The 288,358-nt window shown below is 45.3% G+C and overlaps 6 protein-coding genes across 16 annotated transcripts; 2 read left to right on the top strand and 4 right to left on the bottom strand.

The window, feature by feature from the left end:
* Window positions 1-64,623: 64,623 nt before the first annotated feature.
* Window positions 64,624-117,624, bottom strand: NDC1 (NDC1 transmembrane nucleoporin). The gene is made up of 18 exons (XM_047789042.1): window positions 117,268-117,624; window positions 116,093-116,213; window positions 112,803-112,904; window positions 109,746-109,920; window positions 107,916-108,054; window positions 105,660-105,768; window positions 104,025-104,076; window positions 101,887-102,022; window positions 100,323-100,415; window positions 98,085-98,166; window positions 94,365-94,523; window positions 91,495-91,740; window positions 91,284-91,399; window positions 88,169-88,219; window positions 85,672-85,735; window positions 84,698-84,798; window positions 69,066-69,226; window positions 64,624-64,938 (listed from the first exon to the last, which is right to left on the bottom strand). Exons 1-18 carry the CDS (start codon window positions 117,415-117,417, stop codon window positions 64,875-64,877), a joined length of 2,121 nt encoding a protein of 706 aa, XP_047644998.1. The 5' UTR covers window positions 117,418-117,624; the 3' UTR covers window positions 64,624-64,874.
* A 13,050-nt stretch (window positions 117,625-130,674) lies between these two features.
* On the bottom strand, window positions 130,675-175,398 carry YIPF1 (Yip1 domain family member 1). 4 transcript variants are annotated; one of them, XM_047789041.1, is made up of 11 exons: window positions 175,125-175,398; window positions 174,767-174,850; window positions 174,299-174,378; window positions 168,749-168,912; window positions 163,392-163,472; window positions 162,826-162,913; window positions 154,528-154,644; window positions 150,559-150,725; window positions 150,016-150,198; window positions 145,184-145,315; window positions 130,675-130,846 (listed from the first exon to the last, which is right to left on the bottom strand). In XM_047789041.1, exons 3-10 carry the CDS (start codon window positions 174,327-174,329, stop codon window positions 145,226-145,228), a joined length of 921 nt encoding a protein of 306 aa, XP_047644997.1. In that variant the 5' UTR covers window positions 174,330-174,378; window positions 174,767-174,850; window positions 175,125-175,398; the 3' UTR covers window positions 130,675-130,846; window positions 145,184-145,225. The 4 variants fall into 4 exon arrangements, 3 of the variants coding, with proteins under 3 accessions (XP_047644997.1, XP_047644996.1, XP_047644994.1); XR_007136152.1 differs by lacking the exons at window positions 174,767-174,850; window positions 175,125-175,398 and adding an exon at window positions 132,883-132,959 and having other exon boundaries at window positions 174,299-174,344; XM_047789040.1 differs by lacking the exon at window positions 174,767-174,850 and having other exon boundaries at window positions 175,125-175,397.
* A 9,893-nt stretch (window positions 175,399-185,291) lies between these two features.
* On the top strand, window positions 185,292-202,469 carry DIO1 (iodothyronine deiodinase 1). The gene is made up of 4 exons (XM_047789032.1): window positions 185,292-185,755; window positions 194,507-194,650; window positions 199,287-199,486; window positions 201,402-202,469. Exons 1-4 carry the CDS (start codon window positions 185,419-185,421, stop codon window positions 201,468-201,470), a joined length of 750 nt encoding a protein of 249 aa, XP_047644988.1. The 5' UTR covers window positions 185,292-185,418; the 3' UTR covers window positions 201,471-202,469.
* Window positions 194,501-240,411, bottom strand: IFT25 (intraflagellar transport 25). 6 transcript variants are annotated; one of them, XR_007136151.1, is made up of 8 exons: window positions 240,230-240,411; window positions 236,381-236,447; window positions 234,699-234,811; window positions 221,813-221,919; window positions 220,175-220,243; window positions 215,685-215,728; window positions 209,626-209,737; window positions 194,501-195,648 (listed from the first exon to the last, which is right to left on the bottom strand). XR_007136151.1 is itself a non-coding variant. In XM_047789034.1 (7 exons), the coding sequence occupies exons 3-7, from the start codon at window positions 234,794-234,796 to the stop codon at window positions 212,427-212,429; spliced, it is 432 nt and encodes a 143-aa protein (XP_047644990.1). In that variant the 5' UTR covers window positions 234,797-234,811; window positions 236,381-236,447; window positions 240,230-240,411; the 3' UTR covers window positions 212,345-212,426. The 6 variants fall into 6 exon arrangements, 5 of the variants coding, with proteins under 5 accessions (XP_047644990.1, XP_047644991.1, XP_047644989.1 ...); XM_047789034.1 differs by lacking the exons at window positions 194,501-195,648; window positions 209,626-209,737 and adding an exon at window positions 212,345-212,540; XM_047789035.1 differs by lacking the exons at window positions 194,501-195,648; window positions 209,626-209,737; window positions 240,230-240,411 and adding exons at window positions 212,345-212,540; window positions 239,958-240,125.
* A 451-nt stretch (window positions 240,412-240,862) lies between these two features.
* Window positions 240,863-263,593, top strand: LRRC42 (leucine rich repeat containing 42). Its single transcript, XM_047789031.1, has 8 exons — window positions 240,863-241,064; window positions 246,277-246,763; window positions 253,515-253,646; window positions 254,668-254,786; window positions 256,006-256,094; window positions 256,269-256,382; window positions 260,737-260,821; window positions 263,101-263,593. The coding sequence occupies exons 2-8, from the start codon at window positions 246,291-246,293 to the stop codon at window positions 263,373-263,375; spliced, it is 1,287 nt and encodes a 428-aa protein (XP_047644987.1). The 5' UTR covers window positions 240,863-241,064; window positions 246,277-246,290; the 3' UTR covers window positions 263,376-263,593.
* A 13,255-nt stretch (window positions 263,594-276,848) lies between these two features.
* On the bottom strand, window positions 276,849-287,500 carry LDLRAD1 (low density lipoprotein receptor class A domain containing 1). Of its 3 annotated transcripts, none has more exons than XM_047789029.1 (6): window positions 287,090-287,500; window positions 286,570-286,618; window positions 283,790-283,915; window positions 282,115-282,252; window positions 279,573-279,701; window positions 276,849-278,110 (listed from the first exon to the last, which is right to left on the bottom strand). In XM_047789029.1, the coding sequence occupies exons 1-6, from the start codon at window positions 287,108-287,110 to the stop codon at window positions 277,962-277,964; spliced, it is 612 nt and encodes a 203-aa protein (XP_047644985.1). In that variant the 5' UTR covers window positions 287,111-287,500; the 3' UTR covers window positions 276,849-277,961. The 3 variants fall into 3 exon arrangements, with proteins under 3 accessions (XP_047644985.1, XP_047644984.1, XP_047644986.1); XM_047789028.1 differs by lacking the exon at window positions 287,090-287,500 and adding an exon at window positions 286,973-287,083; XM_047789030.1 differs by lacking the exons at window positions 279,573-279,701; window positions 287,090-287,500 and adding an exon at window positions 286,973-287,083.
* Between the last annotated feature and the right edge of the window lie 858 nt (window positions 287,501-288,358).

Here is a 288,358-nt window from a genome sequence, read left to right as displayed (position 1 = left end):
TAAATGGAACTGTACGCTATGGGGCCTTCTGTGTCTGGCTTCTTTCACTTGTAATGTTTCCAAGGTTCATCCATGTGGTAGCATGATCAGTACGTCAATCCTTCCTACACTTGAGTAACATCCCTTCATGTGGACAGATTAACACTTTGTCCATCCATCAGCGGATGGACATTTTGGGTGGTTTCCATTTTCCAGTGATGGTGAATACTACCGCGCTGAACATCTGTGTACCAGTTTTGTGCATGTGTTCTTTCAATTCTCCTGGGTGTTAACCTAGCAGGGGCACTGCCGGGTCCTATAGTAACCCTATGTTTAAACTTTGGAGGCGCGGCAGTCTGTTTCTCACAGCACCGTTTCCCACTCCTACCAACAGTGCATGAGGATCCCGGTTTCCGCATGTCCTCCCTAACACGTATGTGTGGGCACCTGACTTTTTCATTAGCACCACCCTAGGGGGTAGGCCACAGCATTTCCGGGTTGTGAGCCCCAGACTCAGGGGCGGTCCTCTTCTCCCACAAAGAACTCCAAGGTTCAGAGCCTTCCCGAGTCTGCTCCAGCTCACCTCCCTCCTCTCCTGCAAAAGGCACGCTTCCTGAGAGCGCTCATGATGCACCAGGTACTGTTCCAAGCCCTGCTGCTGGCCCATTTTACAGATGCCAAAACTGGGGCACAGAAAGAAGGGGCTGCCCATGCTGTTAAGTGGTGGAATCGGGGTTCAAAGCTAGGAGTCTGGCTCCAGAGACCAAGCTGGCTCTTAACCACCAGGATCTTCTGCTTCCTGAGTCAAAAGAGACAAAGCTGGGAACACACTGTGTTTGGAAACAAAAGTACTGCATCACCATTAGCAATTCCTGCTGCCAGAGAGCCCAGCTCCCTCCAGGGTCAGCCCGGTGCCCCAGCTCTGACACAAGCCTCAGCAAACAGTAGGCACTTAATAAGTGTTTATAAGAGGCAGGCGGGCTTCATGCATTTCTCACTCCCTGCCTTTGCTCCCACATGTGCCTTTTACCTCAAATCCCTTTCCGCTCCCTTCCAGCAAGGGCAGCAGGGTGCCAGAAGGTCAAGATCTAGACCTCCGTCCTGCCTCCAAGGTCAGTACTCCCCTCACCAGGCTGCCTCTCCAGGAGGACACCAAGGCTCTTCCCTCACCTGTAACAGGGGGTAGTAACAGTACCTGCTTCCCACGGTTACAGGGGAGATTAAGTCAGTTAATACAAAGAAAGCGCTTAGAACAGGGCCAGGAACAAGATAAACATCTAGGAACCATCTTGCATCTGCCTCGTCACCAAAGTGTGGGGAACACAAATCTGTGGCCTGGGGGTGGGTGGCAGGGCTTCCTGGCTGCGGCAGGAACCGGGCAGAGATAGATGCCAACCCTGAGCCACCAGGCTGTGCGTCAGCTTTCTTCTCACCCCTCCCCCACCCCAAGTCACACTCACAGCCCAGGACCAGGGCACCGCTGCTGGCAACCCCAGGCAGGCGGTGCAAGGGTGGGGGCTGCTCTCCACTTAGCAGTCCCTGAACAATTAATGAGGAAGGATGGATCAGCCAGGTCTGCCTTGGGACTTCAGCCCAAGAAGATTCTGGCCATGTTCTTTGCATGACCATAAAACTCGAAGCAAAGTGCCAGCCTTGATCAGTCTGCTAAAGCCCTCCCACAGGCCTGGGGATCCTGTCCTCAGAAGCCCAGCCTAGCCACAGGGCTCATGAGGAAAGTGCCACTGGGGACCACCACAGCTCGTTTCTGGTGGGGGTGCTCCTGCAGCCGGATAGGCACCATGGCATCATAGCTCCAGCCTCTCAACAGACCTTCCCAGGCTTCAAACAGGGCCAGACCCAGGCTCGAAATCCTGCTCCACCGCTCACCCATGTGGGCAAGTGGCTTCACCTCTCTATCAGCCTCAGTCACATTCAACATAAAAAGTAATTGCATCCCAGCGTTCCCACTGTGGCGCAACAGGATCAGCAGTGTCTCTGCAGTACCAGGATGCAGGTTCAATCCCCGGCCCAGCACAATGGGTTAAGGATCTGGTGTTGCCACAGCTACAGACAGGTCACAACTGCAGCTCAGAGCTGACCCCTGGCCCAGGAACTCCATGTGCTGTGGAACAGCCAAAAAAGAAAAAAGGAAAAAAAAAAAAGGTAACTGTATCCCTTCTGGCAGGGTCCTCATGGGACCTGGCATTGCCATGCCTCTTCCCCGAGCCCCACCTGGTCCTACATTCTCTCTATGTATTAAGTCACATTACTGTCACCATCATCCTATGAAGTAGACACTCTTGGGATTCCCAGTTTCCAGAGCAGGAAACCAGACGAGATGGTGTATGGGAGACGCGTGCGCAGGGCGCCGGGTGCAGGCCCTGGCATCCAGAGCTGCTCCAAGCATGAGGGGACTAGGGTAGGGCCTGGGGTCCCTGAGTAAGGGGACAGCAAACTGGTCCCCACAAAGCCCTTGACACAACCTTCCTGACCCAAGTCATCCCCAGAGCCAGGGGAGGTGCTGTGGATTCTGCCTGCCCAGGGGGAAGGCTTTCCAGGTCCCCACTTTATTTATTTATCTTTTTTTTTCCTTTTCTAGGGCTGCTTCCCGCAGCATATGGAGGTTCCCAGGCTAGGGGTCTAATCGGAGCTGTAGACTCTGGCCTACACCAGAGCCACAGCAACACGGGATACAAGCCGCGTCTGTGACCTACACCACAGTTCACAGCGACGCCGGATCCTTAACCCACTGAGCAAGGCCAGGGATCTAACCCGCAACCTCATGGTTCCTGGTTGGATTCATTAACCACTGTGCCACTACGGGAACTCCTCCAGGTCCCCACTTTAAAATGAGGTGCTGGATGGGCCAATCACCACCGCAGACCCTCTGTGGTCTCCCAACTCTCTAACCACGGCCAGGGAGACACAGGGCAGGGCGAGCACTCCGGATCCCTCCAAACCGCACACGTTTAAGCCTCTTAGATTTTCCGATTTTAATCAAGCCTGGCCCCGAGCAACATTCTTCAATAAGGGGAGATTTGGTTAGCTTGTTCTGAGAATCAGTGTTACCTACTAAAGAAACAAAACCCTTCTCCCTCCGTCCCTCTGGTGCATTTAAGACCTTACATGGCCTTTGAAAATCCTTCTGTCCCCACTTGCTAGAATCATCTGCTCACAGGGGAGGAGGCAAAACACAAGGCCTTCTCCCAGGATCAACGTGCGCATAAGGGTACCTTGTAACAACCCCTTTAACTGGGTCCTACCTGCTCGCTGTGCTACTCTTAACCCCTTGTAACATTTGTGGCAGGAATAAAGCAGGCATTATCAATCTTGCTTTACCGATGGAGAACTCAAGACACAGAGAGGGAAAGTAACTTGCCCAAGGACACACTGAGTTAGTGGCAGGGTCGTTCACCCATTCGTACCCAGTGCTTTTCATTCAGTGGCCTCCCCGTCTTGCACCACTCAGCCACACCACCCTAAGCCTGGATGCGGTGTGTAGATGGACTGGTGAAGAATGGGGAGAGGAAGGAAGGGAGAAGAAGGGGAGGAGGAAGAGGAGCCTCTTTTAGGAGAGACGGAACTAGAGCATCCTGCTTAATGAGCCATTCCAACTCCAGGAGTCCAGGGTCTCTCCAAGAATGGGGCACCGGGGCGGGATAGGGCAAGCCTGACCTGCAGTGGGAAAAGACCCCAGGCTAGCTGCCGGCTCTGTGGGACCAGCAGCCCCAAATCTTGAGCAAGTCACCTCCCCTCCCAGCACTGCCTCGGAGGGGGAGAGAGGACAGCCAGCGCAGGGCAGTGCTGTGAGGTTAGAGGCCAGGTTCCATGCAACCTCCCATGCAAGCTGTGATCACTGCTGTCATTATTTTACTTAAAGGGCCTGCCGTTTTCCAAGCGCTTCCACATGCTCTACCTCTTGGGAGGCAGAAGCGGGGTTCCCTTCCCCATTTTTCAGACCAGTAAAGGGAGGCCAGGGGAAATGGGCAGGAGTGTGAACTCACACCCACTCCTCGCACACACCGAAAGGCACTGAATGAAGGAGGCTTTGGCTCCTTAGGGCTCTTCCGCGGCCCTGTGCTGCCTCCTGGGAAGATCCAGCAGACTCTAACTCGCTCTTGGCCCCAGTCCAGAACCTCCACATGTACTATGGCATCTGACTCCCATAACAACAAGTTATCACTGAGGACACCAAGGCCCAGAGGGAGAAAACGACCTGCCCAAGACGCCCAGCTGGCAAGTGGCAAGGCCAGAGGGTGAATCCAAGCACCAGCTTCCCCACAACCTCACAGATCCCTGTCTCTCGATGAAAATCAGATGTCCAACCTCCAGGGAAATGGCAGAGGATGGTCCATAAAGGCTCCTACACAGAGAGGAAGCTGATGCTTCCAAAAGCAAGGCTTTCTATGAAGGGAAGCGGAGGGGGGCTGGCATCTTTATTTCTCTCCCCTTTGTCATCTCTGCTCCCATAAAGCAGCTAAGCTACTGAGGGGTCCTAAAAAGAAATTTTAGGAGTTCCCGTCGTGGCGCAGTGGTTAACGAATCCGACTAGGAACCATGAGGTTGCGGGTTTGATCCCTGGCCTTGCTCAGCGGGTTAAGGATCTGGCGTTGCCGTGAGCTGTGGTGTAGGTTGCAGACGTGGCTCGGATCCCGCGTTGCTGTGGCTCTGGCGTAGGCTGGCAGCTACAGCTCCGATTCAACCCCTAGCCTGGGAACTTCCATATGCCGCGGGAGCGGCCCAAGAAATAGGAAATAGACAAAAAAAAAAAAAAAAATTTAAATATGAAAAATACCCCATCTTGTTCTCATTAGTTCTCAGGTCACCTGCCACCAGGTGTCCAGGAAAGGAAAAAAAAGGCGAGTCGTCTGGCTGTGCTCAGTCCCATGGGTCAGCAGCGCCCCACCCCCACTCCCACCCCTTCCGAGGCAACCAGAGGCAGAAGTCGGGGGGCGGGGGGGGGAGTGGGAGGGAAGGACGTGGGGGTAGGGAAGCCTTCCATCTCAAGCTGTTTCCACTTTTTATATTTACCCAAATCCTTTAATTGACCTCCATGGAAAGACTCCCGATTAGGCTAATCCTGCCTACTGAGCTTTCCCATTAATGCTCCTGGGAGTCTCAGAAAGGCCAAGGGAATACCCCATGCCCTGGCCCAGGAGTCAGCGGACGGGCCTTCGCTGGCCATCTGCTGCCCAGTCCGGCCCCATCAGAGCAGCCTGGGCAGCATCAGGAAAGGCTTCGGAACCTGGGTTCCAGCTATAGTCTCCTACTGGCAGTGACCTTGGCAAGTGAGCCTCTCTGTGCCTCCATTCAACAATGACAGTAACACTGGCTCATGTCCTGTGGAACACAGATCATGATGGTATTATTGTCCCCATCTTACAGGTGAAGCAACCAAGGCGTGGTGACAGTGAATGGCTGAAACCTGAAAGCAGGTCCTGCGGCTGCAGGCAACATTCTCAACCCCGGGCCATTCGGACTCCCCTTCGGGAAGGTAAGAGCCTCAGAGCAAGTGTGGGGTTCAGCTAGCTTCTGCGGGAAAGCTCTTCTGTCACAGAGCCTGGCACACAGTAGGTGCTCCAAAAAGGAGCACTCTTTCCCCTCCCTCTTCCCCAGGCGGCTGAGAGTAAGAGAGGCTTTTGGTGACCACTGTTTTCAGACCTCTGTGCAGCCTTGGTCCCTAGGTGGGAGGTGGTGACACACAGGTCCCACTCTGCAAAGGGACTGCCTGCCACCTTCTGCATTTCCTGCAGCCAGCTAAGGGGCGACTCCACCATCCAGGCCCCACCAGGGACTGCCTCCTTCTCTCTGAACCTGGCCTTTCAAAGGGGCTTTCATTTATCGGGCTTTAATGTCTCCCATGATTTAATCAGAAACACGTGCCTTGTAAATATCATCTGTCATGTTCCATTAGGTTCACAGGGAAAAGTACAAGTCAATAAACAAAGGTTGCAGCATAAATCTACCTTGAACACATAATACCTCAAATAAGAAAATCAAAACACGTGTGTCCTCTGACCTGTGGAGTTTCATGAGCGGGAACTCTGGGTATAGTCAGGAACATTTCTAAATGCTCATAATTAATAGGGGGGCTGGCGCTGGTCCCGAGCACAATGCAAGTGCACGCAGCGCCCTTCAACAAAAGAATCTGCGTCTGCAGCACCTGTTAAATCACAAAGCATTCCTGGCTGGACCAAAACCTGGCTAGCTCCATTGCAGAAAGACTTCGAGAGCCCAAGAAGCTTCTTTTTTGAAAAGACAGAGCGTTGCTCCGCGTTTTCCTCATATGGAAGAGGCAGCAGAGGGTGCTTGCTTGTCCACGCCCTCCCTCCCTCCCTGGCCCTTGCCCAGGCAGTTTGGAGAGCCCTGAAATGGAGATGGGGAAAGAAGATGAGGCCTCAGGAGTCCAACAGCCTTGGGTTCGAGTCCCAGCTCTGCCATTTAGGACCAAGTGGCTGCTACCGACATCTTGCCCGACCCTCATCCATATAGGAAAGCAGTTAATTACAGTAAGTTCTGCATCATGCCTTCCTGCCATTAAAGGCACTGAAACCATTTACTGACTTTTTCCCTCAAAAAGAAATGAAGAATGGATAAGCAAGGAGATCCTGCTGTATAGCCCCAGGAAATTTATCTATTCACCTGAGATGGAACATGATGGAGGATGATGCGAAAAAAAAAATATATATATATATATAAATAACTGGGTCACTTTGCTGTACAGCAGAAATTGACAACACTGTAAATCAACTATAATGAAAAAATTTTAAATAAAGTAAAATAAAATTTCAAAACATTAAAATGGAAAAAAAAGAAAGTGAGCACTTGCCATCTTCGATGAAGTGCTGGAGGAAGACAGAATCATATACCCCTAACATATGCCCTGCTCTGCTCAGGGCTGTGCTTCCAGACACACACATCCACCAACCCCCAGTGAAGCTTCCCCCAGAGCTTTGAAAGGAGAGCAGGGGCTGAAGGCAGCCTGACAGGGTGGGAAGACTCAGTTTTCTCATCTGCAACATGGGGCTAGCACCTCCTCCATCACAAGATTGTTACAAGGATAGGAGTTCCTGTCGTTGTGCAGCAGAAATGAATCTGACTAGGAACCATGAGGCTGCGGGTTTGATCCCTGGCCTCGCTCAGTGGGTTAAGGATCCGGCGTTACCATGAGCTGTGGTGTGGGTCGCAGATGTGGCTCGGATCTGGCATTGCTGTGGCTCTGGCATAGGCTAGTGGCTACAGCTCTGATTAGACCCCTAGCCTGGGAACCTCCATATGCCGAAGGTACAGCCCTAAAAAGACAAAAAAAAAAAAAAAAAAAAAAAAGACCAAAAAACAAACAAAAAAAGATTGTTACCAGGATTATTACTTGAAATGGTATGTTCAAGAATGCCTCCACAGGAGCTCCCATTGTGGCTCAGTGGTAATGAATCTGCCTAGTATCCATGAGGATGTGGGTTTGATTCCTGGCCTTGCACAGTGGGTTAAGGATCCGGCATTGCCATGAGCTGTGGTGTGGGTCGCAGATGTGGCTCAGATCCCAGTTGCTATGGCTGTGGTGTAGGCCAGCAGCTGTAGCTCCAATTCAAGCCCTGGCCTGGGAAGTCTCATATGCTGCAAGTGTGGCCCTAAAAAGCAAAAAAAAAAAAAAGAAAAGAAAAAGAAAAAGAAAGAATGCCACCACAGAACATATGAACACGTCCCCCTACTAGTTTAATTCATAGGTCTGAGTCATGGTACAGAAGACACCACAGCACTGGTCATTCCATCCCTTCATTTTGTGGTTCTGGGACAGGGGATCAGAGTGGCCAAGGCACTGGCTTCACTCAGCAAGTTAGTGAGGCCCACACTGGACCCCGACATTGGATGGCACCTTATCTGCATGTCTCAGCAGGTCCCCGGTACTGTGACCCCTGAGACTGAACTCTGGCTCTTCTTCCCAGGGGAGTCCTCCTTGCCCTCCCTCTGATCACCTGGGAGCCCTGCTGGGCAGGCGCACTCCAGTTTGGAACACAGCACACGTGTGCACACACCAAGCCCGGGAGTTTTATCTTTGCTCAGACCTGTCTCACCGCCAGCTAGACTCGAAACTCCCCAAGGGAGCCTCGCCCACGCCGGGCACACTGAGAGGCACTTACTGCAATTTATTTACTCCTTTTATGCCCATCTCCCCCACTAGAATGTAATCTCCACAAGGTCGCACAATGTCCCTCTTGTTCACCACCGTATCCCACGTGTCAAGAAAAGTGTCAGATACACAGCAGGCACTCAATAATGGATGAACACGTGGATTTGCCAAATAAACAAGAGTAGGACCCCTGTCTTGTGCGTCTATGTATTAGACTGTCAGAGCTAGAAGGGACTTTAAAATCAAATCTCAGTAACTCAGCTGACCCACGGCAATGGCAATATCAAGCTGGTATTCCAGAATCTAATATAGTGCCTCATACATACATTTTGGGATCTCAAAAATACACTGATTGATGGTGTGAAGGTGCATGAATTGGTAGGTGGTTCGGTGGCTGAATGGGTAGCAGGATAGCTGGGTGGTTCCTGGCAGTGAGATGGCTGCATGGTTGGTTATACAGATGGGTGGGTCAGTAGGTGGGTGAGTGGACAGATGGTTCGATGGATGGATGGGTGAATGGGGAAATGGACAAGTCGGTGGAAGGGAAAGGAAAGGTGGAAGGGGAGGACTCACTCGGATGTACTGCCTGATCTGATTCATCTTTAAAGGAAGGTTAAGGAGGTCACGACCCTCCTTGATGTCAAAGACAGAAAGCCACACCCACCTGTCAATTCTTCACAGAGGAAAATAGGATTCATCTCCTGGAGTCTAAGGCAGAGCAAGAGCAGGGCTACGTGGAGGGGCTTGGCAAGTGTTGGGTGATGGCTGACTAGGTAGGTGAACACAGATCCTGATGGGTGTTCACAGCAAGAGGCATGAAGACAGGTGTGGGGTTGGGTGGCAGAAGAAGAGTGGAGTTCTGAAAGCTTGACGGTGGGGGGACAGCTGTCACGGGCGTACCCACGGGGGTACAGAAGGATGGGAGGGCAGCACATGGACAAAACAACAGGGAGGTTGGGCAGGGGCAGCACAAGACACAAGAGACCTTTATGTCATCATTGTCCTGGGATGGCATGTTGCCCACACCCTTTCATCGAACCCTAAAGGAGCAGGGGAACACTGACAGCCCACTAGCGGCAAAGCCCTGTTGGGACCCACCCATTCAGCTCAAAGCCCCAAACAGGCCTGCCCTCTGCATACCCAAGGTCCCCAAATGCCATGCCTCTCCATCTCTAGGGGACACCCTGAATGCCTCAACCCAGAAGGTGTCTCCCGACCAGACTTCAAAGGAAATAAAGAGCCCCACGGCCTTGTCCGGTCACACGTATGAGTTGGGTGCAGCCGCAGAGGCTGTGCCCCGTGACAGCCAGCAGAGCCCGGGAGGCTAGGGCATTCAGTGGCCCTGGTCAAACAAACAGCTCAAGTCCCCTCACGTGCATTCTCTCATTTTATCTTCGCAACAAGCCTACACGGGAAGAAACCAAGATTCAAAGAGGTGACGGCACTTGCCCGAAGTCACACGGTGAGAGGACCAACTCTGCTGCCGACACCATCCTCCAAGAAGGCCCTGTCTCACTCCTCGTGGGGACAACACCACCTCCTTCACGGGGAGGATGAGAGATCCCAAACAAGCTAGTGCTGGGAGTTCCCATCGTGGTTCAGTGGTTAACGAATCCAAATAGGAACCATGAAGTTGCGGGTTTGATCCCTGGCCTTTCTCAGCGAGTTAAGGATCCAGCATTGCCGTGAGCTGTGGTGTAGGTCACAGATGCGGCTCTGTTCTGGCGTTGCTGTGGCTGTGGGGCAGGCCAGCAGCAACAGTTCTGATTAGGCCCCTAGCCTGGGAACCTCCATGTGCCGTGGGAGCGGCCCTAGAAAAGGCAAAAAGACATTTAAAAAAATAAATAAATAAACCCACAAGTTAGTGCCTAGAACAGTCACCCCTACCCTTCGCGGAGTTGGTCCCGCAGGGTCCTTGTCCCCGGGTGGCTGCGAAGCTCCAACACGGTGCCTGTCATGCTCGTGCAAACGCAGTCCCTCCCTGCAGACCCCCAGCACATGTGGGAAGCCAGTGCCAGGCCCCCTCCCACGCATGTGAATGTTCCTAAACAGAATAATTAGAGCGGTGTTTAGGTAACTTTTACACAGGCCCCTAATCAGAATCACATGTGGGATGGAGTCAGCGATGGTGGCCGAGCTGGAGGAGGCTGGTCAGTCTCCTCCCCCTGCACAACTGCCACCCCGTCCGCCTTCCTTAGGCCGCGCTTCCCTGACAACACACCCCTCTCCACCTCCCACCCCAGGACCAGGGCCGAGCCACCCGCCAGCAGCTCTGCAGTCACAGCGTGACACACCCAAAGCCCGACTCAGAGTAGACCCTCGGGACCCTCGAGACCCTCGACTAGAACCCAGTATGTGAGGAAACAAAAAAACGACTTGCTCACCCAGGGCTACCCAAGGAGCTGAGGGATTGTCACACTGGGGTGATCTTCCCCACACCTGGGTCTGACCAGGTCCTTCCCCTGCTCCAAAGCCTCTGGGACTCCCCATCACCTCTAAGATGAAGCTCCCATTTCTCTGCCCATCCTCCACGTGGGTAAAGCAGTGGGCCCTGGAGTCCGGGCCCTGGAATCAGCCAACATCCAGCAGTTCAGAGCCCATCTCTGCCTCTTAAGTCACTTGTCACTAGGCAAGCAGGAGGCCTTAGTTTCCTGTGTGTCATATGCAGATCACAATAGGGGAATGACCTATCTCTGAGCCTAAGGGGAAGGAGAGAGTCCCACGCCTGGCCTGCAGCATGACCTTAAGAAGTGGCGGTCATTCTGACCACGAGCAAACACATTCCCCAAAAGAGCACCCGCTGTGGAGCCCAAGAGCTGTGACTTTTCATCGCATCTCTCCTCTTATTTGCTGCGTGACTTTAAGCTGTCACCTGATGTCCCTGGGCTTCAGTGTCCCCATTCACCTCATGAGAAGAGAGGACCTGATGATCCCTAAAGGGCTTCTCTGACACATGGCCTGTGGGCCTGGCAGGTCCTGGGGAACAGTAAGCATGGCCCTAGCTCCCTTCTCATCCTAGCTGGTCGTTCGAGACCCAGCATAATTCGAGTCCATCTTCCATTTCCAGCCTCACTCCAGTCACTTTCTGCCAGCATCCTGCAATGCCAAATTCCTCCCCAGTGCCCAGAACACAGGCTGGCTCCCAGGAGGCCTTCAGAGTCTTGGCTGGTACAGTGCTTCTCCTCCGGCTTTGGTGCAGGTGAATCACCTGGGAACTGTATTAGAAAGCAGATTCTGGTTCAGCAGGTCTGGGATGGGGCTGAGGTTCTGCATTTCAAAAAAGCCCGTGCTGCTGGTCTACAAATCATATTTGAATAGCAAAGGCCTGGGGTGCCTTCTCCCTGCTCAGCACCTAGCAAAGGGCCTCCTCACCCTTCAAAGCCTGGCTCAGGTGACCCCTCTGCTGAGACACCTCCACCCGCGGCAGGATTCATCAAGCCCCTGCAGACCTCCCATGTACAGAGCTGATGATCACCGACCATGATGCTCACAAGCAGCTTTCCAGTCCATGTCCACAGCAAAGGCCACATGTCCCAGTGCCCAGCACAGGACTTGCACAGAAGGAGGGACTGAATAAGGTCATGGGCAGCAGGATCATTCTCAGACCTGCCCACAGGGGCTGGTTTCCAGCAGTTCACAGGCAGGGAAGAGCCACCATGGGCCGTGGGTCACAACAAGGATTCTTTTTTGGTTTTTGCTTTTTAGGGCCGTACCCGCGACATATGGAGGTTCCTGGGCTAGGAGTCAAATCGGAGCTACAACTGCCAACTTACACCACAGCCACAGCCACATCGGATCCTTAATCCACTTAGTGAGGCCAGAGATCGAACCCACAACCTCAGGGCTCCTAGTTGGATTTGTTTCCACTGCGTCACAATGGGAACGCCACAATGTGGATTCCTTTAAGTGCAACTGCCAAAGGGGCACATACTTTTCAGAAACAGGAGGCACCAGGAGCCTAAATGTGATATGGACCTAGAGAGGCACCAGGAAGGAAGGAAAATACATAGGAAGTGAGAGAAATCTGGAGAGAAAGACATAGAAGGATGCAGGGGACAGAGGGAGGGAAAGTCAGACACAGAGATGGTGTAGAGAAAGACACCAAAAAGGAGGGAAACAGAGACAGTAACAGAAAGACAGGGTGACCAAGTACAGAGAGAGACCGAAAGAGCATATGCTTGGGGGCAAGAGAGAAGGAGAGGAGAGAGATGGGGGAGAAGAGAATTTTGAAAAGGGGGTTGAGAGGAAAGCCCCTAGGAATGTAGCTAATTCATCTAGAAAAGACCTGAGTCCATGGGTGTATGACAGCCCCCTCACAAAAGGAAGCCCGGTCCCCTCGGGGCCTCAGCCTCTTCATTCCAGGATGGGCTATGGGGTATATGGCTGGACGGGGCAGGTCCTAAGACCCCCCTATTTCCCTCTACCTTCCCCAACCTACCCCCATAAAGTTACTAAATGAAGAAAGAAATCAGAAACAACAATTTGGATTTTTTTTGGGATGGGGGTTCTGAAAACAAAGTCCAAACCCAGTAGGAGACGGAGCTGAGCCGAAGAAACAGAGGCATCACCAGCTCTGCAAATTACCAGCAAGCCACCCATCTTCGAGGCTCAGCTTCTTCAGGTGCAAAATCACCAGGAGCCTCACAAAAATGTTGAAAGATAAAATGAGTTACGTGAACACGAGAACAGCCCTTTAGTACAGCACATAGTAGTTGCTTCATAAATGGTCCGTGCATCTGAACTGCAGAACAGGTTACACAAATGCCCTCTTTATTAAGTTTATAGAGGTTTTTTTCAAGTCCTTTTTGACCCTGTTTCTCCCCTGAGCCTCCCAGGAGCCCAGGCATGGATTATCACCCCATTTCACAGAAGAAAAAACTGAAAGCTCTTACACAGCAGCCCGGGTGCTCACACTGTATGGAAATTCAGGTCCACATCGCTCCCCCACTTTTTCTCCTCCACCAGCTAAAGGCAGCATCAAAACTAAAGCCCAAACAAGATTCACAAGAAATGCATTTTTTTTTTTCCTATAAAATGTGGCCAAGCCTCTACAGAAGCCGTGACAGGCCCCGCCCAGAGGTAGCTGAAGCATGGCCTGCCTGCCTGATCACACATCACAGTATGACCGCTGCCAAGACAGGAGCGGTGGGGGGCCCTCCTAGGTCCTGCCAGGCCCCTGCTTCTCGTGACATTTTCATTCTGGGGGGCAGAGGATGACCATGAACAGGAATAACAAGTGTTCGGATGAAAATCCAACACAGGAGTTCCTGTGGTGGCTCAGTGGTTAACGAATCCAACGAGGAACCATGAGGTTTCGGGCTCGTTCGATCCCTGGCCTTGCTCAGTGGGTTAAGGATCTGGCGTTGCCATGAGCTGTGGTGTAGGTTTGCAGATGTGGCTCAGATCCTGTGCTGCTGTGACTATGGTGTAGGCCGGTGGCTACAGCTCTGATTCGACCCCTAGCCTGGGAACCTCCATATGCCACGGGAGCGGCCCTGAAAAAACAAAAAGACCAAAACAAACAAAAAAAAAGCAGAAAAAAAGAAAATCCAACACAAAGGAAATGAGTGGTCAGGGACGGTCTTAGGTGACCCCTAAGCAGACACCTGGGTTCACCGTGAGAAGATACTCTGGAAAAACAAGCCAGGCAGAGGGAACGGGCTGTGCAAAGGCCCTAACGAGAGGACAAGCTTCCCGTGCTCACAGGACAGAGAAGTCAGCGTGGTCAGAGTGGGTAGGGGAGGCAGAGAGCCGAAAGGATGAAAACAGTCAGCACATCAGCCTCATGGGTCAGGACAGGAGAATAGAAAACTGATGGAGGGCTTTAAGCAGAGACGTGCTATCGTGTGACTAAATTAAATCACACTTGCACTGGACTACAGAGAGGTGAGGGTGGCGGCAGGGAGCCTACCGAGGTGACTCCCACAACTCTCAGGGGAGGGGCAGCAGCACAGACCAGGTGGTGGAGACGCAGGGCTGAGCCCAGAGACCAGCGACACTAGCATTTGGGCACTGCAGGTGGAGAAGCCAGCAAGGGCAGCGAGAAGGGGCAGCCAGAGCAGGGAGGCAGCCAGGGAGGACCAGGAGTGGCCACTACACAGAGGCTGCTGTGCGGGCAGTGAGACACAGATGGACACGGTGGCTAGATCTGGCCACATGGAGACCACGGGGACCCTGACACGAGCAGACTGTGGACCCAGGAGGACAGAGACGGGGAGGTAAGGGAAGAAAGGCTGTAACCTGGGGCAACTCTATCTGGAAGATTCAGCAGAAGCAGAGAAATAGAGCAGCAGCGGGAGGAAGTATGAGCTCAAGGAGGCAACACTGGCTCTGCTTTTCAGGCTGAAAGGTCCTGGGGCAATTTGCATGCTGATGGGAATGACGTAGAGAGGGCGAAATTCACGTTACAGGAGAACGTGAAGAAGCCAAAGTCTTTGAGGAAAATGAGAGAGATGGGGATGAGAACAGTTTGGCCTTAACAAAAGCAGGGGCACTGTGAGCACGCAGTGAGGAAGAGTGGGAGGCCGGGCTGCGGAGAGACCGCTGGGGCTGAGCTCAGGGATGCAGAACTGACCGCTCAGCACGGTCTTTCCTCCAGCACCAGTCACCAGGCAGCCCAGGCTGAAGCCTGAGATGAGAAGAGCTGTTGGGAAAGGAGTGAGTAGAAGGATGGACTCTAAGCAGGGCCAGGAGGGCAGGGAGCACACAAGGAGCCATGGGCAGAAAAAAGCGATAAGGCTAGTAGAAGAGATGTCCTCACAAGGGCAGGTCATTGTCACCAGCATGGGAGGAAAGTCCCAGCCTGAGAGAATGAGACCAAGCAACAATGAATGGAAATCACAAACAGAAAACAGGAGCACAGGGAACAAGAGAAAAGATGGTTTTAATCTCCCTAGAGGAATTCCCTGGTGGCCTAGCAGTTAAGGATCTGGCCTTGTCACTGCTGTGGCACAGGTTCAATCCCTGGCCCAGGAATTTCCACATGCCACAGGCATAACCAAAAAAATAAAACAAAATAAAATCTCCTTAGAGAGGTGTGATAAGCTATTGCATCCATAACCAGAGACAAAATGCATAGGAGATCAGGAAAGTGCTTGTGCAAACTAAAAATAACTACAGTTTTTAAATAAAATGGGAGAGGAAGTCAAGGAAATTCTCAGAAAACAGATCAAAAAGACAAACTACTAGATATTAAAGAAAGGTAAGAAAATCAATGGATCAACAAAGAAAGCAAAGCATGCAACTAGTGGCATTTCCAGGAAAATACAACAGACTAATGGCAGGGAAAAACATTTCCAAGAACTGCTACATAAGAACAAGACGTGAAGGTCATGGATCTCCAGAAACAACTAAAGGGAAAACCCACATCACGGCACATCAATGGACGTTTTCAGAACACAGGGATGAAGAGAACATCCCCAAAGCTTCCAGAAAACAGATGGGGGTGGGGGACCTACATGGAGTTTCAGGAATCACCATGGCACTGACTTCTCAACAGCAATGACGGGAGCGGGAGACAATGGGATACTGCCGTCAAGGTTCTTAACAGGATCAGCTCTAAAGCCAGACAGCCTGAGTTCAAATCCTCCCACTCACTTGCTGTGTGATCATGGCCAAGTTACTTCACCTCACTGGGTCTCAGTTTCCTCATCTCTGAAATGGGCATGAGAGTAGTCTAGCACCTACTTCAATGGACTGTTGTGAGTATAAATTAACTGATTAGAGCACTCAGAACAGGGCCTGGCACATGGTAATAAGCATTGGAAGGTTAATTCAATTCTTCTTATTAAAGTTCCCCAGCCAAACTATTAATGAGGAAGGAGACACTTTTCAGACAAACACCCTTCCTTACCTTTCTTACATAGTCATTGGAGGATGGGCTCCGGCAAATTACGGGTTTACACCGAGAAAACGGAAAATATAATGGAAAAGACATTCAGCTTTCTTTTGGGTGCTCAGCATCTGACCACCTTTCTTCCACTGGGAAATTTACTCGCCTTATAAGGCAAAAAAGCCTGCTGCACCCCAACACACATGAACACACACATGCATACACGTATATGCATGTACTCAAAATGCATGCAGAAGCTGAAAATGTCCTATCCATCACGTGCTTCATCTTGGCTCAGTGTCACCCTTTCACGACCACATTGTAAAACAGTAGTCCCCAACCCCCTTCCCTACTTTTTCTCCAAAGTATGTACCATCATTTGGCACACTTTGTATTTAATTTATTTGCTCATTGTATCTTCTACCCTCTAAAATGTCAGTGCAGAAAATTTTGCTTTTTTGCTTGTTTTCCCAGGATCTAGAAGAGTTTCTAGCACATAAAAAGTGTTCAATAAAGATTTGTTGAAGAAATTATGTGTTTTCCCAGCCTCCCTTGCCAATGAGGCAAGGGCATGTGGCCCAGGCTCTGCCAATTAGAACTATCCACCTAGGGAGATGGCTCAAATCCAGCTGCACAGACAAAAACAAGGAGTCAGTGACAGCCAGTGACCAGGGACAGAGGTTCTGCTGCCAATGCCTGACACCCAGTTTTCATTGCAGAGCCCTGTGGCAGGATTTGGTGTAAGGTTCTTGGTTATGTAGCTTCCAAACCTCCGTAAGAAATTCAGAGAGCTATCCAGCATCCTTTAGATAAAATCTCTTTTCTGCTTAAATCAGCCAGAGTATGTAGTACATGTAAGAGGCAGGAACTAGGGGCATCCTACATAAGAGAGCATAACAAGGAATCCCAGGAGGTCAGCTGCGCAGAAGTGCTCCCTGCTTCTTCGGGGTGCGGGAAAAATGGAACTAGGATAAGCTGATGCAGTTGAGCATTTAGGGAAGTATGACGGACAGGTGCTTGACAAAACTAATAGACTATTTAGGGGAAAATGGTAATAGATATACAAATATAAAAGCAAGCAAATGAAAAAAAATAAATAAGAGGTCCTATTTAACCCCAGGAAAACAAAAAGCTGTACTCCAAAGGAAAACTTCGCACAGTGCATGACTTAATTCAGCATCCTGTTTCAAAGCCAACCAACCACGCTGAAAAAGTGTACTCCAGAGGATGCTACAGAAACAATTTGTCATTATCCCTGTGCCACCCGACCCCCACTGGCCCCTTTAAAACCCAATCTGCAGACTTGCTCCCAACCCCCACTCCTCAACCCTGTGAAGTCTCTAGAAGTTCCTGTAACTCTCTGGATCATTCTTGCATCATGAAACATCTTCCAGACACTTTTTTCCCCAAGAACGGTCTCAGTTTAGTGATTAAGATGTCCTATCCAGGAGTTCCCACTGCGGTGCAGTGGGTTAAGAATCCCACCCCAGGAGTTCCCATGGTGGCTCAGTGGTAACAAACTCGACTGGCATCCATGAGGATACTGGATTGATCCCTGGCCTCGCTCGGTGGGTTAACATCCGGCATTGCCATGAGTTGTGGTATAGGTAGCAGATAGATGCGCCTTGGATCTGGCGTTGCTGTGGCTGTGGTATGGGCGGCAGCTGCAGCTCCCATTTGACCTCTAGCCTGAGAACCCCCTAGGCAGCAGGTGCGGCCCTAGAAAAGCCAAAACTAAAAAGAATCCAACCGCAGCATCTCAGGTCACTGCGGAGGTGCAGGTTCAATCCCTGGCCCAACACACTGGGTTAAAGGATCAGGGATTGCCACAGTTGTGGGACAGATCAAATATACGGCTTGGATTCAATCTCTGGCTCGGGAACTTTCATATGCCGTGGGTGTGGCCATTACAAAAAGAAAAAAAAAATGCCCCATCCAGATTAATCATCTCAACTCTGAGCTTCATTTCCTGCCAAGTTCCTGCCCTCCCCCAGCCCCAGCCTGCCTGCAGCTGAGGACCCTGGGCAGGTGGACGGGTGACGTCTCCAGTGCCTGTACTCTTGTCTACTGGAGTGGCGGAAAGGGGCTCCCCTGCCGGGCACCTGGACTGGGATGTTCGGTGCCCATTTCTGTGGGTTCCTGGAAGAGCTCCCTTGGCTGGGAGACACGCTCCACCCCACTGTGTCCCATGGGACACCTCCAGTATCTCTCTCTCTCTCTCTCCCTCTCTCTCTCTCTCTGTTACCTCTTCCTGGCAAGAAGCCCTCTTGGGCCAGGTGGGTCAGTCTAAAAAATGACTGCCAGACAGGACCCCTGGAACAAAACCCTCTGCTCATCACAGCAACAGAACAGCCGTCTCTCTTCGCTCTGCCACAGGGCAGAGGCTCCAACACGCCTTTCATCTTCAATACCTTCAGGCACATAAAAATACATCATCCTCAGCTCTGGGTGGGCCTCTCAGAGCCCCTCTCACTTGAAGGGTGGTGAGGAGAGGCGGTCCCCTCCCCGCCCACCTGGCACGAGGAGGAAGTGTCACAGCTTTCTCAATGCTCTCCTAGGAAATCCCCTCTCTCTTCTCTTCCACCTCAACCTTTACACCCTCAAGTGTGTGCCAGCTCAGGGTCTCAAAATCAGATTTAATTGAGGCACCTGAAGTCCCACTTTAGAGGGTAGCAGTCAATGACTGCTATCAATGCCTACGGTCTTCGGGTCCAGCCAGAACCCAGCGAGCAAATCCCCCGCCCTGGCATGGGGCTTTACTGCTGCAACCAGAGCAGAAGGGCGGGGGGAGGGCCAGCGCAAGTGGGATGAGAACCGAGTAGAGGGGGGTGGTTCAAGAGAACTAAATCCTCACCCGTCACAACAAGAAGCCAGCAAAACAGTGAGCATGGCTGATCCAGACACAGCAGCCAAAGTCTTACTTGGAGGCTGTGTAGCCCAGCAGTTAAGGCTTCACCGCCCCCTAGCTGGGTAACCTTGGACAGGTCACCCCCTCCTCTGGGTCTCCTTCTTCATCTGCAAATCGGGGATCAGAACAGTACTTCCTTCATAGGATTGTTGGGAGAATCAAGGGAATTATGTTCCTAATGCGCTTAGGACATGCCTGGACCATAGCAATAAGCATCATGTTTAGCTATTATTGTTTTTATGTTCGTAACTGAGACAAATGGAAGAAAATACTAGAAAAGGACAACTAAATGAGCTGAAGGCAGGGCCGCTGTTTTTGTGCAAGTCCAGGGAGCACCATCCATGCAGAACGGGCTAAGTGGTGCCCCCTGGAGGTGGGCATCCCAAGCAACCCCAGCAATGCGACAATTGGGACTGAGTCTCTTTAAAAGAATTTGGGATTAGATGACTTTTAAAATTATGTTTAGCATTATTTTGCTGAAAATAAAAAATTGTTTTTAGAATGTTTCTAACACAACTCCCCAAAATAGTAATAATAGCAACCAATAGGACTTGACAAACGACCAAAAGAAAAGCAATGAAGGAAACGATAAAAGAAAATCTTCGAATTAAGACTACATAAACATTTTAAAATTTTTATTTCAAAATCATCAAAAAAAAAAAGTGCTTATCCTACTGTGCTATATAGTATCCAACCTCTTGTAATAGTATCTGGTGGAAGATGATATGAGAAAAAGAATGAATATATATATATATATATATAACCAGATCACTTTGATGTACAGCAGAAAGTAACACAACACTGTAAATCAACTATAATAAAAAAATTTTTTTTTCTTTCCTTTTTAGGGTTGCACCTGAGTTATATGGAAGTTCCTGGGCTGGGGTTCAAATCAGAGCTGCAGCTGCCAACCTATACCACAGCCACAGCAACACAAGATCTGAGCCACATCTGTGACCTATGCCACAGCTCACAGCAACACCAAATCCTTAACTCACCAAGCGAGGCCAGGGATCAAACCCGCATCCTCATGGACACTCTTATCAGACGATGAACTCTCTGAGCCACATCAGGAACTCCTTTAATAAGCAAATTTTTAAAAAACTTCTTTAAACAGCAGACTCAAAATATCATTGGCAAAGGAGTTCCCGTCGTGGCCTAGAGGAAATGAATCCAACTAGGAACCATGAGGTTTCGGGTTCGATCCCTGGCCTCGCTCAGCGGGTGAAGGATCCAGCGTTGCCGTGAGCTGTGGTGTAGATCAAAGATGTGGCTCGGATCTGGCATTGCTGTGGCTGTGGTGTAGGCTGGCAGCTAGAGCTCCAATTTGACTTCTAGCCTGGGAACCTCCATATGCCTCGGGTACAGCCCTAAAAGGACCAAAAAAATTACTGGCAATAAATATGAACAAAATATTAATACTCTTAATTTATTGAACACTTTAAGATATGTAAAGTTTTAATTAAAATTTTTAAGTCGGAGTTCCCGTCATGGCTCAGCAGAAACGAATTTGACTAGCATCCATGAGGACGCTGGTTCCATCCCTGGCCTTGCTCAGTGGGTTAAGGATCTGGCATTGCCGGGAGCTGCGGTGTAGGTCACAGATGCAGCTCAGATCCCATGTTGCTGTGGCTGTGGTGTAGGCCAGCAGCTACAGCTCCGATCTGACCCCTAGCCTGGAGCCTCCATATGCTGTGAGTGCGGTCCTTAAAAAAAAAAAAAGACCAATAAATAAATAAATAAAATGTATAAGTAAAATACTCAGACCCCAACACAAACAGTAACTTGCAAAAGAGGAGCTATGAACTGTGAATAAATACACAGTATATGTTGCCACACTAACAGTCGAATAAATGTAAAATGAAACAGTAACCAGATGTCACTTCCACTTTTAAATTTGGAAATTACTTTGGAAACAGTGGTGAAAATACAGGGAAGTAAGTTTCCAGAAGACACTGCCCGCAGTTGTGAAAATTTGTGCAACCCTCTAAAAAGCTATTTGGTAATATGTGTGTCAAATGTTACTAGCCTTTGGCTCAGTAATTTCCAATTCTGGGAATCTATCCCAAGAAAACAATCAGAGATGCAAATGAAGATTATTGCATAAAGAGAGTCACTGCACAAATGAAAACAGACTCACGGATGTAGAGAACAGACTTGTGGTTGCCAAGAGGGAGGGGAAAGAAGAGGAATGGATGGGAAGTTGGGGCTAATAGACGTAAACTATTACATTTAGAATGGATACGTAATGAGGTTCTACTGTATAGCATAAGGAACTATACCAATCTTTTGGGATAGAACATGATGGACGATAGTATAAGAAAAAGTGCGTGTGTGTGTGTGTGTGTGTGTGTGTGTGTGTATGACTGGATCACTACCAGCAGAAATTCACACAACACTGTAAATCCACTAAACTCCAATAAAAAAAAATAATTTTTATCTTTTTTGTTGTTTTGCCTTTTTAGGGTCATACCCGTGGCATATGGAAGTTCCCAGGCTAGAGGTCGAATTGGAGCTGAAGCCACTGGCCTACAGCCACAATAATGAGGGATCTAAGCCACGTCTGTGACCTACATCACAGCTCACAGCAACGCCAGATCCTTAACCCACTGAGCAAGGCCAGGGATAGGACCCACATCCTCATGGATACTAGTCAGGTTCATTAACTGCTGAGCCACAACAGGAACTCCTAAAAAAATTTTCTTTATTTTTTTTTTTTTTTGTCTTCGTAGGGCTGCACCCACGGCATAAAGAGGTTCCCAGACTAGGGGGTCAAATTGGAGCTATAGGCGCCAGCCTACACCACAGCCACACAGCAACGCCAGATCTGAGCCACGTCTATGACCCACACCACAGCTCACAGCAACGCCGGATCCTTAACACACTGACTGAGACCAGGGATTGAACCTGCAACCTCATGGATGCTAATCAGATTCGTTTCCACTGAACCATAACAGGAACTCCTGGAACTCCTAAAAAAATTTTTTAAAAGACCTGAGCCCATCCACCATGGCACAGTTTCTGAAATCCAATCATCCAACCTTGGGTGTGACAGGAGTGGGTCAATGGGAAGGGGGCAATGGACGTGTCTGTAGTTCAAATAAATACATACATACATACATACACACATACACCATTTAAAAAAATATATATAGTCACTGCATCATCATACTAAGGGAAAAGGTGAAAAATTCTAAGCATTATCCACATGCAAGTTTTATATATATACACATATTTATATACGCATCAACTATATCTAAGAGGTCAGACCAAAATATGGGGGATTGGGGATGGAAGTGTTACTAGTTGCCTCCAGCAAAGGGAGCAGGGAGAAAAGAGAAGAGGAAGGCTCTTCCTAAGAATTCTGAGTCTTCTGAATTTTGAACCATTTTAATGTATCGCCTATTCAAAATATTTTAACATGTAATTAAATGCAATATATTTTCAAGTATTTACAAAGAATTTTAACAGAATGGAAAAGATTTATTGTTAGAATCTTAAGTTTAAAAACAAGTTGAATTGGAGGTCCTGTCCTGGTCCAGCGGTTAATGAATCTGACTAGTATCCATGAGGATGCAGATTCAATCCCTGGCCTCACTCAGTAGGTTAAGGATCCAGCGTTGCCATAAGCTGTGGTGTAGGTCACATACTTGGCTCCGATCTGGCATTGCTGTGACTGTGGTGTAGGCTGGCAGCTACAGCTCCAACTAAACCCCTAGTCTGGGAATCTCCATATGCCTACTTAAAAAAAAAAAAAAAAGTGGAACTCCCTTGTGGCACAGAAGGTTAGATTTTGGGCACTGTCACTACAGCGTAACAGGTTGCTGCTATGGTGAGGGTTCAACTGGGAATTTCCACATGCCTCAGGCACAGCCATTAAAAAAAAAAAAAGTACACAGGACTTTATATTCAGAATGATCCAAATAATAACAAAAAACATTAATATACAGATAAGCAAAGAAAAAGGACTGAAAAGAAATATACTAAAATGTAAATGGTGATCATTGCTGGGAGTGAGACTATGAGCAAATATTATTCCCATATTTAAATGGTTTGTTTTGTTTTTATTTTTTGGGAAGGTGAGTCCACAGCATGTGGAATCTCCCAGGCCAGAGATCAAACCTGAGCCAGACCACAGCAATGAAAACGCCAGATCCTTTCATTACTAGGCCACCAGAGAACTCCTAAATGTTTTTAAGTTTCAAATTTTTCTATAATAAGTATATAGTACTGACATAAGTGGGAAAATAAAAGATTATTAAATTACATAAATCAACTACACTTTAATTAAAAATTAAAATTTCCATGATTTACAGCTGTGGCCACAGCAACACCAGATCCTTAACGCTGGATCCTTAACCCACTGAGCAAGGCCAGGGATCGAACCCACATCTTCATGGATACTAGTCAGGTTTTCAACCCACTGAGCCACAATGGGAACTCCAAGACTGCATGCTTTTTAAAACAGAGAGAAGGGGAGTTCCTGTCTTGGCGCAGTGGAAACTAATCTGACTAGCATCCATGAGGATGCAGGTTCGATTCCTGACCTCGCTCAGTGGGTTAAGGATCCAGCGTTGCCATGAGCTGTGTTGTAGGTTGCAGACACAGCTCAGATCTGGCTTGGCTATGGCTGTGGCATAGACTGGCGGCTACAGCTCCGATTAGACCCCTAGCCTGGGAACCTCCATATGCTGCAGGTGTGGCCCTAAAAAGACAAAAGACAGGGGGAAAAAAAAAAGGCACGGCCCTTGAACTAGACCCATGGTGGACAACGAGTCTTGTAGGTCAAGGGAGGACTTTATATTTTACTTTGTGGGATAAGGAAGCCAGTGAAGGGCTTTGTGCAGGAACGTGACTTGACCTGAGACACAACAGGAACTCCTAAGGTCAAGTAATTTTTTGGAAGTCAGGAAGCAGTGCATGTGTAAGCAGCCATGGGAGATGCCATCAGGCAGCCGTGTGTGTGATTCCGGCTGCAGAGATGTGCTTGCAGGAACCATCTGCCCTCTCTGGGCTGCTTCCTAGGAAACCACATCCACTAGGGCCCGGCCATTCTAATGCCACCTTTCCAGGAATCCTGCTCTGATCTATCTCATCAGTGCTAGCCTGTGAGCTCCCTGAGAGCAGGCAGACCTTAGGACCCACGTTTCCCTCCCCAACAGGTGCCAGGCCTGGTAACCAGCATGCTAGTTACAGCCAAGCTGGTAGGTCCGTCTGCCTTCCCTCTCACCTGGACGTTCCCCAAAGCAGAGGCCACGCTTGGGTTATACCTACTTCTCCAGAGCCTAACAGAGCTTAACATATACTGGGGCTCCAGGAAACATTTGTTGGACAAATGAATAAATGAAAGAATGATACTCTAGACTAGCACTATCCAAATGAACCTTCTCTGGTGATGGAAATGTTTTATATTTGCTGCCCACTAGGGTAGCCACTAGCCACATGGGTCTACTGAGCACTGAAATGTGGCCAGTAGACTCAGGGACTGAATTTATTTTATTTTGTCGTAATTAATTTTTTTGTTTTGTTTTGTTTTGTCTTTTTGCCATTTCTTAGGCTGCTCCCGCGGCATATGGAGATTCCCAGGCTAGGGGTCTAATCAGAGCCGTTGCCACCGGCCTACGCCAGAGCCACAGCAACGTGGGATCCGAGCCACATCTGCAACCTACACCACAGCTCACGGCAATGCTGGATCGTTAACCCGCTGAGCAAGGGCAGGGACCAAATCCGAAACCTCATGGTTCCTAGTCGGATTCATTAACCACTGCACCACAACGGGAACTCCTATAGTAATTAATTTAAACTGAAATAGCCATAGGTTCTACCACAGAACACTTGTATCACAGGATAATTATACGATTACACAAGATGATCCATTGGGGAAAAAAAAAAAAAAGAGAGTTCCTGCTATGGCACAATGAGATCAGCAGCATCTTGGGAGGGCTGGGTCACAGGTTCAAGCCCCAGCACAGCACGGCAGGTTAAGGATCCAGCATTGCCATAGCTGCAGCTTACGATGACTGCAGCTCTGACCTGACCCCTGGCCCGGGAACTCCATATGCCTTGGGCGGCCAAAAAAAGAAAGATGATCTGGTGTCTTGCAGTACTCAATAGATGGTCACTGCAGGATACTAAAAATGAGGAGGAGCAGGGGAATGAGAAGGAAGGCCCCTAACAGCCCCGGAGCCCCCATCTCCATGGCCAATATCACACAGTGGGAATGTACTTGTCTCCATGACTCCCTGGCAAACAGCTCTGCTGTATTCTGAGTGCAGAGCAGTCAGAGCCATTGAGAGAATGAAAGACTGGGCTGAGTAAGAGGGGAGGGATGCAGGGCTGGGACAGGAAAGACTCCAAAGATGTTGCAAAAGGAAAACCCTGGTCTTTTTTATTGCCAGAGACAAGGAGAGAGGGTAGGCTCTCCAAGAGGAAAGCTTATGCAAGCAGGAACTGGCAACAGGTGCTGGAAAGGTGCTGACAATGGCATTCCCACACTCAGGACTGCGTATCCTGGATAGGGTCCTCCCCCAGTGTCCCCCAGAGGGCTGCTCTACACGTCTTCCCACCTGTCCTCAGAGGCCCAGCAGTCAGCCCTCTCCCACCCAACCTCACTGATTCTCACACTAGCTTTGCAAGGAGAGCTAGCTAGTAAGTATTTCCACTGTAGAAGCTGGCACAACGAAAGCTTCAAGATCATCCAAGGTCACAGGCCTCAGACAGACTGGAGCTCAGGCGTCTGCTTGGGACAGTGAGCCAGGTGATGAGACGGCAAAGGGGACCCACTGTCCCCTCCCTCTCCCAACTGTAAGCTCCCTGCAGCTGAGGGCTCTGTCTGTTAGCTCACTGAGGTGTCCCAGGGCCCACCTCAACACCTGGGTCACAGCAACCATTCACGCTGATGAGTGAACCAAGCAACAACCAAACCCGAGTGCAGCCCTTCTGTTTCCAGGATACGTCCCCATACTTCATCCCACACGCTCCCGACAAATGGGCCAGGCAGAAGTCACTGTCTGAGACACAGACACAGAGAGCCACCCTGGGTTGCTGTCCTGAAAATCTGCTTGGGGAACTCCCCAGGAAGTGGCACCTTGACAGCAGAGAGATGGATTAACTCTGCTGGGATCCTGCGTTCATTCTCTTCTCTGGTCCACACTTTTTCAGCAAGTCAAAGATGCAGTCATTCCAGACCCTGTTCCACGGAGCCCACAGTCTCATCGAGGAGGAAGCATCTATAATACCCAACTGTCCAATGGGAGAAAAGTGACAAAGGACAGTGGAAGATGAAGGAGGGAAATGGTAATTCTGGCTGGAGGAGGCAGTTTCTCAACCATGACAAATGGTGAAAATTGAACCCAAGGCAGCAGAGTTCCAGAGGACCTGGGGCCAGGCCCAGAGGTGCAAGAAAGGGCAGGGTCTCGGAGTCAGGCCTGCAGCTACCATCTACCAGCTCTAGAATCTTGGGCAGGTCATTTAGCCTTCCTGGGCCTCAGTTTTCCTCATCTGTAAAATGGGGATGACGACACTCAGCTCATGAGTTGCGAATGTAGGAAGAACTAAATGGTTTCATAGGATACCTGCTCCCAGTAGGGCTCAACAAATGGAAGCCACCAGAATGCTGCAGAGACCCACAAGCATGGGAAGGCAGGAACAGAACAGGAATAGCATTGTAAGTTTGGGAGGTAGAAGCAATGTAATTCCTCTGGGTATGAGGATCTGAAGGCAGCTCCCAACCCAATAAACCAGGCACGAGGGAAGGAGGTCTGTGCCTCCTGACTCACCCCATAAACACCCCCCTGGCTGGACACCAGAGCCACCACAGGTTGAATGAGTGTCTTGGATGGTCCCCAGAGCCAGGACGTGTCAGGAGGTTGTGCTGAAGCAGCCCACGCCCACCTGGCCAAGGGAGGTAGTCAGCTCCTAAGTTCCCCTAAGCCTAAGTGAAGCCAAGATGCCAGCCAATCAGATCTGTGTCCTCCAGCGCTGGATTAAGACCTCAGTCTCAGAGTTCCTGTTGCGGCACAGCAGAAACAAATCTGAGTAGTGTCCATGAGGACACTGGTTTGATTCCTGATCTTGCTTGGTGGGTTGAGGATCCGATGTTGCCGTGAGCTGTAGTGTGGATCATGGACACAGCTCGGATCTGGCATTGCTGTGGCTGTGGTGTAAGCCAGCAGCTGCGGCTCCAATTTGACCCCTAGCCTGGGAACATCCATATGCCGTGAGTGCGGCCCTAAAAAGACCCCAGAAAAAAAAAAAAAAGGCCTTATTCTTTTATTTTCTCAAAAAAAAAATGGAGGAGGGGGAAGAGGAGGAGAAGAATATGAGAGTAAGAGGATGGGGTGCTATGGCGTGGAGGAGAAAAAGCATCAGATCAAGTCAGGCCTGGGGACCTAGGCTCAACTCTGTCACTCAGGAAGAGCAGTAATTACAGCTCACCTTGTTACATTCCTATTACATGCCAGCCACAGAACTAAGTGCTCGAGAGACTTCTCATGTCAATCCCCTCACCAACTCTATGAGACAGGCATTATCTATCTCTATTTTTTTTTTGCAAAGGAGGAAAACTGGGGCTCAGAGTCCAATGAATTTGCCCAAGGTCCAGCAAAGGGTATAGCCAGGATCTGAACTCGGTTCTGACTCCAAGAGCCATGTGGCCACCTTTTTCTTTTTTGGGGGGGTGCACCCTCGGCATATGGAGGTTCCCAGGCTAGGGGTCCAACTGTAGCCACCAGCCTACACCACAGCCACAGCACCCCGGGATCCAAGCCACGTCTCCGAACTTCACCACAACTCACAGCAACGCTGGATACTTAACCCACTGAGCGAGGCCAGGGATCAAACCTGCGTCCTCATGGATGCTAGTTGGGTTCATTAACCGCTGCATGTGGCCACCTTTGCACAAGTAACATGACCTCACTTCTCTGAACCTCAGCCTTCCCATCTGTTCATGGGAGAGTAAATGAACAATCATGATTTAGGCAGAGTTTTATAGTTTACAAAGCTGAAACCACAACAATAGCTAAAGAGGGGCCAAGAGGCCAACACAATCTACACCCCGCTGCAGGTCTATCTAAGCCTGTCCTGGAGCAGGGATCTGGGGCGTACACATCAATCTCCACCTCTAGCTCCTGGCTCTCACGGCCAAGGCCAACCACCAATACCTGCTCTTCAAACCACAAGATGAGACACATTTCAAAGCACCTGGGACTCTGCCTTGAATGGAGGGCAGGTGTGTGGCAGAGTGCCTACGTCCAGGCCAGTCACTCTAGGAAAGCCATTGGGCCCTCAGCCCCTCCACCCAGCCCATGGCCTGGCACCCACCAAAAAGGGTCTGTGATCCCTAAAGCCAACTCCTCCCAGGAAAGAGAGGTAAGGCAGAGAAGTGAGGCGACTCACCCAAGGTCACCTAGAAGCACAGGGCAGACCGTGCTGTGAGAGCCCCAAGCTGGTATGGGGAGGAGAACCGGGCTGTCTGCACAGAGAACTCCTTCCACGTTGACTGGAGTCTCCCAAGCCGAGAGCTTACGGTGTGTTCAGCGTGGTAACAGAAAGAAACATAAAACTTAGCTTCTCCTTTCTAGGCTACAGGCTCCTTGGGGGTGGAGGCTGGGTTGGACTCTCTCCCCAACCCTCTTCAATACCAATGCTGAGCCAGGCCCTGTGCGGGGCGCATGGGGTGCAGGCATAATGAGACTCTGACTCATCCTCAAGGACACATACGTAAATGGAAATTCGCCACAGAGTATGACTTGTGCTACAGCAGAGCAAAGCAGAAGCACTGTGGGGGCCAGAGCTCTAGCAAAACCAGGCCGGGGGAGAAAGGGAAGGCTTCCAGGAAGAGGTGGCACCTGAGCTAGGTCTTAAGGATTAAGTAGGAGTCAGGCTGGTGCAAAGGAAGAGAAGGAAGGCCCTGCCAGGAGGTTCTGTTTACCAAACATTGACATGGTAGCAATAACAATAACAATCCCAACATTAATTGAGCATCTTACCATGTGCCAAGCTCTGTATTTAAGCACTTATATGTGTATTAACTCATTTTATCCTCTTAACAGCCTTTTGAGAATGTTATTATCTCCATTTTACAGATAAGAATACTGAGTCCCAAAGAGTTTAATAACTTCCCCAGGATCCTCAGTTAGTACCTGGAACCAGAATTCAAACCTAGAGGGCTGGTTTCTTGCCTACCACCTCCATCAGCACCCTATACGCTTCTCAGATAGGTACTTTGCGCCAGACCTGGTACTGGATGCAAGGGTATAAAGACGAATATCTGGATATTGACTACTTTATGTTCCAAAAATGATTTAAAGAGGCATGAAAATGAATAAACAGAAGCTCAGAGTGTGTAAAAACAGAAGGACAAGAGAAAACTCCAGGTCTAAAGTTGCATAAGGAAAAGTCCAGCGCTGCTAGAGGTTAAGCAACGTGGGCATTAGCATCAGATGAAGGGGGACTGGCAGGAAGACCCTGAAAGCCCCAGATCAAGGGGCTCAGATTTTTTTCCATCAGTCAAATGGCTGCCCATCTACAACCAAGTTGTAATTTCAGGGGAGAGCTTGAAAGCATATACCAAAAACTGTAGAACAAATCAATGTCTCTACAATGTGAGTTACTTTTAAAACTAGTAACTTCTGGGAGTTCCTGTCATGGCTCAGTGGTTAACGACTCCGACTAGGAACCATGAGGTTGTGGGTTCGATCCCTGGCCTTGTTCAGTGGGTTAACGATCCGGTGTTGACGTGAGCTGTGGTGTAGGTTGCAGATGTGGCTCGGATCCTGCATTGCTGTGGCTCTGGCATAGGCCGGTGGCTACAGCTCCGATTAGACCCCTAGCCTGGGAACCTCCATATGCCACGAGAGTGGCCGAAGAAATGGCAAAAAGACAAAAAAAAATGAAAATAAAATAAATAAAATAAAATAAAACTAGTAACCTCTAGGAGTTCCCTCGTGGCTCAGTGGTTTAAGGATCTGGTGTAGTCACTGCTGTGGCTCTGGTTACACCTATGCATGGGTTTGATCCCTGGCCCAGGAACTTCTATATGCGGGGGAAGCAGCCAAATAAAATTTTTTTGAAAAAATAGTAACCTCTAGGTATCTTCTGCATCAACAGATACTAAAAACATAACAAGTATCATGTGAACAGGAGACAGATTTTTGTCCCTGTATTTAGAAACCTGCTGTCAGGGATGAGAAGTAACAAAAAGACTTAAGCAAGGACTTCTTTGGATTCAAGGTCTGGGATTTCTGCTCTCCACCCATCCCTATACCCCCACCTCTCTGGGCTTCAAGCATCTGAAGGCCCAAAGATGAGCGGAGCCCAGCGAGAAGCTCCAGTGCAGGGATATTCTCACAAAGAGAGCTACGTAAGTACAAATGACTGTTTGATCAATCATTTGGCCTCAGTGTGGGATTTGGTTGAATTAAAGCCATCTGGTTTGGGGGGGGTGGAGGGAGGAGGAGACAAGCAGGCGGGAAAATGACCCACTCCCTCCCCCAAAAAGCATTGTTAAAATATAACGGGGAAAAACAGTAAAGTCTCCGCTGTTATTTCAGCCTAAGCCACTTAATCCTTCAGCACATAAAGCAACTTATTTTATGGCCTTTTCCCTTTAAAAAGTAAATCAGAAGACGCTGCCCTGAATTCAGATATCTCTGAAACACACTACTCATCCCTCCCAGTGAAATATCCTGTTTCATAAACCTTCTTCGAGATACTTGAAACTGCAGATCACTAAATGCCTAGCTTTAGGCATCTGACATTCCAGAGAATTAATATTTAAACTTATTATAGGAAAAAAGAATTGAGTTTGGTTGAAGCATGAAATATTTAATAGTGTCTCCAAATTAGAAACCCTATTTTGTTTCGCGCTGGAAATGCCAACGTTATTACCTGGGCTTTGCACTCCAATAAGATAAAATGCACAGGCGGTCTTGAGATTAAACACACAATTACGGCTGTTTTCTCCAGAGAGAAGGGGAGCGAGACAGGTTTGGGGGAGTGGAAGCGATTGAGTTTCATTTTTACGATACACTTAAAATTATATTATCATTCTCTGCCTTGAGGGTTGGACTTGAGAGGGCTGAAGCTACTTAACCGCCGAAAACTGTGTCAAGATCGGCAAATCCACGGAGGCCTATTCACGGGCTGGTGAGCCTGTACGCCTTGGAATGGGCCCGCTGCTGGGCAAAACCCGGGAACTTTCTCTCGTCGCTAGGACAAAAGTATTAAGTGGTTTGGGATAAAAATTAAGCTTCAATTGACACAGCGGATCCTGGCAGCCTCTGCTGGCACGTGTAATTTATTTACAGGGTTGGAAAGTCGGCAAAATACATCATCAACTCTTATACAAACTTCTACTAGGTATTAAATACCCAAGCCTCAGAGAAGTAATTCATATAGTCCAGCAACGTTCCAAAATAAACCCAATCTGTAGCCCTCCAGAGAGCTTAAAACAGCGAAAGGGATCTGTATTTTTAAAGCCAGGTTTCTAATACTCCCTGGTTTCTTGCTAAAGCCTTATTTGCCTTCAGACCTGTTACTTAAAAACAAAGCAACATCTAGGAGAGTAATCTGGTTGCTAAAAAAACACAAATAGGAAGAGGCTGGGCCACAATCAGCCAGTCCGCCCTGATACTTCTTCCTACTCTCCCTTTCAGACCTAGTGTCAACATCCAAAGGCAAAGAAGCCCAGGGCAATAAAGACTCCTGCAATTTCATGGGAGTTCCCTTTGCGGCTCATCAGGTTACAAACCCGACTAGTATCCATGAGGACACAGGCTCAATCCCTGGCCTTGTTCGGTGGGTTAAGGACCCAGCGTTGCTGTGAGCTGAGGTGTAGGTTGCAGATGTGGCTCAGATCTGGCACTGCTGTTACTGTGGCGTGGGCCACCGCTGCAGCTCTGATTCAACCCCTAGCTGGGGAACGTCCATATGCCACAGGCATGGCCCTAAAAAAGCAAAAAGCGGAAGAAAAAAAAAAGCTCCTGCAATTTCAACTTCAGAAGAAGTACGGTCCCTGGGACTGTCCACACTCACATACATTCTCATGAACGTACAGCCCGTGCAAGGCCACATACACAGGGAGCTTTTCCCTCCATAGGGGGTCATTTGGCTCATTCATCATCTGACACAAAAGACCCATTTCCCACAAACTCTCAAGTTCACTCTGATCTCTGGCCTGTTCTCCCTCCCAAGCCTTTCTTCATCCCACCAAGCATTTAATAAGAAATAATTATTTAATAGATCTCGGGCCATCATGCCCAGTGAAGCATGCATTCTACACACCAGGAGTGGAGGAATCATGAGGAATTCTCTTCAAACAGATGCCTTCAGAAACAGGGGAAGAGAGTCTGCAGCCAGGGTCCAGGCAAGGAAGCTCCCCAACCTGCATGACGGGCTCAAATAGGGACTTGACCTGAAGTAACCAGGGGGGCATGTGGTATGCCACTGCCTCTGAGAAGGGGCTACTTCTAAGGGGCCCTCCAGTCCCAGAAAGTCTCCCCCTGAGGACCCCACATCACAACTGGGAACCACTGGCCTTCCCCGATTTCTGCAGCAGAGTGGTGGGCAGAGCCCTGATGCAGGCAGAGTGCCCCTTAAAACTTCTGTTAGCTAGAGACTCAGAAGTCTGCTCCAGGGACTGATTGTCTGGACTAGCCTGTGGCCTTCTGCTCCCCTCCCCCCAGACTCCTTGCCACTGCTCGAGTTTTAAAAAGGCTGTCCTGGAGACCTCTGTGTTTTAGGGGGAAAGCACAGGCTTTGCTGTCAGACAGAGCTGGGTTCAAATCCCAGGTTCTACTACCCACTACCTGTCCAGTGAGTCACTGTGAATTAAACAGCAAGCTCCTCATTTGGACAAATCACTTAATCTTTCCAGGCCTCATTCCCCCCATCTGTAAATTTAGAATATCTCCTCTTTTCCTCCTAGGATTGCTGGGTGTTGCTACATGCAATCACAGCTATAAAGTGCCTGGCCTGGCACAGACTAGGTGTTCAATGAGGATTAGTTGACTTCCTTCCCTCTTCTGGTTCCCTCTGCAGTCAGCTTCAGGGGCCAAGAGTTCCAAAGAGGGGTCAAGGGGGAACCTGACCTCTTTCCACACCCTAGACCCTTCGTATCCATCCCAGGTGAGTCCATGGGGATTCCTGGGAGCAGCGGAGCGGGATGGGACTACGGATCATCCCATCAAACTGCTTCCCATTTTACAGACAGAGAAACTGAGACTCAAAGCCAAGGGCATGGCCCACGTGCACTGAGGCTGTACAATGGCGCATGTGTTTGCTCCAGACAGGCCCAACCATAACCACCCAAAAAATTCAGGCCATACAGGAAATGCATTATTCAGGGAGCGGACTGAAGGGCTCTCCTCTCAGGGCATCTGACTCAAATGCTGACTTGAAAAACACAGCTCGTAATGCTAACACAATCCGCCTCGATCCACCGGAAACCTTCTGAAGGAATAACCCTTTGGAGTTAGGAGAAGAGGGGAAAAGAAGAAAACAGATGCTTCGAGTGACTTGAAACTCAAAGACCACTGGGTTAGGGTTGTATTTTCTCCACCCCACCCCAAGCCTCTGTTTTCTTTCAGTTTCTTATAAAGAAGACTTTAGGAGACCAAAGCAGCCACAACACTCTTCCCCCCTCTTTTCTGCTTCCCTTCACTCAGTAACCCAGCTATCAGTCCCGGACTTTGCTTCTAATGCCGAAAGCATTTTTTTTCCTCATTGTAAACTATTAATTCGGGCAGCGGTTGTTGATAAACAACACGTCCGTTTTTAAACTGCTAGAATCATTAGCACAGGGAAGGCAAGCAACACAAATATTTCAGGAGCTTGCTCTTTTTTCCTGGCCCTGGTACCCCAGCTGGGCTTTCCGCATGTTGCAGTTGAATTTTTCAAAGCCCATGGCAGAGTTTGTTTCATTTCTTCTCCCCTTGAACTAAATGTCTTTGTTTCTTTAAACACAAAAATAAACTACCCCCTACCAGAAGAAACAACACAAGTCTCTAGTTCCAAACTAACTGCAACTAAAATCTGTATTAGGAAAAGAAATCAGCAAACCGCGGGGTTATAATTTAACATTGAAGAAAAATCACACAGACAAGGTGAGACTGTTGAAATGCCACCATATCAGCTTCAAAACAGGGATGTTTTTTCCCAAGCAAATTGAGGGAAGGAAGGGAAGTTATCCTCTCTATGCAAAAGCCACAGTTAGCAACAGTTGCTGGTCAATTTACAAATAAAGTTGGTATTTATTTGTTTGTTGTTTTCCTTCCTAATCCTATCCAAAAAAGGATTGAAAACCCTATTCCAAACTTTAGTTTCTCCCCTTTTCTAGGATGCTGGCCAAACTCCACAAAATAAAACCGAAGAAAATGATGATAATTATGCAACATTCAGAACAAAGAACATAAGAATATATTTTTTTTAAATGATTCATTGTGCACTTATGCCTGTAATGGGATTTTAACGCACTGTAAAAATAAGTGTGCTGGCTCACTCAGCTTCTCACGCAAATGTATCGCAGGCCGATGAATAACTCAAAGATGGGGTGAGTTTGGGGGTTTTTTCAAGGGGGAAAAAGACGTGTGAAGGAAAAGCAGGGCATATAAAGAAACTTGGGTCTTTTGAATCACAGATGGAGAGACACAGCCTATGGACAGGACTCCACAGCTAAGACAGTTCTGAGACCTCAGTCCGGCTAAGCACTGCAGGTAAACGACTCCGCAACACCTAAGCCTAAATTAAGGTACCATCCTACAAGGCGGTCCCCTTTCTATCTTCCACACCACGCCTTAGTTTCTAGAGAGCTTGGGAGGCAAGAAGGGAAGAAATTCTAGCCACACAAGATTCTGAATCTTTGGGAATTCTATTTCCGCTACACAGCTATAAAAGAGTTGTCGGGTACGTAACTCTTACGACTGTGGACGCAACATGTTCCTATCTTATTTGTGTACCCACACACATACATGTTTCTCTTTGTCTCACTGAGCCTGACATTTGGCCAGCAGGTTTTTCTCCCCCTTATTTAAAACCTCAAGCACTGAAAAAATTTGGATCTGATTATTTCCGGATCACAGGACCAGCACTTTAAAATGGATGAAATGCAAGCAAATTGCCCACTAGAGCCGGAGGGGGTAAATGCTTTCAAAATAACTCATACCTTTCTGTTATGGATGTGCTGGCCCTCCAAAGCCTGCCCAGAACATCACAGTGGCTTCTGATTCAGATGAAGAAACTCTACCAGGTAATGCCAACCAAAATCTCGTGGCTTACTCTCCATCACCAGCCCCTAATGTCCCTACACACAATCTACAGTTGCTTCCCTGTTTTTGCGTTTGTTTTCCTTTTTAAAGAAAAATACATATACACTAAAAAAAAATTTTTTTTTTTTAAGTTACAAGGTTAACTACTTTTTGGCATTTGCAGTCACGTTATGATGGCAGTTTACTAATGGCCGGGTCCATGTCTGTCAGGACCATCAGTCTCCTTTTTTATTGCTGGGACATATCCAATCTCCACACAGGGCCCTGTGGGTCGCTGAAAATTAAACAGGGGGCTCATTATCTGGTTTGGTCTACGAGCAGCAATTCTAGTCAAATGAAATCACCTGGTAAACTAAGACGTGTCCTAAGGAGGGCATGGATACTAGTTACCAACTTCCAAAGATTCAAGACAGAAGAAAGACCAAAAGCGAACATATTTTAAATTCTCTGGGAACATTTGGAAGGCTGTCAGAAATGTCAGCTCTCAATCGCCAACACACATGCACATAGAAGGTACAAGCTGTGGAACTGGAATCGAAATTTGCAATAGTGGCCTTAGAAACTGCCACTTACTGTCTGCAGCTTTGAGAACATCCTGGAACCATAATGTCTTTACCTATAAGATGGGAATCACAGTAATAAGAGGCAGTATCTGCTCAGCTCTTTACAGACTGCAAACTGCTTCTACATCTGTCCCCTCGAAACAGCTCACAAGGTAGGCAGCGTCCAGCTGGCAGGAGGGCAGATGCGGGTGTGTGTGCGGACACACGCTGAAAACCGTAAAGCACTGTGCACGGGGAACGAGCGTCATCGGGCCATCGCCACAAAGCTGACCTCCTCCATAAAGGCCAGATGTTTACCTTCTTTCCTTGTCAGAACTTCCAAAAGCAGAGTGTCGAGTGTTTAATAATGAGAGAAAATACGCAGCATCTGGTAATTTGGCCTTTTCAGCTGTTTGGAATCTGGATAAACGGGACTCTGCCATAAACAGATCGTGATTCTTATTGTAAATGATGACAATGTTAGTCCATGACGTCGCACCATCCCCAGTGGCTCCTAACTACAGATCTGGCAACAGAGAGGACCCCAACACTTAGGGAGAAGCTGCTGGACAAGAGCTCACGCCCTTCCTCGACTTAGGGTCGGTTCGAAGTGGAAGGCAGATCATCGGAAACCCGATTCCAAACCAAGCCACACTGTCTTCTCTCCAGTCACTGGGCAGCAGTGGCCACAAAAGACCTGAAGCTTGGCTCCTCTCGGCCTCCTCTGGCCAGGGCACCAGAGTTAAAGTCGTTAAAGTCAATGTTCAAAAAATCAAATACCCCCCCATCACCCTACCCTCTTTATCTCTGATCCCAGCACGCTGCCCTGCATGAATTAATAAAAGTGACCCCTTCTACCTTTTAGTTTCGTTTATTCTTAGAACAACTGTTTCATTTTCCCTTGGGAAGGAAGCATCAATACCTCTTGTGCAAATGAAAAGCCAGAGGCGTACCCTCCAAAAGAACCTAGCACTGAGGCGGTCCTTTCTTTCACACTCCATCACTAATGCTTTCTTTAGTCTTTCTAAGTAAGTGATGAAACTTAGACCCAGAGAGGGAAATAACTTCCCCTGGCCCACAGATCCTAGGTGGTAGGGTCTTACAATTTCCAGTGCAAACAATAAATATTTTTCATTAGATATTCTTTTCTGTCTGTTTCCAATAAGCCTGAGACTTGGAGCTGGACACCAAACATTCAAAGGGTCCCGAGGTCTAGGGAACACTTGGGTGGGAACAAGGGCAGTTAAGTTTTCCTTTACGGCATTTTTTGAGGGTTGCCCAGCTCTGGTTTTGTCTCAGGCCTCGGGCAGGTTTAAACTGTAAGGAAGAATTTGCCTAGAGGGACACAGGCCAGGTCAGAAACCTCTTGAAGCCCAGGTCTCTAAGCCACGGGCTGGCCAGGGACCCTCACCCAGCAGGCCTCAGTTTCCTCACCATTTAAATGAATGTGACAAATCCTATCCCATCAGCCTTGCTGGAGGCTGTGACAAAGTCTGAAGTCTCTTACCAAAAGCTTACTGTACAAGCGTCTTAAGGTACAAAGAAAGAGGTGCTTCCTCTCATTCTTTTATCCTCCTCTGCCCTTTCCAAAGACAATCCTCATTTAAAGATCTCATATCTTAGACATGAGTTGGGGGGGTGGATAAAAATAATTTGGATTTGGGGGATTGGAAGTAGGAAGGTTGTACACACCGCATCCAGATGAAAGGCCTCTAACAAAGGCTCGGAACAAAGGCTGTGTTTGGAAGAGCCATTTACTAGGTCTGCGGAGAACCTGATCTTCGGTTGACAGCATTTTTTCTAAACACAAAATGTTGCAGGAGGGTATCTATTTAAGGGAGGATTGTGTATGGAGGGGGGCAAGCGAGGGAGCTCAGGGCAGCAAATATTACTCATGTCTTGTTGCACAGCCCTCCTCTCTCCCAAGTAAAAGAGAACCTCATGTGTGTATTCCAGCAATGATACTCTAAAGGCGGTTTGTGTTTGTTTGTTTTCTCTATATCTATCCTTTTATAAAAAGAGACCTCTCCCTCTTGAAGCGACTGACATTAAAAATGAGATAATAGTGCTCTCCTACAGAGTCAGCTGTTTGCCTTAAAAAGAAAAAACTACTTAGGCTTATTTTATTTTACCAGTCCCTGAATTAGGGAGTTAGGTATTTTTTGGTTTCGTTTTGTTTTTTTACCCAGAAGGAGTTCTCATCTCTAAAAACAAGCCACTCTACTTTTTCTAAGTCGCTGGCGATGAAACCTACACAGCCAAGAAACACACTTTTTGTCCTCCTTCAGAATGAGCTGAAAGAGAACCAGGAGGTCTCAAACACTGAAACAGTGAAACCCTCAAACTTTGGTTTCTTCCAGGGGAAAAAAGCAGGGGGACGTAGTGCCTCAACAATACCCCCAATTTCTGGTTAATTATCTGTCAGCGTGAAACTTAAAAATAATGGCTCAATAATAATTAACTGTGATGAGAAGAACATGTTCATGAGAATCCGGCCTCCTGACTGACTTTGACCCATTAATTATTCCAGATCCTGCACCTTATACCCACTAGCCTCACTGGGTAGAGGAAAAGTATTGCACGCGATCTTTTGACCAAAGGCTATGCCTCTGAGGCATCAGGGACAGGACAGCCCTTGTTAAAGTCAGGAATTTACTCAGGCTAGACTACAGCTTCATAAAATTTTCCATCAGGAATCCAGAAGTCATTGGGTATAATTAATTCCTTACTTGACAGATGGAGAAACTGAGGTCCCAAGAGGGGAGGGGTCTTGCTGAAGCCTTCTTTCTGGGTTTTGTTATTGAGGGAGATTGGAATCCTTCAAAGGACGCCTTTAGCAGGCTCAGAGACAGACATGCTGGAGTTGCTACTCATCCTAATTTATAATAAGATTTTGACAAGTTTCACACAGCTTTTATCAGAAACATACAGAAGCAAAACGACATAATCGGAGCTTTTTATACACGCATCTCCCCCCAGATAGGCTTATACTGAGCTAAAATTAGATGCTTCCTAAACAGTCATGGTTTCAGAAAGACAAGCCAGTCCCAAACAACTAGAGAAACTGATGAACTCCTGAGAAAGTTCCACCAAGTTCTCCGGAGAATTCCTACAAAGGCCTGCGGGGGAAACTTCAGGCAGCCCGGATCTCTCCACACCCGCGGCCGGGCGCTTCGGCGGGGCCACACTTACCCTTCCCGGCGGCGGCGGCGGCGGCGGCTTTGGACGGGCCGTAGTCTCGGGGACTCCGGGGTCGCAGGAGGTCGTGGGCTCGCGGTGGTGCGGGAGGCCGGGGCAGCAGGTCTCGCGGACCCGCATCCCCGCAGCCCCCGCCGCTCACGGCGACCCTGAAGGCCATGTGCGGGCCGAGGCCAGCGGGCCCCCGGCCGGGGCCCGGAGCGCCGGGGGCCTCCTTCGGCCTCTTGTCTGAGTGCGCCTCGGCCACTTCGCAGTGCATGGCGCCGGGGCGGGGCGCGCCGCTGGGGGTCGCGCCTGCTCCTGGGGAGGGGAGAAAGCACAGCCGCGTTAGAATGAACCGAGCGGTCCCCTGGCAGGCCCGGGGCCGAGGTTTGGGCAGGTCACCATCCCTGCGTTTTCTCCTCCTCTTGAAAACGGGTTATCGCCACCACACGCACCCTAACCTGACAGACCTACCTAATTCGCGTAAAGGCCCCTTCCAGGGCGCGGGAACAGCTGGCACGTCCTTCCCCGGCTTGCGAAGGGCCCGGCCCCTCAATCCTTCCCCACCAAGCCCTCTCTGGACGAAGGGGTAAACTGAGGCTCGGAGAAGGGAGGGCGCCTGTGCGCGTCACCCGAGAGACATGGGCCGGGAGGCGGCCAGAGATGCCCCGGGCACGGCTCTGGCGAGGCTGCGGAAACGGCTCCGGATGGGTCACGGGCTGCACGTTTCGTCTCGTGGGCGCTCCGGGCCCCCGCTGCGCTCAGGGACGACGGGCGGCGCACCCACCAGCCGGGGTACAGACCCTCCGAGATCCCACCACCACCACCGCCCCCGGAGCCGCGAAAAGAGGAGTCGGAGGATGGGCGCTCACTCCCGCGACGCGAACCCATCACACGCACCCAGATACGCACACTCCCACGCGCAGCTGGGAAAATGAACCGATCGCGCATGAAAACGCGCACAAAGTCGATAGGCCAGGCGCGCCCGCTCCCACGCACACCACACACCCCGCAAAGGCACACCCGGGGACACGATGCGCCACACATACTACCCCCATTCACCCGCTCAGACTCTCAGCAACACTAGCTGCCGCACTCCCATACTCCACACGCGCGCGCGCCCGGCGCCCCTCCGCAGAGCCTCGGGCCTTCCATTATCCCTCCCGCAAAAGGGCCCCGGGCCCCCCAAACTCTCCGCTCGCGCTCCTCGCCCCTTCCCCAAGCCCCCCAATTCCACCGTCCCCGGGACACCCTCCTCCGAGGCGGGCCTGGCGCCCGCCCCTTTCCCGAGCCGCCGGCCGCGCCCCCTCTCACCTCGCCCCCTCTCACCTCACCGCGGCCGCTGCAGCTCGCTCGCGGGGCGCACGACTCGGCGCGCCTCCACCGGCGCCGCAGCCCCCACAGCCGCCGCGTCCAGCGGGGCGGCTCCCCCGGGCGGGGGCGGGGCCGCGGCTTGCCTGACAGCCGCTCCAGCCAATGGCTTGCTGCGGCCGCCTCGCCGACACCAATCGCGGCGCGAGGGCCGGGCCTTCGCGCCTGGGGGCGAGGGCCAGCCGGGCGTGAGGCAGGGCGGAGAGTTTGACAGGCGGCGGGCGGCGGCACCCAGTGCCGCCCGGCCCCCTCCTCTGGCTGCCGCTCAGGGCAGGCCCGCGGGGCGGCGCGGCCAGCGGGAGGGCTCGGTCGTCGGGGCTGGGCCGGCCAGGGCGACGGAGCGCATTGGGTGTCAGGAAAGCCGGCCTCGACCTGCCTCATCTCCGCCTTTCCCAGCAGCTGAGGCAGGAGCCTTCCACCGTCCAGGGTCAGTTTTGCCCGGGTCAGATGTGAGCAGCCAAGCCTGCTAACGTGGAGGCCGTGGATGTGAAAGTGTTTGCAACGTCTTCCTGCAGACGCCGACCCGCTCATTCCAGAGCTCTCACAGATTTCACAGCGGGTCAGCAGCAAAGATGGGACCCGAAGCCAGAGCTCGCAGACCACTTTTGTTTGGACGGTGTGTTTTTCACCAAAAAGAAACCAGGCTAGAGGGTCTCATTTGGAAGCGAAAAGATAAAAATAGATAACCTGGCTCCCAACTAGAAAATACCCCAATTGAATCTGTGACTCTGTCTGGGGGAAGGACCCCAGCACCTCAATTTTTAGCGAGCCCCCAGGAGGTCCTTACAGCCCTGGGCCTTGAGACCCCCTCCTCTAAGTTCCTCCAGGGCCTGGCACCTGCTTCCCCTGGGTTCCCTGGCTCCCCTCACAGACAGCGGTTCCCAGCGAGCCCTGCCCCGTGTGTAGAAAGAACACTGGAGGAAGAAGAAGACTTCAGGGTGATTGGAAGCAGTGGCTGAGTTCCCTTCTCTGGACCTCAGTATCAAATGGGGTATTCACTCAGGCCGCGTCTATCTGCCAAGGCAGGTTCCAGCCAGACCCCTGAGAGGGTCTCTGCTTTTCATGTTGGCCTGCCCCACTCCGCACTCTTGACTGGTGATCTGGGCCCCCACCAAGGGCCCTGCCTGACTCCACACTCTTTGAAGAGAGGGGTCAGGTCTCTTTGGCCTTGGTCTCAAAAGGAAAAATATGATGGGGCAGCAGGTCAGGTCTCACAGCACAGGATTCTACACAGAGGAAGAAACTTCAGGCAGCACTCTCAGATCCTTGGAAAACTGGGATTTTATTTATTATGTACTTATTTATTTATTTTTGCTTTGGGGGGCTGCACCCACAGCATATGAAGGTTCCAAGGCTAGGGGTCAAATCGGAGCTGTAGCCTCTGGCCTACACCACAGCAACGCCAGATCCCAGCCATATCTGTGACCTACACCACAGCTCATGGCAATGCCAGATCCTTAACCCACTGAGCCAGGGATAGAACCTGAATCCTCACGGATACCAGTCAGAATCGTTTCTGCTGCTCCAAGACGGGAACTCCAGAAAACTGGGATTTGAGAATCACAGAATCCTAAAATCTGATGCACTATATTTGATTAAATGTAGCATCTTACACTTAGAGAGCAGTACTGGTAGAAGGGACCTTAGAGCTTTAGTTAGATCCACCCCCAGTTGCAGAGAAGAGAGAATGTGACTGGCCCACAGCAATATGGTGAGGTATGGCAGAGCTGGCACAGGAATCCAGGTGTCCTGACTCCCAGTCCAGAGCTCTTCCTCCTGCCGTGATGCCTCCTCCAATAGGTATAGGATGTCTACCAGTCCTACCCATGACACACAGGCCAAGGGTCATGGCCTGCATAGGATAGCCCTTGCCTCTGTCTGAGGATTTGGAGTTGGGGATTACCACTACTTTTAGGCAGGAGGGAAAGGAATAGGAAGGAGTAAGAGTAGCTCACTAACCCCTCCAATGCACCGCACCCCTCCCTCTTCTGAAGTTCTAGAACCAGCTCTGGCACCAAGAGTCTATGAGGCTTTAGGTAAATCAGAACTTCCTTCTGGGGAGTTCCCATCATGGCACAGCAGAAACAAATCTGACTAGGAACCATGAGGTTGCAGGTTCGATCCCTGGCCTTGCTCGGTGGGTTAAGAATCCGGTGTTGCCATGAGCTGTGGTGTAGGTTGCAGACGCAGCTCAGATCTGGCATTGTTGTGGCTCTGGTGTAAGCCAATGGCTACAGCTCTGATTAGACCCCTAGCCTGGGAACCTCCATATGCCGCGGGTGCAGCCCTAAAAAGACAAAAGACAAAAAAAAAAAAGAACTTCATTCTGGACCTCAGTTTCTCCTTCAGAAAGCAAGGGGGTTGGAAGAAGATCATTGGCCTTTCCAGTGCTGCCCTTTGGTGAGGCTAGGAGACCAGTCTGCTGCCTTCCCTTCCCAACACACACACACACACACACACACACACACACACACTCCACACACAGCACTGCATACTCAGTTAGAATTCAGAAAGCATTTAGTGAAAAAGTCACTAAACCAACTGGAACTACAGGCAAAGACTCTTCAAATTTCCAAGCTGCAGCAACACAGCTCCTTTAGTTTTCTTTGCTGAGCACCTACCCTGAGCCGATTCCCATGCCTGAGCTAAGGACAGGGAGCGCCTGCCTTTCCCTCAATGAACTCACAGCTCCACCCACCAGGTGGGATGGGTTTGTGAAGCCTGACAAAGCAATGAGGAGGTTAATCTACTCAATAGAACAGACCTCTTAAACATGGCCTGTGGCAGGACCTCTTTGGGGACATATAGAATCCAGTGGGTACATGCCTTTTTTTTTTTTTTCTAGAAGGAAACACAAGAAAGTGTTAACAGTGATAAAAGGAATGGAGGACTGAGGGGAAGTCTGTACTTTTCATTTTATGTGTTTTGTTTTGTTGTTGTCTTTTTAGGGCTACAACCACGGCACATGGAGGTTCCCAGGCTAGGGGTCAAATCAGAGCTACAGCCACCAGCCTATGCCACAGCCACAGCCAGGCGGGTTCTGAACTGTGTCTGACCTATACCACCGCTCATGGCAACACCAGATCCTTAATTCACTGAGCGAGGCCAGGGATCAAACCGGCGTCCTCATGGATACTAGTTAGATCCATTTCTGCTGAGCCACAGCAGGAACTCCTGTACTTTTCATTTTACACTTTTCTGCACTGTTTGTATTTTCCAACAATACATATTCTCCTCTCCCCTTTCACAGGGGTTATTTAAGACTAGCAGGATTATGAGCTATATTTTTTCTTTATGCTTTTAGTATTGAAATAAAATTCATTAATATTTTAATGGTCAAGAACAAAACAAATAAAATCCAGTCCTCCCTTTAGCAGGTCGGACAACGTGTGCTTTTTTTTTACGCGCACCCATGTTCCTGCTCAATATACAGTCTGGTTTGCTTTCATCTTTGTTTTTTGCTCTCTGCATCCACATGCACTCTGTGGACCAGGTAACTCCATCTGGATCCAAACATCACGTTTTCTCCTCTGGCTTTGTTCCTCACTCCTAAGTCCCTACCTGGGTAAAGGCCCCTTGGCCAAATCCCCCAAGTCAGAAATCTGAGGGTCATCCCAGGCCCCTCCCCTCCCACGCGCCCACGTCTCCTCTGCCATGAACACACCTAATGCCCTCCTTCCTCTCGATGCTCACTCCTCACTGCTACATTTCTTCCCACCTCTTCTTCCTGCCACCAGCCTCATCCTCTTCCCATTCGTTCCTTGTCCATACTGGTCTCCGTATAAATCTCTAAAATAAGACTTCTCCTGTGGCAGAGTGGGTTAAGGATCAGGCATGGTCACTGCTGTGGCTTAGGCAACTGCTGTGGTGTAGATTTGACCCCTGGCCCAGGGAACTCCACACGCCAGGGGCACGGGAAAAAAAAAAATCTCTAAAATATAGATCTGACCATGTCACTTTTCTGTTAAAACCTCATTAACAGCTCCCAATAAAGCCAAACCATTTTCTCAACACACCTCTTAGTTTTATCCTATGTTCCTATGCTTTTTATGCAGCATATAGAGGTTCCCAGGATAGGGGTCCAATCAGAACTGTAGCTATGCCACAGCCACAGCGGCTCGGGATCCGAGCCGAATCTGCAACCTACAGCCACAGCTCACAGCAATGCCAAATCCTTAACCCACTGAGCAAGGCCAGGGATCGAACCCACAACCTCATCGTTCCTAGTTGGATTCATTAACCACTGAGCCACGACAGGAACTCCTCTACTTCATTCTATCTCAGGACTTATTAAATAGCTTTATAGTGACCTTTCTGTCTCTAGACTGAGAGTTCTCTGAGAGCAGAAGCAGACTCTTGCCTTTGTAACTCCAGAAACTAGAACAGATTCAGGCACCCAGTCAACGTTATCCAAGTGTTTACTGAATGCTGAGAAAATTAAAGCTCAAATTTAAGTGATTTGCCAAAAGTTCTCACAGTCAAAACTGTCTGCCTCCCATACATCGATGGCCAATTGATTTTTTACACAAGTGCCAAGACCACTCATTAAGAATAATCTCTTCAGGAGTTCCCGTGGCATGCAGCGGAAAATGAATCTGACTAGTATCCATGAGGATGCGGGTTTGATCCCTGGCCTTGCTCAGTGGCTTAAGGATCCAGCACTGCCATGAGCTGTAATGTGGATTGCAGATGTGGCTCTGATCCCGAGTTGCTGTGGCTTCGGTGTAGGCCAGCAACTGCAGTTCCAATTCAACCCTTAGCCTGGGAACTTTCGTAGGCTGCAGGTGTGGCCCTAAAAAGACAAAAAAAGAAAAAAAAATTTAAAATAATACGAAAAACTAACCGTGTCAAATGCTGGCAAGGTTATGGAGGAACTGGAACTCTTATACACTGCTGGTAGAAATGCAAAAAGGCACAACCACTTTGGAAAACAGTTTTATATTTTCTTATAATGTTATACTTAGCACTTACCATATAACCCAGACAAATCAGCAATCCCACTCTCAATGTTCACCCAAGTGAAATGAAAACCTGTGTTTATGCAAAAACCTGTATATGAAGGTTGTTTTTGTTTGTTTGTTTTGTTTTTTTGCTTTATAGGGCCAAATCTGCAGCTTATGGAAGTTCCCAGGCTAGGGTTTGAATCGGAGTTACAGCTACCGGCCTAAGCCAAGCCACAGCAATGCAGGATCCAAGCCACGTCTGTGACCTACACCATAGCTCATGACAACACTGGATCCTTAACTCACTTATTGAGGCCAGGGATCGAACCCGTGTCCTCATGGATACTAGTCAGGTTTGTTACCGCTGAGCCACAACAGGAACTCATGTACATGAAAAATTTTAGCAGCTTTATTTGTAATCCTCAAAAATGGGAAACCAGATGTCCATCAACTCCAAAAAGAACAAAGTGTAGTAAAGCCACAGAATGGAATAGTACTCAGCAAAAGTACAGAATTAACCATTGGTATTCATATCAACATGGATGAATCTGAAACGCATTTTGCTAAGTAAAAGAAGCCAGACTCAAAAGACTGCAGACTGGGGAGTTCCCATCGTGGCTCAGGGTTAACCAACCCTATTAGGAACCATGAGGTGGTGGGTTCCATCCCTGGCCTTGCTCATTGGGTTAACCAACGATCCAGCGTTGCTGTGAGCTGTGGTGTAGGTTGCAGACGCGGCTCAGATCCTGCGTTGCTGTGGCTCTGGTGTAGGCTGGTGGCTACAGCTCCGATTCGACCTCTAGCCTGCGAACTTCCATGTGCCACGGGAAGCAGCCCCAGAGAAGGCAAACCCCCCCCCCCAAAAAAAAAAAACAACACTGCAGACTGTTTGATTCCATTCATGTGACCTTCTGGAAAAGACAAAACTATAGAGAACAGATCAATGATTGCCAGGAGTTAAGGACTGAGTAAATTTTGATTGCAAAAGAATTTGAGGAAATTTGAGGGAGGGTCAGCAAGAGAACAGTTCTATATTTTGATTGTGGCCGTATTTCCATGACTCTATGCTTTTGCAGATCTGTAGTCTGAACTTTACTGTATGTAAATTTATTATTATTATTATTAATATTTCCGCCATGCCTGTGGCATGTGAACATTTCTGGGCCAGGAACTGAACCTGCACCACGTAGTGAGCTGAGCTGCTTCACCTGCTGCACCACAAGGGAACTCTTGTATGTGACTGTAAAACAAACCAAAAAGTCCAATTGACTATTCCTAAAAGTAGTCTCTTCTAAATGAAGCCTCAGTCTAATCAGACTCTCTCTAGACATAGAAACTGTTAAAGGGCTTGAGAAGCCAAATTCCACTGAACTAATTTCCTCTCCGTCTTCCTGTCCTTTCTCCTCTCCTCATCCTGTTTTCTCTTATATGAATGGTGACACCACCAAGCTGGGACCCGAGGGGGTAGCCTAGGCTGCTTTCCCTCTCTCTCCACCTACATTCAGACTCCAAGGCCTTTGATTCCGACCTCCTGTGTACCTTCTGTAAATGCTCCTTCTCTCCATCTCCACGGCTGTGGCCTTCTCATCATCTCTAGCCTGAACCACTGCAGCAGCTTCTCATTTGGGTCTCCTTGCCTCCAGCCTGGTCCTTCCACTCCATCCTCCCCCCTGCAGCCACAGTAGCCTTTTTTTTTTTTTTTTTTTTGGTCTTTTTGCCTTTTTAGGACTGTACCCACAGCATATGGCGGTTCCCAGGCTAGGGGTCCAATTGGACCTGTAGCCGGTGGCCTACTCCACAGCCACAGCAACTAGGGATCCAAGCTGCGTCTGCAACCAATATACACCACAGCTCACGGCAACGCCGGATCCTTAACCCACTGGGCAGAGCTAGGGATCGAATCCGAATCCTCATGGATGCTAGTCAGGTTCGATAACCACTGAGTCATGATGGGAACTCCCCCAGTGGCCTTTCTAAGTCACTGATCCAACTATGTCGCTCTTCCAGCTTAAACCCCTCTGAGTGGCCCTGGCTCTTTCGGGGCAGGAATTTTTTCTATTTGCCTCTATAGCCCTAGTACCAAGCACAGTGCCTACTATCCGTACACAATCAGTGAGTGATGGTTGAATAAATGCATAAGTTAATGAAGGAATTATGAAAGGATGTTCAGGTCTTCCAGAAACTCATTCAGAGAAGTCAGAAGACAACGGCTGAGCCTGCAAGGAGGAAGCACCACGGTTAGTATCCCAATCTCTATCCTTGTTCAAAAATATTGATTGAGAACCTACCATGTCCCAGGCACTGTCTTGGGTGCCAGAGATTCATGCGGGGTCTTCTTCTTTTTTTTTTTTCCTTTTCTAGGGCCGCTCCCACGGCATATGGAGGTTCCCAGGCTAGGGGTCTAATTGGAGCTGTAGCTTCCAGCCACAGTCACAGCCACAGCAACGCCAGATCCTTAACCCACTGAGCGAGGCCCGGGATCAAACCCGCAACCTCATGGTTCCTAGTTGGATTCGTTAACCACTGAGCCACGACGGGAACTCCCTCATGCAGGTTCTGACTGATGGAGGACAAAAAGTATCCAATCCAACATACAAAATGAATGCACACTTACAAACAAGGATAAGGCCCTGAAGGAGAAATGCCTCCTGCGGGCCGGTGCTGAGAGGATGTGAAGTGGGGAAGGGGTCTGAGACTTGACGGAGTCGAAAGGGTCAAGAAGTCTTGGACCTGTAGCCGCCGGCCTACTCCACAGCCACAGCAACTCGGGATTCAAGCTGCGTCTGCAACCACCCTTGAGGAGGTGATGATGAAACTAGAATCTAAGAGGATAAGAAGCTGCTGTCACAGAGTTGAGGACGAGCTTTCCAGAAGATGGAAGAGTGTGTGCCAAAGGTGCAAAAGTCCTGAAATGAGCAGACGTAAGGTTTTTCCCAGGCAGCGAAAGAAATGCAGTGAGATTGGATGCACAGAGCGAGGGCAGGGGAGGCACCAGATGAGACCGGGCGAGGGGAAGGGCTGGGTCTGAATGACTCTGGGTTGGAGACTGACATGAGATCTGTTCTGAAAATATCGTTCTAGCTGCTGTGTGGAAAATGGATCGAGAAAGGAGCAAGTGTGGCTGCTGGAAGGCTAGTCAGGGGATATGCCCAAAGAGAGATGCTGAGGAGCCTGGACTCAGGTGCCCGGGGCTGGCAGAGATGAGGGGGGCGATTTGCTGGAATGCAGGTTCACTGGGGAAGGAAACTTGACAGTTCTGGTGATGGGAGTGAAGGGGGCGTGAGAGAAAGAAGAGGCTGAGTATCTGGAGCAAGAGCCGTTTTAGAGTTTGGAACTTTCCCAGGTGGCCCAAGGCACTCCTCATCCTTAATGGTGTTTTCTGGAAGCAAAGATGTCACAGTTAACAGGCCATTAAGTTACACCCCCCCTCCTCAGTCTCATTACTATGCAGCTGCTTTTCCATAAAAACTTGAGCTGTGGAGTTTCCATCGTGGCTCAGTGGAAACGAATCTGACTGGCATCCATGAGGACATGGGTTCGGTCCCTGGCCTTGATCACTGGGTTAAGGATCCAGCATTGCTGTCAGCTGTGGTGTAGGTTGCAGACTCAGCTCGGATCTGGCATGGCTGTGGCCAGCAGCTACAGCTCCGATTCGACCCCAAGCCTGGGCACCTCCATATGCCAGAAGTGCGGCCCTAAAAAAAAAAAAAAAACCCACCAAAAAACAAACTTGAGTTGCTTTTCAGCACACCACTATGTTTGTAGGGAAACACAATCAGGCTCAAAATAAAATGCATAGATGCTGCTCATGAGGACAATAAGAATTGATGGCTTGAAAGTTATAAGGGACAATATGGGCCATCCATTTAGGAGAAGGAACCTGTTATTTATGGAAGCACAGCGTGCCATGCCCTGCGGCAGGTTCTTTTATGTAAATTACTGCAGATGACACTCCATATACACATTCAGTACAGACAGCAAACTGTGAAGAGAGTAGTATTGTCTCCTATTACATACACAGAAAATGAGACCCAAATAGGTTCAGTGACTTGCCCAAGGTTTCAACTAGCAAGTGGCAGATTCAGGGGTCAGCCCTAAGTCTGCTTAGCCCTAAATACCAGGATCTTTCCATCATGCCACTATACGTTATCTGCACCTGAACTGGAATGTTCTGTCACCTGACCTTTCTTTTCCTTTCAGCCAGAATGCCTTTGCAGCTGCCCACTCCCACCTGGACCCATCCAGACTTCCAAAGCTCACCTCGAACGGCCCCCTCCCCACATAACCTGCTTCCCTTTCCCACCAAACAGTGGCACACAAAGCCCCTCTCAGAGCACTTAATTTGTGCCTTATTATATACCCATTTGTGCACTTAATGTATTCCCAACTCTTCGCCGCAGACCCCTTGAAAACACGTTTTCTACGTGCGTGAGAGAGAATCAGTGGTGTGTGGATTTGCATGCTCGTACCTTATTTGAACAGGTCAAAAAGTTGGCAAACGAGGCTACAGCACATGTATATATGGAGTGGGGAATGAAATAATTGATTATTCACATTGTTAACATTTTAATGTATTGACATAAATATCAAATTTATACAGTACACGCGAGTATTACATAATTCCTATGCTTCCTTTTGAGCCAGCTTTAAAATCACCATATACCTATAGGCAAAAAGCATTCTGAAAAATAGAAGAATGAACCTGTATTCATGAAGTTTTTGTTGTTTTGTTTTTTTGGTGGCACGTGGAAGTTCCCAGGCCAGGGGTCAAACTTGTGTCACAGCAGCGACTTAAGCCACCACAGTGACGGACCACACCAGAACCCTAACCCACTGCACCCCAAGGGAACTCCCAATGAATAAGTTGTAAATGAATCCTTTGATTACAAAAAATCAATTTTAAGACATTTGATAGACATCTTGTGTAATCTTCCAAGACATTCCTTTTACGAAAATTCTATTTATCTTAATATGTGACAAATTAAAAAAACTCATGCAATGTTACATTTAGAAGGGAACTTAGGAGTTCCCGGCGTGGCCCAGAAGAAATGAAATCGACTAGGAACGATGAGGTTGTGGGTTCGATCCCTGGCCTCGCTCATGGGTTAAGAATCCGGCATTGTCATGAGCTGTGGTGTAAGTAAAAGATGCTCGGATCTGACATTGCTGTGGCTGTGTTCCCAGGCCAGCGGCAACAGCTCCAATTCTACTCCTAGCCAGGGAAACTTCATATGCCATGGGTGTGGCCCTGAAAAGCCAAAAAAAAAAAAAAAAGAAAGAAAGAAAGAAAGAGAAGGAAACTTAAAAATCATTCAGTCAAATTCTTTTATTTTTGCAGTTGAAATAGAAGTTGAGTGATGAAATCTTAGCTCAAAGTCACACAACTAGGTGCCAGACTAGAACGCATTTCTTCTACAAACTCTGAACTCCGGAGGAGAGATTGCTGGCAGCCTATGTTAATATTAATTCAGAGCCCCAGTAACAGAACCCCAATTTTATTTACGGGTTACACACAACTTCTAAAAGATACTTCCCGGACTCCCTTGCCGCCAGATGTGGTCTTGTGACTATGCTTCAGCCAGTGAAATGCAAGGGTAAGTGTGTAGACTTTTAGGAAATCTCCTTAAAAGGGAGGGGATACACCATTCTCATTTCTCTTCTTCCTTCTTGTTGCCTGGAACACAGGCACAATGGCTGTAGTTCTAGCAGCCATGTGGGACCATGAGGACAGGGGGCGTACCTTGGGGCTAGCTAAGCAGAGAGCTAGAATGAGTCTGAATCGGGATAACCTCAGAGGTCACGTTGAGACAGCCTATCTCTAGATCTGCTTTTATGCGAAAAAAAATAAACATGTACATTTCTACATTATTTCAGAACCACTATTTTGAGTTTTTCAGTTATATGCAGCCAAACTTAACTAACACATCTAACTTGCCCCCTGCCCCCCATAAACCCATTCCTCTCCCTTCTCAGGACATGGCAATTTCAGTGTACCAACTGCTTAGGCCAAAAGCCTTGGCGTCAGTACTAGTGGACTTTGTTTCTTTCATACCCCACAACCATCCCACCAGCAAGTCTCATCAACTCTTTCTTTGTAATAGACCCGGACCTGTCCGATTCTCATTGCTCTCACTGCTATTCCTCTGGGCCGTCGCTACAGTTGACCCTTGACCAACACAGGGCTCAGGGGTGCCAACCTCTGCATGGCAGGGAAATCTGCATGAAACTTTACAGTCAGCCTCTGTATCCTCCGCTCCACGCCCACAGAATCAACCAACCACTGACTGTGCAGACGAGTGAAAGAAATCTACGCAGAAGAGAAACCACGCAAGTTCAAACCCGTGATGTTCACGAGTTAACTCTATCCTCCACTGGTTTACAGCCGTGGCCTCCTAACTAGTCTCCCTGCTTTTATTCTTACCTGCCACCCCCTCGCCCCAGTCTGTTTTCCGCATAAGTGGGCTCCTGCTATTCCTTTGCTCAGAACTCGGCAACGGCTGCCCCTGACTCCAAGTGAGAGCAAAGGGCTCACTGTGGCCTCCCCTCCCCCGCTGCTGGCCTCAGCTACCATGCCTCCCCTCCCCCACTGGACCCGGCACCCTCTCTCCTGGCCATCCCTTGAACTTATTGCTATCAGGTATGTCCCAGTCTCCAGGTGCACTGCTTTGAGGAACCCTTCCCCGGAGAGCCATGTATTATCGCTCTTACCTCCTTCAGGCCTCTTGCCAAACGTCACTTCATCAGGAAGGTGGTCCCTGACCACCCTATCTAAAGCGGCATCCCACCCTGCTATCTACTTTCAACTCGTTCCCCAGCCAACTGGCCACCGCATGACATTTGTTTATGTTCATTGTCTATCTCTCCCCACTGGACCCTCAGTGTTGCCGCTCAGAGCAACTTGCTCTCCCTCTGAAAACGGATTAACTATTTGCTGACAACAAAAAGAAGCTGGCTCCACCCTATTAGCTAATGAAGAAGCTCTATAAGGGTAATATGATTTTCTGTTCTAATAAAAATTATTCTTCTTATAGTTAACAGCAACCACAAAACATTCCAAAAAAAAAAAAGGAGTAAGAATGATGGGCAGCAGGCTGGGCCAATTTGTAAGACAGGCTCCAGAACCAAATGTCCTTTCAAAGCAGCCCCAAAAGCCTTTTCTTACTGTTCTCGTATGACCTCTTCGGAGAGAACAGGGGGGTCGAACTGACCACTCATTATCTGGTGATGAACACAGCTGTCCTCACATAATTCTCCAGCTTGATGGAAAATCCTGATGATTTATTGATGTTTTTAAAAGCATGAAGAAATAAATGTCCACTAAAACAGATTTATCTTTTCATTCACAAACAGCTTATTCCTTGTCAAAGTTAGGAAGTTTTCCGTTGGACTTGCAACTTGAAATGAGAAATCTTTTTGGTAAACTACTCACTAAATAAACATTTTTGGAGACAATGTATTACTAATACTTGTTTTCCTGTGAAGAAGGAGCAATGCCTGACAGAACATCACAGTTCCCATCTCCAAAGACCGAGAAGCCAAATCTAGTCTGTCTGTCTGTCTTTCTCTTTCTTTCCTTCCTTCCTTTCTTTTTTGCTTTTTAGGGCTGCACCCACAGCATATATGTAAGTTCACAGGCTAGGGGTAGAAACGGAGCTGCAGCTGCCAGCCTACGCCACAGCCACAGCCACAGCCACGCTGGATCCTTAACCCACTGAGCAGAGCCAGGGCTCAAACCCACGTCTTCATGGATACTAATCAGGCTCTTTACCACTGAGCCACAACAGGAACTAGTTTCTTTAAGAACATTTGCAAGGAAGAACAGCAAGCTATTTCTGAGGTTTTGCTTCAAAAATACAAACTCTTCTTTGTCATACATTCTTGATGATTGATGCTTCCAGCTGCTAAAATATTCCTTCTTTGAAAATATTCCTTCTTTGGAAAAAAAAAAAAAGAATATAGCTCCCAAGAAAATTAAGGGCCTAGCTTTGAAGACAGAGCTCCCTGCATCTGAATCCCATCTCCGCTAGCTCTGTGTCATCAGAAAAATCATCTCACTTCTCGCCTCAGGCTCCCCTTCCAGAAAACCAAGGTGAGCTTCACAACCACCCTGGAAAATAGATGGCTATTAAAGATAAAAAAGTGTAGGGAGTTCTCATCGTGGCTCAGGGGAAACAAACCCGACTAGTATCCATGAGGATGAGGGTTCAACCCCTGGCCTCGCTCAGTGGGTTAAGGATCCGGCGTTGCAATGGGCTGTGGTGTAGATCGCAGTCGCAGCTCGGCTGCCGCATTGTGGCGTCGGCCAGCAGCTACAGCTCTGATTCAACCCCTAGCTTGGGAACCTCCATATACCGGGGCAAAAGAAAAAGAAAAACGAAAAAAAAGAAAACCCATCACCAGTACTACATGGATAAAAACCTCCCCCAAACAAAAGAGAAGCGGCTGGGGGCCGCGGATCTTTTTCCCTCTAACAACTTTGAAATAGTGACCTCTGCTGGCCAGTGGAAAACATGAGCTTTTCAACCACCAAGGGAGCAAGGATGGAGTCAGCCAGGCTTGGTCCCTGCCTCTGGAACAAAATCCAGGTGTTGCGCTACAAGGGACAGAAAATTGTCACAAGGGTTACCACGATGTAATTGGGATGTTAACAAAATTAAAGGCCGGCCTTTCCATTTGCTCATCCGCCCAGAAGATTTTTTTTTCCCCAAATGCCGTGGTCTCCTATTTTTAAAATGTCATAATTGCATACAAATGTTATAGCCGAAAAACAACGCAAGGGGCATTAAAAATCAATCTTCCATGTAAGCCTCAGATTTTCCAGCATGATGATCCCAAAGCAGAAGTGGTGACAAATGTGTAGAAAACAGAGTGAAAAAGTCAAAAGGCATCATTAAGAATACTCCAACAAAAGGAGGAAAAAAATCTTTGGGAACACATGTCTGCTTCAGCTGGGGTAAACAGCCAACTACAAAGAAGGCTTTAAAAAAAAAACAACCCTGCAAAACTCTTAGAGATACGACCCAGAAATCCAATTAGGGAGCAGTCATGGCCCTTTTCTTCAAGCAGAAATATGCTTGATGGAAGACGCTGCCCAAGAGTCTATTGGCTGGGATATTTTGACATGAAACACATTTCCACCTCTTAAGGTATGAAATAAAACAGAAGCTGCAAACTAGCAGCCACAGAGCTGTGTGGTTTGATTTGGCACTTACTGTATCTTTCTTTAATTTCCAACACTTTAAAAGTGGAGTGTTCAGAGTTCCCACCCAGGCACAGTGGGTTAAGAATCCAACTGCAGTGGTCAGGGTCACGGTGGAGGTGCAGGTTTGATCCATAGCCTGCTGCAGTGGGTTAAAAGATCCGGCATCACTGTAGCTGTGACTCGGATTTGCCCGGGAACTTCCATACGCCACGGGTACAGTCACAAATTTAAAAATTTTAAAAAGGGGGAGATTTCACAGCAAAATCTGAATTTCTTCCTTCTTAAAAACTAATGGGGAGATCTAGACACACCAGGCAAGCATTCTCCCATAGCAACAACCAACCAGGGCCAAGCAGCAGTTGGCCCTTAAGATGGGGCATGTGGGCTCCCTTTGCTGTGTTCCTTAGCCTGACGGCTTAGTCATCACATCACCTTCTGGCATTTGTAAGCTCCAGTCTGAGACTCTGCGTTTTTGTTTGTTTGTTTTTTCTCTTTTGGCTGTTCCGTGACACATGGAGTTCCTGGGGCAGGAATCAGATGTGAGCTACAATTTTGACCTGCTCTACAAACTGGAGCAACGCAGGATCAAACCCGCGTCCCAGCACTCCAGAGAAGCTGCAGATCCTGTTGCACCACAGTGGGAACTCGACTGTGGGTTTTTAACCACTCTGAGGCACTGATAAGGAACTGAATTCAGTTAAAACAATTATCAACCATTGCGAGGTAATTCAATAGGCACCCTCGATATAAATAATGACATGATCCTTGAACCCAAAGAACTCATATAGCACCACTTCCAGTGAGACCACATAAACTGGTTAATTATAATAAGACATGTTCAGAGTTCCCACCGTGGTGCAATGGTTGACGAATCTGCCTAGGAACCATGAGGTTGCAGGTTCAATCCCTGGCCTTGCTCAGTGGGTTAAGGATCCGCCGTTGCCATGACCTGTGGTGTAGGTTGCAGATGCGGCTCGGATCCCGCGTTGCTGTGGCTCTGGGTGGCTATAGCTCCGATTGTACCCCTAGCCTGGGAATCTCCATGTGCCTTGGGTGTGGCCCTAGAAAAGACAAAAAATAATAATAATAATAATAACAATAAGACAGGTTCATTGAAAAGAAGGTGGTAAAGACAAAAGTAATTAAATTCAATTTCTAGCTATTTGAGATGCCACCTAGCCCACTGATGTTCAGCCTTTCTTCTTTCATAATAATATGCATTTAAGGGTATAAATTTCCCTTGAAGCATGGCATTAGCTATAGATCACAAGTTTCAACATGTATTATTATCATTTCTTTAAAATCATTTTTCTAATTCCCACTTCTGTGATTTTCTGTGGGTGATTCTGACATGTATTTCTTCATTTCCAAATATATGGACTATTCTAAGTATCATTTTTAAATGATCTCTGCCTTAACTGCATCACGAATATACTCTAAATCATTTTAAACTTTTTTTTTGGTCTTTTTTTTGTCTTTTTGCCTTTTCTAGGGCTGCACCCGAGGCATATGGAGGTTCCTAGGCTAGGGGTCTAATTGGAGCTATAGCTGCCGGCCTACACCAGAGCCACAGCAACGTGGGATCCGAGACTCATCTGCAACCTACACCACAGCTCACGGCAACGCCGGATCCTTAACCCACTGAGCAAGGGCAGGGATGGAACCCGCAACCTCATGGTTCCTAGTCAGATTTGTTAACCACTGAGACACGACGGGAACTCCTGTTTTGTTTTTAAGTTATAACATACATAAAGCACCTCGATCTTCCGTATCCAGTTCACTGACCCTTCCTGTGAACACACCCACATAAGCCAAAGCAAGATACAGAGCATTTCCAGCGCCTCGGGTTTCCCCAGGCCCTTCTACGTCAGTCTTGTGCTCCGCTCTCCAGCACTCCTCTGAGGGTGGTACCACGAAGGCAAACTGTTCTTGAAATGCACACACAAGCAGTCACACAGTACGTATTCCTTTGTGTCTAGCTTCTTTTGCTCAGGTTTAGGAGCTTCATTCGTGTTGTAATTGCAGTAGTCCCTCCTTTAACCTCGGATGTAAAACTGCATTGTGAAATCGTAGCACATGTATTTATCCAGGCTACTATTGAGAGTCATTGGAATTGTCTCCAGTCTGGGGCGACTGTGAAAAATCCTTCCAGAAGATACACATGACTTTGGTGACCATGTGTCCTCAATTCTCTGGAGCACATGCCAGTTATTGCAAAGGATATAGTCTAAGGTAGGCATGCTTGGCTTTAGTTAGATGGCACCCCAATACTGTCCCTATGTTGTAAACTTTACTTATCTTTAAAACCTCATCAGACACTACTGGTTTCTTAAGGCAATATCCATATTTACTTTTGTTTCTCATTATGGCTATTACAGGATATGGGATGCAGTTCCCTGTGTAAGACCTTGTTGTTGATTCATTTTTTGTTGCTGTTCTTAATTCCTACGTGCTTCACTATGCTCTCTCCCTGAAGGAAAAAAAAAAACAAAACAGAAAACCTACCTTTATAAATTAAGTTCCTTTCAGTGTGACCTGCTGATGAGCTTTCTTAGCTTTTGTCTGGAGATGTGTTGAATTTCCCCACTATTCTTGTAGATTTAATGCTGGATGTGGAATTTTAGGTTAGTAAATTTCTTCTCAGCACTTTAAAATTTCCATTCCATTCTCTTTGTTTTTGTTGAAATGTTAGCTGTCCAGTCGTTGCTCATTTGAATGTGGTCTTTTTTTCACTTCCGGTTACCCTGAACCCCTTGGTTTTTAGCACTTTTGCTATTATGTACTCAGGGTTCATTCTTTCCATTCATCTGTTTAGGGGTCATAGAGCTTCCTCAGTCTGTGGCTGGACGTTTTATAAAGTTTTCTGCTGTAAGTCTTCAAAAGTGTTTCTGTTCCATCAGATCTCCATCTCCTGCCAGGATTCCAATTACATTCACAAACTCTCTCATTATACCATCTCTGCCTTAATCTGTCTTCTGTATTTTGACTTTTTTTTGACTTTCTATACTTTCTGAAATTCTTCCAACCTATCTTTTGAGTCAGTTTTGGTTTTTTCCAGCTATATCTATCTGCAGGTAAACCTATCCTTTGACCTCTCAATTTTAGTTACTGTATTTTTCTGTTCTAGAATTTCTCTGTGGTGCTTTTCAGATTATGTGTGTGCGCGTACGCGTACAGTTTCTACTACATATATATGTAGTCTCTAGTTCTCAAATGAATTAAAATTTCATTTTTTAATCTTCTGGAACACAGTAATCCTAATTTTAAAAATCTCAGATAACGCTAGTATCTGGAGTCCCTAGGGGTTTATTCTACTATCGGTTGCTTCTGTTATTCTCATTCATGTTGTTTCTTCCTGTGCCTGGTTATTTTCAATTGTGTGCAGACACTGTATTGAAACTTGTTTGCAGAAATAATTGAGACCCAGGTTGCTGTTTTCCTCCAGAGAGGATTTATGATAGCTTCTCCCTGGAGCTAGAAACACTGGCAAACAGAGATTACTGCAATTCAATTTAATGAGGACTCTAACTCCACTACAGTACAGGCAATTTACCCCTCTTCACCCTCCCTTCTAGACTGCAGTCCTTTGGGGGTTCCAACTCAAAGCAAAGAGGATTTACCAGGCCCTCTTTGTAGGTCCTGAACCCCAAATTCTGTCCCCTATGTTAGGAAGCTCTGGAAACTACCCCCACCTGCCATTCTATCCTGATCAAAAAGTAAGTTTTCAGAAGGCAAGACCTTGTCCCTGAAGCCTAATTAGACCCTTGGATACTTGGTCCATTTAGGCTAATTTCTTTCAAACAGGAATCTGATTTGCCTTCAGAAACAGTTATCAGTCTGTGTCTCAGGAATGAGATGGCAGATGAGAATATTAAAAAGACACTAGGCAGGAAAAAAGAATAAACTTTTGATGCACAAAGAAGCAGAGAAGAGCCATTTAGAGATCCTGAGAGCTTCCCAGGTTCTTCAAGGGGCCCAGAAGCAAAGCCATACCTGTGCTCACCGAGGCTGTCCTGTACCCTCCGGGTCAACTCCCCTTCTTATGCTTAAGCTAAACTGAAGTGGGGACTGTGTCCTTGCAACAAAGAATCACAATATAGTTAGAGGGTCTTTTCAAGACTGTAGACCACTGTTACTGATGAGTTGGAAGGTAGGAGAATCAATCAATCAAGAGTCAACGTATCTTTAAAAGACTACCAAGTAAAAGGCCTGTGATTTAGGTCATCTTCCAATATTTCTCTGCCACAGACATCCCATAGGTCTTCCAGAACTACTTTACCATCAGGATCCCTTGCAAGGCATTCTCTACAGTATCTGGTAAGGTTACATGTGTGCAGGGAGAACATGGACAATTAAAGAAAAGGCAGAGCCACAGAGCTCCTGGAAATTAATGCAAGTGACAATATGGGCTAGTACCAAGACACGTAAGGAGATGTTATTTTGGGTGGGTTAGGAACAGAACAGATGCTCAGAGAGACAACAAATAGCAAGACACATCAATTCTGTACATAAGAAAAAAAGGTCTTTGCCAACAAAGGTGGCCTCTATTTTTTTCTCCCAGATAGGGAGTGAGCTCTCTGAGAGCAAGGTCTATGATTTTGTAATATCAGTGCCCATCACAGGGCCTGGTATACAGCAGGCAGTTAGCAAGTGCTGGATAAGTAAATGGGAGAATTATCAGCATTTTACAAAAACTGGTTTACAATTCCTTGCCTTAAACTCCTGAGGCCAGATGTTTGAGAATACATTTTTCAGATTTTATTAAAGTAATAATGATACATATTACATAACACCCCATGGGGTCTGGAACAGCATCTCATATAATAAAACATACTACAGTGAATGTAAACATAGCCCTATTACATGGAATAAATTGTCTACAAATAGTCTCACATCAGTTAAGGTCAGGTTTAACTGCCAAAGATATTCTGTCACCAAATTTACCAGTTAAAAAAGCATTCTGGGGAGCTCCCATCGTGGTGCAGCGGAAACAAATCCAACTAGGAACCATGAGGTTGTGGGTTCAATCCCTGGCCTCGATCAGTGGGTTAAGGATCCGGCAGCTCAGACCCCGCGTTGCTGTAGCTCTGGCGTAGGCCAGTGGCTACAGCTCCGATCAGACCCCTAGTCTGGCAACCTCCATATGTCGTGGGTATGGCCCTAAAAAGACTGGGAAAAAAAAAAAAAAAAAAAACAAGGACAAAGAAAAAAACTAGGGAGTTCCCATCGTGGCTCAGGGGAAATGAATCTGCCTAGTATCCATGAGGATGCAGGTTTAAACCCTGGTCTTGCTCATTGGGTTAAGGATCCGGTATTGCTGTGAGCTGTGGTGTAGGTCACAGATGCGGCTCAGATCTGTGGCTGCTGTAGCGTAGGCTGGTGGCTGCAGCTCTGATTTGACCCCTAGCCTGGGACCTTCCATGTGCCTCGGGTGCCGCCCTAGAAAAGACCAAAAAAACACCCAAAACCTAAAAGTAATCATAAAAAAGACCAATTTTCATGTATGTATTAGGAAACAATAGTGTAATAGATAAGTTTACTGATTAGACACAGTTGAAGAAAATGACTTGTGAGACAGGTCAGGAAAAACTATCCAGAATAAAGCATGGAAAGACAACAATATTAAATGAAGACACAGGTGATACTCTGAGAATGGGTAACTGGAATCCTGGAAGGAGATGGAGCGCATCATCTGCCAGGGGAAGCAGATGTGTGGTCAGTTAGGTGACTTCAATGTCATGAGCTCCCAAAAAGCAAGAATGACAATGCCCTGAAAATACACACTGAAATCTGGAAGTATGTGGGAAGGCTAAATATGCTGTGAAAATGGGAGGAAAGTCTGCCAGGACAGAAATTCTGGCAAAGGGAACGCTATGGACATGAACACATAATGGTGTGAGAGTAACTCATGTCAGCGCCCCTGCTGCAACTTCAAGATCAGCATCCAGTTTCTCAGCACTCCTGCATTACCTATGGGATCTTGCCATATCCTTCAAGCTTTCCAACAAATGGACCAGATGGAAGAACTCTACCTTACAGCAAATCACAGTTGACATGCTTCAGACACTCATCTGAGAGAACAGCACATACGTGAAAAATCACTAGGACAGTGAGTCTCCAAGTGTGGTTTCCCGGCTGGCAGCACCCCAGTCATCTGAACACTTGTTACAAATACAAATTCTTGGGCCCCACCCGACTTCCTGCATCTGAAATTCTGGAGTAGGGGCCCAGTAATCTGTGTTTAACAAGCTTTCCAAGTCATCCTGATGCATGCTAAAGTGTGCAACTCTTGATCTAAGATAAACCTTTCTCACAATATGATTCTCAGACCACTGCTCAGAATTGGTTGCAAACGACATCTCCTGAAGGGAAATGAATCTGCTCTGAAGTGGAGCCCAGACTCTGCCCCTCTCATAATCAGCACTCCTCGTGAGTCTGAAGTTTCCGATTCCAAGTTTTAAATGTCACTGCATTAGATTATAAACTCTTGGAGGGCAAGGACTGTCTTGTTCACAGATCAATTTGCTTCTAATAGCTGGGCCATAGCAGACACGTGGCGGGCATTTTTCGATGATTAGTTAGCGCCACATCAACATGCACATACATCACTACGGCAACTGCCGAGGCTGCTCAGGGCATGACTGAGAACTCTAAGACTTGAAGGGAGTATGTGCTTGTCTAGCCCCCTTCTTATCCCCCTCCAAACAACAATTTTGGTTTTTTGGTTTTCAGCCCATGCCAGGGATCAAATCAGAGCCACAGCTGCGACCCACACCACAACTGCAACACCACCAGATCCTTAACCTGCACCGGGCCAGGGATCAAACCTGCACCACCACAGAGATAACACTTGATCCTTAACCCATGGTGCCACAGTGGGAACTTCTGGTTTTGCTTATTTTTTTAAGTGGTGGTCAGCATCGTAAGAATGGCTGGATTATCACCTGATAAATTCAAGTCATCTTCGTTTTAAACTGGTCTTAAAGATGATTATGGATTCAGAGAGCAAAGAGTAAGCTGAGTAAAGTACCTCAACAACCTTGAGGGGAAGTTCAGACTAAGACAAATTAGCAGACTGTTAGCCTGGGGGAGTATGATCCGATTTAGAAACATTCAAGCAAGAAAAGAAATGTCTATTAAGAAATGGCTTTCAGCAACTGCATTCTTTGTTTAATTTTACAAGAAAGGCAGCCAGGACAATGAAGAAACACTTTTAGAATTCAGGCTCCTTAGAGTTACCATTAAACACAGATGACCCACTAGATTAGTCCAGCTAGGGGCAAAAGCTGATTTCTCAACAAGTAAAACCTTTTCAGGTTTTATAAGCAATGACTCTGAGACTGAATTGAAATGGCTAAGGAAACACACATGCACCAGAAATTAAATAACTGACCTCAAAGATATACATAGTTCAATTAATAGTCCCATTTTAAAAAAATGTAAATTTATTCTTCTGCCCAATATCAGTGATATACAAAAGGATATAAACAGATTACCATATTTACGGGAATATACACAAAATAATTACCAAGGAATAAATCCGGCAAAGTGACAAAGTGTTGCATATCCATGTCCACTCAGCTATACAAGTTTTTTTTTTTTTTAAATTCTAGGACAGTTTTCTAGTTCTCTAGGAAGAGAAGTTCTGTGGATTTGTACATTCCATAAAGATCAAGTAAACATTACAAGTGAGTTCCACAGTGGCTCAGCGAGATAAGGATCCAGTGTTGTTACTGCTGTGGCTCAGGTAGCTGCTATGACATGGGTTCAAACCCTGGCCCTGGAACTTCCACATGCTGCAGCCAAAAAAACCCAGAAAACACACACACACACACACACACACACACACACACCCATTACAAGAACAGATACAATCATGTTTTGTACTGACGGGCAAAGAAAAGCTTTTAAAGAACACCCTCTAGGAGTTCCCAGTGTGGCTCTGCTGGTTAAGGACCCAACGTAGTCTCCATGTGGATGTGGGTTCAATCCTATCCTCACTCAGTGGGCTGAGGATCCAGTGTAGGTAGCTGTGGTACAGCTCGCAGACGTGGCTCAGGTCCCATGTTGCTGTGGTGTCGGCCTGCAGCTGCAACTCCTATTTGAACCCTAGCCTGGGAACTTCCATATGCTGCAGGTGTGGCTGTAAAAAGGAAAAAAAAAGAGAGAGAAACCCCCCCCTCATTTTCAGGCCAATGTTGTATCAGTGGGTTCATAGGTGGGCCGTGTCTTCACCAAGAGAAGCGCTCCTCTCCTCCTGCTGGTCTTCCTAAGGGCCCCCTCCCGGTACTCAGGGGGCGCTTTCTTTACTGGCAGGTGATTGAGCCATAACCTGCTCCAACAGACGGTGTGTGGACTATCAATACCCAGCGAGGAAAAGGAACTGACTGCTTTATCTACTAAATATAATCCAGATTTGGGGAGGCAGTTTCCAGATTTCCACCAGGCAGCCGTTACGTGAACTGTATCGGCTACACAAGCACATTCTCTTGAGCAAAAATAGGGATGAACACCTCAGAAAATTTCACAACAAAGAGACACTTTCTCAAGGTATGTGGGAAATGACAAAAACATACGCCTAGCCAGACGTTTTATCCAAGTCAGTCAAAGTTTAAAGAAATCACCCCACTGTCAGTCTCAGGAATCCAATGGGTTAAATGCCACACTTCTTCTTTAAAGGAACAGAAGGTAGAGCCTCCTCTTCTCCCAGCGTGGCCCAGTCAGGCAGCACAGAGAATGGACTATAAAGAGCGGGAAGGCTTTAAAATACAGAACGCAACACTGCTCAGTCAACCCAGCCACAGTTTTCTGGCCATCTGTAACTTTCATGTTCAAAAATCCAGCTTTTACATTAAAAAAAAAAAAAAATCAACTTCACTTCAGATGTAAAACAAACAAACAAACAAAAGGCAATGGCCTAAATACTCCAAACACTTGGACAATTGAGAAACTGTCTCATAAAGACACTTTAAGGCCAGCGGGATTCATTTTTAATTTGTCGTGTGCTGGCTGAAGGAGTAAAAGATAAATCAAGATATAATACATCAAGTAATCAGACAGTTGGTTGAAATATATACCACATTAAAGATTCATATATAGGAGTTCCCATCATGGCTCAGTGGTTAACAAATTCGACTAGGAACCACGAGGTTTCGGGTTCGATCCCTGGCCTCACTCAGTGGGTCAAGGATCCGGCGCTGCCGTGGGCTGTGGTGTAGGTTGAAGACGTGGCTCGGATCCCGAGTTGCAGTGGCTGTGGTGTAGGCCTGCCGCTACAGCTCCGATTAGACCTCTAGCCCGGGAACCTCCATATGCCTTGAGTGCGGCCCTAAAAAGACAAAAAAAAAAAAAAAGATTCATATATAGTATTGTGCTGACTTGAGGAAAAAGATAATATGAAAAGAATTACAAGGGAGCATTTCAGTTCAAAGCTAGTCCAGGGAATATCTACCAGCAGAATTTTTAATCTTTCCTCTTCAAAGAAGTTGATCTAATAAATTATACGATTACCTTTTGGGACATACAACATACTCCTGAGGACAGTAACCCCTCTGACGTTTCGGTTTCACTTGCTATTTGATGGCTAAATTGCTTCTGGCTGTGAAGATTTTCCTCATATATCTCAGCTATCTAGTTTACATTGCAAAGGTTGCTGCTTCTGTGAGATCAATTAAGCTTCAGAAAATAATTTGATATAATGAAGATGAGGGTAGGGGAAAAAAGGGTGCTTATTGGTTTTCCCTGCAAAACTTGGCAATCGCTTAATGTTTTGTTCCAGAAAAAGAAAGCAAAACTCGTTGAGAAAATACCCATACACTTATTATTTACCAGCAGGATATAAAATAAATTCATAGACATTAGTCAACTGTCTTTTGAAAACCAAATGCGAATGTTTAACCTTGTAACTTAAGAACCGAATTTTTCCACATTCCTTTATACAGAGTTAGCATCTGTAAATTGAGACTTTTTTGGACCATCATGCAAATTTAATTTGTCCCTGGAAACAAAAACACAACCTAACAGATTAACAAAATATGTCCTTTGGACAATACTTTTTGTGACTTTTCCTCCACTGTTACCCTTTTTATCCTTCAGTAAACAGAAACTACCCCCCAAAAGTTTACGTATTTCAGAGTGGCCAGGAAGGACTGGATCAAGTCAATCCATTTCACTTTCTGAACTGGCTTTACTGCTCTCCAACGTAAATCCTAAAAATGTCCTAGTTATTATTATGAAGCTATATAAGCTACAAACATTTCTACTGCCATAGATGCTTCTGTAAAATTGAATAAAGATTTTATTATACCACACAGACAAAAAGCAATCGGTACAGAAAAGGCAGCTTTTGGTTATTCTGCTGAGAATTTCCATGATTTCTCCCATTAAAGTATAGTTTTCAAAGCAACCACCACGACAAAGGAAGCATCTAATTAGTCCATTTTCTTCTGATCCAAGAATGCTGAACATTTACTGTCCCATCTGTAGTTGTATCAGCAGTGTAATGAACACAGTTTATATTACTTAACTATTCTTTGAACTCCAAGAACTGTTGAAGTCTTTTCTGATGTTCTGCAGATGCTTGCACAGCACTAAATGAAACATAAATTCAAAGCATAAGCTTTATTTTACATTAAGCATATTAAGTGAACCACAGAACACAGAGTCAATATTTTTCAAAACAATTAAAAACGAATAGAAATCTTCACTTATTTAGTACTTCTGAAAAAGTTGGAAGAAAACCCTCCTTAATCTAATGAGGAGGAGGGTGTGCATTCAGTAACGGCATGCTTCTACCTTCTAAAAGAGCAAAGCAAATTAAGACTGACAAGTGAAGGCAACGATTTTAACCTGCTTTGCTGTGGAACCTGCTGTGCAGAGTTCCAGGCCTTGCAGTAGATTTTCTGGATTTTATTATTTTATTTAAACCAGATTCCAACATTATCTTTGAGTTGTGGAGTATTTCAATTGCCTTTAATATAAAAATCCTTTAAACTAAAATGTTTGCTTAAAATACAATAGACTCCACTAATCGTTTTCAAAGGTAACAGCTTGGTGGTTTAGATTTACTTTTCCCTTTGAACATAAGTTCTGTCTTGGATGGGGAAATTGAGTTCACTCCATACCCTCACCCCCACAAAAATACATTACCTTGAAAAAATTGGGGTAAATATATACTGAAACTAGTATAAATTAAACTTCTGAGCAGAAATTGAATACAATGAAAGATTTTGGTCTTCTAGCTGTTAAGAGTAATACATCACTCCTGAATGATAAAATTCCAGGTAACTGAAGGCCACCACTTTAAAAAGTGTCAAAAGTCTTAATACAGTAATTTTGCTACAAGCCATCCTCAAATGCCTTATATTATACATATCTCTACTTTCTTAAACCATGTCGCTGCCATTTACTGAACCATCCCAAGTGTATTTTTCTGTTCAGACTCCCTCTAGGTGCCAATGAGGCTGTCATCTCTAACTAAATGGCCCTGAACTTTATAAAACACAGAGCCTGAGACTGTTCTCATGACTCGTCTCTCTGGTAGCAGGCACTGTACTGTATCTTACTATTGTTAATGCTCCTGACTCTAATAGCAGTCTTCCCTTCAAATTTTAATGTTAGAGGCTAGAAAAAATCAAATTTGCCCAAATTAAAAGCAAACATGGGGTTAAGTATCCAGCGCTGCCGTGAGCTGTGGTGTAGGTCAAAGACGCGGCTTGGATCCCACGTTGCTGTGGCTGTGGTGTAGGCTGGCGGCGACAGCTCCAATTGGACCCTTAGCCTGGGAACCTCCATATGCCATGGGTACGGCCCTAAAAAGACAAAAAAAAAAAAAAGTAAACATGTCTCAAGAGCTGACTTCATTTACACCTCGTTCTCAGAGGGAGAGATCTGAGGAATGATAAACCAGGATATTAGGAATAGGTATTGTCCCAACAATATATAAAGTAGTGTGGGCTTTACAAATGTATGATCCCATTTTATCTCTATTAACAGAAAACGGAACATAGTGGGATGGATAACATACCCCTGTCATGGGAGGGTAAGCAGTATAAGAATGGTTCAGAGGTGAGCGGAGACAAGAGTCTCCTGGTTAAGAGGACAGACAATTCAGATAGACCCCCGGGATCAGAAATTTGAGTCTAAATTCTGGTTCTACAATGAGATGCTGCTGTGTAGCACTGGAAACTATGTCTAGTCATTGATGATGGGGCACGATAATGTGCGAAAACAGAAGGTGTACATGTATGTGTAATTGGGTCACCATGCTGTACAGTAGGAAAAAAACTGTATTGGGGAAATAACTATTAAAAAAAAAAAGTAAAAATAAATAAATAAATAAATAAATTCTGGTTCTAAAATTTACTACCTACTTAATCTCAGGCAAGTTACTTAAATCATGAGGTAACTTGCCCACAAACTGCAGAGAGTCAATGGTGTAACCAGACATAATACATCCAAATGTTTTAATTCCAAACCTAATATTTCCACAATACTATTCTGTTCTGTATTTGTACAAAACAGTCTCCAGTGACCTCATCAATTTTGGTACATATATAAAATATGGCTCTTCTCAGAGAAAAGAAACTAAGGCAGAGTTTCATTCGCAAAATTTTTTTAACAGTCACCTATCTCCCTTTCTCATCTAAGAAATTAATTTTCCCGGAATTCCCTTCGTGGCGCAGTGGTTAACGAATCCGACTAGGAACCATGAGGTTGCGGGTTCAGTCCCTGGCCTTGCTCAGTGGCTTAATGATCCGGCGTTGCCGTGAGCTGTGGTGTAGGTTGCAGACGCGGCTCGGATCCCGCGTTGCTGTGGCTCTGGCTTAGGCCTTGCTGTGGCTCTGGCTTAGGCCGGCGGCTACAGCTCCGATTTGACCCCTAGCCTGGGAACCTCCATATGCCGCGGGAGCGGCCCAAGAAATAGCAAATAGACAAACAACAAAAAAAAGAAATTAATTTTCCCCTTTTCTTCCTGTTTTGCTTTATCATCAATATACATCACATCTATTTCATTAGCTAAATTCATTGAGTGTTTTCTGAGAGTACCTGACATGGCAGTTTACATCTTAGAAGTACCCTAGCGTTACACAGGGTAAGAAGGTGGAATTTTAAGAGCAAGAAAGACCTGATTTCAGGTTCATGTTCTAACAATGACTAGACTGTGAGGAGTTCCTGTCGTGGCTCAGTGGTTAATGAATCCGACTAGGAACCATGAGGTTGCGGGTTCCATCCCTGGCCTTGATCAGTGGGTAGGGATCTGGTGTTGCCGTGAGCTGTGGTGTAGGTTGCAGACGCGGCTCTGATCCTGTGTTGCTGTGGCTCTGATGTAGGCCAGTGGCTACAGCTCCGACAGGACCCCTAGCCTGGGATCTTCCATATGCTGTAGGAGCGGCCCAAGAAATGGCAAAAAGACAAAAAACAAAACAAAACAAAAAAACCGAAAAAAAAACAATGACTAGACTGTGCTATGAGCAAGTTTTTAACCTCTTTGAGTCTTAAGTTTCCATATCTGTACAATTATGATAATCTCTATACCTCACAGGCTCTTTGAGAAGAGTAAATTTAAAAAAAACATATATAGTGGATAAGTATATTGTCTAGAACAGCACCGCCCAATAGAACTTTCTGTAATGATGGAAATGTTTTATTTTTGTTTTATTTTAATGAATGATGGAAATGTTTTCGACTTAAGCTGTCCAATATAGAAGCTACTAGCCATATATAGTACTGAGGACGTGAAATGTGGCTGCTGTAACTGACAAACTGGATTTTTAATTTTATTTAACTTTAATTAATTTAAATAGCAACACAGGGCTATACGTATTTGGAGTGCAGATCTAGAGGGCGCTCAATAAACTGATTTTTTGGTTTGGTTTAAACATGTGAATAAGTGTCTTGAGGACAGAGGATCATCTATAGCTCTTATTCCCGACACAGAACCGAAGCATTCCAGAAACCTTGCTGGTGCCTCCTTACAGGAGAATGCCTCGTACGACTGACCATGGACGTAAAAGGAAATACACTGTCATTTCTGAAAACGCATTTGAAGAAGCCCTAAACTACATACAGAAGAAGCAGAGCAATCCCTTGTATCTTTTAATGTTCATTTATAATTACAATAAACATAATTTAGTCAATAACCTAAGTATCCCTTACCCTGCCTAGCTAGATTAGGGTAGGCAAGCAGTAAACATCAATGAAACTAAATATACACAGGTGTGGCATTTGCGGTTTTCTTTCTGGTTCCATTTCTGAAGGTGTTGTGATCCATCATTGTTTTTCTAGCATGATTCACAAAGCGCCAAGGACTCATTTATGGAATAGTCTGCTCACCCCAAGTCTTAGCTTGTTGACCAAGGTGTAATACTTGAATTATTTTTAATATGCTTTTCTGGAGAGGTATTCATTTTGCCTTTTTTTCTCCCTTAAGTATGTTTTAGTAATCTAAAAACACGATACATAATTACATTCGCTGCTTTTATAACCTTCTATCCTCTTTTTTATTTTATCCATGTGAATGAAGGCCCCAAAGCTTACAGGCCAACATTTTAAAATGTACATATTAAATCTAAATCTAAACTGTTCATTCCCAACAGAAATCATGAAGGTCCCAAAAGAATGCTTTCAACTTGTGAGCCTTTATAATTCTTCTACCCGTTTCTCTTACTAATTTCCCAAAAGTAAATTATCATGGAACAATAACAGGTAAACTTACTTTAGATGTTCACCGAATGTCGTAGTTATTCGATAGATGGCAGTTTTCAGTGATGCTCTAAAGGCAAACCTTAATGTTTTATAGGAAGTGTCCACCAGGCTTCCTGAAATCCGCGGTGGTTTACTGGAAGCATGAGGAAGCTTGAAGTACTTGTCAACTGCCTAAATCAAGAAGGAAAGAAAAGACATTATTAGTTCAGACTATCAGAAAAGTCAACTTACACCAGAGCATTAAGGAGATCTCATTTCAGACAGACAGATACAGAGGCACACACACACAAATATGTAATAAAATATTTATTTTGGGTCACAGTCCACTGCAGTGCAGTAGAAAAACAGTGCAGTAGAGGTCCAGTCACTTCAGCAGTTACCAGAAAAACATCCAGACTTGTCCTCTAAAAAGAAGTTAGAAAAACGTCCAGACTTGTCCTCTAAAACAGCCTTTTGAAAATGCAAAATGGAGACGTGAAACACAGATGCCCTACTGCTTATGTTGTATGACAGATTTATTATAAATCTCAGCCCCCAAAAGACCAAAACTTTATGCTTTACATAAATAAGCTTATTTACTAAACTAGTTTATCCTCCTTTTCGATTCTAGATGATAAAGCATCTATGAGCAAGAACAGGCGGGTGAGAGAGAATTCACAAGTGAACAATTTATTTACACCTGAAAATATAAGAGACTTAAGGTTAACTTTTAAAGGTCAAAGATAAATATTATATTTTAAAATGATATAACTATATTAAGAGGAGGGAGAAGGAAAGTGAGAAGTGTGTTAATCTACCCCAGCAAGGCTAATGTCTAAAATGCAAAGAAGTAAGCCTATTATTTGTAGCTACGGATGTAACTACCAAAAGTACTTAAAACTGAAGTTAAAATTTTAAAAAAGTTAAAATCATTTCTGCTATCATGTTTTTAATTTCAAGAGCTCTTTAATGTCATTTGAGTGATCCTTTTTACTTTTTTGGGGGGGATCTCTTTTTTTTTGTCTTTTTTTAGGGTCATAGTTGCGGCACATGGAGGTTCCCAGGCCAGGGGTCTAATGGGAGCTGTAGCTGCCGGCCTGCTCCACAGCCACAGCAACGCCAGATCTGAGCAGCGTCCTCGACCTACACCACAGCTTGTGGCAATGCCAGATCCTTAACACACTGAGCGAGACCACGGATCAAACCCGCAACCTCATGGTTCCTAGTCAGGTTAGTTTCTGCTGTGCCACAACGGGAACTCCCCCTTTTTACTTTTTATTTCAGCATCCTATTTTTGTTTCAAGAATGTAATACCCTCTTTCTTCTCAGGATTTTGATGATTTCTGCTGTTTTGCAATCTTTGTTTGTTTTATAGTTTCTTCTGAGCTACTACTTTTCCCCACTTTGGTTCTTTGGTCTCTATCTTCTGTACTGGAGACTTTCCTCAAAAATCTAGTGATTCCCTGGCTCCTTACTAAGAGTGGACCTCCTAAAGAGCTGACCGAAAGCTCCGTGTACACAACTGGAGGTAACTGACAAGGCTCTGGGGACGTGACTGGAGATGACCGACAACAGGATTCACGATAGGTGATCTGCGTGGACCTTCCTGGGGTGAGCACTGAACTCAGTAACTTTAAGTCTTTCTTCTTGATCTGATCAGAGTCATTCAAGAAGAGTCTTCCAGTAGCCTCTCTGCAGGGCCTGGTCCCCAGTGCTCAGGGGAGCCAAGTGGGGAACAGATCTACCAAGCACATCACTATGCTTTTAGCAGAGCACCCAAAACTGTCAGCCTCCCTGTCCAAGGACCCCACGTTCTACTCACTCTAGAAGATAAAGCTCGACTTCTGCTGGAATGAGGGAGAAGCACCACCTCGAAGAATCTAGGGATCTAATTGGTTTTCAAACAACTCTCACCCAAATCTTGTTTTGACACCTGTCCCTGCACCTTTGGTCCTAGAGTCATTGGTGCTTGCCCCTTACCAACTTCAGATTGGCCTCTGGAATCTGCCTCGTTATCTCAACCATCTGCTCTCCAGCTCTGAACACTTTGTTGCTGTTGTCTCCTTTCCTACTTATGGATTTATGTCTTTTAAAAATTCCTTTTTACTGTAGTTTAGCAGAGTTTAGGGGAAGGAACAAGACATGATACATGCGTTCAGTGTGCCATCATAACTGCAAGTCCAATCATTTTTTCTTTCAACAGTAACTTGTGAGTGTGTTTCCCAGGACTGAGATATACTTGAGAAAATTTCAGGCAGTATGGGAGATGGAATTTAGTGACATACTTAAGCAATATTAAATAACACTGAATCATAACAGAAAAGTTTCTTCTTTTTCAATTTTCTTGCAAACCTTCTAATAAACCCTCAGTATATCAGGAAAAATCGCCATCATCATTTACACCTGGGTCCAATGGACCCTTTTTCTATAGTTCAGTCTTTTTACAAAAAATTTACAGAAGAATGACATAATAATGTAAAATAACGATATAGAAATTTAAAAAAGATTATAAGCATGTTTTCCAGATTCTGAAATACGTCTTTTGACTGCAACTAGCTGCTTGTCAGTTATCATGAATGAATCTGGAACATATCCATCTTACAATTTTGATTTCATATTGAAAATACATCTCCAACAGGTTCTAGCTTATCATTACTTCTGGTTCCTTCTCATACATCTGTGCCATCAAAAATACATTTTTTAAAACTTTTGACAGTTCTTAATTCTGTTGAAGAGTTCAGCCACTTTCTTTGGACCCTAACTGTGCAAAACATTTTCATTCTTAGGTTTATAAAGATGAAGTGAAATGATCAAATACAGCAACTTTTTATTGTATGTGACTTTTTTCGTTTCAACATCATTTCCTTCCACTTGCCTTTGAATACACATTTGTATGCCATCAGCACGTGTCCACTTATGAACCATATAAAGTAAACTTCGGTGTACAAATAGCATAGAAGGTGAAAGAATATTGTTATATGTACTATTAGCAAAATGGGATGATTTAGGTTCTTAGTATACAATATTGTGGGACAGAGCCCTTCCTGTTGAATGACTTAGTAGATGAGAATATCTCATACATTGCCTTTTTCTCCTTAAAAATTCATTGTTCTGTCAATTCTTGCATCTGAGAGAGTATATCTAGAATACTGTTATCTGAAGATTCACAGTCTGAAATTCCTCTCATATGACCAATTTCACCATCATCATTAAAGTCTAGAGCTGTGGTGCAGTGTACAATACGGTATAAGACATATGTAGCCATTGGCAGTTGGAATGTTGCACATCTGAACTGAGATATATACTGTACGTGAAAAATACACAGCAGATTTTGAAGACTTAGTATAAAAAATATAAAATATGTCATTAATAATTTTATCAATTAAACACATGATAAAACCATACTACTTTAGATACACTGAGTTAAAATAAAAACTATCTTTAACATTTACCTGACTTGGTTGGTTGCTTGGTTTTGTTTTGTTTTTCTTTTTAGGGCTGCACTCCCGGCATATGGAAGTTCCCAGGCTAGGGGCTGAGTCAGAGCTGCAGCTGTTGGGATTCAGCAACATGGGATTCAAGCCACGTCTGCGACCTACACCACAGCTCACAGCAATGCCGGATCCTTAAGATAGATCCTTAACCCACGGAGTGAGGCCAGGGATAGAACCCGCAACCTCGTGGATACTAGCCAGGTTTGTCACCGCTGAGCCACAATGGGAACTCCACTTGGTTTGTTTTTCTAATGTAACTACTAGAAAATGTAAAATCACACATGTGGATGCTATTATTTTCCCACAGAACAGAGCTGGTCTATAGTCCTGCCTCTTTGCATTTATCTTCTGATTTATCTAATATAATTATTTAACATATTGGCAATTTTCTTCCTTTTACAATCATGGGGTGGACATTTTTTAATATATGAATTAACAACTGAATTTAAGGAAAGCTTTATAAAATTATAAAAGCTGGGCATTCCCGTTGTGGTGCAGCAGAAATGAATCCGACTAGTATCCCTGAGGATGCGGGTTTGATCCCTGGCCTCACTCAGTGGGTCAGGGATCCGCCTTTGCTGTGAGCTGTGGAGTAGATCACAGACACAGCTCGGATCCCACGTTGCTGTGGCTGTGGCCTAGGCCAATAGCTGTGGCTCCAATTTGACCCCTAGCCTGGGAACTTTTATATGCCATGAGTATGGCCCTAAAAACCAAATTATGTGTGTTCAGACTACTTATATACCTCTTCTTGAAAGTTAATGTAATACTATATGATTTCATCATTCTTCTATTTTCTTATTGGTCTTTTTACCACAACTGGAATAACTGATGTTATTATAGCTGAAATAATTCCTAGGACAATCAAATAGCAAATTGTTTCAAGATACTGGAAATGTAAAATCACTACGACTCCATAATACATCTTAGATTTTAGTCTCTTTTTTTTAGGGCTGCACTCGAGGCATATGGAGTTTCCCAGGCTAGGGGTCCAATTGAAGCTATAGCCACTGGCCTGTACCGCAGCCACAGCAAAGCCAGATCCGAGCCTCATCTGCGATCTACACCACAGCTCACTGCAATACCAGATGCTTAACCCACTGAACAAGGCCAGGAATTGAACCTGAATCCTCATGGCTGATAGTCGGGTTCGATAACCGCTGAGCCACGACGGGAATTCCAACATCTTAGATTTTAAAACAGTCTAAAAGTTAATTGTAAAATAATGAATTTTGGGGGGGGGGGAGGCGGTGAGCAGTCACGGCATGCAGAAGTTCCCGGGCCAGGAACTTCTGACTCAAGCCACAGCAGCGACAATGCCAGATATGCACTAGGTCACCAGGGAACTCCTAAAAGAATGAATTTTGTTTGATCATTTTCTCTTCATTCTTTGAAAGACCTCTAAGAAAGAATAAAAGCCATAAAATATTTATCCTTACAAACAACTGGAATAGCTCAAAAAACAAATGCAAAAATTAAACTGGACCCAAAAGACTCTAATGGTATAAAAACTACACTGGGGAAAAAAAAAAATCTCAGTTTGGAGCTAATGTGTCCTTAACATATCTCTAATCCTCTCTAACCTCCTTTCATAACAACTGTAAGCAGACTTGAGGTTCAGGGACTTCAACAAACAATGCACAGCTAGAGCGTAACCCTATTGTCTTTTCTCATTTTCACTGTCTTATTCTCAGTACTGAAATCCAAAAAGCCCTGATCTGGCGGTAAAACTTGACCTGGGCTAACACAGGCTATTTATAATCTTTATCCCACTTAATAAGAATATTCATATATTTCATTGGAGAAAAGTATTAATATATCTGATTAAGGAGATGCCACCTTGAATAGCAATAGGAGTGTTACATAATGTGTGCTATGAATACCACATTACATTTTGAAAAATCCAAAAAAACCGAAGTTTTTAAATACATCCTAGGGTTTGAGATAAGGGGCCTATATTCTACTTCTAGCAAATCAAACTAGTTTTCCTTTTATAATAGTGACACAAAGTTTCCTTTTAAATAAATTTAACTTAAAACACAAAGTTTCCTTTTAAGTAAATATTAAAACACTAAGTAAATAATGGTTCATTTAGGTGGCATATAAATACCACTAAAATTACAACAAGCGTATGATAATAATGAACAGTTATGCAAAAACTAGGAGGGTAGTATATGATAACTGAAATCGAGGAAATACTGGTTTACAGCATTTAACGATGTGCCCCCTGGTTAGGAGAACTAAGTATGTACTTAATCAGCTGTGAGATTAAACCCGTATCTATTGAGCACTCATTTTACGTGCTACCCAGGGTTCCTGCCCAGCCCTGAAGACTCAGATCATACAACTGGGATCTTGCCTATCTCGTTAAGAGTCATCCCAGACAACGAAAAGAGTAGGAGTGAGTACTACACACCACTGAACAACACTCTTCAGGGAAAACAAAAAATTCCATGAAGGCCGCACCTTGGCCCTAACAGAAGACCAAACAGAAGCCGCACCACAGACTGGGCGCTTTTTGCCCATTTATATTTATAAGCAGTAGTATATGCACAAAAGCCATAGAAAGAGAAAACGTCAGGTGCTTTTCCCCTAATATTTATCTAAAGGTCCACTGTGCAGAGCTTTGAAAATCCCTGGTCTCAGGGATCCTACTTATAACCTAGTTTAAAAAAGAAAAAAGGTTTACTCCACTAAAGCCAGAATCGCAAACAAATGCTAAGGCTAAGAGCAGATTTTGTTACGGAAATCATGACTATAGCGCTGTTTTCCAATCTGAGTGCTACTGTCATTCCAGACTGGAGAGCTAAATTTATTGACTTCAGTTATTGTGTGCCAATAACTCAGTTAACCGGGTTATAGATATCATCATCTCATTTAAATAATAAACTAATTCACCTACCAAGCCATACATGATAACCACTTGTTTCATTTCGTTTAACTAAAAGTTTTAATAATAACAGCACCTGCTATCTACTGCATCTCTAACACCTGTCATTTAAGATTCGACAGACGTCATCTCTAACCCTCATAATATCACTGCAAGATAGTAATTCCACTTTAAAGATGAAAACACTGATCTCAGAAAACTTTAATAAACTGCCCTCAGTTCCTCAGAATGTAGCGGAGCCTGGGCATCTGTCTGATAGTCACCTAGACTACTTGCTTACTATTGACAGCAATACTCTTTTTTTAATCTTTAAAGTTCTTTTCTCCTGAACAATGTAATAATTCTGTCATACAACATGGTAGTACTGACAACAAGGTAATAAGAGCTAACATTTGCCGAGCACTTAACATGGGCTTGGCGCCCCAAGTGCTTTACAGAGATGATCTCATTCATTCTTCACCACCCTATGAGGTAAGTACTATTATCATTACCCCCATTTTCCATTTACAGAAACTGCTGTTTAGAGATTACCATATTTACTGGTTATATATGACACTCCCCCGCCCCCATTTCATAATTCCTGCAGTGGAGATGTATCTTCTAATTGACAGCATCTTAGATTCAATGAAATATGGTAAATTTCTCTTCCAAAGCTGCACAGCTAAGAAGTAATAAGAGCTGGGACTTCGACACAGGTAGACCTGGCTCTAGATCTCACACTGCGGCCCTTCTGACATGCTGCCGTTTCTACCTGGAGGAGGATAAGAAATGCATGCCCAGAGTTCCCGTCGTGGCGCAGTGGTTAACGAATCCGACTAGGAACCATGAGGTTGCGGGTTCGGTCCCTGCCCTTGCTCAGTGGCTTAACGATCCGGCGTTGCCGTGAGCTGTGGTGTAGGTTGCAGACGCGGCTCGGATCCCGCGTTGCTGTGGCTCTGGCGTAGGCTGGTGGCTACAGCTCCGATTAGACCCCTAGCCTGGGAACCTCCATATGCCGCGGGAGCGGCCCAAGAAATAGCAACAACAACAACAACAACAACAGACAAAAGACAAAAAGACAAAAAAAAAAAAAAGAAAGAAAGAAATGCCCCTGCCAAGCCCTCACAGAGGTAATCTGATGTGGTGGAAAGCAAAGGACTTGAAGTCTGAAAGCCTGGTTTTCAAATTCACTCAACCATTTATAGGGCATAATTTTTTCCTTTTTTTTTTCTTTTTCTTTTTAGGGCCACACTTGCAGCAGATAGAAGTTCCCAGACTAGGGGGAGAAATGGAGGTGCAGCTGCCGGCCTACACCACAGCCACAGCAATGTGGGATCCAAACTGCATTTGCAACCTACACCACAGCTCATGGCAACACTGGATCCTTAACCCACTGAGCGAGGCCATGGACTGCACCCACATCCTCATAGATACCAGTCGGATTCATTACCACTGAGCCACCGCAGGAATTCCCATATGGCATAATCTTAAATAAGTCATACCTATAGATAGTATGTCTTTTTGAGAAAGGCTCAGTTATGAAAAATAAACCTTATTCTAACTTTATGAGATTGCTACAAAATTAAACAAAGAGTTTATCTTTTGGAGAACTCCTCTCTTCCTTCTGACTTCATTACTTCCTCAGGGAAGTCTAGAGCCTTCACACCCTTCCTTTCAATCACCTATTCACAAGACCAGCTTAGATTCACCCTTTTATCTTCTCCGATCATACTGCACTTTCGTACACTATGGCATTTATGACAATTGTAGTTTCTTATTTGTATGATTTTGTTTTATAGTCTGTAAGCTCCTGGAGGACAGGAATCATGTCTGTCTTTTCTCTGGATCTTAGCACATGGTTAACAGTTTGATAATTAACCTCTACTGGATGAATCAACTGTGAATGGCATAAAGGTCAACTTCGATATTCCAGGTATATCAACATTTCACCTTCAGGTGATAAGGCAGAAAATATAATAGAGTTGATACCGTGCATCAAGGAGACACTGACTTTTCAAGGACCAGAAGGCTTTCTGAGAATTTTAAAACATATTTTTAAAAATGAAAATGTTCTGGAGGAGTTCCCATTGTGGCTCAGTGGTTAACAAATCTGACTAGCACCCGTGAGGATGCAGGTTCAATCCCTGGCCTGGGTTAAGGATCTGGCACTGCCGTGAGCTGTGGTGTAGGTCACAGATGCAGCTTGGATCCTGCATTGCTGTGGCTGTGGTGCAGGCCGGCAGCCACAGCTCTGATGCAACCCTTAGCCTATGAACCTCCATATGCCACAGGGGCGGCCCTAAAGAGAAAAAAAAAGAGAGAAAAGAAAATGTTCTGGAGCTGGATGGTGGTTGGTGGTTATAGAACCACTGTGCCTGTACTTGATGACACAGAACTGTACACTAAAAGACGGCTAAAATGGTAACTTTTATGTTATGTATATTTTGCCACAATTAAAAACATTTTTTTGATTTAAAAAAAAAAAATCACTCTACCATTTTAGTCCCCATCTTCTGGCACGTAAGGACCCTTTTAAAGACCTACACACACACACTCACATCCCAAAGGATAGTTGGCACATAAGGACCCTTTTAAAGGCCTCCCCCCCTCCCCCAAAGGATAGTAGTTGTTCTCCATCCACTAATGGAGGAAGTAATCACCACGAATTCAGTCACGTTTCAAATGAACCTATATTTTAATGAACCAAATTAGCATGTAGAAATCTTTGCAAAGTAGCTACAAATGTCAAACATTCATCCCAATAGGGATGACAGCAGTGTACGTGCGGACTTGTGAAGCCGCCGCACTCACTGCGATCTCGCAGGCTGGCTTGGCGCTCCTGAGAACATCCACCCTCCGCTCCTCGCCCCTTGAGGCATTTGGAGAGAGAAAGACTCCCCCCCTTTCCTTTCATACTTTGTCTTTAACGATTCACAGTGAAATGGCTGATGTTACTGACTGAAAAGTAAAACAAAAGAAGGGAACCGTTCCCTACGATTGTTCCTCAGTAACATCCAGAAGCCTGTATTTTATAACTTGCCTTAAATTACGGAGATACTCAGAACTCACTCTCCTCATTAAGAGAGCAAGTGTCCCTCCGACATCAAAGAACGTAAAACCAAAAACACACTCCAGGGCTCCCATGAGTCACATCACGTCCCGCCTCTCAAAATGAAAGGCTTTGGGGCTATTATAATTAATCCATTACATCAAAATTGTCACTCAATTTAGGCCCCGGAACAGAATCCTTCATGCACCAAACCAATCAAGAAGCAATCCAGCAGTCATCCAATAAGCACTTAATAAGTGCCTGTCATCTGCCAGGGAGCATATCAGATGCTGGGAATATGGAGATGAGACACAGTCCTTGCCTCTAATAGGGACAACAAAAGTAAGCAATTACAACGCAGTGTAATAAAGTGATGAAATGGGGATGACAAGGCCGAGGAGAGAAAAGGTGAAAAATGCGTTCTAGGCAAAGAAGGAAAGAAGAGGCACCACGGACACAGAGTTAGGTTAAGAAAATAAAATATATTTGAAGGGAAAAGGGAAGAGTCCACGGTGATTATTAGCGTAGAGGGCTCATGGAAACAACAGGAGAGTGGCAAAAGACAGAAAGAAGGAGCCCCGTTAAGAGTTAGCAGGGGCAGGAGTTCCTGTCGTGGTGCAGCGGAAACCAATCTGACTAGGAACCATGAGGGTGCGGGTTCGATCCCTGGCCTCGCTCAGTGGGTTGAGGATCCGGCGCTGCCGTGAGCTGTGGTGTAGGTGTAGGTCACAGACGTGGCTCGGATCTGGTGTTGCTGTGGCTCTGGCGTAGGCCGGCAGCTACAGCTCCAATTAGACCCCTAGCCTGGGAACCTCCGTATGGCACGGAAGAGAAAAGACAAAAAAAAAAAGAGTCAGCAGGGGCAGAAGGCCACACAGCAGTAATTCAAGTCAGGAATGCCAAGGGCCTGAAGTAAAGCTGAAGCAGGAGGGATGGATGGGTTGTTGATAAGGGATTGACCCCTTAGAGTTTCGCCACATAGGTGCAAGTGAGGATGGGGTGAAAAGGCGTGGAAGGAATTATTGCTAAGACGATTGAGCTGACTGATGATGAGAAGGTCTGAGCCAGACCGGGAAAGACACGTATGTAGCTGGGAGGGAGGCGAAAGACAAAGGAAGTCAAAACATTGGCAAGGACAGAAAGTGCACAGAGGAACCAAGAGCCCAAGAGGCTGTGTCTGGAGGGGTCTTTAATGGGCCTTCAGATGTACCAGAGGAATTCAGAGAGCAGGAACTTTGGAATAAAAATCACATGTTTATCTTCACTACGCTCTAATTAAAATTTAGCATTTCTTTCAAATACAAGGCAGTAAATCACAACAGCATTAGCAGTTTCCATGACTTTGTCAGCAACGGGAACCACCAGTATTTTCTTATCACATTACTAGTGCAGTTAACTTAAAACACCATTTATCTTATCACTTTAAAATCAGGCGTTATCAAACTCCCCGATAAATCCTGTTATATTTTCCCCTCACCCAGAGGTTTCTCACATCCTCTGTCTACATCTTGTTATTAACGCACTCATTTAAAAGCACATATTACTCATGATATTACTTATATGTGGAATCTAATAAAAAGTGAAACAGAAACACTTATTTATAAAACAGAAACAAACTCACAGATTTTGAAATCACACTTACCAAAGAGGAAACTGTGGGGGGGTGGGAATAAATTAGGAAAATGAGATTAACACAAACACATTACTATTTATGAAACAGAAAACTAACAAGGACCTACGGTATAGACAGGGAGGTCTACTCAATCATCTGTAAAATCCTCTATGGGAAAAGGAATGATATACGTATCTGTATAACTGATTCCTTTTGCTGTATACCTGAAACTAATACAATAATGTAAATCAACTACAGTCCGATAAAACTAAAAAGCAAATAAAACACACATATTACTATGCCACAAATTCAATACTTTCATAATTATATTCTAACCTGATTTCCTCTCTAATCCTAAGGACTTTATGTTAACATATTGAGAACATTATTCTGGGAAAAAGTCCATGAGCTTCATCAAACTGCCAAAGGAATCTTTGGTACATGAACATTTAAGGTCCAGCTTAGGTGGCAGAACCCTGGAGTTTTAAAGGTGGGCATTCATGGGATGGTGAGGCCTGGATGACAGTCACAGGTTGAGACCGAGGGGTATGCAAAAGAGGAGCGGAGAGGAGGAAGCCAAAGAACTGTGCAGCCAAGGTGTGGGACAAATATTCATGTGGACACTGGGTCACTCATCACAACCAACCTCTGGTTATGGGGTGGGGAAGACCACCAGGCAGTTTGCAAAATCTGATGACTGCAGAGAGTGATCGAAAGGCCGACTGTGATGTAGCCTAGGAGAACAGATGCCCCAAGTCTCACTCAAGAAGGGATTTTCATACTCAGAAGCTAAGCACCAAGTCACTGGTCTTGTTATCTGTTGTTCCATTTGCCTCTTCCCAACTCTCAAAAATACGCCTCTGCCTCTTTGGTACTCTGCCTCCCAGTACTCTCCATCTAACTCCTCAGTTTCAAAATAAATTATAATTCTTACCTCCCTCATCAAAGGTAGGAATGACACTAACCAAATAAACAGATTGCTTTCTTTCTCAAACCTACTCATAATCAACTATGAAGGATTAGGAATTTTGATGATGGAAAGGTCAAAAGAAAGTAATTTGGGTACAGAATACCTGTAGACCAGTGTTATCTTTATGAAATCATCAATTCAGTTTCAGCCAGCAATTTGAGAAAATGAAACATAATGAAAAACATTAGACTGCATAGCAATAATAAAAGGTAAGCACTGTTCTATCATTTTTCTAAGTTCTGCCTATGGGAAAGGGGTGAACCAGCAGCAGGGAAAAGAATAGGAGCTGGGGAGTTCCCATCGTGGCGCAGTGGTTAACGAATCCGACTAGGAACCATGAGGTTGCGGGTTCGGTCCCTGCCCTTGCTCAGTGGCTTAACGATCCGGCGTTGCCGTGAGCTGTGGTGTAGGTTGCAGACGCGGCTTGGATCCCGCGTTGCTGTGGCTCTGGCGTAGGCCGGTGGCTACCGCTCCAATTCAACCCCTAGGCTGGGACCCTCCATGTGCCTCGGGAGCGGCCCAAGAAATAGCAACAACAACAACAAAAAAGACCAAAAAAAAAAAAAAAAGAATAGGAGCTGGACCTATCTGCAAATACCTTATTTTGCAGGTTTTCTCTTAGAAGGATGTAAATATTTTGCATTTTTATAAAACAAAATAAAATATTAAGAAGCAAACCCTAAAAATCATGATAAAAGAAGTCAATCTCACTGTATACGGAGTTAACAAAACTGTATCAAGAGGACTCCTTTCACACGACTCTGGAACACAACCAGCTTGACTTTACATCCTAATGGGATGTTTTCAAGGGATTAAAACAGTCCAAAAAAATCTTGAACTGTTTTCAGTAAACAAAACACTGATGGTGGTGTTAGTAATACAATCACTGAGGCTACCATGTATCTTGCAGAATTAAATCGAAGACGTAGTAACACCCGAAATGTCTATCTGCAGAGGACTGGATAAAGAAGATGTCACACATATACCACAGATTATTATTCAGCCATTAAAAAGAGCAAAATAACGCCATCTGCAGTAACCTGGATGGAACCAGAGACTCTCACATTAAGTGAAGAAAGCCAAAGACAAATATATCACTTGTATGTGGAATCCAATAAAAATTATTCAAAAGAACATATTTATAAAACAGAAAAAAACTCACAAGATTTCAAAATCAAACTTAGGGTTACCAAAGGGGAAACTGGTTGAGGAGGAACAAATGGGAGGATGGGATTAACACACACACACTGCTGCGTATCCAACAGAGAACAAGCACCTACTTTAGTGCACAGGGAACATGACTCAATTTCTGCAATAACCTATATGGGAAAAAACAACGCATGTTCCTAAACGTACAAATGATTCACTTTGCTGTTAACCCGAAGCTAATACAACATTGTAAATCAACTCTACTCCACTAAAACACAAATTTAAAAAGTTTTAAAAGAAAGGCATAAGCTGTTGTAAGACTCTTTCGGTTCTGTACACACACACACACACATCTCTATATTCCAAGTCTAATGTAAATGTACTTACTACAGGTCATGGTCTAAAAAGTTTGAAAGCCACAGCACTAAGGGTAGAGACATTCTCTCTGCAGAGAACCTTATGTCAAAATTAAAACCCAGGGAGGGTGGCTCAGTGGGTTAAGGATCCAGAACTGTCACCGCAGCAACTCAGGTGGATGCTGTGGCAAAGATTCGATCCCCGGCCCAGGAACTTCCACATGCCACAGGTGTGGCCAAAAAACAAACCAACCAACCAACCCAGTAGGAGGTGGTAGATAAACAGAAGAAATAAGAGATGTGGATCTGCAGCTTTCCCTGGGATCTGCTACACTGCTAATGCCCTGCAATCAGCTCAGGTTCAAGTTCCAGCTCCGCTACTTACAGACTTCTATGTGAAACCTGAGGTAAATCACTGTCCCACCAAGCCTCTGGCACAGGTGAGACAGGGCCAACACACTTCCATCTTATTTCACAAGATAGTTCTGAGGTTCAAAAATAATGATATGAAATCGCTCTGTAGACTATGGAGCATTGTACTATTGTTTTCTTTCAAACCACACAGCCAGAGTGGTAAAAAACAAACTATGCTATGAGTACCAAAGATACGCCCCAATCATGGTTACCCTATTGTGCAGTTAGACAAGTCAAATATAAGAAGTTTGTGGGGAAAGAGTAGGAAATTATTTTTCTTTCTTTTTTTTTTTTTTTTTGCTCTTTAGGGCTGCACCCGTGGCATATGGAGGCTCCCAGGCTAGGGGCTAATCTGAGATACAGCTGCCAGCCTATGCCACAGCAACACAGGACCCAAGCTACATCTGCGACCTACACCACAGCTCACGGCAACACTGGATCCTTAACCCATTGAGCGAGGCCAGGGATTGAACCGCAAACTCATGGTTCCTAGTTGGATTCATTTCCGCTAAGCCTCAATGGGAACTCCGGAAATTATTTCTTTAGAAAAAGGTAGCCTGAACACAAATAATTAAACTATCCAAGTGCATATACACGTCTTAAATAACAGACATGAGAAAGTGAGCACAAAGACGTCTCAAAGTGGGGGGAAAAAAATCCCTGCTTTTGATGGGTAAGGCTTTCTAAGAGCTAAAATGAACTGGGATTTGAAGAAAGTAAGCATGAAGCCTATTTTCGCTGCTTATCTTAAATTGCTTCCTAAGACCAAAAGATGTATCAATTGCTATCCTTCAAGCCTAGTTCAATAACTTTTTTCCTCCAGAAAACCTACTCTACACCCAAGCCCCCACCTCTAAATGCTTCTAGCCCTCAGTGTTTATATTCCTCATCTGACACACAACGATTACAAGGTAGCATAAAATATATCACCCAACATGAAGTTGGAAAAGGCAGCCTATTGGAAAACAAGAAGCATATGTTTTATTTTTCTTCAAGTCTAGAACTAAAAACACCTGTTAGCTTAAAACTAGGCACCTAGTCTGGTAGCAGGAATCCACTGGCCCCAGCTCTATCTTCTTAAGCCTCTGGCCAATAGGTAATTTCTTATCTGCATGGGTAATTTAATTATAGGTCATTTTCTGTAGGTACAGGCTGTGTAAGGATGCAAACTTACACCGAACAGAATTCAACTATCCAAAATAATCTAATTAACATCAGAGGTACATACTACAGGTTTAAATAATCCTTTCTTTTCATTTATTATTATTATTATTATTTTTTGTCTTTTTGCCTTTTCTAGGGCCACTCCTGCGGCATATGGAGGTTCCCAGGCTAGGGGTCTAATCAGAGCTGTAGCTGCAGGCCTACGCCAGAGCCACAGCAACATGGGATCTAAGCTGCGCCTGCAACCTACACCACCGCTCACAGTAACGCCAGACCCTTAACCCACTGAGCAAGGCCAGAGATGGAACCTGAAACCTCATGGTTCCTAGTGGGGTTCGTTAATCACTGAGCCACAACGGGAACTCCTATCCTTTCTTTTTATTACAATAAAAATATTATTTATAAATGAACTAAAAGTTTATCATCCTAGTCTTACATGACATTTTCCAAGAGTGAGAACAGCACCATTATTTTGACTTCCAACATAGGTTTTATTATTCAGTGTGACATATGAGAAATACACAGAAAGGCTGAGGAGGGGGAGGGGACACGACCTCCACCTCCACCCAACCCACACATTGCCTACCTCTTGCAGCGTCAACAAAGTATTGAGAATGGCTGGTAGTGTCGTCTGGACAACTCCAAATCTATCTTCTGTAAATGACGCTGCTACTAAGTGAGACAGACCTCAAAGGGAAAAGAAGAAAAAAGTTAAAAGTCAATCAAAATTAGGAAAATCTACTGGCAATACATCCATCTGAAAAAGGATTAATATTCTGAATATGTTAAAAAAGCTTAGAAATAAAAGAGGGAATGATACAATAGAAAAATAGGCAAAAGACTGGAGGTGGCGTTGAAAAGGTGCTCAACTACAGAGGTCTTAAATAAGATGACGGCCTCTGCCTTGTGTTCTAGTAGGAAAAAGAATTTTCAAATATTATTGTTTGATGGCGTTCTCTTGTGGTGCAGTGGGTTAAGGATCTGGCATGGTCACTGCAACAACTTTGATTGCTGCTGTGGCATGGGTTCGATCCCTGGCCCAGTAACTTCCACATGCCGCTAGCTCAGCCAAAAAAACAACTGTGTTTGGTAGTGGTAAGTGCTAAGAAAACAAAGCCTGACAAGGCGACAGAGGGACAGGTGTGAGGATACTTTTCACAGAGTGGTCAGCCAAGGCCTCTATGAGGAAGTTACATTTGAGCCTTGAGAAGGCAGTATCTGTAAGATGAAAAAATATGGTTCTTTAACAACTAGGTTTTCATATTTAAGCTAAACTGAATATATTTAAATATATTCAATATGACATGGCAACATAAAATGATAGTTAAAAAACAACCTATTAATTGCAGGTTTTTTGGAAAGATATGCAAGAATCCCAGGCTCAGTTTTTCCACTTATATTACCACAAGGAAAACTTCGGCCCAAATTAAAATATACCTAAGTACCTAAGAAAAAGGACCTACACAAAACAAAGAAATAAAAATGCATCTGAAAATACAAGGATTAAGATCAAAGTTCAGGACTGATAAATCATAGTTGCAGTTCATTGAGACTGCTTACCTTCTAATGCCCAAATGTGCATTTGGGCATCTGAAAAAACAGCCTGAATGGAGGCTTCCGGGTGCTACAAATACAACAAAAAAAGATTTAAATAAGTTCTCCTGAAATGATAATTTCGTCTAATCAATTATGTAAACTAAAAAAACAAAAAATTCACAGCTGCCTCTCAAGAATTAAAACCTGGAGTTTAATTCTTTAACTCGCTCCTGGCACAGCGAGTTAAAGATCTGGAGGTGTTGCTGCAATGGCTTGAGTTACTGCTACTGTGCAGGTTTGATCCTTGGCCACGGAACTTCCACAAGCCACAGACATGGCAAAACAAACAAAAAAAAGAATCAAAACTTGAAATTCTGGAGTTCCCCTCGTGGCTCAATGATTAACGAATACACCCAGGTTGCAAATTCGATCCCTGGCCTTGCTCAGTGGGTTGAGGATCTGGAGTTGCCATGAGCTGTGGTGCAGGTCGCAGATGCGGCTCGGATCCCACGTTGCTGTGGCTGTGGCGTAGGCCAGCGGCTATAGCTCCGATTAGACCCCCAGCCTGGGAACCTCCATATGCCTCGGATGCGGCCCTAGAAAAGACAAAACAAACAAACAAAAACAAACCTGAAATTCTTACATAATATGACTTAACTGCAATAAACCATTCTGCTACCAACTTACTGAGTGACCCCTGCCAAGTCTCTAACTCTCTGCCTCAGTTTCTCATGTAAATTAAGAGTTATATATGTTCAATCCACCTCAGAGGATTAGTATAGATATCACTGAAGAGAATGGTTACAAATGCTTTAAAAAAAAAAAAAAAAAGAACTGCCTAAGAATATGTATTATCTCTCTTAAACTGTCTACCCTCAACCATATTGCAAAGAAAAAACACCCAAAGTTCTTTAACACAGCAAGTGAGTGTGGCGTGGAGCAGTAATGGGCCCATGTAAAGGCCAGGTTTGATAATGCACCCAATGAAGCCTAGAAGTACAACATGTGACATTTCCCAACATTAAACAGCAGGGTCTACAACTCCTTATCACCCAACAGATCCACTTGCAAAATCAGAATCAAAAGTAGTGGTTCACTTCCAAGGAAAAGGGAGGTCTTGTTCAGTGTCTGCTCTGCTGCGTACTGGCTACGTGCCCTTAGGCTAGCTACCTGACGCCTCTGAGACTCAGGTGTCCTTACCTGCAAAATGAGGACAAAAAGAAAACTCACAGGAATGCTTTCAAAATTAAATGAGGGAATTTAAGTGAAAAGAGCATTGCATACACAAGACAAAAGGATGAGTTTTCTTCCTATCCTTCTGAAACACAGCTCTGAAATAAAACTTCAGACAATTCCTCTTCCTCTCTGAGGAAGATGAGACACTTTCCTTAAGGATCTGATCGTTTTGCCAGAGCTCTAATGGACAGCTTTGGGTAAATTTTCTTTCCTTAGATGGATCTTCCTTGCCACCACAGTGAAAAGAACAATTTCAAGAACTTGAAAGGATTCTTTGTTACATGTGTCTACATTCTATCAGTTACTCAGATCCTTCCTCCCGCCTGCATCTGACTCCCAGAGAATACAAGGAGGGACATATGCCAACGCACTTTCACTTGAAGGCACTGAGTGCTCTATTAGTTGATACTGCAATATCTGCAGCAGAGAAGACAAATTAAAGTAATTAGGACAAAAAAATTTTCCCCCTACCCAGGGGCAAAGGTTTTCCTTATGAAGGGATTAACACATGACAGCTGTAGTAGAGAAAAACAGGAATGAATCTTCCGCTTCTACCATTGAGATTTACTCTCCTACAGCAAGCAGCTGGAGCAGCAGATCAACAAGTTGGAAAGTCACTCAGTGTATGGACTGAATTACAACTTGTATCTGACACAAGTTTCGCAACTATAATTTAACCCAATCATCTCTCTTCAGAACACCAAACTGGCAACAAAGATGTTAGCAAGACAATGAGTCGTGAAGGATCACCATGGATTTGTTCATTTTGCAGCAAAAGGCTGCATATCAGCACAAAGTTGCCTCCAACCAAGAGACTCTGGAGGCTAAGTACAAGAAGGCAGTGAGGTAAGATGTGTGTCTAGGGCAGCTGTTGTTAAAATGCATATTCAGGAGTTCCCACTGCAGCTCAGCAGGTTACGAATTTGACTAGTATCCATGAGGATGCAGGTTTGATCCTTAGCCTCACACAGTGGGTTAAGGATCTGGGGCTGCCATGAGCTGTGATGTAGGTTGCAGACGTGACTCAGATCCCAAGTTGCTGTGCCTGTGGCATAGGCTGGCAGCTACAGCTCCAATTCAACCCTTAGCCTGGGAATTCCATAAACTGCAGGTTCAGCCCTAAAAAACAAACAAACAAAAAGACATTCAGTGAAGCATGATGCAAAGCTGTTTGGCTTGCCAGGATCAAACTAAATATTTAGAAGTTAAATCCTATCTGCTATTTCATTTCTTATTTTGTTTCCTCTCTCCCCCCATTTCCAATGCTCTAATTACATATCCTTACCTTACTGAAAAAATACATGATCAGCACCCGTTTTGATAAGAAATTCTTGATCTGAGTTGGAAAAAAAAAAAAAAGGAAGAATTAACACTTGCACAGTTTTCAATTCTACTCAAATATAATATTACAAACTTCCAGGTTCTTCCTGACATTACCTTAAACGAAACACTTCACATTTCACACAGAAGGAACAGTATTTATAGTACACCACGTAATAATACACTGGATAACCAAGATAGGTCATCTAAGCTACATGTCTAACCTTCAAATTAAGAGTTTTGTCATAATAAAAAAGGAACTCTTAGTAGTTCTGGCGATATTTTCTAAGACCGTACTCTTTCTCAATTCTCTACAACTGTTTGACCTTTTAACTTCTTGCTACCAAAAAGGAGCATGTTTCCCCCACCTGCCAAGAAAGATCTTAAGACATGAAGTGGTCTACCACTAGATGACATTTATAGGGAAAATTATTTTCTGGTTCTTTTTTTCTTTTATTTATCTTTTCAGGGCTGCACCCGAGGCATCTGGAGGTTGCCAGGCTCAGGGTCAAATCCAACCTGTAGCCATCAGCCTACATCACAGCCACAGCCATGCTGGATCCTTAACCCACTCAGTGAGGCCAGGGATCAAACCTGCATCCTTGTGGATACTAGTCAGATTCATTTCTGATGAGCCATGATGGGAACTCCCTGATTCTCTTAATACTAAGCCAAAAGCTACATATTCCCAATTGACTTGAAAGTAAATTCATGATATAGCAGTACGTACTGGCACATAGAGCCATATGGGACCCGGAAGTTCTGTAAAATGTCTTCAGTTCTTTCCTCTCTTACTAACTGATCATTCTCTCAACAAACATGTTACTATTTCTCCCACCTTAAAAAATAAACCTTTCCTTAACCCCTCAATTCCCCCTACCTATTACCCCATTTCTCTGTTCCCTTTATAGCAAAACTCCTGGAAAGAGCCAGCTTTTCTTGTGGCTTCCAATCCCTCTCCTGATCTCTCCTAAACCCATGCCAGAGGTTCATCCCCAACACTCCACCCAACAGCTCTCGTCAAGGACTCAATGACCTCCTCAGGGCATTCTGAGCTTGAATCTCATGCCAACTACCAACAGCATCTGACACTCACTTCTCCCTGAAACACTCTTTGCTTGGTTCTTTCTCAACAGTAACCTGGGCTCCTATGCTATTTCTCCTCATCTCTCAGACCTTTAGTCATTAAAGGGTCCCAGGTTGTGCATCTCTTTTCTTCTATACTCCCCAAGAGTTTTCATGAAGTCTCATGGCTTTAAATACTTGCCTCTACTTTAATGAGTGCCAAAATTCCATTTCTAGCCTGGATCTTTCCCCTAGACTCCCAGCATATGTCTAATTACTTATTCACTATTTTCACTTGGTTGTCTAGTAGGCATCTCAAAATTGACATGTTTAAAATCAAACTCATGATTTCCACACCTCACCTCTATCAAATCCCCTCTTCCAGAATCATCAGTAAGATGCAACCCAATAAACTGCAACTGTATTATTTCAGTTCCTTGGGCCAAAAATTTTTAGAATCAACATGGACTCTTTCACACCACAGTCAAACCAAAGGCAAATCCTAATACATCTAACTTCAAAAGACACCCAGACCTTGATCACAGTTTAGTCTCCGCACAACCACTCTGATCACAGATTCCATCATCGCTTACTAGATTACTTCCATAGCTTGTTTACTGTCCCTCTCCCTCCACTCCTGTCCTCTGAGGATCTAGTCTCAATTCTGCAGCACTTTCAAAATGTAAGTTTGCCTCCTGTCATTCCGGTGGGTGAGACTGTGCAACAGCTACACACCTGCATCCAGAGAAAACGTCAGTCTTTACAACGGCTGATGGGCCTGATATGCTCTGGGTGCCACTACCGCTCCATCTCACCATCCACCTACCCTTGTCCCTTGGCTCTGTCCTGCCACCACTAGTGCCTGTGCTGTTTCCCACAAGCCAAGCATACTCCCACCTGAAAGCCTTTGTACTTTGCTATTCCCTGCCCTCCCTCCAGGTCTCTGATCAAGGATCACCGTGTGTGAGAATTTCTGTTGTGGTGCAGCAGAAACGAATCTGACGAATATCCATGAGAACTCGGGTTTCATCTCTGGCCTCACTCAGTGGGTTGGGGATCCGGCATTGCCTTGAGCTGTGGTGTAGGCCGCAGACACGGCTTGGATCTAGCTTGGCTGTGGCTGTGATGTAGGCCGGCATCTATAGTTCTGATTCGCCCCCCAGCCTGGGTACTTCCATACGCACCGGGTGCGGCACTAAAAAGCAAAAAAAAAAAAAGGAATCACCCCGTCAACAAAACTTCCTCTGATCACCCCACGTAAAACAGTATTTTCTTCCCCAAGGTACTGATTCTTTTACCTGCTCTATGTTTCTATAGAGCACTGAAGATATCAAATTTCTTCCAAGACATATTTTGAACATAGCATGTGCATCTTATAGTCAATAGCATGTCATGGTTTAAATGGTAATTTTTTTTTCTTAATAGTACATAAAATAAGACTTAATTAATAGTACAGTTAATCCTTGGAAAAACTCAGGGATTAGGGACAGTGACCCCCCTGCAGTTGAAATTTCATCTCTGAATCCATGGCTCCACATCAGTGGATCCAACCAACTGTGATCCTTGTAGCACTGGGGTGTTTACTACTTAATGGAACCTGCGAATAAGTGGATAAACAATCCAAACCCATGCTGCTCGACGACCAAGTGTATTCTTTATATTCAAAGGGATGTTTGCTCATCTGTTTTCCTTCACTAGAATGTAAACATAAGGTCAGAGGCTTTTGTTTGCTGTTTTTTGAGTACCTAAAACCACACCCTATATATATAAAAAACTCAATAAATATCTCTTTGGTGAAAGAATTCACAGATCAAAGGCACTATATTAGATTAAGCCATATGAAATTGCAATTTTTTGTAACTCAAAACCAGTTAAATACTGGCAATTTCATACAGATCAACTTAATACATGAATCATCCAAAAAAGTCCCACTTATTCCCGATGGCTTACTTAGTGAAAGCCTTGATGCTCTCAATGTCATATGTAAATAAAATCCTATACCCATATCATCCTACCTGTTCACGTTTATTCTGAATCCATGAATAAATCACACTGGGCTGTCTCACTGTCTTACCCTCAGCACTAACAGAGGTAGATGGAGAAGGATTAGAAAATTCAGTCATTTGCTGATCTGCAAACAAACAAAAACCGAGAAGGTGAAACCTTCGGCTATCTGATTCTCTGCAACTATGGCATTTCAAATTCTAGAAACTAAACAGTCCTTACCAGCAGCCGGAGTCCATAATCTCGGCCCTCTTCTTGTAAGCTGAGGACTTTGAGGTGACCCATAGCACGTGTTTACATCAAAAATTCCAGCCATCCGATTCACTACACTAGAGCCGAACGGGGTTGCCAGGGGACTTGCAACATCAGGTGTAGATAATTTTGAGGAAAACAGTGATGTCTTAATTAACGATGGCACCGAAGGCCGAGGCACCTGGCTAGGTTTGGGGGTCTGAAAAGTAGTTTCTTCTGCAAAAGAACAGACCCAGTGCTAAAAAGGCAACATGATCCAAGCAGGCCGGCATGGAGGTTCTCAAGTTTTGCACATCTCAATTCTTTGTTTAACTGATTTAACCCAGTACACTGTTTCCATTCAGGTTGACATTCTCAAGGTTCAGATTTTACTACTGCAATTTGGTGACCACTCAAGGAGCTTTATACGTCTTTGTCAGATTGGTACAGGCTCTCTTGTTTCTTTTCCCTAAACAGATATCTTGAGCTTCAAGGTCAGCTTCTCTAAGGTGCTTTGAATGAACTTATCAATTTATACTTTATTTTTAAATGGCAACAATTTTACTGCATTAGGATATGCCCAGGGTTACTGCATGTTCTTACTATAACTAGTTACTCGGCTAAATCAAATCTATAGTGTGAAAATGTATAGAAAGAGAGAGTGCTAACCTTATCTCATTTTTGCCAGAGTTCTTTCAAGTTAACAGAAGCCACACCAGTGGCTAATTTGCCCAGGTTATCTACAAACCTGATCTGTAAACAGCTTCTTCAAAAATTATCTTATAGGAGTTCCCGTCGTGGCTCAGTGGTTAATGAACCTGACCAGTGTCCATGAGGACGCGGGTTTGACCCCTGGCCTTGTTCGGTGGGTTAAGGATCCAGAGTTGCTGTGAACTGTGGTGTAGGTCGCAGATGCAGCTCTGATCTGGCGTTGCTGTGGTTGTGGCATAGGCCGGTGGCTACAGCTCTGATTAGACCCCTAGCCTTGGAACATCCATATACTGTAGGTGCGGCCCTAAAAAGACAAAAGACAAAAAAACAAACAAACAAAAAAATCTTATAACTGTACCAAACATTTAAAGCACCAGATTTTCATTACATGACTTTTTAAGGGTTAATGGCAATAAGAAATATTTGGAGAATCCATTTAAAAATTAAGATTGGGGTTAAGTTCTGCAATTACTCCTCAAAATTAGAGGCAAATCTTGCTGAGTGATGAGATATGACAAAACTTAAACTAATGAATAACCCCTATTTGTTCAGATACAGGATCTTTCCCAATTCAGGAGTACAATGACTTTGCTAACATGCTAATGCTACATGCTAACATGTAACCATATCTATTCAAAATTTTCTAGGGGCTCCGCATCCCTACAGGATAAAATTCAAATTCCTATTCATATCACACAAGACCTCCTTTCATTATCAAACATCATCCTACCCATTCAGACTCCTTTTTGACAGATTTCCTTCCAGGAGTTACACTCCCTTGTCATTATTTGCACGCCTCCCACTAAAAGGTCAGTTCCAAGAGTGTTTTTTCATCTTTGATTCTTTGGCTTCTAGCACAGTGCTTGGTATGCAATGAGCATTCAATAAACACTTGTTGAATAAATTTCAGATGGTGAAAACATATGAAACACTCCAGCATCTTTTAAAATCTGACATTCATGAAATTATCTAAATCACTTTTCTTTTATCTCTTTGGTTTTGGTCTATGACCCCACCAGAGTAATGAAGTCAAAAGACAGAGATGTGGGGAGTTCCCGTCGTGGCGCAGTGGTTAACGAATCCGACTAGGAACCATGAGGTTGCGGGTTCGGTCCCTGCCCTTGCTCAGTGGGTTAACGATCCGGCGTTGCCGAGAGCTGTGGTGTAGGTCACAGATGCGGCTCGGATCCTGTGTTGCTGTGGCTCTGGCGTAGGCCGGTGGCTACAGCTCCGATTAGACCCCTAGCCTGGGAACCTCCATGTGCCGCGGGAGCGGCCCAAGAAATAGCAACAACAACAACAATAACAACAACAAAAAGCCAAAAAAAAAAAAAAAGACAGAGATGTGTTTGCTTTGGCCCACACAGTGAGTTTTTTTTTTTTTAATATCAAGATGAGTTGCCAATATTTAAAAAGTGGAAGATTTTCCCCAAAATTTCTTTAGGATTTGCTTTTAAAGAGGAAAAAGACCAGAAGTTCAGATACTGGGTCCCATTCCCCCATGGGAACAGTGGACTGAAGCTCACTTATAGCATCGCATTTCAGAAGCCTGTGCTCTCAAGTTGCCACAGGCCCACCCAGCCACTCTTGCCCATTTCCACTGAATGCCTGGCTCTAAAAGGCATCAAGCTTGTCATCAGTCTTACATTCCTAGGTACCTCCTACTTAAGGGTTTGGTGGAACAGCACAGGTTCCTCCACCTGTACTTGTTCCTCTCAGCATTCATCTTTCAAACTACCTCAAAACAATGAATGTAACACCCCAGCCCGAAATCACTGAGTCATTTCAGCTGCTCCCGTCCGGCACTGTCCAGCAACTGTCGCCCTCTGGGATACGGCAACCAGAACAGCACCCCGTATCACCTGTGGCTCACAGGGCTCTACTAGAGTGAGCTGAGGTTCTCTATGTGATGACCAACATCTTTTGTTGGCCTTTTTAACACGACCGACATACTGGACTTCCCTTTTTCAAACTACGGTGTTACTGAGGACTCTGATTTGGTTCAGAACAATATCCCAAACACCGGATCAATTTTCCCTAAAAGTACACACTTGGCACTTACATACACCTCCTTAAGTGAACTACTGTCTCTTTTGCAGGAAATAAAACGTAAGCACTTCCCCTCTCTCAGTAGTCGTACAAGGAGGTACCTGGAGAATCCAATTGCTTCGGTTCCCCCGTGTAGGATGAAGACATCACTCTCCCATTCGTGGCAGCAGCTTCTTGGTAGAGTACAAGTTTCTGCGTCATATCATTGAAAAGATTCAAACACTCCCTCGAGATGGCTGTCCAATTGTGCGGATGGCCACCTAAGAGGTACAAATACCAACTTTTAAAATGGAGATAATCTTGTAAAATTCCCTCAAAATGGTCAGAAAAAAAAAATACTACAAGAAATACTATATTATCCTTTGTCTCAGGGCCTGATTTTCTCGGCTCAGCTACTATTTACGCCCATGCCATCTAATACACAGCAGGAATTCAATAAACAGTTGGATAAAATAATTTTCCTAAAGGTCTACAAACAAACATTTGCTATTTTACCATTTAAAAAAAAAAAAAAAAGCAAAAAAACCCCACTCTCAAACTGGTTGCTAAATTAAAGCCAAACAGAAGCTCCTGTTGTGGCTCAGTGGGTTAAGGATCTGATGTTGCTGCAAGCTGCAGTGTAGGTTATAGATCCGGCTTGGATCTGGCATTGCTATGAGTGTGGTGTAGGCTGGCAGCTGCAGATCCAGTTCAACCCCTAGCCTGGGAAACTTCCATATGCCGCAGGTGTGGCCCTTAAAACAAAATTACCTAATTAATTTAAGCCAAACAGTGGAGCATACTTTGAGTGAAAAAGACCACCGTTACTTTGTTAGTAGTGCTGCACAGACTGAAGACTAAGACAACGAAGGTGTCTAATGAGATGCACCTCAGAGCCTCCAGGGACCTGTCACTGTGCTTCCTTTCATTTTTATTTGCAGGAGCCCCTGTTTGCTATTACATCTACGGAAGTGACACGTTATTTGACAGTAACCATACTTTATACTTGGGAGCTTACGTATCTCCTGTTTTATTATTTAACTTAAACTACTGTGATCCACACTCTTAATAAGCCTCAATTCTTTTAATTTCAATAGCTTTCAATTTTCTAGGACCCTTATCTTCTATGGCTGTCATGTAAAAATCAACTGTGCTTCAAGAGGTGTCCACTGAAAACTTGTTTCTCCAGCCTGGGTGCCAAATAATCATTCTCTCCTCATGTAGGTCCCTTCTTACGTATTTTCCCCCATTTACAACTCAGGAAGTATACCACTTAGGAGTTCCCTTGTGGCACAGAAGGTTAAGGATCTGCCACTGTCACAGCAGCTTGGGTCCCTACTGTGGTGTGGGTTTCGTCCCCTGGCCCAGGAACTTCTACGTGCCATGGGCCTGGCCAAAAGCACTCCGTCAGTAGGCCCCTGGATGTTTTATACCGCTCTAACTCAGGACCACGAAGAACTGTGTAATGGTCCAGCTCCATTTTTTTCCTTCCAGTTTTAAAATATAATTGACATAAAGCGTTATGGAAGTTTAAGGTGTGTAGCATAATGATTTGACTTACATCATGAAACGGTTATCACAGTAAGTTCCGTGAACATCCATCATCTCTTATAAATACAAAATTAAATAGAGGAAAAAATCTTTTCCTCGTGATGTGAACTCAGGATTTACTCCAACAATTTTCATACATAACATACAGGATGTGTGAATTACATTTATCATGCTGTACTTTACGTCCTCAGTATGTATCTTTTAACTGGGAGTTTGTACCTTCGACGGCCTTCATCTAATTCTGTGCCCCACCCCCAACTCCCACCCCCGCCTGTGGTAACCACATATCTGATCTCTTTTTCTATGACCAGTTATATTTTGATAATATGTTCTCTGGCAGAGAACATGCCACCCTGTTACATTACTTGACTACCCGGTAAAAAGTGTACAGAGAATTCCTAAGTGAACCTAAGTCTGCTAGAAAAGTACTGCCATGGTTAATTTCACACAGCAGCAGGATTTTTTATGCTATTGAAGAAGAAAGGCTCCCATCATTTTTTTTCTTCTTTTTCTTTTTTGGCCTCCCCTTGGCACATGGAGTTCCTGGGCCAGGGATCAGATCCGAGCCACAGTTGCGCCCGACGCCACAGTTGCGGCAATACCAGATCCTTAACCCACTGCACTGGGCCAGGTACTGAACCTGTGTCCCAGTGCACCAGATGCTGCCCATCCTGTCGTGCCGCAGTAGGAACTCTGCCAATCAATTACGTTTTCACATAACTGGCTTTCATTTCCCTGTAACATGTAACTATAGGTTTACTTTATAATGTGGGAATCAGCAAGTCTGGCAAAACAATGAAAAGCTGATGAGAGATGTAAAGCTACCCAGGTTCTGTCCCCACTGGCGGCTGACGGTCAGCAGACGCCTTTCCCTCTCAGGACAACGGGGAGCACACCGGCACAGGTGCAGTCTGGAGGAGCTTGACAAGTAACAACAGAGAAGTGTTTCAGAATTCTCAAGGGCAATCCTGGGGTTAGCACTGTCAAATCTAGTTCCTTTCCACTTTTTTTTCTTCTTCAGTAAGGCGAAGTAGCAAGGCAGGAGGGGGAAGCTCAGCACTTAACAGTCAAATCACAGAATTTCTTATTCCAGCTCTGATGTTAACTTTACCAAGCCCCTTAATCTCTCCAAGACTTAGGTCCTCCATCTAAAGATTAGACCACTTGATTTCTACGACCATTTCTAGCATTACAATTTCTGTGATTTGGTACTTTTCTACTCTAAAGCTGCCAACCTACCCCATAATTTCTTCAGGTAAAGGAAATAAGGGGGCCAAAAGAAATAATATTAAGGGTTAAAAATACCTTTCCCCGGAGTTCCCGTCGTGGCTCGGTGGTTAACGAATCCAACTAGAAACCATGAGGTTGTGGGTTCGATCCCTGGCCTCGATCAGTGGGTTAAGGATCCGGCAGCTCGGATCCCGTGCTGCTGTGGCTGTGGTGTAGGCCGGCAGCTATAGCTCCGATTTGACCCCTAGCCTGGGAACCTCCATATGCCGCAGGAGAGGCCCTAGGAAAGGCAAAAAGACAAAAAATAAATAAATAAATAAATAATACTTTCCCTAGAAATATAATTTCTAACCACAGCAATGCAAACACTTAGTTGTATAAGACTGAAATCAATACTTCATTTAATGGACTCACTGATGTGTGATTTTTTTTTTTTCTTTTTTATATGCCACACCTGAGGCATATAGAAGTTCCCAGGCTAGGGGTCAAATCGGAGCTATAGCTGCCGGCCTACACCATAGCCACAGTAACTTGGGATCCGAGCAGCGTCTGTGACCTACACCACAGCTCACAGCAACGCCGGATCCTTAACCCATTAGGCGAGGCCAGGGATCGAACCTGTATCCTCATGGATCCTAGTCGGGATTGTTAACCTCTGAGCCATGAAGGGAACTTCCATGATGTGTGATATTTTAATAAATTCGCCTCATCAAAAACTTTAAGTGGGAGTTCCCACTGTGGCTCAGTAGGTTAAGAGCCTGACACAGAGTGTGAGGATGTGGGTTTGATCCCTGGCCTCACTCACTGGGCTGAGAATCTGGCATAGCCACAAGCTGTGGTGTAGGTCACTGAGGGGTGCTCAGATCCCGCGTTGCTGTGGCGGTGGTGCAGGCCAGCAGCTGCAGCTCTGATTCGACCCCTAGCCTGGGAACTCCCATATGCCTCAGGTGTGGCCCTAAAAGGAAAAAAAAAAAAAGAGAAAAAGAAAGAAAAACCTTAACTGAAACACTTTCTGCACAAACATACCCAGTTACTATTAGGTCTATCACTTTTATCAGTACCTGGCTGGCTAAGGCTGAAAACTTCTTGTCTTCGTGAAGGAGAATATTGAGAAAGCAACATCAGGTCCTGCAAGGCCAAATACTAAAAGGGGAAAAAAACAAAAAACATACTATTTAATTTTTTTGAACCTCTATATAAAATCTTACTTATGAATTGGGCTCAAGACTACATAACTAAAGGGAAATTGATCAAAATTTTTCATGAAGGATATACTTTTCAGAACCATAACTTTCCTTTCTAGACTTCCAGAACTTTCTTGCCTTTACCCTCTGCAGGCTATCCTAGCTACTGAGGGCTCCGGCGACCAGGATCTAGGGAACGCTTTGTGTTGCCTCCCACCTTGTGGTGGAAAACTTAAAACACCACTTCCTCCTGGAACCTCCCTGGCAGAAATACACATTCACACAGCTCTGGACCGTGGCACTCAATATAATTAATTGTAACTGCCTGCTTACTTGTCTCATCTGGTTCCACCCACTGAACGGTGAGGCAGAGACATCTTGCTCACTGCTATGTCCAAAAGGAGTATCTAGCACACAGCAGATACACAACTTATGCTGTACTTTTTAAGTGACAATCTTCATTTTGTTTCCTAGCAAACCAGTCATCATTCAGGCATCATCCCTTTCGTGACGGTCTCTTGTTTCGGTGCCAAGCAGAGTAAGTGGACCTCACTGCACTTGCCAGCACTCTGTGTATCGGCCTTTTCCATTAAGCTGTGCTACATCTTATTCATCATTTCACACTAAGCCACTAGCAGTGACGACATCTGCCCAGTAAATAAGGATTTGTTAAATAACCAAAAGAGTAACTGGTATTTTTGTTTATCTAATATATTAGCCATAATTGATATTTAAAGGTAAGCAAAACTTCAGATCATTTTCTTCAACTGAAAAGTTTCTAACTTTTCTAGAGTGTAATCCAAATTTTAAGTTCTATTTCCTTTCAATTCTTTTTTTAAGTACTATGATCTCTCAAAAAGATCATATATTGTATTTTTTTTTGTCTTTTTTTTTTTTTTTTTTTTTTGCCATTTCTTGGGCCCCTCCCACTGCGTATGGAGGTTCCCAGGCTGGGACTTGAATCGGAGCTGTAGCCGCCGGCCTACGCCAGAGCCACAGCAACACCAGATCCTTAACCCACTGAGCAAGGCCAGGGATCGAACCCACAACCTCATGGTTCCCAGTCGGATTTGTTAACCACTGAGCCACCACAGGAACTCCTGCAGTTCTACTTTAAAATTTCAAAACGCAGAATTTTTTTTGGCTGCACCCACAGCATATCAAAACTCCTGGGCCAGGGAGCAAACCCACGCCATAGCAGTGACCTGAGCTGTTACAGTAACAACACTGAATCCTTAGCCTGCTGCACCACAAGAGAAATCCTTCAAAATGAAATTTAAATCAAAACAATTTATTCTCACTTAGGTTGGTTTATAAACTTATTCCAACGTCTTTACTCTTCTGATTAAGATCTATGTTAGGACCACGATCATTATTCAAATTTTAAGGGAGTTCACTGAATATGTACATACTGTCAAGTACTTCCTTTGATCATAACAGCCATCAACACTACATGAATGACACTATCTTGATCCAGGGAGTACCTGTCGTGGCTCAGCAGTAACAAACCCAACTAGTATCCATAAGGACTCGGGTTCAACCCCTGGCCTTGCTCAGTGGGTTAAGGATTGGCACTGCCGTAACCTGTGGTATAGGTCAAAGACGTGGCTATGGCTGTGGTGTAGGCCGGCAGCTGCAGCTCCGATTTGATCTCTAGCCTGGGAACCTCCACAGGCCTCAGGTGCAGCCCTAAAAAGACGAAAAACAAAAAGATTAAAAAAAAAATCTTGATCAAATGATTAAAAAAACAAAAACATAGTGTTTTTTTTTGCTACCATGAGGAGTTTGTGAAGAGCTAAAGTTATATAGTTGTATATCATTATATTCTATGCTTGAAATATTTTTATATCTATATTGAATATAGAATTAGCATAGCTTATACACATACATTGCAATGTCTACTTGCATTTTAGCCACTTGTAATGAATACTCAAAAAGTAAATAGCACTCATTGTAGCATGTAGGTGGATTTTTATAACACTTTTTTAGAGTATTAGAATATTCTAGGCTCTCAAAAAATATATCTAAATGCTTAAATATGCTAAGTATCAAGTCTATGCCATAAGATAAGTGAACCATGACTATGTAAAGACACAAAATGCACAGTTCTGGTACCTTTATGATGAGGGGAGGACTGCTGTTTAAAACTTTTGGGAGGCATTCATCTGACTCTTCTGAAAATGGTGGCTGAACAGGAAACAGATGGGCCTATCAAATATAAACAAATATACAGGCTATGAAATGATTATTTTCATGACTTAATTACATTCAGTAAATTAGCACTATTTGAAATTTATTATAAAGGAGACAATACAACCAAATTAACGTCTTTAGTGTTCCTTGCAAAACTGGTTGCATTAAAATTATATATATCTAAATACACCACTTTCTAAAATGTTAACTTTCCCAATTATGCTAGATCTCTGGCTTCTAATTACAGAAGTGAATTTAAGAAACAAAATGTCTCTGAAGGCACTGAAGGATACAAACCTACAGAAACACTCATTTTCTAAGACAAACATTTGGATGAAAAAGAAAACGCAATTCCCCCTCATTTAAAATCATTTCTTCAGGAGTTCCCGTCATGGTGCAGTGGTTAACGAATCCGACTAGGAACCATGAGGTTGCGGGTTCGGTCCCTGCCCTTGCTCAGTGGGTTAAGGATCCGGCGTTGCCATGAGCTGTTGTGTAGGCTGCAGACGAGGCTTGGATCCTGCGTTGCTGTGGTCCTAGCGTAGGCCGGTGGCTACAGCCCCGACTCGACCCCTAGCCTGGGAACCTCCATATGCCGCGGGAGCGGCCCAAAGAAATAGCAAAAAGACAAAAATAAAATAAAATCATTTCTTCAACATAAATTTTAAAATTTGGAGTTCCCATCATGGCGCAGTGGAAACAAATCCAACTAGGAACCATGAGGTTGCAGGTTCGATCCCTGGCCTTGCTCAGTGGGTTGAGGATCCAGCGTTGCTGTGAGCTGCGGTATAGGTCCCAGACTTGGGCTCGGATCTGGTGTTGCTGTGGCTGTGGTATAGGCCAGCAGCTACAGCTCTGATTAGACCCCTAGCCTGGGAACCTCCATATGTCTTGGGTGCAGCCCTAAAAAGACAAGAAATAAAAATAAAAAATAAAGTAAAATCTGCCCTCAGGAGTTCCCGTTGTGGTGCAGCGGAAACAAAATCTGACGAGGAACCATGACGTTTCAGGTATGATCCCTGGCCTCGATCAGTGGGTTAAGGATCTGGCGTTGCCATGAGTTATGGTGTAGGTCACAGACATGGCACGGATCCTGTGCTCCAATTCGACCCCTAGCCTAGAAACTTCCATGTGCCGCAGGTTCAGCCCTAAAAGACAAAAAAAAAAAAAAAAGTCAGGCTGATCTAGCATATGCTCGGTAGAGAAATGGAAACCTTCAGAAGAGAATTCTCACAATATCGATAAAGCATAAGTACCCCTAGGAGTTCATTCAGTTTAGTTTCCAAACATTAATAACACTAACCCTGTTCCCCAGAAAAAACAAATACAAATAAATGATAGTTGTAAATGATATATCTCTTATGAAGTCTCAGAAGTAAGACCAAAATCCAACTTCTCAAAACGGGGTTGGGCACAACGTGCTCTTCGAAAAATATGCCTGTGCACTCCAAGACCGAAACGCATTGACGAAAAACTCAATACTAACCTCTGTGGCATAGATTTTGAAGAGTATCCATGAGATGTACCAAGTCATCAGCAGAAAGACACCACACAGCCAGACATGATAGAGTAACGAGAGATTCAAGAGGCCACTCACAGTGTCAAGAGGCCTATGAAACTGCCTATGAAAGCAAAAATTACTATTTAATCCTGTGAGGAAAATACACTCTAGGCATTTAACAGACCTGGGGCCCCATACTGAGAAACAAACAAACCCTATTTCTACATAATAACAGCGATAGGTTCCTCTCCTTTGTACCCTACAGAGTTCTTTCATGAATACCTTTTCATAAAGCGCACAAGGGAGCCTTAAGGGAAGAGGAGGCCTAAACCAGCTTCGTTCCTCGCAGTCACCATCATTCTCTATAGAGAAAGCCTTCCCCAGAGGCTGGGTAAAATTTTATCACAGTTGTTTTGTAGCTTGATACTTAAAACCACCCAACATAACTAGTAGCTCTCCTGGACCAGATTTCAACTCTTATCTGTATACCCTCTAAACTGTCTAAAAATAACAAACTTTACCTTCAAAATGATTTCTAGAACTCTGTTAGAATGCTAAAGGGAATACATGCAATCTTACCAAAACCTTGGATAGATCAATTTGCAAAATCATCATAATCCTACAATCATGCTTAGCAACTGAAAAAACAGGATTAGAACTTCTGATTCTGCTATTTATAAATATTGGGATTTTGTTAATCACTTGACTTAATCCACTCTCAGTTTCCTCATCCATATAATGGTGGCATAATCTCTCCATTCCACCTTTTAGGGTTTTTATGAGATTTAAGAGTTTGTGTTAGGAGTGCCCAGCCTAGTACTTGACTTTGGGGTGGGGGTGTGTGCGTGCCTATGTGTGCACACGAGCGCAATGGGTGCATGTGTGTAAAGATAAAGGGTTTAGTTTTTTTTTTTTTCAGCTTTTAAGTAAACATTACTGAGGGCCTGGCATGTATTCAGGCCAGAACATCAGGCACTGCCATACAAACAAAACATCTTTTAAGTGAAAGGAGGAAAAATCGTTATGTTAAATTTCTATCAAGTATCATTATTTTCCTCTTTACATTTGATCCAGTTTAAGACCTAGGCTAACATAATAAATGACTCATTTATTTGGGTTCATATCTAATGATGAAGGAGAAGACAAAACTAAATCTTACCTAGAACCTTTTAAAAGGTAGGAACTAAAAGCTACACTATATAAACCATAGTATCTCAAACATACCTAAGTGTTAATATTTCCACTCCTCAAAAGTGGTTGTAGGGGAGTTCCCATCGTGGCACAGCGGAAATGAACCCGACTAGGACCATGAGGTTGCAGGTTTGATCCCTGGCCTCGCTCATGGGTTAAGGATCTGGCGTTGCCGTGAGCTGCAGTAGGTCACAGACGCGGCTCGGATCTGGCGTTGTCGTGGCTCTGATGTAGACCAACAGCTGTAGCTCTGATTCAACCCCCAGTCTGGGAACTTCCACATACTGCCAAGTGCGGCCCTAAAAAGAAAAAAAAAAAAAGTGTAGGTACAATCAATGATACTAAAAGTCTCACAGTGGTATAATAATTAAAAGAACAAATACAAATAGAGAAGTTTATATTTATTCTTTATGCACATAAACATTAAAGCTTTACCTATGTGCTACTTCTGCAAGAATAAACCCCAGTGCTGCCACTCCACTGCTACCTAAGACCTTCAACTGGTCAGGAGACCCAATTCAAATGGAGTTTCCTCAGGCAAAATTAGAGGAAAACCAAGGTTTGGTGCTTATCTACCACAACACAGCATAGAATGACGACTAAGGAGAAAAACGAAAGAGTGACACGCAACTCAAGAAGTCTGCTTATATAAAAGCTGTATCTGACAAAAAATGAATTATCGTTGCTTATTTCTATCTAGGGAAAGGAACTAGGTAACTAGAGACAGGAGCCAACAGGTTCACAACATACTCTTTTATGTACTATTGGAATTTTAAATTATGTAAACTATGTGTACACAAAAATGAATACAACTTTTTTTTTTAATTTAAAGGTTAAATCTAAATAAAATATCTGGAAAGTAGGAAACAGCCAAAAGAATGGAATGGAGACAGTTAAAAGTGTTAAAATTAGATTTTTCTTGTATCACTTACTCATCTAACTGAAGGTCCATAGCAGTGCTAATCCAAGCTTTGGGAATATGGCCTGAAAGGAAAAAAGTACCATGCTATGATCATAAAAAGTTAACAAATCCTTTTTTTTTTTGCTTTTTCAGAGCTGCACCTGTGGCATATGGAAGTTCCCAGGCTAGGGGTCAAATCGAAGCTGCAGCTGCCAGCTTACACCACAGCCACAGCAACACAGGATCCGAGCCAAGTCTGTGACCTACACCACAGCTCACAGCAATGCTGGATCCTTAACCCACTGAGCGAGGCCAGGGAGTGAACCAACATCTTCATGGATCCTAGTCGGGTTCTGTTAAGTGCTGAGTCATGACAGGAACTCCCCAAAACAAACTTTTAATCATGCTTTGGAATATGAGGCTGATGAGAAGACCAAGTAGACAGAAGACCTCAGTCAGTATGCTAGACTATTTGATTAGGAATGGCAGGAAAAGAGAATAACTGTTTCACTTTTGGCCACACCTGGGCATGTGCAAGTTCTGGGGCCAGGGATGCAAGCCAAACCATGGCCAGCTGGAGCCATAGCAATGACAACAATGGATCCTTAACCTGCTATGCCACCAGGGAACTCCAAGAGTAACTTCTTTTTTTTTTGTCTCTTCTAGGGCCACACCAGCGGCATATGGAGGTTCCCAGGCTAGGGGTCTAATCAGAGCTGTAGCCACCGGCCTACGCCAGAGCCACAGCAACGCGGGATCCGAGCCGCATCTGCGACCTACACCACAGCTCACGGCAACGCTGGATCCCTAATCCACTGAGCAAGGCCAGGGATTGAGCCCGCAACCTCACAGCTCCTAGTTGGATTTGTTAACCACTGAGCCACGACGGGAACTCCAGAAAAAAAAAAAATACATTTTTAACACGGTAAAAGAACAAATCATAAAAATTGCCATCTTAACAATTTTTAAGTGTACATACACTATATGGCACCTCCTTATACAACAGATCTCCAGGACTTTTTCATCTTGCAAACTCCATTGAACTGAAACTCCACTGAACAACTCCCCTTTCTCCCCTCCCCACAAACCCCTGGCAATCACTACTCTCCTTTCTGTTTCTAGGAATTGAACTATTTTAGATGCCTTGTATGAGTGGAACCTGTACTGTCATTTTGTGCCTGGCTTATTAGCATAATGTTCTTAAGGTTCATCAGTGTTTTAGCATGTGACAGGATTTCCTTGTTTTTTAAGTTTGGATATTATTTCGTTATTTTATGTAATTGTCTCTTAACTAAAAACAGCAAAAAAAGAATGACTCTGTAACTGATGTTTTTTAAGCTGTGAGCCAATACATAGGTAGTATCAAAAAGTAGAAATTCTTAGAGTTCCCATCATGGCTCAGTGGTTAATGAATCTGACTAGGAACCATGAAGTTGCAAGTTCAATCCCTGGCCTTGCTCAGTGGTTTAAGGATCTGGCGTTGCCGTGAGCTGTGGTGTAGGTCTCAGATGCAACTCGGACCTGGCGTTGCCGTGGCTCTAGTATAGGCTGGTGGCTACAGCTCCGATTAGACCCCTAGACTGGGAACCTCCATATGCCACGGGTATGGCCCTAGAAAAGACAGAAAGACAAAATAAAAAAAAATAAAAAAAAAAGAAATTCTTACCAAGAAAATAATACACAATGCAGAAATTTCTAAGCAGGAACAATGATTCCATACAACTATGCTTAACTAGCAAGAGGAGAGACCTCCTGAAGCGCAAGAATTTGTATTGCTATGGAGAAAAGAAAACCAAAATCAAATGACACATTCAAATAGAGGTTCCACCAAAGCAAGCACATTAACTGTAACAGTCCACATATAAAACAATCATCGTATAAAAAGACAAAGTTTATTCCAGAGGTAAAAAATCAACTCTTTCTGCTGTTAAAGTATCTAATATTTATTTACATTATACATCTCATTGATGTGAAATCAGGAATGAAAAAATTAATATCAATCTATACTTATTATAAGGATTACAGAGATGGAATAAGTACAGAAAACATAACAATAATTACAACAGCAGCTAACAGTCTTTGGATGATTACTACATACCAGGTTCTGTTCTAACTACTTTACTCTTATTGGTCCATTTAAACCTAACAACCCCATGAAAGAGGTCATATTATCCCCATCTAACAGATGAGAAAACCAAGGCACAGAGAGGTTAAGTAACTTAACCAAAGTCACCAACTAGCAAAAGAAAAAAAAAAAAATCTGTGATTTTAATGCAGACAGGCTGACTTCATAGCCTGCAATCTTAAAGATAATGTATTGTTTCATACTGTTACATGAAAAAGTAGTTACTGAATAATATGTACAATATAAAACTGTGAAAACCCTACCCCACAAAATATATTATGTTATAGCTACTATATACAATAAAGGGTCTGGACAAATATAAAATAATTTAAAATTTTATCAAAAGAAATTACAAAAGATGTAGTAGTCAAACTTTACAAATGTGACATTACATGGTAGAAATAATAATTTATCAGCACTGTCATTTACTGGACTCTCCTATGTTCGCTCTCCTGCATATCTGTGAAAATAAACAGGTGGTCACTTTCTAATGAGGTTCATGGAGGCGCAAGGTATTTGGGGGTATCTCATTTTTCTCTAATATTTTCTTAATTCTCCATATTTTTCATTATGTTTGGGTCAAAGATGATTCACTATGGATATTTCTGTACAGGATTTGGGTTTTCTTCTCCTTGTGAAATTTTGAAGTGGCAAAAATGATACTCTGCTCATTCGTTATTATTATTATTTTGGCCATGCTGTAGCCTGTGCCAGGGATTGAACCCAAGCCCCAACAGTGCCAACACCAGATCCTTAACCGCTAGGCCACCAGAGTATAGTTTAAATTATCTTTCACTTAGGTTTTTAAAAATGCCAACACTCTGCTTTTATTTCATCTTCACGAGACGTGAAGAATTTGTAAAGAGGACTCTGTCCATACACTTACAGACGGCAGGGAGGTAAAGGCCAGACCCTTTTCTGTGAGCGGTATCTCCCTGTGGTAGATAAGTATTCTCATCAAATTGTTCTCAAGGTTGCAACAAGCGTGTGAATACTTTTACTTAAACCAGGAGAACCTGTCACACTCTCATGATACATCACTTATTTACACACCCGTCCCTCCCTACCAGACTGGGTCCTACCTAGTGGGAAGGAGCTGGTTCTAATACTTTTGCTCCAAAGCCCAGTTCCCTGCACATCAGAGCGGGAATGAAGCAAATAAGAGCACAGGCAAGAACACTGGCATCAGGCTGGGGAGAACCCTGGGGCCACTGGAGCAACTGCAACCTGTCTTTCTCCCTCCTGCCAGAGAAGGTGGTTCTAAGTTCCAGAGACAGTTCCTACCAAATTGGGAGATTTTTAAACACTTGCGTGAAAGATAATTTAAACGATCCCACTCAAAAGCTCAAAACTGTTTTACTTATGCACATCATGCCTTGTTCTGAAAAGAAGGTGCTACAGTAACTGACACAGTCTATAATTACTTGCACATCCTCAAGCTCATGAGAGTCTTAGTTTCCAAAAGAAGCTGGCAGCTGCCCAAGGGTACTTTGCGTGAATGTCATGATCATCCTCTCCCAGCCCCGCTAGGTCACGGCAACTGCCGCTTCCTAGCAGGGAGGGAAAGAGTGGAGCAAAGCGGTATTCTGAAAGTGGCAGCAGGAGGGGCAGCTACAGACACACACTGAAGCCTCATGGAGACAAAGATCTCTCCACATGGCGTTCTGAGCATCTCAGTCCTAGGTTTTGCTGACCAAATCTTGAATTAATCAGATGAGGCCAGTTATACATACACATACCAAGGCAATTTTAACGCTGCCCAAGTGTCACTAAGACAACCCTCAAATGACAGCTTACCTGTATGATGGGAAATGGAAGATAGTTCATGTTGTTTATAAAATACAGGAGGCTATAGCTATAGCCCATAAATGCTCCAGCCAGGAGGAAAAAAAGGTGATATTCATTTAAACAGGTTTGTGCAGCAGGGCCATCTAAGCTGAAGGGAGAAAGGTTATTAATTCAACAGCCAGGGACACATATCACTATTTTAGGTTTAATATTTACTGAAGGCAAAGCTTTGACTTAATTACCTAAGAAATGCCGCAAATCTTAACAAATGGTTCATTTTAGGTTAAATGTGGGCAAAAGACTAACAAAACCCTTTTCCATGATGCATGAGAATGTGACTTTTACTTAAGCCTCTAGCTTTGTTCCTCTGGAATCCAACAAGGGTAAGAATTTGTCTCCTGTGACCTTAAGCAATGGCGCTCACGAAGCCAGTAAACTGCGTGTGGACTGAGAAGAACACGGAATAAGGGCTCTCCACTGATAAAGATGCCATAGCCGTGGGCTTCTGTGCTGCCTCTTATAACGGGGCAATCCCTCATGGGGACCTCTTTCACCAAAGAAAACGTATCACGTTAGGGAAAAAACCCTGCAGTATATATTGTTAGCTGGGGGACAAAAGGAAATCAAGTATTTAGTAGTAGTCATGAAGCCTGTCTTAAAGTCACTGAACAAGAGTGAACTTAAGATTACACCAGTAATCCTTTTTGATTTATTTATTTTCATTTATTTATTATTATTATTATTTTGGTCTTTTTTGTCTTTTTAGGGCAATACCTGCGGCACATGGAGGTTCCCAGGCTAGGGGGTTGAATTGGAGCCACGTCTGTGGCCTACACCACAGCTCGCGGCAATGCAGAATCCTCAACCCTCCGATCGAGGCCAGGGATCGAACCTGAAACCTCGTGGTTCCTAGTCAGATTTGTTTTCAAGGTGCCACGATGGGAACTCGCTTTTTTGATTTTTAAAGTCAGAATATCAGCTTAAAATTTATATCAATACCATTTGTTTAAGAACTGTGTTAGGAGTTCCCGTCGTGGCACAGTGGTTAATGAATCCGACAAGGAACCATGAGGTTGCGGGTTTGATCCGTGGCCTTGCTCAGTGGGTCGAGGATCCAGCGTTGCCATGAGCTGTGGTGTAGGTTGCAGACACAGCTCAGATCCCGCATTGCTGTGGCTCTGGCCTAGGCTAGTGGCTACGGCTCCGATTAGCCTGGGAATCTCCATATGCCGCAAGAACGGCCCTAGAAAAGGCAAAGAGACAAAAAGACAAAAAAAACAAAAAACAAAAAACAGTGTTAAGGTTCAAAATTATAAAAGGACTCCACTGAAGCAGACAGTTTTAACTATTGACAATTTTTTTCTTCATTCTTCTCACATTATCCTTGCTTCAAACCCCAACCTAAATGCTACCTCCTCTGAGAAGCCATGTGAATCCCTCCTCCCAGGCTTCTGAACTCCCACAGATTTTATATGGACATCTCACTCTCCTCCTATGACATCCTATTTCTCATACATTCCTCTTTCTTTCCTATTACATCCGTTTGTGTCCATGTCTTAATTCCCCTACTGTTCTCAACTCTGAACGAGCTTACAGTCCCTGCGTGAATCATTCTAATAAATCCAACAGCATCTAGCAAAGCACCTTGCACAGAATAAAGTTTAAAAAACTGTTGAAGTCAACAAACATAAAACATCTAAAACATTCGGTGTATGAAAAAAAAGGTACTTTTTACAGAAGCTAGAAAGTAAAAAATGTCTATAAACTACTAATCTATACAGGTCACCTTTGGCTTTGTAACTAAACAAGGAACCTTAGAAAAAATGCACGGAATATTACCTCTCAGTACCAGTGCAGGGAACCACAAGAAAGCTGTACGGACCCTTGGTTATCACCGCAGCACACCAAGCCATCATCATTCCCATCGCAGCATGAACAAATGAGTGCATGAGCTGCTGAGGATGAATGATCTTCCCTATCAGGGCCAGTCTTGAGCAGGGAATGGAAGGCACAACTGCAAATGAAACACATGACTGTGGCTTTATCATGTGAAGCATATAAAGTTAGAGGACCTACACTGCTCCCTCTCATCCTGGCACAAACACTACAGGGCAGAAAGAAACTGAGAGTCAACGTAAAACACAGTATGGAAAAACCGGAAGTTAAAAATTCTTAATTAAAATAATTTGAGGAGTTCCTGTCGTGGCTCAGTGGTTAACGAATCCGACTAGGAACCATGAGGTTGCAGGTCCCTGGCCTTGCTCAGTGGGTTAAGGATCCGGGTTGCCGTGAGCTGTGGCGTTGGTTGCAGACACGGCTCGGATCCCGAGTTGCTGTGGCTCTGGTGCAGGCCGGTGGCTACAGATCCGATCAGGCCCCCCCAGCCTGGGAACCTCCATATGCCCTAGGTGCGGCCCTAGGAAATACAATAAATAAATAAATAAATAAAATAATTTGAAAAAAGATCAAATACTGATACACACAGAAAAAGAAAAACCAGAGTCTAGAGAGACAAAACCTAAGCACAGTATGATGAACATTTTTTCAGTTTTTTTCAATTAAAATATCCTGCCAGCTCAAGTAGTACCCACCCTGGCACTCTCTTAACTGCCATAAAACGATAAATAACAGTAATTTTAAGACAGTGCTTGCCCTCCAGCAAGCTATCTTTATTTCAGCATTTTAAATTATTAATATATAGTTCATCTGTGAAAAATAAATCACAAACTAGGTAAATAATGACAACACTAAACACCAAAATAAATGTTTACAGGGCAATTTCTAATACCCCTTTTTTCTTCACTTTTTAAAAAATTTTTTAAGGGAGAATTGCTTTTTAGGGCCACACCCACAGCATATGGAGGTTCGCAGGCTAGGGATCCAACTGGAGCTACAGCTGCTGGCCAATGCTACAGCCACAGCAACGCAGGATCTGAGCTGCGTCTTCGACCTACACCACAGCTCACAGCAACACCAGATCCTTAACCCACTGAGCAAGGCCAGGGATCGAACCTGAAACCTGATGGTTCTTAGTTGGATTCGTTTCTGCTGCGCCACAACGGGAACCCCACTAATACCCCTTTGATAATCCGAAAAGGTTTTCTGGAAGTGAAACCAGAAAGCACGTGTGGGCTTAGTTGCTTTACAATGTGGGGAAGAGACTCCTATCAACTTTCCTTCCCCACCAGAAATGCCTTCTGACCGTGCAACTGACTTCTAATACTCTGAACATGCCGTTAAGCCTTTTATTATGCTAGACCTTTCCCCACAAAAGAATGACTAGTGCAGATCTAAAACTGGTCTGGCATCTAAAACTAAATCACCCAAGAGTTCCCTGGTGGCCTAACAGTCAAAGATTTGGTAAGGATTTGGGATAGCCACTCTTGTGGCTCAGATTCAATCCCTGGCCTGAGAACATCTTCGTGCCTCAGCGGCGGCCAATAAATACGTACACACTTGGAAACAAACCAGATGACCCAGGTACACAGGACAGTGTAAAGGAACATACGCTACAAGCCTAGGAGTTCTATTGACAGCTTGAATAGAAAGAGACCCATCAGCCAGTAGTGAGGGATTAGGAAAGCAAAGAAAAAGGGTGTATTATAAAATCTACAGAATGATTTGAAAATTTAAACCATATCTAACAAAGAACTACTAAAGAGCTAAAAGGAGGAATGATGTTATGGTGAAAAAAGGAAACACCAGAAACAGCTTCTTGGAGTTCCCATTGTGGCTCAGCAGGTTAAGAACCCAACATAGCATCCATGAGGATGCAGGTTCAATCCCTGGCTTCACTCAGTGGGTTAAGGATTCAGAGTTGCCACAAGCTGTGGTACAGGTCCCATATGCAGCTCAGATCCCACACTGCTGTGGCTGTGGTGTAGGTGGGCAGCTGCAGCTCCAATTCGACCCTTAGCCTGGGAACTTCCATATGCAGCAGGTGCGGCCTTAAAAAAGTAAAAGAAAAAACTTATTATACCTTAAGGACAGACTCAAGGAATCTGAAAATGCAGGAAAAGGAAGGAGAGAAAGGGAGAAAAACACAAAAAGCTCTGAAATCTAACAGGTGATTCTCCCGAGGCAAAACGTAATATTTTTAATTCTGTTGGAAAATCACAGAACTACAGACTTTAATATTTGAAAAAGACCTTAGAAATTATTTTCATAATGTATCTGCTGAAGCACAACTTTAAGACCAGCTGTTCTCCATTAAAAGGTTTATACTGTCTTGTGTGTGATAAAAAAAAATGCATTAAAATTTTTTTACCATTTAACCATTTTTAAGTGTGTAGTGTGCGCAGTAAGTACACGCAGTTGTGCAACCATCACTGCCACCCATCTCCAGATTCCTCCATCTTCCCTGTACTCATTATCACTATACCCATTAAATAACTCTCCATTCCCTCCTTCCTCCAGCCCAGTGACCACCAGTCTACTTTGTGTCTCTATGAATTAGACTACTCTAGATACCTCACATAAACATAAGCAGAGTCATACAATATTTATCCTAAGAGTTCTGATTTTTTCTTTTTTTTTTTAGGGCCGCATGTGCAGCAAGCATATGAAAGTTGCTAGGCTAGGGGTTCAATTGGAGCAGCCACAGCAATGCCAGATCCTTAACCCACTGAGCAAGGCCAGGGACTGAACCCACATCCTCATGGATCCTAGTCGGGTTCGTTACCACTGAGCCACGATGGGAACGTCCCTAATTATTTTTTAAAAACAGAGAAAGTATCAATCAAATAAATTTTCAGGTAAAACATATATTTCTATATATATTTTTAAAACCCTGACACAAAGCACAGCCTCTGATATACACACTGACATACAAAAGGCATGGGGTCTGCCCATAATAAATTCAGATATTTTAAACATGGTTAATATTTGAAAACTCACCTGTATAGAACTCCACATTGAAAATACTTATTACTACTATTACCACTGATAGCAGCAGAAGGTAAAATATAATATAGGAACTATACAGACCATCGAAAGAATCTAAAACACAAGAGAGATAAATTAGTAAGTTTACTCAGTCACACAGTCATGTTTAGTATACTGCAGCAGAAAAAGGCTTGAACCACAACTACATTTTAATTTTAAAAGTTAACTCTTAAGAATTTACTCATATACTGCTGACATATCCCATAGGACATCAACTCAAGAACTACAGTGTGAGATATTTGGACCAAGCTCCAGGTCTTTTAAAATTATACTAGAATTTCTTTTAGATAACCCAGATGTTAACATCAGACAAAATAATACCATATGCAAACATATTTCATCATGGGGAACAGAGAAGTACCACATTTAGTAACATACCAACAAAGTTTCTTTTTAAAATGTAAATATTTTTCAGATCTCTTCTTAAAAAATGCAATTACTCCATAGAGCTTAAAAAAAATTTCAAGAAATAGCATAATTTATCATTCAAATGAGCTGAATTACAAAACAAAAAACCCATGATATTCCTGCGAAATACTAATAATACATTCACATTTTAGAGGGGTTCAACAATCAGTATTCCACTTAAAAACTGTGCAAAGTTTTTAATAAAAAATGTATACATATATAGTGCCTAAAAACATGAGTAAGAGAAATAAAACTAATAAGGATGTATGTTTGTTCAAATAGGCTAAGACTTAATAATGAAACCGGGGAGTTTCCTGGTGGCCTAGTGGTCAAGGATTCAGTATTGTCACTGCTATGGCTATGGTTCCATCCCAGCCTCAGAACTTCTGCAAGCTGTGGGTGCCACCAAAAAGAAAGAAAGAAAAAAAAGGAAGTGATTATTTTTAAAATTTGTATTCATTGACTACAATTATTGAAAAATATTTATTAGGCATCCACAATTAACCTCAAGCACTATACTGAGCTAAAGGAAAGAAATGGTTTATGGGACTGGAATTAAGCAAGGAAAGACTACAATTTCTTTTTTTTTTTTTGTCTTTTTGCTATTTCATGGGCCGCTCTTGCAGCATATGGAGATTCCCAGGCTAGGGGTCCAATCAGAGCTGTAGCCACCAGCCTACGCCAGAGCCACAGCAACACAGGATCCGAGCCGCATCTGCAACCTACACCACAGCTCACGGCAATGCCGGATCATTAACCCATTGAGCAAGGCCAGGGACCGAACCCGCAACCTCATGGTTCCTAGTCAGATTCGTTAACCACTGCGCCACGACGGGAACTCCAAGACTTCAATTTCTCTGTGAAGACTTTATGAAGCAAAAGTTGGAGAAAATATTTGATGAGAAAATGGCATACATCAAAGGCAATCTGGAGAGAAAGGGGTACTAGGATTAAAGAACCCTTGGCCATGAAATGGCAGAAAGTTTTTTTCTCAGATGCCCATTCTGAACTATTAGTAATGGCTCTAGATTGCAATATTGACGATTCTGAGGTTGCAACTAGACAGCCAAGTTCGTAAGAGTGATGCAGAAGCAAGCAAGGTGGTTCCGGAAACACTTGTCATCCTTGTGTGGACTTATGGCTTTACTTCATCTGACTCCTGGGACCCACCCAAGAAGTGATTGATACTTTTCAACAAAAAAAAACTTAAAATGATTTTAATTCTTTAGCAGCAATATCTCTTCAATGGCCACAAGATAAAGCCTCTCACTCCTTGAAAACTGGTATTTTCTTCACAAAAATTAAATTGACAACATACTTCCCACTTTCTAGAGCACAAGAAATTTATTGTTACTGTTGCTACAAATGGCAAAAAAAGAATTTCAAGAGTATTTGTGTTCCTTAGCCTTAGGCAAGAATTTAAAGACTTCAAAACCTACTCTGGAAACATTTCTCTTTTTGTTTTTTAATTCGAGGGAGGCATAATGGAAAAACATAGGCTTTGAACACATAGACCTAGTTCATATCCTAGTTCAGTGACTTAGCAGCTGTTTTTCTGCACAAACTTATAACCTAGTCTCAGTTCCTCATTTAAGTAGAGATACTACTTCATTATCATATACAATTTGGAAAGAGTAAGTACTATACCTAAGATGCTTAGCACAGTGCTTGGCACACAGTAAGTAGCAATAATTGGTAGCTATTATTAACATAAAATATAGTTTAATGAATTTATTAATTTTATTTGTCTCCAAGGATTCTGAGAAACATTAGCCTGCTCCAATCTTTTCTTCTTCATCAATCTTTGAGTTTAACTCTATGTTCTTTAGTCTTTCCCTCTCTTCTTTTCTCATCTTTCTTATCAGCTACAACATAGAAATGAAGTATTCTTGGAGTTCCTGTCGTGGTGCAGTAGAGATGAATCTGACTAGGAACCATAAGGATGCAGGTTTGATCCTTGGCCTCGCTCAGTGGGTTAAGGATCTGGCATTGCCATGTGAGCTGTGATGTAGGTCGCAGAAGCAGCTTGGATCTGGCATGGCTGTGGCTGTGGTGTAGGCCGGTGGCTACAGCTCCAATTAGACCCCCAGCCTGGGAGCCTCCATATGCCGCAGGTGTGGTCCTAAAAAGACAAAAAAAAAAAAAAAAAAAGAAGTATTCTTAATTTAGACAGGTTTTTTTAAAAAGATATGTCATATTTTCTATCTAGGATTTTTTAATAGCTAAAAGGAACATTTCTTTTCCTTAAAATACAATCTCAATAAAGCTGCCAAATAGAAAAGACAAACAAAATTAAATTTTCATTTATGTGATCTTGAAATGAGCTTTCTGGTTGTGTGATAATACAGTCTCTGATGGGTTTACTAACCTTACTGTATAGTGAAAAGGTATATATTAGGAAAGGAAGGCCTCAAGATTACCTCAAAATGAATGATTTGCCATTGTCAATACAGTAATTAAAATAAATTATTTAAAACATAATGCAATTTTTTTCAGAGTTCCCGTCGTGGCTCAGTGGTTAACGAATCTGATTAGGAACCATGAGGTTGCGGGTTTGATTCCTGGCCTTGCTCAGTGGGTTAAGGATCCGGCATTGCCGTGAGCTATGGTGTAGGTCACAGACGCCGCTCAGATCCAACGTTGCTGTGGCTCTGGTGTAGACTGGCAGCTACAGCTCCGATTAGACCCCTAGCCTGGGAACCTCCATATGCCGAGGGAGCAGCCCTAGAAAAGACAAAAAGACAAAAAACAAACAAACAATAAAATATAATGCGATTTTTATGTTGAGAAGTGGGTCCTATAAAATTGTTTTCCCCAAACTGAATATCACTTACCAGACAGCCACTGTATAGGATGAAATAAATCAATGCTGCTGACGAGTACATATACTGTGGTACAGATGGGCAGAAGCAGCACTGACCAGACAATACTTGTAACTATCCTCCAGCCCAAAACCTATAATTAAACAAAAAAGCCCTCAATCATGAAGTCACTTAAACTACTTCAGTTATGCAAATCCTATGTTTTCATACAAGATGCTAACCACTAGTATTTATACCCAGGTGACAGTCCCTGCAGCTATATATAAGCCACACTGGTTACTACTATGAATAACATTACATACCACTGCAAAATCTTGTAATATCAGTTAGTTGGTGCATTCATTAGTCAGACTCAGGTGTCACACTAAATATCACACTTGGGGGGTAAGGGAGATCTTATTTAGTTTTACAAGTGTATTTTACAGCAACTTATACTTATCTCTCTAGGTTTAACTGATATATAAATAAATATCTGAAAGTGTATACATTTCATGGGAACCACCTATATATTATAATTTTGTTTACAATGATTAGATATGCTCTCCTTATTGGACACCTACTGCACTGTTTTCACATCTTAATCACCAGTGCCTATCATACAACTCTTTGCCCTCCCCAGAACGGATGAAGAACTGTCGACTGAATTTCAACCAGAAGTACCTCCTCATCTCAGGCCCACAGTGCACGCATTCCTCTAACTTGATAAAATACCCATCTTCCTTAACTACCTAGTCCCCAAGTCCAGCCTCTGCTAAATGCATGCCACAGACTTTCCGATTATGGGCATTCTTTCCCTGCTTCTTAACCCAAGTAATCAACAAGTTACCGATTTGCACCTAGTAAGTACACCACCCTTGCATACAACTCTTCCCCATTCCCTGCGCTAATTCCCATACTTCCCACTTTACAAGGCATAACAAATCTGCTCTGAAGACGTCCCGCACGCACACTCTGTAATCAGCTTTCCCTAGCACGCCCCTCCCCCTGTAACCAGCTTCCACCCAACACGCCTCCAGACAAGCCCGAAATCAGTCGCTCAGCTCTCCCCTTCCCCACGCGATGCCCACGCTGATACTCTAGGCGGCCCCTCCCTCGCCCAGCGCGCACGGGCTACCAGCGCTCGCCTGCCCAACCCAGCCCGAGCCCCGCAGCAGCAGAGCGACTGCCACCGTGCGCGCAGCACTCACGCGCCAAAGGATGTCCCGCGACCCGCCGGCGCAGGGCCGACTCGCAGCCGTGGCCATGGTGATGGCGGCCCCTACTCTGAGGAGTACAGAACACAGTGAGCCCGCCCGCCACCGCAGTTCAAAGGCCTGAAGGCCCCCAGAGGACCCCATTGGGGCTGCCTCAAACGCTGCCTGAGAAAAGCCCGCCTCAGGCCCCAACCCATCCTTTCGAGGGTTCGTCTTCACAGGCTCAGTGGGCCAGAAATGCCCCGGAGGCAAATCCCCCAAAGGGAGCTGGGACTCCCGGCTCCGTCCTCGGAAACCCAAAAGGTCTCTCCGAGGCAGGGACCAGCGAGGCGCTAGAAATTGGGGGCGGCGCTGCATGCTGGGAACTGTAGTCTCGACGCATTTCCCCCACCCCACCCCAGCAAGGAGGAGCGTTGCATTCTGGGACTCAGAGTTCCAAAGTAGGGCATGCTGGGAGTCGAAGTCTTCCAGTAGGTACCTTGTGGCCTGCTGGGAATCGTAGTCTTACATAAAGACGCACCTAGGCACAGTGTTGATTGATTAGAAGTCTGTAATTAGAAAGACCTGGCAAAAGGATTTGCCTTCATTTCTACCTGTCTTACTTTATCGACCACCTGAAAGTGAAATCAAAGGATCTCGTGGCCACCTCCACAAAGACACTCAGTTTTACTGAAATGAAAATCTCCCTTTCGGGAAAAGATCTGGTTTCTAGTTCTAGCTCTGCCACTTGCCAGTTGGAGTATCTTGACCCACCTTGAGCCTCCTTTCTTCATCTATAAGGGTAAAAGTGGCATCTGATGATGTGACGATGTAATAAAATGCTATACAAATATTGATTGTCATTCATTTCCTGCCAGTGAGGAAAAGGGTTTTTCACCAAGCTAAGTCCCAGTTAATGAATCCTCTGATTTCATCAGGCCTCAGTGAGAGTCCTCAGAGACCTACCACTAACACCTTCTAACAACTGGTTGTTACACACCATAGTTAACATTCAGTACTCTAGAAAGACAGATTCAGTGTTTTACTGACTTTGAAGAAATTGAGTCTAGTCAGAGAACTTGAGATCACAGGTACTGCTCTGCAATGTCTGCTAAAAATGGTTTCCTGGGTTGCTTTAAGGTTATAACATATTCATTTCCAAAAACAAGTCAATATCAATCAAGTCTGAAGTACTGCAGGATAAACTGGGAATACAAAGGTTAAATCAGGAGTTCCTGCTGTGAAGCAGTGGGTTAATGATCCAGCTTGGCTCTGTGGAGGCGCTGGTTTAATCCCCAGTCCGGTGCAATGGGTTAAGCACCTGGCATTGCTGCAGCTGGGGCGTAGTTTGAAGCTCCAGCTCCAATGGATACCAGCTTCATGAGGGCAGAGACTTTGTCTATCTTGTTAATCACTGTTTCCAAAATACCCATAACTTAGTAGGTAATCAATAAATGTCTTGTTAAATGAATAAAAGAATGAATGAGGGAATGGAAGCAAGTAACTGCATTAGATAGTGTCTGATTCAGGACAACAGATTTTGTTATTTAAATCAAAGAGATTTCATTCACAGTACTGATAACAAAAGTACTGGAAGGGCTATAAGAGCACAGAGGAAGAACAAAAGGAAGTAGAACAGGAAGAGTAGCAAACAGAAGAAATTATTACCCAAATATCAGAAAGATGCTGCCACCTCAGCCTTAGAGCTCATCAGCCCATAGGCTTTGCTGAGTTGCCAAGGATAGTGGCTGCTGCTTTTAAAACCACACCAGGGCTGTTGCACAGGAACTAAGGAGCTAGTACCCTATAACTTGAAACAACCACAACTGCCCACAACCACCTGCAGCTGCTCTCCAAGCCTTGGTTTCTTCATCAATAATAAGAAGATGTTGCAAGATGCTGTATTAAATGAGATTTTGTTTGTAAATTGTCTGCCGCACAGTAGACTTTCAATAGTAAATAACATTAGTTAAAAGATTACAGGCTTTGAAGTTAGATAAACATGGGTGCGAATACCTGCTCTGCTAATTAGTTGTTTTTGGATCCTGGGAAAGTCACTTTATCTTTCTTAACTTATGTAAAAAGAAGATTAAAAAGTATCCCTATAGTCAATGAAAGCAGGCCAAAAAGACACATACACTAAACAGATGAAACTGTAATCCCCCAAATGGAATAAAATTAATTAAGAAAATGATACAAAATATGAAAGAATGATACTAATTAGTACTAGAAAAACTCAGGATTAGAATATACCACACTAGGTAGAAATAGAAATAAAGGAAAAACTACTATAGAAATGAAGGCTGAGTAGAAGGAACTCAACAGCAAAGAAACACAAGTTTAACGTCATAACAAAGGACAGACATTTTTTCAATCAAAAAATAAAGAAACAAAAAGGATTTTTTAAAAGCAATAAGTAGATAGGCAAAGAAGATCTAACATATGAATAATGGGAGCATCTGAAGAATCTGGACTCTCATTTTTAAACACCCGTCTCTCCAACAAGGTACAGGGATATGGGAATTATTTTTGTTCTCAAATTGCCCTAATATTTTTAAATGAGCCACGGTTTTCTTAAAGTTTTCATTTTGAAAACTTCACATTGCATACTCCTGGGCATCTCACAGCCAGATAAATGTTAGGAGATGGTGGTGGCCAATAACACTTCTTTCTCTCCATCCGTAAACTCTTTAGTGTCAAACTCAGTCCTTTGAAGAGAGAAGGCTGCTGACTCTTGATAAAATGTGGTTAGCTGTTTCTAAAGGCAAAATAAAAGACATTTATTTTAAAAGACAGCTCTTTGGACATCCAAAGTCTCTTGTGCAACAGTATTTTGATTAGTCAAGCAAAAAATAAATTCAAAACACATGGATAATATTTCCTAAGGGGGCATGAAAAACACATAGTCCCCAGGATAAACACAAGTCTTTTTTTTTTTTTTTTTAACCAAACTCAAGACCTGGGGAAGAATGTGAAAGTTTCAGCAAATTGAAAATGAGGCTCAGGCCCCTCCTCCTTCCTTTGATGCCCCCTCTCAGGAGCCAAGCTGCACCTCTACATGGCTGTTTGGTGGGTCAGATTACAAAGGAACCGCAATGAGGAGAGAGAGAGAGATCCTTGAGGGAAAATCCACGCAGGACAAACAGAGTATGTAACCAGGCTTCAGGAATGGCTTTTTCTTCCTTTTACACTGGCTGGGGTTGTTTGCAAAATCTGATTTACCTTCTGCCAAGGACACAGAGACCGTAAAATGAAATCTGTGGGAAAGTGAGGCTCCTTGGTGTCTCATCTCGACTTCAAGGCAAAATCAAAGGCAGGATGGGTTCCTGGCAAGCAGTGGGTTAAAGGCTTTAGAATCAGACAGATGTAGAGTTGAATCCTCACTCCTCAACCTCTTAGTGCGCAAGTTTCTGCAACTGTAAAAAACAGGGGTAACAATGTCCACTCTTCCATCTGCCCATCTAAATGGAGCCCCATTACCCACCTTCAGATAATGTGATGGTCATTAAGACTGTTCACCAAGCACGTCGGCTCTCCTGCTTTCTAGGCACACAAGAGGATGGCACTTTATGGCCTTCTTTGAAATTAGGTAAGGTCATGTGACAGTTCTGGCCAATGAATTGTGAGCAGAGGTGACACGTGTCACCTACAGGTAGAAGATTTAATTGCCATTGTGAGACCATCCAGGGCTCTCTTTTCCTCTAGCACAGTGACCGACGACATATGACACAGCACTCCCTCCATCAGCCCAAGGGACTGAGTGACTACGGTGAACAGTGTCCCTGCCAGTCTGTGATGAACTTGTAACATGAGCAAAAAATAAAACTGTCATGGGAGTTCCTGTTGTGGCTCAGTGGTTAACAATCCGACTAGGAACCACGAGGTTGCAGGTTCGATCCCTGGCCTCACTCAGTGGGTTAAGGATCCAGTGTTGCCATGGCTGTGGTGTAGGCCGGTGGCTACAGCAACAACTAGACCCCTAGCCTGGGAACCTCCATATGCCACAGGTGGGGCCCTAGAAAAGACAAATAAATAAGTAAATAAATAAAACTCTGTTGTTTTAAGCTGCTGGCATTTTGGAGCTATTTGTTGCTGTAGAATAATAATAATTTATTCTATCCCAAATGATACACATAGTGAGTCTATAAATGCAGTTACCTGCAGAGGGTTTGAAAACTCCTTGAAAAACTTGGTTTATGTTTTATGTATTACCTTATTAATTCACCTCGCCAGCATTTACTTAGCAATGAGTATGAGCCAGGCATTGCACTGGGCAGGGAAGTATACATTGGAGTAGAGCCTCTGCTATCAGGACCTCCTGTCTAGTATGCAAGATACTATCTTTATTTTTTCTTCCTCCCTCCCTCCTTCCCTTCCTTCCTTCCTTCCTTTTTGCTTTTTAGGGCTGCACCTGCAGCATGTGGAGGTTCCCAGGCTAGGGGTCCAATTGGAGCTGCAGCTGCCAGCCTATGCCACAGCCACAACAACTTGGGGCCCAAGCCTCGTCTATGACCTACACCACAGCTCACAGCAACACCGGATCCTTAACCCACTAAGTGAGGCTAGGGGTCGAACCCACATCCTCATGGATCCTAGTCAGGTTTGTTACTGCTGTGCCACGACAGGAACTCCAAGGTGCCATTTTTAGACACTCTCCTAAACCGTACTCCCAGCTAATGCACTGGTAGAAGTGGTTGTCAGTTTTTAGTTTATAATTTGTTCTTGGAAAAAAGGATGAGGACGTGTCTAAGAATCCAGGAGTTCTCTGGTGGTCTAGCAGTTAAGGATCCAGCATTGCTACTGCTGTGGCTCAGGTCACTGCTGTAGCATGGGTTCAGTTCCTGGCCTGAGAACTTCCACATGCCATAGGCATGGCCACCACCCCGCCACCAAAAAAAGAAAAAAAGAAACCAAAACTAATCTTCTTACAGACCCATCTCCTCACCAACACATCACATCTTCTCCTTCATGCCTCTGCTTCAGCTGGACTCATATCTTTGAATGCCATGTCTTCCACGAATCTCTGGAATCTCTCCTTCTGAAAATCTTCTAATTCCACCATTCGGTGGATACATCCTGCCTTGAAGAGCACAGCAGAGAAAGAGCAAACTTTGGAGCAGGACAATCCTTTCAATCCTTTCCAACTTTGCCTTTCCCTTGCTGAAAAGGTTACAAGTGTTGCTTTGGTTGAACACGTATTATATACACGACACTGCAGATCATATCATACAAATTTAATTCTCACACTTGCCCTTCAAGATCAATTTTAGTAGTTCCAGCTGTGGCACAGCGGGTTAAAGGATTCGGCATTGCCGCAGCTGCAGCATAGGTCTCAGCTGTGGCTCAGATTCAATCCCTGGCCTAGGAACTTCCATTATGTGGTGGGTGTGGGCATTTAAAAAAAAAAATCAACACACACACACACACACACACATGCATACAATAGGCTCCGAAGCACTTAAGTGTACAAACATGTATAGAGATTGTTACAGAGGAAGCCAAGCAGAGAAAGACAAAGTGAAGCAGGGATTCACACCCACATCTAAGTGAAAATATACAACTTTTTTTATATGGTTTTTCACTCTGTGGCTCTGTTTATTTTCTTGCTCTCTCCTTCTTTTTTTTTTTTTTTTGGCTTTTTTAGGGATGGCATATGGAGGTTCCCAGGCTAGGGGTCGAATCAGAGCTACAGCTGCCGGCCTATGCCACAGCCACAGCAACGCAGGATCTGAGGCTCGTCTGCGATCTACACAGCTCACGGGCAACGCAGGATCCTCAACCCACTGAGCAAGGCCAGGGATCAAATGCGCAACCTCATGGTTCGTAGTTGTATTCATTTCCACTGTGCCACAACAGAATGCCTCCTTTTTCGGTTTTAATATTTACAAAGCTGTGTACTTTTGTTCTCATCATTTCCTCCACGTTACATCTTTAATCCCCTCTATCTGAGGAGGGCAATTATTGTCAATTGTTCCCTCTTATGAACAACACTGACCTTATCTAGTAACTTCCTCCTCCTTCCCTTCTTCTCCAGCACCTGGTTGGAAGCAATATTTCAATTGAACTATAAGGCCATCCACAAGCTTTGTCTCATAAATGTTCTCCCCGTTCTCTCTGTTATTCGTTATACTGTGTGTTGAAGGGCACATAATCACTACAAACTATATTCTCTCCCTGCTAACCATCACTTCTTCTTAGTTCTACAAGTAATTACATATTTAGTGGTCTCCACCTGTTTTGTCAGTGTCTCCCCAGCCTGGGTGTCAGAGGTATGTTCCCTAGAAGATGCCTCAGGAAGTTACATTCCCTGGGTTCTTCCATGTTGGTAACATTTTGTCTGTGGCCTTCACAGCTGAAAGTCAGTCTGGCTGGGTATAAAATCCTTAGGTGTCTTTCCCTTCCTTTGGATATCTTAGGCTGTTACTCTTCCGACAATCTTCTGATAGAAAGTGCTGTTGTCAAGTGTGATTGACAGTCTGATTTTTCTTTCCCTTATAAGTGAACTTGGCTTTTTAGCCTGGATGTCCCAGATGTTTTTATCTTTAAAATCCATTAATTTTTAGAATCTATCTCAGAATTGATCTTCTGGGTTGATTGGATCTTCCGGGTTGATTTCCCCAGGCATCAAGTATGCCCGTTCTATATGCAGTCTCTAGTCCATCAAATTGTTTTTTCAGGGAAGTTTTTTAATGATAGTTTTAAAAATATTATTTCTACTCCATTGCTTAATTTTTTTCTCCTTCAGGACATGTATACAGCTTTAGATATTTTTCTAAATTCTATATTTGTCATTTTCTGTTGAATTCTCAGATTCTCTTTATTCATTCTGGAATTTAAATTTTTTCCTTCTTTTCACTATTTTATTCCCTTAAGGCATTATCTGTTGTACAAAAACTGTATTACTCTGATATTCCCTCCAGTTCAGTCTTTTTTGTGAAATGAGTTTTCCCTTGTCTTCCCAATTCTTTCTTGGGTGTTTTGTTGTTGTTGTTGTTGTTCTGTTTTTTCGTTTTGCTTTTTAGGGCCACACCTGAGGCATATGGAGGTTCCCAGGCTAGGAGTCGAATTGGAGCTACAGCTGCCAGCCTACACCACAGCCACAGCAACAGAGGATCAGAGCTGTGTCTGTGACCTACACCATAGCTCACAGCAATGCTGGATTCTTAACCCACTGAGCAAGGCCAGGCATCAAACCCACATCTTCATGGATCCTAGTTGGGTTTGTTAACTGCTGAGCCACAGGGGAACTCTTTATTGGATTTTTATCTGGTTTTGTGGGTATGTTTTTCTAGAATGCTTTCATTTTATTCTGCTTCTTGTTCTCATGTTTCTTATAACTTCAATGAGATTTGGCTGCAATCCTTTCTCTTGCTCATTTTTACATGAAATTAGTTTTCCTGCACACTTAGCAGGGAGGAGTAAGTCAGGATAGCTTTGTTAAATTCAAGGCTCTTGAATTCTTATCTATGTTTCCACGTAGTATTCAAAAGTTCGGCTTCATACTTTCTGAGTATGTACCCCTCCCTCTCTCTCATCCGGATTTCCCTTTTCTTTGCCTCAAATATCCCTCTCCTGCCCTCTCTGCGGTTTCTGGTCTGGTGTCCTGGAAAGACACTTTGTCTGGTTTGGAGGGTTCCCAGGACCTGGGCTGCTCTGGCTTCTTGAGACCTGACTTTAGACCTTTGCATTCCTCAGCTGCAAACGGAACTGTTCAACCTAAGCCTCCCAGTTCCAGCCGCTATTCCCCTATGGGTCCACTATCCTTCCCAGGAAGCACTGACTAGCTATTTGGGGGTTTTGTATTTTCAGATTTCTCAGCCACTCTTTGTTTCCCTCTGCTTCTTTCCACAAAAATGCCGATACCATGCAAGTCTTCAAGCTGCCAGTGGTTTCCACCTACATGAATTTGGGGGTTTGTGGCGCTATCTTATCACCAATTTTTTTTTTTTTGGTCTTTTTAGGGCCACACCTGAAGCATATGGAAGTTCCCAGGCTAGGAGTCAGATCAGAGCTATAGCTGCCGGCCTTTGTCAGAGCCACAGCAACGCAGGATCCGAGCCGTATCTGTGACCTACACTGCACTCGTGGCAATACCAGATCCCTGATCAAACCGGAGTCCTCATGGATACCAGTCAGATTCGTTTCTGCTGAGCCACAGCAGGAACTCCGTCACCAATTTTGTTATAGATGTCATAGGTTTTTGATTTTGCTATCCTAGGTGCTGTTTTTTGTTTGTTTTAAATGGGGGAATTCAGGAAGATTAAAAAATGCCACAGTTGTGTTTCCAAAATCCTTTTCTCTCAATTCTTTATATAATGCCAACCAGTGAAATCAAACAGACAATGGACAAACCACCATTTACTAACTTTTCTAAAAGTAGAGGATTCCAAGATTCAATAAATTATCTATCTAAAGCTCATTCTTGTTTCACTCCCGTGGCAGTGTGCCCATCTAAAGAGCATTTCCTAGCCTCCCTTGCAGCTAGGGATGATCATGTGATCCAGTGCTGACCAATAAGACATAAGCGCAAGACATCTGTGGGGCTTTGGAAAAAGCTCATCCAAAGGCAGATCAACTTAATGGGCCAACCCCTTTTGCCCTTTCTCTTCTCCCTGCCTGTCAAAAGCTGACTGCACAGCTGAGAGCTGAGCTGCCAGGTGTCTGTGCAGAGTAGAGAAAATGAAACTAACAGTTGGGAGTTCCCTGGTGGGTCTAAATGTTAGGACTTGGCACTTTCACCACGGCAGCCTGGGTTCAGTCTGTGGTCTGGCATCTGAGATCCCACATCAAGCTGCTGCATGCTGTGGCTAAAACAAAAAACAAACAAACAAAAAACAAAAAGAAACTAAGAGTCAGGGCTTTAGTTATTTTTGGTGACAGTATAAGCAGGTGACTAAAAAGGAGAAAGTGCTGGCTTCCCTATGCTCTGTTTTTCTCCCTGAAATAGTGCCAGGCAAGAGCCAGGTGGATTAGTGCAGATGCCAGGTTTGTCTTACTGCAGAAGGAGGCCCGAACAAAAGGCTTCTGCTGTTTTTTTGCAGACCCGGGAGGCTGGGAGGAGGGAGAAGGGGAAGAGCTGGGAGTGGAAAAGTACCGCATACTGAGTCAGAGTGGAGAAAATATTTCAAGCACCCCCCCCAACACACCTAAGAGAGGCTGTGGCTAGGCCCTCACTTCTCCCCATAAGGAGCCCGAGCTAAGGCTGCGGTGATGGCAGGGCGGGGCCAGACTCTTGACTGCAGCTCCCCACAGAGAGTGCAGCACATGGGCTGCCCATCTAGCCTGGTGTGGGCCTTCCTGGGAGGCTTGTGGAGGAAGCTCTGTAACTGCCTTTCGTCAGGCGTGAAGTGTCGTACATAGGTTTTTGGATTGGAGCTGGACTCCTCACTGCCTTGGAGAAATAAGGCAGGCATCTTGGGATTAGATGATGAAAAATTCATGCTAAAGGCTGCTGAACAAAAGAAAAAGAAAAAGACAGAAGGCAGAATCCCTGATGGCCTCACGGAGCAGCCATATCATCTGGGACTATCTTCAAATTTCTATTTACATGAAATAAAACTGCTAATTTGTTGAAGCCATTGCTTTTCTGGGTTCTTTTACAGCTGAATGCAATTCATAAGGGTTACATGGGAGTCTGAAGAACAGGGGCTTCTGGAGTTCCCGCTGTGGCTCAGCAGTAACGAACCTGACTAGTATCCATGAGGACTCGGGTTCAACCCCCGGCCTCGCTCAGTGGGTTAAGGATCCGGTGTTGCCGTGAGCTGTAGTGTAGGTTGCAGACATGCTCAGATCCCTCATTGCTGTGGCTGTGGCGTAGGCCAGCAGCTGCAGCTCTGATTTGACTCTTAGCCTGGGAACTTCTATATGCCTTCGACATGGCCCTATATTAAAAAAAAAAAAAAAAGGCAAAGAACAGTGGCTCCCAAAAGGGTGATGCTGATTGATGGTTTTCACTGGTACTCGGTAGGCGAGAAAGAATGTAGTTGGTTTTTTTGTTTGTTTTTGTTTTTTTTGTCTTTTTGCCTTTTCTGGGAACCTTCAGCATATGGAGGTTCCCAGGTGTAGGTCACAGATGTGGCTCCGATCTCATGTTGCTGTGGCTGTGGCATAGGCTGGTGGCTACAGCTCTGACTGGACCTCTGAAGGGTCCCAGCGGCAGGAGCTTGCGTCCCTCTGGAGTTGGGGGTACCGCCCTCCCAGCATGTGGAGGTATTCACCAAACAGAAGCTCTCCAAACCCTGAGCTTTTGGAATTGTTTATGGACACTTCATCATACAGGCATGATTGATTAGAAACTCCACTTCCAGCCTCTCTTCTGTCTCCAGAGAGTGGGGGGTGGGGATGAAAATTCCAAGCTTCTAATCATGGCTTGGTCTTTCTGGTGACCAGTCCCATCCAGGAGCCTCCAAGAGTCTCCTAATTGGAACCCAAAATGCTCTACCACCCAGGAAATTCCAAGGATTTACGAGCTCTGTCAGACATGATGTCTATCACTCAGGAGACATAGGGGTCCCGGGGGTTCTACGTCAGGAACTGGGGTCCAAGACCAAATAGTGAAACACAAGACTCTTCTAGAACCCCTATCTGTAAGGGTTTTAGGGGCTTTATGTCAGGAACTGGGGTAGAAACCAATATATATTATATGTTTATAATATATAAACATATATTTTTATGTACAATATAATAATACAATATAAACATATAATATATATGCAATATATATTATTTCACAATGTTTCTATTCTTCAATAAGAGAAAAATTCTGTAACTTTTGGTAAGAGATAAGAAGGGGAGGCTGCAGGAGTTCCCTTCCCCCCATGGCTCTGTGGAAATGAATCTGACTAGTATCCATGAGGATGCAGGTTCAATCACTGGCCTTGCTCAGTGGGCGTTGCTGTGAGCTGTGGTGTAGGTTGCAGATGCAGCTTGGATCTGGCATTGCTGTGGCTGTGGTGTAGGCCAGTGGCTACAGCTCTGATTTGACTGCAGATGTGGCCCTAAAAAAAAAGCAAAAAAAAAAGGGAAGGGGAGGCTGCGATGGCTTGTACAGGGGAATTCACATGATCCACATATATAAGAATCACTGCCTTGGGCAACAGGAATTAAGGGTTTTGGGGGGGGTTGGGGTTTTTTTGGCCATACCTACAGTACATGAAAATTCCCAGGCCAAGGATTGAATCGGCACCACAGCAGCGACAACACCACATGGTTAACCCACTATGCCACAAGGGAATTCCAGGAGTTAAGTATTGAGGAAAGAGCGAGCCAGGTCACCAGTTCAGAGGGTGACTGGAACTACTTAAGTTCTTTGAAAAGCCCTTGAAAGACAAAAGAAATGTTTAACTGGAGAAGACTCAGGGGGGTACAAAACAGCTGTCTTTATTTATTTATTTTTATTTTAATTTTTTTGTCTTTTTGCTATTTCTTTGGGCCGCTCCAGCGGTTCCCAGGCTAGGGGTCGAATCGGAGCTATAGCCACTGGCCTACACCAGAGCCACAGCAACTTGGGATCCGAGCCGCATCTGCAACCTACACCACAGCTCATTGCAACACCGGATCCTTAACCCACTGAGCAAGGGCAGGGACCGAACCCACAACCTCATGGTTCCTAGTCGGATTCGTTAACCACTGCGCCACAACGGGAACTCCCAAAACAGCTGTCTTTAAACATCTGAAATTAGGAGTTCCCATCATGGTTCAGTGGTTAACAAACCCGACTAGTATCCATGAGGATGCGGGTTTGATCCCTGGCCTTGCTCAGTGGGTTAAGGATCTGGCGTTGCTGGGAGCTGCGCTGTAGGTCACAGATGTGGCTCCAATCCCACATTGCTGTGGCTGTGGTGTAGGCTGGTGGGTGCAGCTCTGACTAGACCCCTAGCCTGGGAACCTCCATACGCCAATGGTGCGGCCCTGAAAAGACATAAGAAAAAAAAAAATGAAGTTAAAAGGAAAGAGAGCCAGAGTTGATCTGAGCCCAGGGTTAGCATTCAGACCAACAGGTGAAAGCTGCAGAGGCGCTTCTAATGGCAGGAGCTGTTGAAGAGGAACGGCTGCCTTGCGGAGGCTGAGGCTGGTGATTCCTTAGCAGAAACCACTAAACTGTAAGATCCACAGGAACAGGGGCCTTGTGTGTCTTGTTCACTGCCCCAGTTCCTGGAATGGTGATCAGCACATAGTAGGGACACAGTACACGTTTGTTGAAAAAGTTACAGGGGGCGATATTTAGCATTTGACAGGAGGCTTGACAAGATGATATTAAACTCACAGTAGCTTGAATTTCTGTGCAGCTTCCTTTATGGGCATGGATGGTCAGCCTTTTAAGTTCAAATGGGTCTTTGCGGTTGTCTCAGAAACACACAGGGAACTCCTGCCCTGAAGAAGACGACAGATAGAGCGGGGAATCAACAAATCTGACCTGGCAGAAGCTCAGCTTCCCCAATGATGTGCATTTTGAATACAGGTATAAAAAAGTATCTCTGAGATGTCACTGGTTTCTCCCTTTACTGAACTCCAGCCAGGAAGTCACACCACCTTAAAGAGGTACTCAAAGGTGCTAAAAGAATTTTCTAAAATCTGTATGTCAAAATAGGTTATAAGTAAGCATGTTCTTTAAACCCGCTCTTCCATATTTAGAGGAGAAAAAATTCTGAGGTCCATTTGAACCCCCACACCCCAACAGCTAATGCATTAAATCAGACTCCCAGCAGCCTCCAGCAGGCTGAAGGTAAAACATTAAAGAAGAGCCTGAGGTCAAAGTCATGAAGTACAGACACAGAATTTTTGTGTGTATTTATCTTGCAACCATTAGGTTTAGTCACCCAGTGCCAGGCCATCAAAGATAAGTTTTCAGGCTCTCAGTGAATCCCAACCAAAGTTTACACGGTTTGGCTGCTTTAGGACGGCAAGGGGACCAAAGGCTCCCTTAGGTAATCTGTACACAATCCAGAGCAAAGACATCGAGTTAGAATGGATCCATTTCAGAGTTCCTGTCACAGCTCAGTGGTTAACAAACCCGACTAGCATCCATGAGGACATAGGTTCGATCCCTGGCCTTGATCAGTGGGTTAAGGATCTGACGTTGCTGTGAGCTGTGGTGTAGGTCCCAGACATGGCTCGGATCTGGTATTGCTGTGGCTCTGGCGTAGGCCAGCGGCTATCACTCGGATTGGACCCCTAGCCTGGGAACCTCTATATGCCGTGGGTGTGGCCCTAGAAAAGAAAAAAACAAAACAAAACAAAACAAAGATGGATCCATTTCAGGGATGGAGGGTGTACCCAGCAAGAAACACCACATGACGGTGAGAGGCAAGGGTGCCTGAGCAGCCTCGCCCATGCCCTTGTATTCCTCTCCAAATCAGTGCACGGGGACACAACGACGATCTACAGGCGAGGAAGAAGAGCTGAAAGACACATATGCTCAACCACATTTCATTTCTGTTTATTAAATAGGTGATTCAGGCTTCAGGGCAGCACTATCCTGATGTCGGGGGTTGGGGCCATGCCATCAGTGTCCCTGCTGCCTTTGGTCATTCTGCTTTCCTGCAGTGGATGCCATGTCCAAAAGAACACACACTCCGCAAACCGTCAAAGAGAACTGAAAAACAAAAAAAGTAACTTTCTGGGATTCCTGCCGTGGCTCAGCAGAAATGAATCTGACTAGCATCCATGAGGACGCAGGTTCGATCCCTGGCTTCGCTTGGTGGGTTAAGGATCCAGTGTTGCTGTGAGCCGTGATGTAGGCTTGAATCCCGAATTGCTGTCCCTGTAGCTCCTACTCGACCCCGAGCCTGGGAACCTCCATAAGCCAAGGGTGCGGGCCCTAGGAAAAAAAAAACAAGAGTAACTTTCTAGATAAACTTTCCTCCCTATAGAAAGGATTTCTAGATATGCCTTCAACGCTGGAGCCATCTGCCGCCACCAGCTCCCCAAATCTAGGGCCTTGAGCCCTGACTGATAGGCTCCAAGGAAGACTTAATGTTGGAGGAGAGATAATATTTTTTTAAAAGTTTTCCTCTATTACTTTGGAAACCCAGTAACTCTCTCTGACCCAGATCCCAGAACTGCCTTCACCCATCCTTCTTTCTCTCCCCTTTGGGACTGCTCTGTGTTTGGTGCCAGAGGAGGAAAGACAGTATGGAGGGACATAAAAAGATTTATGAAGAGCTGCCTGTGGATGCTGAAACAGGAGGCTGTACGGGGACAGCAGCAGGAGACGAGGCAGCACAAATAGGTCAGGGGGTGATCATGGCAACCCAGGGAGTTTGGGTTTTCTTCGCTAGGTAACAGGAGGCCAAAAAAAAAAAAAAAAAAAAAAAAAAGACAAAAATGGACACAGTGAAAGACACAGATTTACAAATTTTCACAGACCCCTATCGCTACCTACAGGATGGACTGGGAGGAAAGGAAGAGACAGGGAAACCCATCAAGTTATCAGCACAGTCTAAATGTAAGATGATCAGATCTGAATGTGAACTACGGTACTAATAAGACAGATTCGGGAAATATTTCAAAGGCAGAACAGCCAAGTCTTGCTGACAGAGAAGATGTGGAAGATAAGCAGGAGACCTACGCTGATGCTGAGGTTTCTCACTTGGTGACTCAGCGGGTTTCTTAATTAATCCAACAAATACGGATGGAGGACTCACGTGCCAGACCCTGCGTGCGATGATATACAAACATGGTCCCAACTCTCAAGAAACCTACAGTCTAGTAGAAGAAACTACAGGGTAAACAAACACACAAAGCATTAATCATGGGAGTTCCACTGTGGCTCAGCAGGCTAAAAACCCAACATAGTGTCCATGAGGATGCAGGTTTGATCCCTGGACTTGCTCAGTGGGTTAAGCATCCAGTGTTGCCACAAGCTGTAGTGCAGGTTTTGGCTCAGATCTGGCATTGCCGTGGCTGTGGCATGAGCCTGCAGCTGCAACTCCATTCAGCCCCTAGCCTGGAAACTTCCACATACCACAGGTATGGCTCTAAAAAAAAAACAAATGTTCTGTAATTACAATTGTAAGGTACCGTGAGAAGGAATGATTCATAACCTCATTGAGTCTGAAGGCAGGGCCGGTGTGGACAGCAGTGCCATTCACTGAGACAGAAAAATATCAGGAGGATCTGGTTGTTGGGGGGATGAGTTTAGTTTTAACCATAACGAAGGTGAGGCATCTGCTGGTGCACCTAGGTGAGGATTTGTAAGAGATGTGGACATGGAAAGAGGCTAGAGAAATGGGCAAATCCCGGGGCAATGAAGGAAGGTTGCACAGAGGAGTTGCTAAAGCATGCATGGCTTTCCTTTTTCCTAAGTGAATAAGCCAGGCCTCCCTGGCGACCTCATCAGGGGAAATAGCACAGCTGGGTGGCAGCACTTAAGCACACCATGACGGTGAGCCTGAGGCAGCAGGTATCTGCCTAAATCGACTGGCTCTAGAAAAGGAAAGAGTTGCCAACAAAGTATTTGTGAAAAGAGGTTGGAGTTCCCTGGTGGCCTAGGGGTTAAGGATCTGACGTCACTGCTGCGGTTCGGGTCACTGCTGTGGCAAGGGTTTGATCCCTGGCCAGGGAACTTCTGCATGCCATGGGCGCTGCCAAAAAAAGAAAGAAAAAAAAAGTGGTTGCAGAAGGGTGTACCTTGTAATTTGCTGGAATGAAAGAATCTAAAGTCCTGATTGGCCTTCTGGTAAACATCAGCTCTGGTTTCTGAAATGCTAAATAAAGATAGGGACAAATCAGCCCACAGGGCAGGAACTATATTTTCCCAAAAATACACTCTGTTTTTCTCTCATCTTTCTAGCTGTCTGTTCCAAATTAATGTCAAGACTGGAAGAGGGGGCGTTCCCATTGTGGCTCAGCGGTTAATGAACCCAAGTAGTATCCACGAGGATGCGGGATTGATCCCTGACCTTGCTCAGTGGGTTAAGGATCTGGCATTGCTACAAGCTGTGGTATAGGTCACAGATACAGCTTGGATCTGGCATTGCTGTGGCTGTGGCACAGGCTGGCAGCTATAGCTCTGCTTCGACCCCTGGCCTGGGAACTTCCATATGCCACGGGTATGGCCCTAAAAAGACCAAAAAAAAAAAAAGACTGGAAGGGGATATGAAAGCAGAAATTCCCTTCTCCTGCTGCCAACATTTAGTAGGCAGCCTATAGGGCAGAGGCTGGGAATTCCTGGCACGTAGGCTGAAGGTAGCAAGTAAGATGATACTGTCCTTTGTGTCAGCTTCGGTTCATAATGTCACCGTCAACCAGGGCTCCCTTGCCTCTTCCAGGCCTAAGACCTGACTCCTGGGCACCTCTGGCTCCCCACCGTGGTGGTGTCCCTGTGGTACAGGCATGCCCTGCTCCCTTCCTGGCCCCATCCCTGCATCCATGCCTGGACCATGTCGTCATTGCCTGACCTGGGATGTTCCCATCAGAAGTTCCTGAAGTCATGATTCTCTCTTTGACTGGGCAAGGCCTGCTTGTTTGTGTGATGCAGGAGATCTAAAATCAGGGCATCAAATCTGGGAAGGTAAGGACCTATCTCCATTGCTCACCAGTGGTCCAGCACCTAGCACAGACTAGGTCCTCAGTGGATGAATAAGGGTGTCCAAGCAATTTGGCAAATGATCCCAGGAAAGTTCTGAGTGCCACGTAGTACGTATATAACCCTCGCTTGTTCAAATCAAGCTTTTCCCACATGCCTATTGAGTGCTGGGGTTATATTGGTAAATAAAACTCTGACCTCAAGGAACTCTGCCTATGAAGTTACAGTTAATAAGAAAATTGTCGTAATAGAGAAAGATACTAAGAGCTGTAGGAGACCCCAGATAAATAAGTAAGTAATATTACCTGGAGAAGTGAAGCAAAACTTCACCAAGGGGAAAGTATCTGAAACAGGTCCTGAAGAATAAATAGAACGTTTCCAAGGTGACAAGGGAGGGAAAAGGGCATTCAAAGTAACAGTTCCAGTAATTAGAGGTAGTGCTGGTACTGCTACTACCAGATGGTTGTGCGTGATGGTTGCAGTGGGATACAACAAATAATTACATCTGTGAGAGCTCAGTTCAGTGAGAATGAGAGCCTCAGTAAGGAGAAAGGAGATACGGATATAAGATAAAAGCAGTTTAGTAAGAACTCTGTAGTATTACCTAGGAATTGGAAGTATCAGTATGAAATCACAATATATGCTCTGAAAAACAATAATCAAGGAGTGGAGTTCCCATCGTGGTGCAGCGGAAACAAATCTGACTAGGAGCCATGAAGTTGCTGGTTCGATCCCTGGCCTCTCTCAGTGGGTGAAGGATCTTGCTTTGCCGTGATCTGTGGTGTAGGTCACAGACGAGGCTTGGATCTGGTGTGGCTGTGGCTGTGGTATAGGCCGGCACCTGTAGCTCTAATTTGACCCCTAGCCTGGGAACCTCTATACACCATGGGTGTGGCCCTAAAAAGCAAAAAAAAAAAAAAAAAAAAAAAATTGGGGAAACAACACTCATATTTCCTAGCTCTGGACACTGAAAAGGCCTGAAAGTGAAGACCAAGTCAGTTGCAATAAGGACCATTAGCATCTAGATTGTGACCTAGAAATACCATTTCCCCACTGAACAGACCCAGGACTCCTAAGAGAAATGGCTCAGACTGGATCTGGGACAGGAAAAGTTCAAAATAGACCCAAAACATTTGGTCCGTAAAACAGAGAGCAAGGCGGTCATCAGAGACTCCTAGCACTGTGCCAACAGGACCCAGTGGCCAATCTGAAAAGGCTCCCATTGGCCAAATATAGGACAATTTTTAGGACAAATTTTTTTTTTTTGCTTTTTAGGACCACACCTATGGCATATGGAGGTTCCCAGCTGAGGGTCCAATGGGAGCTGCAGCCACTGGCCTACACCACAAGCACAGCAACACGGAATCTGAGCTGCATCTGCCACCTACACCACAGCTCATGGCAACACCAGATCCCTCACCCACGGAGAGAGGCCAGGGATCGAACCCTTGTTCTCATGGATTGTAGTTGGGTTTGTTAACTGCTGAGCCACGAAGGGACCTTCCAAATATAGGACAATTTGATCATCAGGAAGCATATTTGCAATGGACTGAAACTAAGTGGTCATTGCTGCAGAGTGCTGGTGAGCCAATTACTATTTTGAAAGCAGGCAAATGTAGAGAAAAAAAATCATTTAACTTGCTCTTCTTACATAAAGCATACCAGTGGACACCCAAACAGATGAAGGGAAGTTGTTTTATTTTAAAGGGTTGCACCCGTGGCATATGAAAATTCCCAGGCCAGGGGCCCAACTGGAGCTATAGCTGCTAGCCTACGCCACAGACACAGCAACGCAGGATCTGAGCTGCATCTGACCTACACCACAGCTCACGACAACACCAAATCCTAAACCCACTGAGCGAGGCCAGAGATTGAACCTGCGTCCTCATGGATACTAGTCAGGTCTGTTACCACTGAGCAACAATGGGAACTGCAGGGAAATTTTTATTAGAGAAGTATTCTAGCTAATAAATAGAGAAGGAATGGAGTTCCGTTGTGGTGCAGTGGGTTAAGGATCTGGCAATGCGATGGCTTGGGTCGCTGCTGTGGCATGGGTCTGATCCCTGGCCCAGGAATTTTCACATGCCACAGGTGCAGCCAAAAAAAAAAAGAAAGAAAGAAATAAGGAAGGAAAGATAGAACTGAAGTATCACCATTTTAAACCCTAATGAATTAATGGGTCCAAGCTTATTAGTGGCTACTAACATTGAAAAGACGGAGAGAGAGTTCCCGTCGTGGCGCAGTGGTTAACGAATCCGACTAGGAACCATGAGGTTGCGGGTTCGGTCCCTGCCCTTGCTCAGTGGGTTAATGATCTGGCGTTGCCGTGAGCTGTGGTGTAGGTTGCAGACACGGCTCGGATCCTGCGTTGCTGTGTCTCTGGTGTAGGCTGGCAGCTACAGCTCCGATTAGACCCCTAGCCTGGGAACCTCCATACGCTGCGGGAGCGGCCCAAGAAATGGCAAAAAGACAAAAAAAAAAAAAAAGAGAGATAATTAGACATTATGAGTCTATGGATGGGAGAATTTTACGGCACATATCAAGTAGTCTTAAAAACAACAAAATCAAACCTGAATTTGATCAAACCATTAGAAACAACCACCAATTCACAGAAAACAGAGGACAGTGCTATATGTTAAGAGATACCATGGAGGAGTTCCCGTTGTGGCTCAGTGAGTTACGAACCTGACTAGTATCCATGAGGATACGGGTTTGATCCCTGGCCTTGCTCAGTGGGTGAAGGATCTAGCATTGCTGCAAGGTGCACCATGGGCTGCAGATGCGGCTCAGATCTGGCATTGCTGTGGCTGTGGTGTAGGCCGGCTGCTGCCCTCCAATGCAACCCCTAGCCTCGGAACTTCCATGTGTCATGGGTGTGACCCTAAAAGGAGCAAAAAAAAAAAAAAAAAGCTACCATGGAGAAACAATTAGCAAAATCCAGACGGTGAAAAACTATAGGATAAGTGATTTTTCAACAAATTAATGACAAAGGGAAAGAGAAAGAGACAGGTAGAATAGGACTCTGTGATTTAAAAGGCATTTAAAACATAGATCAGGAGTTCCTGTTGTGGCTCTTTGGTTAACAAACCCGACTAGTATCCATGAGGACACAGGTTTGATCCCTGGCCTCTCTCAGTGGGTTAAAGATCCAGCGTTGCTGTGGCTGTGGCGTAGGCCAGCAGCTGTAGCTCCGATTGGACCCCTAGCCTGGGAACCTCCATATGCTGTGGGTGTGGCCCTAAAAAGACAAAAGACCAAAAAAAAAAAAGAGGCAGATCATTCAACTGCAATATGAAATTCAAACACTGAAATGTATTTGATATTAAAGAGTTATTACTTAAGATGTGATTATGCTATTATGGTTAGGTTTTGAAGAACATCTTTGATAGATACAGAGTTTAAGTGTTTATGGATGAAATAATAGGATGTTCCGGGTTTGCTTCAAAATAACACAGGGCGAAGAGGTGAGACATAGATGGGTATCTGGATGAGAGAAGACTGGCCATGAGTTGACACTGTGGAAAGTGAGCAAGGGGAAGAATATAAGAGATTCATGATACTATTCTCTCCACTTCTGTATGTTCAAATATTTTCCATTAAATAAGTCAAGTAAAAGAATAAAAAGTTGGAGTTCCCGTCGTGGCTCAGTGGTTAATGAATCTGACTAGGAGCCATGAGGTTTCAGGTTCGATCCCTGGCCTTGCTCAGTGGGGTAAGGATCCAGCCTTGCCATGAGCTGTGGTGTAGGTTGCAGACGAGGCTCGGATCCCACATTGCTGTGGCTTTGGTGTAGACCGGTGACTACAGCTCCGATTGGACCCCTAGCCTGGGAACCTCCATATGCCGCAGGAAGTGGCCCTCAAAAAGGCAAAAAGACAAAAAAAAAAAAAGAATAAAAAAGTTATTGTACTGATCCACTTGCCAGGCCAGGTTCCCCAATATTCCTCAAAGAAAGGGAACAAAGAAAAAAATTGAGTAAGAAGTTGCCCAAGTTCTCTGGTTGCTCGGCAGGTTAAGAAGCCAGCATCATCAGGGCTGGGGTGTGGTGTGGGTTCGATCACCGGCCTGGGAACTTTCTCATGCTGCAAATTTGGCCAAAAAAAAAAAAAAAAAAAGCAATATTCCAGGAACGGACAATGGATTCTCTGGGCAGAGACATTTCAGACATGGTGTGGAAAGGAACAAGAGACTGGAGAAGAGAGTGTTAGCTATGGTGCGAAATCATGCGGTTTGCACCCTGTGGTAAAGGGGATTATAACATTGAGTTAAAGCTGATTTCATAATAAAAGAATTGACGAAGCCTCGTAAACACATTTACAGCTTTGGCTTACAAAATGAACTTTTGACATGAGAGAGTGAAAGGATAATTGCACACAAACCCTGTGTATCAAATCAGGAGGGTTTTAATTACAAAGGAGTCTCCTGAAGCCCTGTGCTCATCTCTTATTAAAGCCCTTCTCACACTGCAGTGTAATTACCTGCTGGCTACTCTCGCCTGGACAGAGCCACTTGTCACGGCTGGGAGGCAGCCCCCGTCGGGATGAGGTCCTTCAGATATTCCATCCCTCAAGCCAAAGTAAGACCCCCCCTAGCTCACCAGGGTCTTGGCTCAGAATCAGCACTGGCCCTCAGAAGATAAGTTAATTAAAAAAAAAACAGGAAGGAAAAAAAAAGGTGGGGGGCATTCCGCTTGTGGCTCGGCAGTTACAAACCCAACTAGTATCCATAAGGATATGAATTTGATCCCTGGCCTTGCTCAGTGGGTTAAAGACCTGGCATTGCTGGGAGCTATGATGGGGTCACAGCTGCGGATCGGATCTGATGTTGCTATGGCTGGGGTGTAGGCTGGCAGCTGCAGCTCCAATTAGACCCCTAGTCTGAGAACTTCCATATGCTGCAGGTGCGGCCCTAAAAATCATCCCCGCTCCCCCCAAAAAACAGGAATGAAAGAACAAGGGAAGGAAGCAAAGAAGCAAGCCAGATGTTCTTCATCATAGCGTGCTGACTTATGTGGGGTAGCTTCCCTCATTACAAGTAATTGGCGACTTCCCTATGATCCTGAGGTTCCAGGGAGAGGAGGGTTAATGCTTTCCCAGCCATCCTTTCCAGGCTAAGCTGCCAATGTGCAGATTTACATGAGGACGGTTATCTGCAAGATTAGAAGCTATTCTTTTTCAGTGAAAGCCGGGAGTCCAGAGATTACAGTGGGAGGCATGGCCAGCCCATAAATCTGCAGTGCTCGGGGCTCTGGACAGCGCCTCTCATTGGCAAAGCGATTGATGCTTCTGCCCGGGATGCTCTAAAGAAACTGTTCATCACTATCTCATTCAGAGACTTGACACCCAAATGGAGACCCTGACACCCAAGTTTATAGAATCTGAGCAAAGCCCAGAGGTATCAAATCTGTGTAAATCAGGATGGGAGGCCTGCAAGGGCCCTGGGGACCAGGTGCTTCCCAGATGCCGGCTTCTGACTCTCTGCGGGTTTAGAGCGCCTGGGACACTTGGTCTGGAGCCTTCACAATCAAAATGTATGGAAGGAACGGAAGCTTCAGCCCAGGAGCAGGCTGGGCGAGCCCCTCTCCAGGGTGATGTCAGGTATTCTGGGGCAAGGCAGAGAGCCAGGCAACAAAAGCCATTGTGTCCTCCACCTCTGTCCCTCTGCAGCTGAGCTCAGACGTCCTTGTTCCAGGTGACGTGAGCCCACAGCACGTCCCTGTGTCCCCATCAACAGCCTACCTCTTCACCTTCCCAAAAGCCACAGCAAACTGACTGCTCTTGAGACAAACGGGCAACTGGACTGTCCTGCGCAAACTTCAGGACTCGGCTCAAGCCAGACCCCCTCTGAGAAGCCTTCCCCGGGCCGAGTGAGTCAGTGTTTCTGTGTTTCTGTGCTCCCACAGAGCCCATCAACTCACAACTTGGCCTGGGCACTTCTCACATAGCCTGGCCCACAGACTGGTCTCTTCTGATGAGCTGTTTTACCCAGGGACGAAGACGCCTCCAGGCAAACTGGATCCGATTTTCTAGGTCCCCGGGGTCTGAGTGAAGGAATAAATGATGATTTAGGTCTCAGTGATCCAAGCCCCTCTGGTAACAGCCCACATCCGGACGCTTGCCTGACTCTCCAGAGTCACCTCCACCCATGCAGCGACAACAAAGCGCTCGACCTGTCTGTGCTAGGCGGGCATCAGGCCAAGACTGGGGAGTCCACGTGAAAGAAGAGTCCCTTCGCCGTGGATTTCAGTCTGAGACCTTTCCTGCCCTGGGGCCGCCTCTAACTGTCAGTGGAGTCCATTTGCAGGATGAGCTGGACATGTGTGCAGACAATTAAGCGGTGACGCCAGCCAGCTACCACATGCTCCCGCTAAGGCAGTGGGCTCCGAAAACAACCCACTGACGCGGTGGAAGGAAAATATCACAACGTCTATTAATATTTATTTTTCATCAAAAAACAAGGAATTAAGCTTGAATAGTGACTATATGGATTGACAACAGTCTATGTAAATAACTTCGAATATATGCCTATCCCTACAGGTGTGTGCTTGTGGGAGACAGACTTTAAACAGCCTCCATACAATGCGTGTGTATAGCAAACTATCATGATGTATAAAGAGCTCACAATTCTATTGTGAAAAATAAAATAAGGTAAAATGAAATTTTCTTTTTTTTTCTTTTTTAGGGCCACACCTGCGGCATATGGAGGTTCCCAGGCTAGGGGTCGAATGGTAGCTGCAGCTGCCAGCCTATGCCACAGCCACAGCAATGGCAGCATCCAAGCCACGTCTGCAATCTACACCAACGCTCACGGCAATGCCGGATCCTTAACCCACTGAGCGAGGCCAAGGATCAAACTCACAACCTCATGAATGCTAGTCGGGTTCGTTAACTGCTGAGCCATGAGGGGAACTCCGGAAATGAAAAATTTGAAAATTTAAATGGCCTCCAACGATCCTTGCCTCCGAGTATTTCACGCCCTGGTATGTTCCCTCCCCCCGACCGTGGGCAAGACTTGTGACTTGCTTCTAATCAAAAGAATATGGCGGGAGTTCCCGTCGTGACGCAGTGGTTAACGAATCCGACTAGGAACCATGAGGTTGCGGGTTCGGTCCCTGGCCTTGCTCAGTGGGTTGACGATCCGGCGTTGCCGTGAGCTGTGGTGTAGGTTGCAGACGCGGCTCGGATCCCGCGTTGCTGTGGCTCTGGCGTAGGCTGGCAGCTACAGCTCCGATTAGACCCCTAGCCTGGGAACCTCCATATGCCACGGGAGCGGCCCAAAGAAATAGCAAAAAGAGGAGTTCCCGTTGTGGCGCAGTGGTTAACGAATCCGACTAGGAACCATGAGGTTGCGGGTTCGGTCCCTGCCCTTGCTCAGTGGGTTAACCATCCGGCGTTGCCGTGAGCTGTGGTGTAGGTTGCAGACGCGGCTCGGATCCTGCGTTGCTATGGCTTTGGCGTAGGCCGGTGGCTACAGCTCCGATTCAACCCCTAGCCTGGGAACCTCCATATGCCACGGGAGCGGCCCAAGAAATAGCAACAACAACAACAACAACAAAAAAAAGAATATGGCAGGAGTTCCCATCGTGGCTCATCGGTTAACAAACCTGATTAGCATCCATGAGGACGTGGGTTCAATCCCTGGCCTCATTCAGTGGGTTAAGGATCCAGCATTGCCATAAGCTGTGGTGTAGGTCGCAGATGCAGCTTGGATCTGGCACTGCTGTTGCTATGGCTGTGGCATAGGCCGGTGGCTACAGCTCCGACGACACCCTTAGCCTGGGAACCTCCATAAGCTGCGGGTGTGGCCCTAAAAAGATGAAAAACAACGACAACACAAAAAAGAACATGGCAGAGGTGATGGATGTCATTTCTATGATTATATTACTCAGAGGTAACTTCCACCTCCCTAACAGACCCTCTGCGGATCACCTCCATTCATGGCTTTGTAAAGCATCACCTGGAGGGGACTATGTGGCAAGGAGCAGAGGGCAGCCTCCAGCTGACCATCAGCAAGGAGGCTGTCGGTCCAACAGGCCGCAAGGAACCGAATCTTGCCAACAACCATGTGAGCGTGGATGATCCTTCCCCAGCCCAGCCTTCAGATGAGACCAGGACGCAGGCAACTCCGTGGGTGCAGCTGTGTAAGGAGACCTTGAAGGAGGGAACTAAGCGAAGCTATGCCCAGATTCCTGACTCACAGAAACAGAGAGATGAGGAAGAATGTGCGTTGTTTGAGCTGCTAAGTTTGTGGCAATATTGTTAGGCAGCAATAGATAATACAGTCCTCAAATTCTTTTGTTTTTTGCTTTTTAGGGCCACATTTGCAGCACACAGAAGTTCCCAGGCTAGGGGTCGAATCAGAGCTGCAGCTGCGGGCCTGTGCCACGGCCACAGCAATGAGGGATCCAAACCCGTCTGCAACCTACACCACAGCTCAGATCTCACCAACGCCAGATCCTTAACCCACAGAATGAGGCGAGGGATCAAAGCCGCGTCCTCGTGGATCCTAGTCAGGTTTGTTACCACTGAGTCATGACGAACTCCTAGGCCTCAAGTTCTTACCTGACAGGTTGTACAATCAAAGAAGTATGACAACCTCTGAATTAAAGCATCTCTAGACCAGCAAAAGAGAGCTTCTACTCTCCACCCCTCAGAAAAAAGCCAGGAGCCAGCAGGGGAGCCTGCAAGTTTTCGTGGTAAAAAGAACACCAGCCTAAAGTGGGAAAGTGGAAAAACCTCAGGAATTGGTTCCTCAGGACCTGAGTTTAAGTCCCAGCTCTGCCTCTAAGAGGGAGGTGATCTTAGTGACCTCAGACTGACTAAGCCCAGCTTCCCCATCGAGAGAGTGGGGACAACATGGCTGGTAAGAGCGGCCAGTGAGAGTGACCTGGACAGTGCTTTCTGAAACAGGATATGATACACGTTAGTCTGCCTGCCACCAAACCTGGGGTGGCCTTGGGCCGGGCACTGTCCTCCCTTGGCCTCAGCTACCTCACTATCAAAAGAGGAGGGAAGCACATCGCATCTCCATGGGCTCAGATCTCCTTTTATTCTATCATCACGGCACCAAGTGAGGAGAGGAAGTGGGGGAAGGCAGGCTCTGATGTTTCCGTGGTCCCCTAGTCATGCCATTGGCCAGGACTGTCTGAGCAACAAGGCCACTGGCAGGACCTTTGTTTGAGTAATCACAACTTGTCACCTCGTAGGGCTGGCACCCTAAATTCCTTAATTGAGAGGGGAAACCTCCATGTGTTTTACAAAAAGGAAATGAAAAGTCACCATAAAGCCAGTATGAACCATCAAATTCCAACACAAATTAGTGACCTATTCTCAGAGAGGGAGCAGCTTGAGTCTATTACTGCCCATAAAGCTGTGTGCCGGGAGCTTTTATAAACATGAGCTCTAATCTTCACTACAGTCTTAAAATATAAATGCATACCTCGATTTACGGAACTTCACTTTATTATGCTTTGCAGATGCTGTTGTTTTTTATACATTGAAAGTCTGTGGCAACCTTGCATTGAGCAAGTCTACCAGTACCATTTTCCTAAGGGCATTTATCTCTGTGTCACATTTTGGTAATTCTTACAATATTTCAAACTTTTTCATTATTGCTATATTTGTTATGGGGATCTCTGATCGGTGATCTTTTTTTTTTTTTTTTGGTCTTTTGTCTTTTTAGGGCCGCACCCGTGGCATATGGAGGTTCCCAGGCTAGGGGTCGAACAGAGCTATAGCTGCCAGACAGCAACGTGGGATCTGAGCTATGTCTGAGACCTACACCATGGCTCCTGGCAACGCCAGATCATTTACCCACTGAGCCAGGCTAGAGATCGAACTTGCGTCCTCATGGATACTACTAGTTGGACTCGTTAACTGCTGAGCCACGACAGGAACTCCTGATCAGTGTCTTTTGTATTACTACAACAATTCACTGGAGGCTCAAATGATGGTCAGCATTTTTGAGCAATACAGATTTTTCTGTGTGCCTGTCTTTTTAGGGCTGTACCCACAGCGTATGGAAGTTCCCAGGCTAGGGGTTGAATCAGAGCTGCAGCTGCCAGCCTACACCACAGCCACAGCAATGCTGGATCCAAGCAGAGTCTGCAACCTACACCACAGCTCATGGCAACGCCAGATCCTTAACCCACTGAGTGAGGCCAGGGATCGAACCCAGGTCCTCATGGATGCTAATCGGGTTCACTAACCAATGAGCCATAATGGGAACTCCTATGAATATAATTCTTATATGAACTGGGAAACCAAAAGACTCATGTGACTTGCTTTATTGCAATACTTGCATTTCTCCAGTGGTCTAGAATCAAACCAACAATAACTCCAAGGTATGCCTATAGACGTATCACCCTTATTTCATAGTTAAGTTAGCTGAGGCACAGAGAGAATAAGCTCTTTGTCTCAGGCACACTGACAGTACATGGTAAGGCAAGGATTTAGTTTTAATTCTATTTGACTCTAAAGGCCCTGGTCTTTGGACCACACCCTGTTGCTCTGGGAGACAGCAGTTTGGGCAGAAAGATCAGCGCATGATTACAAAATAGGATAAAGGTTCTTTAGGGAGCTCACGTGCAGAGTGCGGCTTCATTCATGCCATAAACGTTTACTGAGTACCTACTGTATACCAGGTCATGTGGTGAGCAATGAAGATACAAAAAACATGCCCTCTTTGTTCTTGTTCTTACGAGGCTGAGTCTAACTGGGGGGACATTCTAGTACAAGGAGAACAAATGGATGAATAAAAGAGTGAACAAATGGACAGGCAGATGGACACACTGACAGTGAACAGGTACAAGGTGTAACGGGATCACAAAGTAAGTGATGACGGCTGGAAGGGAAGGAGCGTTTCAGACAACTGATGAGCACGTGCGAAGGCTCGGTACACTGAGGAGGTGGAACAGGGGGCGAGAGACCAGCCAGGGAGGCACTGGGTCCCGTTCCTGCAGTCTGGCCCTGAGCTAGCTGCCCACAGTGGACTCATCAAAGGGGCCCGAGAGCAAAGTGAGCATGAGAACTGGTAAGCTTGGGAGAACTGCATGAGTAATTCAAGAACAGTCACACTCAGGGTCTGAGGCCAGCCTGAGAAGTCACAGAGAAACTGGAGGAAAAAACAATCATAGGACTATAAGCCAATGGAACAAACCCAACTGTGCTGCTGGGAAGGGAAGAGGGGAAGCTGGGGCAGAAAGGCAGGAACCCTCCTTACAGGAGACTCTAAGGCGCCTGCTTCCCAAACGTACAAAGCCAGAGGAGGCAGATTTCCCAACCGAACCCTCGGCAAGAGGGGCCCACCCCACACGGTGTTGTGAGGATGATCAAAGGGCCTGGCCCTCCCAGTTTGGGATGCTCACAGCCAGACACCTGCTACACCTGCCCGTTTTTACTGTACCTCACCGCAAGGAGATGCAAATACAATCGCTCCCTTTCCTCTTTAGCTGGACTTGACTGCTGCAACTGTTTGGTTTGGAGCTGCGGTGGCTGGTGGGAGATGGTCCATCTCTGGTGCATCAAAAAAGTAGGCCTGCAGGGAAAGGAGACCCACGAGGGGCGTTAAAAAACAATGGCCCAGGCAAGCGTCCGAGACTCCAGGCCAACAGTGCCTCTGGGCTCTCGTGGCCCCTACATTTCCCCCAGCACACTAGCCAGCACGCCGAACTGTCTGGTCTCTCACTCAACTGTGTGTGGCTTTTTCAATTTCGCTGCCACTGACGGAATGCTTGCTACATAGGACCTAATCCGCATAACTACCTGGAGAAGCGTTTTCACGACCCTCATCTGACAGGTGAAGAAACAGAGACTCAGAGGCCACTATTCGATCGGGTGCATGTGGCTGGCGAGGGGTGCCCCTGGGGCTCAATGCTGGGTCTTCCTGACGCAAGCTGTTAATCACCACTTCGAACAGTCTCTGTGTCCTTCTTGTCCCTGTGTCCCCAGCCCCTTGAACAGAGCCTGGCACACCGTGTAAACAATCAATACTTAATGAACTGAACCCTGAGAGACTGCTGCTCAACCAGCCGGCTCCCCCTAAAGACCTTTCAAAGAAAGGGCCAGGCAGCCCTTATGGCCTGATTCTTCCACTTGGAAATGAAAGGTTTGGTAAGTGCTTCCACTCACCATCTACAATTTAACTGTCAAAAATCAGAAGGAGGTGAAAGACGGAAAACATCAGGGAGGATCTTTCCACCTGCTTTGGGGTCTGAGCTGCTTCACTTGAGCCCAGGAAAATACCAATCTCACTAGCCGTGAACGGAGGCTGTTGAAAGGACAGATGACCCCGCTAATAAATCAGGGACCCCTGCCTGTGCAGGACTCCCTGCCTCGGAGCTGAGGCCTCAGGAAGGTAAGAAAGATAAGCCAGTAAGGCAATAACCACTTCACCAGCTCTGCTCTCTTTCAGCCAGAAGGGGGCACCAACACCACACACTGGAGTTTCGCCACCCCCCACAAAATTTCTATTTCCAGTCAACTCCTCAGTCCATTTCAAAGTTTCTAGCTGCAGACTCCCTCTAATAACAGCCCAGAGAAATTCTTTCAGTTTTTTTTTTGTCTTTTTTTTTGCTATTTCTTGGGCCACTCCTGCAGCATATGGAGGTTCCCAGGCTAGGGGTCTAATCGGAGACGTAGCCACCGGCCTACGCCAGAGCCACAGCAACGTGGGATCCGAGCCGCGTCTGCAACCTACACCACAGCTCACGGCAACGCCGGATCGTTAACCCACTGAGCAAGGACAGGACCGAACCCGCAACCTCATGGTTCCTAGTCGGATTCATTAACCACTGCGCCACGACGGGAACTCCCAATTCTTTCAGTTTTAAAAGTCTTCCTCCCCAAGGTCTCTCCCAGCAGCTGTTTTCTAAGGAAGGAAGAAAACAGTCCCTCATTAAGCGGGAGCAGGGGCCATGCGGCTAGTCCCGGGCCCCTCCAGTTATCCTGCAGGACAGCAGAGCCAAGAAGCCCCCAGGATGCAGGAACAACGACCCTCTTCCAGGATCCTAGAGGAAATCTTCACCAGAATGAGCCAAGAGGCCTAGCTTCTAAACCTGGCTCTGGAGTTCCCTGGTGGCTCAGCAGGTTAAGGAGCTGGCACTGTCACTCCTGGGGCTCAGGTTCAATCCCTAGCTCAGTAACTTCCACGTGCCACGGGTGCAGTTGAAAAAAAAAAAAAAAAAAGATAAATCTGGCTCTGCTAGTAACTTGCACTATGACTTTGGACAAGTCTTATTTATAAAATGAAAGGACTAAAAAAAAAATCTCTAAGTTATATTTCTGTGAATCATTAATTCCACAAACACGAGGGCACAGACCCTCAACTCGCAGCAGGAACACAGGCTTGTACATCTCCAAACACACCAACCAAAGATGCACCCTCTAGCGCCTCGTCAGTCACCCCTGCAGGTGCGTCCCAGGCCCAACGTAGAGAAAGTGCACAGGCACCAGTGCCCAGGGGCCCTCAGCAGGTGCAGGGCTGTCATGTGCTTCACTACACTGAGGCAAAAGCACCAATCTATGTTCCCCAGGGGCAAGCGAGAAGACCAAGCTGTCTGGTGCCCCTCAGCTCAAGTAACTCCCCTGCCACTTCCTCTCCCTGCCTCTCCAATGATAATAACTGTCCTGATCACTCACCCTTACAACACACCTTCACCTCTTTTTCAGGGTGAGGAGGTGGGGGTCAGAGAGGGGAACTAACCGAAGCAGAGAGTGATGGAGCTGGGACTAGAACCCGTCTCCTAGCGACTGCTCCTGCCCTCCTGCACGCGCCTCTCCTCTGGGAGAGAAAGGAGGAGGCCATCTCCAGTGTGGGCATGAAGCCCCAGGCTGTGGGCCCCTGGAAGGAATGTTACCCTTCCTTGCGGAGAGAAACTGTGCCCAAGAAAAGGTCCTACACCTGCAGGTACCTCTCTGCTCCACTTTTCCCCTCCAACTTCTCAAGCAGATGTGCATGTGTGCGTGTGATGAGTAAGAAGTTCAGGAGAGAGATGGGAAGATGCCAAGGAAAGGCACTAATGAAAGGGCACTACTGCTCTAGAGTTGTGAGCTGGGACCACTCTTAACTGGGCACTAGGAAGAACAGGCAGCAGAGTGGCCCTGGCAGCTTCTGGTGAGGCAGGACCCTTTTTTTTTTTTTTTTGCCTTTGAGGGCCATACCCACGGCATATGGAGGTTCCCAAGCTAGGGGTCTAATCAGAGCTGTAGCCACCGGCTTACGCCACAGCCACAGCAACGCCAGATCCGAGCTGCATCTGCCACCTACACCACAGCTCACGGCAACGCCGGGATCCTTAATCCACAGAGCAAGGCCAGGGATGGAGCCCGCATCCTCAATGGATACTAGTCGGATTTGTTTCTGCTGAGCCATGACGGGAACTCCCGGGACTCTTGTAAATCTCTTTACATTTGAGAAAACTGTCACAGTATGTGAAGGGTTTTCACAGCCATTTCACTGAGTCTCACAAAAGCTTGCAAATATCAATCTCCCTGAGAGAGGAGGAGGCCCAGGTTCTTTTTTTTTTTTTTTTTTTTTTGCTGCACCTCCAGCATGTGGAACTTCCCAGGCCAGGGATCAAACCCGCACCACAGCAGCAACCTGAGCCACAGCAGTGATGATGATGGACCCTCAACCTGCTGAACCACCAGGGAACTCCAAGGAAGCCCAGTTCTGAGAGCTCTCAATGCTAAGCTGCTCCCAGCCCAGGTGCTTTCTACGTCATTATAATCCTCTCTCTTGGGAAGTTCCTGAATAGCAAGATGGGCAAGGAAACCCTAAATTCAGGGTAACTTACCTCAAAAGGGAAGAGTAGGCACAGGAGGTAAACGATCCTGGCCGCAGGTACCAAATGAGACGTGTTAGCAACAGCAGCAGCAACACCCGCCCGCTCCACAGCCCCTTGCTCTGCTCTACTCTTTACAAAACTGAACAAGGCAATGCCTTGTCTCCTGCCTCCTTCTCTTCGCCAACTTCTCAACCAGATGGGTAACAGGAAAATAGTTCAAAAGAGAGGGGAAGACACCAGCGAACAGCTTCCACGGAGAGAGTTAGTTATGAAGAAAGGTACATTCATCCACCGCAGACAGAAGGGTCACAGTGGCATTTCTAGGGATCAGCCCCGAAATACCAAGGGCCAGATATTAACAGCATCCCTCTGCTCTGAGTCTTCTGTCTGGAGGGGTCACAGCTTAGACACATGTACAATGTATGTATATGAAAAGAAAAGAAATCCAAATTCAGAGAAGTTAGGTACCATGCCCACGCTCACAGCCAGTCAGTGACAGAGCTGCTCTTCAGTCTGGGCCTGTCTAATCCAAAAGCACATGCCCTCCTTAAAAAGATACCTCAAGACATTAACTCAAAAATTGCTTGAAGCTTTGTTCACCTTAAAAAGTAACTTCTCTTGAAGTTCTTGCTGTGGTGCAAATGGGATCAGGGGCATCTTGGGAGCAGTGGGACGCAGGTTCGATCCCTGGCCCAGCAAAGCGGGTTAAGGATCTGGCACTGCTGTAGCTGTGGCCTAGGTGGCAGCTGCGGCTCAGATCTGATCCGTGGCCTTGGAACTCCATATGCCTCGGGGAGGCCAAAAAGAGGAAAAAAAAAAGCAATTAACAAAAAAAACTTCTCTTTCCTATTCTATATTTCATTCTGAAGCTTTTCACCTGTGAGATGCTGCATTTCAAAACTCTTAAGTATGTGGAGAAAATCAGCAAAGGCGTGGAACTGCCCCCTCCCCTCACTCCCCAGCCCTACATGTGGCTACTTATCCACCCCTGCTTCCTCTGGCCCAGACACCAAATCTCAACCAGACTTCAGAATTTAGGTAACGTCAGAGATTACCATCCAATTCTCATGGCTTTATTACTTCTCATCTAGGAGAATTTATTTAAAATGATATTTATTTCATGGAGCCAATTTTTAAAGAACCATGGTGTCGGGAGTTCCCACTGTGGCACAGTGGGGCAGTGAGTTAAGAATGTGACTGCAGTGGCTTAGGTCACCACGGAGGTGTGAGTTCAATCCCTACCCCAGCGCAGTGGGTTAAAGGATCCAGCATTGCTGCAGTGGTGGCTCTGATTCGATCCCTGACCTGGGAACTTCCGTATGCCATGGGTGGCAGTCATAAAATTAAAAAAAAAAAAAGAAAAGAAAGAAAGAACCATGGCGTCTAACAGTTTGAGGTCTCAGCATCTGCATCGAAAGCGCATGGGAAGAACACGGGAATGAGCCCATACCAAGCAGCCCACAGAGAGTAGCATGTGAAGCAGCACAATTGTCACAATCGTGGCCAACGCGATGCGTCGGTTGTCCTCACGAACAGCTGGCCAAAATGTCATTGCCAAGACAGAGCCTGAGATGCCCAGGGCAATCGTGACGAGAATCCAGCGGACAGCTTTCTGGGGGATGATCCACAGTATCTGAAAGAAACGGAGAGCAGGGAGGGTTTGGGGGAGGCATTCAGAGGCATCTATCCATGCCAAACACATGTGCTCCTAAAAAGCCTGGGAACCGGGCAGCGGCGGGGCCCCCGCTGCCTCTCAGCTTTCCCAGGAGAGCCTGGAAAAACGCCACCAGCATGCAGACGGAGGGGGACGCTGTCCTGACAAAGGGCTCCATATCCAAGGAAGGCACCTGGCTCCCTCGGCCCCATTCCTGCTCAACTTCTAAATTCAAGGGGGTATTTTTCGGGCACATGTGGGTGTTAGGCAAGAAAGAGTGAGTGCAACTGAATTTTCCACCAAGAGCAGGGTCTCACCCGGAATAAGTGCGGTACTTACCGCCGTGGGAATGTAAATGAAGAGCGAATACCCATAGACGCACACGATCTCCAAAAACGAGTAGGAAACGATGTTCATCACTTTGCTGTTTCTCCACACGAGGAAACCCCAGAGAGCGAGGGGGACCAGCCAGGCGTAGGCGTAGATGATTGTGGCCGCAATGGACACTGGGGGCAAGAGGACACGTTTTGAGACCCCCCGTGTCACTGCACGTCGGTACCTGGCGGACTGACTTCCCGACACGTCCATCTGCCTCTCTGGAGGGTCCTACGGGTCTTCATGGCCCGAGCCTGACACCATACCCAATACGCAGTAGCAGCTCTGTGCATGTGCTGAATCGATGCCCCTTTAGCATGTGCCCTGGTGGTGATGACCAGAAGTCTCTCCCAGGGTTTTTACAATTCGCTTAATAACGAACAACTAACAGTATTAAACAACTGAATTATGCAACAGAAATACTTCCGAAGGCCACACGTACACGTGTTTAAATACACTGAGCATTTCAGCCGAGTAAGAGTCAACTATCCCCTTGGAAGAACATGTCCTCTTTCCTAATATAACAAGAACTGACACTGATTTCTTTAGCAAATTTATTAAAATGCCCTGGGTACCAATTAACTTGCTCTGCGTGCTATTTACAGGTTCTTGCATCTCTGAAATAGAGAGCTGCAGCTCACTGATGAATTGCTTGGAATATTCTCCAGTTCCACTTTCTTTAAATAATTCTGCCTCTGCGGTGGAACTGCTTCTTAGCGGGCCTCAGAACAGCAATGTTCAGGGTATTGCTGTCCCTGCCTCCTCCTCCAGGAGCAGCCGCCCCGGAGGATTCTGCTTCCCTCGCCTGGAGGGGAGGGGCAGATGGTGCGGCTGAGCCCGTGGCACCAGCCCTTCCTAGACGAAAATCAATAGCAATCCAGCAGGCTCCTGGCAAGAACAAAGGTACACTTCACAACTCCAGGCTGACTCTTAGGTAGGATATGTGATTGTCCAAAACATTTTTAGCTCCCAGAGCAGTTTTTTCACATTGGGAACGCCATCCTTCAGCCAAATGTAATTTTGCTGACACGCTGCCTTTTTCTTAGAAATAACTTAAGCAAAGGGAGTTCCCTTGCGGTGCCGTGGGTTAAGTATCTGGCATTGTCACTGCAGTGGCTTGGGTGGCTGCTGTGGCACAGGCTTGATCTCTGGCCCAGAAACTTGCAAATGCCAGGGCGTAGGGGACTGGTACTATGACCACAGCCATCCACTGGGTGTCAGACGATACCGTGAGGTCACACTGCATAACAGTCAAGGCTATAGACTCTATATGCAGATTCCGTGGCTTCAACTCCTAGTTCTGCCATTTCACCTGAGCAAACCTGGGTGGTGAGTTACTTAACCCCTCTGTCCCCAGTTACCTCATCTATAAAATGGGAATAATGATAGTATACAACCTTATAAAATTATTAGGATAATTAAAAGAGTAAAAACGCATATTTAGAATATCGATTGATAAATAATAAATGCCCAATCAAGAGTGAGCTTTTCATAGTCTTAACTGATAGATACATGATTTGATATGATCTACTTCTTCATTTTCGAGATGAAACAAGGATCAGAGAGCTAAGTAATTTGGTTAAAGTCAAATCATTAATAAGTGGTGGGCGAAAAAAAAAAAGGTGGTGGGGAGTTCCCATTGAGGCGCAGTGGTTAACGAATCCGACTAGAAACCATGAGGTTGCAGGTTCTATCCCTGGCCTTGCTCAGTGGGTTAAGGACCCGGCATTGCCCTGAGCTGTGGTGTAGGTTGCAGATGCAGCTCAGATCCCGCATTGCTGTGGCTCTGGCGTAGGCCAGCGGCTACAGTTCTGATTCAACCCCTAGCCTGGGAACCTCCATATGCCACGGGAGTGGCCCTAGAAAAGGCAAAAAGAGGGGGGGGGGGGGGAAAGGTGGTGGAAGCAGGGTGTGTGGCTTATACGCTTTCCAGAAAATGAAAAAAGGTTCAGTGACTGAATCAATGACTCTCTTACTGATACATACGGCCCATGACTCCCTGATACCAGGATGCCCAGCTGAACAGGATAAGAAAAAAAACCAACCCCCACCCTACTCCTGAGCATCCATACCCTCAGGCAGGGTAATCCACTCCTCTGCTAACACACCTCTACACACCTCTGACATAGAAATTAACACGTACCACTTGTCATAGCAATATCCACTTCCCTGGCTTTCTTACTTAACCACGGAGCTTCTTGAAGGCAGAACTGACAGCTTGTGGATAACATTTATTGAGTTAAACTTAAACCAAGGTCACCTGACAAACGGAGTTGGGACCAAATCCAGGTCTGACTCCATATTGGAGGAGAGAAGGGAAAAATGGGCATGGAGGAGAGAGGGGAGGAGAAGAAGGCAGGCTACATGGACACACACACACACACACACACACACACAGGCTACATGGATACACACACAGACACACATGCACGTAAATGCGTATCTCTATACACACACAGATATGTGTACACAGGTACACAGCAATAATTCCACTGAGCTCTTTTTGTACAAGGCACTATTCTAACCTCTTTACATATATCCCCTCTTTTTTTTCTCTCTCTCTTTTTTTTTTCGTCCTTTTTAGGACCATACCTGCGGCACATGGAGGTTCCCAGGCTAGGGGTCCAATCGGAGCTGTAGCCGTTGGCCTATGCCACAGCCACAGCCACGTGGGATCCGAGCTGCATCTGCGACCTACACCACAGCTCATGGCAATGCCGGATCTTTAACCCACTGAGCGAGGCCAGGGATCGAATCCGAAACCTCATGGTTCCTAGCTGGATTCGTTTCCACTGCACCACGACCGGAACTCCCCCTCTTTCTTCTTAAATAGCCCTATAATATACATATTCTTATTCCCATTTCACTGATAAGGAATCTGAGGCCAAGAGAGATGAACTAACTTGCCCAACAAGGTGGCAGCTCATGAGGGATGGAGCTGGAGCCTGAAGCTGGTGGCCAGATTCCCGAATCCACACACTTGCATACAGCCTCCAAACAGGAGAGCAGGCAGGCAGGGACAGAGAGAGGCCCGGGTCAAGCTCCTACAGAGCCAAATACCCTCATCTTCGGGTGGCTGTCATTTGCAAGTCCCTAAAAGCTAGTTTCTCTCCCCCCGCCCCGCAGCTATCCAACGGTGCCACAAGAAAGGAAGTTTAAAAACAAGAATGTCATCCACGAGCCCCTCACTAGGACACAATCATTTCTGCATCTTCTCTTCCAGGCTCTGACCATCTGCAGACTTCTCTTTAATAAGGCCGTTAAAAGCACTGGCATACATTTGGATTATGAGTTTTCCACGTTGCTCCAACTCTTCATAATTAGTGGCTCCAGACCCAGCTAGTTGAGTCATTGCGCCTTCACTAACAAGGCCCCTTTGTTTCCAACATTTGGATAATACAAATAATGCTACAATGGAGCCGTTCATGCACACTGCTTTTTGCTTTTTTTGTACATTTTTCTTTGGATAAATTCTGATTGCTCTTGGGCCTTGCCTTACAGTTTGCGGAGTCACAATATTGTGAATGTGCTTCATGCCACGGAATTGTACACTTAAAAGTGGTTGAAATGGGAGTTCTCGGGTGGTCTAGTGGTTAGGACTCTGCTTTCACCTCTGCGGCCTAGGTTCAATCCCAGGTCTGGGATCTGAGATCCCACATCAAGCCACTGTACACTCCCCCCCCCAACACACACACAAAAAAATTAAAACGACAAATTTTAGTTTACATATATTTTACCACAATAAAAAATAAAAACATTATGTGGATTTTTAGAGACGGATGGTTAATTTTGAGAGAGTAGTCATGTCTGAACCCTTAAATGCAGAAAGCAGGGGCTGCGGGACCTACCGCCAGGGGTGCAAAAGCTCAGGGGCAGAGGGAGCTCACAGTTCCCGGCTGACAGCATGCCAAATGAGTCAAGCTATTCACCAACCTTTTCGGAATTCAGGCACATAATGGTACGTTTTCTCTCCCAGATGGATTAAGAAGTTGGAAAGATTCCCACTAATTGCTATGGCAAAGACCAGTGTGGCACATATCCAAAAGGGGCCTGCAAAAGGAAACCAGAAAACTCAGACAAGAAAATGAAGAATCAACTTTTAGAGTCTCAAAGAAGAAGTTCTGCTCTCCCTCACCCTATTCATGTAAGCAAGAGAAATTGAATTTTAGATGCAATCAGTACTTGCTTAGTGAGAATTTCCTTTTCTTTCTTTTTTTAAATTGAGGTATAGTTAATTTACAACGTTGGGACAGTTTCAAGGGTACAGCAAAATGATTCAGTTATGGAATTTTATTTTCCAAAAAGTAAAACATACAACTCAGTAATAAGCTGCCTTAAAGACAAGAGGATTGAAATGCACAGACCAAAACACATCCCACATTATGTGAATAAAGACACTGATTTGTTTACAGCCTCTTTTACTGGAAGATCATGCAAAATAATTCATGGACATTTTGTTAAACTTTCACCATCAGGACACAGGAAGCAAAAGTTACTTCCTTTACATAAGTGCCAAATGTTAAGGCCAGAGAAAAAGAAAGGGCCGCACCCATGGCACATGGGAGGTTACCAGGCTAGAGGTCAAATCGGAGCTGTAGCCTCCGGCCTACACCACAGCCACAGCAACGCTCTGAGTTTGCTCTGTGTTTGTTGAATTAATTGAACAGGTGTCTGCAACCAACACCACAGCTCACAGCAACACCAGATCCTTAACCCACCGAGCGAGGCCAGGGATCGGACCCTCAACTTTATGGTTTCTAGTCAGATTCGTTTCTGCTGGGTCACAACAGGAACTCCCAGAGAAAAAGAATTGAAATCAGATAGGTCCTTTGCTGCCCAAATGGAAGAGAGGCAAGTAGAACACTTTAGGAAAGAGTTAATCTAACAAATCACCATGGGTGTAGGTGTGTGTGGGGAGTGTGTTTAAGGCTTCCTTCCTTCCTTTCTTTCTTCCTTTCCTTCCTTCCTTCGGTCCCTCCTTCCTTCAATGAAAAATATTTGCAGATAGTTCAGTGTTCAAAAGCCATAAAAGGGAATATAGAGGAAAATCAACTTCCTTTCCCCTCTGTTCTCTAGCTCTGCACTTGTCCTCCGCAGAGCTCACCACTGCAACCAGTTACTGGTGAATCCTGCCAGAGATTTCTATGCACATGTAAGCAGGTATATATTTTACGTGTGTATATATTTTATACAAATGATAACATATGTCTGTGTTTTCACCTTACTGTATCTTAGAGATGCTACAATAGCCGTTCCTAAAAATCAGCTTATTCCTTTTTAGTGATCATAAAATATTTCACTAAATGGATGAGTATGCCATGTTTTGCATCTTTTTCATTTCACTTGAGTTCATGAACATCATCCTTGTTTCTCTAGGAAAAAGGACTATCGGAACAAAAACAATTTTTAAATGAAGAGAGTTTAATATATTTTATAAATTTCATTTTTCAATTTCACTAATATTTACCAATACCTTTGGGGACTATTGTAGGTTCCATGACATGTCATAAAGTTAAGAAAATGATTATGCTGGGGGAGAGGACTAGCAGAAATGGATGAACTTTTTTTTTTTTTTTGTCTTTTTGTCTTGGAGCACATGGAGCTTCCCAGGCTAGGGGTCTAATCGGAGCTGTAGCCATTGGGCTATGCCAGAGCCACAGCAACACGGGATCTGAGCCACACCTGCGACCTACACCACAGCTCATGGCAACGCCGGATCCTTAACCTTAACCCACTGAGCCAGGGCAGGGATCGAACCCACAACATCATGGTTCCTAGTTGGATTCGTTAACCACTGTGCCACAACGGGAACTCCTGGATGAACACTTTCTGAAGCTGAGCTGGTTCCTGAAAGTGGGAAGGGAGCATAAGCACTTTGGATGCTCCAGAGTCACGAACGTACTGCTGTTTAGTCACTAACCTGGAGGCACTCCACTACAGCCAAGGACTAGATCTCATTCACTGAATTATTCTGAGCGCCTAGCACATAAAAGATGGAACAACAACCAACAATAATTTAAAAATCCCCCTGGAGTACCCATTGTGGCTCAGTGGAAACGCATCTGACTAGCATCCATGAGGATGCAGGTTCGATCCCTGGCCTTGCTCAGTGGGTTAAGGACCCGGCGTTGCTGTGAGCTGTGGTATAGGTAGCAGACGCGGTTTGGATCCTGCGTTGCTATGGCTGTGGTGTAGGCCGGCAGCTGTACCTCTGATTTGATTCGACCCCTATCTTGGGAACCTCCATATGCCATGGGTGTGGCCCTAAGAAGACCAAAAAAATAAATAAAAATAAAAATCCCCCAAAGCTTTGTTCAACAAATGAGTAACACTGACCATGTGTTTTCGGTGGGCTAAGATCATCAAAGTGCGTGACCACAAGGGGCCAAAATATTCACACGCTCGTAACTAGAAAGTTGAGACGACTGGATCCTATCAGCAGTTACTTACTAAATTCCCACCTCCCAGGCCTGCCTTCTCTCTTGCCATTTCCTGCCAAGTTCCTACGATAATCTAATGGGGGAGGAGGATGCATTGAGTTTTTAGTGTGCATTTCTTTTTCCTTTTTCGGCTGCACCCACAGCATTTGGAAATTTCTAGGCCAGAGAGCGAATTCAAGCTGCACCTGTGACCCACACCCTGGATGCGGCAACACCCTCAACCCACTGCTCCAGGTGGGGAATTGAACTGGCAACGCCACAGACACAAGCAGTACCATTAACCCACTGCACCACAGTGGGAACGCCTGCATTTTTGTATTTTGAAATATTTCTAACACACAATAAAGCCCAAAAAGGAGTTCCTGTCGAGGCACGGAGGAAACGAATCCGACTAGGAACCATGAGGTTGCGGGTTTGATCCCTGGCCTCGCTCAGTGGATTAATGATCCGGCGTTGCCGTGAGCTGTGGTGTAGGTTGCAGACACAGCTCAGATCCGGCAGCTGTAGCTCCAACTCGACCCCTAGCCTGGGAACCTCCATATGCCGTGGGTGAGGCCCTAAAAAGCCAAAAGACACACACACACACACACACACACACACACACACACACACACGCACACGCACATGAAAAGAAAAAAAAAAAAGAAAGAAAAAAAAAGCCCAAAGAATGATAAAACAAAAATTGGTATGCACCATGCCGCTTTTTCAAACCTTCCTAGTGCCGTCATACTATTCCTAACCTTCTACAACACGTTTTTCCATTGATCATTGATCTGAGACTTATCCACCTGGATGCTTATAGACCACAAGCATTTAAAACCCTACAGAATTCTGTATATGAACAAATCACAGTTGACATATCCATTCTCCTGCTGATGAATACTTGGGTAGTTTCTAAATATTTATTATTATAAGCAATGCTGTGGCAACGAATAATAATATTCCTCTATATGTCTTTCTGTATATATGTGAGTTTCTCTAAGAACACGTATCTAGGAACAGAACCACGAAGTTTTAGGGTCCAAACATCTTCAAACCGCTCCAATTTGTGTACCAGTTACATATCCATCCACATTATGCAAAAATTCCCACTGCTCCACATCCTTGGCAACATTGGGCATCAATGGTTTTTCAGATTTGGAGCTGTGGCGTGCAATAGCTTGATGTGGGAACTCAAGTCCCAGACCAGGGACTGAACCCAGGCAGCAGCGGTAAAAGCACCAAATCTTAACCACTAGACCACCAGGGAATGCCTAGTATCAGTGTTTAAGAAAAGCTGACTTAGAGTATATCACTCCTCTGTTCAAACCCTCCAGTGGCTTCTTCTTCAAACAAAAGCCAGTCTTTCCCTGACTTCCAAGACCCTGCATGATGTGCCCCTTCACCCTGTCCCCCTGACCTCACCTTCCAGATGCCCTTGTTCACTCCGGCTCGGTCACACTGGTCTCTTCGCTGTCCTTTGAGCAGGTTCCTGCCTCAGGGCCTCTGCGCGTGCTGAGCTGTTTCGAATGCTCTTCCAAGAGAGGGCTCCCCACGTTGCTCCTTCAGGGAGTCACTCAACATTCGCCTTTTAAATTTCAAACCCACCCACCTACACACTGACTGCCTTTCTTCTCTGCTTTTGAATTTTCTCTTTAGCTTTATCACTAGCACACCATATATACTACCCATTTTCTTTGTCTATTGTTAAACTCAGACTATAAACGGCCTCCGGGCAGGGATTTTTGTCTATTTACTGTTGCCTCTCCACTTCCTAAAAGAGTAAGTGCTCCATGTTTGTTGCATTAATTGAATGAATGAAGACAAGCCAACTTGTCTAGGTTTACTATGACATTTTAGCTTTTATTTCCCTGATTGCAGGTGGGGCTAAGCATCTTTTCATATATTTATTGGCCATTTGGGTTTCCTTTTCTGTGAATTGCTCATGTTTCCCTAGAACTTATAATTGGTTTTATTTTATTTTATTTTTTGCTTTTTAGGGCCACACCTGTGGCATATGGAGGTTCCCAGGTTAGGGGTCAAATCGGGGCTGCAGCTGTCAGCCTATGCCACCGTCACAGCAACACGGGATCTGAGCCACATCTGCGACCTACACCACAGCTCACAGCCTTGCCGGATCCTAACCCACTGAGTAAGGCCAGGGATCGAACCTGTGTCCTCATGGATACTAGTAGGATTCATTACCGCTGAGCCACAACGGGAACTCCTGGTTTTATTCTTAACATCAGTAGGCACCTTACCTGTATTCTTGCTTTTCACCCTTTGTGGGTTATCCGCATTGAAATATTATCTCTGGTCTATGGGGGTTTTTTGGTTTGTGTTTTGTTTTTACTTTGCTTATGGTTTATTTTGTGCTGTAGAAATTTAAAACGTTAGTTTTAACATCGTCCAATTCATCAATCTCTCCCTCGGATTCTGCAGTCTGGCTCTTCTGTCATCTCATTCCCGACTGCCTTTCCCCAACCAGCCCCACAAGGCCCAGGCCCCTCTGCTAGAAAACACTCCTCTGATGTTAGGCCTTCTTTTAGCCCTATGCTTATGCGCTCATGAGGCTAATAGTGTCATGGAAAGAAGAAAGCCCTGGGTTCAAACCCTGGCCTTGTCATGAGAGACAGCCTAACACAGCGACGAAGAGTATGGATCAGGAGCTATGGTGCTGATTGGAATACCGAGCTCCACCACTCATCAGCTGTGTGATCTTAGGCTTATGGCTTGACTTCGCAGGACTTGGGATCCTCAGGGGATAGTAACAGCACCTATCTCATAAAGCTGGGGTTGTTATGAGGATTCCATGAGCTAGTACAGTGTTCCCTAAGATCAGTGTCTGGCACAAAACAAGCATACCTTGTGTGTTTGCTATTATTGCTATGGTTATTGCGAACTCTATGGGCAAACTCACGACGGGCAAACTATCCTCCCCAAACCTTAGGTTTTCTCTTTGGTAAGATAAGGCTACCTTGGAGAGCGAGAAATAAAACGGTGTAACATAGCAAAACAGTGCTGAGCTCCACGTGTGGCTCCCGTTAGGTGCTCAGCAGACACTGGTTCCCTCTCTCCTTTCTTCTTCGGGGTAGAGATCAGGACTTTATCTTTGAATCCTCAGCCTCTAGCACACAACGGAGGACTCAAAAATTGTTTGAGCATCTATTCTGTGCTAAGCCTTCTGCCAGGCACTGAGGATTCCTCAAACACAAAGCCTACTTCTCAAGAAGTTCTCAAACTCGAAGTAAGAATGAATTCGCTAAAAAGAGACCCAGCCTTGGCAGCCTTTAGCTGAGAGGCATGGGCCAAGGCAGTGGTTTTTCACATCATGTCACTGGAGCTCCAGGAATTCCAAACGACACCTGGATGGAACTTCTGGTAATGTCCTTGAGAGAGGCACCTGAGCGGAGGGAAGACTTTCCTCAACCTCCACCAGAGCAGTTCCCCTTTTATTAGTTTAGACATTGGATATCCAGGACATTTGATGAAAAGGTTCTGCAGCTTAAAAACACCAGGCTAATAGAATAAACAGGGCCTTTATAGAACACTAAACTGGGTGCTAGTTCTACTTTTACATTTTAATTGAGGCATAGGTGACTTAACAATATTGTATGTTTCCAGTGTGCAACACAGTGTTCACAATTTTTAAAGATTATATTCCATTTATATTATTGTAAATATTATCAATATTCCTTGTGCTGCGTATCATATCCTTATAGCAGATTTAATTTATTTTTTAATTTACTTTTTATTCTTTGCTTTTTTAGGGCCACACCAGCGAGATATGGAAGTTCCCAGGCTAGGGGATGAATTGGAGCTGCAGCTGCCAGGCTACGCCAGAGCCACAGCAACACAGGATCTGAGCTGTGTTTGCAGCCTACACCACAGCCCACAGCAATGCCAGATCCCCAACCCACCGATCGAGGCCAGGGATTAAACCCATGTTCTCATGCATACTAGTCGGAATCGTTTCCAATGCACCACAATGGGAACTTCTAGCTTTATTTATATAAAAAAAGTGTTTATATAAAAAAAAGTTTTCTAGGAGTTCCCTTCATGGTTTAGCGGTTAACAAACCCGACTGGGATCCATGAGGATGCGGATTTGATCCCTGGTCTCGCTCAGTGGGTTAAGGATCTGGCGTTGCCATGAGCTGTGAGTAGATCATAAGTGTGGTAGGTGGGCTCGGATCCCATGTTGCTGTGGCTGTGGTGTAGGCCGGCAGCTATAACTCCGATTTGACTCCTAGCCTGGGAACTTCCATATGCCGTGGATGTGGCCCTTAAAAAAAAAAGCAAAAAAAAACACCACTTTTTTATATAAAAAAGTTGTATTTGTATAAAACTGTATTATATACTTCAGGTAGTTTATACCCCTTAATCCTTTGTCCCTATTTTGGCTCCACCCTCCCTTTCCTCTCCCCACTGGTAACCACTAGTTTGTTCTATTTGTGAGTCTATTTCTTTTCTGTTACACTCACTAGTTTTAGTTTTTAGATTCCACATATAAGTAATATCACACAGCATTTGTCTTTCTCTGTCTGACATATTTCACCAAGCAAAACACTCTCCAGGTTCATCCACATTATTGCAACTGGGTGTTCTAGCTTTTTAGTGACAACTCCCAGCATCAGTCTCCTGGCATGGCAGACAAGGATAATAACAGCACTTGATATCTAGCCTTGCTGAAAGGGTTAAAGAGCTTATGTCACGAGTGGCACCCAAAAATCCTCTTGAATTCCCTTTCCTCCTATAAACAACAAATACAATTACCCCAATACTTTATGTTCAGGATTGAGTCCATATATTACTGAACCCCAGTGAGTATTAGCTTCCTCATTTGAAAAATGGGAATAATAAACACCTACGCCAAAACTTGTTGCAGGAATTAAATGGGCCCGTGTACACCAAGTCTTCTGCAAAACTCCTGCACCCAGAAGCACTCAGATCCACCTCGTCTCTCTCCCTCAAACACACAGGCCACCATGGTTGCAGCCCCTTCCCTCCAGAGCACCCGGTAGACCTCTGACCCTTTCTCCGAGAGCAGGGAGGTTGGATAGACAGTTATCCGCTGGCCCGTCCTCCTCCAGCCATCCTCGGGGAAGCTAGCCTGTCTGAGGACAGAGCCTGAGCTTAGCACACCAATGAGTAAGGGTGAAAGTACCTTCTCCACACTCACCCCCACCACCAAACCCTCTAAAATTAAAATCAATAGGAGTTCCTTGGTGGAGCAGGAGGTTAAGGATCTGGTGTTGTCACTGCTCTGGCTCAGGTTCACTGTTATGGTGCAGGTTTGATCCCTGGCCTGGAAACGTCTGCATGCCATGCGTCTGGCCCAAAAAAAAAAAAAGTGTCTTTAAAAAATATCTGGACTTCCCTGGTGGTGCGGTGGATTAAGGACCTGGCGTTGTCATTGCTGTGGCTTGGGCTACAGCTGTGGCCCGGGTTCAATCCCTGGCCTGGGAACTTCTCCATGCCACAGGCATGGCCAAAAAATGAAAAATAAATAAATAAATAATAAAATAAAATAATCTCTTCTTATACAAAGTGACTTCATTTGTCTCCAGTTTGTAATGTCATGTGAAGACTTTCAAAGGACATTCTGTTACTTGTCATCAGGGCATTAATATAACATATGATTGCATCTGCTCCCCAAATTCAGTAGCAGGGCTGCTACTGAAGCTCAGAAGGGTCCAACAAAATGCCACACGCCCCACCAGCAGCGTACTTCACCAGCTTTCCAGGCAAACCACACACTCACCTGAGTTGAGCTGGTACAGGGAAAAGAATCAGAATGGCACTACACATACCATAGAGATCTGGATTGCTGCGGATATATAACCTCACAAAGTTTTTTCCTGGTATTGGTAGAAGAGACCCTTTTATTCTGTCAAAGACCTGGAAAAGACCACAGCACTAAGTTTACTCAAGATTTTTTTCTTGAAGTTTAATAGGTTTCCTGCAAAATTTAAAGTCAGTTAATAAAGCTTTTAACATTTATTTCGTGTCTTTATTTTTTCATTTAGTATTTTCAAATGCTAATAACCCTTTACTTTTTTTTTTTTTTGGCTGCCCCATGGCATATGGAGTTCCTGTGCCAGGGAATCGGATCTGAGCTGCAGTTGCAACCTAAGCCACAGCTGCAGCAATGCCAGATGGATCCTTAGCCCCCTGTGCCTGGCTGGGGATCAAACCTGCATCCCAGCACTCCCAAGAGGCCACCAATCCCATTGCGCCACAGAGGAAACTCCAATAACCCTTTACTTTTGAAGACCATACCTGGTACACAAAACCTTTCACATTACTTGAATGATGAACCATAGAAGAAATAAGTTTCTGTTACAAGTCAAAGGAAATATGAAATTGGTTTACAAACCTGATAAGTGTCTACATCAAAGAATGTTTGATAGTACTCAAATGTCCAGAAGGGGGAGCTTTTCTTCTGTCCAGCAAGTAACTGTCGGGGGTAAAATAAAACATAATGAACCCAGAAGTAACTTCCTTATTCTAGCTACCCAGAGAGAGGACGGGTTTAATGCAAAATCAAAATGTATGAAAGACCAAACTCTTCTGAATTCATCAATCAACTCTGACACAGCCATGCCCAATTCCCAACCTGACACAAAACAAGCACTGATTTTTGTTTTTGTTTTCCTGGATGCACCTGCAGCATGAGGAAGCTCCTCCCCTGCCAGTAACTGAACCTGCACCACAGCAGGGACAACCCTGGAGCCTTAACCCACTAGGCCACCAGGCAAGTCCCAAGCATTGCCTTTTTTTAAATGACAGTGTGTTGATTTATAATGTTGTACCAATTTCTACTGTACAGCAAAGGGATTCTGTCATGTATATATGAATGTGTGTAGATAGATAGATATAGATATAGATGTACATTCTTTTTTTTTTTTTTTAATTTTTCCTCATGGTCTATCCCAGGTGATTGGACGTAGTTCCCTGTACTATATAGTAGGACCTTGCTGTCTCTCCTCCACTCTAAATGTAATAGTTTGACTCTATTAACCCCAAACTCCCAGTCCATCCCACCCCCCGACCCCCCTCACGTCTTGGCAACAACAAATCTGTTCTCCAACAAGCAGTGGTTTTAAAGTCACACCAAAAGGTTCAAATCCTGGCCCCTCCACTAGGGGGTGACTTCATCAAATCACTAGACATCTCTTTTTTTTTTGTCTCTGTCTTTTTAGGGCCGCATCTGCAGCATATGGAGGTTCCCAGCCTAGGGGATGAATCTGACCTGTAGCCGTTGGCCTACACCACAGCTCCCGGCAACACCAGATCCTTAACCCACTGAGTGAGCCCAGGGATCGAACCTGCAACCTCATGGTTCCTAGTTGGATTTGTTTTCGCTGCACCACGACGGGAACTCCTAGACTTATCTCAGTCTTTCTTATCCAAAAATTACAGCCAGGAGTTCCCCTCATGGCTCAGCGGAAATGAATCTAACTAGTGTCCATGAGGAGGCAGGTTCGATCCCTAACCTCACTCAGTGGGTTAAGGATCCAGCAATGCCGTGAGTTGTGGTGTAGGCTGCAGATGTGCATAGGCCAGCAGTACAGCTACAATTCGACCCGTAGTCTGCATAGGCCAGCAGTACAGCTACGATTCGACCCGTAGTCTGGAAAACTCCATAGGCAGCAGGTGCAGCCCTAAAAAGACAAAAAAAAAAAACAGCTAGCCAGATCTACCTTATAGGATTATATAGGAAGGATTAGATGAATCATTATGTGTAATAACATGAACATGCAGACACATACACACACACATATACTCTCAGAGGGCAGTCAAATACCTTTTCCTCCTCCACCCCTCAACACTGTCACCACTACTGCCACCTGAATTCGCCAAACTCCGATATGCTGACTCACTCTAAAGTCCTAAAAACTTAAAATACACTGCTTTGACCAAAACCAAATTCCAGTTTAGAAGAGGCACATGAGGAAAGTCATGCCTATGCTAAGAACACAGCTCTTTTTAGCAGAATGCACACCCCATGTCAGGAACAGTGACTGCCACTTTTAGATATCCAAAGAGGATTCATACAAGAACAGTACAATCAGACTCTGAGGAGCTCTGCAGGACAAGAGAATCTATTTTTTGTTCATTATTAAGGAAAATATGTCTACAATTAAAGTTGTCCAACAATGGCAGTGGCTACTTTTACATGGTAATGAACGGGCAGTTACCAGAGGTATTCAAGGATACCATTAATATCTCGGGAGGGAAGCCGAAACAAAGGAAAACAGAAGGTTCTTTCTAGTTCTAATATTGCAAGATACTGAACACCAGAGACCCGCTTCCACAAGTCAGGCCTAGGAATTCTATCACTATCATAGAATATTGGTAATCTCTTCCCAATTCCCAGACAAAATGAAGATAATGGACAGAATGTTTTTAATTTTAAGATTCCCCCCGCATAAATATTTTCTTAAACTTTTGATGCCTGCTGTTGCTCAGTGTGATTAGTTAATCTTATGTCTCAACCTGTTTGGGCCAGGGTGCCCAGATATTTGGTTGTTCTGGATATTTCTGCGAGGGTATTTTTGGCTGAGCTTTACTTTTTTTTTTTTTTTGTCTTTTCTAGGACCACACCCCTGGCATATGGAGGTTCCCAGGCTAGGGGTCTAATCGGAGCTGCAGCTGCTGGCCTACGCCACAGCCACAGCAATGCGGGATCCAAGCTACATCTGTGACCTACACCACAGCTCACGGCAGATCCTTAATCCACTAATTGAGGCCAGGGATTGAAGCCACAACCTCATGGTTCCTAGTCAGAATCGTTAACCACTGAGCCATGACGCGAACTCCGAGTTAAAATGTAACTCCAATTTACGTTTAAATTGGTGCACTTTTGAATAAAGCAGATTGCCCTTCATAGTGTGGGTGGGCCACAACCAATCAGGTGAAGGACCAAAGAGAACCAAAGGCTGACCTCCTGAGCAAGAGGGACTTTTCCAGCAGATGCCTTCAGAGTTTATCTGCAACATCAGCTCTTCCTGGTTCTCCAGCAAAATGCCTTTGGACTCAAATTCTCAGGAGTCTTTTTTTTTGGGGGGGGGGGGCACATGTGGAAATTTCCAAGCCAGGGACTGAACCTCTGCCATGGCAGTGACTTGAGTCACAGAAGATCCTTAACCAGCTGTACCACCAGGGGACTTCCTGGGCTCAAATTCTCTATCCTGAGTCTCCAACCTGCCAGTATCCTCCATCAGACTTTAGACTCGCCCAACATTCACAACTGTACGAACTAAGTTTTAAAAAAGAAATCTCCTTCTCTACATATATACATCCTATTGATCTATTTCTCTGGAGAACCACGACCAATTAATACATTCAGTTATACTAAAAATCATTCCTGTGTCCTGAGGGTGCCAATCAGTTTGATAAGCACTCAACACTCATTACTCCAACACAGAGGAACTCAGACGGCCTTGGTTTAAAGTTCCATCTGCACCTGCCAGGTGGTGTCCTGGGACAAGTCACTTCAGCTCTGTGCCTCAGCTTTCTCATTTGTAAGATGAGGATAGGAGTTCCCTGGGGGCTTAGTGGATTAAGGATCCAGCATTGTCAAGCTGTGGCACAGCTTTGATCCCTGGCCAGGGAATGTCTGCATGCCATAGGCATGCCCCCAACTTGCCCCCCCCCCCCCAAAAAAAAAAAAAAAACACAAGAGAGAGAGAAAAGAATAAAAATTTTTTAAAAAGATGAGGATAAAAACAGTTCCTTGCATACAGGATTGTTTTGAGGATTAAATGAAACGATTCAAGTAAGAAACTTCAAATGGTGTCTGGCAGCTTTTTAACACTGAATAAATATTAGCTATTAGGATGATAATGATGACAATAGTGAACATACTATTTTATCATATTTGAGATGGGGAAATCCCAACTCGGGGAAGTTAAAGTGTCTATACCCAAGACCACAGAGCTATTATTACTGGCCAGACTAGGAGTCAAACACCGGGCCCCGAGTCTGAGCTCTTGTCACAATATCTAGTATATAATGCTATTTAATTTGACATAAACTTTGTAGGTTTTTTTTTTTTGGCCATGCCCTCTGCATGTGGAAGATCCTGGGCCAGGGACTGAACCTGCACCACAGCAGTGATTTGAGCTGCGGCTGTTGACAATGCCAGATCTTTAACCTGCTGCACCACAAAGGAACTCCGAATTTGGCATAAACTTTGGTGGTGATTTTGATATTTCACGCAGTTCCACGAAGAACACCTGGCACCCTACTATTTCCTGAGCCTGTGAACACCCTGCTATAAACTGAGTCCTCCTCTAGTGAATCACAACCATGATCCATTTATAAAATATTGCTAGAAATATTATTTTTCTAGAACACACCCACAGGGTACATGCAAGGAAATCTTTGCAATCAAAAAGAGCTCTGAAAAATTTTAAAGAAAGAAAGAAAGAGCTTTGAGACTCCAAATTCAACCAGATGTAGAAACCTAGAAATCTCCAGAGGTTCCTCCCTCTTTCTCTCTCATCCCTTTTCCACCAAGTCCTACTGATCCCACCCTCTGAACATCTGTGTTCCTCTAGTTGCAGCCACTTCAGCAGTCTCCTACCTGGTCTTCTGGCCTCCAGTCCACCTCCCACCCATTTACACTCCACAGGCCACTGTATCTTAAATATCTTTAAACATATCTGGTCATGTTGTTTGAAGCTTTCAGTGGTTCCCAAGAGTTTTTAGAATACAATTCATACTCAATGGGCTGAGTCCTTGCCTATCTGTGAGCCTCATCTCCTGTCTTGGACATCGTGCTCCCAGTGTACATGAAGACGGGAGATGCCCTGTTCTGCACCAGGCTGTTTTATGCTCCTTCGACGTCACCAAAACTGTTCCTTTTGCCTTGATCACCTGTTCCCACCTTCTTCCCCAGTTATCTCCTTTTCTTTCATCAAGATTCAATTGGTTTTTGGTCTTTTTTAGGGCCGCACTCAAGGCATATGGAGGTTCCCAGGTGAGGGGTCGAATCGGAGCTGTAGCCGCTGGCCTACGACACAGCCACAGCAATGCCAGATCTGAGCTGTGTCTGCCACCTACACCACAGCTCATGGCAATGCTGGATTCTTAACCCACTGAGTGAGGCCGAGGATCAAACCTGTATCCTCATGGGTACTAGTCAGATTCGTTTCCGCTGAGCCACGATAGGAACTCCTCATCAAGATTCAATTTAAGGGAGTTCCCTTTGTGGCTCAGCAAGTTAAGAATCTGACTAGTATCCATGAGGATGCAGGTTTGATCCCCAGCCTCGCTCAGTGGGTTAAGGATCCAGTGTTGCCATGAGCTGTGGTGCAGGTCGAAGATGCAGGTCGGATCTGGCATTGCTATGGCTATGGTGTAGGCCAGCAGCTACAGCTCCAATTCGACCCCTAGCCTAGGAACTTCCATATGCCGCACTTGAGGCGCAAAAAAAAAAAAAAAAAAAAAAAAAAAAGCCAAAAAAACCCCAAAAGATTCAATTTGAGTGCTACTATCTCCAGGCAGCCTTCCGTAAACACTTCTCTCTGCTCCCACAACCCCATGGGCAACAATGGTCTATTTGCTTGTCTGTTTCTCCCCCAAGGCAGAGGGCACACACACGATCTACCTTTGTGTGGCCACTGCTTGGCACCTCTACTGGCACACAAGACACAGTGAATAAATGTACGAATGAGGTTTTTTAAAAAGTTAAAAGATAAAAACATTTCAAAGACAAGTTCAAACCTCAGTTTTGTCCGAGTCATCATTTCCTAGTAGTTCATCATCCTCTTCTCTCCCTGAGCCTCTTGAGGGTCCTGACTGATGTTTGGGGGTTTCACCAGGATCCTCAATGCTGATCGTGGTGGCATCTGGGTTTGCTGCTAGAGAAGTGGCTGAATCAGCAAATTCTGAAATCAGTTAGAGCACAAGCGTATCAGAGACTCATCCACACTGGAAATGCTGCTCTTTGCACCTGAAGACAAACTGCTACAACCTCAGCTTTGCCATAGACCCTATCTGAGACAAACGACAAAAGGCTCAGAAAGAAAACCTCATCTAGAAATCAAGCTGACAGAGAAAAACGATTATGAAGGAGAGAATTTGAAGTCAGACCTGAATTTTAGTCCTGGCTCAGATACCTACTAAATATTTGAGCCTGAGTAAGGAACTTAACCTCTATTAGCTTCAGTGTTCTCATCTATACAATGGGGAGAATAATATTTATTTTAAAGAATTTGGGAAAGGTATGACTAGTACCTAAGGCAAGTCCTTGGCTGAATGCCTGGCTCAGAGCAAGTAACCAATCTAACCCTCTCTTCTTTGATTCAAGTTCAAACAAACTAATGGAAGTTATTTTTTCCAGTGAGTTCTATCTAATCACTACAGAAAATACGGGGACAAAAATGAAAGCAGAAACCACAGAATAAAAATCACTCTTAATCTCAACCAAATAAAGGCAAACACTATTAACTTTAGTACATTTCCTCTTGTCTACACAGTAGATTCATGCCAGTGATGATCATTCATTCAACAGATATTTACCGCCGGCCTACCATGTGCCAAGGACTGACTTAGAGTGTGATAGTACCATGGAGACCATTTTGTATCCTGCTCCTTCTACAGATTATATAAAAATGAGTTTTTCTTATGGTACCAGTCTTCACAGTGGTCTTCCCTGTGGTCACGTAATAGTCTATCAGCTGGAGGCGGGAAGAGCAGAGAGACTCTACTCGGTTAACACAGTGAACCCACTGTTACTGGATGTTCCGGGTGTTTCCCACTTTTTCATTCGTGCAAATAACACTATATGGAGGGTCTGCGTAAAGAAAGCTTTTTGGGCAGTTCCCGCCCTGGCGCAGCAGAAACGAATCTGATTAGGAACCATGAGGTTGCGGGTTCCATCCCTGGCCTCACTCAGTGGGTTAAGGATCCGGCATTGCCAGGAGCTGTGGTGTAGGTCGCAGACACGGCTCGGATCCATGGCTCGGATCCCACGTTGCTGTGGCTGTGGTGTAGGCCTGTGGCTACAGTTCCAATTAGATCCCTAGCCTGGGAACCTCCATATGCCGCGAGTGCAGCCCTCAAAAGACAAAAACACAAAAAAAGAGAAAGTTTTTGGGGTTACTGCCTTGGTGTGAACACTATCAGTTTGATCACGAGGTCAAAGCGTGTAAACCATTTTTTTTTTGTCTTTTTAGGGCCACACCCATGGCATATGCACTTTCCCAGGCTAGGGGTCTAATCAGAGCTACAGCTGCAGGCCTACACCACAGCCACAGCAACACGGGATCTGAGCCGTGTCTGTGACCTACACCACAGCTCATGGCAATGCCGGATCCTTAACCTGCTGAGTGAGGCCAGGGATCAAACCCACAACCTCATGGTTCCTAGTCGGATTTGTTTCGGCTGTGCCACGATAGGAACTCCGACATGGTCCTTTGTTTAAGATAATACTCCATGACCTTGGGCAAATCACTCCCTATCTATCTCTCAGTCTCTGTTTCTTCAACTGTACAATGTAGATAATACTTAACTCACAGAGAGAGTTTGAGGATGAAGTGAGATAATAATAAATATTGTTGGGGTTCCCATTGTGGCACAGTGGAAACAAATCTGACTAGTAACCATGAGATTGCAGGTTCAATCCCTGGCCTCACTCATTGGGTTAAGAATCCAGTGTTGCCGTGACCTGGGATGCAGGTCATAGATGCAGCTCAGATCCTGCATTGCTGTGGCTGTGGCTGTCGTATAGGCTAACAGCTAGAGCTCCGATTTGACCCCTAGCCTGGGAACCTCCATATGCTGGGGGTGTGGCCGTAAAAAGCAAAAAAAAAAAAAAATTATAGCTATCATTATTGGCTAAACAGGATGCTAACTTTTAAAAAGATGGGTATAACTTTGTTGGAGGGAATCAGACCAAGGCAGATATATTTAAGTCACATATGTGTATGTGTGTGTGTATGTATTTGGCTGCCCCGTGGCATATGGAGGTCCCTAGGCCAGGGACAATCTGAGCCACAGCTGGGAATGGCAGCACTGGATCCTTAACCCACTGCACTGGGCCAGGGATTGAACCCACATCCCTGTTGCTGCAGAGGCACCATCGATCCTGTTGCACCACAGCAGGCACTCCAAGTCTCCTATTTAATTTTTTTTAAACTCTCAAAATTTTTATGTTGATTACATGTAGTATAAGTCATATTTTTTAAATAGCAGTTTACAAGGGGCAGGGGAGGGGGAAAGACATGCCAGAAGGAGGCGCGGAGGGTGTCATGTCAGAGGGACCAAGTCCAAAGAGGTTCAATGGAGGCTGATCACTCATCTAGTTGATGGGATTAGGAAAGGCTACTTGAGAGAGTGCCAACAGGAAGCCCGGCCAGAAGTGGTTAGGGAGGGTATCTCATGCAAAGGGTATGGGATGAGCAAGAGCCAGAAGATGAAGACTGTCCTGCGTCTGAAGAGCAGCACGTGGCGTGGTGTGATCTGAGCAGAGGTGGTATGAACCTCACACGTGACAACTATTCGCACGTGCTGCTCTGCAGCAGTTATGTTTGTCCATCTCAGCTCCTTGAGGACAAGACGGGTGTGTGTCTTATTTCTGCTACCAACCCTATCTGCTTCTACATCCCATGCTGTGTTTTGCCTCTGTGCCTCATCTGACCCAACCTCTTCCACCTGAAGGGTCCTGATCTCCACTTTTTCAATGAATGCCACCCCTCGTTCTCGGAGAGGCCTTCTGTGACCCCCACGGCATCCTGGTTCTCTCTAGAGAGCAAAGTCTTTAACATGGTTTATAAAGTCCTGTGTGATGTGGCCCCTGCCTGCTCAAACCTCACCTTGTGCCAACTTTGCCTACCGTCTGTGCTCTGGGATGTTGGTCCGCTTTCAATTTCTTGATGAAAAACGAAACAAACTTCCCCCCTCCCCAGGCACTCTGCGCGCACTGTTCCTGACACCTGAACTGCCTGGCATGGTGCTCCCAGACAGGGTGACCAAGGAGGGCCTCTGGAATGAAGTGAGACTTGAACAGAGAAAAGGAACAAATCCTGTGGAAAAACAAATCTGGAGGAAGAATGTCCCAAACAGAAGGAGGGCACCAAAGCCCTGAGCCATCAGTGTACCCGGAGTCTATGAGGGACAGTGACGAGGCCCATGGGGGTAAGGAGGGAGGAAGGGCTAGCGTGGCAGGAGGTGAAGTCAGAGGCAGCGGAGGGCTGGATCACGTTGGGCCTCCTGAGCACAGAAGGGTCTTGGCCTTTCACCCCTTGTGAGATGGGAGCCACTGAAAGGTTCTGAAGGAATGACACAGGCTGACTTTCTGGCTGCAAAATACACACTGTAGGGAAGCATGGGGGGCTGCAGGGAGACCAGAAGAAAGGTAAGGGCTATTTGTAACCCAGATAAGCAAGGATGGTGACCTTGAGCATGGTGGGTGAGTGGCAGAGCTGGTGAGAAGGAGTCAGATGCCAGACGTGTTTTGGAGATGGAGCTGACCTTATTTGCTGGTGAAGTAAATTTCTCTTTAAACACCATATCTCGGAGTTCCCGTCGTGGCTCAGTGGTCAGTGAATCTGACTAGGAACCATGAGGTTGCGGGTTTGATCCCTGGCCTCACTCAGTAGGTTAAGGATCCGGTATTGCCCTGAGCTGTGGTGTAGATCACAGATGCAGCTCGGATCCTGAGTTGCTCTGGCTGTGGCATAGGCCGGCAGCAGCAGTGCCAATTAGACCCCTAGCCTGGGAACCTCCATATGCTGCGGGTGCAGCCCTAGAAAAGACAAAAAGACAAAATAAATAAATAAATAAATAAACACCATATCTCTTCCTTAGACAGTAGTAAGACAACACAGTCTGTGACGCCTGGGTTCAAACTCTGCTTTACCACTTACTATAATTGTTAGGCAAATGACTTAATTTTTCTCAGCCTCAGTTTCCTCATTGGTAAGATAGGGAGAATCAAATAACTGTTTCATAAAGTTGACATAAGGATTAAATAAGTTCCTATTTATAAAGCACTTAGAACAGCACCCTCCATTCAGTAAATACCATGCAAGTGTATTCCTCCATCCCTAGCCTAAGTCAGGCTCTGGGTTATGAGTTAGGAACTTTTCGTGCAGTTCTTTCATAATTTGCAGATATACATTTTTTTCGTCTTTTGTCTTTTTGAGGAACACACCCATGGCATATGGAGGTTCCAGGCTAGGGGTCTAATCGGACCTGTAGCTGCCAGCCTACCCCAGAGCCACAGCCATGCCGGATCCGAGCTGTGTCTGCGACCTATACCACAGCTCATGGCAACGCTGGATCCTTAACCCACTGAGCAAGGCCAGGGATCGAACCTGAAACCTCATGGTTCCTAATTGGATTTGTTTCTGCTGCGCCATGACAGGAACTTCTGTAGTTATATATTTAAATGATCATTTCACAAATGAATGTTTCCCTCACTAGACTGAGAGCTTCACAAGGGAAAAAACTGACTGTTCACTCTTCTACCCTGATAACTAGAACAGCTGGTTCATGGTCACACTCATGAGATATTTACAGATTCAGTGAAGGAATGATCTAATTGTACTGCATCCTAATTATCTTTTTACACTTTCTACCTACCTCAACAGTGTAAAACTCTTCTCCTTTATCTTGTCTTTTTTTTTTTTTTGCCTTTTCTAGGGCCGCTCCTGCGGCATATGGAGGTTCCCAAGGTAGGGGTAGAATCGGCATATGGAGGTTCCAAAGCTAGGGGTAGAATCAGAGCTGTAGCCACCGGCCTACGCCACAGCCACAGCAACATGGGATCCAGGCCATGTCTGTGACCTACACCACAGCTCACGGCAACGCTGGATCCTTAACCCACTGAGAAAGGCCAGGTATCGAACCTGCAACCTCATGGTTCCTAGTCAGATTTGTTAACCACTGAGCCACAACAAGAACTCCCTCCTTTATCTTTTTATCTCCTGTATCTAGTAGACTTCTAATCACAAACTAGATGCTCAATAAATGTGTGTTAAAGCAGAAACTTTATAAACATTTTCTGTAATCACTGCACTAAATTTATGATGTTACCAATCTGAAGGGCTATTTGGCAAAAAAAAAAACAAAACAGCTGGTGTGGACAAACAGAATAACTCAACTGTGGCAAACATTCTTTCATCAAGATGTCTAAAATAAAAAAATTTTAAAAATTAAAAAAAAGATGTCTAAAATAATCCTTAACATATGCGCCAATATAGCAATGGAAATCCATTGCTGTGACTGCAGAAATACTGATCATAAAAGGTGGGCACCCAACTGATGTACCTTCAAACTGCAAGTCATCTACAGCTGCCATTCAGCCAATGGGTCTTCTCCCAATTAGTGGGAAGAAAATTTGTGGATGTCTAAAAAGGAAAAATATATACACTTCATAGGATATCACAATAAAGTACCTGCAAACAAACCTTTTTTTCAGTGGTAGAAACGGTATTGCTTTCCCTAGATTCTTTTTTCAGTGGGATTTGATAGGTTTAGATAAAGAAAACCATTTAGCATCAGAAACTATTTAAACTGTTGTAAAGAAACTAACTCGTGGGAGAGGGAACGGGGATCCATTGGTTCCATCCATTTTCACTTCCAGTATGGGTCTTTTAAAGGCCAGATGCAGCCTGGAGATGGAAGGATAAAGAAGGGGAAGCTGGGGTTTGAGAGTGGCCCTATGAAGGCAGTAAACAGCAAAGGCAGTTCCGCCTAGCCAGTGGTTAAAGGCACAGGCTCTGGAGTCAGACAGACCTGGGTTTCATTCTCAATTCTGCTGCTTCTCGCTGTTCGACTGCGGGCTTCTGGCGGGGGGCGGGGATGCCTCAGTTTCCTCATCTGTAAAATGGGTTCACAATCGTACCTACTCACACGGTGTTGGGTACCATTAAATGAGACAGTGAGTGTAAGGCGCTTAGTGCACAGCCAAGCAATTAGTAGGCGCTGGAGTGATGGGGACCCTGCAGCCTGGGGTGGTCTGGAAAAGGGCTGCCCAGGAAGCAGAGGCAGTGAGTGTTTTAGGAGGAGGAGCTAGGCCGTAGCGACCCTGAGCAGACAGGAGATCCCAGGCCCCCTTGGTTCCGGGACGGCCCCGCACACCCCGCGGCCTCACCTCGGGGAGGGGGGCTCGACGCCCAGCGGGTCCCGGGAAGCCTCCGGCCTCAGATTCAGCTCAGATCCTGGTCCCGCCGAGTGGCCGGAAACCGGAGATCCGGGGGGCAGAACTTCTCTGCCTCCTCCGGGCAGAGCCCCGCCTCCTTAAAGAGACAGCAGCTCCGGGGGACGCTGCTTCCGGAGACCAGCGGGCAGCAGCATCCAGAGCTCGCTCCCTCCGCCACCCCTCCGAACGGCGAGGCTCGGGCTCTTAAAGAGACCCAGGTAAAGCCAAGGGGCTCTGTCACGCGGGAGTGAAGGAAAAATTACATTTAGCGGGGTATCTCTATTAACAGACAACCTCCTGCCCTGGATCACTCATTCACAGACATTTACAGGGTCTGCCACAGTTCGACTCGCTCCGGGGGCGGAGCAGAGAAATCTCTGGAGAGTGGGGTTTACTTTGTGTTTGTTTTATCCTTTTAGTGAAATTTAAAATAGCTTAAGGAGTTCCCCATTGTGGCGCAGCAGAAACGAATCTGACTAGGAACCATGAGTTGGAGGGTTCCATCGCTGGGCTAAGGATCAGACGTTTCCGGGAGCTGTGGCCTAGGCCCTCAGCTGTGGCTCCGATTCCACCCCTGGCCTGGAACTTCCATATGCTGTGGGCGCGGCCTAAAACAAAAAACAAAAAACAAAAACGCATAAGGAAAGACGATGGCGAAAAATAAAAAAAAAGTCTTCAATCCCCCCATTCTTTTTTTGGCCATAAAATTTAACCAGTGAATAAGAGTCATTACTTTCTGAGTTTGAGAATGAGTGAGCCAGGGCAGGATGTTGTCTGTTAATAGAGATACCTGGCTAAATGTAATTTTTCCTTCACTCTTACGTGACAGAGCCTCTTGGCTTTACCTGCCGCTTATTTCACCACCACTAATCTTATCCCGGCTTCAGCAGGTATAAATTATGCCCTGGTCGAGGGCTGGGGGCGCAGTAGGGACTGGCCTCACTCACCCCCGTGTCCCCTTGTGGCATCTAACACCACCTTGACTATGGCAGGGCCCCAGTAAACAACTGAGTTGCACTGAGTAGATGAGAAACATTTTGCTCAGCTTTCAATCTTGGCTTAACACCGACACATCCTTCCAGATTTCAGTACCACTTCTTCCTCCTAGGGAAAGCCTGACTTCAACTCCGAGGACTTCTTTTGCGCCCATTGTCCCCTGTGCTTGCTTCTACCAAGGTAGTGGTTATTGTTTGCCCATCTCTGCCAGCCTGTGAGTGCTTTGAGGATAAGGATCGGGAATGAACCTGGTCTCCTGGTCCCCAGGGCCGTTCCAGGGTCGGGCACGGAATAGTAGCTCACTGAAGGCTAACTGTAAAGTGATCAAGTTCTGGCTGTCTAAGCAGCATAAGCCAAATTCGCTCCCCACAAAAGGTGGAAACTGTGACTTTGGCCTCATCACACTGGGCCCTTATGTTCGGCTGGAATGACATCTGACTCTTGGTTATACACACATACACGCAGAGTGTCTTTATTGCATTGACACCATAATCAGGCTTTATACAGGCAGAATCTCTAATTCACAGAAAAATCCAGCAAGCTTGAGGTGGTGATCCTCCTTTTACAGATTAAAAGGCTGAGGTTAGTGTATGTGCAGGGTGTTCTGGTTGAATATGTACCAGGAATGAATATGTACCAGGGTACTTTGGTTGAATATGTACCAGGAATTCAGGCACATAAGTGTATCAAAGACTTCTTATGCCCCCTGCCAGATCTTCTTGGCTTCACTGCTGCTTATTTCACCCCCACCAATCTTATTCTGGCTTCAGCAGGTATAGCTCAAGTGAGCTTCACCTGAAGTCCAACCCTCAGGCGTCTCATTTTCTTTCTGCATCAGGGCTTGTGTCTTGATTTAGGGGTCCCAGGACTGGAGGAATGGTTCGGCCCCAGGACAGGTGCAACCCAGAAGTGCAGGAGTGGGAAGTGGTTAATGCCTCATGGGACACCTCCTTGACCAATGAAGTCAACAGCTAATGAATACATGCTTCTCTCTTTTTCCCCTCTGATACCTCATTCAGCTTTCAGACTGTCTTGCGGGATCAAAAAATTGAAGGCCTTCGGAAGTGGCTAATTTGATCATGCATCCTTGCAATGGCTCTCCTTCCTTCCCTGCTTTACAACTCCTGCCCTTCACTCCTGATCCTTGCTCCCACACTTGCCAAAAAAGTGTTCACAGGAGATAAGGAGCCTACACTAAGGCATGTTGGTACCAAGTGTGGCCCCAGAAAGCAGTCCTCAGGATGGAATTTTGGAACCTGACTGCCTACTAGTCAGATGACAACATCAACCCCATTGCTAGTGAGAAGTGTGTGTGTGTGTGTGTGTGTGTGTGTGTGTGTGTGTGTTGGGGAGAGGTGATGTTTCTTCTCTTGGAAACAGAAGTAAAAGTTATACTGATATATTAATTATAATGATATACATAACTTTTGGCTTAAAATGAGACAAGAATCAAAGATAACTATACTGTACACTGGTTTAACTAAAACATTGATTCTCAACAGGGACTGTTTTGCTCCCAGGGGATATTTGGAAATATCTGAAGACTTTTTTGTGTGTGTGTGGGGAGGGAAGGCCAGGGCATGCGTCCGCTTAATACGGGAATCACAGTTCCCAGAGCAGGAATCGAACCTTGCCTGCAACAGTGAAAGCACTGAGTCCTATCCCTTAGTCCACCAAGGAACTCCCCCCCTTTTTAAAGACATTTTGATTGTCATGACTTGTGGCATGCTACTGGACAGGGTTCTGCTAAACATCCTACAATGTACAGGATAGTCCCCACAAAGAAGTATTACCTAGTCCAAAATGTCAAAGTTGAGAAACTCAGAGCTCAAACGTTCACAGTGTTGCTGCAGTTGTGTACGTCACAACTGCAGTGTGGGTTTGATCCCGGGCCAGGGAACTGCCACAAGCCATGGCTGCAGCCAAAAAAAAAAAAAAAAATTTGATTAATGTAATCCATTACATCAAAAGCCTAAAGAATAAAAAAAAAACAAAACATGATCATATCAATACATGAAGAAAAATCATTTGACAAAAATCCAATATCCATTAATTACAAAAATTCTCAGCAATCTAGGAATAAAGGAGAACTTCCTCAACTTGGTAAAGAACATCTACAAAAGACCTACAACTAATATACTTAATGGTGAGATACCAGGAGCTCTCCTGCTAAGATCAAGAATAAGGCAAGAATATATCCTATTGATTTGCAAACTAGCCCCCTGACATGGAAGGCAAAGAAAGAGCCCAAAGAGGAGTTCCCACTGTGGCTCAGTAGGTTGAGAAGCCGATTTATATCCATGAGGACACAGGTTCCATCCTTGGCCTTGCTCAGTGGGTTAAGGATCTGGCGTTGCCATGAGCTGTAGTGTAGTTTGAAGACTCGGCTCAGATCTGGCGCTGCTGTGGCTGTTGTGTAGGCCAGCAGCTGTAGCTCCGATTCAACCCCCAGCCTGGTAACTTCCATATGCTGCAGGTGTGGCCCCAAAAAGCAAAAGAAGGAAGGGAGGGAGGGAAGAGGGAAGGAGAGAGGAAGGAAAAAAGGAAAGAAAGAACCCAAATGAAGTGGGGAATCACTCCAGATTGGTAGGTGGCGGGGAAATTTGTGAGGCTTGTCTTGGCAGCCATCAGACAACTAGATCTCTGATCCTTCTCGCCATTATCCTGAAAGTTTATACGGGGGACTAAACTGCGGTCAGTCATGCATACTATTGAGATGGTCTCAATACCACTTTACTGTCTCGGGCTGCATCCTTGGGTATTCTAGCATGGGGAAGGCAAGTGGAACACACATTCCAAGGACATGGGAGGGAGTGAGGAGCTTCTGATTGCCCAAGTCCAGCTTACAGGTTAACCAGTGGTCAGGCCTCTTAGTAACTGCCTCCAAAATCCCCTCTCATCACTCTTTCAACATCATACTGGAAGTTCTAGCTAATGCAATAAAAGAAAAGGAAATAGGAGTTCCCACTATAGCTCAGCAGGTTAAGAACTAGACGTTATCTCCTTGGGGATTCAGGTTCAATACCTGGCCTTGCTCAGTGGGTGGAGCATCCTGTGTTGCTGACAACTGTGGCACTGGTCACAGATGCGGCTTGGATCTGGTGTTGCTGTGGCTGTGGTATAGGCCTCAGCTGTAGCTCCAATTCGATCCCTAGCCTGGGAACTTCCATATGCTTCAGGTGCGGCCGTAAAAATAATTAAAAAAGAAAGAAAGAAAAGAAGGTTAACGTATACAGACTGGGAAGAAATAAATAAAGCTGTTTTTGTTCATAGATTACACAACTGTTTATGTAGAAAATCTGAATGAATTGACCAGAAAACTACTGGATCTAATAAGTGATTATTGCAAGCTTGTAGGATACAAAGTTAATACACAAAAGTCCATTGCTTTCCTATATACCAGCAATGAATAATTGGAATCTGAAATTAAAATGATACCATTTACATTAGCATCCCTCAAATGAGATACTTAGGCATAAATCTAACAAAATATGTGGAAGATCTATACAAGGAACACTTTCTGGTGAAGGAAATCAAGGAAGAGCTAAATAAATGGAGAGATATTCCATGTTCATGAATGGGAAGACTCAATATTGTCACAATGCCAGTTCTTCCTGAAATAATCTATAGATTTAATGCAATCCCAACCCAAATCCCAGTAAGTTATTTTGTGGATACTGATAGACTGATTTCAAAGGTTATTTAGAGAGGCAGAAGACCCAGAATATTAGCACAATAATGAAGGAGAAGAACAAAGCTGAAGGACACTCTTCAACTTCAAGACGATATAAAGATGTAGTATTCAAGAGAGTAGGATATCGGCAAAAGATTAGACAAATAGCTCCAAGGAAAGAAGACAGAGATGTGAAAAAGAATACGTCTTTGTATAACTGACTTTTTCTTTTTTTTTTTTGGTCTTTTGTCTTCTTCTTTAGGGCCACACCCGAGGCACATGGAGGTTCCCAGACTCGGGGTCGAATCAGAGCTACAACTGCCGGCCTATGCTATAGCCGCAGCTACACTGGATCTGAGCCGCGTCTTTGACCTACACCACAGCTCACGGCAACGCCAGATCCTTAACCCACTGAGCAAGGCCAGGGATCAAACCCGCAATCTCATGGTTCCTAGTCCGATTCGTTTCCCCTGAGCCTCAGTGGGAACTCCCCATAACTGACTAAGGTTGTTCTACAGTAGAAATGAACACAACATTGCAAATCAACTATACTTCAATAAATTAAAAAAAAAAAGAATCTAAAAATAAAAAAAAGAAAGAAGATCGAGTCCAGAAAGAGACCCACACAAAAACAGTCATCTGATCATTGACAAAGGAACAAAGGCAATACAAAGGAGAAAAGAAAGCCTCTTTGGCAAATGGCACTGAAATAACTAGACATCCACATGCAAGAAAAATGAATCTAGGCATAGACTTTACACCTTTCACAAATATTAAGTCAAAATGGATTTTAGACCTAAATATAACACACAAAATTATAAAACTTGCAAATAACATAGGAGAAAAATGAGATGACCTTGAGTTTGGTGATGACTTTTTGATACAAAACCAAAGTCACAATTCATGAAAAAAAAATTGATAATTTGGACTTCACGGAAATTAAAAACTGCCCTGAAAAAGAACTGTCAAGAGACCGAGAAGACAAGCTACAGATTGGGAGAAAATATTTGCCAAAGACATACCTGATAAAGGACTATTATCTAAAGTAAAGAAAGATCTCTTAGAAGTCAAAGATGGAGTTCCTGTCATGGCGCAGCGGACATGAATCCAACTAGGAACCATGAGGTTGTGGGTTCGATCCCTTGCTCAGTGGGTTAAGGATCCAGCGTTGCCGTGAGCTGTGGTGTAGGTCGCAGACTTGGCTCAGATCTGGCGTTGCTGTGGCTCTGGCGTGGGCTGGAGGCAACAGCTCTGCTTAGGCCCCTAGCCTGGGAACTTCCATATGCCGTGGGTGCGGCCCTAAAAAGACAGAAAAGACAAAAAAAAAAAATCAATGATGAAAAAACAATCTGATTTTTAAATGAGCAAAAGATTGGAATAGACACTTCACCAAAGAAGATACAGATGGCAAATAAATATATTAAAAGATGCTTAACATCGGGAGTTCCCGTCGTGGCGCAGGGGAAACAAATCTGACTAGAAACCATGAGGTTTCGGGTTTGATCCCTGGCCTTGCTCAGTGGGTTAAGATCCAGTGTTGCCGTGGGCTGTGGTGTAGGTCGCAGACAAGGCTTGGATCTCTTGTTGCTGTGGCTGTGGTGTAGACTAGCAGCCGTAGCTCTGATTAGACCCCTAGTCAAGGAACCTCTGTACGCCGCGGGTGCGGTCCAAAAAAAAAAAAAAAAAAGATGCTTAACATCATACGTTTTTAGGGAACTGCAAGTTAAAACAAACGAAATACCATTCATTGCACATTTCTTAGAACAGCCAAAATTCAGAACACAGACAACATCAAACGCTGGTGAGGATGTGGAACAACAGAAACTCTTATTCATTGATGGTAGGAATACAGAATAATGTATCCACTTTAATTTTTTATTTTTATTTCTTGTCTTTTTAGGGCCACAGTGGTGGCATATGGAGGTTCCAGGCCTAGGGATCTAATTGGAGCTGTAGCTGCCAGCCTATGCCAGAGCCATAGCAACACCAGACATGAGCCGCATCTTCGACTTACACCACAAATCAGGGCAATTCTGGATCCTTAACCTACTGAGCAAGGCCAGGGATCGAACCTGCATCCTCATGGATACTAGTCAGATTCTCTTCCACTGAGCCACGATGGAAACTCCACTGCACCCACTTTAGAAGACAGTTTGGCAATTTCTTACAAAACTAACCATACCCTTACCATAAGATCCAGCAACTATGTTCCTTGGTATTTACCCAAAAGGATTGAAAACTTATGTTCACAATGAAAACTGCCCACAGGGAGTTCCTGCCTTGGCAGAGTGAGTTAAGCATCCGACTGACTGCAGTAGCTCAGGGCCAGTTCAGTGGGTTAAGGGATGCGGCATTGCCAGAGCTGTAACTCTGGTCACAGCTGTGGTCAGATTCAATCCCTGACCAGGGAACTTCCATATGCTGTGGGTGCAGCCATAAAAAGAAAAGAAAGAAAACAAAACAAAACCTGCACACAGATTTTTTTTTCTTTTTTGGCTGCCCCTCAGCATACTAAGTTCCTGGGCCAGGGATCAGATCTGAGCTGAAGTTGTGGCATACACTGCCTCTGCAGGGATCAGAACTGAGCTGCAGCTGTGACCTACACTGCCTCTGTGGCAACTGCATCTGTGGGAATACAGGATCCTTAACCCACTATGCTGGGCAGAGGCTGGAACCTGCATCTCAGTGCTCCAGAGACCCCGCCAATCCTGCTGTGCCACAGAAGGAAAACCTGCACACAGATGTTTAATGGCAGCTGTCTTAGTCCATTCAGGCTGCTATAACAGAATATCATAGACGGGGTGGATTATAAACAACAGAAATGTATTTCTCAGAGTTTTGGAAGCTGAGAAATCCAAGATCAAGGTGCCAGTATATTCCGTGACCAGTGAGTGTCCACTTCCAGGTTCCTAAACAGACATCTTCCAGTGGTAGCACCACATGGTGAAAAAACAAGGGCATTCTCTGGGGTCTCTTTATCTCTCTCTTTTTTTTTTTTGTCTTTTCTAGGGTGGCATCCTCGGCATATGGAGGTTCCCAGGCTAGGGGTCCAATCGGAGCTGTAGCCGCTGGCCTACGCCACAGGCACAGCAACACAGGATCCGAGCCACGTCTGTGACCTTCACCACAGCTCACAGAAACGCCACATCCTTAAACCCACTGAGCGAGGCCAGGAATCGAACCCCCAGCCTCGGGGTTCCTAGTCGGATTCGTTAACCACTGAGCAATGACGGGAACTCTTGGGGTCTCTCTTATAAGGGCATTAATCTCACTCATTAGTGCTCTACTCTAAAGACCTAATTGCGTCACAAAGACCCTACCTCCAACTACTATCATTAGGGATTAGGTTTCAACATATGAATTCTTGGGGGTGGGGGAGACACAAACCTTCTTCAGTCTATAACAGCAGCTTTGTTCATAGTTGCCAAACTTGGAAGCAACCAAGATGCTCTTTAGTAGGTGAACAGATAAATCAACTATGGTCATCTAGACAATGGAACATTATTGAACGCTAAAAGGAATGGGCTATCACGTCATGGAAGACAGGGAGTTTTCTTAGGTGCATATTACTAAGTGAAAGAAGCCAATTTAAATGTCTACATACTATGTGATTCCGATGGCATGATATTCTGGAAAAGTTAAAACTATGAAAACACGGAAAAGATGAATGGTTGCCAGGGGAGTGGGAGGGATGGAGGGTTGAAGCACAGAGGATTTTAGGGCAGCAAAACTACACCTCGTGATACCATAACGCTGGACACATACATCACACATTTGTCAAACCCGTAGATTGTACACCAACAGAGTGAACTCCAGGCATTCCCGTTGTGGCTCAGTGGGTTAAGAACCAGACTAGCATCCATGAGGACGCAGGTTTGATCCTTGGCCTCGCTCAGCGGGTTAAGGACCCATTGCTGCCGTGAGCTGCAATGTAGGTCGCAGGTGTGGCTTGGATCCTGGGTTGCTGTGGCTGTGGCCAGCAGCTGCAGCACTGATTCAAACTCCAGCCCAGGAACGTGTGTGCCACCGGTGTGGCCGTAAAAAGAAAAAAGAAACAAGAAAAAACAAGTGACACCAGGGATATGAGATTGCTTTGTACCTGGCAAAGTGCTATACATACAGGAGGGGTTATTAGGGCTTGAAGAGACCGGGGTTTGTAATTTGTAGGCACAGTGTGGGGCGTTTGCATTGAGATGCTCAGAAAGAGAACATTTTTTGGAGCTGTTTTTTCTTTCTCTAAATAAAGTTAGTGTGATAGAGTCTGAAGTGGACATCGTTTTGAAAGTGGTAGCTACTTTCAAGTCATCCTTCCCTCCACCCTGACATACAGGCATGAAATGCTTCTGGAGGGGTAAACCTAAGCTTTGTGAATTAACTCCTTAAAAGATTATTAACAGCAGAACTGGCCTGAGGCCACTCCCCTTTCTGGGCCTCGGTTCCCCAGCTTAAAAAAAAAAAGAGTGGGAGCTCCCTTTGGGGCGCAGCGGAAACGAATCCGACTAGGAACCATGAGGATGTGGGTTTGATCCCTGGCCTCGATCAGTGGGTTAAGGATCTGGCATGGCTGTGGCTGTGGCGTAGGCTGGCAGCAACAGCTCGGATTAGACCCCTAGCCTGGAACCTCCATATGCTGCGGGTGCAGTCCTAAAAAGACAAAAGACAAAAAAAAAAGTTTAGCTATGTTCCAACTTCCCCACTCTGAGCATCTATGATTCTTTTAGTTTCTCCAATGAGCCATGCTCTCTCTGGCTTGTAGTGCTTTGGACACATGGTTCCTTCCCCCAGGGCCCCTGTGCTCAGTCACCTGGTTTACGGCTTGCACTTCCCTCTTTCTGGTTTCAGCACAGACATCACTTCCTTGGGGAGGGTCTCTTGATCTTTCTAAACAGAATCGGCTGCCCCTTCTCCAAGCTCCCAGCCCCCTCACTCACCCTCTGTCTCTGTACTTAATACACCAAATGATCATTTTCTGTTTACTTGCCTCTTTCTGCTCTACACTACACCCTGCTGAGAGCAGAGAGGGTTGTGTTTACGACTCAATCCCAGGGCTAAGGGGAGGCACAGTCCCCGATTTCCTTGGGGATGTTCCCAGCCCTGTCTTCACCTTCCAGACCCAAATCCTCTGAGGAAACACCCACCCCCCAGCTAGAAGCCGAGTAGGAAAAAATATCTTTCAGTAGTAAAAGAACAACTTACATTATTAAAAGAATAATTAACACTGGAACTTGCTTGCAACAGAGCCTTTCTAAACAACGACAGAGTCCTTTTAAATGTGACCTTTTCAAGTTTTTGTTTTTAAAATGTCTCAGAGGGAGAATTTCAGAGCTGAAGTCTCCCAGGCCAAGTATCTCTCAAAGCTTAAGACAAAGAATTGGAAATGATCATTAGAACAGACCTTTAGCATCTGGTTTGGAATTTTCCATTCCATTAACAGGCAGGCGAACACCTTCTGTCCTGGTACCTTCCTCCTGTCCTGGTTGGCTACTCTACCCAGCACCTTTGTTCAGCTCCGCCCCATGTGGCCTGGAGGTGGCCTCTCTGCCCACCGGCCTCAGAGCCAGCTCTGGCTGTGCCGAGATGGAGCTGCCCCTGCCAGGGCTGTGGCTGAAGAGGCTCTGGGTGCTCTTTCAGGTGGCCCTGCACGTGGCCATGGGCAAAGTGCTCATGACATTGTTTCCTGGGAGAGTCAAGCAGGACATCCTGGCCATGAGCCAGAAGACGGGCATGGCCAAGAACCCTCACTTCTCCCATGAGAACTGGATCCCCACCTTCTTCAGTGCCCAGTATTTCTGGTTTGTGTTGAAGGTCCGATGGCAACGACTGGAGGACAAAACTGAGGAAGGGGGTCTGGCCCCAAACTGCCCCGTGGTCGGCCTGTCAGGACAGAGGTGCCACATCTGGGACTTCATGCAAGGTCAGGAGGATGGTCCAAGCTCGAGAGGTGCTTGGACTCGGGCGCTCAAGGGAGGCGGGCAGGTGGGTTGGAAAGTCCAGGATGCTGCTGCTCCCACCGATCCTTGTTGGCTTCTGGTCCCCTTCCCGCTTCCTGAAACTACGACCTCTTCTGGCTTCTCTTCTTCTGAGTGGCCTCACCACCTGCCCTGACACTCAAATCACAGACCAGCCACCCTGGCCGTCAGCTCCTCCAGCACCGCTTTTACTGCGCCGTCGCTCTGCCTGGCGGGCTCTTCACCCTCTCTGTCTAGTCCCGCCTGTTCATCCTTCAGACTTTTGCTCAATGACATTTCCTGAGACAAGCCAACTCCGACTCCTCCGGCCTCTGTTACTCCCTCCTCTGTGGTTAACATCCGAAACTGTTCTTTATCACACCCGTCGTGGTTTGCAGTTATGTGTATTTGATTAACGTCTGTCTCCTTCACTAGCGGGCAAGCGCCGTGCGGGTGGAGACCATCCCTCGAACCCACGGCCGCCTCCTCCTGGCTGCGGCTGCCTCCTGGCAGTGGTTCAGTAAATATTTGTTGAAGATCTCGCTCTCTTTTTTCCAGGCAAAGCAGCTCTACTTGGGTTCTTAAAGACCCCTCTGCTCAGTTTTCTCTTTTGTCCTCATGGGAAGCTCCTCCACCTGCCAGGCCTTCTTCCGCCCGTCTTGCCCTCTCTTCCCACCCAACTTGTGAACGGCTTGTGAACCCTTCCACAAGCACTCCCCTGGCCCACTGGCACCCCAGCCCAGAACCTCCAGCAGCACCCCCCTCCTCTGCATGTGGGATGAAGTCCTGGCTCAGCCTTGTGCGGAGGTCTCCCTGACGGACGGCAGTTTGGCTTCTCAACTTCACCGACAGGCTTCCCCTCAGGCTTCACTGCCTCCAGGTCAACTGCTGGTCCCTGTGCTTTCCCTTGTCGTTGCTTTTGCTGGTGTTGTTGGTGCTTCTTCTCTGTGGCCAACATCTGAGTTCCCCACATTGCCAGGGTCCTGCTCTCATGCCTCCCTCTGCGAAGCCCGCTCAGATCCCTACAGCAAGGCCCACTCTCTTTCCCTTCTGAACCCGTGGCTCTCTGTGTGCCCCCTCTCCTGGACACTGTTCCTTCCTCCCCAGCATCTGGCTGCCCAAGCACAAATGTTAACCTCCTGCTCAGTGGGGAGCCTTGGGACAGGGCTGTGTCTGATTCACCTCTGAATTCTCAGGGTCTAGAGGCAGCTAATAGAGTAGACAAGGTCCCTGAGGCAGTAGGCTCATCTAGTGGCTTTTCAAAGCATGTTCTTGGGAACCCAAATCCCACAGATAAGCTTTATGACATAGAGTTCCCTGGTCAAAATAGTTTGGGAGATGCTGCACACTCTGCTCTCCTCCTGGGAACTCATCGTGCACATGGACACGGAAAGACTCTGAGAGGATTTCCCTGGTGGTTCAGTGGGTTAAGGACCCAGCATTGCCACTGCTGTGATTGGTTCGCTGCTATGGCATTCGTTCGATCCCTGGCCTAGGAACTTCCACATGACATGGGCACGACTAAATAAATAAATAAATAAATAAATTTTAAAAAGGGAAAGAAAAGGCACTGAGAGGCCTAAAGCTTAGAAAACAAAGTTTGAAAAAACTTGAACACAGCACCGACTAATTTTCTTAATACACACATACAACTTCCCACTCTCCACCAGGGGAACATCCTGTCATCATCATATTGGTTCCAAAGAACACCCTCTGATCCAATCCTCTTGTTTGAAAAGGGAAATGGAAGAAACCGGGAGCAAAGGTGACAGAGCCAGTAAGTGACTAAGTCAGAGCCAGAATCAGGGCTTCTTTTTTTTTTTTGGCTTTTTGGCTTTTTGCCTTTTCTAGGGCTGCACCCACGGCATATGGAGGTTCCCAGGCAAGGGGTCTAATCAGAGCTGTAGCCACCTGCCTACATCAGAGCCACAGCAACACAGGATCCGAGCCGTGTCTGTGACCTACACCACAGCTCACAGCAACGCTGGATCCTTAACCCACTGAGCAAGGCCAGGGATCGAACCTGCAATCTCATGGTTCTTAGTCAGATTCATTAACCACTACGCCATGACGGGAACTCCCAGATTTGTTTTTTCAATGAACCCCAACAGCCATCCATGAACACCTCCTCTGAGCCAGGCCCTCAGCCAGATGACAGGGACTCGGAGTTAGGTAAGAGGAATTTATAGTTCCACAGAACAGACAGATATGGAGGTTCCCAGGCTAGGGGTCGAATCAGAGCTACAGCTGCCAGTCTATGCCACAGCGACGCAGGATCCAAGCTGCGTCTGCAACATACACCACAGCTCACAGCAACGCCAGATCCTTAGCCCACTGAGTGAGGCCAGGGTAACTAGTCAGATTCGTTCCTACTGCACCACAAAGGGAACTCCCGAGAGAACAGTCTTTAAATTGGCCACTGGAAAGTGAACAGTTAAATAAGCAAGGAAATCCTGCAAATGGGCCATCCATGAGGCAAGTTGGCTTTTACAGCTCTAATCACTAGATGATCAAAATTCAGCAAATTAGCCTGGTCCCATCACAGTACTTGGTGCGAGGTAGACACACAATAGAGATCAGCTGTTATTCTCATTGCTCTTATCAGTGATCACTTAGTGCATGTTTGTTGAATAAATAGAGGTTATTTGTGCACTATGGTTTTATTATTATTATTATTATTTTGTCTTTTTAGGGCTGTACCTGCAGCACATAGATGTTCCCAGGCTAGGGTTCGAATTGGAGCTGTAGCCACTGGCCTACACCACAGCCACAGCAATACCAGATCCGAGCCCCGTCTGCAACCTACACCACAGCTCACAGCAACGCCAGATCCTTAACCCACTGAGCAAGGCCAGGGATCGAACTTGTGTCCTCATGGATGCTAGTCAGATTTGTTTCTGCTGAGCCATGACAGGAACTCCTGCACTATGGTTTAAAATCATGAACAAAAAACCTCTTGCCCTTCTCTCTGGTTGAAAGACTCTTCCCTTTCGAACTACAAAAGTCTTATTTGTTCTTCAAGGCCTAACTCCAGGAAACCTTCCAAGCCCTGCAGGCAAAATTCATAGCTTTAGAGTCTCCCTGTCTCAGCAATGACACAGATTTGGTCATTACAACTGTCTGTTCTGTGGAACTATAAATTCCTCTTACCTAACTCCGAGTCCCTGTCATCTGGCTGAGGGCCTGGCTCAGAGGAGGTGTTCATGGATGGCTGTTGGGGTTCATTGAAAAAACAAATCTGGGAGTTCCCGTCATGGCGTAGTGGTTAATGAATCTGACTAAGAACCATGAGATTGCAGGTTCGATCCCTGGCCTTGCTCAGTGGGTTAAGGATCCAGCGTTGCTGTGAGCTGTGGTGTAGGTCACAGACACGGCTCGGATCCTGTGTTGCTGTGGCTCTGATGTAGGCAGGTGGCTACAGCTCTGATTAGACCCCTTGCCTGGGAACCTCCATATGCCGTGGGTGCAGCCCTAGAAAAGGCAAAAAGCCAAAAAGACGAAAAAAGAAAGAAGCCCTGATTCTGGAAGGCCTGGAAGCCCCTTTACAGATAATCTAAAGCAACCCTTTCATTTTTCAGATGCAAAGGCCCAGGAGGTAAAGGGCTTGCTCAGAGTCACACAGAGAGTTCTTACAGAATCAGAGCCAGAACTTGAGGCTTCTGACTCTCAGCTAGTGCTTTCTGTTATTGAACAAAACAGCAGAAGCTCAGAGAAACTCTCAGCCACCTGTTATCCTCTGCAGGTACACGCACATGCACACACAAGACATGTGTACACTCTCAGACACACATGCACCCAGAACATGAACTGGCATGTTGTATAGAAGGCAAGTCCAGATGGTTTGTTTTCTTGTCACCTGTTCCTCTGAAAGGGGATTTATTTCAGCCCTTATTTAAGTATTCTAAGATCTTGCCAAGTACACTTATGAGGGATCATCTAGTAACAACAAACGGGCTTTCTCTGCTGAGAGAGCCTGGCGTGGGGGTTCATTTACTGGGTTGGGGGTCAGCCAATAAGTTACCCAAGGTGGGGTTCGAGTCTAGTGCTACTTGAGAGTTGTTTTCCCACTTATACAATCAAGCTGGACGTGACAGTCTTTGTCCGCAGTGGTGCCCCCTGCACTGTGGCCTGCAGACCTGGGCAGGGTGCCAGCCCCTAGCACAGCTACCCCCTCGCACCCATTCTTCCTCTCTCTGCTACCAGGAAAGCAGGGAACTGACCTTAAACTTTGCCCTCCATACTGATCACTGCCCCCAGCCACCCTATAAATAATTAAACAAGTGGCTCTGTTTCTGCAGGGTCCTAATCAGTAGATGTTGAAATTTTTTATCTAATTAAAACCAAAATTCCAGACAGCTCATATCTATCACTGGTCCTGACCTTAAATAGCCTCAGTTCTTATCTGAAGGGTGACTCCCTGAGGTCACTGGAGGCCAGGGGCCCGCCACTTGGCCATGTCTGGCCTCTGTGCTTCTGCTGCCAAGGCCTGAGCAATCCTGTTACATGGATCGGATGCAACCAAATGCTTCCTCGGGCCTCTTATGGGGAAATCTGTGAGACAAGGACAAGGAGAACTCTGTATCTCCAGAGAAACCGGCCCGCTTTCTCCTCATGGACTGAAAAACGAGAAATATATAAGCAGTCATGCTTCTCCCTTTACCTGGCCACCTGGAAACTCAGAGTCAAATATTAGCTCCATTACAATGAATGCATGGAACCTGTTGTATGCCTCCCAGAGCGCCATGGTTTTTAAAAAATTTTTTTACGGGAGTTCCTATTGTGGTGTGGTAGAAACAAATCCGACTAGTATTCATGAGGACGTGGGTTCGATCCCTGGCCTTGCTCAGTGGATCGGGGATCCAGTGTTGCTGTGAGCTGTGGTGTAGGTCAAAGACTCGGCTCAGGTCTTGTGTTGCTGTGGCTGTAGCATAGCCTGGCAGCTGCAGTTCCAATTTGACCCTTGCCTGGAAACTTCCATATGCCGCCAGTGCAGCCCTAAAATGCAAAACAAATAAATAAATAAAATAAAAATTTTATTTACTATTTTATTACATGTGTAAGCTGCTTCAGATCCTTTGCAGAACAAGGTGAAGGAATAATTAACCAAACAAATCACAAGCCAAGTTTAGATGCCCTCTACTCCCCATCCATCAACCAGTCCTGCCGGTTCTAGCTTTTCCCTTCTCCACCGCACACACACTAGCCCAGACTCCCGTTATCTCTCATGTGGATTTCTCCAGCTCCCCCATAACTGCTTCTGCCCCACTTCTATGCCCATCCTCAGGAATTTCGCCACCGAGCAGCCAGAGTGATCTTCAAGTGTATACTGATCGTTTTCCATCACATGGCCTACTGTAGCCGTCAGAGTTCAGGCTCGCAAGCAACGGAAACTCACACTGGTTGTCTTGGTCACACACATATACACAAAGTGTATTAGAAAGACATTGCAGCCTCCACAGAATCACCCACAGCTGGAGCGCTAGGCCTGGACCATCTTTTAGCATCAACAGTTGGGCCTGGAAGCTGTTGGCACTGTAGTTGCCATGGGAATCCATCACCCTTGTAGGATTCCACCATCTCTGATGGGAAGCTACCACTGGGCTGTGGATGAATTCTACAATCCCACTAACTACAGAATCGAAATAACTCTATGGGAGGGTCCAATCAGCCCAGCCTGGGTCGCTGCCTGTGCCCTGGCTGCTGGGAGCAGAAATTGCTTTTATAGAATAAGGCTGGGCACACTCCCCCATCAATAGTATATAAAATGGGGACTTCCAGATAGGAAGGAGGGCTAGAGGCTGGGCAGCCAAAATTACAACAAATACCCACCATCCTTGCTTTATATCTCCATGATATCCCCTTGCACCTGGGGGGAAAAAATCCAGATTCTTTACCAAGGTGTAGAAGAACCTGTCTGCCTTGGCCCATACCTACCGCTCCCGTCACATCTCTCATTGCCCCCTGGCCTGGCTCCGGTCACAGTAGCCGCGCAGGTCCTTGAGTGCACCAAGCGCTGTCCCGCCTTTGTACATGGAGCCCCTGTGCCTGGAATGTCCTCCTCATCCCTCTGCCCACGGCTGGCTCTTTTCTGTTTCTCAGGGTACATGACTTCTCCTCAGAGGCCTCCCTGACCCCCCTGTCTAAAGTAGGTCACTTCTTCATAGTCTCTTTTGTGACACACATCACAATTCGAAATTACTTCATTGATGCCCTCTCTCCCCATTAAACAGACCTCGCACTGCATGCAGGCGGTCTTGCTCTCTGCTGAGTCCCCAGTGTGTGGCCGAGAACTTTGTCTGTTATGAGTGCTGAATAAATGCTTATAATGGAATGAGAGTGAGTTCGGAGGAAGGGATCTGAGGAAGCTGGAGGAACAAGCCCTGCTCTCAGGGACAATGCGTAGCCTCGAGGGTACAGTCACGTAAACAGGCCATGTCACAGTATGGGACCCACCACGTTCTAACAGGTGTACGGTAAGGTTCAGCAATGTCGGGTCTGCTCCTGAGTAGCTACAGGGTGCCGGCAGCTCCCTAGAGTTACCCCCCATTTAGGCTCGGGGAGTTATGGGAGGTCCCCAGCCAGGGCTGGCTTCACAGGCATGGGACCAGTGAAGCCCACAGGGTGGTGCCACCTTCCAAAGGGGCTTGGGGTTGAATGCTTTGCAGTAGCTATTTTGAAACTCTTAATAGTTTTATCTTTAATGTGCATTTTATAAGAGATGCCTATGAGGACAATAGAACCTGCCTCGGGGACTCGCAGCCTTGGCTCCCACAGGATCCTGCCTCCCACAGCCTCTCTGTTCCCCCCGGACTTGTTCTCCAAGGCCCACTCTTCCCCTCCTAATGCCCCGGCCTATCCAACCTCCTTCCTACTCCCACCCCATGACTGCTGCCACCTTCTGGCCCCAGAGATGGCCTGGATCCAGAGATGGGAACGGTCAGGGTCAGGTGTGGGCATCCTACAGTGTCTCATAGCGGGGCATGGGAGGCAACCACCCCCAGCCTGGGCTGACAGCATCGTGGAGCAACTTGGCAAGTGATTGGGGATGACCTGGTAGGAGAAAGCCTTTTGTTCCTATGCCCCCATCAAGGCACCTAGTCTATCCCTGCACAGAGGTTGCAATATCCTGTGGGTTAGGGTGAGTGATGGGCAGGTGGGAAGGTGATATGTCTGGCTCAGTTTCTATGTTCCTGGCCAGGGCATGGGGCATTGGTCTGGTGGCTACAGGGAAGGAAAGCTGGCATCCAGTGGCCACAAGCACACATACACAAGGGCACAGAGTTTAGGGGCTCCTAAGTGACTTGTGAGGATCTGTATTCACCCTATGAATAGCCTTCTGCCCAGGGTGGCTTATGACATTAAATAGAACCCCACCAGGTCAAGGGAGATACCACAGAAGGAAACTTGATATTTTTCTATTTAATGGCATTTTCCTCCACTTTTTGAAGAAGAGGCCCTGAATTTTCATTTTGCACTGGCCCAGCCAATGTCACCACTCTTGCTCCCATGCTTTACTTTCCTTTGTGGAGTCCCCTCCACTCTCTCCTTCCCCAGCTCGGGGAGGAAATGAGAGCTAAGAATAGACAAGCTTACATCTACTGAGCACCTACTATGGGCAGGCACCATTTTAAGCCCTTACCTGTTTTTCGTTTTGTTTTGTTTTTTGTGTTTCTTTGTTTTGTCTTTTTGCCTTTTCTAGGGCTGCTCCCTTGGCATATGGAGGTTCCCATGCTCGGAACCTCGGGGTCTAATCAGAGATGTAGCCACCGGCCTATACCACAGCTCACGGCAATGCCGATCCTTAACCCACTTAGTGAGTCCAGGGATCAAACCCAAAACCTCATGGTTCCTAGTCGGAGTCGTTAACCATGGAGCCAGGACAGGAACTCCAAGCCCTTATCTGTTTTAACTTATTTGATCCCCAGAACAATCCTATATGGTAAGTATTGTTACTCTGTCCATTTGTGGATGAGGAGATTAAAGTGCTTTGAATGGAAAGAGCACCAGATTGAGAGTCTAGAAACCAGAGTGGTAATTTTAACTCCATCACTGACCTGCTGTGTGACATGAAGCAAGTTTAAAAAGCAGGGGAAAAAAATCACCCACCTTGCGGGACACTGAGCACATCAGTGATAGAATAGATGTGTGTGCCTAGCTTATAAACTGCATGAAAGAGACTCTCCTTGTACTTATTTGAATTACCACCCAGCGAGTGCAGGTGGTCCACTGAGACTGCCTGATAGAAGCCCCTCATTTTTGAGAGGAGTAAACTGGCTCCAGCCTCTACTAAATCATGCTCTCTAGGCTTCTGCCCCACCACCACCCCACGGTGTGCCCTGCCTCCATTTTAGAGGGGAAATAAAGGAAATAAAATAAAAGCAGGAGTGAAGATGGTGCTTGAAAAAGAGGAGTTCCCATCGTGGCTCAGCGGAAACGAATCTGACTAGCATCCATGAGGATGCGGGTTCAATCCCCGACTTCCCTCAGTGGGTTAAGGATCCCGCATTGCCGTGAGCTGTGGTGTCAGTTGCAGATTCAGCTCGGTTCTGGCGTTGCTGTGGCTGTGACATGGGCCAGTGGCTATAGCTCCCATTTGACCCTTAACTTAGGAACCTCCATGTGCCAGGGGTGTGGCCCTAAAAAAGACAAAAGAAAAAGAAAGAAAGAAAAAATGCCACGTATTGATTACTGGTTGATGATGGTCCCATTTGTTTTAGGCAACAGGCCACTAGTGCTAAATTTCGGAAGTTGCACCTGACCTTCATTTATTTTCAAATTTGACCAATTCAAGAGACTTATTGAAGATTTTAGTTCCATAGCAGATTTTCTCATCATTTACATTGAAGAAGCACATGCATCAGGTAAGAAAAAAGATCCCCTGCCTCTACCACTTCCCTCCCTCTCTCTCCTCTTTGCTCAAGTTTGGGGGTGGGGGGAAGAACAGGAGGAGAGAGGAAGACAGCGCTATTCACCGAGAACCTACCATCTCCCAGGTCCTGCTAGGCTTACCCACCACCCGCTAACTCACAGTCTGTGTTCTCGACGAGGCACACAGAGCAGAAAACCTGGGGTGACAGGTCTAGCAAGGAGAATATCCAACATTCTGAATGGATCTATAGGGAAATCCAGGGCGAGGAGCTAATATGAGTACAATTACAAAGACTTTAGACCTGAAATGTCACAAGTGAAAATGGCAGCTCTATATCTATTTGTAAAATCCATCCTAAGACTGTCCCAGGTTCAAAGGAACATTGTGCTGCATCTCCCTCAGCGGTTCCCAGGCTTTGGTGGGCACCAGAAGCACCCAGAGGGCTTGTTAAAATGGCCTGCTGGACCCCACCTCAGAGTTTGAGTTAGATCTTGGGGCGGGGCCTGGGAATTTGCATTTCTAACCAGCTCCCGGTGGTCCTGAAGCTGTAGACTGGGGACCACACTGAGAACCACTGCTCTGGGCCAGCTTTCACCTGGGGCTGGGATCCCTTTGGCTCCTAAGAGGCAATGACTCATCTCCATCACTTCATGGGAATCCCGTTTGGCTGCTGCACAGCTCCATCTGTGAGAAAATCCTTACACTGGGCAGTCATGTCCTTCCCCGAAACACCTACGGCTTGGTCTAAGCCCCTTGGACTTTGCAAGATGGTCAGACACATCTCTGTCTCCCTGATTTTCATGGGGACTGAACCCATGAGCTTGGCCCAAGTCTTAAACCCAGAGATTGAAGGCAAGGAGGCTTACGTGGCTGAGCGGAACCAGCGTTGTTTACTCACCCACCTTCCCGTAAGATGATCGAGGCTGTTTTGATCACCTGTCACTCAGCGCCTGCCAGAGTCCATGTCCCAGAGTCAGAGCTCAGTAAAAGCTGGGAGAATAAGTGAGTGTTTCGGTCAGTATTAGCCTTGCTGGCTTATCCAAGTGTAGTAAGTGTAGAGATTGTTGTTACTTAGTTATCAGCAAAGCTGGTTCAGCAGTGCTTTCCCAGGTGTGGTCCCTAGAGACATCTGGGTTGCTTGTTGAAAATGCATATTCCAGAGTTCCCACTGTGGTTCAGCAGGTTAAGAACCTGTCTGGTACCCATGATGATGTGGGTTTGATCCCTGGCCTTGCTCATTGGGTTAAGGATCTGGCATTGCTGCAAGCTGCAGCGTAGGTCGTGGATGTGACTTGGATCTGTCATTGCTGTGGCTGTGGTGTAGGCCTGCAGCTGCAGCTGTGATGTTGCCCCTAATCTGGGAACCTCCATATGCTGCAGTGAGGCCCTAAAAAGGCAAGGAAAAAAAAAAAAAAGCATAGGGTAATAGGTACATGGAGGTTCATTACACTGTTCTCTCTGCTTTTATGTTTATTTGAACATTTCCAAAATAAAATTGAAAGTAAAGAGCATAGGCAACAGGAGAGCAAAGGCAAGCACAGAGTGTCTCTTTGTCAAATACCCCTTTGGGAGAACAGCAGCCATCAAGTAAAGAAAGGGAGCTGGCACCCCTACAGGTGGCTGTGGTCTCCATGGCTGAGAAGACCACAGAGGTGATGCCCTGATGTCCTCAGGGCTGAAGCTCTGCCAAAGCTGATGTAACTGTGGGGGCAGCGCTGCTCAGTCTCTAAAGTGAAAACACCCTAATCCCTACACCACCGGAGGACCCCCACCCCACCCCCGGTGACCTTATTAAGATGCTCAGGCTCAGCAGGCCTGAGGAGGAGCCTGAGACTTAGCATTTTTAACCAGCTCCTCAGATGATGTTGAGGCTGCTGGTCCAGGAACCACATTTGGAGTAACCAGGTCATAGAGGATTCAGCTTTAATCTCTCAAAGAACAAAACTGCAAACTTCAAGAAGGGTTGGCTGTCACAGAAATTATTTCTGGTCCTGATAACTGCCTCCTCCCCCATTTCTCCCGGAATCAGATGGAGCAGATTTAACCCTTTCCTGGACCCAGTGCTGTTCCCCTCAACCCACTGAGGAAAGGCTTCCTGTCCCAGTCCTGACGCACACCGGTTTCTGTGCTGGGTACCCTCTCTGCTGCCCATTGCTAGTTTGAGCGTTTCTTCCTCCTCCCCATCCCCTTCCCCAGGGTACCTGCTTCGTCAGACAGAAGTAGGTAAGGCCTGAGCCTCAGAATTAAAGTGCACACCGAAGTTCTCCTGTGGTGCAGCAAGTTAAAGATCCAGCATTGTCACTGCAGCAGCTTAGGTCACTACTGTGGCTCAGGTTAGATCCCTGGCCTGGAAACTTCCACATGTCATGGGTGTGGCCAAAAAAAAAAAAAAAAAAGAGGAATTAAAACGTACAAAGCCATTGTCCACCAATTCTAGGAGGTCTGGGGTCTGGGACCCACATCAGTTGGCTTCCTTTTTTTGCACACAGCTAGTGTTACAACGTGTTTGTCTAGTAAATCATGGAGAAGTATGCAGAGTGGTGGAAAGCACACAGAGTTTGTAGTTTCATACCTGAGTGGGAGTCCTAGCTCCATCACGTCTGGCCACGCGACCTGGGCAACCTACCTGCCATGCCCACTTCCGTGCCACTAATTGGGATCATCACACCTATCTCACAGAACAACCCTTTCGACAGGGTTTAACAAGCACCTACTATGTGCCCAGCCCTATGCCGGGCCTAGGGATATATAGAGATGAAAGGTACACACAGTTCTTGTCTCCAGGGAACTCACAAAGATGGGAAGGCTAGTCACCATGCCTCTCGGGCCTCCTCGTTCTCAGGGGCAGGGTAGGGACGAGAAGCCCCGCTTGGCCTCCCACAGAGGCTGCTGTGAACATCCAGTGAGCTCATGGATGGACAACACTGACCTTCTAGGCGTAATACACATGAAGTCTGATGTTACTGTCATCAGCAAAGATTTGCTCTCTTGGGACAGATAATAAACACTTGAAACTGTAGCCAGACCCTTGTATCTTGGTGTGAATTTCTCCTGAGAGCTGGATTTTCTTAGGGGAAGGTTACCGAGCAAAGAGAACTTTGAAACATGGAGGAGATAGAGCCAGTTGTGCTAAGAGACTTCAGTAACTTACATTACCCTGGGAAGCAACTATTATTGTAAACGCAGGCTGCGTGGCTTCTGAAAGAACCTATGACCACATTATCTGGGTTCCAATCTCCCCAGATGCGGGACAAGTCGAAGGGCAAGGCCAGCAGCAGTTTACAGTTCCTTTTTCAACCTGTGGGTCCATTAGCTAGTGAGTACCGTCTCTGGTAGGTAAGAACTCATCTACGACTAAGGATGTTACTCATTTGTCATGCATTGCGTGTGAAATACCAGCTATGTCTGGTACCAGTTTACTACAGTACTTTGTATTTTGATTGTGTATCAAAACATAATTGTGTTGTATTTAAATACAAAAGTGAGGCCAATTGAAAATCCCCTTCCAAAAAAAAAAAAAGAAAAAGAAAATCCCCTTCCAGGGGAGGTCCCTGATGGTTTGGTGGTTAGGACTCAGCACTTTTACTGCTGTGGCCTAGGTTCAATCCCTGGTGGGGGAATTGAGATCCCCACAGCAGGCTGCTGCATGCCACAGACAAAAACAAAAAAGGAAAGAAAGAAAATTCCCTTCCATTTAAAGTTAAGCAGCCTTGGATTTCCCATTGTGGCTCAGCAGGCTAAGAACCTGACATAGGGTCCATGAGGATGTGGGTTCAATCCCTAGCCCTGCTCAGTGGGTTAAGGATCTGGCATTGCTGTAAGCTTCAGCATAGGTTGCAGCTGAGGCTCGGATTCCACATGGCTGTGGCTGTGGCTGTGGTGCAGGCCAGCAGCTACAGCTCTGATTCGACCCCTAGCCTTGGAAATTCCATATACCACAGATGTGGCCTCAAAAAAAAAAAAGAAAGTTAAGCAGTCTTAAATGGGTTTGGTTTGGGGGTATCATCTCCAGAGCAAAGTGTAGAACATCTGCAGTATAGAATGAAAACTGGCTTTTTTCCCCCACCTGTTTGTTATTGGGGGCAGTCAGACAAAAATCTGCCAATATTTTTTAAGCAGCTACCATGAACCAAGCACAGTACTGGGAATTCTGTATGCGTTATCTCATGCAAGCATCATAGCCATCTGCAATGTAGGTTCTGTTAAACCCATTTAACAGATGAGAAAGCAGAGAATTTAAAGAGATTTAAAGAGCTTGCCCATTATCACACAGCTGAGCATGTCAGGGAAGGCTTCCTGAAGGAGAGGGTGTTATAGCAGTGATTCTCAACTGAGGGTGATTTTTGTCCTGCAGGGGACATTTGGCAAGGCCTGAAACATTTCTGGTTGTCACAAACTGAAGGCAGGGGGACGCTACTGATCTCTGGTCGGGAGAGGTCAGAGATGCTGCTCAACACCTTACAACACATAGGACGGCTCCCACCACAAAGAATTATCTAGCTCAAACTGTCAACAGAGCCAAAATTCAGGTGTCCTCCATCTGGGACCCTCAGTTACAAGTGGGGGTGGGTATTTAGCCTGCAAGAAATGTTGCCTGTGGGGCCTGCTGCCTGGCCCTTCTCTTCTAGATGGCTGGGCTTTTAAGAACAACGTGGACATCAAGAATCACCAAAATCTCCAGGACCGCTTGCGGGCAGCCCACCTGCTGCTGGACAGGAGCCCCCAGTGCCCCGTGGTGGTGGACACAATGAAGAACCAGAGCAGTCGGCTCTTCGCGGCGCTGCCCGAGAGGCTCTATGTGCTCCAGGCGGGCAGGATCCTGTACAAGGTGGTGACCTGGGACAAGGAGCCCAGGGAGGGCAAGGGCCAAGGGAGGGCTTTGGATCAGGCAGACGGGCATTCAAATCGCTGCCCAGCCATTTACCAGGCCCGTGACCACAGGCGAGTCCTTTCCCTCTTGGAGCTTCTGTTTCCTCTACTGCAAAATGGAGCTACTGGCCCCCACCCATGGGGGATGAAATAACACACAAGCAAGCCCCTAGATTTTAGGCCAGAAGTGCAGCTTCCAGGCTGCCTTCTGAACCCCGAAGACTGGCCCAGCCCTGGTTTGGGTTGAAGCTGAGAGAGAATGGGGCTTCCATTTCATAAACGACGCTCAGAGAAGGGAACTGACATGCCCAAGGTCACACTGCACAAGGCTCTGATTTCAATTCTCAGCCCTCTGGGATGGGATGGCAGTGGGAGGGTCTGAACCTGGAAGGGGGTGTAGAAGCCCGAAGAGAACCAGCTCTGCAGTCTGGAGCTGGAGATGCTGAAGCAGGAATTCAGGACAGGAATTAAGTCCCGGTTTCTTTTCTGGTGATGGTGTCCCCCTTCCATGCTTCAGCCTGGTGAGGGCGAGGGAAGTAAGCACAGCCACTGACCCCGTGGGTATCGTTAGCCTCCCCCGAGAGGACGATAACTAAGTTTTGTAGCTGCTGAAGGGATTTAAGCCTTGGCGGGCACTGAAGCCCAGCCATGTGTATGCTCTCTGTTCACAGGTCAAGCAGCCAACAACCTGCAGACGAGTCCTCAGGGCGCTGAGGGTCAAAGCACGAGGATTCGGGTCCTTCTTCCTTTCTCCTCCCCCGAGACACGCTAGGAAGGTGGCGTGGGAGAGGCGAGCTGGGTACCAAGTCCCTAGCCTGGCTCAGGCCCTGTGCAAGTGCTGAAAGCCCGAGCACGGATCTAAGATGACCCATGCCTTACCTCAAGGTGCTCCCAGTTGGGGCGGATGAGGAAGACACGAGAGAGTGTCACCAAGTCCCGATGCCCTGACACTCCAGGGCAGGGATCAGCAAACCTTTTCTGTAAAGGGCCACATAGTAAACATTTTTGACTTTGTGGGCCAAAATGCTTCAGTTCCGCTGCTAGAGCACAAAGAGAGCACAGATGATCTTTAAACGAAAGCGTGTGAGGCATCAGGACAGATGTGGCTCTCAGACTGGAAATTTTCTGGACCCTGGGGAAGGGCAGGCTTTTCAGAGGAGGGCACTGCGGCTTAAAGGCTAAGGAACCACCCAGCCGAACACAGTAAGTGAAAACCATTGCAGATACAGGGGAGAGGCTAGGCAGAGGCACTGAGGCATGTCGGGCAGGATGCGAATGGAGAATTGGGGGCATTTCCGTTATAGAAGGCCCATTTGGGGCCAAGGAGCCTGGCTTCTGTCTTAAAGCAAGAGAGAGCCAGTGGAGAGTTTTGAGCAGGGAAGAGGCACAATTGGATCTGTACTTTAGAAAGATCATGTCCTATTGGGTGAAGAAGGGACTGGAGGGCGTGTGACAGCAGCTGCCCAAACAGGACACGAAGAGGTTTGAACTGAGGCTGTGGGATTGGAGAGGCAGAGGTGGTCTGATGCAGAGTGGGCAGGGCTTGATGTGAGAGTGAAGATAAGGATAAGGCCAGTCTGCGGAAGAGAAGCTTATTTGTATAGACCCCTTTCCCCTTTCTCTTTTTATTCCTGTTCACGTTACCCGCTCCGGTTTTCCTCCTGCTTCTCTATCCAGTCTCCCCATTAAATGTGGGGGGCACTCTGCACACTCCCCATCGTGATCTGATCCACCTCATGGGCCTCTGTCCTCCGTCCTTGACTGCACCCTCTTGACGACGCCCACAAAGACATTACCAGCCCAGATCTCTCAACTAAGCTGTAAACTCACATTTTTTCCTGCGAGTTGGAAATGCTGATTCATTTCTTTTGCAGGGTAAACCTGGCCCCTGGAACTACCACCCAGAAGAAGTTCGTGCTGTTCTGGAAAAGCTCCACAGTTAATCTGGACAGATGCCCCAGTTCTAGGTGCCAAACAGGAGGGCTCCTAAGGCTTGGCTCGCCCGCCATCCATCCCGGCTGATGTTCACCTCTTGACCTGTGTCCCCAGCTGAATCACTGGTCAGGATCTTTCTGATCCAAGCAAACAATTGTTACAATGCGAAAACGAAGCAAGTAAGCTGAGGGTTAGAGAAGATACAACTCCACACCGCCCCCTCCAGGGAGACCTGTATATTGCACATCTCAGCGTGAGAGTAGGTCCTCCCTGGGCTTACTTAGGAGGGATGGTCTCTCTCCAGACACTTTGCTATGGCATTTCTTAAACAAAGCAATTTCATTTCACCAAGTTTGCCATTTATGGAATTGATCACTTAAGACACTAAACTGGTTTTCAGCACTAAGCATGGGAGAACTCCGGGTGTTTAGAGAGTGATGAAGAATTTAAAGGGAAACCAGAAGGAATGGGAATAGACGTAAAGATGGGAATCCCTTCCTTTAGCAAAAGATTTAAACCAGAGGGCAGTGGTGGTGATGAGGGGTGAGTTTCCATGGTGACATATCTTCAATTCTACTGCAGAAGAGGAGGGTACTCTCTTTACCACCTTTGAATACATTTCAGAGAAGTCTGGCTCACTGTCCCTGGAAAACTAACCCTGTCTTCACTTATCAAGAGTCACCTGGGAGGAGCACTGGTTCCGGGAAACCCTTATACCCTTGACCGAACTAGACAACGGTCACTACAAAGCTGTCATTCAGTTACACAGAAGCTTATATTTGAAATTCTGTTTCTCCACTTCCTTCCCAAGTCTCCTAATGGTCATTTATGTTAGATTACATCAGACTAATGGATAACCATTGGTATCGATCTGTTTTAACTCTGCTTCTTTTCATATTTGTTTATGACGGCCACAGCCTAAAGTACACACGGCTGTGACTTGATTTGAAAGGAAATGTTTTAAGATGCAGTAAGCTAATACAGAATGATTAAAATGTATCAGGCTATTTTGGAGGGCTTCAGTGTGATCTTTACATTATCTTTCTTAATTTGCATCAGCCTGTTCTATCTTTTATTATAGACCAATGGAATCTGATCAGTAAAAATAGCGTGTACTGGCAGGCCCTCTTTGGGTGGGAAGAACATTCAGTTTCAATTTGTTATCTGTCTAACATGGTTTTATTCTTGTGAACTCCTTGCTAGAGTATGTTCACACTGGAATCAAACTACCTCCACAATATGACATAAAAGAACGGACTTGGGAGACATTTTTCTAACATGAAAACACATTCTCCCTGGCTCTGCCTTAGCTGCCGCATTGTTATTATTTTATTTTCATTTGGCTGCCCCTGCAGCATATGGAAGTTCCCAGGCCCCGGGATAGAATCTGAACCATATCTGTGACCTATGCCACAGCTGCAGCAACTCTGGATTCTTCTTCTTCTTCTTCTTTTTTTTTTTTTTTATCTTTTTGTCTTTTTCTAGGGCCACACCCGCGGAGGTTCCCAGGTTAGGGGTCTAATTGGAGCTGTAGCCACCGGCCTACACCAGGGCCACAGCAAGGGATCCAAGCCGCATCTGCAAACTACACCACAGCTCACGGCAACGCTGGATCCTTAACCCACTGAACAAGGCCAGGGATCGAACCCACAACCTCATGGTTCCTAGTCGGATTCATTAACCATCGAGCCATGACAGGAACTCCTGGATTCTTAACCCACTGTACCAGACAAAGCATTGAACCGGTGCCTCCACAGAGACACCAGATCACTAACCCACTGTGCCACAGAGGGAACTCCTTCAATGTTATTATTAATGTTGCTATTTACTCTTTTAAAAAACAGTTATCAGGTGTTCCCGTTGTGGCTCAGCAGTTTACGAACCGGACTAGTATCTATGAGGATGCGGGTTTGATCCCTGCCCTTGCTCAGTGGGTTAAGGATCCGGTGTTGCTGTGAGCTGTGGTATAGGTCACAGAGGCAGCTTGGATCTGGTGTTGCTGTGGCTGTGGCATAGGCGGGCAGCTGCGGCTCCAATTGGACGCCTAGCCTGAGAACCTCCATGTGCTGGGGGTAAGGCCCTAAAAAAACAAAAGACAAAAAAAGACTAATAGAAGTTCCCATCGTGGTGTAGAGGAAACAAATCCGACTAGGAACCATGGGCTTTTGGGTTCGATTCCTGGCCTCGCTCAGTGGGTTAGGGAATCTGGCGTTGCCGTGAGCTGTGGTGTAGGTTGCAGATGTGGCTTGGATCCCATGTGGCTGTGGCTGTGGCGTAGGCCAGCGGCTACAGCTCCGATTAGACCCCTAGCTGGGGAACCTCCATATGCCGCGGGTACAGCCCTAAAAGGACAAAGGACAAAAAACGAAAACAAAAAACTAATAACAAAAACAACTATCATTAATCATCTATCAGGCACAGGTAGATATGTAAGCTTATTTAATCTCTATATATCTCAAAGGGGAGACTATTAGCCCCATTTTACAGATGAGGAAACTAAGGCTCAGAATTAAGTAACTTGTGGAAGGTCTCAGAACCAGTAAGAAACAAGCTGAGATTCAAACCCAATCTCTAACTTCAAACCAGAGTCCCAGCTCTGCTGCCTGCTGTCTGTATGACTTTGGTTAGGCTGCTTTGGTATCTTGAACTACCAAACAAGACATCAACAGGGCCAATCCCACAGAGGATTCATGAGTAAAGCACTCAAGAACTATGCCTGGCTTGGAGAAAATGCCATTGAAATGTTATTGCTACTACCATCATTATTGTTCCACAACTGCCTCCTCGTGCCCACTTTTTAGGGCTTAGGGATGGAAAAAATACAGGATAGTAGGGACACTGAATAAAAGTTCCTTCTCCCAAGGCAACTGACCAATACTGGCGTGAGTTTGTGAGGGTACACCGAGGACTAGTAGCTGTGAAATACTGGGGCTAAAGCACATCTGAGCACTGTCCTTCGGAAGAGCTAAGTTCCATAGAAGGAGGCAGAGTATAAGGCCATGCACCTCTGAATCACTTCTCAGATGGTCCTTCAATTCCTGTCTATAAATGCATAGACATCTCCCAGTTCTCAACAAATAATAGAAAGCGAAAATAGATCTCAAACATCCCAGTCCAGTTCTCTTCAGTGTAATGCTTAAGCAGTGATTTTTTTTTTTTTTTTAAGGCTACACCTGCAGCATGTGGAAGTTTCCAGGCTAGGGGCTAAACTGGAACTGCAGCTGTCAGCCTAAACCACAGCCACACCAATGCCAGATCCAAGCCACATCTGCAACCTACGCCACAGCTTATGGCAACACTGGATCCTTAACCCACTGAGTGAGGCCAGGGATTGAACCCACATCCTCATGGATACTAGTTAGGTTCTTAACCTGCTGAGCCACAACGGGAACTCCTGAGCCATGATACTTTTCTGAGTGCTGAGTGATGATGCAAAGATGGACAAACTTCAGCTTTTGGCCTCCAGCAGCTTAACCTCCTGGGGTGGAGGGGGTCGGGGGTGGACATACACTGTAATAACTGTAATTCAAGGTGGAATATGATGGGTTAGAGCTGAGGTGAATTGTGAAGCTCAGAGAGCACAGAGGATTGAGCAATCCCTCTGAGCGGAATGGGTCTGGGAAAGCTTTGTGGAGGTGGTAGCCTCTGGGCTTGGTCTTCAAGAATGCCTAGTACTTGTATAATCTGGGATGGGAGTGAAGAGCTTGGGAAAGGAGAAGGGTATTATTATTATTATTATTATTATTTTTGGTCTTTTTGCCATTTCTTGGGCCGCTCCTGTGGCATATGGAGGTCCCCAGGCTAGGGGTCTAATCGGAGCTGTAGCCACTGGCCTACACCACAGCCACAGCAAAGCGGGATCTGAGCCACATCTGCGACCCACACCACAGCTCATGGCAACACCGGATCCTTAACCCACTGAGCAAGGCCAGGGATCGAACCCGCAACCTCAGGGTTCCTAGTCAGATTCTCTAACCACTAAGCCATGACGGGAACTCTGAGAAGGGTATTAAAGTAAACTAAATAACCTGGGCAAAGGTGGGAAAAAGAACCTGCCCAGGAGATTGCAAGCAGTTTGAACTCAGCTCTAATTCATGATGAAGAAAGGGCTTTTCTCTTTGAAGGGGACCTCTCTGGGTCTGGCTACCAGGAATGAACCAATTCTGCTTGGCTAACATTTGAAAGTGCGAGCAAGTGAAAGAAACTTGTTTATGTTCTTGTCCCACTCCGAGTACAATTTGCATTCCGAACATCAACTGATTTGAAGAAGATTCTTCATCACAGCCAGTCTGTCTGCTCGCAATGGGAAGATTTACCTTTAGTTCACTTGTTCTCCAAGAGTAATGCCCTCTGTGGTACCTGGCTTTATGTCAGAGTCTGAGCCTACACCCCATTCTGGCTAATGCAAGACATTGCCTTAGGTGCCTGGCAGGAGGCTTAGGAAACCCAGGCTCCTACTCGCAGAAACTGCCCTCCACAACTGTGAGAAAAGAAAGATTTGTTAAGCCATTCAGTCTGTGGTCTTTTGCTAGAGCAGCCTGAGCCATCTAAGGCACGACCTTCATCATGCTTTACCTCCAGCAGTCTCCTCTTGTGCATCCGGCCTGGTGTCTCCTTCAGCTCCAGCTCGCCTGCTGTTTAACCATCAACCAGAGCCCTATGGGGACATTCTCCATCCTCCTGAAGATGCCGGCAGACCAAGATCGCTTCAATCTGATCAAAGGTTATTGGATAAAGCTTTTGGAACCGTGACATGTTTAAGAAAGTGTCTAGCTGTGGGAGAGCATGTTGGTTCTCAGCTTCTTCCTTCACCAAATTCTGATCTCACAGTACTTAGCACGTATGCCTCCCAGTTAGAGGCTGTAATACTTTCTTGAAGAGAAAACTTTTTTCTTTCACTTTATAATCTTTTCTTGTTGTTGAAAATCATTTCTGAAAATGATTTTTCAGAAGGAGGATGGAGGAGTTTCCATCATGGCTCAGAGCTAGAACCCGACTAGTACCCAGGAGGATGCAGTTTTAATCCCTGGCCCCACTCAGTGGGTTGGGGATCCAGTGTTGCTGAAAGCTGCGGTGTGGTTTACAGACACAGCTTGGATCCCATGTTGCTATGGCTGTGGATGTGGCTGTGGCTGTAGCTGTGGCTGGCAGCTGCAGCTCCGATTTGACCCCTAGCCTGGGTACTTCCATATGCCGTGGGTGCGGCCCTAAAAAGACACACACACGCACACAAAGAGGATGGAGTAAAAATTCCTTAACGCCACCATCTTTAGTCAGAAGTAACCATTCTATATTTATATATGATTTATATCCCATTAATATGATCTATGATATCTGTATATACCATACTTAACTAATTTGGAGATGCATGGTTGCTTCTAGGTTCCCGTCTTATAAACAGCATTGCTACAAATTTTGTTTATTTGTCACTTATCTGATTATTTCACTAGAATAGATTCTCAGAAGTGGAATTTATGTGTCAAAGGCTAAACACATGTTTAACACTTTGACGCACAATGCTAAGCACTAGTTTTTAAAAGGCTTGTTACCAGGGTCAAGCTACAAAGCGCTGTTGGAACATCACCTAGAAGGTGAAGCTCCCAAAAGATGCCTGAGATAAAACTCACAAAGCAGTGCTTTTTTAAAAAGTTAGTATAAATAAGTAATAGACACAACTTTCATCTGTATAATATTTCTTTACCTTGCTTGAGTACATGGTTAAAAAGCTATTATATTTTACCCCTTTAATCCACCCCTTTAAATAAATATTGATTTAACCTTATTGTGATAGGCAACGGCCCACAGTAATCCAAAGATGTACATATCATTTGTTAACTTTATTAAAAACTCCTCAAGGAGTTCCCTGGTAGCTCAGCAGGTTAAGGATCCAGTGTTGTCACGGCTGCAGCTCAGGTTGCTGCTATGGTGTGGGTTTGATCCCTGGCCCTAGAATTTCTACATGCCACACGTGTGGACAAAAACAAAAACAAAAAAACCTCCTCAAGGATTTTACAGCAAAGAGATACAGACATACAAATAAATGAACAATGTTCATTTGTTTAGTCAACAAATATTTATTGAAAATCTACTCTGTGCCAGGCACTATTCTAGGTCTGAGGATATAGTCATGAGCAAAAGCAACAAAACTCCCTGTCCTGTGGAACTGTCCCCAAAAGGGTATGGGGGCCAAGGCAATTCATTCAATTGAGCTCCCTACCCAAGAGAATCACAGTTGAAGGAGGTTGCTCTGCTCTCATCTTCATAGCATGCTTGGGATATCATTAAAGGAAAAAAAGAATTTAAGGTGAATTCTAGTGACAGTGAGAAAAGAGGAATAAAGTATAAGAATGCTTGAAGTGCAGGACACAGAGGGGGCTACCTCAGCTGCCTAATCCCACAGGCAGGGCGGGAAGGTTGGGGTGGGGGGCTGGTGGTGAGGGTAAGAAGAGAGCATCATTTTAGGTACAGTGAGGAAGGCCTCACCGAGAACAAGATTTTGAGTCACGATCTGAAGTAAATGTGGAAGCTGGCTGTACAGCTACCTAAGGAAAGAGTCTTCAGGCAGAGGCAACAGCACTCAGAGATCTGTGCACACCCAGCACAGTGGCAGCCAGGAGTTAGTGAGTAGATGGACAAAGGCCAAAGAAGAGGGAGAGAGGAAGCAAACTGGGGACAGATGAGACTTAAAATAGATGACGGGGGAGTTCCCGTGGTGGATTAGCAGTTAACGAACCCGACTAGCATTCATGAGGACGCGGGTTCAATCCCTAGCCTTGCTCAGTGGGTTAAAGATCTGGTGTTGCTGTGAGCTGTCGTGTAGGTCGCAGACGTGGCTCGGATCCCCCACTGCTGTGGCTCTAGCGTAGGCCCGAAGGTATAGCTCCGACTGGAGCCCTCGCCTGGGAACCTCCATGACGGGGCTCAAGAGGGAAAACCAAAAGATAAAGCCACCTCCTATTATATCTGTTGCTTGAAACGTAGTGTGGTTTTATCAAGTGAACATGAATTTTTAAAGCCTGGGAAAATGAAGGTTGAAGGATGCTGTTTTCAAATATCATAAAGTGGTATTATGAGTATGGCACTGAGACACTGGTCTCTGCATTCACAGAAGAGAGAAACAGAAAAAAAGACTTAGAGATAATTGACTAGGCCTGTGCTAAGGAAATCAGTCCGATAACCTCTGGAGATCCCTTTCAGTTATCTGTAAGCCTCAATACAGTGTTTCTCACGTGAAGAATCATTGACATTCCGGTTGAGGAAGCTGGCGGAAAGAAAATTCTCAGCGTTTCACTTTACTGAACATGAACACAATTGCGCTAAATTACCTTCCTTCTTGAAAACCTTAAATGGCTTCAGCGTCATGGGAAAATATCTGAAAGCATTAAAGGCTCTCTGTGATCTGACTATAATTAATGTAGTTTTAGTCTTATTCTTTGCCTTAGTCAGGCATATATATTCATCACTTCCTAAATATGTTTTTTTAATTCTATTTTTAAAATTTTTTTCCGCTGTACAGCATGGGGACCAAGTCACACATACATGCATACGTTATTTTTTCTCCCATTGTTCTGCTGTGTGTGTGTGTGTTTTTTTTCTAAATATGTTTTCTGAGTACTCACCTTCATGTCTCGGATGGCACCAACATTACTCTTGAAGTATCTTTTCTACTCTCCCACATATCTAAAAGGTACCTTTCCATGAGTAAGTTTGTGCAACAAATTTTGGTAAGCAAATTATCAGAATCCAAAGCCTTTCTTCCTTAATTAACATTTTTCATGCCCCTTACTTGTTAAGGAAACCAGGCCACTTGTCCTGTAGGATAAAGCACTTTCTAGATTTGTCTGGGTATCAGTCAGGATAGGCTAGGCTATGCTGTGGTAACAAGCAACTCCCAAATCTCAGTGACTTAAAACAGTTACGTCCTCTTCAGCTTAGGAGCTCTGCTATCTGTTATCATCAGTCTCACTCCCAGACCTAGAATGATGAAGTAGTTACTGTGTAGAACATTGCTGCTGGTCACTGTGGGAGAGAGCAAAGAGCTCTGTAGGGTCTCTTATCAGGAAATTAACTGCTCGGTCTAGAAGTAAACTACCCTTCATCTCATTGGCCAGAACTGGTCACTTGGCCCTACCCAAACAAAGAAGGCCAGGAAGTATCTCTTACCATGGGCAGGAGGGCAGAGATCTGGGCATCTCAGTTGAGCAGCATTAATGGCTACAAGTCTATTTGCTTCCTTGTGGTGTCATTTTACTTGTTCCTCTCTCCCTTGAATTTCCTGAAAATGAAAAATAACTCTAGATCTTGATTTGATTCAGGCTCAGTAATTTTGGCGAGAGTACTTCATAGGTTGGTCTATGTGCTTCATATTGCATCACACCAGAAGGCATACGGTGTTTAATTGTAGTAGATTCTAGCAGTAATAGACACCACTCCCAACCCCCTACCCTGCAATTTAGTCACATCTGCTTGTACCTATGCCTTGGGTAGACCCCTCTTGTTTTGACTCTGGTCTTGGCCATGTGACCTGATTTGGGAAACAAGAGGATGGCAAATACAATATAAGCAGAGGCTCAAAGTGTTTGTACACTGTGGCTGTCCCTCTCGATACTTTCTAGAATGCTGAGACTGGTGAATGAGTTATCAGAAAATATCATGTGATTATGAAGGCTGGCATGTTCAAAATTTGTAGGGTTGGTCAGAGACCCAGGGAAGAGCTGATGTTACAGTACAGTCTGATGGCCCATCTGCTGGCAAATTTCCTTCTTGCCCAGGGGAGGTCACTCTTTGTTCTAATAAGGTCTTAAACCGAGGGATGAGGCTCACCTATGTTACAGACAGCAATCTGCTTTACTCACCGTCCACTAATATAAATGTTAATCTCCCAAAAAATACTCACACAGAAACATCCAGAATAATGTTTGAACAAAGATGTGGGCACTGTGATCCAAACAATATGATGCATAAAATTAAATATCATATATGTTTCACTTAGACTGTCTTGTGGGTTGAACTGGTAGCTGTGAATGCGACCTTACTTAGAAACAGGGTCACTGCAGATGTAATTAGTCAAGATAAAGCCACACTGGAGTAGAGTGGGCCCTTAATTCAATGACTTGTGTCCTTTTAAGAAAAGGAGAAGACACACAGAAACAGATATGCATTGAGGGAAGATGATGTGAAGATACACAGAAAGAATGCCATATGATGCTGGAGGCAGAAATTGGAGCTATGGTGCCACAAGTGATTGCACAAGTCAAGGAATGCCAAGGATGGCCAGCGACACCAGAAGCTAAGAGAAAGGCATGAATCATATTCTCCCTCGGAAACGCTGGTAGGAATAGACAGTGCCAGCACCTTGATTTTTTTTTCTTTTGTCTTTTGTCTTTATAGGGCCGCACCTGCAGCATATGGAAGTTCCCAGGCCAGGGGTCTAATTGGAGCTACAGCTGCCAGCCTACACCAGAGCCACAGCAATGCCAGATCCAAGCTGCATCTGCAACCTATACCACACTCATGGCAACGCTGGATCCTTAACCCACTGAGCGAGGCCAGGGATTAAACCTGCAACCTCATGGTTCCTAGTTGGGTTTGTTTCCGCTGCGCCACAATGGGAACTCCTTGATTTCTGAATTCTAGCCTCCACAACTATGATAGAACACATTTCTATTGTTTTAAGGCACCAAGTTTGAGGTACTTTATTACAGCAGCTGTAAGAGACCTCCTGTGTGTTTACTTTATCAACTTGTCATAAAGTCAGATTCATGCATTTCTGTTTATTTTCAATGTTTTGGAATTGCCTTTTTTTTTTTTTTCTGCTTTTTAGGGCTGTACCCCACCCACAGCAAATGGAAGTTCCCAGACTAAGGGTTGAATCAGAGCTGCAACTACTGGCTTACACTGCAGCCACAGCAATGCAGGATCCAAGCCGCATCTATGACCCACACCACAGCTCACGGCAATGCTGGATCCTTGACCCACTGAGCGAGGCCAGGGATCGAACCATCATCCTCATGGATATTGGTTGGGTTTTTTTCCATTGTGCCACAACGGGAACTCCTGGAATTGTTTTTTAATTTTAACTTTTGATTATATTAATTACATTTTCAAATTCAAGTTGTATAATAAGATATATTCAGAGACGTCTTATTTCCTCCCAGTCTGTCCTAGCCTGTTCCTTACCTTCCCAAAATATAAAGATAATCAAATAATATCAATAACAGTTGTCTCTGGGAAGTAAGATTATGTGTTCCCTAACTCTTCTCTGAATTCAAACCAAGACAAAACAAAATTAAAAGAAAAAAATTAAATGATTTGTCCTACAGGACACTTTTTTTTTGTTTTTTGTTTTTTTTGCCTTTTCTAGGGCCGCTTCCTGCAGCATATGGAGGTTCCCAGGCTAGGGGTCGAATCGGAGCTGTAGCCGCCGGCCTACACCACAGCCACAGCAACGCCAGATCCAAGCCGTGTCTGCAACCTACACCACAGCTCACGGCAAGGCTGGATCCTTAACCCACTGAGCAAGGCCGGGGTGGAACCCTCAACCTCATGGTTCCTAGTTGGATTCGTTAACCACTGTGCCACAACGGGAACTCCTACTTTTGGAACTTCTATATTGTTTACTGTCCATACTGCTCATTTAGTCCTTTGGATCAATCAATCAATAAATTAAAAAATTAAAGCACTGATATCCATAGGGCACCATGTTAGATGCTGTGGCAACACAGTGTATTATCAGCTAAATTTTTAGGTACAGTCACTTCCTTGATTAAGCTGTATACTAAAACAAAAGCTTTTTATAGCCTACATGTTGGCCATCACTACTGACTGATGAATCAAATTCCTATAAAATGTTGAAGAGAAAATAAATAAAACCTGAAACAGATTGATACAAATCCTTTTAATAATTATGGCTTCATGTTTAAATATATTGTTAAAAAATTGTGAAGAGTATTCCACTATAATTATTAAGAAAGATTTGAGACTGTTACTCCCTCTGCAGAAACACTATGCACAGATGCAAAGTGATCAAAGGCTGATACGATTATAAATCTCAAGTAAGTGGCGTGGCCATCACGTGCCTGTAGGGGAAAAAAATCAACACAGGTGCTTTCAGCAATTCTAGTTAACCATTAAACAAACAATTAGCAGAAGAAAATGTCTGATGCAAGAATAATATTCTAGGAGTTCCCTGGTGGCTCAGTGGGTTAAGGATCTGGTGCTGTCACTGCTGTACAGCATGTTTAATCCCTAAGCTGGGAAGTTCTGCATGCCATGGGTGTGACCAAAACCCAAAAAAAGAATAATACTCTAAATATGTAAGATATAATATTCAGAAAGGAAGCCAGCCACATGTAACAGTACAGTTGTTTTGATACGTATCAGCCAAATATCAGCTTTGTTTTGATGAAGAATAGCAGGTGGAGCTAAAAGCTGAACTGTATAGTTCTGATTAATTTTGGGGTTTTTTGGTCTTTTTGTCTTTTTAGGGCCACACCCACGGCATATGGAGGTTCCCGGGCTAGGGGTCGAATCAGAGCTACAGGTGCCTGGTCTATACCACAGCCATAGCAACATCAGATCCAAGCCGCATCTTCGACCCACACAGATCACGGCAACTCCGGACCCTTAACCCACCGAGCGAGGCCAGGGATTGAACCCTTGTCCTCATGGATGCTAGTTGGGTTCACTAACTGCTTTGCCATGACGGGAAGTCCTCTGATTAATTTTTAAAGTGTTTCTCTAAAGGTTTTTTTTTTTTTTGTCTTTTTAGGGCTTGCATATAGAAATTCCTGGGCCAGGGGCTGAATCGGGGCTGCAGCTGCTGGCCTACGCCACAGCCACAGCAATGCCAGATCCTTAACCAACTGAGTGAGGCCAGGGATGAAACCCGAATCCTCATGGATACTAGTTGGGTTCTTATCCTGCTGAGCCACAAGGGGACTCCAACATTACTATACTTTTACATTTATATAATCTCTCTGTAAAGCAATCTGACAATATATATGAGGAGCTATGTCTACACTCATGGACCCAGTATTCCATTCCTTGAAGTTTAATTTTAGAAAATAATTAAAAATGTGATGATCATTGTACAACTAAAAATGTAATAAATTCATTGAGTAATAAAAAAAAATTTTTTTAAGAAAATAATTAAAAAGGTGAAGATCACAGTAGCAGGAACAGGTATAAGATAGTCCCTGCAGCTGTAATAATGATGGAGGGAGGAAAAAAGAAATTAGTTAATATTTTCTCATCTGCACACATTTGGATTTAAAAATTATAATTATGAATATTGTGACATAATATTAAATTTTAAAAAGATACAAAACTTTTGGAGTCCTCTGGTGGAACAGCAGGTTAAGGATCTGGCATTGTTACTACTGTGGCACAGGTTTGATCCCTGGCCCCGGAACTTTTGCATGCCATGGGTGTGGACAAAAAAAAAGTTACACAACTCTTCATACATACTATTATAACTATGTGATGCATATGGTCGACAACTAGAAGAAAATGGGTATAGTAAAGGCTGTTGTGACAGGGCGCTAAAACAATGGGTGATTTCCGGTCTTCCACCCCCCCCTTACTTTTCTCCAAATGCTCTATTATGCCGCAGCCCTCCCTGATCCAAAGTGAGTCCTGAAACAACATAGTCAGCAGAGTTTACTTACCATAACCCATCTATAAAGATGGAGAAAAATAGGGAGAGAAAATTCAGTCTAATTAATCATTGCTCTGGTCCCCAGTGGCCTCCCCAGTCACGAGGCACACTTGGGTGGTTGAGAAGATAATTAATAGGATTCAAAATCTCCTACAGAACACTGACTTTATAGAAGCTGCTATTAAACTGTGAAGAAGGAGCCTTAACGGACAGGTTGCCTCTTTAACACCCATTTAGAGAAAACTTCATGAAATAAACCACCTAAAAAAACATATGTTCAGTTGTTTCACTTTTTGTGATTCTCTAAAACCAGGGCCTGACAAACTAACAGGAACAGAGAAACTCCTGATGAGGCAGCAGCTTCATCAACGGGCATTCATTCCACTTGACAAGCAAAGCCCAATGGAATGTTGTCGAAAACATGCTGGTCCCCTTTTCACCTTATCTCTCTTTAGCTTATTTGTTGCTGATCCTATGCTCCACTTCCCCATATCTGAATCTCCCTTGTCCTTTCATGCTTAAATGAACATCCATTTTTGTCATCTCAACCTTTTCTGATTCCTATTTTAAAAGGTTGGAGTTCCCGTTGTAGCTCAGTGGTAACGAACCCGACTAGAATTCATGAGGATGCAGGTTCAATCCCTGGCCTTGCTCGGTGGGTCAAGGACCTGGTGTTGCCATGAGCTGTGGTGTAGCTTGCAGATGCATCTCAGATCTGGCATTGCTATGGCTGTGGTGTAGGCCTGCAGCAGTAGCTCTGATTCGACCCCTAGCCTGGGAACTTCCACATGCCAGGGGTGCGGCTATTAAAAAAAACAAAATAAAATAATAGGAGTTCCTGTTGTGGCGCAGTGGAAACAAATCTGACTAGGAACCACGAGGTTGTGGGTTCGATTCCTGCCCTGGCTCAGTGGGTTAAGGATTTGGTGTTGCCGTGAGCTGTGGTGTGGGTTGCAGATGCAGCTCCAATCCCGAGTTGCTGTGGCTGTGGTGTAGGCCGGCAGCTGTAGCTCCAATTTGACCCCTAGCCTGGGATGCTCCATATGCCGCGGGTACAGCCCTAAAAAGCAATAACAATAATAATAATAATAAATTTAAAAATAAATCTACTTAAAAAAAGGCCGACCAAATCAAAGAGGCAAGTAAATACTTCAAAATAAATGAAAGACCAAAATAAAACAAAAACAAATCAGTGAATTCTGTTTTATCCTTACTGTCATCCTGTCTATGACAGATAAGAGCCTAATTTATGAACTACAATATTATTGCAAATAATATTCTGTATTGGTTGATTAGATATAGAGCCTATAATATTATGAGGGTATTTACTAACTTTATGACTATGGAGATAGGTTTAAAATGTAACTACATTGTGCTGGCTAAAGATAATGTTTATCTCTTCAAAGTTTATTTACTCAGGTCCCCTGGTGGTACAGCAAGTTAAAGATCCAGCATTGTCACTGCTGTGGCTTGGGTTACAGCTATGACTTGGGTTGATCCCTGGCCCAGGGAGCTTTTGCAGTGTCAGGCGCAGCCAAAAAAAAAAAAAAGGATATGTACTCACCATAATTTCTTCATTTTGAAGCTGCCCCTCTGTGTGTACTAGATCTAAAATACAAATTTAACAGAAATGAGTTAGGGATCAACATGCATGAGGACAACTACTGAAATCTATGTTCAATAAAACATGATATACAGTAAATTATAGGAGTTCCCGTCGTGGCACAGTGGTTAACGAATCCAACTAGGAACCATGACGTTGAGGGTTCCATCCCTGGCCTTGCTCAGTGGGTTAAGGATCCAGCCTTGCCGTGAGCTGTGGTGTAGGTTGCAGACTCGGCTCGGATCTGGAGTTGCTATGGCTCTGGCGTAGGCCGGCGGCTACAGCTCCGATTAGACCCCTAGCCTGGGAACCTCCATATGCCGCAGGAAGTGGCCCTAGAAAAGGAAAAAAAAAAAAAAAAAGCAAATACAGTAAATTATAGTTAGACCAGATTTATCAGTGTTTTGGGGTTAAAAATCAACATAAAAATACAGATGTTTGAAATAAACAGTATGAAACATAAACTATGAGCTGTAAAATACCTCTAGTGAGTATAAATAAAAGTAAATATAAATTACAGTGAATATAAAGTGAAAAATTGATAAAAGATGTAATCCTTTTCAAGGATCAAGCTACAAAGAGTAACTGCAGGCCTGAAAGAAGCTATCTTACCATTCTTATGGGAACTAACTAGGCTCAGTTTCTCACCATGAATTTTCACTATGATGCTGAGGTATGCTGCCCATGAATTCATCTTTTCTGGTATCCAGCTTCAGAAAACCTTTACTTATGTAATTTTAGGACAGATTGATTGATTAACTTGCATGGTCATGACTTAATCATATCTAAATAACATTCTTTTGGAAACATCAAATATTTAACCGATATAACAATAAATACTGACATTATTTTTTTGATAGGCAAGAAATAGATTTATTTATTTTTATTTTTTCGGTCTTTTTGCCTTTTCTAGGGCCATTCCTGCGGCATATGGAGGTTCCCAGGCTAGGGGTCGAATTGAAGCTATAGCTGCAGGCCTACGCCAGAGCCACAAGCAACACCAGATCTGAGCCTCATCTTCGACCTACACCACAGCTCACGGCAACGCTGGATCCTTAACCCACTGAGCAAGGCCAGGGATCGAACCTGCGACCTTATGGTTCCTTGTCAGATTCGTTAACCACTTCGCCACGATGGGAACTCTCAAGAAATAGATTTATTACGATAGGATGCGTGTGAGAGATACAAGCAGGCAGGCAAGGTGGCTCTTCTTTAGAAATTAATTTTATTTGTATCAAAATAGTGTACATAATTTTCAAAGGCATGTAGTACAAAAAGAGAAGTCTCTGGGCAGTAATATTATGTATGACTTTCTTTCTGTTTCCTAATCTTTCTCCGATGTAATGAAAAATAGTAATGCCCTACTTGACCTTTTTTTCTCCAGTCCTGCTCCCTAGAGGCTAGAGGTAGATGTTTTCAACTCTTTAAGCCTTTTTTTCCCCTGGATTTATAACGTTTTATATCCCTTTCCTTGATTTATCAATTTGTTTATTGACTTTATATTATGGTAGGTGAAAATTTAGGTCTCTTAGACCAAAATCCTTTTCCTTCTTCTGAAACTTTTCCTTCCTGCCATCCTCTCAATTTTTTTTTTTTTTTCTTTTTAGAGCCAAATCTGAAGCATATGGAAGTTCCTGGTCTAGGGGTCGAATTGGAGCTGCAGCTGCCAGCCTACACCACAGCCACAGCAAAACCAGATCCAAGCCGCATCTGTGACCTACGCTGCAGCTTGCGGCAATGCCAGATCCTTAATCCATTGAGCGAGGCCAGGGATTGAACCTGCATCCTCACGGACACTAGTTGGGTTCTTAACCTGATGAGCCACAAAAGAAACTCCATCATCCTCTCAATTTTGAAATCAATGCTTGATGGTTACACAGTTATCTGTATAAATGTTATTTACTGCTGAAATAAATAATAAATTATGACACATTTTCTTTCTTTCTTTCTTTTTTGTCTTTTTTTGCTATTTCTTTGGGCCGCTCCCACGGCATATGGAGGTTCCCAGGCTAGGGGTCGAAACAGAGCTGTAGCCACTGGCCTACGCCAGAGCCACAGCAAGGTGGGATCCGAGCCGCGTCTGCAACCTACACCACAGCTCATGGCAACACCGTATCGTTAACCCACTGAGCAAGGGCAGGGACCGAACCCGCAACCTCATGGTTCCTAGTCGGATTCGTTAACCACTGCACCACAACGGGAACTCCCACATTTTCTTTCTTATACAACTCCTCTATCAGAAGTTAGTAATAACTCTTCTTTCATTTGCTTAGTTTTTTAAATATGAAAAATTAGAAAATCTCAAACATAAAAGACAGGATATAACTCTTATATACACCCATCATCCAGAATTTACAATTACCAGCATTTTACCATACTTGATTTATCTAATTTTTTTCCTAACATGTTTTAAAGCAAGTCTTAGACATCTTGACATTTCATCTTTAAATATATGATTATCATCTTCAAACAAGAATATTTTCTTACATAACCATAATGCCATTATCATATGAACATTAAAAATGCTTTAATGTTACATAATAACCAGTCCACATTAAAATTTCCCCATTGTCCCCCAATGTCTTTTCATAGTTTGTTTATTCAAATCAGAAGTGTCTCTTTTAATATAAACAGCTTTCTCTCATACACACGTTTTTTCATCCCATTGACTTATTGAAGAGAATAGGTCTGTTGTCCTGTAAAATGTCCCCCATTTTCTCATATTGCCTCGTCGTGGTTTCATTTACTTTGTCCTCTATCCTCTGTTCCCTATAGTTTGGAATGAAATTGAGCTAAAGGCTTGATTATATTCAGAGTTTAAGGCCTTCATCATATACCTGGTGATTTTTGGCTATCTTTTTTTATTTATGAGGAGTAGATCATTTGAAAGCTGTTCATAAGCCAAGCTCATTGACTACCAGACTTTGTTAGGGTGGTCTGGAATGAGTTCGTCTTTGTCAGTATCCATAGATCTTTCTTCTTCTAGGACCACTCAGTTTCACAAAAGATGAATCCTCCAATCTTCTGGTTGCTGTTATAAATAGCAAAGCACAGGAAGAAGGCTGGAGTTCCCACCATTCAACATGTAGGCTTCTGGGAGTTCCCGTCGTGGCTCAGTGATTAACGAACCTGGCTAGGATCCATGAGGACACAGGTTCGATCCCTGGCCTTGCTCAGTAGGTTAAGGAACTATGGTGCAGGTCACAGATGCAGCTCAGATCCTGCGTTGCTGTGGCTGTGGTGTGTAAGCTTAAATCCCCCATTTTCCACTCCATGTCTCATTCAGTCTCTTTACTATGCCCGGGCTCCCTAAGTCCTGAGCCTCAACATTCGGTGTTCCTAATCACCTCTTGGGGGTGGTTTGTGGGAGGAAAGGCTGGTCACTAGCTTTATAGGGTAGGAGAAGGTACCTAGGTCCAATCATTCTGTAAATGGATGTTCAACTATTCACCCTTGTTTTTTGGGTGACTGTGTGTCACTCACACTTTTCATGGTTCAGTTGTCTTGAGTTCTAGGCCTTTCCGTGGTTATGCTTGGTAAACTGGCTTGCTTCTCAGTGATATTCTCCTTGCTGGGCCCTTAGATTATAGTCTACTCTATTCTGAAAAGTTACTATTCCTCCATCTGCTTCCTCTCTCCCATAATATGTATTAAGTGTTATCTTCTTTCATTTTCTTTTTATAGCCACACCTGTGGCATATGGAAGTTCCTGGGCTAGGGGTCAAATCAGAGCTGCAGCTGCTGGCCTACACCACAGCCACAGTAATGCCAGATCTGAGCTGCATCTGTGACCTATGCTGCAGCTTGTGGCAATGCCAGATCCTTAACCCAATGAGAAAGGCCAGGGATGGAACCCACATCTTCATGGACACTATGTCAGGTTCTTAACCCACTGAGCCACAACAGGAACTCCTCTTCCATAATATACATTGATCTCCTATATTTACTTTGGTCTCCTGGTTTTTTGTTTGTTTTTATTTTTTTTCCTTACAGGTTTACGCTTCTCTTTATTCCTTTATTATTTTCATGGTATTTGGGGAAGAAAAGGAGATAGACACACAAGGTCAATCTGTTGTGTTTAACTAGAGGCTACCAATTTTGCTGATATTCAAATAGCACCATTAATCAGGAAGGAAGGAAAGATGAAAAAGTAATATTTATTGTTCGTCTACCATTTATCAGACACTGTGTTCATGAAAACTTTAAATGGTAGGATCATCTCTGTTTTTCAGATAAGGATTCTAAAACTCAGAAAAATTAAGTATCACATTAACAATCACATAACCAGTAAGGGAAGAAGAATCCATTTTCAAACCTGGGTTTTTCTATGCCCTAAATATGTCACAACAATCATTCAAGTCATCTTTACCAAAATGTAGCCCGATTAGAGAGGAGAGGGCAATTCTCTACTCCCTGATGATCAGAACAATGCTGGTAAAACAAGCACATACCTCTTTCAATCCACTGCTCAAAATCAACCGGATCTTTAGAAGTGCTCTTTTCAATCCTCAAGGTCTGCACTGATAATGTAAATAAACAAAACAAATAAAGTGTTCATTATCTACCCGGTTTTATGTTGTTGTCTCCATAGTCCTTTTTTCCTCTAAGACTTCAGCATGGGTGATACTGCATAAAGTACTGGGATCAGGACCACCACATTATGAGAATCACTCAGCCACTCTGTTTTTCCATAAGTCTCTATGTAAAATACAGTCTGTGTAACTGCAATCTTACAAATATTTGCAGGCACAAAACACAAAGCTAGTATATAGCCTTTCAGAATTTGATATCATCTTTTTTTTGGCATACTGGTAGATAATAATACATCAGTGGTCTCGGTCATAAACTTTTATGGAAAAACTACTATGAGTCAGATATATTTATTTATTCACTGGACTTCAATCTTAGGATGAGGAAACAGGCTTAAAGAAATCAGGCAACTTAGAGAAGTCAGGCAAGGTGTTCAGTGATACAGAGTTAGTAAGCCAGAACTGGAACGCAAACTTTAGCTATGAGTCCAGAGCCTTTACAAGTAATGACAGAAGAGAGAATACAGTCATTTTCCTGCTGCACTGGTTTTTCGCTTACTCCTAGGCCAGCTCCTCTTGCCCCACATCCTTTCTTCCCCTTCTCTGTTCTGTGACCTGGGAGAAAGACTGCTGGGGACTGCGTCACCTGGACTCATTTGCCCACTGCCCACTGGCCAGATCTGGCCAACTGCAGGCACTGACTAGAAACTGGAGGGCGGGGAGAAGTGAGATTGGGTTGTATTTTCTCCACTCCCTTCCCACTTCAGTGCTGGGTCTCTGACAGGGGTTATGTCCCTTCTGGTTACAGCTCCTAAAAGGCCAGGCCCTCAGGCACAGACTCTAGCTCTCACTGAGCTCCAGCAATACTTTTCCTTCCCTCGGCCCAGGGGAGGTAGTGGCTTACTGCTGTAGTCAGTTTCGGGTGTCTCACCAGCCCTAGTTTGTTCGCTTAACCCAGGCCATGATTCTGTAAGTAGTCCTCTCAATAACTAACGTCTCTTCATTTGAGCCATCTGGGATGTATCGTGTTTCGTGCCATGATTCTAACACACTTTATCCTTAAATAAACATAAGACAAGATTAGGATGATGTTCCAGTGGGAGAGACTTCTCCCAAATCTCTCAGAAAACGCCATTATTAATAAAAGAATCAAAATTACCACATGCAAATAATCAGGGTTATCAGATTTTCAGAAAGAATGTGACAGAGAACCCTGGCCAAAAGAATCAGGAATAATGACATCAAGAAACCGAGTGTTCTGGCAAGCTGGCTTCTTATGTTCATAACAGGGTCTTTTGCCAAAGGCTTTCACATAGCAAATTGCATGGAAATTATTACGTGCTTTGGAAGGGTTTCAAATTTGCCGTTTCAGAGAGGTTAACTGTGCTCCAGGCAGTCAACTCACACTCTCCACCCATTGACCCCAGCAATAAAACTGGATTCCATGGTATAAAAAAAATTAGTATTTTTGCCAAAAGTTTACATATGTGCCTTCTGCCTATGGAAAAACTGAAAGGTGATGAAAATTAATGAAATGAAATGAAAACATGATATGCTTACCAAAGTAACTCTGGATTACAAGCCTTTCAATCCTTACGTGTTTGTGAAAACAAATAATGAACTCTTGGGGAAACATCCCTGTGGTGGTCCAAAATGTTTCTGGATTTCTATTGTTGATTTTAAAGAAAAAAAAGAAAAGTGGAGCCAAATGTTTAGAAATGTTTAATCATAAAATTCTAGTGAATAAATATTTTAAAAAATAAACCAAAAAACCCCAAAACAACCATTGGATTTTGCAACCCCTCTCTAACTGTTCATTCTGCCACTAATGTCTCTCCAACTTTAGTCATTCTTTACTACTACCAGATTATGGGGTTTTTTTTAAACTCAGAATTGATGTCACTCTTGTCTAAAAGCCTGTAGTGACCCCTTATTGCCTATAAACCTAAACTCCTTAGTATGGCATTTTACGACCCCAGACAATCTGGTCCCATCATTAAAGTATATCATCCCCCAACATGATATCATCTCCCATTAGTCACATTGGACCAAGATTAAAATTCTGTAAACACATCATGCAGGCTCATGCTTCTGTGTCTTAGTTTATGAGGTTCTCTTACCCTAAAAAGCCCTTCTTCCTTTGCAAAAGTTTATTCACTTTTTGGTCCCATCTCTCCAACTCCAACAAATCAGAATAACTTGATTCCTCCTTTGTATTCACCTCACACATAGCATCCATTTTTACGATGGCACTTTTTTCTTGTGTTTTTATTGCTCCAGCTACATACTCCACTCCTTAAGTCCAGTCACTTTCTGTTCCTCATCTTTTTTTTTTTTTTTTTGTCTTTTTAGGGCTGCACTGGCAGCAAATGGAAGTTCCCAGGCTAGGGGTCGAATCGGAGCTATAGCTGCCGGCCTACACCACAGCCACAGCAACACCACATCTAAACTGCGTCTGTGACCTACACCACAACTCACAGCAACACCAGATCCTTAACCTACTGAGTGAGGCCAGGGATCGAACCTGTGACCTCATGGATACTAGTCAGTTTTGTTTCTGCTGCACCGTGATGGGAACTCCTCTGTTCCTCATCTTTATATTGCCAGTAACTATCACAATGGCTGACCCATAGTAGATACACAATAGATGTTTGTTGAAACAAATTAATACATGCATTCAATGTTAGTCTTGCATTATGCACAATTTTACATATATATGTAGTATTGACTATAGAAATAATATTTCTATTTTAATTATACCATTATATAAGTACATAATTATATAACTTTAAAAAGAAAAGGTTTTTTTTGTCTTTTTTTATCTTTTCTAGGGTCAAGCCCGTGGCATATGGAAGTTCCCAGGCTAAGGGTCTAATCGGAGCTGTACCCACCGGCCTACACCACAGGCACAGCAACTCGGTATCCTAGCCGTGTCTGTTATCTACACCACAGCTCACAGGCAACACCGGATCCTTAACCCACTGATGGAGGCCAGGGATCGAACCTGCAACCTCATGGTTCCTAGTTGGATTTGTTAACCACTACGCCACGATGGGAACTCCTTTTCTTTTTACCTTAAGTGAAATTTCCCTTAAGTGTACAATTCAATTAGTTTTGATAAATGTATGTGCTTAAGTAAGCAATATCTCAGGATAACCAACACCCTAATCAAAATAAGGAACTTTTCCATCACTCTGGAAACTTCCCTTTTCTTTCCTTCCAGACAATCCCCACTGCCCTTATGCAACCACTGATCTGACTTCCACTGCCATAGACTATGCTATAATCTGTTTGTTCGTTTTTTTGCTTGATTTTTTTTGTTGAATATTTGGATTGCCTCCAGTTTTTTAACTTGTATGAATAAAGCCTCTATGAACATTCTTGTGCAGGTATTTTTGTGGATATGTTTTCATTTCCTTGGATAATTACTGTGAGTGGAATTGCTGAGTCATAAGGTAGAGGTATATTAAGTTTTATGAGAAAATGTCAGATTTTTAAAGTGGTTGTGTCATTTTCCATTCCTAATAGAAATGGGAGGGAGTCTAGTTGCTCTATATCCTTGTCAACATTTGCTGTTATCAATTTTTTAATTTTAGCCATTCAAGTGGATGTGAAATGATGATTACGGTATTAATTTGCATCTCCCTGATGACAAATGATGCTAAGTCCTTTTTCATGTACTTTTTGGCCATTCATATATTTTCTTTTATGCTAAGTGTCTGCTAAGTGTTTTATTTTATTTTATTTTACCACATCTGTAGTGGTATAATGATCATAACAATGTGATTTCAGAGGATTTCCATCCCACCGCCCAAGCACATACCCTCACCCCCCAAACTGTCTCCTCTGGAGACCATAAGTTTTTCAATGTCTGTGAGTCAGCATCTGTTCTGCAGAGAAGTTCAGTCTGTCCTTTTTTCAGATTCCACATGTCAGTGAAAGCATTTGATATTGGTGTCTCATTGTATGGCTGACTTCACTTAGCAGTGTTTTATTTTATTTATTTATTTTTTGTCTTTTTGTCTATTCCAGGGCTGCACCCATGGCATATGGAGGTTCCCAGGCTAAGAGTCTAATTGGAGCTGTAGCCACCAACCCACACCACAGTCACAGCAACACCACATCCAAGCCATGTCTGCAACCTACACCACAGCTCACGGCAACACCAGATCCTTAACCCACTGAGCGAGGCCAGGGATCAAACCGGCAACCTCAAGGTTCTTAGCTGGATTCGTTAACTGCTGAGCCACAGTGGGAACTCCTAAGTATTTTATTTTTTAAAAAGCTCTTTTTATTTTTACTATATATTTGTGGGAGTCCTTTGTCAGATATGTATGTATCATGAATATTTTCTCCCAGTCTGCAGTTTGCCTTTCCATTTTCTTAACTGTGTCTTTCAATGAGTATTAGTCTTATTTTTGGTGAAGTCCAGTTTTATTACCTTTTTTTTTTTTCTTCCCTTTTTAGGGCTGTACCTGTTTCATATGCAAGTTCCCAGGCTAGGGGTCAAATTGGAACTCCAGCTGCTGGTATATGCCATAGCCACAGCAATACCAGATTCGAGCCTCATCTGTGACCTACGCCACAGCTCATGGCAATGCAGAATCCTTAACCCACTGAATGAGTCCAGGGATCAGACCCGCACCCTCAAGGATTATTAGTTGGGTTCTTAACCTGCTGAGACACAATGGAAACTCTCAGTTTTATTGCCTTTTTTATGCTTAGTAATTTTTGTGTCTTCATTAAGAAATCTTTGCCTACTTCATTGTCACAAAAGTACTTTTTTAGGTTTTCTTTTAGAAGCTTAAATATTTTAGCTCTGAATTAAGTTCTATGATTCATCTTGAATTAATTTTTGCATTTCGTATGAGGTAGCGGTTGAGGTTTATTTTTATCTACATGTTTATTCGGTCATTCCAGCACCAAATGTTAAAAATACTTTCCTTTCCCAGGGAACCCTCCTGCACTGTTGGTGGGAATGTAAATTGGTACAACAACTATGGAAAACAGTATGGAGGTACCTTAGAAAACTATATATAGAATTACCATATTACCCAGCAATCCCACTCTTGGGCACATATACGGACAAAACTCCTTGAAAAAGACACATGCACCCGTATGTTCATTGCAGCACTATTCACAATAGTGAATGGAAAGACATGGAAACAACCTAAATGTCCATCAACAGATGAATGGATTAAGAACATGTGGTATACATACACAATGGAATACTACTCAGACACAAAAAAGAACAAAATAATTCCATTTGCAGCAACATGGATGGAACTAGAGACTCTCATACTAAGTGAAGTAAGTCAGAAAGAGAATGACAAATACCATGTATCACTTATATCTGGAATCCAATACATGGCACAAACGAACCTTTCCACAGAAAAGAAAATCATGGACATGGAGAACAGACTTGTGGTTGCCAAGGGGGAGGGGGAGGGAGTGGGATGGACTGGGAATTTGGGGTTAATAGATGCAAACTATTGCCTTTGGAATGGATTAGCAATGAGATCCTGCTGTACAGCACTGGGAACTATATCTAGTCACTTATGATGGAGCATGATAATGTGAAAAAAAATGTATATATGTATGTATGACTGGGTCACCTTGCTGTACAGCAGAAAACTGACAGCACACTGTAAACCAGGTATAATGGAAAAAAAATCATTTAAAAAATAAAAGAAAAAAACTTTTCCTTTTCCTATTGAATTACTTTAGTGTCTTTCTCTAAAATTAATGGACTATACATAGATGTATGCATTTCTGCCCTTCCATGTTATTCCATTCATCAGTTTCTGTATCTTTATCCTTTTGCTGAAAATTGGTTGACTTTATATGTATTGGTCTATTTCTGGGCTCTCTATTCTGTTCCACTGATCTATATTGATCTATCTTTATAAAAGTGCCATGCTGGATCTGTCTTTGCAAAAGTGCCATGCTGTTTTGATTACTGTGTATATAAATTTTGCAATCAGATAATGTAAGTGCTCCAACTTCTTTTTCAAGATTAGTTTGACAAGAGTAGGTCTTTGCATTTCCATATTCATTTCAAAATCGACTTGTTAATTTCTATGTAAAAGTCTATTGAGGAGTCCCTGTCGTGTCTGAGTGGGTTAAGAACCCAACATAGTGTCCATGAGGATGCAGGTTTGATCCCTGGCAGGTCAGCTGGATCCGGTGTTGCTGTGGCTGTGGCACAGGACAGCTGTGTGGCTGCAGTTCCATTCGATTCCACCCCTAGCCTGAGAACTTCCATACGCCGCAGGTTTGGCCTTATAAAAAATAAAAGGAAAAGAAAAAAAAAATCTATTGCAATTGTATTGAAGCCCTAAGTCATTTTAGGGAGAAATTGCCATTGCAACAAGATTGAGTTTTCTGGTCATTTATATCTTTTCATTTATTTAATTGCTTTTTTTGGGAGGGGAGTTGTCTTTTTAGGGCCGCACCTGAGGCATGTGGAGGTTCCCACGATAGGGGTCAAATCGGAGCTACAGCTGCTGGCCTACACCACAGCCACAGCAACACAGGATCCTTAACCCACTAAGCAAGGCCAGAGATCGAACCCACAACCTCATGGTTCCTAGTCGGAGTCGTTTCTGCTGTGCCACAACAGGAATGCCTATTCTTAACTATTTTAAATGTGCTATTATTATTTTTATTTTTCTGCTTTTTTGGGCTGTACCTGTGGCATATGTAAGTTCCCAGGCTAGGGGCTGGATCGGAGCTGCAGCTGCCAGCCTATACCATAGCCCCAGCAATGCCAGATATTTAACCCACTGACCAAGGCCAGGAATTGAACCCGTGTCCTCATGGTTACTAGTTGGGTTAGTACTGAGCCACAACAAAAACTCCTTAAATGTTTTAAATGCTATTGTAAATGGAATTTTTTTTTTTTTTTTTTTTGGTCATGCCTGTGGCATGTGGAAGTTCCTGGGCCAGGGACTGAACCTGTGCCACACTAGTGACAATGCCAAATCCTTAACCACTATTCCACCAGGGAAATTCAACCCAGGGTACTTGGTAGTCACATTTCTTGGGGGGAGGGGCAAGGCTTGATGTGGGATCTCAGTTTCCAGACCATGCCACAGCGGTAAAAGCACTGATTCCTAACCACTACATCACCAGGGAACTCCCTCGTAAATGGAATTTTTAAAAATTCCATTTTCCAAATGTTTCCTGCTGGTATATAGTAATACAATTGATTTTTATGTATTGACCTTGCTAAATTTAGTTTTTGGTAGATTCCTTAGGGTTATGTAGATTCATATAAGCTGTGAACAAAGAAAAAAAAATTTTAGTGGCCAGTAGCTCTTATCTGTATATGTAGATGTGCATGTAGATGCATGCACGCCTAAAGAAATGGAAACCCAAATAAATATTATGAATAGTTCAAAAGGCTACTTGGTTAAAAGATGTATGTTAAGAGGACTCACACCAAAACTTATTTTCCAGCTGCCATCTGGAGTAGGAAGACCTTCCTCTTTGAGGAAATACCACAGAAGAGTGCAGTCTGATCATTATCTTCATTATACTATGTCTACTGATTTTCTTCCGAATTTTTTAAAATTTGTATACAATTGTACAGGTTGCTTTCCCTTTACAACTACTATAAAATATTGGCTATATTCCCCATGTTGTTCAATACAGCCTTGAGCCTATCTTACACCCAATAGTTGGTACCTCCAAATCTCCTACCCATATTTTTGCCCCTCCCTGCTCTGCCCACTGGTAAACTCTAGATTTTTCTGTGAGTCTGTTTCTTTTTTGTTGTAGTCACTAGTTTCTTGAGCTTTTTATAGTCCACATATAAGTGACATACAGTACTGAACAAAGACGGTTTTGCTCTTTCTTTCTAATCTTTTTTTGTTTAGGGCTGCATATGCGGCATATGGAAGTTCCCAGGCTAGGGATCAAATCAGAATTGCAGCTGCTGGCCTACGCCAAAGACACAGCGATGCCAGATCCTTAACCCACTGAGTGGGGCCAGGGATCGAACCCACAGTCTCATGGATACTAGTTGGGTTTATTACCACTGTGCCACAAGGGGAACTCCTTTCCTTCCAATCTTTATGTCTTTTCTTGCCTTACTGCATTGGCTAAGACCTCCAAGACAACAGTGAATAGAAATGATGAGAACTAACATCTTTGCTTTGTTTCCAATCGTAGGGGAGTAAGTATTTTTTTAATTGAAGTATAGTTGATTTAAAATATTATATTAGTTCCAGCTGTATAGCATAGTGATTCAAAACTTTTATAGATTATACTGCATTTAAAGTTACTATAGTTGTCGCTCAGCGGTAAACAACCTTACCAGTATGCGTGAGGATGTGGGTTTGATCCGTGGCCTCACTCAGTGGGTCGGGGATCTGACATTGACGTGAGCTGTAGTGTAGCCTGCAGATGTGGCTCTGATCCCGAGTTGCTGTGGCTGTGGTGTAGGTCAGCAGCTGTAGCTCCAATTGACCCCTAGCCTGGGAACTTGCATGTGCCACAGGTACAGCCCTAAAAAGACAGAAAAAAAAAAGTTACTAGAAAACAATGGCTATGTTTCCTTGTGCTGTACAATAGAGCCTTGTTGCTTATCTATTTTCTATATACTAGCTTGTATGTCTTAATCCCATACCCTTATTTGCCCCTCCCAGCTTCCCTCTCCCCATGGTATCCACTAGTTGGTTTTTTGCATCTGTGAGTCTGTTTCTGTTTTGTTATATGCGCTCATTTGTTTCACTGGGAAAGCATTTATTACTTCACCATTAAGCTAAAAATTTTTAGTTAATGCCTTTATCAGACTGAGAAAGTTCCTTCTTTTTTTAGTTTTTTGAGAGTTGTTATCATGAATGCATGGTGAATTTTGTCAAATGATTTTTCAGAATGATTGTATGATTTTCTTCTCTGTTGTTCTGACAATATGGTAAATTACATTCAATCTGTATTCCTGTGATAAGGTGGTGAATATTGCATTCTTATGATATCCTCCATTTGCTGGATTCAATTTGTAGGATATTTATACAGTTTAATTTCTACAATCGATATAAGCTATTTTGATTTTTCTATTTTACCTTGTATCATTTTTATAGGTTGAGTTTTTCAAGGAATCTGTCCATTTCATCTGTTGTCCATTTTTTTTTGTCTTTTCTTGTTGTTATTATTGTTGTTGTTGTTGTTGCTATTTCTTGGGCCGCTCCCGTGGCATACGGAGGTTCCCAGGCTAGGGGTTGAATCGGAGCTGTAGCCACCGGCCTACGCCAGAGCCACAGCAAGGTGGGATCCGAGCCGCGTCTGCAACCTACACCACAGCTCACGGCAACACCGGATCGCCAACCCACTGAGCAAGGGCAGGGACCGAAACTGCAACCTCATGGTTCCTAGTCGGATTCGTCAACCACTGCGCCACGATGGGAACTCCTACGTTGTCAAATTTATTAGCCTATATTTGTTCTTGATATTGACCCTTTTAGAATTTCTGGTGATACTGTTTCTTTCCATTCTGGTACAGGCAATTTGCATTTTCTCTCTTTTTTTTGTTGTCAGTTTTGCTAGAGGTTTATTACTCTTTTCACAGGATCAATTTTTGTTTTATCAATTTTTCCTAACTGCCTATTTTCTATTTCATTGATTTTTGCTCTTACCTTTATCATTTATTGTCTTCTTTCTTTTGGTATTATTTGCTCTTCATTATCTAGCTTCCTAAGGTAGAAATTTAATTACTGGTTTTAAAACTATTCTCCTTTTTAATATAAGTATTTGTGCTATAACCATCCCTTAAAGAATTGCTTTAGCTGCATACCACAAATGCGGCTATTTTTTTCATTATCATTCAGTTAGAAATATTTTCTAGAGCTCCCACTGTGGCTCAAAGGAGTCAGCAGTGTTTTGGGAGCACTGGGATGTTGGTTCAATCCCTGGCTTGACACAGTGGGTTAAAGATCCAGCATTGCTGTAACTGTGGCTTAGGTTGCAACTATGGCTGGGATCTAATCCCTGGCCGGGGAGCTGCATATGCTGCAGGGTGGCTAAAATTAAAAAAAGAAAGAAAGAACTATTTTCTAATATCTTTTGTGTTTTTTTTCTTTGACCCATGGGTTATTCTGAAGTGCTGTGTGTTTAATTTCTAAGTTTTGGTGTATTTTCTAGATGGCTTTCTGTTATTTATGTCTAAATTTAATTACATAGTGGTCAGAGAACATATTCTTTTCTTCTCCAGCTTAACTGAGATATAATTGACATGCGTCATCACGTAACTTTAAGGTGTACATACACAAAGATGTGATACGCACATATATTGCAAAATGGTTACCCAATAAAGTTAGTTAACACATCCACCACTTCACATAATTACTATTTTTTTTTTTGGAGAACATATTCTTTTAGATTTCAGTTTTCTGAAATTTATTGAGACTTATTTTATGGTCCAGCACATTTCAGTGCATGTTCAATGTACACTTGTTCCATGTGCTATTGTTGATTATAGTGTTCTATAAATGTCAGTCAAGGTGACTGAGAGTGTTGTATGGATCATCTAAATCTTTACAGATTTTTTGGTCTAGCTGATTTTTTTTTTTTTTTTTGCCATTTCTAGGGCCACTCCCACGGCATATGGAGAATCCCAGGCTAGGGGTCGAATCGGAGCTGTAGCCACCTGCAACCTCATGGTTCCTAGTCAGATTCATTAACCACTGTGCCACGACGGGAACTCCTTCCTGGGTGTTTTTAATGAACGTGAGCAATATAACATCAAAGATATGTAAAGATGCACCAGGATTTTAAAATAACATATAACTGGATCCGTACAATTAAGTATAATAAAGCCATCAAAATAGTAGTTTCCTTTAAAATAAAGCCTTATAGCTATTAACTGTTAAACATTTATTATCTCATGTGTTAAAAAAAAAGTCATGTGATTTTTTTTTTTTCCCACAACTCTGAGGTAGTTAGGGAAAGTGGTATTATCTCCAATTTTCAGATGAGGAAACTGAGGCTCAAGTAATAACACATATATTCTTAGCCGAAAGTAACACATTCAGTTCACTTCCCAGGAATTCTAACAGTAAATCATTCTTCTCCATTATTCCAAAAGGACTAGTTCTCTCTCTCTTCTACTTTTTCTCTTAACTCTTTTTTTTTTTCCTTGTATAGAATTTTTTCCTCTTTCACTGACATGATAAATACCAAAAAGCAAAAGTAGGGTCAAGAGGAAGTTGAAATATAATCACTTTTTAGAACTCCACTTCTGAGAAAATTGAGAATTGGGAGCACTGTCCTTTAGGGGAAAATTTACAGCACTGCTTTCTCCAAAAAATTCTATGGTTACTCCCACTCAGATATACCAACTTATGAGTAAAGAGTAAATTTTAGGAGCTCCCATCGTGGCGCAGTGGTTAACGAATCTGACTAGGAACCATGAGGTTGCGGGTTCGATCCCTGGCCTCGCTCAGTGGGTTAACGATCCGGCGTTGCCATGAGCTGTGGTGTAGGCTGCAGACACGGTTCGGATCCTGCGTTGCTGTGGCTCTGGCGTAGGTCGGTGGCTACAGCTCCGATTAGACCCCTAGCCTGGGAACCTCCATATGCCGCAGGAGTGGCCCTAGAAAAGTCAAAAAGACCAAAATAAATAAATAAATAAATAAAAAGAGTAAATTTTAGTATCTACCATATAAAGTCTAACTGTATTTGTTGGAAACGAATATGAATTAAAAGTCTCTGATATGCTCTGTTCAGTTATCAGGTCAGTTAACCACTTTTATTCCACATCGTTTTCTGTACTAAGGGTTTTTATACAATCTAAAAAATATTACAGGAGTTCCCCCGTCATGGTGCAGCAGAAATGAATCCGACTAGGAGCCATGAGGTTGCAGGTTCAATTCCTGGCCTCACTCAGCGGGTCATGGATCCGGTGTTGCTGTGAGCTGTGGTGTAGGTCAAAGACTTGGCTCGGGTCCTGTGTTGTTGTGGCTGTGGCACAGGCCAGCAGCTGTAGCTCCGATTAGATCCCTAACCTGGGAACGTCCATATGTCATGGGTGCGGCCCTAAAAAAAAAAGCAAAAAAAAAAATTATGTACTTACTAATATGGACTGATAGATTCTAAAATATTATCTGTTACGTAAAATACCCAATCTTAATGATTTATAAACATTCCCCCTTGAAAGAAAGGTCACCAAAAGGGTGTAAGGTAGATTGATCTTACCTTGGAAATTTGATCTATCTTCAAACAGAGACAAGGGGTACTTTTGGAAAGATCTCTATTTCTGGCCAACAACTTAAAAAAAATCTCTATAGGTCTGTGATCCTCATAGCAGTCCTCACATTTATATCTCTATGGCAGAGTGGGATAAATAACTATTATCTGAATTGCAGAAGTAAAAAACTAAGGAGGATGAAAACCACAGACATTAAGTTTTTTCTTCATATCTTAAATTTGAGAAACTGGGAGTTAAAAGAAATGAGTATTAGTTTTGATTTTGTCATTTGCTTATCAGTGTGATTATGTCATTTTACTTCTCATCTTTGTTGTCATCTTTATACAAGATTGAAAATACTTTCATTTTGGCCTCTTATTCCCCAAGCTTACTGTAAGAGTCAAGTGACATAACATCTATAAAATTATAAAGCCCTGTGCAAATGTACCGTAACAGATGCATATACGTATGTATAAATGTCTATGTGTGATTGTACGTATGACTAATCTTTGATGGTCTAACTCACAAGCTACTCAACAAATATTTTAAGAGACTGCAGTCAAAGATGAAAAAAGTCACAGTCTCTGACTTCTAGATATTTCCAGTTGAGGTGATGAACATTAAAAATAAGTAATTATACAATAAAGGAATAAATAAGGTAATAGAGGTATATCCCAAATTCTATTGGAGCCTAACAAAAAGGTAAACTAATCTTACTTGAGGGAAAGGGACAGTTCAGAGAGGAGATAACAACTGGCCTTAAAGGAACAGGTCCAATTGCTGGAATTTTGTCTAGATATATGGACTTCACAATAGAACACAAAGAACCAGAAGATCTATGTCACAACAGGCTCTGCCTTCAATAGTTAAAACTGGTATTTGACCTCTTTAGACCTCTCTTACCATAAGACTAAATAAAAAGTTTAGATAAAACGAACTCATAATCCTTCCAGCTCTAAAATTATAAGATTCTATGAGTCAAACTCAGGTCACTATACAAATACCAAGAGAGAGAACTCAAGAGAGCAATAAAATAGCCAGAACTGTTTAAAAAAAAAAAAAAAAGGAGTTCTTCCTGGATGGATCTGGAGATTATTTGCTTGGTGAAATAAGTCAGACAGAGAAAGATAAACATGGTATATAACTTAAATGTGGAATCTAAAAAATAAAAGAAAATAGTATTACAAAAAAGAAAGAGACTTTCAGATGAAGAGAACAAACTGGTGGTTAGCAGTGGGGAAAGGGAAGTGGAGAGGGGCAACATAGGGCTAAGGGGACTAAGAGGTACAAACTTCTATGTATAAAATAAATAAACTACAAGGATGTATTATATAGCACAGGGAATACAGCCAATATCTTATAAATGGAGTAAAATCTTTAAAAATTGTGAATCACCACAAAGTATATCTGAAACATATAATATTGTAAATCAACTAGATTGACATCAATCTTTTAAAAAAAGAGTTCTCCCATTAACTACTTTTTCTTGGGATTTAAAAGTCTGAGAATCCGGAGTTCCCATAGTGGCTCAGCGGTTAATGTATCTGACTAGCATCCATGAGGACACAGGTTTGATCCCTGGCCTCGCTCTGTGGGTTAAGGATCTGTCATTGCCGTGAGCTATGGTGTAGGTCGAAGACGCGGTTTGGATCTGGCATTGCTGTGGCTGTGGTATAGGCCAGCAGCTGTAGCTCTGATTAGACCCCTAGCCTGAGAACTTCCATATGCTCAGGGTGCAGCCCTGAAAAGACAAAAGACAAAAAACAAACAAAAAAAGTTCAGTTTAGGAATTATAAAGAAAAGGATCAAAAACCTAAATATACAGAACTGAATTAGTTCCAGGAATGGTACTAAAGTGAGTGGTTAGGTAATCTAGTTCACCAAATATTTATTAAACTATGTTTACCAGGGCTAAGTGCTAGCTGTTATAAAACATATCTCAGTACTTAGGTGGTTTACTGACCTAATATTAAGACTTTAAGGGAGTTCTCGTCGTGGCGCAGTGGTTAATGAATCCGACCAGGAACCATGAGGTTGTGGGTTCGGTCCCTGCCCTTGCTCAGTGGGTTAAGGATTCCACATTGCCGTGAGCTGTGGTCGCAGACGCGGCTCGGATCCTGCGTTGCTGTGGCTCTGGCGTAGGCCAGTGGCTACAGCTCCGATTCGACCCCTAGCCTGGGAACCTCCATATGCCACGGGATTGGCTCAAGAAAAAAAAAAAAAAAAAGACTTTAAGGAAGAAAGAATAGTAACTCTTACCCATCAATGATATTTTCAGGTGGGTGTTTTTCATCACTTGATGTAGCTAAAATCACTTCAGTCCCTTCAGAGCTTAAACAAAGATCAACTTTTTTCATCTTTAAATGTTGAACCTGCAAGTAAAACAGTAACAAAACAATAACAACAAAAGCAACTTTTTATTCTCTGACCTTTATCTGAGAAAAGAAAGAGAAAGTCTGTTGCCTAGCACCCATCTCAACAACCAAGCTATTCAACAAGTGGGAGGGATTCTAACATGCTTATTTACATAAGTCAACTTCTGATCTCTCCCAGGGATCGTCTGTATAAGGGTACTTTTACTACTCTACTCTACAACCCAAGTCCCTAACACTTACATAATTTTTCTGCTTCTAGAATTAAAACCCCTCAATAATTATATAGAAACAGTTAATAAGCTAAAGTGACACAAATTAGTTGTAAATCTTTATTTATATTGCTATATTTCTGATATGTTAAAAAATGTGGCGCATAAAAACAGATGCTTTGTAACTGTTTCTCTATATGCTTATTGATTGAAGTAGCAAACAATAGTACTTAAATCTTAAGAGATACTTTATCAGCATTTTTTTTGAGTAGAAATATGAAATAAGAGAGCAATTTTTTTTTTTTTTTTTGCCTTTCTGCCTTTTCTAGGGCCGCTTCCCACAGCATATGGAGGTTCCCAGGCTAGGGGTCTCATCGGAGCTGTAGCCACTGGCCTACACCAGAGCCACAGCAATGCAGGATCCTTAACCCACTGAGCAGGGTCAGGGATTGAACCCGAAACCTCATGGTTCCTAGTTGGACTCGTTAACCACTGCGCCACGACGGGAACTCCTTTTTTTTTTGGCTACGCTCATGGCATGTGGAAGTTCCTGGGCCGGGGATCCAACCTGTGCCACAGCAGCAACCCAGCGATGCAGTAACAACACAGACTGGATCCTTAACCTGCTGTACCACAAGGGAACTCCTTCAATTGTTTATCCATTTATTTTTTATTTTTTTATGGATGCACCTGTGGCACGTGGAAGTTCCCGGGCCAAGGATTCAACCCAAGCAGCAGCTGCCACTTACGCTGCAGCTGAGGCAATGCTGGATCCTTTAACCCACGACATGGGGCTGAGGATCAAACCTACAGCTCTGCAGGGACCCGAGCTGCTGCAGTTGGATTCTTAACCCAGTGTATCAGGATAGGAACTCCAATTTTTATTTTTATTTTTTTTATTTTTTTTTGTCTTTTGTCTTTTTTTTAATGTTGTTGTTGTTGTTGCTATTTCTTGGGCCGCTCCCACGGCATATGGAGGTTCCCAGGCTAGGGGTCCAATCGGAGCTGTAGCCACCGGCCTACGCCAGAGCCACAGCAACGTGGGATCCGAGCCGCATCTGCAACCTACACCACAGCTCATGGCAACACCGGATCCTTAACCCACTGAGCAAGGGCAGGGACCGAACCCGCAACCTCATGGTTCCTAGTCGGAACCTCATGGTTCCTAGTCGGATTCGTTAACCACTGCGCCACGATGGGAACTCCGGAACTCCAATTTTTAAATTCTAATTCAGTCATTTGGTCCATGAACTTAAAGGCATCTCTGTTGTAGATTTAAGTTTGATAAAAAGCATCCTGAGAAGATACTGTTGAGCTGACAGAAGGAAGACTAGAGAAAGAGTACACCAGAACTCACCCTCCTTGATCTGCAGTGATAGGGCACAAACCAATATGCAGATGCAAGGCGACTGGGCAAGCTGTATCTACAAAAAATTAAAAAGATGAAGAATGTTTGGAAAAGGAAGAAAGACTTCCAATACACAAACTAAGCCCCAGTTTAACTTTTTTAAAAAATAAAACTATTTCAAATAAACAAACAACAAGCTACAGTGGATGTCTTACATTAACAATTATGTACCTACTTTGCAGATTTGAGAAATGTTAATATTTCAGTATGTCCACTTCAAATTTTTTTTAAAGAAATAAGTAGCTCCTGTCTTTATACCCTTCCTTGCCCAGTGGTAACAGCTATTCCGAAATTGGTGAATATTCTTCCCATGTTTTTATACTTTTACCATATATGGATCAGTATGCACAGTTCTTTTAAAACTTAGATGTTGTCACAGTGTACATATCCCTTGCTGCTTGTTTTTTCTGTCAATATTATGTCTGGATTTGGACTGTACTCCCAACATAAAGAATCTTAGTGTTTCCCCTATTTTTCTTTTTGTTAGAACAATTTATATAAGATGGGTGTTATCGGATCCTATAAGCCCAGTAAAGTGTTTATAGGTAGCATTTTTACTACTTCAAGTTCAATAAGTCTCTTTCGGTTTTCTATATCTTCTTGAGTCAATTTTGAAATTTGTATTTGGAGAAAACTATCTATTTCTTCTTATTTTGTGTATTTATTGGCATAAAGCTCATTTTCTATTATAATTTTAAAATCTAGTATTTAGTATTAAAAGCTGTGGTAAGATTGAAGAAAAAAGGCATACATGATAATATGATTTTATTTCGCCTTTTTTCTTGCCAATCTCACACAGCTTTTAATACTATTGATACCAGAGAACTGCTGTTGCTTGAACATTGTTAACTCTTAGTTTGAAGAGAAAAAATACGGTGAATTCTTGGAAATAGAGATTGATGTACTTGGATGTTAATTCTCAACAAAAATTCTAAAATTGCTAAATTTCATCATTAAAAGCATGTCCTTGAAAATCTAAACAAGAAGGTAGTAAAACTAGAAAGCAACAGTAACTTTAGTACACAAGTTATACCAAATCTATATATTTCTTTTTGTTTGATAGAGTTACTTCCTATTACTTCTGAATGTTCTGAACACTTCAAGAAAATTTCAAAGCATCTCAGATAACCTGTGGACTAGATGAAGAAATGTGGGATAGGTGACAGGCAGTACTTGAGGTAGATTATTTATAATTCTTGGAATGGCTATCCTCAAAGAATAATGATTAATGGGACAAAATGAACTGTGGAAGACCTTTATCCTTATCCCATTCAACATTTTCATTATTAAGGACAGAAAAAGTTTGTTTTATCAGTTTTGCAGATGACACAAAGCTGGGATATCAGCTAATATGCTAGAATTAGCTCACAAGAACTGAGCAAGCTAGAAAAATGTGTTGCAATGACTAAGATACTGAATAAGGATAACAGTAAAGGCCTGTACTCAGACTTAAAAAATCAGGAGTTCCCACCATGGCTCAGTGGAAATGAATCTGACTAGTATTCATGAGGACAGAGTTTCACTCCCTGGCCTTCAACCGTGGGTTAAGGATTCGGCATTGCTGAGAGTAGTGCAGGTTGCAAATGTGGTGTAGGCCAGCGGCTACAGCTCTGATTTGACCCCTAGCCGGGGAACCTCCATATGCCCCGGGTGTGGTCCTAAAACAGACAAAAAAAAAAAAAAATCAATCACATGAAGAACGGTTTAGATCAGGGATTGGGAAACTATTGCCTGTAAGTCAAATCTAGCCTGACACCTGTTTTTGTATGGCCCATCAGCTAAGAATGCTTTTTACATTTTAAAATATTTTTCAAAATCAATATAGTATTTTGTGGCACATGAAAATTATATGAGATAGGAAATTTGCAGCTTCGTGTCAATGAGTAGGTTTATTGGAAATGGCCATGCTCATTCATGTATATATTGTCTGTGGCTACTTTTGTGCTATAGTGACAGAGTTGAATGTTTGTGACAGACTCATAAAGCCTAAAATATTTATTATCTGGCCCTTTAGAGAAAAACCTTGCCAATCCTTCATCTCTATGTGTAAAATATAGAGGATTAGTTGATTGCAAAGTCACTATAAGGCAAGAGTGTACTATATCTGCTCCTAGAGGCAAAGGAATGTTATTTTAGATTGTATTATTGGAGTTAAGATGGAACTACCTTCTATCGAAATCTTTGAAAACCAACTAAGGGCCAGACACTGCACTAGTAATGCAAAGATACTATGTAGTCACCTTTGACTACAGTAAATCTAAGACAAAGATGGTGACCAAGGCTTGGTTTTTGCCTTCAAGCTCTGTCAAGGAAGATGGACAACCATGAAACTAGTAACTTAGTATGTTACATGCTAATAGTGAACCACACCTAGAATACTCTGTTTGGTTCCAATTAGCATATTTTAAGTAAGACACTGTCAGGCTTTACATTGTTCAGAGGACTGCAAAAATTTCATGATGCTATATAAACTACATTAAATGGAGGAAGTTGAAAGAATATTGTTTCAAGGAGAGATAATTTAGTGAGAGAAATGTGACTACAAGTTTTAACATCACAAGTCTTCAAATGTAAAAAGTATTAGAATTTTTCACTAATAATTGATGATAATCAATAACAGGGAGAAATGCACTCAACAAATATGAACTCCAGTGTTCCCTGTGGTGCCATGGATTGAAGATTTGGCATTGTCACTGCAGCAGCTTGGGTTGCTGCTGTGTTATGGGTTCGATTCCTGGCCTAGGAACTTCCACATGCTGCAGGCATGGGCAAAATAAATAAACATGAATTTTTAAGCTGGATGACATCATAGATATAAGAAATTTCTAGCAAAGAGAAGATTTTTAATCTTTTCCAATCCTGGAAGTGTACAAGAAAAGGTAATAACCTATGAAGGAAACTAAAGAAAGAATTCTTGCACTGGGGTTCCTTTAGAGTGACTTGAATTCTAGGAAAGGTAGATTAGGAGCAGATAATACAAACACTTGAAAGTCAGGTAAAGAGAGTAGGCTTTAGCCTATAGTTCAGTGGTTCTCAACTGGATTGGTGGTGATGCCTTATCTTGTCCCAGTGCCATTTATCCACCCTTTCACCTCCAGTTCGCATGTCCTTTCTTTCCGCAAACCTCTCTGCGCCAAGTCTTCAGTTCACCTTCTCCCCGACCAGCCACTAGCTTCTGGTAACTCTTCGATTCCTCAAACCCTGTCCCATTACATCATCCACTGGGAACGTGTGTGTAAATTCGAGAAGCGCCATCCTCCCTCTCCCCAGTGCCAGCCAGGGCCTATAGCTTGGTATATCACTTGAAAGGCAATCAGCCCTGACCCCACATTTTCCCCTCCATCCCAAACCCTTCTCTTCAGTTCAAGGCCATTTCGAGACCTCCATGGGCCCTGAACATTCATAACTTTGACTCCTGGCGCCAAACTAGATAAAATATCTTAAATGAACCCACATCTTATGTCAAACATAATTCTGAAGTATGAACTTACGTTCCAGTGGATAGGTTTCATTTTCATACACTTACAATTTCGACTTGGAATTGATTTTCCCTTGTTGGGGGGGGGGTCAAAACATTTTATCAGGCCTAGAAAAAGTTCGTGCGCTGGTTCTCTGGTACTTCGAAGAGACCTGCGTCAGACTTCCCCCTTCCCGGTCCCCTCACGAGCCAAGCCTCAGCGCCCCCGGCGATCCGCCTCCGCGCCGCGCGTCCCCTCACAACCCCCGCCACGCTCGCTCGCTCGCTCCCTCCTCCACCAGCATCCCCTTCTGTCGGCCTCGCCCAGCCGGGGGTCCCACCTCCCAAGGTGCCGGGCGAGCCACGAAGCCCGGATCGCCTAGGCCTCCGGTTAGCGACAAATGCGCTTACAGTCGAGCTTCGTTTCTCTCTACCACCCTGCCCACAACACCGCCTCTCCCCTCTCCACCGGCCTTCTAGGAGTTCGCTGGATGCTGCGCAGAATCTACTCCCGGCTCTATGCTCCACCCCTCCCTCAGACCCCGCCCCGTCTCGCCCCACACTGCGTTGCGCGCCCCATTCCCCAGCCCCGCCTCCCTCCCGCCCAGCCTCCTCGAGATCCCCAGAGCGCTCAGCTCTTCTCTCCCGGCCTGATGCTCCACCCTCCCGTAGGCCACGCCCCAGACCACGCCCCCCGTGATCTTTGGTTCGCGGGCTGAGTTCCGCAGCCCCGCCCAAGGGCCTGTCCCTAGGTAAGCCCTGAGCACGCGCTGCTTACCCTCCCCCAGCTCAGCTTGATCCCAGGGGCCTGCGAGACCCAAGAGACCCGCCTTCGTGCGAACACGCACGCGCAGTCCCCACCTCTCCCGGCTCGAGCCCTAGGCCCTCAGGTCGCCAGCCTGGGGCCCGGTCCCGCCTCCAGGCCCAGCTCCGCCCCTCATGCCGGGTCTCGCGCGCAAGCGCGCCTCCCCTGCCCAGTCTTCCCTCCGCCCCCGCCGGCCCCGCGGTCCCAAGGCGCCAGGTCGCCCCCAGCCCCCTCCCTCCTCCCGCCCACTCTCTGTCCCACCCTCCTCAGCTTTGTGCCGGGGGCGCGGAGCCGCTTCCCCCCTCTGCCGCACCGCGGGAGGAGGGACCTGCCACCGAGGAGCTGCCGGGCTGCCCCAGGCGGGGGTACAGGTAGGTGGCGACCGCGGGCAGGGCCTCTCTCGTAGCCCAGGGCTGCGAATGGGGCGGGTGCGGGGTTTGAGGGAGGGGTGGGATGGGGGAGGGGGAGATCGAAAGGGACGAAGCTGGGGTGTGGTTGGTGAAAGATGTGGAGATGAGGATATAGGGGTGTCAGAGGTGGGTTTAAGGGTAGAATTGGGGTGCTGGGGGAGTGTATGAGGGCGTGTGAGGATTGGGGTTCAGGCCTGGGTGGGAGAAGGGAGAAGGATTAGCTTGGGTGAATTTGAGGAGGGGCATGCGTGGGAATTTCGACCGAGGTGGAGGATTGCAGTGCTGGCGAAGGAGGGGAGAGGGAATGGGATTGAGGGGTGCCAAGAGGGAAGGGTCTAGGACTGGAATGGGAGAAGGGGTGGGGTCTTGGGGGTAGGGAGGAAAAGTTGGGGCCGCGGATTGTGAAGTTGGGCTTTAGTGAGGCGTGAAGAAAGGAGATCTTGAAGGTTGAGGGCAGAAGACAAGGAAAAAGATGGAGAGATTGGGGTCCTGGGAGAGGGAATCTCAGCGAAGTGGGAGGAAGGGGCGAATACATGGTGAAGGACAGAGCAGGAGTGCATAGGGATGAGAGTGGGTGGGGGTGGAATGGTCTAGGAAGGAAGGAGCCGGGTGACGGTGGGATTGGGTCGGAGGGATGGGGGAGCCACATTTCAGAAGGGTGCTGGAAGGATGGGTAGGGCGGGAGGTTTGAGAGGTGGGGGCAGGGTAGCTGGGAGTGGAGGGAGAGGGTTAGGATCCTTGGTGTGGAGATTGGATTTTGTGTGTGGTACTCTGGAGTTGGCAAGTGGAAAAAAACTGTCCAGGGTCAGAACGTAGGAGAGATCGAGATTGGCCTGTTCCAAGAGGGAAGTAGGAGCTAGGTATGGGTGAGAAGGCAGGTAGGGAAGTGCAAGTTATAGGAAAAAAGAAATAATGCGTTGAAAACTGAATAATGGCGTTGATCCAGAACAGTATAAGATTGTTAGTTATTAAAAAAAAAAAAAGTTGTTAGTTATTGGTTGTTTGGAACTACTTTCTGTTCAGGTTTTACGTTGGAGATTTTCTCAAGAATACTTCGTTTTCAAATAAACGAAGGGTGTCTGCAGCCTTGGGTTGAAGGCCATTGGTTGACATTTTTTTTTTTCCTGGTGTGTGAATGTGGGTAATTTCTGCCCTGGCAGAGGGAAGAAGGGAGGCTTCAGTGTAGCTCTGTCCTGGCTCTGTTCCCACCAACTCTTTCCTCAGATGTCCACTGGTTTTTTTATCTCCTCCCTGCGCCCCCCTTCCCCCCAGCTTGAGTCAGTGAATACCAGAGGGATCAAACAGGTGGGTGAGATTAATTTTTAACATTTTTTTTTATCCTTAAAGCTGATGTCATATTTTTATTCTTGAGAGACAGCATCATACAGTGGAAAGAGCTTGAGCTTTGGAGTGACACAGCCTTGAGTTTGAATTCTGGCTCTGCCGCTTACTAGTTTTGTTCCTTAAGCAGTTGCTTTATGCCTCTGAGACTCTTAATCTGTTAGGTGGCGATCTTGACCTCATAGGATTGTTGAGGATTACATGAAGTCATTTAGTATAGTATCTAGCACAGTCCTTGGCAGCTGGTAGGTGCTTGATAAATGGTAATTATCACTCCCACTGTCCATATCATCATAATCTTAGTGTGGTTTATTATTCCTAGGGGATTGTTACTTTACCTACTAAAGTGAGGTGTTTCCTTCTCTTTCTTTTCAAATCAGGTAACTAGACTCAGCTCACAGTTTTAATCTTGTTGTCTCCTTCCCTGATTCCCTCCTTCCATCCACTTGACTGGATAGTCACGATTCTTGCTTGGTAAACTGACTTCAGAATCTAAAAAGCTGTCTCGTTTAGTTATCAATTATTTTATCTTTCCTCTTGTTCAGAGAGGCTGTAGCAAACTGAGTTTTTAATTTAGTGAGTAATGAATTTTATTCATTTGATGAAAATGCTGTGCTTCATGGTAACTTTAACTCATTTGTGGTGACCAAATACTAGAACATACACTATTGTAAAGTAGTTTTCTATGAGATTGTATGAGTTACAAAACCGCCTCTCTGGAGACAGGCTGGGAGGCTATCAGAATGCCCTGTTCCTCTGTTCCTGTAATATCAAATATAGCCAATGTAGATCTCTCCTGGACATGGTTATCCTTGCAGATACTACTTTAATTTTCTAGTTTGTATAGGATATAGGATTTTTGCCATGATACAGAACAGACCCTGTCTCCTGAGGGGCTCCTTTATAACAGACCACTCTGTATGGCAAACAGCCAGGCCCAAGCAAAGCCAAGTTAGAGAAACTATGTGGAATTTCCTTGCCTTTATGGTTCTTAATCTTGAAAGGCTAGTTCTTAGATCATTTTATAGTACTTCACAAACTCTCAGGAAGCTCCTTATTGGGAGAATGAGCAAATTTAGTAGTAGAAATCAAAGGTCACCAGGATTTCCTGAACCATGGTCAGTTCCTCAAGTACCATAGTTGAAGAACAGAGAGCCCTTGGGGCTTCTAGACAGATGATGTGGGTTTACTCTTCAGGAAATATTGGATTTTTTCATCATTTAGAAAGAGAAATTGCGTTTGATGAGTAATTTAAAGGTAAAACAGCCAGAATTGTGCCTTTTTTGAAAATGATCCATGGAAGCAAAAAGCTGCCAGGATTTTGAGGCAGCCTGGCCTAGCTTCCTCACTCGTCCCAAGCTGCTTGTGCCCTCTGCTGGATGGAATCAGACTTTTCTGGTTTTCACCAGAAGTGGTCATCCATTCACCATTTGTTCATTTTACTCCGGAGTTTGTGGAAGCCTCTGTTGGCGGTGAGGGTTAGGTGTATGTATTTCATTGCCAGGGTGTTTATAGTGTGTTGATTCCTTATAATATGTTATCTTCCATCGAATTTGCCTTTCTGCTTTTAAAATCAGTCATTCTTGTTTGGGGCCATGCCTGCTGTCTACTTTCTGATCTACAGGTAGAATAGGACATTGAATGTCCAAATCCAGAAATAAAGACCAGAGGGAATCTACTTTATCTCCTCATCAAGATTAAAGTCTGTGAGATTGAAGGAGCAAGATGCTTACCCTTACTGGAAGAAAAACTTAGAGTCAGAGAAGGGTCTCCTTAGCAGTAGGCACTGAATACTGGCAAGTGTATGGGTTATGAGGGCTGGCACTGTGACAGGAATTTTTTTCTTTCTGGTTTTTAGATTTTTTTTTTTTTTTTCCTCCTCCCTGGTAGTACCAGTAGCAATATACTCCCATCATCCCCTTTGCTTCCACCACCTGCAGCAGGGTCGGGCAAGTGGGGGAGGAGCCTGCAGCTGTTGCCTGGAAGAGGAGCTGCCTCCTAGCAACAGTATCAGCAGACTCTGGAGCTCAGAGTGCTAAGTTTGTCCTTTTGAGCTCTCACCCTTCTTCTCATTTCTTCAGCAAATATCTGTTGAGGGCTTACTCAAACTAGACACTATGTTGAGCCTGGGAAAGAGAGATGAAACAATTAAGTGCTTTGCCTTCAAAGAGCTCACAGCTCTGGGAACATTAGCAATTGAACAGACGGTACACAGTGCAAAGTGCTACGTAGAAGGAGACGCTGGGGCTCTGGGAAAACCAGACGGGCATGTGCACTAGTTGCAGGGCTTAGGAAGTTTTCCTGGGAGGGGGTGGTGGTTGAGCCGAGTATTAATGGTGAGTAGGAATTAGCTACATCAGGGAAGCAGAGAAGGATGTTCTAGCCAAAGGGAGCACAGCCATCTTATATGGGTAATGGGGCTTGGCCAGAGCGTAGGACAATGAGAGGATGAGCAGGAGAAGGTGAGGCTCTCGGGCCAGGCAGGGTCCTCTTTTCTGATGTGCTTTTTACACACATAATTATCCTCAGGAGAAACATGGATCATCCTGATGCCCACAAACAGGATCACTGATCCCCAGAGACGCAGCATTTTTAATCACTGACTTGATTGATTGACAGAAGTGGCTTCAGAGCTATATCCTAGCCCGGCATTGATGCAGAAGCAGCAGCTGGGTTGGCTCACTCTCAAAGTCAGAGTCCTTTTTGACCTATATTATATTTTATTTTACCTTAAAATTGTAGCAGTGGTAATCATATACTTTTCATTTTATTTAGCATAGCAGTTGCAGGAGTATTTTGAAATCTGACAGTGCCTTAGGAAAGCAAGTATTCCAGTTAGTGCTTGGACACAAACTGTCACCCACATGATTGCATGCCCTGCTGTTTTTGATATTTTGCCTTACTTCAGAAGTGCCAGCTGACTGAAGAAGGCAAGGCACACAAGCTAACCAAAAGCTGTTCCAGCCCTTGGAGCATCTTCCAAGGGCTAGAACAGCTTTTGGTTAGCTCTTGTGACGGAGGTCTTTTTTTGTAGATCCCAAAAACTGTGTTGCCTGTGGTCTGTGTAAAGTTTATCAAAGGAGTAAACTTTGGTTCCCCAGGTATCTGCTCAGGAACTATTACCTGCCAGAGCACTAAGTGAGTGTGGATGGATTAAACATAGTCCCTCTCTTAGGGAGCTCAATTCAGCAGGACATGCCCAGAAATAAATCAGTAGCAGAACTGTGAGCCAAGTGCAGTAAAAGAAAATGTGTGGAAGGTGCCAGGATGGCAAGGGATTTACTAGTTTCTAGTCTTTGTTCTGTGTATAAACATGTTTTAAAAACAGAAATAGTAAATTCCACATGTACTATTTGTAACTTGCAAAACAACAAAGATTTTATCATTTTAGTGGCTGCGTAACATTCCATGGTGTGAGTGTAACATCATTTATGTAATAATACCCTGTGGTGGACATTTAGGTTGTTTTCAGTTGTTCCACTAATATCAGCTTTGCTGCCATGACTGTCCTTATAGGTAACTCTGACCACTTCGCTGATAATGTCCTCAGAGTGAATTTTAGAAATGAGATTTGAGTCGGCTTTTGAAAGATGAGTAGGAGTTCACCAGATAGACAGGAAAAGGGGAAGGGTAAGGAAGGGCATTCCAGGTCGAGGTAATGGAGGTAACCTCCCGTGCCAGAGTTCACAGGCAACTCGTAAGCTTCGAGTTCCCAAAGCAGCCACAGGGCCTGCCTGGTAGGCTCATAAAGCTCTGGACACAGCAAGATTAAGTTACAGGTCACAAATGGCGTTGTAATTGGGATTGCTTCCCTTGTGCCTTGCTTTTCTAGTCGCAACCAAGGCGATGTCTTACTACCTCAACTCAGAAAACCACCTGGACCCAGGGCCCATCTATGTGCGAGAAAATGGGCAATTGCACATGGTCAATCTGGCCTTGGATGGTGTCAGGAGTAGCCTGCAGAAGCCAAGGCCTTTCAGACTGTTTCCCAAAGGCTTTTCTGTGGAGCTTTGCATGAACCGGGAAGACGATACTGCACAGAAAGAGAAGACCGATCATTTCATCTTCACTTACACCCGGGAGGGAAATCTTCGGTACTCTGCCAAATCCCTCTTCAGCCTCGTCCTGGGCTTCATCTCTGACAATGTTGATCACATTGATTCCCTTATTGGCTTTCCTGAGCAGATTGCTGAAAAGCTGTTTTCTGCTGCTGAAGCCAGACAGAAGTTCACAGAGCCAGGTGCGGGGCTAAGGGCTTTACAGAAATTCACTGAGGCCTATGGCAGTCTGGTGCTTTGCTCCTTGTGTTTGCGAAACAGGTAGGTGTTCTGATTGTGATATTGGGTGTGTGACGTCTGTCAAGCTCTGGGGCTTAGTGGGCTTGGGGGCTTCCCGCATCAAACAGGACTTGAGTTTAGCATTTCTAACACAAAGTGGTAGGCCATTTTGAGTAAAAAAATTACTGTGCTTCCTCCCACCCCCAACCGCACAGCTTTATTTTGAAAACCCATTTACAAGGATTAATTGCCAAAGCTCCATTAAGGTAGAAGATACTCTTCTGGAGTTCCCGTTGTGGCGCAGTAGTTAACGAATCTGACAAGGAACCATGAGGTTGCGGGTTCGATCCCTGGCCTTGCTCAGTGGGTTAAGGATCCGGCATTGCCGTGAGCTGTGGTGTAGGTTGCAGACACGACTTGGATCCCACGTGGCTGTGGCTGTGGTGTAGGTTGGCAGCTACAGCTCCGATTCGACCCCTAGCCTGGGAACCTCCATATGCCGCGGGAGAGGCCCAAGAAATGGCAAAAAGACAAAAAAAAAAAAAAAAGAAAGAAAAGAAAATACTCTTCTACCAACTTTTCTAGTAAGAAAAAACAGAAAAGACAAGATATGATCTGGTATGTTCTCAGGATGTGAAGACTAGTAACCAGAGTTCTCATCTCGGTTCTAGTTTTCAGACCACTAGATATTGAGCGTTAGATAAAAACCACCTTCAGAAGAATAAGTGGTTAAAAAGGTCAGTATCTTGAAGTTTGTATATGTGCTGCCGAAGCGAGCACAAGTGTCTTGAAGTTTGGAATTTTCTTTTCTTTTCTTTCTTTCTTTTTTTTTTTTCTTTTTAGGGCCTCACTCAGGGCATATGGAGTTTCCCGGGTGAGAGGTCGAATTGGAGCTACAGCTGCCAGCCTACGCCAGAGCTGCAGTAATGCCAGATCCGAGCCTCATCTGTGACCTACACTACAGCTCATGGCAATGCCAAATCCTTAATCCAAATCCACTAAGCGAGGCTAGGGATCAAACCCACAACCTCATGGTTCCTAGTCAGATTTGTTTCTGTTGCACCATGACGGGAACTCCAAGTTTGAAATTTTCTAATAAGGTCCCAACACCAACACCAAGGTCTGTCTGTTTTCTTTTTTTTCTTTTTTCTTTTTTCTTTTTTTTTTTTTTTTGTCCTTTTAGGGCCATACTGGTGGCATATGGAGGTTCCCAGGCTAGGGTTTGAATTAGAGCTACCGCTGCTGGCCTACACCACAGCCACAGCAACGCCAGATCTGAGCCATGTCTTTCAACCTACACCACAGCTCAACGGCAATGCCGGATCCTTAACCCACTGCATCCTCATGGATGCTAGTCAGATTTGTTTCTTCTGAGCCATGACGGGAGCTCCAAGGTCTGTTTTCTAACAGACCAGGTGCCTTCTCTTGTGACTTGCCTTTGCTCATATACTTTTAATGATTTATTTAAAATTTTTATACCATCGTCATGTAAAATAACTTTCAAGACATCTATTAATTAAAGAAAACTTAAAAAAAATACATGGAGAAGAATGAACACAAATGCAAAAAGGTATAAAGTAAAACATAAGTCTCCCTCTCTTCTCTTTCCTATTTCCCTTCCCCAGAGGCAACTACTGTTATCAGTTTCTTTCATGTAATTCCAGAGATATTCTGTCCATATACATGCATGTATAGCTCTCCTCTTTGTTATAGAAATGGCAGCACCCTGCCCACACTGTTGTGCACTTTGCTTTCTTCACGTATTTTGAAAATCATTTACCATCAATATTTGAAGATTTTAAAAATAGCTGTATGGTAGACCACGTGAACTTTTTTGTCAATAGAAAATGTGAAAGGCAGCTTACTATTAAGATATAGAACCAGGAGTTCCCATCGTGGCTCAGTGGTTAATGAATCCGACTAGGAACCATGAGGTTGCAGGTTCGATCCCTGGCCTCACTCAGTGGGTTAAGGATCCGGCATTGCCGTGAGCTGTGGTGTAGGTCACAGACACGGCTCAGATCCCATGTTGCTGTGGCTGTGGTGTAGGCCGGCAGCTACATCTCCAACCAGACCCCTAGTCTGGGAACCTCCATATGCTGTGAGTGCAGCCCTAAAAAAGACACACACACACACAAAAAGATATAGAACCAATATGACCATTAAAATAAGGCTAAATAAAAGGCATATGATAAGAGAGGAGTTCCCTGGTGGCCTAGCAATTAAGGATCTGGTGGTGTCACTGCTGTGGCTTGGGTTCCATCCTGGCCCAGGAACTTCTGCATGCTGTGAGCATGGTCAAAATAAAAATAAGAGACAGTCATATCAGAAAACATAAGCTCATGTACTTTAAAAAATTAAGAAGAAGCAATCTTTATTTAATGGGGACATATAATTAATTTTTCACCCTGGGCCAAATATTGTACTTTGACAAGACATAAACACATACAGACAAGAACAGAATTGTAGACTCATGAACTGAGCTGGCAACTTGTGAAAGCTCTGTATGCTGGGGTGTCTCACTGTTGGGCCTGGGGTTGATGCCAATGGAAAGGAAAAGAATTACTTTACCTAAATGAAAATTTCAAGCAATATTTCATTGTAGCTCGTACATTTCAAATACATTTCAGGGAGTTCCTATTGTGGTTCAGCAGGTTAAGAAGTTGACTAGTATCCATGGGAATGTGGGTTTGATCCCTGGCCTCGATCAGTGGGTTAAAAGATACGGTGTTGCCACAAGCTGTGGTGTAGGTCACAGACGTAGCTTGAATCTGGCGTTGCTGTGGCTGTGGCATAGGCCAGCAGCAGCAGCTCTTATTCAACCCCTAGCCTGGGAACGTCCATATGCCACAGGTGTGGCCTAAAAAGAGAAAGAAAAAAAATTAATTCCCTCTTTCATTTTTTATTCCAAGTTATTTGTGTTAAATTAAAGGAAAATTAGAACAATGAAAAATATATTTATGATGTATGCCATTTTAAAATTATTTTATAAAGGCATACATGTGCTGTTTGGGAAACACATAAAACTGTAATATTAAAAAGGTTCATAGTCCTATCACTCAGAGTATTGCCCATAATAGTAAAGATGCTTTTTATCCATTTCTGATGTCTGTATACTGTTTCCATGCTGAGGTTGGATAGGAAGCACTTTCATTCACATTTGGTGAACATATAATAAATGTAGTGTTTCTGGAAAGTTGTTTGGCAGTATGTAGAAAGAGCCTTAAAAATACCCATATCGTTCTTTTGACCCATTAATTCCATTTATTAAGAGTCTGTTCTAATTTCTAGTGTAATAATCAGATATGGGAACAAATATTTTTTCTATAAGGGTATTCATTATAATACTGATTTTTTTTGGGTTTTGGGTTTTTTGTTGTTGTTGTTGTGTTTTTTTTTTTTGGCTACTCCTGTGGCATGTGGAAGTTCCCAGCCCAGGGGATCAAACCTGCACCACAGCAGCAACTTGAGCCACAGCAGCGATCATTGCCAGATCCTCAACCCACTGAGCCACCAGGTAATTCCTTACTATTTGTAATAGTGAAAACCTGAAACCTGGATATACAACAATAGGAAATTAATTAAGTAAATTATGGTACATTCATATAAGGAAATATTATATAACCATTAAGATAAAATCCAAAGATCATTTAAAACAATGTGGTAAAATGTTCATTTTATAATAAAAAATAATTAAAATTATATGTATAATCCTGATTTTGTTTGAAGAAATAAAAAATTTTATAATTTTTTCTCCAGGGAATGTGTATTACTTTTTTTTTTTTTATTATTTTTAGGGCCACACCCGCAGCACATGGAAGTTCCTGGGCTCGGGTTAGAATCAGAGCTGTAGCTGCCAGCCTCTGCCATAGCCACACAGCAATGCAGGATCTGAGCGGCTTCTGCGACCTATACCATAGCTCATGGCAACACCGGATCCTTAACCCACTGAGCAAGGCCAGGGATCGAACCCACATCCTCATGGGTACTAGTTGGGTTCATTACTGCCGAGCTACAATGGGAACTCTGATGTATTACTTTTGTAATCAGAAAAATAGGAGTTCCCGTCGTGGCGCAGTGGTTAATGAATCCAACTAGGAGCCATGAGGTTGCGGGTTCGGTCCCTGCCCTTGCTCAGTGGGTTAACCATCCGGCGTTGCCGTGAGCTGTGGTGTAGGTTGCAGACTCGGCTCGGATCCCGCGTTGGCCGGCTCTGGCGTAGGCCGGTGGCTACAGCTCCGATTCGACCCCTAGCCTGGGAACCTCCATATGCCGGGGGAGCAGCCCAAGAAATAGCAAAAAGACACAAAAAAGGAAAAATACAAGGAACATTTTTTAACAGTCTTTTGGCTCATATTTTATTGCAGCAGTTCCAAACTTTGCTGTCTTATTCAGGTGTGAGTAACATTTTCAGTTGTCATCAAAAACTTCCCTTCTTTTGAGTCCCCGAAGAAAAATAGGAAGAGGGCAGGAGATTGGGGTTTGCATTCACAATTCCCAGCTGAAGCTGCAGCAGCAGAGGTTTTACCAGCATAGAAGACTTAAGGATCTGGGGAAAGAGCTTAAGAAAATAATTGAAAAATAAGATAATTGGGTAGGTGCAGCACTTGCTCTTTGGGGCTAAGTCACAAAGCTGCCTCCCAGAAGGAGAAGCCAGCATCTTTACAGCTGGGTTCCAACCCCATAAAACTGTCTTTTCCCTGTGTTGAAACCCCAATGATTTTTAATCCCACTGGTGGTCACAGAGAGGCAAGTATGTTTTCCTTATAACATCTCCCTGTGTAACTGAAGTAATTATAAGCTACCATTTAATGAGGGCCTATGAGATGCCATGTACTTTAGGACATTGTTTCTAATTTTCTTAATCCTGAAAGGAAGTGATCGTCAGCCCTATTTTCTCGCTGGAGAAATTGAGGCTTATAGAGGTTAAGTAATTGTTTTACAGTCATAGAAATAATTAGCGTTGCTAGAATCCAAACTCAGGTCTGACACTAAAATATCTGTGCTCTTTTGTTGCTTTTCCACTTCATTGCTCTGAATTTTTTTTTTTTTTTTTTTTTTGCTATTTTAGGGCCATACCCACGGCATATGGAGTTTCCCAGGCTAGGGGTCAAATCCGAGCTGTAGCTGCCGGCCTACACCACAGCCACAGCAACGCAGGATCTGAGCCTTGTCTGCGACCCACACCACAGCTCACAGCAATGCCAGATCCTTAACCCACTGAGCCAGGGATCAGACCCACATCCTCATGGATCCTAGTCGGGTTTGTTAGCCACTGAGCTATGAAGGGAACTCCTGTTCTGAACTTTTTAGGGGCAATTCGGAAGACTAATTTTGAGCTAGACTCTAGAGCTTTGATTATGTCCGAGATAAGCAGCTAGTAGTGTCTTTGGCTTTGCATGTTGGTTTCTCAGCCTTGGTTTTTGTCATGTTTGTTAATCATGTTATATATTGTTATGTCCTTTGCAGATGGCCCTCGTTTCAGAGTTATTAAAACTCTTTTGGTTAATTGATTAGTAGATGTGTGCTTTCCTTTCTCTGATGGCCAGTAATCCCCCAAATCCCCATTAACCCACTTTAATTCTGTGATTGGAAAGTGGAAAACAGCAGCTTTATTTACAGCGCAATTAAAATATGTCTCAGTAAATAAGGCTCGTTTGTGTACCCAGCTGAGCTCAATCACCAGGCAGCTTAGAGGGGGTATCAGTACCCCAGGCCATCTTTACCCAGCCATCAGGCCAGTGCTCAGTACATCTAATTCTGATTGGAAGTAGGAAGGAAAGAAATCTAACTCCCCTCTTGCCCTTAGATTATTCAGTGCCATTTTTGGCAGTTATAATCCTGGTGACAGAAGAGCAATGTGAACGCTTTTAAGGGATCCTTGCGTACCATCTTGCTATGGAAACTTTTCAACGTCCCTGAGGAAAGTAGATGACAGAGGCATGCTTTTGCCATAAGAGTTTCCATGTTCTTTGAGGATCCTCTCCTGTTTCCTGTCACTGCTAACCATTTCCATTTTTCCTCGCTGACATCATATGAAATAGATGGACAGCTCTAAAGCAGGGTGGAGGCCACAGGCTGGGCCATGCAATGTCTTTTTGATCTTCTTTTCCTCTCCAGAGGCCTCCCTGATACTTGCTGATAGCAGTTTGGCAAGGTGCCCGCAGTATAATTAAAGTGTTCGTCCTCACAGGTTTGTCTTAATAACCATCTAGTTTAGAGTGAGTCCTTGCGGTAGTCATGCTGCACATACTGCTGGAGTAAAATGAGCAGAATAACAGTGGCACCAGGGAGTGGGCAGCTACTCAAACTTGGGTTGAAAAGATAAAATCTGATCTGCCAAATATATCTTGGTATGTTCTTGGGGATGTGCAGGTTAGAACCCAGAATTCTTGGCCTGTTTGAGTTTTCAAAGCACTAGATATTGAGCATTGGATAAAAAGCAACCTTAAAAGAATGAGAATTAAAATTTTGAGTATCCTCAAGTTTTGAGATTCTCTGATGAAGTCCCAACACCAATACCAAGGTCTCTCTGACTTAGGACAAAGCAGATGTTTTGTCTCATGTCTTGCCTTTGCTGATATGTTTTTTATTTATTAAAGTTTTTTACTTCCATCATCATGTAAAAAGATTTTCAAGGCATTTACTGATTAAAAAATGTAAACCTGGGCCTACATAGTCATCAGTGAAGTCTGCTTATGACTTTGGGAATGTCAATGTATCACAAACCACAGATTGAGATGTTTTATAAGAAGGAAAAGAAAAGCTGTTGATTGCCCTCCGCACCCCACAGATATCTGGTGATTTCAGAAAAACTCGAGGAGATTAAATCTTTCCGGGAGCTGACCTGCCTGGATCTTTCCTGTTGCAAGCTTGGAGATGAGCATGAACTTCTAGAACATCTCACCAATGAGGCCCTGTCTAGGTATTGACTTGCCACCTCTTGTAGATGAATTATTAGTATTTTTAAAAAGGATGAGCCAATGGGATCATGTTGAAGAATGTTGCTTACTTCCCAGTCTTGTGCGTGTTCGTTAATTTTTTTCTAAAATATTTTCATTGTCCATTTACTTGGTATAAGCAGTGTAGATTGGGTAACTCTTAGGAAAGTAGGCTCGTTTATTTAAATAAACTTTATTTCCACGTAGAGTTCTTGATGCTACCTGGGTTGAAAAATGATTTTGCCTTTTATTTGTCCAGTCCTGGTTTATTCTCACATGAGATGAGAAGTTACACAATTCTCTGCAATCATTATTATTTTCTATTTTAGCTGTCAGTGACCTGTAAATTATTTTTAAAGTGAACCATTAAAAGTGCAAGTAAATCCTTTTCAAGAACTGTAATTTAAAGAAATCACCCAGTTCATACCATTCATAAATAGTCTGACTGATCTCAGTCTGACCAGCAGAGAGAAGGCCAGCTGGATTCCTTCACTTTGATTTAACACCCAGAAGGATAACAGCACCTGAGTCTAACCATTTCCTGGGACTTGCCTAGGATAGTGACACCTATGTTCTGCCTTGTACAAAAGTATTATGTGAGGTTAGCAAAGGCTCAGATTTTTAGTGTTTTTGGTTTTCACAGCATTTGTCAGGAATGCAGCTTTTGTGTTAGATGAGGTATGTTTATCTCCTTTATGGATCCGTGTTTACTGCCTCCCGTCATATACCTTTAGTGCTCTCTGCCGTCTCAGGCTAGTACTGCACGACACTTTGACCTCTGAGTTAACCCTAAGTAGCTGAAGTAGCACCAAAAGATCCTTAACTCTATTAAATGTGTGAAATACATTTAAATGTGTGAAACACACCCACCCTCTGTTAGGTGTGAAATAGCAGGGGATAGAGGATATTTTATATTTTTAAATGAAACGTATGAAAGCATGTTCTCATACTTAGATGTTCTCAAATGCTCTTTAAGTAATTTATTTACGGACTTTGTTTCCCTAGTGTAACTCAGCTCCACCTGAAGGATAACTGTTTATCTGATGCCGGGGTGAGGAAGATGACAGCACCAGTTCGAGTGATGAAAAGAGGCCTTGAAAATCTAACATTATTAGACTTATCTTGTAAGTTGTATGAGAAATTATAGATGAGTAATGTTGAAAGAATGGACTGAGAAATCATCTAGTTCTTCCCCTTCATTTGAGAGATGATAAAATTGAGGAGAGATGGCAAGTTAGTGGCAGAGCGAGACTAATGCCAGATGCTCTTGGCTCCTGGCCAAATACCTTTCCTGGCATGGTGCCACCTCTCTAGGGTAGTAATAGCCCTACAGATTCATCTATGCCACTCACTCTGTCCAGGGAGGGCAGCCTCTCAGCGGATTCACAACATTGGTCATGGACATTTGGCTCATCTTTCTTCAAGTTGCTGGTCCATAGAGTCTCTCAACTAGGTTTTTGTTTTTGGTTTTGTTTTTTAAATCAATTACTTGATGAAAATCTGGATGAATTCCCAATGTTGATAACTTGCTCAGGATAAACCAGATATTGACTCCAGTGGATGGAAAGATGATAAGATCATTTACGATTTAACTGAGCATCCGTTGAATATATATGGCAGGACGGTTTGGTGTCAGAAGAGCGGAAGGAGCAGGGGTTTGAGGTCAGTCAGAAGACGCTCCTCATTCTGCTCCTGTGTGCCCTTGGGCAAGTTATTTAACCTTTATGAGCTTTAGCTTTGGCTTCTGTAAAGTGAAGATGCTAATGAATGCTCTCCCTTCCTTCCGGGGAGGTGCAGTCATTCAGCAAATAATTTTTGAGCATCTACAATGTGCTGTGGTCTTGAGGACTCAATGCAAATGCAGTACTCCCTGATATGAGGAGGTAATATGTAAGAAAGAATTCTGAAAAAAGAAAAAAGAAAAAGCAAGTTATTAAGACAAAAATAGTCTCTATGTCTTACCCTTGAAAATATTTTTGAAACAGTCTTTCACTTTGAGGGTGAAAAGACTAAGAGCAAAGTTTAATATACCCTTTAATACATATCTACATATGCTGTTTTCATATGGTTCCAAATTAAACCCTCTGCAGTAACTTGGTGGTTTGTTTATTTTTCTGCTAACCCCAACTCCTGGAAAGTTAGAGCTATAAAAGATCATCTCATGTGCCTCTTTCATGTTACTATAGGAAAGAGAAGACCCTTATATTTAATTTACTCTGAAAAGTTTTACTCACTCAATATTTTAAATTTTATCATTGTTTGGCCTTGTATCCTGAGCTTATTATTGGCATTTTAGCAGTGTTGATATGGTAACAGAATACTGCCTATGTTTTTGATATCTAGGTAACCCTGAGATCACAGATGCAGGAATTGGATACCTCTTTTCTTTTAGAAAACTAAACTGCTTAGATATCTCTGGGACAGGACTCAAGGTAAGACTTCTGCTCCCTTCTCTTACTTTTCCAAACCCACACAATTTGATGTTTTGCCTCTGCTCATTGGCATTTGGAAAAGCTGGTATTTATGATGGTGTTTCTTTTCTACTGAAAGCAAGTTGAGAGTTGACCAGATGTGCGTGCATTGGTTTTCTGTTTTTCTCTCCCAAGGACATCAAAGCTGTCAAACATAAGCTTCAGACCCACATTGGCCTCATTCACTCCAAAGTGCCTTTGAAGGAATTTGATCACAGTAACTGCAAGACCGAAGGCTGGGCTGACCAGGTAATGCAGGTGTTTCTCTCCTATAGTTAATGTGGCTTTTCATTTTAATTCCAAGTGTTTCATTCAACACTTGAACAAATGTTCATCCTTGGTATTCCTTGGCTGAATTGTCATCTTCAGTCAAATCAGAGACACTGATGGCCTGTAACTGACCTGGTTACTTAAGGAAAGGTGTTAGATGCTGGTGCTTAAATCTCATGCTCTGGTCACTAGATTGTGCTTCATCCTCATTGGACCTGGAAGAAAATGGCTTCTTAAAATGACTCAGAAAAGAAAGAATTCTTGCTCGCTATGCAAACAACGCAGTGTGCCCCAACTTCAGAAGGACAGATTCTCTTACCAGTGTCTGTGTACTGGGAAGAGAATAAGTCACACTGACGAGAATTCCGGTCTCTTTCCTTTTTGAGGGGCACATTTCTTAACTTTCTGAGCCTTAGTAAGGAAACATCTTTTTTTATCCTGAGCCCTCACGTCTTCTTTTCTTTTTTTTTCTTCCTGTTTTTGAAGTTTGAAAATTTTTATTTTATGTGCAAATAGCTAGGGTTGTTTCTGCGATAAGGTGGATGTCCTGGATGACCCATTCAAGGAAGTTCACTTAGTCCACCTTAATGACGCTGACATCCTTCGCATTCTGGCGGAAACACTGGTGGCACACATCGAGGCTGTACTTCTGGTCAGACCATGCAGGTTTAAGCAGACTGAGCCCTGCTGTTTTCAGCGTCTTGGCTGAAATTTCCTTTGACTCTCTCGGCTTCTTAATGGTGTTCCTCAAGTTGGTAAAGCACAGATTTAAGTAGGAGTCAGAAGGCAACCAAGTAGTAGAACCCTGTAGATGCCAGCTTGCCTGTGGCTGGTGCCTTTCTCCTTCAGACACTTTAAACCAGGGTTTATTGGTGGAGACCTAGAGGACCCAGCCAGCTCTTTTGTTCTGGATCCCTCCTTGGCTCCAGGCTCTAATTTCCGATGGTGGACCTGTTCAGCTACCTGATTATAGCATCACCTTCCTGTCGGTAAGCAAGAAGGGGTACTGGTGAGTCAGTGTTTCAGAAGCACTTTGAAGTGTGTCCCGAAAAATGCATGCAGAAGTCATTGCAACAGTTCCTTGCCAGACAAAGTTTTTAGTACTGGATTAATCCTAGATATGTCCAGTAGACTGGGGGCAGGTGTGGGATAGTCATACAAAGGCTTGCTGTAGTTTGGTTATGGTAGCAAATGACATGGTGGAAAGAACACAGACTGTGCAGTCAGAAGACCTGGGTTTGATGGCCTGACTCGACAACCCTGTAGGTATGCAACTTAAGGCAACTTGGAGTCTCTCTTTATTCATCTGTAAAATGCAGAAACCAGACTCTCTTGCAGAGCTTGGTAAGAATGAAGTTCCTAGCAGCCTGGTCGGAGGGTAAGTTGGGCTCAATGCAGTTTCACCCCATGCAGTCTCAGCTGGGCCCTGGGACTTGGCAGCAGTGCTTTATCTATCTCTTGTTGATCTCTTCTTGAAATTAAGCTGACTCCTCCTCCTGCCTCATTCTCAGCAGTGACACAGCAAAATGAGGCCATCTAAAAGGAGTCCCTTTACTTCCCTCTGTCTGTCTCAGAATTTCTCCAGTTCTACAGCCATGTCCCCCTTCCCTCCTTATGTTTTGCCACTTTATTCCAGTGATAAGCCCTTTAGTGATTTTTTTTCCCTTTCAGTTTTGTTCCCTAAGATCTCCAACTTCTGTGATAATTTACTAACAATTATTTCCCTCCACTACTCTGCCACTGCATCTTCAGTCTCACCCTCTGTCGTCTGTTTTCTTTCTGTGTATAAACACAGGTAACTCTTATTCTCACATGTTCTTCATTCCCCATTGCAGTTGTGAGTTGTTTTCTATTTTTATCTCCCCACCTGCTCTCTACCTCCTCAGTTCTTAATCCCTTGTAAGCTAGTTCTGGCCCCCGTGCTCTGCTGCAGGTGTTGTCTTGAAGCTGGCACGTGATCTCATTCTTCACCTCCCTTGGCTTTTCTGCAGCTTTGATGGAAGCATGCATGCCTTGGGAGTTCCCGCGTGACAGAGCGGAAACGCATCTGACTAGGAACCGTGAGGGTGTGGGTTCGGCTCTGGCCTCCCTTAGTGGGTTAAGGAGCCAGTGTTGCCATGAGCTGTGGTGTAGGTCGCAGACACGGTTCAGATCCCGAGTTGCTGTGGCTGTGGCATAGGCCGACGGCTACAGCTCCGATTTGACCCCCTAGCCTGGGAACCTCCATATGCCTCGGATTCAGCCCTTAAAAACAAACAAATAAATAAATGAAAATGCACGCCTTATGCTTTTTCTCTCTAGCGTTCCTGCCGACTCTCCCCTAACTTTCTCCCTTTAGCTCTTGCTGATTCCTCTCTTCCTCCTCTATCTCCCCTACTCTCCTGGTGATCTCAGCTGTTCTCAGAGCCCTTACTGTCCCCAAGGGGATGGCTTCACCCTTTCTCACACCTTGGACCTGTTCCTGAATACCCTCCATAAAACTCTGCCAGGCACCTCAAATTCAGCTTGTCCAGAAACAAACTCATTGTCTTCTTCCCCATACCAACCCGCTCTTCCTAATGTACACTCTTACTTCTGTTAGAGGAAGCAGTTTTCCTTATGTCCCTGAGCCACCAGGCAGTTCATCTTGGCATTCTTTTATTTATTGTTTTTTTATTTTTATTTTCTTTGTCTTTTTGCCATTTCTTGGGCCACTGCCATGGCATATGGAGTTTCCCAGGCTAGGGGTCTAATTGGAGCTGTAGCCGCTGGCCTACACCAGAGCCGCAGCAACTCGGAATCTGAGCCGTGTCTGAGACCTACACCACAGCTCACGGCAACGCCAGATCCTTAACCCACTGAGCAAGGCCAGGGATCGAACCCACAACCTCATGGTTCCTAGTCGGATTCGTTAACCACTGAGCCACGACGGGCGCTCCATCTTGGCATTCTTTTAGATCCGCCCCATTTCCCATCGTCAGGGAGGGAGGTATCAAAGAGGGGAAGACGGAGTTCCCATCGTGGCGCAGTGGTTAACGAATCCGACTAGGAACCATGAGGTTGTGGGTTCGGTCCCTGCCCTTGCTCAGTGGGTTAACGATCCGGCGTTGCCGTGAGCTGTGGTGTAGGTTGCAGACGCAGCTCGGATCCCGCGTTGCTGTGGCTCTGGCGTAGGCCGGTGGCTGCAGCTCCGATTCAACCCCTAGCCTGGGAACCTCCATATGCCATGGGAGCGGCCCAAGAAATAGCAACAACAACAACAACAACAAAAAGACAAAAGACAAAAAAAAAAGAGGGGAAGACAACTAATATTTACTGAGTGCTTCCTGTATACCAGACACTGTTAACCCCTTCATGTGTGTTATCTGTTAGTCCTCATGACAGCCTGATGGGAAATGTCCTATTACTAATCCCTACTTTATAGATGAAGAAAGTGAGACTCAGAAATTAAATCACTTGCCTAGGGTGCCCAAGGTAGTAGGTGGCGGAACTAACTCTGAGACGATATTCTTAAACTGTTGTGCTGCCTCTGAGTCCTGAGTATATTTTTTTGTCTTTCTTTGTGATCATTTCATTGCATACCATAATGAGGAAGGTGAAATTTAAAGTTCTTGTTACTCATGGTACATGTGAAATAATTGTTTATTTATGTGTTGTTTATACTCAGCCAAATTCCCAAAAGAATTTGTGGTAGCTTATAATAAAGATATGTTTGTAAGTGTTCCCTTGTGGCTGAGCAAGTTAAGGATCCAGCGTTGTCACTGCTGTGGCTCTGGTTTACAGCTGTGGCTCAGGTTTGATCCCTGGCCTGGGTACCTTTATATACTGCAGGTGCAGCAAAAAAAAAAAAAAAAAAAAAAAAACAGGAAAAAAAATTGTAGCAGTTTGAAAAAATGGAAACTGATCATGAAATGTAGTGAGAATGTGGAAATGGGCATTTTACACACATGGAAGGGTTTGAGTTATAGTTGGTATAGTTTAAGGCATGAAAGTGAGTCTGGGAATGTGTGAAAAGTATTATGTCCAAGGTTTTAAATTTTAGTATTTAGTCTAAGGATAATGCAGTTTATTTCTAGAGGAAATAGAGATGAAAGTAGACAGGGAGTCAGCTTTATAGATTTTTTTTCTGAGTTATGGAGATTCTTAATATCCAATATGTTTGTATTCTGACCAACTCCTGCATTAAAACAGGAAATCCAGTCTTGACTTGGTTCTTGCTCTCATCACCATCATCTGAAGTTAAGATTACCGCAGGGAGGTTGTGTTTATGGAGAGGGAGGGGTAGGAAACAAGGGAGCCTTGATTAAAAGCTTGAGCTTTTGTTTGGACTCAAATCTTTCCAAATACATTTTAGATTGTTCTGCAGTGGGACCGTGTGACTTCAGAAGCCGTGAAGCCACGAGAAACCTCGGAGCCTCGAACAGCAGCTCAGCACTTCTGTGAGAAACTCCCTTTCCTTTGAAGTGTTTTGTCCTTATGTTATTTGCACCCTTAAAGCACTTAGCTTATCTTCACTCACTGGGAAAATTAATTATGATAGTATTGACTTAATTAGATCACTAACACTTGTATTCTGTCAACATAGCATATAGTGTAAATTCACACTTAGCTTTGAGCACCAGCCTCAGGAAAGTAACTTATTAAATGTATGTATGTATGTGCCTAAGTGTTTATTTATATCTCATCTTGTTTCAGAAAAGATTTGCAGTGGTACAAAGTAGATAGAATATAGAATATTAAAAAGGAATTAGGGAGTTCCCGTCGTGGCACAGTGGTTAATGAATCTGACTAGGAACCATGAGGTTGCGGGTTTGGTCCCTGCCCTTGCTCAGTGGGTTAACGATCCGGCGTTGCCGTGAGCTGTGGTGTAGGTTGCAGACGTGGCTCGGATCCCGAGTTGCTGTGGCTCTGGTGTAGGCCAGTGGCTACAGCTCCGATTGGACCCCTAGCCTGGGAACCTCCATATGCCGCGGGAGTGGCCCAAGAAATGGCAACAAGACAAAAAAATAAAAATAAAAAGGAATTAAAATGTTCCAAAAGGTAGGAGGAACTCAAGTGTCCATTGATAGATGAATGGGTAAATAAAATGTAGTATTTCCATACTCTGGATACTACTCAGCCTTAAGGAGGAAGGAAATTTAAACACATACTGTAACATGGGTGAAATTTAGAGACATTTTGCTAAGCATGAGCAGCCAGTCAAAAAAAGACAAATGTTGTATGAGTCTTCTTTTTCTCTTTTCTTTTTTTTAGTGGCATGTAGAAGTTTCCAGGCAAGGGGTTAAATCCAGCCTGCAGCTGCCAGCAACACCAGATCCTTTAAGCCACTGCCCTGGGCCAGGGATTGAACCCACACATCCACAGTGACCCTAGCCACTTCAGTCGAATTCTTAACTCACTGCACCACAGTGGGAACTCCTTTTATGAGTCTTCTTATGAAGTTCCCAGAGAAGTCCAGTTCATAGAGACAGTAGTTTCCGGAGTTCCTGTTGCGGCTTAGTGGGTTAAGGACCCAAAGTTGTCTCTGTAAGGATATAGGTTCGATCTCTGGCTTCACTCAGTGGGTTAAGGATCTGGTGTTTCTTGGCTGTGACATAGGCCTCAACTGCAACTCCACTTTGACCCCTGGCCTGGGGAACTTCTGTATGCTGCAGGTGCAGCCTTAAAAAAGAAAAAAGGAACAACATTTCAGTTTTTCCGAGCTGCAAAGGATATGGAGGTGGATAGTGGTGATGTTTGCATGACAGTGGAACATACTTAATGCCACAGAACTGTACACTCACATGCTAAATTGGTGTTATGTGTATTTTACCATATTTGGAATTTTTTTCCAAGGGGAGTTAACAGATGAAATCAAAGTGAAGGAAAAAATAAAGGTAGAAAAATACAAGTAAAACTCAGGGCATACCAGAAAATACAGAGTAAGGTGTATTATTTGCTAGAGGTGTGCCACAGATTTGGTTCTTAGAAGACAGAGTCAAGTCCAGATTTTTTTTTTTTTGTCTTTTGTCTTTTTTGTTGTTGTTGTTGTTGTTGTTGCTATTTCTTGGGCCGCTCCCATGGCATATGGAGGTTCCCAGGCTAGGGGTTGAATCGGAGCTGCAGCCACCGGCCTACGCCAGAGCCACAGCAACGCGGGATCCGAGCCGCGTCTGCAACCTACACCACAGCTCACGGCAACGCCGGATCGTTAACCCACTGAGCAAGGGCAGGGACCGAACCCGCAACCCCATGGTTCCTAGTCGGATTCGTTAACCACTGTGCCACGACGGGAACTCCCCAAGTCCAGATTTTAAGTCATAATAACGTAACATTTTTTGAGCTTTTACTATATGCCAAGCACTGTGCTAATAAGCGCTTTATGTTAGTTATTTCGTTTATCTGCACATCACCCTTATGAAATAGGCTTTGTATCCCTATAAAGATGAAAAAACTGAATCTCAGACAAGTTCCTTGCCCAGGGTCACTGTCCAGGAAGTAGCAGATCTGAGAGTTGAATCCAGATTGTGATACTGTCCTGTGATTACACGCCTTCAACCTGTGCTGGGGCCTAGGCCATAACTGACTTTACAGGGTGCCCAAAGGGGAATAAAATTAAACCAAACCGCACCCCTGTTTGGGCCTCTGTCACTTCGCTTGGGTCACCTTTCTGGATGTAGGCAGGCATCAGCAGCCGGCATGGCGAGCTCATTGCCCTTCCCTTCTGTCACTCTTACAGATGGGAAGCGGGCTCCAGCAGAAGCCCCAGTGAAGTGTCCCCTGGCAGACACCCACGTGAACTCTTCCGAGAAGCTCCAGTTCTACAAGGAGAAAGCCCCAGACTGCTGTGGGCCATTGTTGAAATGTGAAGCTGTCTCAAGCCAGGAGTCAAAGAAGAGCAAGAAGAGAGCTTTCGAGGAGACCGAGAAGGAACAAAACAGCTCCTCGCAGCCTTCGAAGCAGAAATATGTGTGTCTTGCTGTGGAGGACTGGGACTTGTTAAATTCCTACTGATTGGCAGAGGGAAGTTGACCTTCCCCCTCCCGCTCAAATGTCTGAGGCGAGGGGCTGATGACGTTTTCCTTTTCGTTTGAATTGACCTATGGCGTTAGCATAGCGAGTGGATATTTCTACTTTTGTGGTGGGGGAGGGAATGCTCTGGAAGTATGTAATAATTTCTAATGTATATTTTCAATACATAGTAATTTTTTCAAATAAACGTTTTTGCTGTCTTTAGGTTCTCCTTGTGAAATATAGATTAGACCCACAGGAAGTAACCCTGGTTTGGGGTGGAAGGCCACGTGAACCACCAAGGCAGCTTAGTGTCATCTGTTACTACTTCAGTTTGGCCTAGCCAATAGGATATATACATGGCTACCATCACTGATTGCCTCCTGTGTGCCGTGCCTGACCTCACAACAACAGTGGAAGGTGGGTGTTAGCCCCACTTTAGATGAAGTTAAGAAAACTTAACCCCAGGTTGAGTTAGTTAAGGTCCAAAGCTCATAAGAACAGAATGTGTAGTCCTTTCTGTCCAGCTCTAAAGCCTACTCTATTACATTGCCTTCTTAAATAGTGGTTATTGTTCAGAAACATCTCAGCTATCAAGTCTGTTGGGCAAACGACCAAGAATCTTCACAATAGTCCTGCCAAGTAAGGATTATCGCTTCCATTTGGCAAATGAAGAACCTGAGACCAATGACTTGCCTTAGACCCGTGCTTCTCAAGCCTTAGTCTGCATGCAAATCATCTGGGGATCCTTTTTTTTTTTTTTTTGGTCTTTTTAGGGCCACGCTGGAGGCATATGGAAGTTCCCAGGCTAGGGTTCGAATCAGAGCTATAGTCATTGGCCTACGCTACAGCCACAGCAACGCCAGATCGAGCCACATCTGCGACCTACACCACAGCTCACGGCAATACTGGATCCTTAACCCACTGACTGAGACCAGGAATCAAACCCATGTCCTCATGGATACTAGTTGGGTTCGTTACCACTGAGCCGCAGCAGGAACATCTCACCTGGGGATCTTTTCAAACTGTAGATTCTGATTCAGTGGATCTGGAGCTAGACTTGACATTCACTATTTCTAACAGGTTTCCAGATGATGTTTATGCTTCTAATTTGTGGGCTATATTTGGAGTATCAAGCTCTAGACCTTCATTGGCCAATATGACAGCCCCTACTCACCCATGGTCCCTGGACACTTGAAATGTGGCTAGTCCAAATTGAGATGTGCTGTAATACACGTACTGCATATCAAAGTACAGAAGAATGAAAAACATGTTCATTTTTAGGTATTGATTACATGTTAAAATGGCAGTTTGGGGGTTAAATATTAATTTCACCTGTGGAATTTCTACTGTGGCTCCCAGAAAATTTCCATGGCTTGCATGTGAGATTTGCATTATATTTCTCTTGGGCAGTGCTACTCCAGACCATATTCCATTCTGTAAAAGGCAAGGTTAAAGCAAGACTTCCTGGCAAGTAAAAGGAAGGGCGAGAATACCTCAAGGAAGTAAGAACATCAGATTTGACATTTGGAAATGCTCTAGCATTTAACTAAGGTTTTAATAAAAGTAGATCTTGGATCTGATGTGTTCTATTTGCTGTTCCAGGCTAGATAAGGTGTTACCTTTGTAAACGTCTCTTGCCTAGGATCATATCAAATGCTCTGATTTCTGAAATTTATCCAGTGAAAAAGATCCAGTGATTCAATAATTTTTTTTGGGGGGGGTAGAAGTGGAGTTGCGCTTTGAAGTGTCATTTGAGTAAACAGTAGCACACATTGCCAAGTTGCTGGTACAAATAAGTAGGTAGCCTTCCTTGTCAAACTTAGCATATATTGTTAGTCAAACTTGAGTCTAATTTGATCACCCCCGCCATGGCGCAATGCTGTGTCAGTGGCGTCTGATTACTCTTCAAATGTCCCACCTGGTCTGATCATTTTGGAGGGCAAATCTTCCTTCAGAGCGATTTCTGATTACTCTTATAAACACAGTGTACTTTTGAAGCTAAGATTTCGTTTTCTTTAATCCTTTTTTTTTTCTTTCAAGATTCTCGTTTTCCTCTGCTGGTGATTCCTTTAAACGGATATTTCTTGTTTGATCTGAACAATTCATTGTAGTCATTCAAATGGAGTTATAAAAATCTAGACTTTGGGCGTTCCCTTGTGGCGCAGTGGAAACGAATCCAACTAGTATCCATGAGGATGTGGGTTCAATCCCTAGCCTCGCTCAGTGGGTTAAGCATCTGGTGTTGCCAGGAGATGTATAGGTTGCAGACTAGCTCGGGTCCTGCGGCACTATGGCTGTGGTGTAGGCCAGTTCCACCCCTAGCCTGGGAACTTCCATATGCCACCGGTGTGGCCCTAAAAAGCAAAAAAAAAAAATCTAGACTTTGTTTTGATGATTGAAACAAATTGATGAAGTTCAAGAAATTATGACTAGCATAAAGTAGATGTGGTAGTATGCGTGTGTGTTTAACTTACATGTAAAATTAACCTTTTTAAAATTAGAATTTCTTGGAGTTCCCATTGTGGCACAGCAGAAACGAATCCAACTAGGAACCATGAGGTTGCAGGTTCGATCCCTGGCCTTGCTCAGTGGGTTTGGATCCCGTGTTGCCGTGAGCTGTGGTGTAGGTCACAAACGCAGCTCAGGTCCTGCATTGCTGTGGCTGTGGCATAGGCCAGCAGCTGTAGCTCCGATTTGACCCCTAGCATAGGAACCTCCATATACCGCAGGTGTGGTCCTAAAAAGTAAAAAATAAGTAAATAAAAATAAAATTAGAATGTCTCATTTGGTCTTAGACTTGCTTACTTGCTTACTCATGATGAACTTTGGACATACAACTCAATTCTGCTAACCTTCAATTTACCTGTTTAAAACTAGGCCACCTACTTACATAATGCTTACAAGAATGAATAAGTGTTTCTCAAAAGTATGGTCTGTGGGCCACTGCCCCAGAGCCTTCTGGGTATCTGTTAACTTGAAAATTCCTGTGTCCTACCCCTATTTACTGAATCAGACAGGATCTTTTGGTTTGTTAGAATTATAATACGACATGAGGCCAGATTTTCTTTTGTCTTTTTGTCTTTTTAGGGGCTCACCCGCGCCATATGGAGGTTCCCAGGCTAGGGGTCCAATCAGAGCTGAAGCCACTGGCCTACACCACAGCTCACAGGAACGCCAGATCCTTAACCCACTGAACAAGGCCAGGGATCTAACCCACGTCCTCATGGGTGCTAGTCGGGTTCGCTAACCACTGAGCCACAACGGAAACTCCCAGATTTTCTTTTCATACATTCAAAAATGCTCAACTATTTCATTTGAAAAAGTATCCATTGCACTTTTAACATGTGCTAAGTGCTAGGTACTCAGCAGTGAACAAGACAAAAGATAGTATTTGCCTTCAAGGAGCTTAGGTTCAAAGGAGGTAAGACAGACAAATAAGTAAATAGGACAGTAAGTCGGCCAGCTAAGTTCACACGGTGATAAAGTGGAGCAGGTAGTGAGATGCTGGGGGTGGGGATGGGGGGAAGAGTTAGTTTTTTTTTCTTTTTAGGGCTGCACTCTTGGCATGTGGAGGTTCTCAGGCCAGGGGTCGAATCAGAGCTGCAGCTGCCACCCTACACCACAGCCACAGCAATGCCAGATCCAAGCCACGTCTGTGACATGTACCACACACAGCTCATGGCAACGCTGGATCCTTAGTCCACTGAGCAAAGCCAGGGATCAAACCCGCATCCTCATGGATACTAGTCGGGTTCATTAACTGCTAAGCCACAACAAGAACTCTGAGAGTTAAATTTTTAATTCACTTGGGGGTTGCAGAAGTCCTCTGAGACATTTGAGCTGAGAATTAATGACAGAAAGGGGCTAATCATGCAAACATCTGGGTAAAGAGGGTCTGAGGAAGGAGCAAATGCAAAGCCGGAGATGACAAATGCTTAGCACATTCGAGAGACAGAAAAAGAAGCATGAAAGCCAGGTGGCTTATGCATAGTGAATAAGTGGTAAAAGATGAGTTTAGGAAAGAGAGAGAACTGGCAGATCATCTAGGCTTTGTAGGTCATGGAATTTGAATTTTACTTCAGTGTAACAAAGCCACCGATTAAGCGCCAGTCACATGGCACCTGAGTTATATTTTGAAGCGTGAACCCTTGCTGCTTGGCGGGCTCAATGCATGGAGCATGGATCATAGTGGAGGCCAGAGTAGTGCAGGGAGGTCCAAGTGAGAGATGATGGCAGCCAGGACCAGACAGGGACGATAGTAGTGATGAGAAGAGATGGGATACAGGGACTGTCTTGGAAGTAGAGTTGTTAGGTATCTGGGAGTAAAGGAACAGAGGAGGTAAAATCAAAGGGGACTCCTTCCTGAGGTTTTGCCTGAGCAACTGAATGGATGGGAAAATTCAGGAGAGGAGTAGGTGTAGGGTGGGTGGGGAAAGCAAGAGTACTGTTTTTTGTGTGTTTTTTTGTTGTTGTTTGTCTTTTCTAGGGCCGCTCCCGCGGCACATGGGGGTTCCCAGGCTCGGGGTCCAATCGGAGCTGTAGCTGCCAGCCTACGCCAGAGCCACAGCAACACGGGATCCGAGCCGTGTCTTCGACCCACACCACAGTGCACGGCAACACCGCATCCTTAACCCACTGAGCAAGCCAGGGATCAAACCCACAACCTCATGGTTCTAAGTTGGATTCATTAACCACTGAGCCATGACAGGAACTCCAAGAGTTCTGTTTTAGACAAGGTTGAGGGGCCTGACGAGATGCACAAGTAGGCAGTCAGACATGTGAGCTGGAGCTCAGGGGAGTGGTCAGGACTGAAGATATGAATAAAGTCGGGGTTCTGCAGTTCAGAGGTGATATGTGGAGTCCATGACTGCATGTGATCACCTAGGGAGAGTGTAGATAGGAAAGAGACACGTCCTGGGGCTTCCCATACTTAAGATCATGCAAGAGAGGAATGGGTGTTGAAGACAGAGATTAAAACCAAGACAGAGATAAACCTAGAAGTGAAAGTGTTCTGACGAGAAGGGAGTATGAATTGTGAGTGCTTCATGTTGGATGAGGACAGATACTTTGCAAGTTGGAGGTCGTTTGTGGCTTCGATTAGACTGGAGGTGGTGCATGTTAAAAACCCAACTGGAGTAGATTAAAGGGAATGGGAGCTGAGGAAGTGGAAATAAGAACTACAGATAAAATTTCCCAGGCCACCTCTCTTTTCTACCAATACTATGTCAAGGAGGATAAATTCTGTATTCTTGAGGTAACTGGGGTCTTGGGGCCGAAGGAGTATTTTCTTTCATGGTTTTGTGTTCAAACGTTTAAAAGCAGAATAGAACAATCCTTCATATACTGGTTACTCACTGCGATAGGCTGAGTAACGGCTCCCCAAAGATGTCCAGGTCATAACCCCTGGAATACACGGTCATGGGGACTTTGCAGATGTGACCACATTAAAGGCCTTGAGATAGGGAAATCATCCCGGATCATCCACACGGGCCCAGGATAATCGCAAGTGTCCTTCTAAGAGGGAGCAGGAAGATCAGAGTTGAAAGCAGAAGACGTGATGATAGACCCTAGTGGCGGGAGTGATACAGTGAAGGGGTCACAAGGCAAGGAAGATAGGTGGCCTTGAGGTGAGAAAGCAGAGAAATGGATTCTCCTCTGAAGCCACCAGACAGAGGGAAATACACGAGGATGAGAAAGCGCCGGGAGTGTTAAAGAGCAAGCAGAGTTCCCGTTGTGGCTCAGTGGTTAATGAATCCGACTAGAAACCATGAGGTTGCGGGTTCGATCCCTGACCTTGCTCAGTGGGTTAAGAATCCCGCGCTGTGGCTGTGGCATAGGCCAGCGGCTATGACTCCAATTAGACCCCTAGCCTGGGAATCTCCATATGCCGCAGGAAGCGGCCCTAGAAAAGGCAAAAAGACAAAAAAAAAGAGCAAGCAGTTGGCTTCCCCAGTGATTGGGTGTACTTGGGACATTCGGTGTCTAGGCAAGTTTTGCAGAGTTAGCTTGCAGCTTTGTTTGTTTTTTTTTTTTCTGGTCCCACTGCATTTGTAGTGTTAAACTTAGCTTCGATCACCTGGAGTCCTGTAAGTAATTCCTCTTACCAGCAGGCCACGCTCTGTTTCTAGTCCTTCCAGTGAAGGTTTTCCCCCTACCTTTTCTGTGGAAATAACATGAAGGCCTGGCTTTGCAGTAGATTTATAAGAGAATGGTCCGGTAACATTTCATGCAGTATGACTTCTAGAAAGTAAAGAACAGTGACCCAGGAATTCCCGTTGTGGCTCAGTGGTAACGAACCCAACTGGTGTCCATGAGGACTCCGGTTCAATCCCTGACCTCGCTCAGTGGGTTAAAGATCAAATGTTGCCATGAACTGTGATGTAGGGTCGCAGGTGCAGCTCAGATCCTTTAACCATGTGTCTTCTGCCATCCTTATGTTTTGAAATTTATCCTGAAACACAGGTTAATTCTTGATCTGCCAGTATTGAGCTGTGGCTATACCTGTGTTCTCATTTGGAGAAGCGAAATTACATTCTGGAATTCCTAATTGACTCGACCCATCTTGACGTCCTGCTGTTATGATTTTATTCTCAGTATCTACAGCAAAAATTCCCACTCTGCTCTGCTTCAGCCTCTTGTCCTTGGCGATTTCCTTTATCAACTCTCAAAGACAGTTTTTGTTTTTTTGTTTTTTTTTTTCCATGGCTGAAACTTCAGCATATAGAAGTTTCCAGGCTAAGGGTCGAATCAGGGATGTAGCTCCGGGCCTATGCCACAGCCACAGCAACACCAGATCCAAGCCACATCTGCAACCTACACCACAGCTGATGGCAACACTGGATCCTGAACCCACTGAGCAAGGCCAGGGATCAAACCCGCATCCTCATGGATACTAGTCAGGTTCATTACCACTGTGCCACAAGGGGAACTCTTTCTAAGACCATTCTTTGGGCTCTGAAGAATCAGTTCTAGTCTAGGAATCAGAAAACCCAGGCCTGGGAATTCCCAGTGTGGCTCAGCAGGTTAAGAACCCAACTAGTATCCATGAGGATGCGGGTTCAATCCCTGGGCTCCCTCAGTGGGTTAAAGATCCAGTGTTTGGACAAGCTGTGGCATAGGTTGCAGATGCAGCTTGGATCTCGTGTTGCTGTGGCTGTGGTGTAGGCTAGTGTCTGCAGCTCCCATTAGACTCCTAGCCTGGGAATTTCCATTTGCTGCAGGTACGGCCATAAAAAGCAAAAATAATAATAATAATAATACAACAAATTTATGCCAATAAATTCCTTGAAACCCATTATCAAAGGTCATCCAGAAGAAATAGATAATTGGAATATTTCCATGTCTATTAAAAAAAATTTGAATTTGTACTTCAAATTGGACAAATCCTTACCAAGGAAGGTATGTGGATGGCAAATAAGCACATGACATGAAAAGATACTCAAATCATTAGTCATTAGGGAAATGCAAAGTAAAATCACAATGAGATGCTACTATACACCTATTAAAATCGCTAAAATTAAAAAGACTAAATAAATAAATAAATAAAAATAAGGAGTTCCTGTCGTGGCGCAGTGGTTAACGAATCCGACTAGGAACCATGAGGTTGAGGGTTCGGTCCCTGCCCTTGCTCAGTGGGTTAACGATCTGGCGTTGCCGTGAGCTGTGGTGTAGGTTGCAGGCGCGGCTCGGATCCCGCGTTGTTGTGGCTCTGGCATAGGCCGGTGGCTACAGCTCTGATTAGACCCCTAGCCTGGGAACCTCCGTATGCCGCAGAAGCGGCCCAAAGAAATAGCAAAAAGACCAGAAAAAAAAAAAAAAAAAGACTAACTATACCAAGGGTTGGGAAGGCTATAGAGCAACCAAACTCTCCTACTTCAGTAGAGGGAAAATAAAATGATACAGCCACTTTGGGAAACAAGTGATTTCATAAAAGTTAAACATACGCCTACCACATCTGGCCGTCTGCTTTCAAAGATAAACTGAAGGCCTACGTCCACATAAAGACTTGTACGTAGGGAGTTCCCATTGTGGTGCAGCAGAAACAAATCCAACTAGGAACCATGAGGTTGTGGGTTTGATCCCTGGCCTTGCTCAGTGGGTTAAGGATCCGGTGTTGCCGTGAGCTGTGATGTAGGTCACAGATCTGGCTTGGATCCTGTGTTGCTGTGGCTCTGGTGTAGGCCAGCAGCTGTAGCTCCAGTTCAACCCCTAGTCTGGGAACCTCCATGTGCTGTAGGTGTGGCCCTTAACAGACCAAAAAAAAAAAAAAAATTCTTTTAGGTAAACGTTCAGAGCAGGAGTTCCTGCTGTGGTACAGGGAGTTAGTGGTTTCGTGTTGTCTCTGCAGGAGCTTGGGTCACGACTTTGGCTCTGATTCCATCCCTGGCCCACGGGTGCAGCCGAAAAAACAAAGTTCAGAGTAGCTTCATTTGTACTGGCCCAAACTGGGAATAACCTAAAGTCTCTTAACAAATGAATGAATACATGAAGAGGGCATCTCTCAGCCTGGGATTCACAAGGAATAGTATATCCATGTAATGGAATGCTACTCAGCAACAAAAAGGCATGAATGTGAGCATGCTACAACATGGATAAATCTCATATATTACTTATTCTTTTTTGTTTGTTTGTTTTCTTTTTAGGGCCACTCTATGGAAGTTCCTAGTCAGTTTTGTTAACTGCTGAGCCATGAAGGGAACTCCCTGTCACCTATACTTTAATAAAGCTCTTTTAAAAACTCACTGGAGTTCCCGTCGTGGCGCAGTGGTTAACAATCCGACTAGGAACCATGAGGTTGCGGGTTCGGTCCCTGCCCTTGCTCAGTGGGTTAAAGATCCGTTGTTGCCGTGAGCTGTGGTGTAGGTTGCAGATGCGGCTCGGATCCCGCGTTGCTGTGGCTCTGGCATAGGCTGGTGGCTGCAGCTCCAATTCGACCCCTAGCCTGGGAACCTCCATATGCCGCGGGAGTGGTCCAAGAAATGGCAAAAAGACCAAATAAATAAATAAATAAATAAATAAAAATGAATAAATAAAAACTCACTGAAATATATATATTAAAATTGTATATATATATACACATTTTGTATACATTTATAGATACATGAAATATATATATATAAATGTGTATATATATATATATATATATATACACACACTTAAAAGCTGTGTATTTCAGAAGGTAAATTACAATTCAATAAATATTTAAAAAAAAAGAAAGAAAAAAGAAAAAGACTCAGAGAAATCACTTCTACCTGATCTGGAATTGCTGAATAGCCCTCAGGATCCCAGCGACAACCACCAGGAAGTGCCACTTTGGGCTGGTCCCTTCCCTCTCTGCCTCTGGAAAGCAGTGTCTACCTATCAAAAGCCTGGCTTGGGCTCTGAGCTCCCTACCAGCTCTGATGTCTGTGGTTCGGTGAATCTAAAGATGAACAGAGTCCCAGGCAAACGGCGATGGCATAAAGTTAAACCAGACCAGATTTCCAGTCCAAATCCTGGGGCAAAGCCTGAGCCATTTTAAATTCCATTCATCTATCCCTGTGTGTTTGCACAGCAAATACCTGTTGTACTTAAGGTACTGATCTTGGAGCCGGGGCCAGGGAGGCTGGGAGATGGCAAATACTGATGCTGGGCACCTGGGTTCTCCCTGCAGGCTGTGGCATTAAATCACCTGTTCTGCCCATGTGAACCAGGGGAGGGGCTTGGCTGTCTGCCCTGGGCTCTGTGTCTTTCTGGATCCGGCTTATGGAATGCTGTTTGGGAGGTTGCTACAGCACCTGCTTCTTCCTGAAAGGAAGAACCAATAACCCAGAAAAGAACAAACATCGTTTTTCTGCCAACACCAGCTGCCTCCTCTTTATAAGTTGCTGCGCCCTGGCCTGGGCTCAGCTTTCTCTTCTGGGGTGTCCTGTCTGAGAAAGAGTGAGCCATCAGGGAGCGGGGATGGTGGGCTCTGGGTTTGGACCTATCAAGGTTTGATCCTGGCCTCGCCCCTTAAAAGATGTGTGATCTGGAGTCCCCATTGTGGCTCAGTGATAACAAACCTGACTAGTATCCATGAGGATGCAGGTTTGAACCCTGGCCTTGCCATGAGCTGTAGTGTAGGTCACAGGCACAGCTCAGGTCTGCCATTGCTGTGGCCATGGTGTAGGCCAGCAGCTACAGATCTGGTTCAACCCCTAGCCTGGGGACTTCCATATGCCGAAGGTGTGGCCCTAAAACCAAAAAAAAAAAAAAAAAAAATACAGTAAAAGCTGTGTGATCTTAGCCAGGCAACTTCATGTCTCTTAGATCCTGTGAAATACAAATAACCAAACCAGGTTCTTGGAATGGTTGTAAGGATAAGAAAACAGAATTTACAGCAACTAAGACATATAAAAGTTTGCCATAGTGCTTGGTATGTACTAAATGCTCACTAAATACAGCATTTATGTTCCCTGCTGTTTCAATAAACACCATCCCAATTCTATAAGGATCAAGCCATTAGGCATTGCAGTCTCCCACCAATGGTGCACCCTGAGGGGAATTCAAGATAAATTGTATTCAGGATAAATTGATGTACTTTGGATACTGGCCCTAGATAGTAAAGATGCATACATAAAGGGTAATTTCTTTTTTTTTGGTCTTTTTAGGGCCGCACCTGAGGCATATGGAGGTTCCCAGGCCAGGGGTCAAATTGGAGCTGTAGCTGCCAGCCTACACCACAGCCACAGCAACACCAGATGCGAACCGTGTCTTGAGCTACACCACAGCTCATGGCAACGCTGGATCCTCAACCCACTGAGTGAGGCCAGGGATTGAACCCACAGCCTCATGGTTCCTAGTCAGATTCGTCACCACTGCGCCACGACAGGAACTTCCCCAAAGGGTAATTTCAATGAACCCACATCCTTGCATCTTCTTACACATAAAGAAGTGCCAAAATCATTCATTTGACATGTCTGTTCGTTATGAGTAGAGCAATCTTTTGATATCCAACATGTTTTTTTACCCAGCGAAAAACTCATGTATCCTGGCTCCTTCCTTACCTCTTTGGAGCAGTTCCTCAGAGCTCATCTCCTGGCTATAGTCCTCAGTAAGATTCCTGAACAAAACTTAACTTGCCACTTTTAGGTTATGCGCTATTCTTTGGCCAACATATTCATTTTAAGTCCCTACGCAGTGCTAGGCCCTCCCCTTCTTCTGCTTGAAGCTTTACTCTTTCTCAGCAGCAATCATCTTTCAGATCTCACTTTTCCCCTGCATGCCTGCTAAGTAGTCTGATCATGACTTTTTTTTTTTATGCCTTTTGTCTTTTTAGGGCCACACCCAAGGCATGTGGAGGTTCCCAGGCTAGGGGTTGAATCGGAGCTGTAGCCACTGGCCTACACCACAGCTCATGGCAACGCCAGATCCTTAAACCCACTGAGCGAGGCCAGGAATCGAACCTGCAACCTCATGGATACTATCAGATTTGTTTCCACTCAGCCATGGTGGGAACTCCTGATGATGCATTCTTATTCCTGATATATGGAGGAGAGCCCTCTTTGCAGCCTGTCCTCAGAAGGGAGGAATCAAATGTGTTTCTCCTGCTTAAAACTTCTGCCCACACCCTGCAGCGTCCGGAGTCAAGTTCACTCCTGCTGCCCAGAATCCGAGGTTCTTCAGACCCCAACCACAAGGGATGACTTCACATGCCCTCAGGAGCCCTTCTTGCACTGGCCCCTGCAGCTCTTCACCCCAGGCTGTCCTGTCCCTGCCTCCCATCTGGCTCTTTCAGGGCCCTGCTCAGGCATCACTGCCACTGGAAGCTTCCTGGACCTCCTGAGATACGGCAGAAAGTGGCAAACTGCTGTGGCTACGTGTGCAGACTCCTGGTGTTGTCAGACCCACATCCTTGTGCCCGAGGTAGAGTGAGGCCCGACATAGGGAAACATTGGTGTTTGGAGCAGAGAAAGCTTTATTGCAGGGCCAAAACAAGAACAGGCATCTCATGCTCGAAGATCTGAGCTCCCCACTGACTTTCAGGGAAGGGCTTTTAAAGGTAATGTGTGGGGTGAGAGTTGCAGGGAGGCATGATTTTTTTCTGATGCTTGATGTGACAACAGTGGCATCGCAAGATCCTTTACCTGCTGAGCCACCAGGGAACTCCTTGAGTCTGCTCTTTGGAACTCAGGGAAGGCCTAGGAGACTAAGCAAGAAATGAAGTGGGTAGGCACAGAAAGACTTTTGTCTTAGGGAAGGCGGGCAGTTTCACTGGCTCTGCCCCCACCAGTCAGACACCCTTCAACAAGCCGCCTGGCCTCTCTAAGCCTCCTATAAACACAGTACCATACTCAGAGCCTTATTGGAGAATGAAAGGGAAAGCTCTTTTTGGGGGGATGGGGGCAGCACATGTGGCATGTGGAAGTTCCTAGGTTAGTGTTCATATCAGAGCTGCAGCTGCCTGCCTACACCACAGCCACAGCAACACCAGATCCAAGCCCCATCTGTGATCTACACTGTAGCTTGCACAATGCCGGATCCTTTAACCCAATGAGCAAGGCCTGGGTTCAAACCTGCATCCTCGTGGATACTAGTCAGATTCTTAACCTGCTGAGCCACCATGAGAACTCTCAAGAGGTAAAGCTCTTACTTGGCACAATGTCCAGTTCACAGCCAGCCATCAGCAAGTGCCAACTGTGTGTGCCTAGAAAGCTGGCTTTTGGTCTGACACACTGAATGGACTCAGACAAGTTGGTCTCAGCCTTGGTCTCTCCATCCTGTAAAATGAAGCGTCTTAACCCCGTGGATGGGCTTGGTTGGGAGGGGAGGGGAGAATTATGTGCAACCGGAGGTGCCAGTGACTTGGCATTTTTCTGAGGAAGCCACAACCCACTGAAGAAGCCCAGGACTGGATACCCCTGGGGTCTCCCTGCCTCTCTCCTGCGGGGACCAACTCAGCACCAGCAGTTCCTGGCAGGAACTGGGCTTCTCCTGCAGCTGACTAGTGTGAACAAACACGGGCTCCTGTTCCCATGGCCTCTCTCCAGGCTTGTTTTCAACAACTGATGCTCAGGGCATCAGGAACATGTTGGCATATGAATTCGTTTTTTTAGGACCACACCTGGAGAGAAATTCAGCCAAAGATGCCAGCGCCCAGGGCTGACCCTCCCTTGGGCAGGATCCTTCAGGCACCCTGTTTTAGGAGCTGGCTCTCAGGTCATCCGAGCCAGAAATATGACTGTTCCCAGCTCCCAAGAAGGCCCTCAGCCCTGCATTTCCTGCTGTCCCACCCATCCTTCCAGTGTGAGGTGTCTCCTCCATGAGCCCCTGTGCTCCTTGGGTGCTGGATCCAGGCCTGTTCACTTCTGGGTACCTGGCACCTGGCTTGGCCCAGAGCAGGCGCAGAGACTGTTTCGTAAGTGAATGAATGGATGAACGTGGCAGTGGAATGAAGCAGAATTGACCCATTTCTTGGATGCCCATTTTCCGTTCAAAATCACACAAGACTGATACATAGAACTGATTTTATTAATTTCCAGCGGGGCTTCGTCTGCCTCCCTCGTTCCTCCCATTGGCCAGATTCCCAGTGCATCTTTCAGAGTAAAGACGCCACACTCTGCTTCTCAAACTACCTTTTAAATAAGCCACAGACACTGCCTCCACCCTGGCCAAGATAGAATCACATTGGTAGCAGGAAAGACTTTGGAACTGGGACACCATGGACTGTGTTTGAGTCCCAGTTCCAGCCTTGACTTTTCTGTGTGATCCTGGTCGTTTCTCTGTCTGGGCCACAGTCTCTTCATCTGTTTAATGGGGCTATCCATCCTTGCCTGCCTGCTGTTGTGAAACTAGAAAAGGTATGTCAAGAAACAGCTCTTTGACTCAGGCTCCAGGACCAAAATACGATCCCTAACTGAAGGACCCTGGGCTGTTTGTTTGGGGCAACTGGTCACAGCATGAGGGTGGGAGTGGGAGGCGGGAGGAGGGATAGTCAAGGGGTAGGGAGGGGCTCCTCAAGCTCTTCTTACAGCTCAGAGCCTCCTGGGGTGGCTTCCTAGTGGCGGGATGACAAGTACCCCATCTCACGTGCATCTCCTCTGATCCATCAGTGAGCCCACCAGGATTACTGAGTGAGAAAGACACGAAAGCTGCAGCCAAGCTCAGCGGTATCTGCCTCAGGTACCAAAGGGGCGGGAAGTGGTATATACTTCATAACTGTGCCATCTACAAAGGGATAAACTTTCAGCTTGGTGTTTGAGCCCAAGACTTAACCAAGGGGCGACAAGGTCAGTATCTGAGAGCCTGTCTCAGAGTAGAGGGGCATATTTCCTCCATGTGACCCAGAGACAAGCTTCAAATCATGGAAGCAGGTTCTCTCATCATTGCTAGGAGCTACTTGAAATGGTAGTGAGCTCCCTGTCGCTGAAAGGGTTCAAACAGAGGCTGAAACCCTCGAAAGCACGAGAGGCAATTCCTATTCAGAGGCAACGGTGTGTAGATCCCACTAGATGATCCCACAGGCTCCTTCACGCCCCTGTGCGCCCGGATTCCTAGCTCTTGTGTGTGTGGGGGGGTCATCAGTGCCATGCTAACCAGCCGCCCACTCTGGCCTCGGCGACCCACTCAAGGTCCAGGGCAGGAGTACTCGTCTGACCAGTCGGAGCAGTGCTGCACGTGGTCCTGGCAGAGGCTCCTGGGGATGCAGCTGCAATATTTGAAGACGGTCGAGGGGCAGCGCCACCACTCAGGGCCACAGGGTGGGCACGTCGTCACTGGAAAGACAAGAGCCGGCAGAAGAACAGCTGCTGTGTCTTGGAATGTCCTGTGCATCAGGGCACTCCCTAGCTCTGAAACCTGCCATGGCTCCCATAGCCCCACCCCGCTGACACGGGTAACTACCTTCCTCATTCCTCGACAGGAGAGAGAATCTCGGCTCCCCAGCTCATAGGCTGTGTTGTCTCAAGCAAATCTCTCACCCTATCTGAGCCTCAGTTTCCTCATCAGCTCAAGGCTGCTGTTAAGGACGATAGGCAAAGCGCCAGGCCCACGGTCGATGCTCAGGTATTGCTGGGCACATGTCACCCTGCCCTCCTCTCTCACCCTGACTCAGTGGCACCTGCCTGCTTATGACTCCTTTAGGGCGCCCTGCAGACTCCCCTCCTTTGCCCTGGACCCTGGACTGCTAGCATTCTCCCCTGCACACCTGGCCTCTGCCTGTTGAAACCTGTCCTTTTCTGCCTTTTTTTTTTTTTTTTTTTTTTTCCGGGCAGCATGTTTCTCAGGCTAGGGATCAAATTGGAGCTACAGCTGCCGGCCTATACCACAGCCATACCACAGCAATGAGGGACCCAAGCCATGTCTGTGACCTACACCACAGCTCACAGCCACAATGGATCCTTAACCCACTGACCGAGGCCAGGGATCGAACCCGAGTCCTGATGAGTACTAGTTAGGTTGGTAATCTGCCGAGTCACAATAACATCCTCCTGTCCATTTTTCAAAGCCTGCTTGAATGCCGCCTCTTCTCAGAAGCCTCCCTTGATTTTTACTCCCCCGCCCCCCACAAAAAAACCTCTCCAGGACCCCAGCACTTCCTTTTGGCATCACATGATGTGAGTCGTGGGAGTAGGACACTTGTTTGACTCCTGACTCTCCCCTAGCAGAACCTGGCACCAGGCCAACCCCCCCCCCAACGTGCTCAGAATGTGTGTGTGGATCGAACACCAGGGAAGAGGTTGGAAGGAAAGCCTGGGACAGTGAAAAAACTCCAGTCCTAGAGTCAAGAGACCCATGATCCCTTCCTATTACTCATTATTTTGTCCCTTCTCCCTCTGGTCTCAGTTTACCTGTGTATAAATTGGGTTCTGTGACTCCTGCCCTGCTTCCCTGCTTTCCTTGCACGGTTGTTGGATGGTGCAGGGGAGACGAGGGAAGCCCAGGTTCAAACCCCAGTTAGACCACGTACGTACTCCTTCCATGACCGCGCTCTGGGCCCCAGTTTCCTCATCTGTGCCCTTGAAGGTAAGTTCCCCACCACAAAAGAATAACCCTTGAGAAGAAGCCACTTGGAGTGGTAGTGAGCACCCTGCCAGTTGAGGCATTCAAGCGGGAGTGGAAAACTTCTTCCTGGGATGCATGAAGGGGATGCAAGGGAAGCCTGGGAGAGTCTCAACTTCTACCCCCTGACTACTGCCCAGCCAGCTGCCCCAGCCCAGCCTGCACCCAGACCCCCACCTGGGCTCAGTTCATCCGAGCAGTCCCCGCAGTTGTTGAGCCCATCACACTTCTGGTCTGAGTAGATCCAGAAAGCGGGGTCACCACAGTGTGCCACCAGGAAGCTGGGGAGGCTCTGGGGCACGTCTCCTGCAGAGGGCAGATGGGGTGGGAGGCAGTCTGCATCTGGCCACAGCTGGCTCAGAGCTGTCTGAAGGAGGATTGTTCTGGCCACCCTGGCAGCTGTCAAACGCAGGGTCACGACCCATCCAATCCCAGGAAGGGGACAAGGAGGTTTCCTGGGGAGGAGGTCAAGTCAAGGAGAGGGGAGGGTTCTTTCGCTATTCACCCAGCAGGGCTCCCGGAGCTGCCTCTCCCATCCTCACTCCCTTGAGCCGCCCCCTCCCTGCCATTGCTTTGCTCTATTCCTCCCTCCAGAAGTTCCTCCTCAACCCCTGTCCAGAACCATTCCACCTGCAAGTCCAGGTTCAAGTTCCTTCACCTCCAGGAAGCTTCCACTGAATGGAATATAAAAAGAGAAAATGTGAAGTCTTGCACTTGGATCCCAGATCAGGCGGTGTGGGTTCACGTGCTTTTTTTTTTTTTTTTTTTTTTTGGCTCTTTAGGGCCGTATCTGCAGCATATGGAGGTTCCCAGGCTAGGGGTCGAATCGGAGCTATAGCCGCCAGCCTACACCACAGCCACAGCAACGCCAGATCTGAGCCACGTCTGCGACCTACACCACAGCTCACGGCAACACTGGATCCTTAACCCACTGAGCAAGGCCAGGGATCGAACTCACAACCTCATGGTTCCTAGTCGGATTCGTTAACCACTGCGCCACAATGGGAACTCCCAGAGCATCTTTCTTAAAAGTGGGTTCTGTGTTAGTCAGCAGCATGACAGGGCTACCAAAAATTAACATAAACTCAGGCCACATCACTAGAGGTATAACCCAGACTTGGGAGGGGAAAAGCCTTTGTTTCTTGGACTGGCCGGAGCTCTTCAGAAGTGTCATGGATGTTTCTGGAGCCAGTCCAGGGAAAGGGGCACGGGCATTGGTCTGTGTTGTATGGTGTGCTGGCGGAAAGGGGAAGACCAGTCACAAGGCAACGGGGAGTTCAGAGATGGCTGGGGAAGAGGACACTCATGGGGGGCAAGTCCATGCAGTGCCACCATCATGGGAGACAGATTGAACTGTAGCTTGTGGGGGGGAAAGGGTTGCTGACCGGGCAGAGTTGGAACCAATCAAGGATGCTACTGGGAGGCGGCTCTAAACTCAGCACAAGGGAGACCTTCCCATGGAAAACTAGGCAGTGATGGGATCAGCTGCCTCAAGTTGTAGTGAGCTCCCCGTTCCAGGAGTGGGCAAGTAGGGGCTGAGTGGCAGAAGGGATGTGGGCTCGAGCTGAGACATGGACTAGCTGACTTTTTTTTTTTGCTTTTTAGGGCCGCACTTGCGGCATATGGAGGCTCCCAGGCTAGGGTTCTAATCGGAGCTGTAGCCGCTGGCCTACACCAGAGCCACAGTAACACAGGATCTGAGTGATGTCTGTGACCTACACCACAGCTCAAGGCAACATCAGATCCTTAACCCACTGAGCAAGGCCAGGGATTGAACCTGCAACCTCATGGTTCCTGGTCAGATTTGTTTCCGCGGCACCGCGGCAGGAACTCCCTAGCTGACTTTTAAGATCTCCTCTGGTCTTGAGGGTCTATGATGCAATGACTCTCCATTCATGAGCTGCCCCCAAACCCTCTCCAACTCCCGAGGCCCTCTCCCTCCTCCATGGAAAGTGCCATGCTCCTCTTGCTTTATGAATATATGGTTTTTTTTTCCCACTCTTTTCGGCCACACTCATGGCATGTGGAAGTTCCTGGTCAGGAATCAATCCATGCCACGGGAGTGGCAACACCAGATCCTGAACTGCTAGGCCAGCGGAGACCTCCTCCTCTCTCTTGAGAACTATCAGCTCTTTAAGGTCTGGGAGTAGACCCTCCAATTCGTTCATTCATGCATTCATTCATTTCATTATTTATTCAGCAAATTATTCCGGATACCTCTCTGTGCAATGGCCTGTGCCAGGCCCTGGGCCCCTAGTTCAAGCAGACTAGGTTTGCCCCAGAGGAATTCATGGTTTGATGGGGGTGGCCATCATGCCAACGGAGAGTGACAACCAATGTGACTAGGGCTAGGATACAGGGCAGCACAGGGGCTGTGAGAGCCCCAAAGAGGGAACCTGATCTAGCTTGGGAGTCAGGGAAGGCTTCCTGGAGGAGGTGACACTTGAACTCTGCCATGAGGATTGAACACATGTTCTCTGGGCATGGAGGTGCCCTGAGTGGAGGCATAGCCTGGCCTGGGCACATATGTGGTGTGTGTGACAGGGTGGGGGCAGATGTTCCTGGCTGAGGGCCACCATATATAAGCAAAAGCCTGGGGACATGAGGGTGCCTGGTATGTTCAGAGGTGGTCGAGCTTCAGCGTGGCTGCAGGGAGAGTTGGAGTGGGGGGCAGATCTCAAGGAGTTGGTACTCCTGGCACCCTGGAGTTGGTACTCACGGCACAAGGCCTCCTCCTCGTCCTCGCCGTGGGCACAGGTAGGGACACCGTCGCAGACCCTGCTGGCCGGGATGCAGCTTCTCCGGTCGTGGCACAGGAAGCCTGTCCTGTTCAGCGGCGTCACACAGGCCTGGGCTCCTGAGTGGGCAGGGCAAGCCCCAGAAAAGTCAAGGCTGGTGCCTCCAAACACATTGCCAACTTCTCTCCCCGCCCCAAGCCCTACCCGAGCTGGGGTGAGGGGCTGCAGCAGCTGGGAGGATACTGGGTTCAACATCGGAGATGGAGTCCAAGCCCCAGTAACACAGCTTGCCAGCTGTGTGGCCGTGGGCAGATGACCCGACCTCTCTGTGCTTTGAGTTCTTGGTTTGCAAAATGGGGATCATAGCACACACCCTGCGGGAGCGTTGGAGAGATTATATAAAAGCCTCTGTGTAAATAACCCTGGGACATAGAATGTGCAGACGAAGTCGTCGTTGCTGCCTTCATTGAATGACTGTCTCACGGGAAACTCCTGAGGACAGGGCTGGAGTTAAGGAAGTAGCTTTCATGGTGGGGCTTCTAGTGCCAGTGAGAGTATCAGGAGCAACCTACTGGGAGCAGCTGGGGACTCTTATGCTCCAAGCCCTTACATCTGGGATAAGTTTCCAGGCTGTGAAACAGTCTCACATTTTTATTCTGTTGTTTCTCCAAACACCCCTGTAAAGTGTTATCATTAGCCCCACTTTACAGACGGGCCAGGGACTGAACCCATGCCACAGCAGTGACATTGCTGGATCCTTACCTACTTGGCCACCCGGGAACTCCAGGGTCCTGTGGATTTTGCCCCCTACTCCCACCTTGTCCCCTTAGCACCTCCTGCTAGGCTACAGAGACATCTCCCAGAAAGGTGGGTCTGGTGACACCCTGCCCCCAGCTTAATCCCTTCCTGTGGTTCTCTGGATGGTGACCTCCCCCCCACCCCCACCCCCACCCCCAATGCAGCCTTTGAGGTCCTACGCCGCTGGCCCTACCCACTGCTCCATGTCCTTCAGGCCCCCACGTTTCCTCGCCACCCCAGGGATTCCGCACATGGTGTTCCCTGTGCCTGGTTGCTTTTCCTGCCACCCCCTCCCCTAACCAATCCCACCTTCCTTCAGACCTCAGCCCTCTTTCTCTTCTCAATGTGCCCGTCCCGACTCCTGGACTAGATTAGAGCCCCTGCTCCAGACTCACAGCCACACTAACCCTGCCTTACTGTGCTTATTGGGTTAATATCTGTGTCACTCTCCAAACTGTTAGCTCCATAAAGGCAGGTTCGGTGTGGGGGCCACAGGGACGTGTTGGAGAAAGACACACAGATGAACAGCACGACCCAGGGAGACCGGACTCGGGGAAGAGGAAGTGTCAGAACTGTGGGAGCTGAGACTGAGACTCTTAAACCAGGCAGGCAGAGAGGGCTTCCTGGAAGACGTAGCATCAGAGCTGGGTCCTCTCTGCAGTTGATGCTATGCATGCGTAAATGTGGGCTCAGAGGCACGTCTGTGTCTGCATCTGTGTGTGTCTGCACATGCCCCCCAAGGAACTGTCCAAAAGTCATTTCACGGAGAAGTCAGGCCGGGGTCAGGATTCCCCCATCTCTCTGTGCCTCCCACCCCCTCCCAACACATCTGACCCACCCTCTCTTGCCCATCCCGACCTGGCGTGCGAGGTGGGGGTCCAAGGATGGCGACCAGGGCAATCAGGGCTCCAAGAGTTGCCAGCAGGAGCAGCAGGAAGGCGGAGAGGCAGGCCCCTTGGCGCGAGCAGCAGGGAGGGCTGCAGTCTGCCGTGTGGGATGGGAAGGCAGTGATGGCGCAGCCAGTGCTGGGGCCCAGGGATCCCCCCACAACTGTAACCATGGCCCCTCCCCACTAGGGTCCTGGGGGCAGGACAGGCTTTCCTGGGGAGGGGACTCCCAAGCCCACCACAATGCTCTCAGCTCTGCCTGTGGGCCTACCCCCACCGAACTGGTCCCTGGCCCAGGTCTAGTAGCTGGCATTCTGGATGGGGGTCCCAGGTCTCGGCTCCACAACCCCCCCCACCCTCCTGTCCTTCTGCAGAGAGAGAGGGACACCTGCTGATTAAGCCCGTATGTGGGGCAGAAACCAAGGCAGACCCTTCATAGCCACTATTTTTATTTTTCGAGATAATCTTTATTTATAGATGAGGAAACAAAGGCTCAGAGAAGAAAGGGTCCAGGTTGCCTCATGTGGAGCTGGGGTGTGAACGACCCCTATCTGCTGCCCAAACCCATGCCCCTTCCTTGATGCTAACTGATTGTTCATTCTGGAGCCCATCAGGATGCCCATTGGAATGCCAGCCCCACCACTTCCCAGCTGGGCCACGACGCTGAGAAGCCACTTCACTTCTCTGTGCCTGTTTCCTCAGGCGGAAAATGGGAGTCATGATGCCCACCCTAGAGTGGTTGAGAGGACTGAGCTGGGTATTCTATCAACAGCAGTGCTTGGCACATAGTAAGTGCTATAAAGGTCTTAGCGTCTATTTATGTTTATTGAGCACCTACTATGTGACATTCCGTATCTTTTTTTTTGGCTGCACCCACAGCATGTAAAAGCTTCTGAGTCAGGGATCAGTCCTGTACCACAGCAGCGACCAGAGCTGCTGCCCTGACAATGCCAGGTCCTTAACCTGCTGTGCCATAAGGGAACTCTGCCATTCTATACTTTAAGTACTGTGGCAGTAACCGTGATAGGTCATGTCCTCCTCCTTTAACTGGCTTTGCTCCTTTAATTTTTGCTTGCTTGTGAAATATTGAAAGTTTTATGAGGACCCACTAGGTGCCCTGCCCTGCAGAGGACACACCAACAGCCACGGCTCTGACACGTGCCTTCTAAAAGCTTGGAGCTGCACTTATTAGACAAGATGTGGACATAAGAAAAAAAAGTGTGGGCACTCCTGCTCGCCTCTGGGGGCACACTTATCTCAGACAGGGGGCAGGCGCAGGCGTAGTGTCCCCAAGGTCCAGCTCAGAGGCAGACACACAGTACGTGCTTTGTGAATACCCTGACCTAGAGATTCAGGAGTCAAGACAAGGGCCTGATATCTGTCAGCTCAGGTCATTTCCATAAAATCTGCTCACATTTCCAGAGCTGGTGCTCTGTGCTTGCCTCGCAGTCAGCCCCATACGCTACTCACAGGTGCCGCACAGCCGGGTAGCAAGTGTTGCTAGGAAAGCGTGAGTAAGGTGTCTCACATGGGGGGCTCGATTGAGGCAGGTGAGGGGCAGGTGCAAGGAGAGGGCACTCCAGGTAGAGAGCACAGGAGAAAAGGCCCAGATGACATGTGGGGGACAGCAAGTGGCCCTGTGTGGCTGGCGCTCGGGATGGGTGTGCATTGAGAACAGAGACATAGTAGGAGATGATAGATCTAAAACCATGTCCCCCACAGCCTTAGTTGGCAGCTCCCTGGAAACTCAGGTAACCAGGGAGACAGCGGAGGGCTGGCACGGAGAGGCGTCCTCAAATATTTGCGCAGCACAGGCCGTAGGCAGGTGGGGTCACAGGAGAGACAGGGGGCCCGTGCCCAGGTGAGGGCTGCACTCCAAAGCCTGAAAGCCTATAGGTGCTGATCTCCCCACCCTCACCCCGGGGACAGACAAGGGGAAAGGGGGGCCGTTTTTTCACACCACGCCCACTGTGAGCCAGGCTTGAAATACACAAACACCAGTGTGGGGCCAAAGGCAACCAGAGGGACCCCGATTCGAATTTGAACCCCGCCTCCCACCTTCCGTCCATGTGGGATCTCATGTTGGCCAAGCGCCCCGACTTCCCTGACCTCCTTTCACCTCAGCTGCCCCATCTGCTACTGCCCCATCACAGGAGCCCCTCAGAACTGTCCCGAGGGTTGAAAGAGGCCCTGCGGTGCCAGGTGCATCATCGGGCCCTGGTCCTTGAGAGTTACTGTTAGCAGCTACCTCTCTGGGTCTGTTTCCTTACTGACCAAATGTGGGCCCATAGTAGGTGCTCAGTAAATGTGTTCCTTCCTTTATTCCACAGAGGTAAAGCAAACTGTCCTGGTCACGTGGTAAGCCAGTGGCTGGAGAGCAGGTGCTACATAGGTGTGTGATCCTGCCTGCTGTATCCCTCCAAGGTAAAGAGAATCACCCAGGTCACTTTCCGAGTCAGGGGTTGGACCACAGAGCTCTTCCCTCCATGTGTCTGTGGAGCTGCACCTGCGCAGTGGGCAGTATACAGGAGGTGCTCCACGCGTGCTTGTGTGTGGAGAGAATGAAGAGCCCTATTAAGCAAGTGGCTGGCAGTATGGATGGCCTGGCAGCTGAGCTGGACCTCAGCTGGGCTGAGGTCTGAGAGACAGCGGGACCCTTGTGTCTCCATAGCAACAGCCCAGCTTCAAGGGAGCCCCCCCCCCCCCCGGCGGGGGGGGGGAGGGCACAGGCCCGGGTCCGATGTCCTTTACCTTCCCCTCCAGAGAGGGCTTTGGGTCCAGCAGCAGCATTGCCTTCCCCCTGCCCAAGAGAACAGAGGGAGGTGTGGGCTGAGGTGAGGTCCGGCCTCGGCAAGCTGGGCCAAAATGTTTTTCAGAAGCGTCACCAAGAGCCTTGGGTGGAAGCACTGGCCCCCCGGCTCCAGCACGCTGCACACCCTGAAAGCATCATGCCCGCTTCATGTCCTCCTATCTTCACCTGCACTGTGCCCGCTGCCCGGAATGCCTTTTCCCCACTGTCCACTTGGCTCCCATTGGTCCCGCAGCCCAGCTTAGCCTGCTCCTCCTTGGAGAGGCTTTCCTTCATGCCCCCTCTCATCATGTCCCTTCCTTGGCTTCCTGTCCCCTCCCAGCACCCGCCACCTGGACCGGGTACCTGATTCACCTGTTGGGTCCCCCTACAACCTGGTAGAGAGCCTCCAGGGAGGTGAGGGAGCTGAGTCATCTCAGGGTCGGCTCCCCCAGGTCAGGAGCCGTCCTGGGCAGCTCTTACCTGGGGGAAGATCTTGTTCATGTCTCTAGTTCCCAGTTCTAGTGCAGGTTCGCTGCCTTGTCACCAGGGCGGCCCGGAGGAGGGGTGACCGGAGGCCACGCCTGGCCGCACCCTCCCTGTGGGCTGTCCCCTGCCAGGCGGCCTCCCTTGCAGAGGAAGGGGCAGGAGGGACTTTCTCCCACCAGCTTCCCCACTCTGCAGTCTGGTAGCCAAGGCTGCAATCCTTATCCCATGAGACAGGCGAAGAGCCCGAGCCTTGAGAGAGAGAAACTGCCCTCAAGTCACACGGTGGGGGGTTTGGAGGGCTTGAACCAGGAAATTTTCAGGTCATGACTTTTCCTCCATGTCAGTGATGAATCTGGTGGATCTCAGGCCGCCTGGCTGCATGAAGATCCAGGCAGAATTATCCAGAATTACCGTTCCAGTGACTGAAAAGCAGGGATCACCTTTTCAGAGATGTCTGTTCAATTAAATACTAGGTAAGGTTGTATCTTACCTAGGCAATTACCCAAGCTAATCTAGGTAGAAGGAATATGCCTTTTACCATCAAACTTATAAAGCAAAATAATTTTATTTATTTTTTGTCTTTTTGCCTTTTCTAGGGCCGCTCCCGTGGCATATGGAGATTCCCAGGCTAGGGGTCTAATCAGAGCTGTAGCCACCGGCCTACGCCAGAGCCACAGCAATGCGGGATCCGAGCCATATCTGCAACCTGTACCACAGCTCATGGCAACGCTGGATCCTTAACCCACTGAGCGAGGCCATGGAGCGAACTCGCAAACTCATGGTTCCTAGTCAGATTTGTTAACCACTGTGCCACGAGGGGAACTCCGAAATAATTTTATTTTATTTTTTGTCTTTTTTTTTAGGGCCGTGGCATATGGAAGTTCCAGGCTAGGGATAGAATTGGAGCTGCAGCCTATGCCACAGGACAGCAATGCCAGATCTGAGCCACATCTACAACCCACACCAAAGCTCACGGCAATGCTGGATCCTTAACCCACTGAATGAGACCAGGGATTGAACCTACATCCTCATGGATACTAGTCAGGTAACCCACTGAGCCACAATGGGAACTCCTGACTTTTTCTTATTGATTTATGGATTTCTTTATGCTGGGTTTGCATCATTTGTTGCAAACATCTCTCTGTCTGTAGCCTATCATTAGCTTAGAGTGATTTCTGCTGTCTCCTTCCACCTTTTAAAATACATCTTTCTGGAGTTCCCATCGTGGCGCAGTGGTTAACGAATCCGACTAGGAACCATGAG

The sequence above is a fragment of the Phacochoerus africanus genome, chromosome 8 (genome assembly GCF_016906955.1).
Source record: "Phacochoerus africanus isolate WHEZ1 chromosome 8, ROS_Pafr_v1, whole genome shotgun sequence".
Classification (NCBI taxonomy): domain Eukaryota; kingdom Metazoa; phylum Chordata; class Mammalia; order Artiodactyla; family Suidae; genus Phacochoerus; species Phacochoerus africanus.
The sequence above is the reverse complement of the archived record's forward strand: the minus strand, read 5'-3'. Positions and strand labels throughout refer to the sequence as shown.

What these genes read in the sequence shown, in the direction of transcription:
- IFT25 (XM_047789034.1), bottom strand. Translation starts at nt 234,796, where the DNA reads ATGAAAAAAGTTGATCTTTGTTTAAGCTCTGAAGGGACTGAAGTGATT. An exon ending in CCTGAAAATATCATTGATGG is followed by an intron (nt 221,920 to 234,698) that starts GTAAGAGTTACT and finishes AATCAACAATAG; the next exon opens with AAATCCAGAAACATTTTGGA. An exon ending in TTCAAAATGAAGAAATTATG is followed by an intron (nt 212,541 to 215,684) that starts GTGAGTACATAT and finishes TTTCCCCTACAG; the next exon opens with GCACGTGATGGCCACGCCAC.
- NDC1 (XM_047789042.1), bottom strand. Translation starts at nt 117,417, where the DNA reads ATGGGGTCCTCTGGGGGCCTTCAGGCCTTTGAACTGCGGTGGCGGGCG. An exon ending in CCCTGCACTGGTACTGAGAG is followed by an intron (nt 108,055 to 109,745) that starts GTAATATTCCGT and finishes TTCTCCCTTCAG; the next exon opens with CTTAGATGGCCCTGCTGCAC. An exon ending in GAAGCAATTGGATTCTCCAG is followed by an intron (nt 91,741 to 94,364) that starts GTACCTCCTTGT and finishes GTTCTTTTGCAG; the next exon opens with AAGAAACTACTTTTCAGACC.
- LDLRAD1 (XM_047789028.1), bottom strand. Translation starts at nt 287,041, where the DNA reads ATGACTCAGCTCCCTCACCTCCCTGGAGGCTCTCTACCAGGTTGTAGG. An exon ending in ACCCCCACCTCGCACGCCAG is followed by an intron (nt 282,253 to 283,789) that starts GTCGGGATGGGC and finishes CTGCCCACTCAG; the next exon opens with GAGCCCAGGCCTGTGTGACG. An exon ending in CGAGGAGGAGGCCTTGTGCC is followed by an intron (nt 279,702 to 282,114) that starts GTGAGTACCAAC and finishes TGCCCTCTGCAG; the next exon opens with GAGACGTGCCCCAGAGCCTC.
- LRRC42 (XM_047789031.1), top strand. Translation starts at nt 246,291, where the DNA reads ATGTCTTACTACCTCAACTCAGAAAACCACCTGGACCCAGGGCCCATC. An exon ending in AACATTATTAGACTTATCTT is followed by an intron (nt 254,787 to 256,005) that starts GTAAGTTGTATG and finishes TTTGATATCTAG; the next exon opens with GTAACCCTGAGATCACAGAT. An exon ending in TCTCTGGGACAGGACTCAAG is followed by an intron (nt 256,095 to 256,268) that starts GTAAGACTTCTG and finishes TTCTCTCCCAAG; the next exon opens with GACATCAAAGCTGTCAAACA.
- YIPF1 (XM_047789041.1), bottom strand. Translation starts at nt 174,329, where the DNA reads ATGGCAGCTGTAGATGACTTGCAGTTTGAAG. An exon ending in AGATGACTTGCAGTTTGAAG is followed by an intron (nt 168,913 to 174,298) that starts GTACATCAGTTG and finishes AACTGATTTCAG; the next exon opens with AATTTGCTGATTCAGCCACT. An exon ending in ATGACTCGGACAAAACTGAG is followed by an intron (nt 163,473 to 168,748) that starts GTTTGAACTTGT and finishes TACCCCCGACAG; the next exon opens with TTACTTGCTGGACAGAAGAA.